The 288,358-nt window shown below is 38.4% G+C and overlaps 2 protein-coding genes and 4 pseudogenes across 6 annotated transcripts; 2 read left to right on the forward strand and 4 right to left on the reverse strand.

Annotated features, from left to right (window-relative positions):
• The first annotated feature begins 20,127 nt into the window (after nucleotides 1-20,127).
• Nucleotides 20,128-21,142, forward strand: LOC110287219 (E3 ubiquitin-protein ligase NRDP1 pseudogene; annotated as a pseudogene).
• A 16,115-nt stretch (nucleotides 21,143-37,257) lies between these two features.
• LOC110286628 (histone H3.3A-like) lies at nucleotides 37,258-37,681 on the reverse strand. The gene has a single exon (XM_021153122.3). It carries the CDS (start codon nucleotides 37,666-37,668, stop codon nucleotides 37,258-37,260), a length of 411 nt encoding a protein of 136 aa, XP_021008781.2. The 5' UTR covers nucleotides 37,669-37,681.
• Nucleotides 37,682-88,968: 51,287 nt separating this feature from the next.
• Prrg1 (proline rich and Gla domain 1) lies at nucleotides 88,969-233,858 on the forward strand. Of its 5 annotated transcripts, XM_029473596.2 has the most exons (6): nucleotides 136,168-136,213; nucleotides 137,868-137,912; nucleotides 141,309-141,416; nucleotides 148,378-148,428; nucleotides 193,502-193,662; nucleotides 232,287-233,858. In XM_029473596.2, the coding sequence occupies exons 4-6, from the start codon at nucleotides 148,419-148,421 to the stop codon at nucleotides 232,770-232,772; spliced, it is 657 nt and encodes a 218-aa protein (XP_029329456.1). In that variant the 5' UTR covers nucleotides 136,168-136,213; nucleotides 137,868-137,912; nucleotides 141,309-141,416; nucleotides 148,378-148,418; the 3' UTR covers nucleotides 232,773-233,858. The 5 variants fall into 5 exon arrangements, with proteins under 5 accessions (XP_021009430.1, XP_021009429.1, XP_029329454.1 ...); XM_021153771.3 differs by lacking the exons at nucleotides 136,168-136,213; nucleotides 137,868-137,912; nucleotides 141,309-141,416 and adding an exon at nucleotides 88,969-89,135; XM_021153770.2 differs by lacking the exons at nucleotides 136,168-136,213; nucleotides 137,868-137,912; nucleotides 141,309-141,416 and adding an exon at nucleotides 88,969-89,070.
• Nucleotides 167,402-167,535, reverse strand: LOC115030234 (U2 spliceosomal RNA; annotated as a pseudogene).
• Nucleotides 233,859-244,777: 10,919 nt separating the features above from the next.
• On the reverse strand, nucleotides 244,778-268,879 carry LOC110287419 (ATP-dependent RNA helicase DDX42-like; annotated as a pseudogene).
• Nucleotides 268,880-274,067: 5,188 nt separating this feature from the next.
• Nucleotides 274,068-277,464, reverse strand: LOC110286254 (polycomb protein Suz12 pseudogene; annotated as a pseudogene).
• Nucleotides 277,465-288,358: the final 10,894 nt, after the last annotated feature.

A 288,358-nucleotide genomic window follows, 5' to 3' on the forward strand; every position in this document is an offset into this window, starting at 1 on the left:
ACGTTTAGAGTAAATAAAAATGGGTTTTAAAGAGACTTCATAAAGGTCAAAATATAGCTCAATCCTTACTGTTACCTTATTTACAACTCCCCAATCCTACATTGTGTCAAAAAATTAATAGATTAGGCTTTATCGAAAGTTAAAAAATCATTTCCTAAAACATATATAATTCTTTTTGTCAATGGTGTTTTTGTTGGTTACAAAAAATAGAGAGCGTTCTTGCAGATGGCTATAAAATATTTGACTAAGTGTGGACTGATAATGGCTTCAAAAAAGATTTAACATGGTAAACTTTTAGGCTATTTGAGACATTTAGTGTATAGAGATTGTGTGTTTTCTCAAAAATTTTCCCTCAGATTAAATAAATTAGAAGTTTTAGATGCTTGCCAGAAGCTATTAGAAAATTTTGGATTTTAATCTTGGTTTGACGAGCTGCCTCTTACAAGCAAAAAAGGAAAGGAAGGAATAGAGGAAAATGGATTTTAGAACTCTCCCGGGGACAGAGAGAAATCGGGGGATGCCCTGTTTTATTCTCTCTGGCCCCTACAGGAGAAGTTCTACCCTCTTTCTATTGTCTATGGTTGGTGCACCAATCACATGTCAATTCATGTATGTTTTTTGTCTCGTTGTCTAAATGATTGTTTCGTTGTCTGAATGACTGACTGTTTTATGTTTCATGTTAAAAAAAAAATTGGTTAAAACTTTACCTGCTAAATCACTCTCAGTTTGCACAACTGAGGCTCAGAGGCCCCTCCCTTTAGCCAAAAATCAAGCACAGCAGGAGAGGTCCTGCTGAAAAACTTGTTTTTAAAGAAAAGGAATCTGCAACCTCTTAGTTCTAAGACAAATAAGCTGATAGTTGTTTTTTCCTAAAAAATTCTCGACAATTTTGTGATTATTGTGTTTAGCAAATGACAAAGTATGTTTTTATCTTATAAGTATAGCTATAAAAAGTAAAATTCTTTGATTGATCTAAATTTATAAGATTCGTGTAGCCACTTCATTTGGTTTTTGACTGGTCTTAAAGGTATAAATATGATCTGTATATCTTGGTCATAGAGAATTGGCTTATAAGTTATTTGGGTATGATTAAAAAGATATAACACTGGTTACAAAGTTAGCTTAAGTAGTAACTCAGGGCTAGAGTCATTTTCAAACAAAAGCACCTGGCATAAACCAGCCCAGAAAACTAGTCCTCTAAAGATACTACTAAATTGAGATAAAATTTTATGTAATTCTTATCCTAAAAAGTAGACTTATAGAGATAAGATTTTAAAACAATGTCTCTTTAATGGAACATTAAAATTTGCACTGCCATGCATTCATAAATTGACAGCTAAACTTTGTAACATGATAGTGTTGTTTCTAGTATTGACTTTAAGGAGAATAAATTGTTTAAAATTGGGTCTTGCTTTCCAAAAGTTATAGATATATTCTAATATTGCAACTGAATCTTAAAAATTATGGTTAAAATTGCCAGTGTTCCATTGACTGCAGCTTGCACTTTGATTTCAAATTTAAGATCTTTAATTCACCTGTATATTGTAATTGAGATAATTATAAGAGTAATCATCTTTAAGAAAGAGTATCAAAAATTAGAGGCATAGACATTTAAATTGTTCCTCTAAAATCGGTCCTTATTTCAGGAAGGCCAAAATACTCAGATTAAAAAATATTTTACGTTTGAGTTAATGCAGGGCTCAAGGCAGCCCTAGAGAAGCTTGTAACCTTCTTTTATCTTGCAAACAGTGCCTAAGAAAGTTTCCCCTGTGTTCAAGAGAATTTCTTTATAGCTTTGTTACAGATCTATTCAGATGTTTAAAATAATGCTTAAATTCGAAGAGTTTTGCTTTAAATGAACTGGTGATCACTAGATAATTTTGCCTGTAGGTATGGCTAACATAGCTTTACAATATGTAAGAAATTTTTATTGTCTGCTTAAATACAAGAAACAAAGTTTAAATCTTTCAGTGTATATTGTTTCCTAAGTGAAAAGTATTCTCTTAGCCAATGCCTCTAAAGGGAAGTTTAAAGTTCTGGGGAATAATTCTTGCTCCATAAGATTCAGAGGCAATATTTTTAATATTTAGGGTTTTAGTTATACTAGAAAATTGTGGTACAAATTTGCTTCAAAATTTTATTTTCAAAAGCTTCCAGGAGATGTTAGTTGGCTAAAGACCTCACCTTAAACTCAACATAGGAGAACCTAAGCCTTTATTAGGTGCTATCAAGTGAGATTCAAATTAACTGGTGAGAACCAAAAACGCTTTAACATGAAGTAGAGGAAACTTCTATAATCTATTGGTATTGATTATAATTAGTGGTAATCAAATATTAGCTACAAATTCTAGTTATTGTTATTAAATGTGTCCACAGTTATTCTTTGGCAAGAAAAAATATTAATGTAAAATCATCCTTCTTCACCTTAAAGTTTTAACATCCTATTATAAGGCTGCTGTGGTGCTAATTAAGAATTAAGAATTCCTTGTTCCAAACATCAATTTGTTATAGCAAAGTATTGATATTTGACCTATTACATACCATCATTTAAAATAAAATTGATACTCATCCTAAAAATAAGTTAAAAATTGCTTATATACATGCTTTTGTATCTTCTATAAATTCATGCATGCATATATCCCATTTACTGTATTTAAAAACAACCCTTCTATGGGAAAAAAGTATATGTGAATTGGATCACATGTTTATTCTTTTGAGTTTCTGCCTGCTTCAGCACAGATAATAAAATTATGTGCTGTAGATGATGTTTTAAAATGTTGAAGATTGCCTAGAAAAGACCTCTTAAGACAATGCCACCCTAGATTTATATCCCAGGTAGATTATGGATCTTATACAAAAATAATTGGCCATATAATCTCATTCTTTACATCATCAAAATAGTAATGACTTAAAATAATAATTTGGTACTTAAAATAAATAAATAAATAAATAAATAAATAAATAAATGTGCAAGTCATATTATAAAGATTTGCTCTCAGTGTTCTCAGTTTCTACCTGTTCCACACATTGGTGTTAATTCTCGAGGACTTATACTTAATCAATTATTGCAAACTATACCTTCTTTAAAAACAAAGAAGGGGGGAGGGAAATTATATCCCCGTGCACATTATTTGGATCACATTTTTGTTTTTGGAAAAACTGGATATAATAGTGTCTAGGGCAGATAAAAAGGATCCACTTATTGTCACATGCCATGATCCTGTTCAGATACTTAATATGGGGAAAAGGGGGAATGTTTCTGTTTTTTTCCACAGAATGCTACAAGAGCATGCTAGCTTCCAATGTGACAGGCTGACCTGTGACCTGTGAGTGCCCTGACAGTGGTGACCAGAAAGCTGTGTTGAATGCACAAAAGAGGAGAAATCGGAGAGCAGCCACTTACAAACAGATAAAGAAACTTCCTATCTCCACCATGGGCTGCAGCAAGGAGTGCCAACTTGGTGCCAACTTAAAATAAAAACAACTAAAAAAGCTGACTCGTGAGGCAAAAAGACTGGTACAGAGAATGTACAAGATGCTTTCGTCAGAGACACTGTTTTTGGCCATTCAGGCCAGCTCCTTATAGCTATGAAAGTTTGTGTACCTTACCTATATGCTTATTGTTAGATAATTTTAAGAGTTAAGATCGCCAATCTTGGCAAGTCTTTTTATAGTCATTGTGATTCTTGTCAATTAACTAATTGTGTAGATCCTAATTTAGATAAGGAATCTACTGTTATGTTATTGTTAGAGACCTGCTTATGTTTTGCTGCCTATTAGAGTTAGGAAATGATCCTTGGTTTAAAAATCTGGGAATGCAAACTTTGAAAAGGTATCTACCACAGCTTTAGATCAGCAGCTATGTACTGCCCATCTTGTTAATGATAAGCATAGGAATATTTCCATAGCTTTGTCAGAACAACATATTATATAGATAAAAATTTGGAGGCAAAGGAGGTCTTAGAAGTAGTAGTCTTAGCACAGGACAGGATATAGCATCCTAGAAAGTCCTTGAGCTGACCATGGGCTTGGAATTCAGGAAGAACGTTGCCTATTTAGTGACATTCAGAATTGCCTCTGGCATTACGCTATCACTTTGAATAAAAGCTAGGTCACTGCCTTACACAGGAATTTACCATCAACTAGGAAGAAGGAAGTTTAAGACCTAAAGAGGAACCAGAGTAGATACTTAGAACTATAGATAGCTGAGTTACACCCATACACACGTATTTACAATGGCCTAGGGGAAAGGTGGACTACTAAAACTGGTTTTCAACCTCCCCCTGGCTTTCGACCTTGTTGCCCTCCCTTTTGGGGCCCCTATTGATCTCCTTCGGTCCTTGGGCATTTCAGAAATTGACCCGATTTGTTAAATCTTAAATTGATTCATCTCTTTCAAGCGCATTTGTTTCAGTTCATAACCATCGGCTGGATGTTGGCGATAACAAGCAGGTTACTAGAAAAGAGTCAGACGTAGATGCCGCTTCATCACCCTCGTCTAGGGGAGAGAGACTCAATTTCCATAAAATGCTTAAGTAAGATCATTCCCCTCCCCCTAAATTCAGCCATCAGTCACATGCCACAAATCATTTATGGATTGCCGTAGTCTGTGCTTCCAACATGGTAATATACATTCTCGCCACACTGGAAACTGAACAGTTATCCCAGGCTAGACACATCAAAAAATTGGAACTTGAAGCCGTCGCCCGTGAGAGTTGTAAGACTAAGTACTGCACAGAGTTTAGTCTGGACGCTGTTAGACAGTCTCTGAGAGGTATGTCTGATTGCATGAAGGTTGAGTGCCCTAGGGTCCTTCCCCCAGGAAAAATGGCACAGGAGCAGGTCAGGGTTACTCTGGGTAAAAATCTGTGGGCCTGAGAGTCAATCCTGTACATGGCCCCTAACATTGCACACTGGGGATCAGACCTCTACCTCTACCCGCGAAGTTTGCTTCGTTCCTAAATCCCTTAACTGGCCCAGGTTATACCCAACAGACTGGGACCATTAATTCAAGCCTCATAGATGACTTGTCCTTGTGTCCTTCATGGTTTTAGAAAATCACCCGGTGAGTAAACAGACGTTTAGGCGATCATTAAAAACATGGCTACAAATTTATTATACAATATGCCTTTATAAAAATATTAAAATGGGGGAGATGTTGGGAGCTATTAAGACAACACTATTGTCCTGATCTCTAAATTGGGCCTCTCCCCCCAAGAAGAAAAGAGGGTCAAAAGCGGGCCACTGACACACCGAGTCCGAGAAACAACCACAAAATGTTCCAGCCCTAAGTCATCGCAGATGTCCTGACCACACCCTGATACCACCAAGTTTCTGCTTCCCCGTGTAGCTGCCAAAAGAAAGAATTTCTATTGCCCCCCCTCCCATAAAGTACTTCTCCTTTTCCTTGTATTGCCCCACCTCTCCCGCTGATAAGTATCTGTACTTCCCCTTTTGCTTGTGCATTTAAGCCTTGGGCCTTTCTCAATACATTTGGGGCCTTGATGCAATCCAGAACGGTTTCCGTGTCGTTATTTGCACAAGGCCCTCATCTCTCTCTACCCCCCCCATCTGGTTATTAGGAGAAGGTCCCCTCGAGACCCTCAAATAATTGGACCTGCTGGATGGGTCATTCTAGCACTCAGGAGATGGAGGCAGCACAATCAAAAGATCAAGATCATCCATGGCTACTTTTCTCAAAAAAAAAAAAATGCAAACCTGGAAAGGACTGAAGGAAGCTAGTGAAGGAAGCTAGGAGAACCTGGAGGCCAAGTGTGCTTTGGTATGTAAAATACGCACATATGTCCCTTGTCCCTGGGTCTAAAACCAAACATCAGGCACACTGGGACATACTCACACTACAGCTTCCAAGACAAAATGAGATGTTTCCTTTGCTTTGTTTTGTAGTTGTATGTTTATTTGCTTCTATGTTTTATTGGAGGGGGTTTGCAAGGAAGAGGGGCAGATAAAAGGGAGTGAAGAGATGAGCAAGACTCAGAAGCATGATATGAAACTCACAAAGAATCAATAAAAAGTTTAAAAACTTGAGAAATACCATATACACATCAAAATCCTGAAGTATGAGTCAGCGCTTAATTTGCAGACAGGCTACTCTTCTCTACCCTGGAGTCTCCAGTTCCATTTCTCTTCACAATGCCCAAAATGTCTTTTCTCTTTTCTCTCCCATCTGACCAACACATACTCATACCACATTTTGATGCCTCCATCTGTGTGCTGGCCATATGGCTGGTGGACCTCTGCACAACATCCTCCATCCATGCTGTTTGGCATGCAGGGTGACAAGTAGGTGTCTATGGCCCATGCACTGGAGGACACGTCTGTGGGTGACATTGCAGTCTGTAGGTCTCTGTCTACCTTCCTCCTCCTGGGCTGTGCTGGCTGGATTTGATTTGATTTGATTTGATTTGATTTGATTTGATTTGATAATTATGAGTTCAACACATAAGACAGCTTTGGCCATCAAGCCAGGCCTCAAGCTAGGATAAACAAAGAACTGCCATCTGATCTGCCCCCAACTGATATGAGAAGAAAACCATTAACAAGGTATCTCTTAACCTTGAGATTCCACTTCACACCAGTCAGAATGACTAACATCAAAATCTGAGGTGACAGCACAGGCTGGCAAGCATGTGGAGAAAGAAGAACACTACTCCATTATTGGTGGGATTGCAAGCTGGTACAACTACTCTGGAAATCAGTTTGGCGGTTCCTCAGAAAATTGGACATAGTATCACCTGGGGACCCAGCTATACCACTCCTGAGCATATATCCAGAAGATGCACCAACATATAACAAGAGAACATGCTCCTCTATGTTCACAGCAGCCTTATTTATAATTGTCAGAAGCTGGAAACAATCCAGATGTCCTGCAGCAGAGGAGTGGATACAGAAAATGTGGTATGTTTACACAATGGAGTACTAAACAGCTATTAAAAACAATAATTTCATGAAATTATTAAGCAAATGGGTGGAATTAGAAAATATCATACTGAGTGAGGCTACACAGCCACAAAAGAACACACATGGTATGCACTCATTGATAAGTGGATATTTGCCCAAAAGCTCAGAATACCCAAGATACATTTCACAGACCACATGAAGCTCAAGAAGGAATACCAAAGTGTGAATTCTTCGGTCCTTCTTAGAAGGGGTAACAAAATACTCATGGGAGGAAATATGGAGACAAAATGTGGAGCAGAGACTGAAGGAAATGCAGACACTATTGTGGATGCCAACACGTACCTGCTGACAGGAGCCTGATATAGCTGTCTCCTGAGAGACCACTCTGGAAATCATTTCGGCAGTTCCTCAAAATATTGGACATATTACTACCTGAGGACACAGCATTTACCCAGAAGATGTTCCAACTGGTAATAAGGACAAATGCTCCATTATGTCCATAGCAGCCTTATTTATAATAGCCAGAAGCTGGAAAGAACACAGATTTCCCTCAACAGAGGAATGGATACAGAAAATGTGGTACATTTACACAATGCAGTACTACTCAGCAATGAAAAACAATGAATTCATGAAATTCTTAGGCAAATGGATGCATCTGGAGGATATCATCCTGAGTGAGGTAACCCAATCACAAAATAACATACATGATATTGATATGTACTCACTGATAAGCGGATATGAGCTCAAAACTTAGAATATCCAAGATACAATTTGCAAAACACATGAAACTCAAGAAGGAAGACCAAAGTGTGGATATTTTGCTCCTTCTTAGAATGGGGAACAAAATACCAATGGAAGGAGATACAGAGACAAAGTTCGGAGCTGAGATGGAAGGAAAGACCATCCAGAGACTGCCCCACCCAGGGATACATCCCATATACAACCACCAAACCCAGACACTATTGCATATACCAGAAAGATTTTGCTGGCAGGAGCCTGATATAGCTCTCTCTTGTGAGTCTATGCCGTGCCTGGCAAAGATAGAAGTGGATGCTCACAGTCATCTATTGGATGGAACATGGGGTCCCTAATGAAGGAGCTAGAGAAAGTCCCCAAGGAGCTAAAGGGGTCTGCAACCCTATAGGAGGAACAACAATACGAAGTAACCAGTTACCCCTCCTCCCCCCAGAGCTGTGTCTCTAGTTGCATATGTAGCAGAGGATGGCCTAGTCAGCCATCAATGGGAGGAGAGGCCCTTGGTCTTGCTAAGATCATATGCCCCAGTACAGGGGAATGCCAGGGCCAAGAAGTGGGAGTGGGTGGGTTTGGGAGCAGTGCGGGAGGAAACATTGGGGGCTTTGGGGATAGCATTTGAAATGTAATTGAAGAAAATATTTAATAAAAATACTAAAAAATGAGTTATAACACGGAAATTTCTTGTTTCTTTGGATACACATTTAGGTCACACAATGTTTTGCTGGGGCAGACAGGTGAAAGAAAGTTTGGCTAAAGAAAACAAATGAAAGAATGTTTTGCTGAAGCACACACAGGTGAGGTGATTTTTCCTGAAAACAGTCATGTGAAATGATATGTGATATTTAGGAAAAAATATAAATATGACCACAGATCGTAGTACAAACTTGTGCTTTGGGTCACCTTGCACAGATGACACTCTGACACTACGTGGCCTTTTACCGCCTCTTGATCTTCCCTTGTCATGACTTTGTAGAGTAACTTGGCAAAAATATCTCATGATATTCTGGTGAGTTCTTGCTGCTTCCATGGACTCATGCTGGCATTGTGGTTTATTCTCACAGAGCTGCTGCTGATTCATATGCAGAGTTCACCAAGTGGACTGGACTGAAGCTGCTGGTTGATATTTGGTGGCTTACTAGTAGACTCAACTGCTTATATCCTGACAAAAAAAAAATATTAGAATCACCCTCAACGAATGATTTGTAAATAGGTCCACTTCCCCAATGTCCTAATAACTTTTGTTTTCCATTCCCTCTGGTGGATGGTGGGTTACAAGGGAGGTTAAAACATTTAAGAACCCTGATTAAAGTAGGTTTTGAAAAATATAAGCCGCTCTTCTGGTCAGAACAGCACCGGGGTACCTAGGGCGCAGGGTCAGCTGACACTCGCCAAATACCCACAACACCCGCCACAGGATCTTAAGACTTCTGGTGAGTGGAACACAGCTTCTGCTCCAATCCAATTGCGCGCAGGACCTGAGACTGCATTAGTTAGGGAAGCAGAAAACCGGCCTGAGTAGGGCCACAGGCCTCTTCCGGCCAGACCAGCAGCTGGGCAGCTAGAGCACAAGGTCGGCTGACAACTCCCAGCTACCCACGACCCCCGCCACAGGATTTTGAGACTGCTGGTGAATGGAACACAGCTTCTGCTCCAGTCCAATCATGCGGGACCTGAGACTGCTTTGGTTGGGGAGGCAGATATCCGGCCTGAGTAGGGCCACAAGCCTCTACCGGTCAGAAAAGCACCGGGGTAGCTAGGGCGCAGGGTCGGCTGACACTCGTCAGCTACCCACAACACCCACCACAGGATCTTAAGACTTCTGGTGAGTGGAACACAGCTTCTGCTCCAATCCAATTGCGCGGGGGACCTGAGACTGCATTAATTAGGGAAACAGAAAACTGGCCTGAGTAGGGCCACAGGCCTCTTCCGGCCTGACCAGCACCGGGGTAGCTAGAGCGCAGGGTCGGCTGACACCCGCCAGCTACCCACAACCCCCGCCACAGGATTTTGAGACTTCTGGTAAGTGGAACACAGCTTCTGCTCCAATCTGTAAACAGTGACAACGACAACAACTAACCCCAGAGATTACCAGATGGCGAAAGGTAAACGTAATAATCTTACTAACAGAAACCAAGACCACTCACCATCATCAGAAACAAGCACTCCCACTTCGCCCAGTCCAGGGCACCCGAACACACTGGAAAAGCTAGACACGGATCTAAAAGCATATCTCCTGATGATGGTAGAGGACTTCAAGAAGGACTTTAATAACACACTTAAAGAAATACAAAGGAACACTGGTAAACCGGTAGAAGACATTAAAGAGGAAGGACAAAAATCCCTTAAAGAATTGCAGGAGAACACTGCTAAAGAGTTACAAATCCTTAAAGAAAAACAGGATAACATAATCAAACAGGTAGAAGTCGTTAAAGAAAAACAGGAAAACACATCCAAACAATGATGGAAATGAACAAAACCATACTAGACCTAAAAAGGGAAGTAGACACAATAAAGAAAACCCAAAATGAGGCAACACTGGAGATAGAAACCCTAAAAGAAATCTGGAACCATAGATGCGAGCATCAGCAACAGAATACAAGACATGGAAGAGAGAATCTCAGGTGCAGAAGATTCCATAGAGAACATCGGCACAACAATCAAGGAAAATGTAAAACTCAAAAAGATCCTAACTCAAAACATCCAGGAAATAGAGGACACAATGAGAAGACCAAACCTACGGATAATAGGAGTGGATGAGAATGAAGATTTTCAACTCAAAGGACCAGCAAACATCTTCAACAAAATTATAGAAGAAAACTTCCCAAATCTAAAGAAAGAGATGCCCATGAACATACAAGAAGCCTACAGAACTCCAAATAGACTGGACCAGAAAAGAAATACCTCCCGACACATAATAATCAGAACAACAAATGCTCTAAATAAAGATAGAATACTAAAAGCAGTAAGAGAAAAAGGCCAAGTAATATATAAAGGCAAGCCTATCAGAATTACACCAGATTTTTCACCAGAGACTATGAAAGCCAGAAGATCCTGGACGGATGATATACAGACACTAAGAGAACACAAATTCCAGCCCAGGCTACTATACCCAGCCAAACTCTCAATTAACATAGATGGAGAAACCAAAGTATTCCACGACAAAAACAAATTCACACATTATCTCTCCACGAATCCAGCCCTTCAAAGATAATAACAGAAAAAAACCAATACAAGGACAGGAACCACGCCCTAGGAACAACAAGAAGGTAATCCCTCAACAAACCTAAAAGAAGACAGCCACAAGAACAGAATGCCAACTTTAACAACAAAAATAACAGGAAACAACAATTACTTTTCCTTAATATCTCTTAATATCAATGGACTCAACTCCCCGATAAAAAGACATAGACTAACAAACTGGCTATACAAACAAGACCCAACATTTTGCTGCTTACAGGAAACTCATCTCAGAGAAAAAGATAGACACTACGTCAGAATGAAAGGCTGGAAAACAATTTTCCAAGCAAATGGTATGAAGAAACAAGCTGGAGTAGCCATTCTAATATCTGATAAGATTGACTTCCAACCCAAAGTCATTAAAAAAGACAGGGAGGGACACTTCATACTCATCAAAGGTAAAATCCTCCAAGAGGAACTATCAATCCTGAATATCTATGCTCCAAATACAAAGGCAGCCACATTCATTAAAGAAACTTTAGTAAATATCAAAGCACACATTGCACCACATACAGTAATAGTGGGAGACTTCAACACACCACTTTCACCAATGGACAGATCATGGAAACAGAAACTAAACAGGGACACAGTGAAACTAACAGAAATTATGAATCAAATGGATCTGGCAGATATCTACAGAACATTATATCCTAAAACAAAAGGATATACCTTCTTCCAGCACCTCATGGTACCTTTTCCAAAATTGATCACATAATTAGTCACAAAACAGGCCTCAACAGATACAATAATATTGAAATTGTCCCATGCATCCTATCACATCACCATGGACTAAGGCTGATCTTAAATAACAAAATCACTAATAGAAAGCCAACCTTCACATGGAAACTGAACAACACTCTTCTCAATGACACCTTGGTCAAGGAAGGAATAAAGAAAGAAATTAAGGACTTTTTAGAGTTCAATGAAAATGAAGCCACAACATACCCAAACTTATGGGACGCAATGAAAGCATTTCTAAGAGGAAAACTCATAGCTCTGAGTGCCTCCAAAAGGAAACTAGAGAGAGCACACATTAGCAGCTTGATAACATACCTAAAAGCACTAGAACAAAAGGAAGAAAATTCACCCAAGAGGAGTAGAAGGCAGGAAATAATCAAACTCGGGGTGAAATCAACCAAGTGGAAACAAGAAGAACTATTCAAAGAATCAACCAATCAAGAAGCTGGTTCTTTGAGAAAATCAACAAGATAGATAAACCATTAGCCAGACTCACTAGAGGGCACAGGGAAAGCATCCTAATTAACAAAATCAGAAATGAAAAAGGAGACATAACAACAGATCCTGAAGACATCCAAAACACCATCAGATCCTTCTACCAAAGGCTATACTCAACAAACCTGGAGAACCTGGATGAAATGGAGAAGTTCCTAGACAGATACCAGGTACCAAAGTTGAATCAAGATCAAGTTAATGATCTAAACAGCCCTATATCCACCAAAGAAATAGAAGCAGTCATTAATGGTCTCCCAACTAAAAAAAGCCCAGGACCAGATGGGTTTAGTGCAGAGTTCTATCAGACCTTCAAAGAAGATCTAATCCCAGTTCTTCACAAACTATTCCACAAAATAGAAACAGAAGGTACTCTACCCAACTCATTCTATGAAGCCACAATTACTCTGATACCTAAACCACAAAAAGACCCAACAAAGATAGAAAACTCCAGACCAATATCCCTTATGAATATTGATGCAAAAATCCTCAATAAAGTTCTTGCTAACCGAATCCAAGAACACATCAAAACAATCATCCATCCTGACCAAGTAGGTTTCATCCCAGGGATGCAGGGATGGTTCAATATACGGAAATCCATCAACGTAATCCAGTATATAAACAAACTCAAAGACAAAAACCACATGGTCATCTCGTTAGATGCGGAAAAAGCATTTGACAAGATTCATGATAAAAGTCTTGGAAAGATCAGGAATTCAAGGCCCATACCTAAACATGATAAAAGCAATCTACAGCAAACCAGTAGCCAACATCAAAGTAAATGGTGAGAAGCTTGAAGCAATCCCTCTAAAATCAGGGACTAGACAAGGCTGTCCACTTTCTCCATACCTATTCAACATTGTACTTGAAGTCCTAGCCAGAGCAATTCGACAACAAAAGGAGATCAAAGGGATACAAATTGGAAAAGATGAAGTCAAAATATCACTTTTTACAGATGATATGATAGTATATATAAGTGACCCTAAAAATTCCACCAGAGAACCTCTAAACCTGATAAACAGCTTCAGTGAAGTAGCTGGATATAAAATTACCTCAAACAAATCAATGGCCTTTCTCTACACAAAGAATAAACAGGCTGAGAAAGAAATTAGGGAAACACACCCTTCTCAATAGTCACAAATAATATAAAATATCTTGGCGTGACTCTAACTATGGAAGTGAAAGATCTGTATAATAAAAACTTCAAGTCTCTGAAGAAAGAAATTATAGAAGATCTCAGAAGATGGATAGATCTCCCATGCTCATGGATTGGCAGGATCAACATTATAAAAATGGCTATCTTGCCAAAGCAATCTAGAGATTCAATGCAATCCCCATCAAAATTCCAACTCAATTCTTCAACGAATTAGAAAGTGCAATCTGCAAATTCATCTGAAATAACAAAAAACCTAGGATAGCAAAAATTCTTCTCAAGGATAAAAGAACCTCTGGTGGAATCACCATGCTGGACCTAAAGCTTTACTACAGAGCAATTGTGATAAAAACTGCGTGGTACTGGTATAGTGACAGACAAATAGAACAATGGAATAGAATTGAAGACCCAGAAATGAACCCACACACCTATGGTCACTTGATCTTGGACAAGGGAGCTAAAAACATCCAGTGGAAGAAAGACAGCATTTTCAACAAATGGTGCTGGCACAACTGGTTGTTAACATGTAGAAGAATGCGAATTGATCGATTCCTATCTCCTTGTACTAAGGTCAAGTCTAAGTGGATCAAGGAACTTCACATAAAACCAGAGACACTGAAACTTATAGAGGAGAAAGTGGGGAAAAGCCTTGAAGATATGGGCACAGGGGAAAAATTCTTGAATAGAACAGTAATGGCTTGCACTGTAATATCGAGAATTGACAAGTGGGACCTCTTGAAACTTCAAAGCTTCTGCAAGGCAAAAGACACCATCGATAAGATAAAAAAACCACCAATAGATTGGGAAAGGGTCTTCACCTATCCTAAATCAGATAAGGGACTAATATCCAATATATATAAAGAACTCAAGAAGGTGGACTCCAGAAAGTCAAATAACCCCATTAAAAAATGGGGCTCAGAACTGAACAAAGAATTCTCACCTGAGGAATACCGAATGGCAAAGAAGCACCTGAAAAAATGTTCAACATCCTTAATCATCAGGGAAATGCAAATCAAAACAAACCTGAGATTCCACCTCACACCAGTCAGAATGGCTAAGATCAAAAATTCAGGTGACAGCTGATGCTGGCGAGGATGTGGAGAAAGAGGAACACTCCTCCATTGTTGGTGGGATTGCAAGCTTGTACAACATCTCTGGAAATCAGTCTGGTGGTTCCTCAGAAAATTGGACATAGTACTACCGGAGGATCCAGCAATACCGCTCCTGGGCATATATCCAGAAGATGTCCCAACCGGTAAAAAGGACACATGCTCCACTATGTTCATAGCAGCCCTATTTATAATAGCCAGAAGCTGGAAAGAACCCAGATGTCCCTCAACAGAGGAATGGATACAGAAATTATGGTATATTTACACAATGGAGTACTACTCAGCTATTAAAAAGAATGAATTTATGAAATTCCTAGCCAAATGGATGGACCTGGAGGGCATCATCTTGAGTGAGGTAACACAATCACAAAAGAACTCACACAATATGTATTCACTGATGAGTGGATATTAGCCCAAACCTTAGGATACCCAATATATAACATACAATTTGCTAAACGCATGAAACTCAAGAAGAATGAAGACCAAAGTGTGGACACTGTGCCCCTTCTTAGAATTGGGAACAAAAAAACCCATGGAAGGAGTTACAGAGACAACGTTCGTAGCTGTGATGAAAGGATGGACCATTTAGAGACTGCCATATCCAGGGATCCATCCCATAATCAGCTTCTAAACGCTGACACCATTGCATACACTAGCTAGATTTTGCTGAAAGGACCCAAATATAGCTGTCTCTTGTGAGACTATGCAGGGGCCTAGCAAACACAGGAGTGGATGCTCACAGTCAGCTATTGGATGTATCACAGGGCTCCCAATGGAAAAGCTAGAGAAAGTACCCAAGGAGCTAAAGGGATCTGCAACCCTATTGTTGGAACAACATGATGTACTAACCAGTACCCCGGAGCTCTTGTCTCTAGCTGCATATGTATCGAAAGATGGCCTAGTCGGCCATCACTGGAAAGAGAGGCCCATTGGACTTGCAAACTTTATATGCCCCAATATAGGGAAATGCCAGGGCCAAAAGAATGGGAATGGGTGGTTAGGGAAGTGGGGGGGGGCGCTATGGGGGACTTTTGGGATAGCATTGGAAATGTAATTGAGGAAAATATGTAATAAAAATATTAAAAAAAAAAGAAAAAAGAAAAATATAAGCCAACAGAGTTGCTTTGGTCATGATGTCTCTTCACAACAATAAAACACCAACTAAGACATCCTCCATTGACATATACAGTTGTGGGTTCCTACTGTAGAAAATAGGAAGATTTTTCCAGTTGAATGGCTGCATGGCAAAAGTCAGAGGATGCCTTCAATGAAGCTTCTCAAAAGTTTACCTCTTACTACATAAAACCAGAGTATAGTATTTTGGTCATTATTTTGATGAGTTTTTTAAAATAAGTAAAACAGAAAGCCCTGATACTGTTAACAGAAGCCAGACATTGAAAATGGTAAGTTTTGAACTTCCTTTTTTGCTTGAATGATATTTTTGATTGATGAGTGATGATCAATTTTCTATATTGCTATGATACAGAAGCTTCAAGACTATATTTATAACAAGATCTTTACAGACACTGATTTAGCTTATGTCTCAGAGTAATGAAGCTCTAATCACTTCAAACAACACTTGATTGGGAAAATGCCAAAGAGACAATACGTGACATAGTGTACTGGCTGGTTTTGTGTGTCAACTTGACACAGCTGGAGTTATCACAGAGAAAGGAGCTTCAGTTGAGGAAATGCCTCCATGAGATCCAACTGTAAGGCATTTTCTCAATTAGTGATCAAGGGGGAAAGGCCCCTTGTGGGTGGGACCATCCCTGGGCTGGTAGTCTTGGGTTCTATAAGAGAGTAGGCTGAGCAAGCCAGGGGAGGCAAGCCAGTAAAGAACATCCCTCCATGGCCTCTGCATCAGCTCCTGCTTCCTGACCTGCTTGAGTTCCAGTCCTGACTTCCTTTGGTGATGAACAGCAGTATGGAAGTGTAAGCCAAATAAACCCTTTCCTCCCCAACTTGCTTCTTGGTCATAATGTTTGTGCAGGAATAGAAACCCTGACTAAGACAAATTGGTACCAGCAGAGTGGGGTATTCCTGTGACAACCTGACCATGTTTTGGGGAGGACTGTGGAAGGACTTTGGAACTTTGGGCTTGAAGATCCATTTGTTGTTAAGAGCTCTGTCAGATGTTGTGTAGGAGCTTGGAAGATAATGTTGAGAACAGTGCAGAAGATGGAGGCCTGGTTTGTGAAATTTCAGAGGGAAAATTAAAGACTCTTTTCAGGGCCATTGTTACTTTGGTTGTGAAGATTCTGTGGTTCTGGTTAGCTGGGGCTGAAGAATCAGCTGTGATTAACAAGATACCAGAACTACTAAAGCAAAAACTTTGCATTACTGGGACTATTGATGCTGGTTAGCTGGAGCTAAGAAATTAGCGGTGATTAAGAAGAGACCAGCATCGTTGAGGTGACATCTTCTGGGAAGTGTTTTCTGAAAGCACAAAGAGGCTGTGTTCCAGAGATAGGCAAGGTTGTACTCCTTCTGCAGTGGGACTTGGTAATGTATAAGGGTCACCCAGGTGGTACTGGTTTTGAAGGCATGAAGGGGTCACACAGCAGCTCAGGCTCGGCACTGTGAGAGGCCATGGAAGGCCATTGGTGAAGGTGCAGCCCCAGTTGTAATTGAAGACCCAGGACTGAAGGGGTCACGCAGTGTTTTGGAGATGCCAGTACCACGAGATGACCACCAAGAGCAGCAGCAGCAGTGGAGTACAGGCATCTGGAGCCCAGAGGACAACGTGTGTGCTACAAAGGGCATGGCTGGAGAAGTGACCCAAGCCCTTGGAGGAGCCCAGAAGATCGTGAGTTGGATCCCAGACGTTGGACGGTTGGAGATTGATTTTTGCTTTGATTGTGACTGTGCCCTGATATTTTCCCTCTTGAAGGAAGAAACTGTTTTAGTGGAGCCCACAGTTAAGAGACTTTTAATTGTAAAAAGACTTTGGATTTTAAAAGAGATGGATATTTTAAAGAGATTGAAATTTTAAGAATATGTAAAGACTGTGGGACTTTTAACGTTATTTAGATCTTGGGGATGAATAAGAATGTAAGGGTTGAGGCTTACTATTGATGTGTTTGTGTGTCAAGTTGACAAGGGGTCAATTGTACTGGCTGGTTTTGTGTGTCAACTTGACACAGCTGGAGTTATCACAGAGAAAGGAGCTTCAGTTGAGGAAATGCCTCCATGAGATCCAACTGTAAGGCATTTTCTCAATTAGTGATCAAGGGGGAAAGGCCCCTTGTAGGTGGGACCATCCCTGGGCTGGTAGTCTTGGGTTCTATAAGAGAGTAGGCTGAGCAAGCCAGGGGAGGCAAGCCAGTAAAGAACATCCCTCCATGGCCTCTGCATCAGCTCCTGCTTCCTGACCTGCTTGAGTTCCAGTCCTGACTTCCTTTGGTGATGAACAGCAGTATGGAAGTGTAAGCCAAATAAACCCTTTCCTCCCCAACTTGCTTCTTGGTCATAATGTTTGTGCAGGAATAGAAACCCTGACTAAGACACATAGGAAGCCTATGTCATACTTAGGGCCAGAATTTAGCTTATGTCTCAGAGTAATGAAGCTCTGATTTTTTTTTTTTTGCTTGAATGATATTTTTGATTGATGAGTGATGATCAATTTTCTATATTGCTATGATACAGAAGCTTCAAGACTATATTTATAACAAGATCTTTACAGACTCTGATTTAGCTTATGTCTCAGAGTAATGAAGCTCTAATCACTTCAAACAACACTTGATTGGGAAAATGCCAAAGAGACAATACGTGACATAGGAAGCCTATGCATACTTAGGGCCAGAATGACATGCAACCTCAACTTCAGCACTCATTTCTCATCTGTCAATTTAAATAGCACTGTCAACTTTGTCTACAAAGGAAAACTGATCTTCTGAACTTGTAGACTGCACCCTTTGAACAGTGTTTAATAAAGGGAGTCTGGAGACCTTTAAGAATGGAATTAAAGTCTACCAAAATTAAAACACGCAAACATATATATGTATTATACACACACATACATATGTATTTATGTATGTGTATGTAGGGAGAGAGAGAGAGAGAGAGAGAGAGAGAGAGAGAGAGAGAGAGAGAGAGAGAGAGAGACATTGTAAAGACACTTAACTGTTCTTAAGATCCTCCCTTTAAAAATCCATAACAATGTTTGGGTGTATCTTATTTGTTCCCTGACAGCACCTCTCTGTATATTAACCCTGTACTTAAAATTCATGTTGAAAATGTCTTTTTATAAAGTCCAATTCTGAGTCATAGTGGCTCATTCTGAAACTCTTTTTTGTAGTGAAGCCAGGAATCCTAGGTTTGCATAAGTGAAAGTCCCTAAAGGAGAAAGGAACTTCTTAGGCTACTGCCAGAGACAGCTCATTGTTTCCGTCCCTGATACCCATGATAAACTCACAGAATACAGACAACCACCATGCTTATGTTGAGTGGGTCCTTGTAAAGGATATCATAAATGATAGTGATTTAAAAAATCAGATGAATTAATGTATATATGTCTGTCTGTCTGTATGTATGTATGTAGAAGCAGAGGTTGGTATATCACCTTTCTAGTGCCTTTGCATGTTTAAAAACCCAAAAACTCATGAAAATTCCCAGGGCTTTTTAAAATTAGTTTATTTCTTTATTTATATTCTGAAATCAGCTTCCCTTCACCCTCTCCTTCCAGCCTCCCCCCCACACATCTGCCCTCCTCCCTTTCTCCTCAGAAAAGGGGAGGCCTCCCATGGATATCAACAAGCCTTAGAATATCAAGTTGCAGTAGGTCTAGGCACATATCCTCCTAATAATGCCAGACAAGGCAGCCAAGCAGCTAGGGGAAAGGAATTTAAAGGCAGGCAACAAAGTCAGAGACAGACCCTGCTCTTGCTCTTAGGGATGTCACGTGATCACCAAGCTGCCCATCTGTTAAAAATGAGCAAAAGAACTAGATTCATCACACTCATAGTCCATGTTTGGTTGTTCAGCCTCTGTAAGACCCTATAGACCCAGGTTAGTTGATTCTGTAGGTTTTCTTGTGGTGTCCTTGACCTCTCTGGCTCAGTGTTTCCCTCCTTTGAAACTAGTGTGCCCCAGGTAAAAGAAAGGCAGGAGTAAGTTCAAGGAGAGTTTTATGGGGGCATTTTGAAGATGTTTTTCTTTGAGAGACAGACTTTAAGGAGTATGTGGATCACTATTTCAGTCATGATTTGCCTCTGGATTTATCAGGATGCTTTGCAACTTCTCTGTTGACAGTAAACTGGGGCATACTAGGTTTGCAACTATCCTGGAATCATGAAAGATATTGTGAAGAAAATATAATGCTCTTCCCCCTTGGTTATCAGAATATTGAAACAATGGTTCCCAAGAATGGAATTTGGGGCTAGAGAAATGATTTAGTGGTTAATAGCTTTGCTGTGATCCTTCCCATCCCTTTCCCCTACAGGGAAACACTAACACCAGGCACCAAGGCTGTGCTGGAGCAGCTGGAGCCTCAAATGCAGTTAGCCCCACCCCTGTGTCCAGGGCTAGTGTTCCTGATTGTGACATCACACCATGAAACTTGTCATTAGGAAGAAAGACTCAGTTGGAGAAAAACCAACAAGATGAGATACTCATAGCATCTCCTGTGTGACACTGAGCATAGGCATCAGTGGCTTGGATCCTTGTCAACAGGAAACCTGCCCTCATCTCTTAGAAGGACCTGGTTTTCAGAGATGAGACATGGGGTGTGATGTAACCCGTTTCCAGGAGTTCATTGATGAGGACCTTATCTGCCCTATTTGCAGTGGAGTCTTGGAGGATCCAGTACAGGCGCCTCATTGTGAGCATGCCTTCTGCAATGCCTGCATCATCCAATGGTTTTCTCAGCAGCAAATATAGACCATAGCTTTATCATGGTTGCCCACCTGTGCCCAGTACCTCGGATCATGCAAAGCATGTTGTCAAAGCTAGAGATTGCCTGTGACAACACTGTTTGGCTGCAATGCTCATGTCAGACTTAACAACCTAATGTCACACCTCAGTGTCTGTGAGTACAGCCTGAAGCAGCCTGTGACCTGTGAGCAGGGCTGTGGTCTGGAGATACCCAAAGATGAAATGCCAAACCATAATTGCATTAAGCACCTGCGCTCCAAGTTCCAGCAGCAGCAGACACTCATCTCAGAGCTGGAGAAAACATCTGCTGAACACAAGCACCAACTGGCAGAACAGAAGCACGAAATTCAGCTGATGAAGGCATATATGCGAAACATCCACAGGGTCAACCCCAACCTTCAGAACCTAGAGGAGATAATAAAGTACAATGAGATCCTCGAGTGGCTGAACTCCCCACAACCACCAGCAACTGAGACCCGCTGGGGAGGGATGATCTCCACTCCTGACACTGTGCTCCAGACTGTAATCAACCACTCCACTGTGGAAAGTGGCAACCCAAACTCTCCTGGCAATGAGCTGAGCGAAAATGCCCATGAATACAGCGGGTCCCAGGATGTGGCCACATTAGAGACAAGACAGATGAACCAGCACTACTATGAAAACTACATGACAAGGACACTCCTGACAATCAGGCTGTAGTCGTGATGGCCTGCAAGAACCAGCACATGAGTGACAACATGGTGCAGGAACCAGAGCTGATCATGATATTTAGTCATGGTTCAGACGAGATATAAGATCATAACTGGATATCAGGAAGAGTTAGAGTTGGGAAAACCCATTGTTCCAGCAGCTGAAACCTGACTTCTCCCACAACCATTATGTAATAACTTGTACATGATTCATGTACTCCCTGCTTTTCTGGAATGAAGAACCTGGGGCATTTTGCTCAGCTATTCAGCAGGGAACCCCAAGTTTTGCCTTTTGCTATATTCTTTCCCCCACAAGATCTATAAAAATTTCAGTCAGTGTGGAAAAATCCCAATTTTGTATTTTCCTGACTAAGAACACAAGTTTCCAAATATTTGCAGAAGGCACAAAGAAATTTGTTTTCCCTAGAGGATCAGGGTGTAGTGAGTATTTTTTTTTCTTTTATTGTTTTTTATTAGATATTTTCTTTACTTATATTTCAAATGTTATCCCCTTTCCTGGATACCTCTCTGAAAACTGCCTATCTCCTCCCCCTTCCCCTGCTCATCAATCCACCCACTTCTGCTTACTGACCCTGGCATTACCCTACACTGGGTCATAGAGCCTTCACCGAAGAAAGGACCTCTCCTTCCATTGATGACCAATAAGGCCATCCTCTGCTACATATGCAGCTGGAGCCATGGGTCCCTCCAAGTGTGCTCTTTGGTTGGTGGTTTAGTCCCTAGGAATTCTGGGGGTACTGGTTGGTTCATATTGTTGTTCCTCCTGAGGGGCTACAAAACCCCTTCAGCTCCTTGGGTCCTTTCTCTAGTTCCTCCAATGAGGACCCTGTGCTCAATCCAATGTTTGGCTGAGAGCATCCACCTATGTATTTGTCAGGCACTGGTAGAGCCCCTCAGGAGACAGCTATATCAGGCCACTGTTAGGAACCACTTGTTGGCATCCACAATAGTGTCTTTGCTTGGTGACTGTATATGGGATGGATCCCCAGGTGGGGCAGTCTCTGGATGGCCTTTCCTTCAATCTCTGTTCCACACTTCATCTCTGTAATTCCTTCCATGGGTATTTTGTTCCCTCATCTAAGAAGAACTGAAGTATCCGCACTTTGGTCTTCCTTTTCTTGAGCTTCATGTGGTCTGTGAATTGCATCTTGGGTATTCCAAGCCTCTGGTCTAATATTCTTTTGTGATTGGGTTACCTCACTCAGAATGATACCCTCCAGATCCATCCATTTGTCTATGAATTTCATAAATTCATTGTTTTTAATAGCTGAGTAGTACACCATTGTGCAAATGTACAACATTTTGAGCATCCCTTCCTCTGTTGAGGGACATCTGTGTTCTTTCCAGCTTCTGGCTATTATAAATAAGGCTGCAATGAACATAGTGGAGCATGTGCATTTATTACATGGTGGAGAATCTTCTGTGTATATGCCCAGGAGTGGTATTGCAGGATATTGCATAGGTAGTACTAGGCAATTTTCTGAGGAACCGCTAAACTGATTTCCAGAGTGGTTGTACCAGTTTTCAATCCCACCAATAATGGAAGAATGCTATGCTCTCTGGTCGAGTCAACTGGACAAGCGGAGAGACTTAAAAGTCACTCATGAAGCAAAAGAGTTTCAAGGAAGCTCTCCTCCTGGAGTCTAGCGTTCCCTACCCATAAAGTAAGTTTTCATTCCTGTGTTCCATTCGCACGTTAGTCTAGTGTATGGATCCACGTGCTCTCTTTCAATACTTTCCTATCATAAGTGCTTTTTTTTTTTTTTTTTGTTTTTTTTTGTTTTTTCGAGACAGGGTTTCTCTGTGTAGCCCTGGCTGTCCTGGCACTCACTTTGTAGACCAGGCTGGCCTCGAACTCAGAAATCTGCCTGCCTCTGCCTCCCGAGTGCTGGGATAAGTGCTTTTTAAGATTGAATTCTGACATAGCTAAAGCCGTCCGCCAGTATTCCAACAATCCTAGTTCGTCCTTAGCAAGACCTTGGGCTTGGAATTCAGTACTGCCCCTGGTATTACACTATCTCTTTGAGTAAAAGTTAGGTCACTGCCTTTCACAGGAATTTACCATCACTAAGGAAGAAGGAAGTTTCAGACCAAAGGAGAAACCAGAATAGATACTATAGCAGAGTTACACCCATACACATGTATTTACAATGGCCTAAGGGGAAGGTGGACTATATAAGAGACTAAAATAGGAACTATGGCAAGGACGCGAAGCCCTTGACCCTGGCTTCTAAGATTAGTGAATCTTAGGTGGAGCCCTTGTTGATCCCAGCTGTTATCAATGAATTTTATCCCAGGTGGTTCCTGTTAGACCTTTTGTGTTTGCATTCCTCTGTTTTATGTAAGATTCCGGTTACCTCAATTGTACCTTGCAAATATGTCACCCAACTTCCTTATTGTCCTCTGCATAAAAAGTATGAGACTTGATTGGAAAATTACACTCAGATTCCACACGAACTCTCCTGTGTGTGTCTGTTTGTCGCTCATCCACGCTCTGCCCACCCGCGTCGAGAGACCCCGGTCCATGCAGACACAGGGACCCAGAGGGTCTGCGGCAGAGGAATGTTCCTCTTTCTCCACATCCTCACCAGCATCTGTCACCTGAGTTTTTGATCTTAGCTATTCTGACTGGTGTGAGGTGGGATCTCAGGGTTGTTTTGATTTACATTTCCCTGATGACTAAGGATGTTGAACATTTCTGTAGGTGCTTCTCAGCCATTCCAAGTTCCTCAGTTGAGAATTCTTTGTTTAGCTCTGTATCCCATTTTTAATAGGGTTATTTGAATCTCTGGAGTCTAACTTCTTGAGTTTTTTGTATATATTGGATATTAGCTCTCTGTCAGATGTAAGGTTGGTAAAAATCTTTTCCCAATCTGTTCATTGCCATTTTGTCCTATTGACAGTGTTCATTGCCTTAAAGAAACTTTGCAATTTTATGAGGTTCCATTTGTCAAGTCTTAGAGCTTAACCTATTGGTGTTCTGTTAAAAAATTTTCCCCTGTGACTATATCCTTGAGGTTCTACCCCACTTCCTTTTCTATTAGTTTTAGTGTGTGGCTTTATGCGAAAATCCTTGATCTACTTGGACTTGAACTTTGTCCAAGAAAATAAGAATGGGTCTATTTGCTTTCTTCTACATGATGACCACCAGTTGAACTGGCACCATTTGTTGAAAATTCTGTCTTTTTTCCACTGTATGGTTTTAGCTCCTTTATCAAGGATCAGTAAGTGTGTGGGTTCATTAATGGGACTTCAATTCTATTCCATTGAGCTACCTGCCTGTCAATATACCAATACCATGCAGTTTTTATCGCTATTGCTCTCTAATACAGCTTGAGGTCAGGCATGGTGATTTCACCAGAAGTTCATTTTATTATTTTTTTATTAGATATTTTCTTTATATACATTTCAAATGCTATCCCGAAAGTTCTCTATACCCTCCCCCCACTCTGCCCCCCCTACCCACCCACTCCCACTTCTTGGCCCTGGCATTCCCCTGTATTGGGGCATATAAAGTTTGCAATACCAAGGGGCCTCTTTTCCCAGTGATGGCCAACTAGGCCATCTTCTGCTACATATCCAGCTAGAGATACAAGAACTAGGGGTACTGGTTAGTACATATTGTTGTTCCACCTATAGGGTTGCAGACCCCTTCAGCTCCTTGGGTGCTTTCTCTAGCTTCTCCATTGGGGACCTTGTGTTCCATCTTATAGGTGACTGGGAGCATCCAGTTCTGTATTTGCCAGGCACTGGCATAGCCTTACAAGAGACAGCTTTATCAGGGTCCTTTCAGCAAGTCCACCTAATAACTTTGGATTCATTTAAGGCTCTTTGGGTCATTGCTGGGTTCCCTGTGTTGGCTGGTATAGTGAGCAAGAAGGAATAATAGGTGTTATTATATTCAAAACAAAGATGGAAGTGTCATTGGAGAGATCAGAGGGCTCTCCTTCACCATATACTAGTTTCTCTTTGGGGAGTTCCATTCCAGGCTACCTTGCTGTTGGTCTCAGTAGTTGAGTCGAGGCTCCTTTGGGATTAGGATAGAAGGATATAGTTTGAGGACGATAAGAACAGGTTGGGAGTTCCAGCTCCAGGGTATTGTGCTCAGGAATTTTAAAGGGGATGCTATACATACTTGGGTTATTGCATTTCTTGTTTCTCTTTGTCCCTGTCTGCCTTGCCCGAGCTCACAATGTCCCATCCTTACGCTGAAATGATTGATGATACAGAAGCTTTCATTCCCTTTGCACTGGTGTCTGCAGCTCTCTGGTTGTGCTGTGTGCTGTACATGGTGTTCACTTCACTAATAAATCTCTCACTCAACTCAAAAAAAAAAAAGAGCTTTGCTGTTCTTGCAAAAGACCCAGATTAGCTTCCAGTACCCACATGGTAGTTCACAGCCATTAATAATACCAGTTTCAAGAGATTTGATGGCCTTTTTGGGCTTCTGTGGTCACAGAACACATGGGTGGTGCACAGATATAGATGTAAGCAAAATACTCACACATAGAATACAAATAAACCTAAAAAAGAAAAGAATAGAATTTCTCCAGGAACCCCATACTGGGAGGTGGATAAGCCTGACACCTTATACCAGAAGCTTTTATCCTGGAAAAGTATTTCTCATAGTTCTGACAACTCATCATGCCACCTTACATTAGATACTGGAGCCAAGACAATGATTGGTCAGCAATAACATGGAACATTCCTAGACCTGGACTACTTAGTGCTGAATATCTGTTGTCTTGTACTTGAACATAAACTTCATGTCAGAAATCTGAAGATGGACTTGAGGAGGTCTAGTCACTGATCTTTTTTCCTCTTCCCAATGTGGGCACATTGAAAGAAATCTCTTTTTTCTACTTCTTGCTATTATTTGTCTCTTTAATTGGTCTCTCAAAGATGGGTAGCAGTCTCTGAACCTAAGAATTCTGACAACAGATACACTCCCTCATCTGATCCCATGGATTTTTTTCTTCTCTATTACTCAAACTTTCTCTTCCAAGATTTTCCTATATTGCTCTACTGTACCACCTACATATCTCTGCTCAGATATGTAGCAACCCACAACTTCTAATCAGTATGTTGGTACTCCCTGTTTACTCTCTGGCTACTTTGCACTCTAAAGTGAGAGGATAACCTGAGTACAGATGTTCCAGGCCTAGTTGGAAAACCTGCTGAGAGTACATCTCAATAAAAGAGTAAACTTAAAGACTTTATAAAATGAGCACATTTTAATTTCACACACATGCACACACACACACACACACACACACACACACACACACACACACACACGGCAGGAATTCTTTCTCTTTTATGTTTTGTTTTTTCCATAGCCCTTTAAGAGTATTTTAACATTACACCATAGTGTTCTTCGTTACTTGTTGACTGTCTTAAATCCCTAGTGTATTATAAGCTCAAGGATGGGAAGGTCCTGATTTGTGCATTGCATATGGTTTTTGTTTGTTTGTTTGTTTTGTGTTTTTTGTTTTTTGTTGGTTTTTGTTTTGGTTTTTGTTTGCTCTTATTTGTTTGTTTGCTCTTATTCAAGCTACTGGATTATCACTTGAAATAGAGCCAAGATGGAAATTCTTACAGACCTTGCAGAACAGTATATAGTATGTCTATTGTTCTGGTGTGATAATCAGTTATGCCATTTAGCTACCCAGAGTGTTGGATGATTTATGCTCACCATACAACAACAAAGACATTCTCAATAAATGTTGTTTTTCAGTTGAGAGGCTGTTCCTGCCACAGTAGAGTCTTCCTCACTTTGGTTCAGTCAGTTCTAGGAAAGAAAGAAAATATTCACCCATGTCACACCACCAAGACTGGGAAATGTTAGTAAAGACAAGATGCTTCTGCAAAGTCAGTCTTTTGACTATATTCCTGCAATATCTGATAGCCTGGTAACAAAGTCCAAATCTCTAACATAGAGTTCAGTAGAGTGACAATTCTGTAAGGACAATTAGGAGCTAGTTAGACAAGTACAGAAATTCTGAATTAATTCAAGATGTAAATCCAGTTTTATTAGATGATGCTAAAGGTAGAAACAGTCAGGTAATTACAAGTTTCATTTGAAATTGAAAGAAAGGGCACGAAATCAAGAGGTTAGTTATCTAAGAGAGGAAAGGATATGATCACAATATATGACATAAACTTTAAAAATGACTTATTTTTCAAAAGTACATATAACAAAACTCCAGTTTCACCTCCCCCTTTGACTACTTATGCAACCTACGACATGTTATCTCAAAATAGGAGATTTGGTAATTTAAGAAAGCAGCAAAAGTAAGCAATAAATATTAGAAACTAGAAAGACTTTCTAGTTTCTAGGAGACTACTGTTCTCTGGATGAATCCATAAAAACTAGTTGACTTTCTCCTGAAAATAAGTCATAAGACTCTCATTCCAAAGACAATTTGCTCTATACTCAGAGGAAATGAATGTCACACAAGGGAGACAAGAAGAAACACAAGAGCTTTTGGTAACTTAACTCTGCTCCATCTTATGTCCACTTCACCATACTCTTATTTCACTCAGTCATGTTTTGCCACAAGTATGCATGTCTTCAGCAAAGAAGCAGAAAAGGCACAGTTCTCCCTGGGGGTTCTAGGTCTTCATTTCTGAACACTTTCATGCAACACAATACATTACATACATTTGGGAACATGGTTCAGTGATGAAGCATTTGCCTAGCATTTACTTGGCTCTAGATTAAATAAATGTGCATAGTGTCCTTGTCTTATTTTTTTCTGTTATAGCACTGTAATTAATAAAGATTGTGAGGTTTTGCTCTTCTTTATACTTCTATTTACCTTGTCAACGTTCCTCAACATATATAAATACAAATACCTTTTGAAATATGTGTTTCATTTCATTTTTACTTTGGTTTCTATGACTATCCTAAGAAAGGGCTACAAAATTTGCTGCTACCAACACAAACGATATATTACAATCTGTTTGGTGGTCAAAGGCATAAATTGAGGCTGAAGATACAAGGTTCATTAGTAGAATGCTGGCCTGACATTAACAACCCTGGGTTTGATCCCTAGTACTGAAAAGAAAAAGAGAAAAAGAAAAAGAAAAAGAAAAAAAGAAAAAAAAAAGAGAAAAAGAAAGGAATTGTACATTAGGTCAGCAAGTTTCTCTGTTTAGAGAAAGAAAAAAAAACCAAACAAACTAAAACCAAAGTACTGGCTGTCTTCTACATTTCTCTGGATATTTTGGGGACTATTCTCTATCCCAGTTTAATCAGACTTTCAACGAAATTCAGTTCTATGCTGTTGAAGGCTTGAGTGCCTTATTTTAATTTATGCTGGATGTTATCCAGAAATCATTCTCCAATTTTTGAGGCTGCTTGAACCACGTGATCTGTGGTCCCCTTCATATTGAAAGCCAGGGGTTGTAGGTTGTACATTTTTAGAACTTTGAATTTCCCCTACTTTCTTTTCTACCATAACTCCCCTCAGCCAGATGTGTTTCCTGGCTCTGTTTCCTACTTGGCATCTTCCTACCAGACTTTGCTGCTTTCTCTTCTGTTTTGTTTTTTTTTTTTTTTTCTGGGCTCACCTTATTCCATTGGACTTGAAGAATGTTCTCCTAAAGTTAATCAGTTTCTCATTGTAACTATATTTTTTAAGTACCTTCACAGAAGTACCTACATGAATATTTGATTGAATTACCAGAAAAGGATATGCTGGAGCTGTGAGGTACCTTTAGATTACTATCTACAATATTTCCCTGTTTTATAGGATATATACTTTCCAAAATTGCCTTTCAAAATTTTTATAGTCAGCTGCTTGAGGTTTCTTTCCTTGCTTTTGAGTCTTAATGTTTTACTGTCTTGCAGCAACCAAATTTAGCCTATAAAAGTGGGAGATGATTGGTCAAAGTATTTGGACTTAAAGAATAAAAGAAGAGGATAAAATCATAGGATGAAAACTGAGGTGTGATTTGTGCTACCAAAAGATCTAATAAATATAAAAATCATACAGTGGAAAAACAATTTCCTAGTCTCTTATTTGTAAGATAGAATAAATTGTTGCATTATGAGAATCATGCTAAGGAAATGCCAACACAAGCATATTGTTATCAAAACTGTACATCCAAGAAATAAAGCAGGAAGATTCTATGAAGGTAAGATTCAATAGATAAGAATTGCCTGAAGGTGAATAGGGACGATCCTCATGCAGCAACTTTTGCATGGAACTAGAAAAGGCACAATTCTTCAAGTGAGATTCTTAAAAGTACCAGCACCTGCATTACCTGGGCAGTTGTTATGAATGAAAAAGCTAGAGCTCCAACTTTTGTTAACTGATTCAGAATCTGTGATGTGGCTAAACACACTCTGTTTCAAAATGCTCTCTAGATTGTCCTAATGCAGGTTAATGTGATTAACCTTTGTATTAGGTTCTCATTGTATATTAGTTAAGGAAGAAAAGGGAAACACAGATATTATTTGTTTTAGATTATCTGTCTATTAAATCACTATTGCACAATAAATTGAGACACCTATACTGAAGAAGATAAAGGTATAATAAATATAAAGACATTACATTTTTAGTTGCCTTTTATATAGGAACAGTTGGTGATTTTTCGTGTGTGTGTCTCTGTGTGTATGTCTGTGAATAAGTCTCTTTGTGTGTGTGTATTGTATATGTGTCTGTTTTACACAGATATAAGTATGCGCATATGCATTGTATATGTGTCAGTTTTATATATACATATGTATGGGCATGTGAAGCCCAGGATAAAATATTGGGTGTCCTGTTTTATCACTCTCTATTACCTTGAGGGAATCACACCATGATTCATTGTCTCTTGCTGAATCTTCCTGAAGCCAGTAAGCATTCCCCTGTCTCTGCTCTTTATCTCTCTACCCTCCAGAACCAGAGTTAGAGAATATATGAGCATGTACATTTTTTATGTGGGTTCTGGGAACTTCAACTTAGGTTGTTATACTTATTCAATGAGCACACTTGCCTACTGAGCCATCTCCCCACCCTTTATTAGTGAGTTGGGGTTTTGTTTGTTTTTTTTGTTTTTGTTTTTGTTTTTGTTTTTGGTTTTGGTTTTGGTTTTGGCTTTTTGGGGTGGTTTTTTTGTTGTTGTTTTTCTTGTTTTTTGAGATCTGGATACAGAATTTAAACAAGACATATTTGTACTGGCTAGTTTTGTGTCAACTTGACACAGCTGGAGTTATCACAGAGAAAGGAGCTTCAGTTGAGGAAATGCTTCCATGAGATACAACTGTAAGGCATTTTCTCAATTAGTGATCAAGGGGGAAAGGCGCCTTGTGGGTGGTGCCATCTCTGGGCTGGTAGTCTTGGGTTCTATAAGAGAGCAGGCTGAGCAAGCCAGAGGAGGCAAGCCAATAAAGAACATCCCTCCATGGCCTCTGCATCAGCTCCTGTTTTCTGACCTGCTTGAGTTCCAGTCCTGATTCCTTTGGTGATGAACAACAGCATGGAAGTGTAAGCTGAATAAACCCTTTCCTCCCCAACTTGCTTCTTGGTCATGATGTTTGTGCAGGAATAGAAACCATGACTAAGACAAATTGGTACCAGCAGAGTGGGGTATTCCTGTGACAACCTGACCATGTTTTGGAGAGGACTGTGGAAGGACTTTGGAACTTTGGGCTTGAAGATCCATTTGTTGTTAAGAGCTCTGTCAGATGTTGTGTAGGAGCTTGGAAGATAATGTTGAGAACAGTGTAGAAGAAGAAGGTCTGGTTTGTGAAATTTCAGAGGGAAAATTAAAGAGTATTTTTAGGGCCATTGCTGTTTTGATTGTGAAGATTCTGTGGTTCTAGTTAGCTGGGGCTGAAGAATCAGCTGTGATTAACAAGATACCAGAACTACTAAAGCAAAAACTTGGCATTACTGGGACTATTGATGCTGGTTAGCTGGAGCTAAGAAATTAGTGGTGATTAAGAAGAGACCAGCATCATTGAGGTGACATCTTCTGGGAAGTGTTTTCTGAAAGCACAAAGAGGCTGTGTTCCAGAGATAGCCAAGGTTGTCCTCCTGCTGCAGCGGGACTTGGTAATATGTAAGGGTCACCCAGGTGGTACTGGTTTTGAAGGCATGAAGGGGTCATGAAGAGCAGCTGAGGCTCGACACTGTGAGAGGCCATTGAAGGCTATTGGTGAAGGTGCAGCCTCAGTTGCAATTGAAGGCCCAGGACTGAAGGGGTCATGCAGTGTATTGGAGATGCCAGTACCATGAGATGACCACCAAGAGCAGCAGCAGCAGTGGAGTACAGGCATCTGGAGCCTAGAAGAAGACGCATGTGCTACAAAGGACATGGCTGGAGAAGTGACCCAAGCCCTTGGAGGAGGCCAGAAGATCGTGAGTTGGATCCCAGACATTGGATGGTTGGAGATTGATTTTTGCTTTTTTGTGACTGTGCCCTGATATTTTCCCTCTTGAAGGAAGAAACTATTTTAGTGGAGCCCACAGTTAAGAGACTTTTAATTGTAAAAAGACTTTGGATATTTTAAAGAGATTGAAATTTTAAGAATATGTAAAGACTGTGGGACTTTTAAAGTTATTTAGATCTTGGGGATGAATAAGAATGTAAGGGTTGAGGCTTACTAGTGATGTGTTTGTGTGTCAAGTTGACAAGGGGTCAATTGTACTGGCTAGTTTTGTGTCAACTTGACATAGCTGGAGTTATCACAGAGAAAGGAGCTTCAGTTGAGGAAATGCTTCCATGAGATACAACTGTAAGGCATTTTCTCAATTAGTGATCAAGGGGGAAAGGCCCCTTGTGGGTGGGACCATCTCTGGGCTGGTAGTCTTGGGTTCTATAAGAGAGCAGGCTGAGCAAACCAGAGGAGGCAAGCCAATAAAGAACATCCTTCCATGGCCTCTGCATCAGCTCCTGCTTTCTGACCTGCTTGAGTTCCAGTCCTGACTTCCTTTGGTGATGAACAGCAGCATGGAAGTGTAAGCTGAATAAACCCTTTCCTCCCCAACTTGCTTCTTGGTCATGATGTTTGTGCAGGAATAGAAACCATGACTAAGACAATATTCTTCTAGTACTACGTGACATTTCCTCTAAAACAGGAGTGTTTACTATGCAAAAGTCCTGTGAATGTTTTTGAACTACAATGAATTAAGTCTACACTGTTCTGATTTCCAGTAACATCATTCAGCTTCTGAAGCCCTTGAGATTGAAAGAAGTCCAGTCTTTAATCTAACTGACTCCTGGTTTGTTTTCCTCTGAGTTCTTTCTTCAGTTTTTCTGACAGTCCAGGGACCAGAGTCTGAGAGACAAACAGTCTGCAAAACAAAGATTTTCCACTTTCATGATCACAGGACTAAGTGAAAAACAGTTTGTGAAGCAAATGAAGATTTCAACTTAAGCTGCAATAAGTTTCTTGCCACCCTTAAGACTGTGGTACTCAAACCTCCTCAACTCTTACACTTTGGCTCTCCTCTTCCACAGACCTCAAATCCACTATTTCTGCATTCATGACTACCCATACTCCCATGTGGTAACACTGAAACTGGACTATTTTTTTTCCTGTTTATCCTTTGACTTCTATTTCTCTGCTCTTTTGAAGAGTCTGTGGGCTTAAGTCATTGTGACTCAGAACTTTTGTCTTAGGAACTCAGTATCAAGGTCTGCCACAGTTTCCCTTTGCTGAGTCTGGCATGGCCTTGCTATGGACAGAATGGCACGGCTCCTGCCCCAGGGCTGGGCCAGCAGACATACACCTCCACAAGTGTAGATGGCTGCTGTGGGCATAAGGCTTGTTTGTGTAATAATGTACATATTTTCACATTCCTCTGAGGAATGTCTTCTCTGTTTTAGTTAATAGCTTAATGATAATCAGAGACACCATGAGTCTGGGAGATGAAGGTGTGGCTAATGTCTCACCAAAATGGTAAATGCTGGGGCCTTCAGGACAGCTCTTAAGGCTATGGGAAAGAAATCTAAAAACACAAATTAAAAAATATACAATTTCTCAACTATGAAAAAAATATGCAATATGAGTTACATAAGTGGCTTCACAAATCTAAAGGAATGAGCCAGATACATTATGAGCCAGCTTGTCAGAAAGGTACAAAGACTGGCAAACACACAAGCAGGGAGATTCCTGAGTTCAAGGTCAGCCTATGACACAAAAAATCCAATTCTAGGAATGGTCAGAAGACTAATATCAAGGTGAAGTCCCACCCTGCTAGCTTGTAATCTGAGTTTAACAGAGGAGTGAAGATCTCTGAATTCTTTTGCAATGTTAAAAAAATAAGTGTGTTCGAGTCACAGGATGCTAATTCATAGGATAATCAAAAGGGAACCTGGAATAAATGACTGAATTGATTTGTAAATAAAAAACTGGCAGAAAGTGATAGCAGTTTTTTAGATTTTTTTTTTTTTCTAGAGACAGCTGAGCTGTCTGGAGATCTCTGGAGAGCAGAGAGCAAAAGTAGCTCTTCAAGAATTTTTTCTAACAGAATTTCTGAATTTAGTTGGAAAATCCATCAAGAGTGAATACAGCTCTTTTAGAGTTTTTCATAGCTCATTTAGAATTTTTTAATAGGATTTCTGACCTATTTCAGAAATCCTAAGAATTAAAGAACTGAGTGAGCTCTATCCAAAGAAGGCTGTCTGAAGAGCAAACACAGCTCTTAGATTTGGAGTGGGGTAATTTCTGATTTTGAATGGAAAACCTAAAAATTATTTTTAGAGTTTTTCTAACAGGATATCTGACTTGGTTGGAAGAGCCAAGAATTTTTTTTATAGCAGCTATTCTGACAGGTCAGAAAAACTCCTGAGCTATCCAGAGAGCTTTTAGAATTTTTATTAGCAGAGAAAGTTGTTTCAAGCAAAAAGCTAGCTTTCTTAACCATAGAGTTTTTAGAATTCCAAGAAAAAGCTGCCTAGATCAGAGCAGAACACAGAGAGAGCAGTCTGAACAGTCATCTCGGCATAACTTTGGCTGCCAGCTTGGACCCACGATTTGACTTTGAGTCCTTTGTTTTCACTTCTACCAAACACCCTTTCTTTCAGAACATGGACCTAGCTGAGGCTGGTACTTGGTAGCCTTTATAACTTAAGGTATGAAAAATCAGTTTATCTATATATAAAATCAAGTCCAGGTTAGAATTAAATGTATACATGGCAAATGAGACCTGTCTTGGTATACTAAATTATTCCTTTAGCTTAATTTGTATGTGGTGGACAAATTTAGAGTAAGTGAGTCAATATAGCAAGCAGTGACAGTGTGTGTGAAGTAGGCTCAAGTGGCCACTAAAAAGAGAGGAATGAAATATGCTTAAAGGTATTGAGACTTTAATATCTTTCTCCTTCCTTGATAAATACTGGCATACTTTCCACTAAAACTGTATGCTTCTGCTTTGTATTTTGATCTATTGTTTATCTGGAAGTTCTGAGATCAAAAGACATTGACTTTCTTGATATTTTACAAGCAGTGACTCTGAAATATGTTCGTTGAGAGCTGCTTGACCCTTTTATGATGTTGCCAAACGGTAAGCTTAGAAACTCACATCGTCTCTCAGCATCTCAACTCCAAATTATAGCAGTTCTTCCCCAAATGCATTATTTTAACAATTATATGAGTTCACATGGGGAGCATAGGCACACAGCATATGGAAATTAATATTGCTAATGCAATAATTGTCTCCTTTGTCTCAATTTGACATGCCTTACTTTTCTATCTTCACTCAATTCATACCACAAGTCTAGAGATTGCAATTAGGGGAAAAGTTAGAGGAATATATATATATATTTTTTTTATTTATTTTAATTTACATGTAACTGTTTTGCCTACATGCATGTCTATGCATTGCATGTGTGCCTGGTGCCTAAGGAGGTCAGAAGGAGTGTTGGGTCTCCTGGAACAAGAGTTATGGGTGGTTGTAAGATACTATGTTTGTTTGTTTTGTTTTGTTTTGTTTTGTCTTTTGAGACAGGGTTTCTCTTTATAGCTCTGGCTGTCCTGGAGCTCACTTTGTAGACCAGGCTGGCCTCGAACTCAGAAATCCGCCTGCCTTTGCCTGCTTTGTGCTGGGATTAAAGGCTTGCGCCACCACGCCCAGCTGTGAGATACTATGTAAGTGCTGGGAATTAAATCTGGTTTCTTTGCAAAAGCAACAAGCTCATTTAAACACTGAGCCATTTCTGCAGCCCTGTCTTCTCTCACTGACCATGAGACCATTAATGAAATGACAGCAAAGCAAAATAATATTTTTAAATTACTGTAATGGCTCAGAAATTTCCTGTTAGAGGTTATAAATGCAAAAGATAGATATTCCCAAATATACTTCCTAAATAATTTAAACATTTTATGTATCTACCGGGGGATGCATATGCGCACCATGGTTGGCTTGTGTGGAAGTCAGAGGACAGCTTATGGGAGTTCTTTCTCTCTTTCTTCTATGTGTATTCCAAGGATTTAACTCTCGGCAGCAGATTTGGCAACAAGAACCTTTACACATTGAGCCATCTCATTGGATCTTAGATCATTTCAATATGTTATGTATACTATATAAGGTAGAATGGAGTCCTTGGGCTGGGGCTCAAGAAATCAGCTCTGAAAAAAATGTTCATGTACTACCATAGAAGCCTGGGACCATAATGACATACATAAATAAAGGCTTATTTATATATTTTCTTTAATAAACAATTTGTTTATAAATTGTTTTAATTTTAAATATGTTAAATAAACAAATGAAAGTTACAAACTATCACATCAATACACATAGACAAAAGTTTTTTTTATACTATGCAATTACTACTTCTAATAGCACCTTCTATAAAACTGAAAAAAGAAAATCTCAATATACTGAATCCATCACTGAAAACCCTAGAACTAATATCATAAATAATTATGGAAGTTCAAATCTTTTATTACTAGAAAAGTAATAAGGCCTCTCATTGCTTTTATTCATCATTAAGAAGAAACTAAATATGAAACTCAGAAAAGGCACAGTGTTTTAAAATGGTAATTCTTTATAAAGTACTGATATTACAAAAATAATAAATAATGCACAAATAAAAAACTACAGTTTCTTTAAATTGATGCAGAAAACTGAAGAGCTTACCTTATGTCATAAAATAGTGAAACCATAGCAAATACATTTTATTAATGCAACACAGTTGTAGTTTATTAAGAAAAGATTTTAATATAGATTTAAGAATGCAAAGTATATGAAAAAGGGGCTCTTAGGAAAAGAACAGTACACACAGTCTTGTGCTGTTCAAGAGACAGTTCTGTCAGAAAATCTACTTTTAATTAACCAAAGCACTTTAGATGCAATATCATTTTAACATAATACAATGTTATTTTAACACAATATAATGGGCAGGAAAGATGTCTCAGCAGCTAAGAGCACTGGCTGCTCTTCCAGAGGTCTTGAGTTCAATTACCAGTCATCACATGGTGGTTTACAACTATCTGAAAATGGGATCCAATGGCCTTTTCTGGTGTGTCTGAAGACAGCAACAGGGTTCTCTCTGTCTCCCTCTCTTTCTCTCTCTCCCTCTCTACATATATATTATATGTGTAAATAAATCTTTAAAAAAGAAGAAATTACTTAAAACTGAACAAAATCAAACTAGAAATGAAAGTGATAATAAAATACAAAATTATGCAATTAATATGTTAACTCAGATAATACATATTTTTGTCATATACACTATGATGTTTTAAAATACACATTGTAGAAAAGTTACATCTATCTAATTAACAAACCTATCACTTCACATGCTTATCTTTTTTTATAGTCTAATGTATTTTAATAGCAAACTTACAGGAACAGCACAGAAGACTGACAACATTAAAAACATGTACTTGTATGTAGGACAACTCAGTTAGAAAATTATAGTGAATGGATGGAATCTACTGTGTGATAAAAATGCTACAAACACCATTTAGTTGCCATCAATAAGAAATTTACTTATTTTTAAAAAATCCAAATGCTGGCATTGTCCAGAAAATTTTAAAAGGTTTATTTATAATTGTTATAAAATTGAACTGTTGAAATGTGTTCACTGAAACATTTTGCTTGCATTAATGCTTTACATCTTGCATCTATATTAAAAATTCACACACAAATGAATGTGGAGAAATGCAAATACCTGATTCTGTCCCCTATGTTTCCACTCGCAATCATATACTTAGGTATCTTTGACCCCATGGAAAAAATATCTAACATTCAGAACTACTGATAACAGGAAGAAAAGGAAAAAAAAAATTTGAGAATGAAATGTTTCCCCTCATAGTGGACTCTTAAGCATGTTCTCCGCGTATGTGGCATGCTAGCTGGATATCTTTTGACATAATTGTTACACGTTTGGCATGGATAACACACAGATTGGTATCTTCAAAAAGGCCAACCAGATAGGCCTCACTTGCCTCCTGTAAAACACCAATAGCTGCACTCTGGACGAGCAGATCTGTTTTGAAGTCCTGAGCAATTTCTCGCACCAGAGACTGAATGGGGAGCTTGTGGATCAGAAGTTCAGTGGACTTGTGATAGCGTCTGATTTCACGGAGTGCCACAGTACCAGGTCTATAACGATGAGGTTTCTTCACCCCTCCAGTAGAGGGCACACTCTTGCCAGCGGCTTTTGTAGCCAGTTGTTTCCTGGGTGCTTTACCACCGGTGGATTTGCGGGCAGTCTGCTTTGTAGGAGCCATGGTATGGACACCTCTTTACTTACCCCCCTTTTCCTTCGGCTGGAGCTCGGCAAGCGAGAGGAGCACTTGCTTATCATTTTTATAGTGGTAGCACATACCAACAATTTCCAAGCTTATAATATGTCGCCATTAATTTGGTTTTGTTAGGAACGGTATTGGCTCAAGACCCCTCATGACCAAGTTATCAAGCCCAAAGGAGAATTATTTGCCCCAGAACAGAGGGATGGAAATAAGAGACAAAGACAGGAGAGAATAAGAGGGAGAAGTGGAAGAAAACATAGGAGAAGGGAGAAAGTGGGCAAGGGAGTGGATTAAGGGCCCAAATGGAACAAAGATTGTTTCTGAATAGAGAGGAGATAGATGTGGCACATAGAGAAATGGAGGTTTATAAAGGTACAAGGAGAAACTCTGCATTAGGATGATATATTTTCATTTTTGTTGGACAGGTTAATTAGGTAAGCCAATGAGAATTTTTGACTGATGGACTTCAATACATTGATAGCTGGACCTTGGTAGTCAGCCTCAGTAGGAGGAAGTAGCCAAATAAGGGAGCAGACCTTGATGGCTAACTTAAGGAATATAATAATCTAACACTTTTTAGCAAGGCAGAGGGAATTGAAAAGAAGAGCAAGACCTGTCAGTGCTTTGCTTACCATGCTCAGGCTGGCCAGAGTCCCTCCAGGATTACCTTACCATACAATGGGTTTGGTGAAATTTATTTTTTTTTTCTGCTTTCATAACCCTATTTAGGAGGAATCAGGAAAAGAAGAGTCAGTGGTATAGTACTTTAGACTTCTCCTGAGAAATAAGCTTTATATGTATATGTCTATGTTACAGTTACTATTATTATGGCACAGAAAAAAAAATGACACATGACTATATCCTAGAAATAAGTCACTTTTACTCACATTCCTTTGGCTAAAGCAAGTCAAATGTCTGTGCTTAATTTCTGTAGGAAAATGAAAATGGCCAAGGTTACCAAGTGCTACTACCCACGAAAAGAGATATGGAAAGACTACACAGATAAATTTATATTGCTTTTGTTTATACTTAGATGGAGAAAGATATCATATAGTTAATATCATCCTTCCTTGTCCTATAGGGTAAACAGTACTAACTTTTACTCAGTTACATTGAAAAAGTAGTCAATGTTGAGATCCCATCCTGAAATACATTAATTTTACATTCATTATGAAAGGGGTGTATGAATGAATACATGTGATTAGACTGAAAATGTTTTAACTTCCCAAGAGGATAGAGCACCTTATTGTTACACTGTTCCCTTTAAAGGAGGAGAAAATGTTTCAACAAAAGGCTGTTGTACCAAGTGTTCTCAGGACCAAGGGCCTCTCCTCCCATTGATGTCCAACAAGGCCATCCTCTGCTATATATGCAGCTGGAGCCATGGGTCCCTCCATGTGTACTCTTGTTGCTGGTTTAGCCCCTGGGAGCTCTGGAATGCCAGGACTGGGAAGCGGGATTGGGTGGGTTGATAAGCAAGATGAGGGGGGGATGGGATATAGGTTTTAGGAAGGGAAACCAAAAAAGGGAATAACATTTGAAATGTAAATAAAGAAACTAATAAAAAAAGGGGGCTGTTGAATAATACTTTCCATTGAGATCAAAACACTCCATCTTGCAGGGAATCTTCTTAAGCCAAAGGTAAATAATTCAAAATTAGTTTCAAGAAATCTGGTTGAGCTACCTGCAGGTATGAAATGTGCTCCAGGTTCCCAGTTTTTGTGAACTGTCACCTGTACTGGGGTGGGCCTTGTGCTACAGCTATCTTTGATATATTTTTGCTCTTGTAAGTAATCCCTCTCCCATATACCTGTAAGTAACCATAGTAAAAGTTGTTGGTTCACCAAGTTGGACATTGGTGTTAGGCTGTATTTTGTTCTGTCATGTGGGGTGAATAGATGGGTTTATGTTATGGCTCCCCAGGAAACATCTTGTCACATAATAAGGCTTCAAAAACTTTTTAATAACTTAGACTTATTTTAAATTTTTTTATTACTTTACTAAAGACTATATCTTTGACTGCAGGGCATAGAGCCATCAAAGTCAAACTAACCAGGAAATTTCCTCTCTCGTGTTTTGTTTTCACAGGCTTCAGGGGTGGAAAGACATAACTAGTCTTGCTCAGCACTAGACTTTGCATGTTTTGATATTTACCAGCCAAGGGAGATGTGCCTCTTGCTTCAATAATGACATGCCTATTATGGAGTAACTTAACTTCTTGCTAATGAGATTTGAGGCCTGCGCCACAGGAGCGAATTCTATGCCTAGCATGATAAATCTATTCAAAAACCTATGCCAAGGGAAGGCATAGGTTTTAGTGTAGACCTTGTTTTTGTTATTTTTCTGAATGTTCATGTTGTCAAACAACTTTCAAAACCTTTTTATTTGTACGTATAGATAAACTGGCCAACACCCCAGCACAGATGACAAAGGTGATCACAGTTTCTTTTTTTTTTTTTTTTTTTTTTTTTTTTTTTTTTTTGGTTTTTTCGAGACAGGGTTTCTCTGTATAGCCCTGGCTGTCCTGGAACTCACTTTGTAGACCAGGCTGGCCTCGAACTCAGAAATCCGCCTGCCTCTGCCTCCCGAGTGCTGGGATTAAAGGCGTGCGCCACCACGCCCGGCTTGTGATCACAGTTTCTATGCTTCACTGAGAAGCTGATGGTTGCTGGTAATTGCTGAGAGAGAGGAGAATTATTCTCTTTGAAGGTGTGGTCACTGTCAGATTCCAGTGCTCCAATGAATGGTCCCTCACCCAAACATAAATTATTAGTACTAACTGGACTTAGTAATTTACAAAACAAAACAAAAACAAAAACAAGGTGACATGAAATTAGGAAGGGAGGTACTGGGAGGATTTGGAAAAATAGAGTAGATTTAATTATATATGTGAAATTCTCAAAAAGAAAAGAAAAAAATTAAAAAGATAGTATAATTGACTTGGGTAAGAGTCAAAAGAAAAACATTACTAAGAATACTTAGAATTACTAGAGGGATGGAGAAGTAAAAGAAGAAGGGTAAAAAAACTTGGGCTCGAACTCAGCGGACATTCCACTATCTCCAAAGGACTCTCCACCTCACAGGCACCCTAGCATACCCAGGATCTTAGAATCACTAGTGAGTGGAACACAACATTTGTTCCAACAGAACCAGGGTGCCTGGAGACAGCTGGAGCACAGACACAGGAACCCCTCCCAATCAGTGGCTCAGGTTCCTTCAGGTCAGCACTGGTCTACCTTGATTTAGAACTCATTGAGCCAGCACCATTTGTTGAAAATGCTGTCTTTTTTTCCACTGGATGGTTTTAGCTCCCTTGTCAAAGATCAAGTGACGATAGATGTGTGAGTTTATTTCTGGGTCTTCGATTCTATTCCATTGATCTACATGTCTGTCACTGTACCAGTACCATGCAGTTTTTATCACAATTGCTCTGTGGTACAGCTTGAGGTCAGGCAAGGTGATTCCACCAGAGTTTCTTTTATTGTTGAGAATAGTTTTTGCTATCCTAGGTTTCTTGTTATTCCAGATGAATTTTGCAAATTGTCCTTTCTAACTCTGTGAAGAATTGAGTTGGAATTTTGATGGGGATTGCATTGAATCTGTAGATTGCTTTCATCAAGATAGCCACTTTTTACTATATTAATCCAGCCAATCCATGACCATAGGAGATCTTTCTACCTTTTGAGATCTTCTTTAATTTCTTTCTTCAGAGACTTGAAGTTCTTGTCATATAGATCTTTCACTTCCTTAGTTAGAGTCACACCAAGGTATTTTATATTATTTGTGACTATTGTCAAGGGTGTTGTTTCCCTAATTTCTTTCTCAGCCTGATTATCATTTGTGTAGAGAAAGGCCACTGATTTGTTTGAGTTAATTTTATATCCACCTACTGCACTGAAGCTGTTTATCAGGTTTAGGAGTTCTCTGGTGGAATTTTTAGGGTCACTTATAAATACTATCTTATCATCTGCAAAGAGTGATATTTTGATTTCTTCCTTTCCAATTTGTATCCCCTTGATCTCTTTTTGTTGTCTAATTCCTCTGGCTAGGATATCAAATACTATATTTAAGAGGGAGGGAGAGAGTGGGCAGCCTTGTCTAGTGCCTGATTTTAGTGGGAATGCTTACAGTTTCTCTCCATTTAGTTAAATGTTGGCTACTGGTTTGCTGTATATTGCTTTTATTATGTTTAGGTATGGGCCTTGAATTGCTGATCTTTCCAAGACTTTTATCATGAATGGGTGTTGGATTTTGTTAAATGCTTTCTCAACATCTAACAAGATGATCATGTGCTTTTTATCTTTGAGTTTGTTTATGTAGTGGATTATGTTCATGGATTTCTGTATATTACCATCCGTGCATCCCTGGGATGAAGCCGAGGAAACTGTCCAGTTCATCCAGGTTTTTCAGTTTTCTTGAGTATAGCCTTTTGTAGTAGGATGTGATGATGTTTTGGTTGATTTCAGTCCTGAGTTTGATTATTTCCTGCCATCCATTCCTCTTGGGTGTGTTTGTTTCCTTTTGTTCTAGAGTTTTTCGGTGTGCTGTCAAGCTGCTCGTGTGTGCTCTCTCTAGTCTCTTTTTGGAGGCACTCAAGGGTATGAGTTTTCCTCTTAGGATTGCTTTCATTGTGTCCCATAAGTTTGGGTATGTTGTGGCTTCATTTTCATTAAACTACAAAAAGTCTTTAATTTCTTTCTTTATTTCTTCCTTGACCAAGTTATCATTGAGTAGAGTGTTGTTCAGCTTCCACGTGTATGTGGGTTTTCTATTATTTATGTTGTTATTGAAGATCAGCCTTGGTGATCTGATAGGATGCATGGGATAATTTCCATATTATATCTGTTAAATCCATTTGTTTAATAAGTTCTGTTATTTTCATTGTGTCTCTGTTTAGTTTCTGTTTCCAGGATCTGTCCATTAATGAGAATGGGGTGTTAAATTCTCTCATTAATATTGTGTATGGTGCAATGTGTGCTTTCAGCTTTACTAAAGTTTCTTTAATTAATGTGGATGCCCTTGCGTTTGGAGCATAGATATTCAGAATTGAGAGTTCCTCTTGGAAGATTTTACCTTTGATGAGTATGAAGTGCCTTTCCTTGTCTTTTTTGATAACTTTGGGTTGGAGGTTGATTTTATTCAACATTAGAATGGCTACTTCAGCTTGTTTCTTCAGAACTTTTGCTTTGAAAATTGTTTTCCAGCCTTTCACTCTGAGGTAGTGTCTGTCACTGTCCCTGAGTTGGGTTTCCTGTATGCAGCAAATTGTTGGGTATTGTATGTGTAGCCAGTCAGTTAGTCTATTTCATTTTGTTAGGGAATTGAGGGCGTTGATATTAAGAGATGTTAAAGAAAAGTAATTGTTGTTTCCTGCTATTTTTGTTGTTAGAACTGCAATTCTGTTCTTGTGGCTATCTTCTTTTAGGTTTGTTGAAGAATTACTTTCTTGCTTTTTATAGGGTATAGTTTCCATCCTTTTGTTTGTTTTGTTTTTGTTTTTGTTTTTGTTTTTGTTTTTCAAGACAGAGTTTCTCTGTTTAGCCCTTGCTGTCCTGGAACTCACTTTGTAGACCAGGCTGCCTCAAACTCATAAATCTGCCTGCCTCTGCGTCCCAAGTGCTGGGATTAATGGCATGTGCCACCACCACCTAGCTATAGTTTCCATCCTTGTGTTGGTGTTTTCCCATTATTATCCTTTGAGGGGCTGGATTCGTGGAAATATATTGTTTGAATTTGGTTTTGTCATGGAATACTTTGGTTTCTCCATCTACGGTAATTGAGAATTCTGCTGGATATAGTAGCCTCGGCTGGCATTTGTGTTGTCTTAAGGTCGGTATAACATGTGTCCAGGATCTTCTGGCTTTCATAGTCTCTGGTGAGAAGTCTGGTGTAATTCTAATAGGTCTGCCTTTATATGTTACTTGACCTTTTTCCCTTAATGCTCTTAATATTCTATCTTTCTTTAGTGCATTTGTTGTTCTGATTATTATGTGTCAGGAGGAATTTCTTTGCTGGTCCAGTCTATTTGGAGTTCTGTAGTCTTCTTGTATATTCATGGGCATCTCTTTCTTTAGGTTAGGGAAGTTTTCTTCTATAATTTTGTTGAAGATATTTACTGGCCCTTTAAGTTGAAAATCTTCATTCTCATCTATTTCTATTGTCCATAGGTTTGGTCTTCTCATTGTGTCCTGGATTTCCTGGATGTTTTGACTTAGGAACTTTTTGCATTTTGCATTTTCTTTGATTGTTGTGTCCATGTTTTCTATGGAGTCTTCTCTGTACTTGAGATTCTGTCTCCCATCTCTTGTATTCTGTTGCTGATGCTTGCATCTATAGTTCCTGATTTCATTCCTAGGATTTCTATCTACAGAGTTGCCTCCCTTTATGATTTCTTTATTGTTTCTGTTCCATTTTTACATCCTGGATTGTTCTGTTCAATTCTTTCACCTGTTTTGTAGTGTTTTCCTGTAACTCTTTAACTTTTTTTTGTGTGTGTGTTTCCTCTTTAAGGGCTTTTAGCTGTTTACCTGTAGTCATCTGTATTTCTTTAAGGGAGCTTATTTATTTCCTTCTTAAAGTCCTCCATCATCAACATGGGAAGTGACGTTAGATCCATATCTTGCTTTTCTGGTGTGATGGTGTATCCAGTACTTACTATGGTGGAAGAGTTTGGTTCTGATTATACAAAGTAAACTTGGTTTCTGATTATTCTGTTCTTATGCTTGCCTCATGCCATCTGATTATCTCAAGTGCTTTCTACCCTCAATTTATCTGATTGGAGCCTGCCCTTCCTATAATTTCGGTGGATTCAGGTCTTCTCAGAGTTCAGCTTTTTCTGTAATCCTATGATTCTTGGATCCTGTAAACCTGAGATTCTGGGTGTGTCAGAGTTCTTGGCAGTCAAGCTTCCTCTGAGCCCCTGAGATCCTGGTGTGACCAAACTCCTAGTATCCTGATATCCTGGAATTCTAAGATCCTGGGCATGTTACAGTGCTTGGAAATGGTGTCTTCTCTGTGTACCGTGGGATTGTCTGGAGTGTTCAAAACCAAGTATACCAGCACCGATCAGAAGGAACCAAAGCCGCTGGTCACACAGGGCTCCTGTCTCCTTGCTCCTGCTTACACAGGCCCATCACGATTGGTTTGGAACAGATGTTGGGCTCCACTCACCAGTGATCCTAAGATCCTGGGCATGCTAAGGTGCCTGCAGTGTGGAGAGTCCTCTGGGCACCGTGGGACCATCCACCGAATTCGTGCCCAAAGTGGCCTGGAGCTGGCTCTGCCTGGGAAACTTATTAGAAAATTTAAAGCCAGAAGGACTAGAAAGATGTACTTCAAGTTCTGAAGGACCACAACTGTCAACCCAGATTATTATACCCAGCAAAGCTATCTATAAATTGAAGGATAGTCAAAAACTTTATATAATAAAAGCAGGTTAAAGGAATTTATGACTACAAAGACAGCTCTACAGGGGATACTGAAAAAATATTTTAGACTAAACACATTCAAGGGACCTCCACAGATAAATTAACCATCATGAAGTGCACAGGATATGGGAAAATGAGGGGATGGTAAAAGGTGTAACCAAAATGAAGAATATAAAGAAAATTCTTATGAAATCTGCAATCTCCCAACCTAAGGAACAACAACAGGAATGTAATTGGAAGGAATAGTACAACACAAACGGCATGGAGTAGGAGCACTTTTTAGAATTAAAGGTTTAAGTGGAAATGTGTAGACTGTAAGTGGTAGGACAGCCCAAAATAAGAATATGTAATACGGTTTACAGAACAGAAAGTTTTTATCTACTAGAGATGTCGGAGAAGCTACCCATGAAGTTTTATCAGCATAACTGCCTAAATAAAACCTAAACAAAGACAACACAAGTGGACATTGTAACATAAAATAGAATTTCTTAGTCAAAGATCTACAGGCATCTGAAGGATGCTGAGATTGGAAAAAAAATAGTCTTCCATAAGGAAAATCCCCTCAATTAGTTATCCATATCATTTACATATAGATATATGAATAATTAAATATATCACAACAACTAACATAAGAGGGCCATAAATTTTGAGAAAGAGCTGGTGGGATAAATACACTGGAAGGAGGAGAGGAGGAAATTATACAGTTATGTTTAACTTATTTAATTTCAAAAACTAAAATAAAAATATAAAGTACATTGTATAAGTATATAAAACTGTGAAAGAAGAAACAAAAATACTGTTTTGTTTTGTTTTGTTTTGTTTTGTTTTGTTTTTTAAAGAATACATTTATAAAGATTGTCTGTTGAATGGCAGGTAGGCTACCACTATTCCCAGAACTTTTAAATGTCACTCAGTGTACCCAACCTACCTAAACAATGTTCATTTAGTTGATTTTTACTTTTATTTATTCATTTGTGTGCAAAGAGCTTAGGGTGGATATGTATGCCAGAGCTCATATGTGGAGGTCTGAGGGCAACTGGCAAAAATCACTTCTCCTTTTTATCATGTGGGTTTCAGGGATTGCTCTCAGGATTGCAAGTGCCATTTACCCACAGAGACATCTTGCCAGTCTTAAACATTGTTCTTAATACTGAAATCTTGCTTGTCTTTTGGGAGTCTGGTATTTTGATATATGACAAGTAGAGAATATATACTTGGAAAAGTATTGGTAAAAGTCCTGGGTACTTTCTATGCCAGGATTCTTTTAGCAGAATCTCATTGCAAAAATTGCTGAGTGTTTGATGATGATAGAAGAATATATCCTGTGTGATCTCTCTGAGAAAGGGAGAAGGAAAGAGAGGGAAGAGGAGAGAGAGGGTGGAGGGAGAGGAGAGGGAGAGGGGAGAGGAAGAGAAAGATGGAGGGAAGGTGGGAGAGAGGGAGGGAAGGAGGGAGGGAGGGAGGAAGGGAGGGAGGGAGAGAAGAGAGAACATGAAGATCTGTACACAATTTTGTGATCTACATTCAGTTTTAATCGTGTGCACTGAGTCTTGTGAGCCTTTCAGGTGACTCTCCAGATGTAAGGGTGATTGTGGAGACCTTTGCTAGAGACAGTTTTGTTAGCATGTTACAACAATTCCTTGAGTACCATAAATGGCATTGAGTGCTTAATATGCTTCATTACAGAATTATTGAATGACTTGCATTTGGCACCTGTACTGAAGAGAGAAATAAAATGCTTATTTACAGTGTGTGTTTCAGTAACTTAGGAGCAAACATTTTATATGATAAGGAACTCTGGAAGGAAAGCAGAAAGGCAGCAAATGCACAAAGTAGAAACAATGATGCACTTTTAAATCAAATGAAGCACAACTGTCATTGTTCCATCAGCCTTGGGGCACAATTATTCTTTGTTCTGAGAACTGTGAGAAATAATCTAAGAAGCCATGCAAAGATCTGCTGTGAACATGAAAAACTAGCTGTGGAAGGATAAAATGGAAAGAAATAGAGAGGGGTCATGTTATTATGAATGTCATCTTTCAAAACTGGAAAAAAAATGGCCTGTGTCACAATATTGATGTGCTTTTTCAGCTTTTCTTTTTAGCTGCTGAGTCGCCATTAAATATTTAAGAGGCAAAAAGAAGGGAAAACCTCCACATGTGTGTTTTGAATTTTAATTGAAAGCAAAAGAAGAAAGCGAGTATTCACAGAGATCATCACATTCAAGACATCTGCTCTTACCATGAGATCAAAATAAAAAGGAGTGTCCAATAAACAGTGTCCCAAAGAGATACTGCAACATAATAAAAAGTGATAGAAAGCAATAATCCCCTGAACATCTTCTTTGTAACATCCATTTAAACAATGTGAATTGCTTGTAAGAGCATAAGCAGCAATGTTGTGACAGTTAAACATATTTCATGTTATTTCCTAATGTTTCCAGAAAATCATTTAAGAGAGGGTAATCATTTGGGGGGGCATCTATTAAGACTGAGACTACAGTTTCTGCTACCTTTATTCAAGATTGTTCTGACATATATGCATCCTCGGTGTGTGTTCCTCCCTACTTTTTAACCATCTCACCAATTTTTTTCCTGTGTAAACTAATGGATTTCTTAACTTAATAGTATCTAGAAGACTGCCCCTAAAGGGAAATGAGGGTTGGAAGATAATGCAAAATACAATAATACCGGGTTGGAAGAAGAAAGAAAATATGAATGATGAATAGTTTGAGAAATACAGATTTTTTTATCCTAAGTATAAAGTAATTGTCATCATACCCCTATGAATATCATCTGTCATTAAAATAGAAATTTTGGACCAGATTTGAAGGCTGATCACATTGGCACACAAATTTAATTGCAGCACTAGGGAGGCAGAGGCAGGAGAATCTCTGTGACTCCAAAGCCAACCTGAACTACATAGTCTCAGGACACCCAGGGCTACATATTGAGACCATGTTTCACAAAAAAAGCTAATTTTGCTGTGGTTTTGGTTTTTGTTGTTTTTGTTGGTTAGTGGTTTTGTTTTTAGTTAGGAGTATTGTGTAATGATTTCAGACTAGTTCAAATATCATGATTTGGCATATTTTAAAATTCAGTTCTTTCTCATTGAGCTGTGTTAATTTGTGGGTCAGCAGTTAGCTATCATATTGAAGAACACTTATAGAAAGAATTGGTTGAACTCTCCCTAACTTTCCTTCTTAGTGTCACCTCAATTTCCAATTCTCTTCGCTTTTCAGAACTACGAGCTGTGGGTCTTTAGAGCAGAATGGGTTTTATATAAGAGTTATAGCTACATGGTGTATGACTTCTTTCTATTGTATACTACTAAGCTACAAAACTAGCCCTTGCACTCTGATGCTTCTTTTTGTCTTCAATATTTATCTGTTTTATTTATTCTTCTATGTCTCCAAATCACAATTTTGGATTATTTATCCACTTTTGAGTTATTTTCTCTGTTGGAAATAAAACATATAAAAATTCTATAGCTCAACATAGTTTCTCAGATTACAACTTTAAGTGAACTTTGTAAACAAATCTAAAGTTTTCTAGGTGTTTTTGCTTATGGGATGTTATAATAAAACCATTTAAGCAATTTTATCAATTTCACCAATAAACATGAACCTACCAAAGGTCCTCTTTAAATAAGTATTGAATGTAAAGAGTTTATCTTATGACTTTGCAAAGTCAGTTAGGTGTCAGCCTACAATGGCTCACTGAGGCAGAGAAAAATCTCAATAACCATTAACACTGTCCTTACTGCTTCTTTCCTTTCCATGTTATCAGAGTATGTTCTTACCTTTCTCTCTATTATTTTTTTGCCATTTTATCTACAAAACAACCTGTGTGTAAGTATACTCAATTTCTGTATTGGCTAGTCTTATTTCAACTTCACACATAAACTAGAGATACACAAATTTCCTCCCCAACTTGTACTTTGGTTATGGTGTTTAATTGCATCAATCGTAACCCTAACTAAGACAGAAGTTGGTATGAGTGTAGTGGGGTATTGCTGTGATAGATCTGAACATATTATTTGGAAGGATCATGAAAGTACTTTGGAACTTTGGGCAGGAGAAGCCATTGAGTGTTGAGAGCTCATTGGGAAGTTCTGTGGGAGGATAAGGCCCAAATTGTGAAATTTCAAAGAGAAGGTTAAAGACTCTCTCAGGCTGTTTGCTCTTGTTACTTATGATTTTGTCATTATGTATAGCTGAGGCTGAAGAATCAGCTGTGGTTAACAAGTTACCAGAACTACTAGAGTGAAACCTTTGCTTTGCTGGGATAATTAATGCTGGTCATCTGGAGCTGAGAAATTATTGGTGAGTATGAAGAGACTAGAATTATTGACATGGAAAGGAGCTGAGGCTTGAGCACTATGAGAAGCAAAAGAGGCTATCAGTGAAGTGTCTGCCTCAGTAGCAGTTGAAGGCCCAAGACTGAAGGGGTCATGCAGAGAAGTTGAAGCTTGGCACTATGAAGAGAGCCTATAATAAAAATGCAGCCCAGTTTTAGCCAAAACTCTAGCAGGAGTGAGTTGGTTGGTGAGCAGGGGGAGGTGGGAGGTGGGAGGTGAAGGAGATAGGGGGTTTACAGAGAGGAAACTAGGAAAGGGAATAACATTTGAAATGTAAATAAAGGAAATATCTAATAAAAAAGAAAGGAAATTTTATGGGATAATAACCTTTTTTGCTCTCTCTCTCTCTCTTTCTCTCTGCATGTGTGGGGGGAGAAGAAGACGAAGAAGACGAAGAAGACGAAGAAGACGAAGAAGGAGAAGGAGAAGGAGAAGGAGAAGGAGAAGGAGAAGGAGAAGAAGAAGAAGAAGAAGAAGAAGAAGAAGAAGAAGAAGAAGAAGGAGGAGGAGGAGGAGGAGGAGGAGGAGGAGGAGGAGAAGAAGAAGGAGAAGAAGAAGGAGGAGGAGGAGAAGAAGAAGGAGGAGGAGGAGGGGGAGAAGAAGGAGGAGGAGAAGGAGGAGGAGGAGAAGAAGAAGGAGGAGGAGGAGGAGGAGGAGAAGGAGGAGGAGGAGGAGAAGAAGAAGAAGAAGAAGAAGAAGAAGAAGAAGAAGAAGAAGAAGAAGAAGAAGAAGAAGAAGAAGAAGAAGAAGAAGGAGGAGGAGGAGGAGGAGGAGGAGGAGGAGGAGGAGAAGGAGAGGAAGAAGAAGAGGAAGAAGAAGATGAAGAAGGAGAGGAAGAAGAGGAAGAAGAGGAAGAGGAGGAAGAAGAGGAAGAAGAGGAAGAGGAAAAGGAAGAGGAAGAAGAAGAAGACATGAAGTAAGTTGTACTAACCAGTCTTGTTTCAACTTAATATAAAAACTAGAGACTTCAGAAAGGAGGGAACCTTAATTGAGAAAATGCCTCCATAAGGTCCAGCTGTAAGGCATTTTTTTTAAATTTATGATTGTTAGGGGAGGAGTAGCCCATTGTGAGTGGTGTCACCCTGGGTTCTATAAGAAAACAGTCTGAGCAAGCAATAGGAAGCAAGCGAGTATACAGCATCCTTTTATGGGCTCCTCATCAGCTTTTGACTCCAGATTCCTGCCCTGTTTGAGTTCCTGTCCTGACTTCATTCGACCATGAACAGTAATGTGAAAGTGTAAACCAAATAAATGTTTTCCACCCCAACTTGCTTTTTGGTCATGGTGTTTTGTGGCAGCAATAGCAACTCTAACTAACACAATGTATTAAGAACAATTTACTGGAAAACTTATCAGATTCATGACCTTGTAACAAAGTTTGGCTGCTAGTAATTTTCCAATATAAATTAAGATTGAGTAGGGTTACTAGGGTAAACACCCATAGCCAAACTAGCAGTCATTAACAGGAGTTAAGGAGTTTATATTCATTTGTAGCCCAAAGGGGTTTAAGGAACCTTTGGAAATGGGCCATAAAATATTATTTCTAACAAATATCTTTTTCAATTAAGTATGCTTTTCAATTTAGCAATGACAATAAAGAAAAACGTACGCCTCAGAGACTAGTTTGCACAGGTCAGAGTGTGGACTACAGAAGGTAACAGCTTCTGGGACAGGCAGAAGCCACACAGCTTCTGGGGCTGACCCCGTTTTGGGCTCCAGACATCCAGGTACCTTCCCTGCCAGAGGAAAGTTGCCTGGCCTGCCTGGGAGGGCTTTGCCTGAGCACCTGGGGGAGCCATCTTGGTTCCTGGATCACTCAAAGACTAGACTGTGTAGGAGAGAGAGCCAAATACAGAAGGTACACAGCTTCTAGGACAGGCAGAAGCAACACAGCTTCTGGGCCAGGCCCTGTTTCAGGCCTTCATCTTCTGCCAGGAGGCAGGTCCAATCTGTGCACCTTACCTGCAAGAGGAGAGCTTACCTGCAGAGTGTACTCTGACCACTGAAACTCAGGAGAGAGCTAGTCTCCCAGATCGGCTGATAGAGGCTGACAGAATCACCGGAGGAACAAGCTCTAACCAGAGAAAACTATAACAACTAAATCGAGAGATTACCAGATGGCTAAAGGCAAACATAAGAAGCTTACTAACAGAAAGCAAGACCACTCATCATCATCATCAGAACCCAGCACTCCCGCCTCAGCCAGTCCTGGATACCCCAACACACCTGAAAAGCTAGACCCAGATTTAAAAGCATACCTCATGATGATGGTAGAGGACATCAAGAAGGACTTTAATAACTCACTTAAAGAAATACAGGAGAACACTGCTAAACAAGTAGAAGACATTAAAGAGGAAACACAAAAATCCCTTAAAGAATTGCAGGAAAACACAACCAAACAGGTGATGGAATTGAACAAAATGATCCAGGATCTAAAAAGGGAAATAGAACCAATAAAGAAAACCCAAAGTGAGGCAACGCTGGAGATAGAAAACATTAGAAAGAAATCTGGAACCATAGATGAGAGCATCAGCAACAGAATACAAGAGATGGAAGAGGGAATCTCAGGTGCAGAAGATTCCATAGAGAACATGGGCACAACAATTAAAAAAAATGCAAAATGCAAAAAGATCCTAAGTCAAAACATCCAGGAAATCAAGGACACAATGAGAAGACCAAAACTATGGATAATAGGAGTAGATGAGAATGAAGATTTTCAACTTAAAGGGCCAGTAAATATCTTCAACAAAATTATGGAAGAAAACTTCCCAAACCTAAAGAAAGAAATGCCCATGAACATACAAGAAGCCTACAGAACTCCAAATAGACTGGACCAGCAAAGAAATTCCTCCTGACACATAATAATCAGAACAACAAATGCACTAAATAAAGATTGAATATTAAAAACAGCAAGGGAAAAAGGTGAAGTAACATATAAAGGCAGGCCTATTAGAATTACTCCAGCCTTCTCACAAGAGACTATGAGAATCAGAAGATCCTGGACAGGTGTTATAGAGACCCTAAGAGAACACAAATGCCAACCCAGGCTACTATACCCAGCAAAACTCTCAATTATCATAGATGGAGAAACCAAAGTATTCCATGACAAAACCAAATTCACACAATATTTTTCCACAAATCCAGCCCTTCAAAGGATAATAACAGAAAAAAAATACAAGGACAGAAACTACACCCTAGAAAAAACAAGAAAGTAATCCTTCAACAAACCTAAAATTACAAGAACAGAATGCCAACTCTAAAAACAAAAATAATAGGAAGCAACAATTACTTTCCCTTAATATCTCTTAATATCAATGGACTCAATTCCCCAATAAAAAGACATAGAATAACCAACTGGCTACACAAACAAGACCCAACATTTTGCTGCTTACAGAAAACCCATCTCAGGGGGGAAAAAAAAAAGACACTACCTCAGAGTGAAAGGTTCGAAAACAATTTTCCAAACAAATGGTCTGAAGAAACATGTTAGAGTAGCCATTCTAATATCGAATAAAATCGACTTCCAACCCAAATTCATCAAAAAAGACAAGGAGGGGCATTTCATACTCATCAAAGATAAACTCTTCCAAGATGAACTCTCAATTCTGAATATCTATGCTCCAAATGCAAGGTCAGTCACATTTCTTTTTTTTTTTTTTTTAGGTATTTTCTTCATTTGCATTTCCAGTGCTATCCCAAAAGTCCCTAATACCCTTCCAAACCCACTCCCCTACCCACTGCTCCCACTTCTTGGTCCTGGCATTCCCCTATACTGAGGCATAGGGGGCTCTCTTTCCACTGATGGCCAACTAGGCCATCTTCTGATACATATGCAGCTAGAGACAGGAGTTCCCTGGGTGGGGGGATACTCCAGTTAGTTCATATTGTTGTTTCACCTATAGGGTTGCAGATCCCTTTAGCTCCTTGGGTACCATCCCTAGATCCTCCATGGGGGGCCCTGTGATCCATCCAATAGCTAACTGTGAGCATCCACTTCTGTGTTTGATAGGCCCCAGCATAGTCTCACAAGAGACAGCTATATCAGGGTCCATTCAGCAAAATCTTGCTAGTGTATGCAATGGTGTCAGCATTTGGAGGCTGATTATGGGATGGATCCCCGGATATGGCAGTCTCTAGATGGTCCATACTTTCGTCTCAGCTTCAAACTTTGTCTCTGTAACTCCTTCCATGGGTGATTGTTCACAATTCTAAGAAGGGGCAAAGTGTCCACACTTTGGTATTCTTTCTTCTTGAGTTTTATGTGTTTTGCACATTGTGTCTTATATCTTGGGTATTCTAAGTATCTGGGCTAATATCTACTTATAAGTGAGTACATATCATGTGAGTTCTTTTGAGATTCGGTTAACTCACTCAGGATGGTGCCCTCCAGGTCCATCCATTTGCCTAGGAATTTCATTAATTCATTCTTTTTAATAGCTGAGTAGTACTCTATTGTGTAAATGTAGCACATTTTCTGTATCCATTCCTCTGTTGAGGGGCATCTGGGTTTTTCCCAGTCAGCCACAATTCTTAAAGAAACTTTAGTAAAGCTCAAAGCAGACATTGCAACTTACACAATAATAGTGGGAGACTTCAACACCCCACTCTCATTAATGGACAGATCCTAGAAACAGAACCTAAACAGAGAAATATGGAAACTAACAGAAGTTATTAAACAAATGGATTTAACAAATATCTACAAAACATTTTATACTAAAACAAAAGGATATACCTTCTTCTCAGCTTGTCATGGTACCTTCTCCAAAACTGACCATATAATTGGTCACAAAACAGGCCTTAAAAGATACAAAAATATTGAAATTGTCCCATGCATCCTATCAGATCACCATGAACTGAGGCTGATCTTCAATAACAACATAAATAATAGAAAGGCAACATTCACTTGGAAACTGAACAACACTCTCCTCAATGATAACTTGGTCAAGGAAGAAATAAAGAAAGAAATTAAAGACTTTTTAGAGTTTAATGAAAATGAAGCCACAACTTACCCAAACCTATGGGACACAATGAAAGCATTTCTAAGAGGAAAACTCATAGCTCTGAGTGCCTGTAAAAAGAAACTAGAGAGAGCACACACTAGCAGCTTGACAACACACCTAAAATCTCTAGAACAAAAGGAAGCAAATTCACCCAAGTGGAGTAAGACAGCAGGAAATAATCAAACTCAGGGTCGAAATCAACCAAGTGGAAACAAGAAGAACTATTCAAAGAATCAAACAAAGGAGGAGCTGGTTCTTTGAGAAATTCAACAAGATAGATAAACCCTTAGCCAGACAGGACAACAGGTCCTGAAGAAATCCCAAACATCATCAGATCCTTCTACAAAAGGCTATACTCAACAAAACTCGAGAACATGGATGAAATAGACAAATTTCTAGACAGATAACTGGTAACAAAGTTAAATAGGGATCAGATTAATGACCTAAACAGTCCTATATCCCCTAAAAAAATAGAAGCAGTCATTAATAGTCTTCCAACCAAAAAAAGCCCAGGACCAGATGAGTTTAGTGCAGAGTTTTATGAGACCTTCAAAGAAGATCTAATTCCAGTTCTAATTCACAAATTGTTCCACAAAATAGAAGCAGAAGGTACTCTACCTAATTCATTCTATGAAGCCACAATTACTCTGATACCTAAACCACAGAAAAACCCAACAAAGATGAGAACTTCAGACCAATATCCCTTATGAATATCAATACAAAAATTCGGTTAGAATCCAAAAACACATCAGAACAATCATCCATTCTGGCCAAGTAGGTTTCATTTGAGGGATGAAGGGATAGTTTAATATATGGAAATCCATCATCATAATCCACTATATAAACAAACTCAAAGACAAAAACGACATGATCATCTCATTAGATGCTGAGAATGCATTTGACAAAATCCAACACCCATTCATGATAAAAGTCTTGGAAAAATCAGGAATTGGAGGCCCATACCTAAACATGATAAAAGCTATCTATGGCAAACCAATAGCCAACATCAAAGTAAATGGTGAGAAGCTGGAAGCAATCTGACTAAAATCAGGGACTATTCATGGCTACCCACTCTCTCCCTACTTATTCAACATAGTATTTGAAGTCCTAGCCAGAGCAGTTCGACAGCAAAAGGAAATCAAGGGGATAAAAATTAGAAAGGAAGAAGTAAAAATATTACTTCTCGCAGATGATATGATAGTATATATAAGTGACCCTAAAAATTCCACCAAAAAGCTCCTAAACCTGATAAACAGCTTCAGTGAAGTAGCTGGATATAAAATTAACTCAAACAAGTCAATGGCCTTCCTCTACACAAAGGATAAATAGGCTGAGAAAGAAATTAGTGAAACAACACCCTTCACAATAGTCACAAATAATATAAAATGCCTTGGCGTGACTCTAACTAAGGAAGTGAAAGATCGGTATGATAAGATCTTCAAGTCTCTGAAGAAAGAAATCAAAGAAGATATCAGAAGATGGAAAGATCTCCCATGCTAATGGATTGGCAGGATCAGTATAGTAAAAATGGCTATCTTGCCAAAAGCAATCTACAGATTCAATACAATCCCCATCAGAATTCCAACTCAATTCTTCCATGAATTAGAAAGGGCAATTTGCAAATTCATCTGGAATAAAAAAAAAACAAAAACAAAAACAAAAACCCTAGGATAGCAAAAACTCTTCTCAACGATAAAAGAACCACTGGTGGAATCACCATGCCTGATCTCAAGCTATACTACAGAGCATTTGTGATAAAAACCTGCATGGTACTGGTATAAGGACAGACAAGTAGCCAATGGAATAGAATTGAAGACCCAGAAATGAACCCACACTCCTATGGTCACTTGATCTTTGACTAGGGAACTAAAACCATCCAGTGGAAGAAAGACAGCATTTTCAACAAATGGTGCTGGCACAACTGGCAGTTCTCATGTAGAAGAATGGGAATTGATCCATTCCTATCTCCTTGTACTAAGGTCAAATCTAAGTGGATCAAGGAACTCAACATAAAACCAGAGACAGTGAAACTTATAGAGGAGAAAGTGGGGGAAAAGCCTCGAAGATATGGGCACAGGGAAAAAATTCCTGAATAGAACAGCAATGGCTTGTGCAGTAAGATGGAGAATCAACAAATGGGACCTCGTAAAATTACAAAGCTTCTGTAAGGCAAAAGATAGTGTCAATAAGACAAAAAGGCCACCAACAGATTGGGAAAAATCGTTTCCAATCCTAATTCATATACGGGACTATTATCCAATATATATATAAAATACTCAAGAAGGTGGACTCCAGAAAATCAAATAACCCCATTTAAAAATACGGCTCAAAGCTAAACAAATAATTCTCCCCTGAATGGTTGAGGAGCACCTGAAAAAAATGTTCAACATCCTTAATCATCAGGGAAATGCAAATCAAAACAACCCTGATATTCCACCTCACACAAGTCAGAATGGCTAAGATAAAAAATTCAGGTGACAGCAGATGCTGGCGAGGATGTGGAGAAAGATTGCAAGCTTGAACAACCACTCTGGAAATCAGTCTGGCGGTTCCTCAGAAAAGTGGACATATTTCTTCCTGGAAGATCCTGCAATACTTCTGGGCATATATCTAGAAGATGTTCCAACTAGTAATAAGGACACATGCTCCACTATGTTCATAGCAGTCTTATTTATAATAGCCAGAAGCTGGAAAGAACCCAGATGTCCCTCAGCAGTGGAATGGATACAGAAAATGTGGAATATTTACACAATGGTTGTACAAGCTTGCAATCCCACCAGCAATGTCGGAGTGTTCCTCTTTCTCCACATCCTAGCCAGCATCTGCTGTCACCTGAATTTTTGATCTTAGCCATTCTGACTGGTGTGAGGTGGAATCTCAGGGTTGTTTTGATTTGCATTTCCCTAATGATTAAGGGTATTGAACATTTTTTTTTTTAGGTGCTTCTCAGCCATTAGATATTCCTCAGTTGAGAGTTCTTTGTTTAGCTCTGTACCCCATTTTTTTTGTTTCTTTTTTGTTGTTGTTGTTTTTGGTTTTGGTTTTCTGAGACAGGGTTTCTCTGTATCTGTATAGCCCTGGCTGTCCTGGAACTCACTCTGTAGACCAGGCTGGCCTCAAACTCAGAAATCCGCCTGCCTCTGCCTCCCGAGTGCTGGGATTAAAGGCGTGTGCCACCACGCCTGGCACTGTACCCTATTTTAATAGGGTTATTTGTTTCTTTGGGGTTTAACTTCCTGAGTTCTTTGTATATATTGTCTCAGAAGATGGAAGGATCTCCCATGCTCAAGCACTGGCACGATTATTATAGTAAAAATGGCCATCGTCTCAAAAGTAATCTACAGATTCAATGCAATTGCCATCAAAATTCCAACTCAATTCTTCACAGAGTTAGAAAGGGCAATTTGTAAATTCATCTGGAAAAACAAAATATAACCTATGATAGTGAAAACTATTCGCAACAATGAACTTCCGGTGGAATCATCATCCCTGACCTCAAGCTGTACTACAGAGCAATTGTGATAAAAACTGCATGGTACTGGTACAGTGACAGGCAGGTAGAACAATGGAATAGAATTGAAGACCCAGAAAGAACCCACACACCCATGGTCACTTGATCTTTGACGAGGGAGCTAAAACCATCCAGTGGAGAAAAGACAGCATTTTCAACAAATGGTGCTGGCACAACTGGTCGTTATCATGTAGAAGAATGCGAATTGGTCCATTCTTACCTCCTCGTACATAGCTCAAGTCCAAGTGGATCAAAGACCTCCACGTAAAAACAGAGACACTGAAATTTATAGAGAAGAAAGTGGGGAAGAGCCTTCAAGGTTTGGGCACAGGCTAAAAATTTCTGAACAGAACACTAATGACTTGTGCTGTAAGATCAAGAATAGACAAATGGGACCTCATAAAACTGCAAAGCTTCTATAAGGCAAAGGACACTGTCAATAGGACAAAATGGCAACTAACAGATTTAGGAAAGGATCTTTACCAACCCTGCAGGGTTTTTTAGACAGGAACAATTCTGGTTTAGAGTTTTTGACTATGGGATGGCAACCCCATCCCTCCACTTGATGCCCTGTCTTTCTACTGCAGGTTGACTCTACAAGTTTCCTCTCCCCACTGTAAGGCAGTTCATCTAAGGTCCCTCTTCCCTTGAGTACTGAAAGTCTCTCACCTCCCGGGTCTCTGATAGATTCTAGAGCCCTGCCTCCTCCCTCCCTCCTGAGGTTACTGTTTCCAATTCTTCCTGGACTTCGGGGCTTCACTCCTATTCCCTACCCCCTACACCAATACCTGGTCATGTTCCCTTTTTCCATCCCCGTCCTTAACCCACGTCCTACGCTCCCCCAACCCCATGATAGATTTCTTCTCTGCCCGAAGTAGGATTGAAGCATCCTCACTTGGGCCCTACAGCTCGTGAACTTTCTTGAGTTGTGTGTATTGTATCCTTGCGAGTGTTCTGCTGCATATATATCCTCAGGCCAGCAGAGAGCACTGGATACCCTTATAGATTGCTGTGAGCCACCATGTGGTTGCTGGGAATTGAACTCAGGACCTCTGGAAGAGCAGCTATGTCTTAACAACTGAGCCATTTCACCAGATAGGAATTTTAAAATTTAAATTGTGTGTGTGTGTGTGTGTGTGTGTGTGTGTGTGTGTGTGTGTGTGTGTGTGTATTTTGTCAGATGAAACATTTCACCAGTCTCTACCCTTATATACACACAGTAGAATTTTAGTCAAATTGATTGTAGTGATTTAAATGAAAGTGGCCCTCATAGAATCATAAGCAGTGGCACTATGGAGTAGGTGTGGGTTTGTTGGAGGAAGTGGGTCACTGGGGAGTGGGGGCACTTTGAAGTTTCAGATGCTCAAGCCAGGCCAAGTGTTTCACTCCTTTCCTGCAGCCTGCCCATCCAGATATAGATCTCTGGGCTGGCTCTTTCTCCAGCACCATGTCTGCCTTTGTTTTCTTTTATAAGATTTGCCACTGTCTTGTGTCTTTTCACAGCAATAGAACACTGACTAAGACTGAAATAAGAGATAAAATTAATAAGTTTGCAAGAAAATAAATGGAATCAGAAAATAGTAAGTGGATTAAGCAATCCTGGGACCAAAAAGACAAATGATTTTACATGTAGATCCTAGCTATCAAATTGTGTGTGTGTGTGTGTGTGTGTTTGTGTGTGTGTTTGCACGTGTATTCATAAGGACTATAGGTGTATGTCAATAAACTAGAAAGCACCCCATGAGAATGGAAAGGAAAAAAAAGCTTTAAAGTAGAAAGAAATGAATCCTAATATACCACAGATGCTATAAATGTGAGAGGGAGGTTCTTGGAGATGATAGGGTTTAAACAAGAATAAGAGGCAAGAAGATGGGGAAAAAGAGGGTATAGTCTCAAACACAACCAAGAAATATAATAATGTCATAAGAAAACTTGCTGCATTTCATGCTAAATGTTTTTTTTAAAGAAGGAAAGGATAATGATTACTTTTTAAAAATAAAATGAAGTCACAAACAACAAAGGTAATTAAGACAATTCCTGTATACAATGATTTTATTATTCAGTAAATATGCACATTAATATGCTTTATGTGTCTTTAATATTATTTTTTCAATTTTTAAGTTTTGAAAAAATCTTCTTTTAAAAAACTTATTTACTTTACATCTTACTCACTGCCCACCTCCTGGCCCCCTCCCATTATTCTTCCCCCATGCCCTTCCCCTTCTCCTTTGAGCAGGTGGAGCCCCCACCCCAGGTATCCCCTGACCCTGGCATATCAAATCTCTGTAAGGCTAAGAGCATCCTCTCCAACTGAGGCTAGAAGAACATGTCCCATGTACAGAAAATAGATTTTAGGATAGTTCTTGCTCCAGGACTCACATGAAGACTAACCTGTATATCTGCTATATATGTGCAGGGAGGCCTAGGTAAAGCCTATGTATGTTTTTTGGTGTGTAGTTCAATCTCTGAGCACCCCAAGGTTCCAAGTTAATGGAGTGATGGGGCCAAAAATCCACCAAAAAATCCTTTCAAACCAAAATGTATCCTGTCTACAAGAAATACAGGAATGGGGGAGGGAGCAGAGACTGAGAGAATGGCCAACCAATTACCAGCCCAACTTGAGACTCATCCCATGGACAAGCACCAATCCCTAACACTATTAATGATACTCTGTTATGAAGTGCAAACTTCTGGTTTCTTTGTAAAGTCAGTTCTGTCAAATAATGTTCAGCTGGGGCATACAGGTGAAAGGATGTTTTGCTATAGCAGACATGTGAAAGCACATGTGATGTTTAGAAAGTATATAAACATGACCCAACAGACAGTGGGAGCTGGAGCATTGATTTGCCTTGCTCTGCCTCACTAGTATTCACTGATGGCACACATGTAATGTTACGCCTTACACTGTATTGCTTAGCTTCACTGTGATGACTTCATAAAGGCAAACTTTCCAATGAACTTTTCCTCAGGTCCCCGTAGCTTCTTGTCACTTCCAAGTATTCAGGTCATTTGGTGAGCCTCCTGGTTTCTTCTGGATTGAACTGCCCTTGCTGATTCTTGTATGTTGTCCACTGAGTGGACTGTATGGCACTGCTGATTTGTGTTTGGTATTTGCTAGTGAACTGGACTGAGAACAACAAAGGTTAGGATCGCCCCAGTGAACTATTTCTAAATAGATCCACTTCCACCATATCAAAATAGCCTTTCTTTCCCTCTATCCCTGGTGGATAATGGGCTAGGGAGAAGGTTGAACCCTTATTAAAATAGACTGTGAAAAATATATGCTACACCATTATGCTTGCAGACAGGAGTCTAGCATGGCTGTCCTCTGAGAAGCTCCACCCAGCAGTTGAATCAGACTGATTCAGACACAACAGCCAAACAGTGGATGGAGCCTGGGGACTCTTACTGAAGAATAGGAGGAAGGATTGCAGGTTCTGAAAAGGATAAGGACTCCAGAGGAAGAACAAATATCAACTAACATAAAATCTTTTATTTTTATGAAAACTTTTCATATATTATATTTTGATCATATTCTTTACCTTACCTCAACTCTCTTCATATCCTTTTTGTTATTTCTTTCTCTTTCTCACTTTGAGAAATATTTATTTTGTGTGTCTGAGTGTTTTACTTGCATGTATGTATGTACACCATGTGAATACCAGATACCCACGGAGGTCAGAAGAGAATGTTGGATCCTCTCTAATTTGAAGTTACATACAGTTGTGAGCAGCCACATGAGTGTTGGGAACTAAACTTGGGTCCTGCAGTTAGATATCTTTCCAGCCCCTATTTCATGGATCTTTAAGAGAAATAAAACAAAATTATAAGTCATTATAAAAAGACAACAAAAGTCTGTTTATGGGAAAAGAGAGGGGTTGTTTGTTTGTTTGTTTTGTTTTGTTTTATTCACAAGATAGCTTTGGGGCAAACTGATAGTGGAGAGAAGGAATGACAATGAGGACCATAGGGAATGGTGTTCTAGTAGGAAGGAGAGGGTACAATTTGATTTTTGTCTGTTTTCTGCAACATGTTCCCAGGTGTACAATAATAGGAGAAGGCAATCAATTAGTTAGCACAAATTAGTTTTTAGTATTAATTGATTTAGTGATTGCTGTTAAATAAACAACGATGAGAGGAATTAATTCTTACACAGGTATCTTAGTGGTTTTATTGCTGTGATAAATACTATGAGCAAAAGCAATTGGGGCGGGGCGTATTTCTGCTTACAGTTTACAGTCTAACATGAAAGGATGTCAGGGCAAGAACTGAAGGCAGGAACCTGGCAGTATGAACTGAAGCAGAGGTCAAGGAGGGACAATGCTTACTGACTTGCTCTCCATGGCTAGCTTAGGTTACTTTCTTATACAATCCAAGACCACCAGTCCAGAGGTGGTGCCAACCCACAGTGGGCTGGGCACACCCACATCAGTCATTAAATGAGAAAATGCAATACAGACTTGCCTAAAGTCCAATCTTTTTTAAAAAAAACAATTTTTAATTAGATGTTGTTTTCATTTACATTTCAAATACTATCCCAAAAGTCCCCTATACCCACCCCACACCCTGCTCCCCAAACCACCCACTCCCACTTCCTGGCCCTGGCATTCCCCTGTACTGGGGCATACAAAGTTTGTAAGATCAAGAGGCCTCTCTTCCCAATGATAGCCTACTAGGCAATCTTCTACTACATATGCAGCTAGAGCCACAAGCAATGGGGGCGCTGGTGAGTTCATAATGTTGTTCCACCTCTAGGGTTGCAGACCCCTTCAGCTCCTTGGGTACTTTCTCTAGCTCCTCCATTGGGGGCTCTGTGTTCCATCCAATAGATGACTGTGAGTATCCATTTATGTATTTGCCAGGCACTGGCAAAACCTCAGAGACAGCCATATCAGGGACCTGTCAACAAAATCTTGCTGGCATATGCAGTAGTGTCTGTGTTTGGTGGCTGATTATAGGATAGATCCCCAGATGGGGCAGTATCTGGATGGTCCATCCTTCTATCTCAGCTCAAAACTTTGTCTCTGTAACTCCTTCCATGGGTATTTTGTTCCCAATTCTAAGGAGGAATGATGTATTCATGCAATGGTCTTCCTTTTTCTTGATTTTCATGTGTTTTGCAAATTGTATCTTGGGTATTCTAAGATTCTGGGCTAATATCCACTTATCAGTAAGTTGCATATAATGTGAGTTCTTTTGTGATTGATCTCACTCAGGATGATATCCTCCAGATTCATCCATTTGCCTAAGAATTTTATAAATTCATTGTTTTAATAGCTGAGTAGTACTCCATTGTGTAAATGTACCACATTTTCTGTATCCAATCCTATGTTGAGGGACATCTGGGTTCTTTCCAGCTTCTGGCTATTATAAGTAAGACTGCTATGAACATAGTGGGCTATTATAAATAAGGCTGCTATGAATATAGTGGAGGATGTGTCCTTATGACAAGTTGGAACATTTGGGTATATGCCCAGGAAAGGTATTAACTGGATCTTCCAGTGGTACTATGTCCAATATTCTGAGGAACTGCCAGAATGATTTCTAGAGTGGTTGTACAGCAATGGAGGAATGTTTCTCTTTCTTCACATCCTTGCCAGCATCTGCTGTCACCTGAATTTTTGATCTTAGCCATTCTGACTGGTGTGAGGTGGAAACTCAGGGATGTTTTCATTTGCATTTCCCTGATGATTAAGGATGTTGAACATTTTTTTCAGGTCTTCTCAGCCATTCGATATCCCTCAGTTGAGAATTCTTTGTTTAGCTCTCTACCCCACTTTTTAATAGGTTTATTTGATTTTCTAGAGTCTAGCTTCTTGAGTTCCTTGTTTATATTGGATATTAGTGCCCTATCAGATTTAGGATTGGCAAAGATCCTTTCCCAATCTGTTGGTGGCCTTTTTGTCTTATTGACAGTGTCATTTGCCTTACAGAAGCTATGCAATTTTATGAGGTCGCATTTTCGATTCAAGATCTTACAGCACAAGCCTCTGCTCTTCTGTTCAGGAATTTTTTCCATGTGGCCATATCTTCAAGGCTTTTCCACATTTTCTCCTCTATATATTTCAGATGTCACTGGTTTTATGTGGAGTTCTTTGATCCACTTAGACTTGAGTTATGTACAGGGAGATAAGAATAGATCAATTCGCATTCTTCTACATGATAAATGCCAGTTGTGCCAGCACCATTTGTTGAACATTCTGTCTTTTTCCCACTGGGAGGTTTTAGCTCCTTTGACAAAGATCAAGTAACCATAAGTGTGTGGGTTCATTTCTGGGTCTTCAATTCTATTCCATTGATCTACCTGTCTTTTGCTCTACCAGTACCATGCATATTTTATCACTATTACTCTGTAGTACAGCTTGAGATCAGGCATGGTGATTCCACCAGAGGTTCTTTTATTGTTGAGAATAGTTTTTGCTATCCTAGGTTTTTTATTATTCCAGATGAATTTACAAATTGCCCTTTCTAACTCTGTGAAGAATTGAGTTGGAATTTTGATGGATATTGCATTGAATCTGTAGATTGCTTTTGGCAAGATAACCATTTTGACAATATTAATCCTGCCAATCCATGAGCATGGGAGATCTATCCAGCTTCTAAGGTCTTCTATTTCTTTCTTCAGAGACTTGAAGTTCTTATCATACAGATCTTTCACTTCCTTAGGTAGAGTCACACCAAGGTATTGTATATTATTTGTGACTATTGTCAAGGGTGTTTTTTCCCTAACTTCTTTCTCAGCTAGTTTATCCTTTGTGTAGAGAAAGGCCATTTTATGTCCAGCTACTGCACTGAAGCTGTTTATCAGGTTTAGGAGTTCTCTGGTGGAATTTTTAGGGTCACTTATAAATACTATCATATCATCTGCAAAGACTGATATTTTGATTTCTTCCTTTCCAATTTGTATCCGCTTGATCTCTTTTTGTTGTCTAATTCCTCTGGCTAGGGTATCAAGTACTATATTGAAGAGGGAGGGAGAGAGTGGGCAGCCTTGTCTAATCCCTGATTTTAGTGGGATTGCTTCAAGTGTCTCTCCATTGTGTTTGATGTTGGCTACTGGTTGTTGTATATTGTTTTTATTATGTTTAGGTATGGTCTTTGAATTATTGATCTTTCCAATTCTTTTATCATGAAGGTGTGTTGGATTTTGGCAAATGCTTTCTCAGCATCTGATGAGATGATTATGTGGTTTTTGTCTTTGACTTTGTTTATATAGTGGATTACATTTCTGGATTTCCATATATTAAACCATCCCTGGATCCCTGGAATGAAGTCTACTTGGTCATGATGGATGATCCTTTGAATGTGTTCTTGGATTTAGTTTGGAAGAATTTTATTGAGTATTTTTGCATCTATATTCATAATGAAAATTGGTCTGAAATACTTCTTCTTTGTTGGATCTTTGTGTGATTTAGGTATCAGAGTAATTGTGGCTCCACAGAATGAATTGCGTAGAGTACCTTCTTCTTCTATTTTGTTTAATAGTGTGATGAGAATTGGAAATAGGTCTTTTTTGAAGGTCTGATAAAACTCTGCACTAAAATCATCTGTTCCAGGGCTTTTTTTGATTAGGAGATTATTAATGACTGCTTCTTTTTCTATGGGGGAAATAAGACTGTTAAGATTGTTAATCTGATCCGGATTTAACTTTGGTATGTGGTATCTGTCTGGGAAGTTTTCCAGTTCATCCAGGTTTTCCAGTTTTGTTGAGTAGGATCTGATGATGTTTTGGATTTCCTCAGGTTCTGTTGTTTTGTCTCCTTTTTAATTTCTGATTTTGTTAATTAGGATGCTGTCCCTGTGCTCTCTAGTTAGTCTCACTAAGGGTTTATGTATTTTATGGATTTTCTCAAAGACCCAGCTCCTCCTTTGGTTGATTCTTTGAATTGTTCTTTTTGTTTCCACATGGTTGACTTCAGACCTAAGTTTGATTATTTCCTGCTGTCTACTCCTCTTGGGTGAATTTGCTTCTTTCCTTCTAGAGCCTCTAGGTCTGCTGTCAAGCTGCTAGTGTATGCTCTCTCTAGTTTCATTTTGGAGGCATTCAAGGGTATGAGTTTTCCTAGTAGAACTGCGTTCATTGTGTTCCATAAGTTTGGGTATGTTGTGGCTTCATTTTCATTAAACTCTAAAAAGTTTTTAATGTCTTTCTTTATTTCTTCCTTGACCAAATTATCATTAAGTAGAGTGTTGTTCAGCTTCCACGTGAATGTTGGCTTTCTGTTATTTATGTTGTTATTGAAGATCAGCCTTAGTCCGTAGTGATCTGAGAGGATGCATGGGATAATTTCAATATTTTTGTATCTGTTGAGGCCTGTTTTTTTGTGTTTGTGTTTTTGTTTTTGTTGCTGGTTTGGTTTGGTTTTGGTTTTTCAAGAGTGGGTTTCTCTGTATATCCCTGGCTGTCCTGTAACTCACTTTGAAGACCAGGCTGGCCTCGAACTCAGAAATCCACCTGCCTCTGCCTCACAAGTGCTCAGATTAAAGGCCTGTTTTGTGACCAATTATATGGTCAATTTTGGAGGAGGTACCATGAGGTGCTGAGAAGAAGGTATCCTTTTATTTTAGGATAAAATGTTTTGTAGATATCTGTTAAATCCATTTGTTTCATAACTTATGTTAGTTTCCATGTGTCTCTGTTTAGTATCTGTTTCCAGGATCTGTCCATTGATGAGAGTGGGGTATTGAAGTCTCCCACTATTATTGTGTGAGTTGCAATGTGTGCTTTGAGCTTTACTAAAATTTCTTTAACAAATGTGGCTGCCTTTGCATTTGGAGCATAGTTATTCAGAATTGAGAGCTCATCTTGGCAGATTTTACCTTTAATGAGTATGAAGTGCCCCTCCTTGTCTTTTTTGATAACTTTGGGTTGGAAGTCGATTTTATTTGATATTAAAATGGCTACTCCAGCTTCTTTCTTCAGACCATTTGCTTGGAAAATTATTTTCGAGCCTTTCACTCTGAGGTAGTGTCTGTCTTTGTACCTAAGGTGGGTTTCCTGTAAGCAGCAAAATGTTGGGTTATGTTTGTGTACCCAGTCTGTTAGTCTATGTCTTTTTATTGGGGAATTGAGTCCATTGAAATTAAGAGCTATTAAAGAAAAGTAATTGTTTCTTCCTGTTATTTTTTGTTGTTGTTGTTAAAGTTGGGATTCTGTTCTTATGGCTGTCTTCTTTTAGGTTTGTTGAAGGATTACTATCTTGCTTTTTCTAGAGTATAATTGTTTTCCTTGTATTGGAGTTTTCCCTTTATTATCCTTTTAAAGGCTGGATTCATTGAAAGTTATTGTGTGAATTTGGTTTTGTCATGGAATACTTTGGTTTCTCCATGTATGGTAATTGAGAATTTTGCTGGATATAGTAGCATGGGTTGGCATTTGTGTTCCCTTAGGGTCTGTATAACATCTGTCCAGGATGTTCTGGCTTCCATTGTCTCTCGTGATAAGTGTGCTGTAATTCTAAAAGGTCTGCTTTTATATGTTACTTTACCTTTTTCCCTTACTGCTTTTAATATTCAATCTTTATTTAATGCATTGTTTGTTCTGACTATTATGTGTTGGGAGGAATTCCTTTTCTAGTCCAGTCTATTTGGAGTTCTGTAGTTTGTAGTTCTGTTCTCTTTCTTTAGGTATGGGAAGTTTTCTTCCATAATTTTGTTGATGATATTTGCTGACCCTTTAAGTTGAAAATCTTCATTCTCATCCACTCCTATTATCCATAGGTTTGGGCTTCTCATTGTGTCCTTGATTTCCTGTATGTTTTGGGTTAGGATCTTTTGGGATTTTGCATTTTCTTTGATTGTTATGTCCATGTTCTCGATGGAATCTTCTGCATCTGAGACTCTGTCTTCCATATCTTGTATTCTGTTGCTGATGCTCACATCTATGGTTCCTGATTTCTTTCTTAGGGTTTCTATCTCCAGAGTTGTCTCCCTTTGGGTTTTCTTTATTGTTTCTACTTCCATTTTTTGATCTTGGATGGTTTTGTTCAATTCCAACACCTGTTTGCTTGTGTTTTCCTGCAATTCTTTAAGGGATTTTTGTGTTTCTTCTTTAAGGGCTTCTACCTGTTTAGCAGTGTTTTCCTGTAATACTTCAAGGGATTTTTGTGCTTCCTCTTTAAGGCTTTCTACTTATTTAGCCTTGTTCTCCTCTATTTGTTTAAGTGAGTTATTAACTTTCTTCTTTTTTTAATTTTTAATATTTTTATTACATATTTTCCTCAATTACATTTCGTATGCTATCCCAAAAGTCCCCCATAGCGCCCCCCACTTCCCTACCCACCCATTTCCATTCTTTTGGCCCTGGCATTCCCCTATATTGGGGCATATAAAGTTTGCAAGTCCAATGGGCCTCTCTTTCCATTGATGGCCGACTAGGCCATCTTTCCATACATATGCAGCTAGAGACAAGAGCTTCGGGGTACTGGTTAGTTCATATTGTTGTTCCAACTATAGGGTTGCAGATCCCTTTAGCTCCTTGGGTACTTTCTCTAGCTTCTCCATTGGGAGCCCTGTGATACATCCAATAGCTGACTGTGAGCATCCACTCCTGTGTTTGCTAGGCCCCTGCATAGTCTCACAAGAGACAGCTATCTTTGGGTCCTTTCAGCAAAATCTTGCTAGTGTATGCAATGGTGTCAGCGTTTAGAAGCTGATTATGGGATGGATCCCTGGATATGGCAGTCTCTAGATGGTCCATCCTTTCATCACAGCTCCAAACTTTGTCTCTGTAACTCCTTCCATGGGTGTTTTGTTCCCAATTCTAAGAAGGGGCATATTGTCCACATTTTGGTCTTCATTCTTCTTGAGTTTCATGCTTTTAACAAATTGTATCTTATATATTGGGTATCCTAAGTTTTGGGCTAATATCCACTTATCAGTGAATACATATTGTGTGAGTTCCTTTGTGATTGTGTTACCTCACTCAAGATGATGCCCTCCAGGTCCATCCATTTGGCTAGGAATTTCATAAATTCATTCTTTTTAATAGCTGAGTAGTACTCCATTGTGTAAATGTACCATAATTTCTGTATCCATTCCTCTGTTGAGGGACATCTGGGTTCTTTCCAGCTTCTGGCTATTATAAATAGGGCTGCTATGAACATAGTGGAGCATGTGTCCTTCTTACCAGTTGGGACATCTTCTGGATATATGCCCAGGAGCGGTATTGCTGGATCCTCCGGTAGTACTATGTCCAATTTTCTGAGGAACCGCCAGACTGATTTCCAGAGTGGTTGTACAAGCTTGCAATCCCACCAACAATGGAGAAATGTTCCTCTTTCTCCACATCCTCTTGAGTATCTGCTGTCACCTGAATTTTTGATCTTAGCCATTCGAACTGGTTTGAGGTAGAATCTCAGAGTTGTTTTGATTGCATTTCCCTGATGATTAAGGATGTTGAACATTATTTCAGGTGCTTCTCTGCCATTTGCTATTCATCACATGAGAATTCTTTCTTCAGCTGTGAGCCCCATTTTTTAAAGTGTTATTTGTTTTTCTGGAGACCACCGTCTTGAGTTCTTTATATATATTGGATATTAGTCCCCTGATTTAGGATAGGTAAAGATCCTTTCCAAATCTGTTGGTGGTTTTTTTTATCTTATTGATGGTGTCTTTTGCCTTGCAGAAGCTTTGCAGTTTCATGAGGTCCCACTTGTCAATTCTCGATCTTACAGCACAACCCATTGCTGTTCTATTCAAGAATTTTTCCCCTGTGCCCATATCTTCAAGGCTTTTCCCCACTTTCTCCTCTACAAGTTTCAGTGTCTCTGGTTTTATGTGAAGTTCCTTGATCCACTTAGACTTGACCTTAGTACAAGGAGATAGGAATGGATTGATTCGCATTCTTCTACATGTTAATAACCAGTTGTGCCAGCACCATTTGTTGAAAATGCTGTCTTTCTTCCACTGGATGTTTTTAGCTCCCTTGTAGAAGATCAAGTGACCGTAGGTGTGTGGGTTCATTTCTGGGTCTTCAATTCTATTCCATTGGTCTATTTGTCTGTCACTATACCAGTACCACGCAGTTTTTATCACAATTGCTCTGTAGTAAAGCTTTAGGTCAGGCATGGTGATTCCACCAGAGGTTCTTTTATCCTTGAGAAAAGTTTTTGCTATCCTAGGTTTTTTGTTATTCCAGATGAATTTGCAGATTGCACTTTCTAATTCGTTGAAGAATTGAGGTGGAATTTTGATGGGGATTGCATTGAATCTGTAGATTGCTTTTGGCAAGATAGCCATTTTTACAATGTTGATCCTGCCATTCCATGAGCATGGGAGATCTTTCCATCTTCTGAGATCTTCTATAATTTCTTTCTTCAGAGACTTGAAGTTTTTATTATACAGATCTTTCACTTCCTTAGTTAGAGTCATGCCGCGATATTTTATATTATTTGTGACTATTGAGAAGGGTGTTGTTTCCCTAATTTCTTTCTCGGCCTGTTTATTCTTTGTGTAGAGAAAGGCCATTGATTTGTTTGAGTTAATTTTATATCCAGCTACTTCACCGAAGCTGTTTATCAGGTTTAGGAGTTCTCTGGTGGAATTTTTAGGGTCACTTATATATACTATCATATCATCTGCAAAAAGTGATATTTTGACTTCATCTTTTCCAATTTGTATCCCTTTGATCTCCTTTTGTTGTCGAATTGCTCTGGCTAGGACTTCAAGTACAATGTTGAATAGGTATGGAGAAAGTGGACAGCCTTGTCTAGTCCCTGATTTTAGAGGGATTGCTTCAAGCTTCTCACCATTTACTTTGATGTTGGCTACTGGTTTGCTGTAGATTGCTTTTATCATGTTTAGGTATGGGCCTTGAATTCCTGATCTTTCCAAGACTTTTATCATGAATGGGTGTTGGATCTTGTCAAATGCTTTTTCCGCATCTAACGAGATGACCATGTGGTTTTTGTCTTTGAGTTTGTTTATATGCTGGATTACGTTGATGGATTTCCGTATATTGAACCATCCCTGCATCCCTGGGATGAAACCTACTTGGTCAGGATGGATGATTGTTTTGATGTGTTCTTGGATTCGGTTAGCAAGAACTTTATTGAGGATTTTTGCATCAATAATCATAAGGGATATTGGTCTGAAGTTTTCTATCTTTGTTGGGTCTTTTTGTGGTTTAGGTATCAGAGTAATTGTGGCTTCATAGAATGATTTGGGTAGAGTACCTTCTGTTTCTATTTTGTGGAATAGTTTGTGAAGAACTGGGATTAGATCTTCTTTGAAGGTTTGATAGAACTCTGCACTAAACCCATCTGGTCCTGGGCTTTTTTTGGTTGGGAGACTATTAATGACTGCTTCTAATTCTTTGGGGGATATAGGGCTGTTTAGATCATTAACCTGATCTTGATTCAACTTTGGTACCTGGTATCTGTCTAGGAACTTCTCCATTTCATCCAGGTTCTCCAGTTTTGTTGAGTATAGCCTTTGGTAGAAGGATCTGATAGTGTTTTGGATGTCTTCAGAATCTGTTGTTATGTCTCCTTTTTCATTTCTGATTTTGTTAATTAGGATGCTTTCCCTGTGCCCTCTAGTGAGTCTGGTTAAGGGTTTATCTATCTTGTTGATTTTCTCAAATTACCAGCTCCTTGATTGGTTGATTCTTTGAATAGTTATTCTTGTTTCCACTTGGTTGATTTCGCCCCTGAGTTTGATTATTTCCTGCCGTCTACTCCTCTTGGGTGAGTTTGCTTCCTTTTGTTCTAGTGCTTTTAGGTGTGTTGTCAAGTTGCTAATGTCTGCTCTCTCTAGTTTCTTTTTGGAGGCACTCAGAGCTATGAGTTTTCCTCTTAGAAATGCTTTCATTGCGTCCCATAAGTTTGGGTATGTTGTGGCTTCATTTTCATTGAACTCTAAAAAGTCCTTAATTTCTTTCTTTAGTCCTTCCTTGACCAAGTTATCATTGAGAAGAGTGTTGTTCAGTTTCCACGTGAAGGTTGGCTTTCTATTATTTATTTTGTTATTGAAGATCAGCCCTAGTCCATGGTGATCTGATAGGATGCATGGGACAATTTCAATATTATTGTATCTGTTGAGTCCTGTTTTGTGACCAATTATGTGGTCAATTTTGGAGAAGGTACCATGAGGTGCTGAGAAGAAGGTATATCCTTTTGTTTTAGGATAGAATGTTCTGTAGATATCTGCCAGATCCATTTGATTCATAACTTCTGTTAGTTTCACTGTGTCCCTGTTTAGTTTCTGTTTCCATGATCTGTCCATTGGTGAAAGTGGTGTGTTGAAATCTCCCACTATTATTGTATGAGGTGCAATGTGTGCTTTGAGATTTACTAAAGTTTCTTTAATGAATGTGGCTGCCTTTGTATTTGGAGCAAAGATATTCAGGATTGATAGTTCCTCTTGGAGGATTTTACCTTTGATGAGTATGAAGTGCCCCTCCCTGTCTTTTTTGATGACTTTGGGTTGGAAGTCAATCTTATCAGATATTAGAATGGCTACTCCAGCTTGTTTCTTCATACCATTTGCTTGGAAAATTGTTTTCCAGCCTTTCATTCTGAGGCAGTGTCTATCTTTTTCTCTGAGATGAGTTTCCTGTAAGCAGCAAAATGTTGGGTCTTGTTTGTGTAGCCAGTTTGTTAGTCTATGTCTTTTATCGGGGAGTTGATTCCATTGATATTAAGAGATATTAAGGAAAAGTAATTGTTGTTTCCTGTTATTTTTGTTGTTAAAGTTGGCATTCTGTTCTTGTGGCTGTCTTCTTTTAGGTTTGTTGAGGGATTACCTTCTTGTTGTTTCTAGGGCGTGGTTCCTGTCCTTGTATTGGTTTTTTCCTGTTATTATTCTTTGAAGGGCTGGATTCGTGGAGAGATAATGTGTGAATTTGGTTTTGTCGTGGAATACTTTGGTTTCTCCATCTATGTTAATTGAGAGTTTGGCTGGGTATAGTAGCCTGGGCTGGAATTTGTTTTCTTTTAGTGTCTGTATAACATCTGTCCAGGATCTTCTGGCTTTCATAGTCTCTGGTGAAAAATCTGGTGTAATTCTGATAGGCTTGCCTTTATATGTTACTTGGCCTTTTTCTCTTACTGCTTTTAGTATTCTATCTTTATTTAGTGCATTTGTTGTTCTGATTATTATGTGTCGGGAGGTATTTCTTTTCTGGTCCAGTCTATTTGGAGTTCTGTAGGCTTCTTGTATGTTCATGGGCATCTCTTTCTTTAGGTTTGGGAAGTTTTCTTCTATAATTTTGTTGAAGATGTTTGCTGGTCCTTTGAGTTGAAAATCTTTATTCTCATCCACTCCTATTATCAGTAGGTTTGGTCTTCTCATTGTGTCCTGTATTTCTTGGATGTTTTGAGTTAGGATCTTTTTGAGTTTTACATTTTCCTTGATTGTTGTGCCGATGTTCTCTATGGAATCTTCTGCACCTGAGATTCTCTCTTCCATCTCTTGTATTCTGTTGCTGATGCTCACATATATTGTTCCAGATTTCTTTCCTAGGGTTTCTATCTCCAGTGTTGCCTCATTTTGGGTTTTCTTTATTGTGTCTACTTCCCTTTTTGGGTCTAGTATGGTTTTGTTCATTTCCATCATCTGTTTGGATGTGTTTTCCTGTTTTTCTTTAAGGACTTCTACCTGTTTGATTGTGTTATCCTGTTTTTCTTTAAGGACTTCTACCTGTTTGATTGTGTTATCCTGTTTTTCTTTAAGGACTTCTACCTGTTTGATTGTGTTATCCTGTTTTTCTTTAAGGACTTGTAACTCTTTAGCCATGTTCTCCTGTAATTCTTTAAGTGAGTTATTAAAGTCCTTCTTGATGTCCTCTACCATCATCATGAGATATGCTTTTAGATCCGTGTCTAGCTTTTCCGGTGTGTTGGGGTGCCCTGGACTGGGCGAAGTGGGAGTGTTGGGTTCTGATGATGGTGAGTGGTCTTGGTTTCTGTTAGTAAGATTATTACGTTTACCTTTCGCCATCTGGTAATCTCTGGGGTTAGTTGTTATCGTTGTCACTGTTTAAAGATTGGAGCAGACTCTGTTTTCCACTCACCAGAAGTCTCAAAATCCTGTGGCGGGTGTGGTGGGTAGGTGGCGGGTGTCAGCCTGCTCTCTAGCTACCCCCGTTCTGGTCCGGCCGGAAGAGGCCTGTGGCCCTACTCAGGCTGGTTTTCTGCTTCCCTAACTAATGCAGTCTCAGGTCCCTCGCGAAATTGGATTGGAGCAGAAGCTGTGTTCCACTCACCAGAAGTCTTAAGATCCTGTGGCGGGTGTTGTGGGTAGCTGGCGAGTGTCAGCCGACCCTGCGCCCTAGCTACCTCAGTGCTGTTCTGACCGGAAGAGTCTTGTGGCCCTACTCAGGCCGGATTTCTGCCTCCCCAACCAAAGCAGTCTCAGGTCCCGCGTGATTGGACTGGAGCAGAAGCTGTGTTCCATTCACCAGCAGTCTCAAAATCCTGTGGCGGGGGTCGTGGGTAGCTGGCGGGTGTCAGCCTACCCTGCGCTCTAGCTACCCAGGTGCTGGTCCGGCAGGAAGAGCAACTTTCTTCTTAAAATCCTCTACCAGCATCATGAGATAGAATTTTAATTCTGAATCTTGTTTTCAGTGTGTGCTGTGTTATCTAGGATTCGCTGTGGTGGGAGTGCTGGGCTCTGATGTTGGTAAGTGGTTTTGATTTCTGTTAGTAAGATTCTTTTGTTTGCCTTTCTCCATCTGGGAATCTCTGGGGTTAGTTGGTATAGTCATCTCTGGCTGGAGCTTGTTAGTCCTGTGATTATGTTAGCCTCTGTTAGTACTCCTGGGAGTTCAACTCTCTCCTGAGTCTCAGTGGTCAGTGTACTCTCTGCAGACAAGCTCTCCTCTTGCAGGGAAAGTGCAAAGAGGTCTGGAGCTCAGCTCTGCATCCTGGCTGAGGATGAAGGCTGGAAAGGACCCTGTCCCACAAGGCATGTTGCTTCTGCAGCCTGTGCACTCTCCTGCACAGACTGGTCTCCCGTAAAGTCTAATTTTATGAAGGCACTTTCTCAATTGTGGTTCCCTCTTCTCAGATAACTGAGAAGCTTGTGCCAAGTTGATAAAATTCTAAGCAGAAAACCTATCTTGGTTCATGACCTGGATTCCTTCAATGATGCAATTCAAAATGAAATAAATAATTTCCTACTGAAATTATTTTTGATCATAGCACTTGTCACAGCAACAATAACAAAAATGCAACCTAAAACAGATTTTGACAAAATATTTGACATTGTAGTTTATAGAAAATTTTCAGTGTATTTCAGACTTAAGCAATAATTTGAATTTTAATTGTTAATGCTGAGAATACTGCTTCATAAAATGTATAGTGAAGAATGGGGGACAAGGGCAGTTTTTTTTAGGGCCATCTGAGAAATTGTTAGAAATTCTGCCCTAATCTCAAGCCAAAATTCATTACGCAGTTTTTTTTTTTAAATAAAACTCAAGTAAGCATCTCAAATAGCAAATTTAAAAATCACAGATGTATTGAATACTTGCATAGTAAGGAATCATAGTAGATATGTATTAAAAGTTTTTTGTTTTCTGTAACTAAACTATTGTTAGATTATGTCTATTGTCCCTGTGGAAAGCATCCACCATATCTTACATCCTATTTAGTAATTTTCCCGAGCTGCTATACCTCTGACACATAACAACTTCAAGGTAGGGTGGGACAGTAGAGTTGGTTTCCTGATAATATCTCTAATGTCCATAAAAGTAAGAAATTTTCTTTGTTCTACATATTGTTTTTGATCTGATGGCTGGAATTATTAGAGGATATTTCTTCTGGAATCATTAATAGATTCTTATAGTATACAATATCAGTAAACCCCTATAAAATAGATGGATTTAAATGTAACAAAACTTAACTGATCTCTTAAAGGAATTGTGGAAGAATTAATAACTTTCATTTGAATAGTGAAATACAGTAACTTTATATAGTTGGGCAGGACTACTCAAGCCTATAGCTGACCTTTTCAGTTAAGTGATTTGTTCTAAGAATGATTGTATTGTTCTCAGACCTACTTATTTCAATTGAACACAGGGCTTTGAGTAGGTAAGCAGTCTGCCACTGAGCTGTCTCCAGTTTGTCATGCATTTCTTAGATAAAGACAGCAAAACAATAAAACAGTTTGCATGCAACCTGCAACATTGTGTCCCATTTTGTCTCAGTTCTTCTATATCAATGCCAAAGTCCTTTCAAATTGAGATTGCCTTCAGTAGCAGTCCTCCTACCAAACAACATTTCAATGTACTTACATCTCTGCTGGCACATTACCTTACAAAATTATATTGAAATACATGATGCTACAGCTATCTCCATACCCCATTATATTGCCCTATGTCACTCAGATAAACTTAGTGACAGGAAGTGAAGTAAATAGATGCTACCTAGTGACAAAATAAGCAGATGTCTTTTCTTTGAAATGTCTGTAACTACTTCTGGTTATATGATACAGATTTTAGAAATCAGGAATTGATTCTACATTCTGATCCAAAAGAAGTCAAGAGGAGACCTTTTATATTTTGTCCACCTCTAAAGAAATTCTGGTATATTTATTGATAATGAGATATATTAAAGACAGAACTCCCTTGACTCAGGTTCTAAGATCAAGAATTGTTAAATGAGACTTCATGAAACTGGAAAGCTTCTGTAAGGCTTTGAATAGTATACCTGAATTTATGTTAAAGAGATTTCTAATCATATCTTCTATATATTTGAAAATACAATTTTCCTTATTTCATGCTTATATAATTATAGCTCGTATATATTTTCTTGAATTTATTTTGCTAAATACTTGATTTGTTAATTTTAAAAAACAAAGATTACACACACACACACACACACAGGCATACATTTGTATAAAAATTTGTTCTTTACTTTTCCATAATTAAGTGTCCATTTTCTGTTCTTCAAAATGTAACAATGAAGTTGGCATCAAAAAAAAAAACTGACCTACTTAACCATAACATTTCACTTATATGTATTGATTTAAAAATTGTGACTTTGAAATCATATTTTGTTAGTATAAGCACATGATTAATGGAAAAGCACTCTCTATTAATGTTCAACCTTCAAGTTATTTGAGTAAAGAATTTGAATCCATATTGTCAAGTATATTTGAAGAAGATCTAAACTGCCTAATTTGATGCACAGAAAATTCCTTCACATTTCTATAATGTGATGAATGGTTATTTAAAATATACCTTTCATATTAGTGAAATAAATCACTCAGTGAAAGTAAAATATGTTTTATAGACATTCTTCTATCTTACTTAATCCAGAATGATAGACTGTAGATTTGGATTTCTTTGTGATAGAATAAATGGTGTCCTACCAAAATGTAAGAAATGAAAAACAATTCTCTTATTGTTCATCATGAGAGCAAAACAGAGATATTCTATCACATACATTTTTACAGAGACATATGGAATGACAGATTGAATTCTATAAATATATGTTGTAGTTTGTGATTCATTTTAAGATATTTTAAGAAATATGTATATTGAATTCCTGAACAATATGAAGATTTAAGAAATTCAATCTCTATATAAATTACAGTTACAGTTATATAACAAATCTCTTTATTATGAAACCAAAAGAAATATTTTACATTCTTCTAATTCAATAAATGTGGGTAAAAAATGGATGTCTGAATATGAATATATATATATACATATACATATATAAAACAAAGTATTTTCTTTAAAAACTTTCATACCATCAGAATATTGGGGGGATAGCATAATGAACTATAATCCAGATTCTACCAATACCAAGTAAGGTCACTTGCCTTATCATATCTGTCCAGTTACCCATTTCTCCTTTCTTTCTTTGTTTTTTTTTTTTTTTTTTAAGTTTTGTATGTGAACTATCCCCCAAAGATTTAAGTACTTGAGAATTTTTCACATTGTGGTAGTATAAGAGGCGATAAAAGCAACCATTAGGTATGACCTCAGGATGGAGTAATGCAATTCTCCTAAGACCCAGCCTAGTTTTCTAGTGAATTGATATACAGCATAATCTTGGCCCCAGAATGCTTATAGATTCGTTTTTTATCATGTGGCAGCTTATTTTCACATGTGGTTTCATTATGATGTCATGTGCTATATTGTGATTTGGCCAAAGGGGCCATCAGAGAAGATACTTCTGAACCTTCAGGATGGTGAGATAAAGGGGTGTTCTCTTTCTCTTTATTTTTGCATTTGTCTAATGTTAATTAATTTATGTTAATTTTAATGATGTTGGGGGCATTTTCATGTTCCTAGTCATTCCCTTTCATATCTACAATTCAACTTATTAGTATTTTGTCAACTTAAAATTGTTCATACTTTTATTTCTATTATTGTTGAATTGCAAACATTATCCATGTGTATTAATACCAGTATGTTGTCAGATATGTATTTTTCCAAATGTTTCACCAGTGTGGAAAATGTTACTTTTCTTTCTGAAGATATTGATGGGCAAATGTTTTCTCTTTTTCAGTATAGTTACCTGAACAGAAACTAAAGCCTGATGATATGCACTGACATGACAAGGTGCAAGATAGAATTATTATAGAACTTCACTCCTCGAAGAAGAACTACAGCAATTGATAGTTCCTAGAAGAAAGAAAGTTAAGTTTTCCCCTTGATATGTTAATCAATCCCAAGAGGTCATCCTACCCACATATGAGCCACACTAAATGATTTCAGCAAATTATATTTATAATCATGTACACACACACACACTCACACACACACACACACACACACACACACACACACACATGGAACAATGGAAATTAAATAATAAGAAGCCACGAATTTAAGACAAAGTGGGAAGAACACCCTAAGAATTAGTGGGGCAAGAGAAAGAGAGTTGAATCCACACAGTACTAATATAGAAAAATAAAATTTAAAAGTCTGTTATGATTATTGCTTTATTTGTTTTGTTTAAGATACCCATTCCCTACCCTTATGTAACAAAAATATTGTGTGTTTTCTCCAAAGCAAGAATTTTAGTTTTACTTTTATAATTTCTATGTCTCATCTCACATTAAATTTTATGACACAAAGTAAGAATTGCATTTCATTTCTTTTTTCCTAAGGTTTATTTAACTTATTTGCATCTTGATAATCAGTTGTACTATTATTCTAGGGAAAATTTATTTTTCAGTGCACACTTGAATTTGTTAATCTGTTTAAAAGATCAACAGGAACTGGAGGATTGGCTCAGTGATTAGAGCACTGGATATTCTTCCAGAGTGACCCAGGTTCTCCATTAATTGTGTGGCAGCCCAGACTGTAACCCCAGTTCCAGCAGCCCAATGCCATTTTCTGGCCTCTACGTGAACATTGTGCACAGACTATATATGCATACCAATCAGTCATGTGTGTAGGAAAAGATAAATAAGCATATCACTGGGGACAAGCTTTCAGAGCCAAAATTCTCCTGTCACTTCCAGTTCCTCTTTCTGTTTTGGGCTGGTAGTTGAGAACTGAGCTCTAAGCTTGTTGCCATGCTGTATCTAACATTAGGGACTCTAACTTTTTGGAGCCATAAGCCCAAACAAACTTTTTTTTATTAGTTGTCTTAGTCATGATATTTTAACAAAGCAACAGAAAAATATCTAATTTATACCAGGGGATTAAAGGCTCTATATACATCTGCATATTACCATTAGTCCAAATACACAGACAATATATGTCATCACTGAATGAAAAATAAATAAATTTTTAAAGAAGGACATGATTGCTCCTAGGTATGGTGGAAGTCAAGCTTTATCATAGATTTGAAGGGGAACATAACCAAAGCAGAGATATCTGGGAATGTCCAGAGTATATGTACATGACCAGATTGTGCTGGGACATGTGGGCACAATGAAGGGGAACATAACCAAAGCAGAGATATCTGTGAATGTCCAGAGTGTATGTACATGACCAGATTGTGCTGGGACATGTGGGCACAACTGGGGAGGGGAGGAAACAAAGTAGAGCAGGGGAACCAGGTGCAGCAGCCAGAAAACCCAATAGTACACAGAGCTAGTAACCAAACTAGTTGGATTATATAGGGAAGAACACCCCAGTTCCCTGGACTAGAGAGTTCAGGATGGGGTGGGGTATGCCAGCCAGGAGGGTCCTGAAACAGGTAGGTTCTTAGAGCTGCAGGGAGAACCTGGTGATCAGGTCTGCTTTGATATGTGAAATAGGCACTTCAGTCCAGGTTTGAAACTTAACATCTCAGTCATATCTATTGATAATAAATAAAGGGTGATATGTAATCTTCTATATGACTATTTCCTGTTGACAGTGGGGTGTCTTGTTGATAGAGTGGGGGGGGGCGGGGGTGAAGCATAATAAAGCAGGAATGCTGTCCTGGGAAGAGGAGGCTGTTTTGCTTGATGGCTAGACTCTGTAGGATCTTCTGAGGCTAGGAAAGTTCAGGTTGCATTGGAGAAGTTTGTGAGGCTGGACCACCTGGGGCAAAGCTGTCTGGGAACACAGAATTTGAGGGAACACCTGGAGCTGGGGAATTGACTCAAGGTCTGCATAGATAGACTAAGGAGAGAAGATAAAGTTACTGAACTCAAGAGAAAATGTTAATCTTGGGTGTACATACTTTTCTTTATCCAGATGACTAGATATATATAGATTGGATAAAGAATTTTTTCTTTTACTACAATGAGAAACAATTTTAGATCTATACTTAGAAGACAACCAAAGGAAATGTTAAGTTTTGAGCTTGTGACTATACAAATATTAGCAGTATTTTACCAGGTTATATTAAAAACTTATCAGAATTCCACTGATTAATATTAAAGCTCTGAATATTTGCAGTTTTAATTTAACTATAGCATAGTAAGGAAAAGAAATATGAAGCATTTTCAAAAAGTTAATTTGAAACCTGTTTTGTGAGTTTATCTCCTTTTTGAGACTGGTAGCAAGGTAAACTACTTTTCTAGACTGGAGGCCTAAAAGCTCTAGGGAAGTAAGGCCTGAGCCCTGACTTTTACTTAGGAAAAGTATTGAAAAGGCAGCTGAAACCTTTGGGAGAGTATCTGTTATGCGACAGTCAGTCAATGTGATCAGAGAGATCTGAGATGGATAAGTTATAGCCATATCCAAATAGTCTATGTATCAATTAAAATGTAAGATCTACTACCTAAACAGGTTACCCTAAACTCCTGTCATCTACATAGTTTCCTTGACAGTAATAGTCTGTGATAGAGGACAGCATTTAATCTTTAGCTGTTATACAAAGCAGCATAGACTTTGGTTTTCAGAAACAGGTCTGAAAATTTTCCTGTCAAGGAACTTGGGAAAAGTGATCTTAGTTTGATCATGTAAAGTAAGGCAATCAGCCCAAAAGTGTAGTGTCCACAGTTTGAGCAAAGCCCTGGCAGCAGGCAAAGCATGGGTCAGTTTTTCCCAGTAGATAGCATTATCACAATATACATGGACTCTTCATACCCCAGTGGTCTTCTTTGGAGACCGCAAGGGTTCCCTCTAGGAAGGGACATGCCTATTATGGAAAGTTTAAACATTTTAAATGCCATATTCAGCAGATCTCTGAAGAGATTGAGTATACCTGTTTTAATTTAAGTATACCGGATTTTAGGCTTAACCTTGAAAATGAATATAGAAGGCTAAATAAAGCTTGTCACTAAATAAACGGTTTACTCATTAGTAGATTAGCAAAGGAAGCAAAGACAAAGAAGCTAAAGAATTATTACTGTGAACCTGAGTAGACCTTAGGAATTTATAAACATTGATTATCAAATATATATCATTTAGCAAACATATGTTGTTACTTATTTAAATTTTTTAGAAACTTGGTGTTGAATAGTTAGCAAAGACATATGTAGTTAGACATATATCTTAAACCAGCTTTTGTTAATCTGAGTTGATTTTTATAGGTTTAAATTTTATCAGCATACAAAAATTCCTATCAATTCAAAATATTTTAGAAACCTATTGTTTCCTCAATTTAAAAAGAGACACAATGATAAACTAAGGGCTCAGTAGGACTAAGAATTTTTGTAATTGTTGCTTTATACCTTATGGTCATCTTAAGATGGTGAATTCATATGGCATGTAGACCATTAACCTTAGTAAAGATGTTTGCCAGCCACGTGGTTTCTATTTAAAAACATCTTTAAAAAAACATAAGTTGAATCTAAGTTACATATGTACTATATTCTAACGATCTGGATCACATATGCTGCAGCAAATTAAAATTATCTATGCTTTTTAACTATAAGGTTTTAACTATAAGCTTTTTGTTGTAAGTTTTAAGCCAAATTGTTATAGATTTTATAGATTTTTTTAGAAACATACTCATTGAACAACTTATAATCCCGAGATAAGAGTTTACAGCATAATCTTAAGAGATTCTTATTTTGGAGAACAGAGTGCAAAGATATCATGGAGATAAAAGACTTGTAAGAGGAGGAAGTAAAACCTTAGCAGTAAGAGACTTTGTGGTAATTTACTTGTTTGGAGTCAGAAGTTACAATCTGCATGACTTTGGAAATGAAGTGCTCTGATTTTGACCATTGATCTGTACTGAGACCAAACTGTAGTAATAGAATCTGAGTCCTTGGAGGGAGAAAAAAAGAGGTGGGGTGCAAAGAACACTGAACTTGTGGAGGCAATGAGTGGGTGAGACATGATGTTCCTATCAGCTCCAACAGAGAGCTGACCATACAAGTAGGTAGCAGGACTGCAGGCTGGAGCTGAGACATAGTTTAGTGGTATTGTTGGCAGGCTATAGTTCCTAGGATGGAGCAAGGGAATAAGGAACCAGTAAGTGTCTTTACTAGAGAGACCCATATAGGTGCAGAAAACCAGAGCATAGAGGCATGCAAATATTTGAGATGAATAAAGTGATAAAATTTCCCTTTGGGGCATTCCCAAATGGATTGAGAAACTTATCAGAGAAAAAATTTGCAAATCACAGAGAAAAGACATCTCTTGTCCTTGCCATTGTGTGTTTGGAGGTCAGTGGAGGGTGAGGAGCTTCTTGGAATACCCGTGTAGTCTTTGTAGTACAGTAAATGAAGCAGGCATCTTGGTAGAGGAGGAACACTGCAAGATCAGAAGAAAAGGAAGATGTAGTAGGCTGCAGGTAGTGCCAGTAAAGACAGGTATACATGTGGAGGCTACAGAAGGCCAGAGCCCAGAGAGAGAACAGCAGTTAGACAGCAGGCAGAAGGGAGCTGCAGAAGACTCAAAATTTGTAATCCAATTTGTGTGTGTGGCAGAAGGCAGCAGAAACAAATGATCCTTACACACCTTAGGAGAATCAGATCAGAAGCTTGGTTCAGAACAGCTGAGTTCCTTGAGAAGAGAACACATTTATGACTTTCTCAGTTTTTGGTACCAAATGAATAAAAAAGAAATAAAAAGGAAAAGAAAGGACAGGTCGTGACTGCTTCTGGGTATGGTGTGGTGGAGGAGGAAATTTGTTGTAGATATGTGGGAGAGCATAGCCAGAGGCAGGGACATCTGGAAGAGGTCTGCATGTACATGACCCTGACTTGGGGCATGTGGGAGATGGGAAGGGAGAGAGAGAGAGAGAGAGAGAGAGAGAGAGAGAGAGAGAGAGAGAGAGAGAGAGAGACCAGGTGTAACAGCCAGGAGGCTGAAAGGTACAAAAGGAAATGTTTGGATTATGTAGGGAAGAGCAGCCCAGTCCCCTGGAGGAGAGTTCATAGTAGTGTGTGGGGTATGCAATCCAGGAAGGCCCTGTAATAGGTAGAGTCTGAGGGATGACAAAGAGAACCTGGTGGCCAGGTCTACTTTGATATGTTAAATAGGAACCTCAGCAATTTTTTTCAATGTAGAGCTAGGCCTGACAAACTGATGATGCTAGGAAGTAATATATAAATGAGGTGGTTTGAATGAGGATAACTCCCCATTGACTCATATAAATGCTTGGTCTCCAGTTGGTGGAACCGCTTGTTGAGGATTAGGAGGTGTGTCCTTGTAGGAGAAGATGTGTCACTGGGGGTGAGCTTTGAGGTTTCAAACGCCCATGTCAGGCCCAATCTCCTGCCCTCGTTAAGTCTCAGCTCCTGTTGCTTGATGATCAGGATGAAAGGTTCTCAGCTACTGCTCCAGGGCCATGCTTAAAAATGTAACCAAGACCCTAATTAAATGCTTTCAATTATAACAGTTGCCTTGGTTATAGTGTCTCTCCAAAGAAATAGAATAATAACTATGACAATAAGGGCTAGCTTATAGTGAAATTATATATGTAAATGAATATAGCATTTTGGGCGATTAGGAGTTCTAGACATTTGTATGTATACTTTGGATATTTCTAAGATGTTTCTTGTATTCTTCATTACCTTCCTATTTTGTACTTGATTTGTAGCTCTGTTTACTTCTGCAAAAATAGCTAAGATTATTAATAAAACCTAGAAATCTTTCCTAATTCCATATGGATTTGTTTTGTTTAATAAGCAAAATCTATCTTGTCTAGAGAAATGGAGAGAACGAGGGGAATATATTAGCAATATAGTTAGCAATTTAAGATGTGTGTGTGTGTGTGTGTGTGTGTATTTGTGTAAGAATATTCATTTGTAATGATGTAACAATACAAGATTAGAAAATTTGTGTTAAATAAGTTTTCATTTGTTATGTTAAATTAAATGAAAAGACAAAAAATTAGTTTCACTATGTATTCTTGGCTGACTATAAACTCACAGAGGTCTGCCTGCCTCTGGCTTCATGTCCCTTTGCTGTACAAGTTTTGTGCAGATGGGTACATCTACTCTGTGTTTTTAGTAGTCATACCACATCCTCAAGGGAGACTTTTAGACCACTTATCATCTTCTTTCACCTCTTAATATCTTTCTGACCCTCTTCAGTAATGCTTCCTCGATCTAACAGCTTCCTAAACATTTATGTTTATGTATATAGATGACTGCTGTTGTCAGTTGGAGTCAAAGAAGTTTCTTTTGTCCCAGAACAATGGTTAACACACTCACAATTGGTAAAAACACTGAAAATAATCAGCTGTGGAGTGATCAGGTCTAAGTAGGATATCCATATTATTCCCTACAAGGGTCCAGAAATGTATTTAAGCAGAGCTTTGAGTTGATCAGATTTGTGTTTTTTAAAAGATAATTCTGAAAATTGGGCAAGGCACATTGGAGTTGGGAGAAACTAAAAACAAGAAAATTAATTGGAAGATCATATTGTAGCTTAGGTAGTTAAGATGAATCAGAAGGAAAGAAAAACAGTATGTGGTACATATAGGAGGTAAAAATGAATCAAACACAAAGGGTTCAGAATGGAGCATCTGTGAATATGTGTAGTGGAGTATATGGTGGTTTCACTAACAGTGAAAGATAATTTAATATTAAAAGACAGATTTGGGGAGAAAAATTAACCTTTATTTCTTATAACTTAAATAAAGCTAATCCACTATTTGTATTTTAGATCTGAAAATTAGGAGAGAGTTTTTAGGGTTAGGTTTTGATTTACATGTCATTAACATTGAAGTCAATCAAGCAGAAGACTGGATCCATATATACATGATTTCAATGTCTGATACTGGAATATTGGAGGAGGTTCCTTGGAGGCTTCTGAGTAGAAGAAATAAGATAACTGTGATAGTGAACCATATATTACACCCAGAATATCAATTCTAAAATATGCTTTTGAATCCTGCCTCATTCACTAAACAAGAAGCAAATCAGGGGAAAGTAATTTAAGGGAAATTAAGCTGATTATGAATTATTTTAGAACATTTTGGGTTTAAACACGACTGTCCCAAAGAGTCTTCCAAAAGGAACTCTACTCTTACTTCTGGTCTCCAAAAACATAAAATCTGCTTTCTTGTAGTTTTAAATATATATTTAAAAATGTATGTATATGCATGTGTCTATGTGAGTTTATTCTGTTGGCAGGAGCCCAAAGGAGTCAGAGGGTACCAGGTCCCCTGTGGTTGTAGTTACAAGCAGTTGTGAAACTTGCTGTAGGTTGTTCCAAACTAAACCTAGGACTTCTGCAAGAACAGTAAGTGCTCTTACCTCCTGATCCACCTCTTTAACTCCAATAAGTTTGTAGTATGGCTTCTTACAGCAGCCATAGACAATGAATACACTCATTACTGAGAGAGAAAGACAGAGGACATAGACAGAGACACACCCAGAGAGACAAATACACAGAAACAGAGAGAATAAGAAAATATTCAGACTCTATAGTCCTTAAATACAGATATTGTATTATGTGCATCTTCTTTTTCAAAACAGACTTATTTATTTTCTATGTATGTGTGAGTGTTTGGATATATATATAGGTGCACCATCTGTATGCCTGGTACAAGTGAAGGCCAGGATAGAGTGTTAGATGCTCTGGCACTGGAATTATAGTCAGTTGTAAGCCACTGTGCAAGATCAGAGAATTAAACCTGGGTCTTCTGCAAAAGCAGCACTCATAACTTGTGAGTCATGTCTCCAGTCCAGTGTTCATTTTGTTTATTTTTCTGTCTGTGTAATCATTTTCTCTTCTTCTGCAAACAACAACTGGAGGCTAGAGAGATGGCTCAGTGGTTAAGAACACTGGATGCTTTTCTAATATGGGTTCCATTCCCAGCACACACACAGCAGCTCACAACTGTCTTGTCATTCCAATTCCAGGAGATTTGGAGTTCTCTTATGACCTCTGTGATCAATGCATGCTTGGGGTGCATAGTCAGTCATGCAGATGAAATATCACATACATAAAATTACACTCCCAAACAAAACCCAGCTCTTATCTGAGGGTCAGAGCAAGTCTGAAAACATTTTTCCCTATCTTAAATTTTCATTTAGAATTTTTCTTTACTTTTTAAAAACAATATGGTTGAATGCATGTGTAGGAGTCTCAGTACCATCTTATCTATACATTTTCTGTCTAGAAACAGTTGTGGTAATCTACTCAATCAAAAGCTTTATGTGGTGCTTTTAAAAATCTGAACTAAGGAAAGAGAGACATTTTCTGTCTGATAGGATTTGAGAGGCTTGAACTCAGTGCTGTTCAGAGGCGGTGATTCCAAGCCTGTAGTAGGTGACTTTGGAAGGTTCTGAAAGAGTGACCCTGTCTGAAAGAGGAAAGATTGAGAGCCTGAGATGGAATTTTAAACATTCTACCTTCTGGTTTCATTTATTCCCAAGGCTAACAACAGACCTACCTTTTCACAGTTTGGGTTACAGAATAACTTTGTCATTTAGCTTAAGCTATTTCAATGTAGTATTTGTTACTTCTACCAAAATAACCTGATACATTAAGGGAAAAAAGAAGAAGCCAGCAATCAAATTAAAAGTGAAATCCTCCACATATCTTCCTCTATTAGAGGTGTAAAAACCAACTTTATTGACCCATTGTATTTTAAAAGCACCTTCTTTGCAGGGAATGTTTTACTAATGAAATGAATAGGATAAAGTTACATTTTCAGTCACTTAAAGATTCATTCTGCAAAACCTGCCAGCATACCTTTCAGCAAAAATTACTCCCTACAATCTCCCTAGGCTTATTTTTCAAATGTAAAGTAGAAGTGAACTCAAGAAAGTCTACTTTGTAAAATACATAGATGGAAGAACCACAAAGCTAATAGGAGGAATTTCAGTATATTTAGATCTTTAGTGACAATGATCAGACTGCCCCATAAAATGTTCCAGTCATGCTGGGTGGTGGTGGCACAAGCCTTTAATCCTAGCACTTAGGAGGAAGAGGCAGGTTGATCTTTGAGTTCAAAGATAGCCTGGTCTACAGAGTGAGTTTCAGGACGGCCAGGCCTATATAAAAAATCCTGTCTCAAACAAAACAAAACAAAACAAAACAAAACAATACACAAACAAAAAAACAACAAGAACAACAACAACAAAAAAAAACCCTAAATAAATAAAGTTCCAACCACAACTAAAGTACTTATTGGGAAGGGCCTACTAGTGTGGCCCTAATTCCGTCATGACTAAAGTTAAAGAAAGAAAGAAAGAAAGAAAGAAAGAAAGAAAGAAAGAAAGAAAAGGAGGGGCGGGTAGGCGAATTAGCTTGGAACAAATAACTTCAAGGCCACACCCTCTTCACTTTGGGTTCACTGAGGTGTGTTTATTTTAATAGCTGAACTGAAAGCATGAGATGCCATGCCACAGCTGACCAGAGTCTAAACAGAAAAGCTCAGAACTTAAAACTAAGCATGCGTGCAGCATGGGATAATAATCACTTTAGCCTTCTTGAATTGGTAAACACCAGAAGAAAGTGTACCAAACAACACGGCCTTAGATCCCTTATCTAAGAGGAGTCTTTAGAAGTCTTTTAGTGTTCAAATTATAAACACCCAACAAAGAATTTAAAAATAGGCCTTATTTGACAACATGTGTTCTCCTTTCCCAAGTCATTTAGATGGATTTTGCCAAGGTAATTATTCAGAGAAGGGTGCTGTGGCAGACACCTGAAATAACATCACTTTGGGAGGCTGAGACAGGATCTTCACAAGGTAGAGGCTAACCTGGGCTATATACAGAGTATAAAAACAGCCAGGGCTTCAAATCAAGAGCCTACTTTTAAGGAAAAAAAAAAAAACTGTTTTGAAGGGAATTCAGGTTGTTGGTCTCAAAAGTTGTTCAAATGCAATAGTGCAAATTTGCTCCCAGGGAAAGGGGCAATTCCTTGAGCTGTAAACACTCAAATGTAGTCCTGGGCTGGGGAAATATATATATATATATATATATATATATATATATATATATATATATATGCATGCTGCTCCTACAATTGTTTGGTTCTACTTCAAGCAAGGTTTGCACCTGGCTGAGTTTGGGGAGGCATAGATGGGATAAAGGCAGCTTTTCTAGCTGGGCTCCAGCTCAATGGCCTAGCACACAGTGGTGGAAAGCTCTACTCTTCCCTTCCCTTCCCTTCCCGCCCTGCCTGGCCACTCCCCTTGCTTCCCACCTCCTCCCGGCCCCGCCCCTTCTTTTTTAACCCTCTTGATGTGGGTTCTACGGCTTCCTATTGCCCTTCGCAGCGGCGGCAGCTGCAGGCTCCCTCTTCGCTCCTGGCTTTGGCTGTAGCGGGTGCGCGCAGGCGCGGCTTGCAGCTCTGCTAGCGCGTAGTAGCTGAGCGGGGCTCACGGTGAGTGCGGCAGCGGTGCGGGACTCCTTGGAGAGAACGTGGTTGGCAGCCAGAAAGGGACTCGGGTGTGTATGGAAGTCTTTGACCTGGTAAGGGGAAACTCGTGCAGCCTTTTCGGTGGCGGGGCTTCTCGAGGTTGCCAGGCTTCGGCCGCGTGTGGAGAGGAGTGAGCCGTGGCGGGAGACTTCAAGGTGTGTAGGAGCCGCCGAGTTAGAAGAAGGAAGAAGGCGTTTAGAAGCTGGAAGTACTCACTTGAGCTTGGCCAGGCCAGGAAGGTTCGCTTGAGGGCCCTGGAAGGTGGCCCAGCTTCAAGTTCAGTCCCCCTACTTGGTGCCCCCGAGCAGTGTCCTAGCTTACTCTTTTCCCTCCTCTTCTTTCCCTGGGTGCCGAGTTGGCAGGAAGGTTTCCTGTCGGTGGGGAGAGGATTTGGGGGAGGTGGGTTGTTGGCCCAGACTGTTGCATTAGAGGGTGTGGCGTTCCTATGACTTTCCTTTCCCCGGGAATGTGTCCCTCTTCTGATACATTGTGCCTGGACATTTTTTAACAAAGGCTATAACTGTTTTGTAGGCTCTGGCGGGTGACAGCGGGGGTGGGGGTGGGGGTACGCGCGTGCGCGCACGTGTGTGTGTGTGTGTGTGTGTGTGTGTGTGTAGGCTCGCACGGGAGTGTGTCTGCAAGGGAGTGAGCGCGCGCGTGTTGGCTGGCTCACTTCAGAAGTCTGTGTTGCCGCCCTAGGGGGTGGGGAATCAGTGTGGGCCTGAAGTTGGGGGAATTTCCGGAAAGACCTAGCAACTTTCTGCAGAGGCTTTTTTCTTTTTACTGGTCTGTTGATTTTGAGAGTAAGAATATTCCCCATAGGAATGTGCCTGGTTACTATTTTGTGTGTTCTTGCTGTGTGTGTGTGTGTGTGTGTGTGTGTGTGAGAGAGAGAGAGAGAGAGAGAGAGAGAGAGAAATTGAGAGATTGATTTTTATACGTCTTTACAAGTTCCAACAGAAGAAAAAGAAAAAAAATAATGGTATTTCAGAAGAAATAAGTGAATGAAAGGGAGAAGACTTGGAATGGCCAAGTAGAGCTAGATAAATCTCTTTTGATAGTCACAGAGTATGGCCAGACTTAGGAAAATGTGGAGGTATGCAAGTCAGCAAATTTAGCTAGAGTAGTGTTCCTTGTTTCAATGAAGAATTCTTAGGGATATGGTGCTGCCAGATACTTAGGCTGATTCACTTTAGAAACTTTAAAAATGATAAAACATTAGGGAAAGTATTGTGACATTGGATAAAGGCCCATAGGCTTTCATGTTAAAAATTTATGAACTTTTATGAAAAATGATACATCTGGTACCAAGCACAGATGTTTATATTTTAACTCATTTTTTAACTGAGTACATCATAATAAACTGAGCTTCCTCCTCCTCCACCCCTTTTCCTTGATTGTGAATCCTGTTTTATAAACATATACTCTCAGATCTGAAATATGTTTAAGCAGAATTTCTTCGTGTTTTCTTTTTATTTAATCTTTTCTCTAATTATTCAAAGGATTTGGTGATAATATTATCCAACTTGGGAGAGGGATGTTAGGATGGATGCCTTTTGCCTTTTCCAAGAGCTCAGCCTTATGAACTTATTGAAAAATATTTTCAACTCCCTCGGAATTAATCATCCTTTAACTGCTTAACTGATAACACTAGCCTTATTTTCTCTCTTGTTACCCCATACTTGGGTTGCCTTGCATATGGTAAGTGCCCAATAAAATTATAGCTACATGTTATTACATGTCATTAGAAAGATAAGATCCTACACAGAGTTCATGAAGTAATAGAAGAAATTCTGATCTTTTAATGTTGAAGGAACATTTCTTGAATATGGATAAGTAGTGAGAACATAGATACATTATCATGTGTTATTGATAGTTAATGCTTATAAATGAGGTGCAAAACTTTGTAGATAAAAGAGGAAATGGGAATCGTAAAAGCACACACTTTAGAAGACACCAAAGCTAGAGAATAGCCATTGCACACACTGAAATATATAATTTGTCATTTGCAGAAAGATATGAATGAAGTGCTACTTGACTTTAGGAAATACTAAAAATGAACACAGCTCACCTGGTACTGTTTACTAAAGGTTAACATAAATAAAGAAAACTGCAACCTACCTCATGCTATACTCCTACGTCTTAAGATGGTTTGAACCTTTTGGCTAATGAATCCTATTGTAGCCTTAATCATCTTGGTCTGATGATTTCTGTTTTCTTATCTTTGAGAAATCTCTGAATTCCAACACATTACTGGCTATCCAGGTACCTCTGCTTATATCAGGGAATTAACTTGTCTGGTCCACTCAGTCTCAACAGCCCTGTCGCCAACTTTCATCTTCTGAATGATTTATCCGTTGCAAAGATTATCCTAAGGAAGTCCAAGCTTTATAAAATAATGAGTTTAAAAATGAGTCAGGATTTGGTAACTTGACTGATCCAGAGTCTATGCCTACAAAGCAGAAAACTGTGCTAGCCATTAGTAACCCCTGATTTTCTTCCCTTACTTAACTTCTCCCCTGCCTAGCTAAATGTAATATTGTTTTTCCCATGTGACTTTTCAAATAATCATCGTGCCAAAAACAGCACTTCATGTTAGTGTCTAATACTTATGAATAAAATCTGAGAAGCAGAAAGGCTGAGTACTCCATGAATATTTTTATTTAAATGTTTAACATATTTTCTGATTCATATACATGGTTTTTGAAAAAAATGAAACTTTGATTATTTTATACCTTTCTCCCTTAATTTTTTTTCTCATCCAGACTTTGTCCTTGTGTGTATTTTTTTTCCTTTATCACTGTAGATAAACAGCAGAATGTTTGTCTGGGATTGTCATATCATGTAAGGTTGGAAAGGACACAACTAAGAGAAGATACTTACATTTAAACAACCAAAGTGCTTTCATTTGTTTTGGTTTATGTCAGATACAGATGATTGATTTAATTTGGTGGAATACTATCATTTTTCTTAAGACTAGAAAGATGTTACAAGTATTTGGAACAATGTTTTTTTTGTTTTTTTAACAATGTGTTTTTAATTTGCAATGTGCATTAGATTTTGCTGTTATGAAGCTCTTTCAACTAGCATGCTTGTATTTAAGGACCTTCCTTCATATAAACACACCAAATCAGAAATTTCAGGTGAAGAAGCTAAACACAAACAAACAAAAAACCCCAACAAAATAAAAACAAAACCCTAGTAGATTTTTGAGGTCCAGTTTTTTACTGGCTTGTGTCAACTTGAGTCATCAGAGAAGGAGCTTCAGTTGAGGAAATGCCTCCATGAGATTCAGCTGTAAGGCATTTTCTCAATTAGTGATCAACAGGAGAGGGTCCAGCCCATAGTAGGTGGCCCGTGATTCCTTAAGAAATCAGGCCAAACAAGCCAGGGGAAGCAATCCAGTAAGCAGCACCCTTCATGACCTGTGCATCAGCTCCTGCCTCCAGGTCCCTGCCTTGTTTAACTTCCTGTACTGACTTCCTTTGGTGATGAACAGCAATGTGGAAGTCTAAGAGGAATGAGCCCTTTGCAGCTCAACTTGTTTTTTTGCTCTCAGTGTTTGTTTGCAGCAATAGAAACCCTAACTAAGATAACTTTGTTTTAAAAAGTACTTAAAAGGATGATAGGGTGTGGAAACAATTTAAGTAAACTACGTTTTTGTGTAAAATGTTGGTGAAAGAAGTTAAGACAAACATTGCAGTTTGACGGTTATATGCAATGGAAATGCATCAGAGACAGAAAAAAAAAAAAAACCTGCTAGAGCACAGGAGTAACTGAAGTTGTAATGCTTGAAATGATAATTAATGGAATAGATACTAGAGCAAGGAACTAGAGCCAGTGGGATTAAGGGCATGGGCAGAAGAGAAAAGAATGAATTAAAATATGCATTTAAAGGCAGAGGTGAATGAAACTGACAGTATTCTCCTTAAGTGTTTCATTAAGTGATGAATACTGTTTTCCAATGAAGCTGTTTGATTTGAGATTCCTATCCAGGTAGAATTTCTAGGTATTTCTGTGTAAGAAACTCTAGGAATAAATCAAATTATTATAAATGAAGGTTATTCATTTTTTAAAAATTAATAAGCTTTATTCTTAGTGGTTTTATATTAACAGAAAAATTAAGTAGGAAATAAAGTTCTTTTTTCTTTTCTTTCTTTTTCTTTTTTGTTTTTGTTTTGTTTTGTTTTGTTTTTTTTTCAGACAGGGTTTCTCTGTGTAGCCCTGGCTGTCCTGGAACTCACTCTGTAAACCAGGCTGGCCTCAAACTCAGAAATCCATCTGCCTCTGCCTCCCAAGTGCTGGGATTAAAGGCTTGCTTGTGCCTGGCCAATGCCTCCTGTTCTTGAACACTGTTTCCTGCACTGTGATGTCCTGTCCCATTGTTTCAACTGATAAGTCTACACTGATACATTATCACCTGAGGTGTGTTGTTTACATAGGCCCTTCTCTTTGGGTTGAACATTCTATGGGTTTGGACAAATTCACAATGACTTGCACTTACTATTGTCATGACCACCCTACAAATCCTCTTTGCTCAATCTGTTCATCACTTTCTCTTATTTCTAGTAATGTTTGATCCTTCTACTATTTCTACCTTGTGTAAAGCACTGTGTACTTGGGATCATATAATATGTAGTTTTGTTTTTTTTTTCAGATTCCTTTCCTTTATTTAGTGATGTGCATTTACACTTCCTACACATCTTTTTATGATTTGATAACTTATTTCTCTTAACTGCTGGGTAATGACACCTCACCTGGCTGTATCTATTTACCTTCTAAGAGAACATCTTTGTCATTTTTAAGGTTTAGGAATAATAATAAAACTATTGTAAACATCAATATTCTACGCACCCCCCCCCCACTGTAACTTTCCAGTTCCTTTCAGTAAATACCAAGGAGTATGGGTACAGGAGTCTATGTTAAGAATAAGTTTGGTTTTGCTAGAAACAGACAACATCCACACATTGGGAGCAAATGAGAAGCCTGTTCTGCATTCTTGACAGTGTTTGGTAGTGTAAGTACCAAACTTACATTATTTTGGCTTTTTTTTTTTTTTTTTGGTGTTTTTGGGACAGGGTTTCTCTGTATAGCCCTGGCTGTCCTGGAACTCACTTTGTAGACTAGGCTGGCCTTGAACTCAGAAATCTTCCTGCCTCTTCCTTCCAAGTGCTGGGATCAAAGGCGTGCGCCACCACACCTTGCCCTATTTAGGCAATTTTTAATAGATGTATAGTTGTATTTCATTGTTGTTTTATATTAATCTTCCCCCAAAACACATGTGAAACATTTTTTCACGTTTATTTTCCATTTATGTTTCTTCTTTAGTGAGGTATCTCTTCAGATACTTTAGCCAGTTTAAAATCAAGTACATTTATATATGGTATAGTAATCTTTTATCTAATATTTGTTTTTCAAGTTTTTTCTTACAGTGTGTAGTTTTTCTTTTCCTTTTTGATGAGAATGTATTTTGTATAATAGAAGTTTTATGTTTTACTGAAGTCTATTAATCATTCTTTTTATAGATCATCATTATACCTTAAGTTTACTAGATTTCCTTTTATGTCATCTTCTAGGAGTTTTAATGTTTTATATTTTTACACATAACACTGTCCATTTTAGGTTAACAATGCATTTAAAGTTAATTGCTTGGGTTTGAAGTCTATTTATAGACTTCTTATCTACTAGTTATGTTGAACTTAGAAACTCATATATGTTAGGCAAACACTCTAACACTCTATCAATGGAACCATGTATATCAGTTCTATATTCATTTTATTTGAGGCAGGGTCTCATTTTAAAGTCCTGATTGGCCACTTAATTGGTTTGTAGACCCAACAGGCCTCTGCCTCTTGAATGCTAGAAGTAAAGATATGTAGCCACCTAGCTTTCTATTTTAATTTCTGCTTTTGCATGTGTATGTCCTGTCTGGTGGTGATTCTTGAAAGATTTATATTTTCTTTGTTAGAATTTCTTTGGTTCTTTGCCAAAGACAAATGGTTGTATTAATATATATCCATTTATAAGACCTTATTTGATTATACTGATTAAAGTCTATTATTTTACCAGTAGCACATTGTTTTTATGACTTGAGGTTTATAGAAAGTCTTTGTGGTTTCTATAATATATTTTGATCATGGTTTCTCCTTCCCCATCTCCTCCTACTTCATGGGGATTTAGAATCACCATAGAAACAATCTCTTGGCATGTCTGTGAGGTATTGCCCCAATTAAGTTAACTGAGATAGGAAAAAACAACCTAAATGTGGGTGGTGCCATCCACAGACTTTGGTCGATGACTGAATAAATAAAAGCAAGAAAGTGGGCTGAGCACAGGAATTCACCTCTTTCTCTTCTCTCTGGCCACAGTGTGATCAGTGAGGTCCTACTCTTGTGCCTTCATGCTGTGATGGATTAGATACCCTGGATCTGTCATAGGAAATACATTCTTCCTTGAGTTGCTTTTGTCAGGCATTTTGTCACAGCAATGAGACAAATAATGCAGCCTTGAAATTCGTAGTAATGTACTACTGCCTCCATTATTTTCTAATATTGAATTGGTTATTTTATATCATTTGTCTCTCAATATAAACTTCAGAAACAGTTTTTTTTTTTAATAGTCACAACATAAAGGTTGTTAAGGTATTTTTTTTTTTTTGGAGGGAGAGGTTGTATTATATTTATTGATCAAATTGGGAAGAATACCTTGTAACTATTGGGTCTTTGTATCCTTGAATCCAGAAATCATTTCTATTTGCTTATGCTTTTATTTATTTTATCAGAGTTTTCTAGTTTTCTTGATAGACATTTTATATAAATTTTATTAGATTGTTACCTCGTTAACATCAAATACATGTCAATGTAAATTGTAACCTGTTTGAAGTTTCAATTTGTGCTTTGGTTTTAGAACAGGTTTATTGGAAGAATTTGGGAAAAATGGAGATAAGAATTAAGGAAAAGCCCTAAAATTCTATAACCAGAACTAAATGGGTTATTTGGTCAGACCCCTTAGCTCAGAATACTGAGAGGGAGGTGGCCAGCCAAGACTGCTCATGAAGATGGAAATGAGGATTCTGTTAGTAAGTGGACTAGAGGTTATTCATGTTGCTGTAGCAAATAACCTTTCTAGATTTTTCCTGTGCTCTAAGACTTTTGTTACATTTGAAGGTGTTAGACTAATTATCCAGGTAGAAGGTATTTCTACACAATGCAGCATTCATATTACAATATGGGTTATGCTTGCTTCTTTTAGCCAGATTTGTAGTGAAAACTGGAAGAAAAAAGTAAAGAAAAAAATAATCGAAAACTTGCAGTTTTTACGGAAAGTTGAGACAAGACAGGTGTAGCTTTCATAAAGTTGAGGCCAAGAGAGGTTAACCTGCCAAAGAGACTGTGCTTCATAAAAACAAACCAACTAGGTGTCAGAGAGGTTGTTCAGTGACGATTATTCTGAAATTATATCCAGCTTTGAAAGGGAAGAACCTGAACACTTTCTACAAGTTACCACATATACAAGCACACTCAAACACACAGACACAGACACAGACACTCAGGCAGACAACCCCCCTTGCAAACAAACAATCTAAAAACAAGTGAACTACACATAGCAGGGCAGCAGGAAAGTTGCTTTAAGTGTATATCAGGCACTGTCTAGCAGCACTTAACACAGGGTCAGGAGCATAAAGATTTAACTAATTTTATTTAAATACTTTGCTTTGAGAAGAAACTATTGGTTATTTTTCTTACTTGGGGCTGGAGAGATGGATCAGCAGTTAAGAGCACTTGTTACTCTTGAAACTTTAGTCCAGTCCATTATATAGAAGGCAAGGTGTTGAGAACATCAGATATTTAGTCACTTTTAAAAAATAAGTTTATTTTGTGTATCCCTTTGATTTAGTTGCTATTATTTTTTTCTTTAGTTTTCTTTTTGGCAACATAATATCCCTATTGATTATTTGGAAAATTCATATACTGCACCCCGATGATGATCATACTCACTTCCTTTTTCTCTCAGGTCCACCTTTCCACCTGTGCAAACTCTCCCCAAAAGAAAAAAGTTAGGCCAAGTTAAATTTTTGTTGCCTGCATACTCATTGGAGAACTGTCAAACTCCCAGGGGCCAGCCTCTTAAAGATAACTGAGTCCTCCCCCAATCCCCATCCCCAACATAAGCCATTAATGTGAGAAGCTACACTTCAGCATCTTTGTCACAATTTTTTTAGGACTCTCTTCAATAGCTTCCTATTTGAACTGGTTCTTTGTAGTGGGCGGGAGAGGCTGTCATAGAAGCCTTCAGTGTCTCTCATTCTCAATTATGAGTCTATGGTTATCAATACCACTGCAAAAGAAGTTTTCTTGCACATAACAGCCATTGGCAGCATGAATCATGGACTTCCATATGGTTTCTGATGGCAGCTCAGAACTGAACTGGTACTCACAGGCTGCACAGATCATGCACCACCAATATCAACATAGCCTCCTGTTGCAGCCTTAATCATGGATATCAACATGACCCCAGGCCTCTATATAGAGTGTGGACATCAATGTGGGCAGCACATACCATGTATATACACATGGCCTCCAGTGGTAACATGAACCAAGGCATCAACACAGCCTGTGGTGACATCATGAACTTCAGACCACCAGCATGGCTCCTGGCTGCAGCATCACTTAATACATCAATATAGCTTCTGGTGGCAGCATAAATCATGGAGATCCTTCAGAGAGACTTAATACAGAGAATGGCTATAGTTTATCTTAGATATCTTCTTGTTGCTCAGAGCTAGGGTGATTGTGTGACCAGGCAGCATGTTTGTGGAAAGAGCCTGTGTAAGCTCCAGGCTGCTATACACCAGCCTGCCAGCCTTACTTGGCAACGGCATGCTTCTTTGTCTGTTGCAGCTCTGCTCCCATACCTGTCACCTCCCCTGTATCTCCAGTTCTTCCTCTCTGCATACCTGCCTGCTCTTTCTGCCATCTTTCCTACATCTATCACAAATTCACTTATTAAAGGGACATTGCAAGCATATATATGTATGTATACACATATATGTATGTGTGTGTGTTTGTGTGTGTGTATGTGTGTATATATATATTTGCCCCAACAGCTTTACATGCGTATACTTATTGCAATGAGTCATTGGTCTGGATCAAGGTTTCTGGTAAATACTGGACTTATCTCTTATACTCATTTCAGATATCACATTCTCTCTCAGAGTCAGGGTGATCTTGTGGCTGGGTAGTGCATCCATTTCTGGGGTAGGATCCTTGAAAGCTCCAGGTCTTCCTGCCCTTTGTGCCTGCTCCCTATGGGCCATGTCACTCTCTTGCTGACACCAGGGCAAGCTGCATAAGCATGCTCTGTTGGCTGCTGGAACAGCACTCCCATGTTGTGTGTGACTTCTGCTCTACCATCTTATTTCCACTTCCATATGACCACTTTTCAAGAGCATCTTTTGTTTTCAAAAGTTCAGGGAATCCTATAGAAATGTTGGGAGAAGGATTGAGGGACCCAAAGAGTTCAGGGACTCTGCAGGAAAACCAACAGAGTCAACTAACCTAGACCCCTGGGGGCTTCCAGAGATTGAACCACCAACCAGATAGCACAGATCAGACCTAGGCCTTCTGCACAGATGAGCAGCTTGGTCTTCTAGTTGTGGGTCCCCCAACAACTGGATCAAGGGTTGTCCCTGAATCTGTTGCCTGCCTGCCTACCTGTGATTCCTTCTCCTAAGTGGATCTCCTTGTCTGGCCTCAGTGGAAGAGGATATACCAAGTCCTGCAGTGACATGATGTGCCATGGTGGTGGTGTATGCGTGTGTTAGTGAGGGGCTCATGAGGGGTTATTTTAAAAATTCTCTGTTATGCAAAGAATAAACTATAGAATAGCATAGCCACATGCTTATATTTAGAAATAAAATAAAAAAAATATAGTGTCAGGGATTGGTTCTTGCCCATTGGATGGGTCTCAAGTTGGGCTGTTCATTAGTTTGTAGTTACCCCTGTCTTTGCATCATCTTTGTCCCTGCACATCTTGTAGGCAAGACAAACTCCATGTCCAAGAAAGATCTACAGGAAGTATGCCCCGATCTCTTTAGGCTGTGACAACTGTCCTTTAAAGGGTGACCACTGTCTTACAGAGCCAGGCCTGTGTTTTAACAAATGTCTACTCTGAATTTAAGCTTTATCAAAGCAGTTTTTTTTTTTATTTATTCCTCTTCACTTTCTCATCTGCTAGTCATTCATATAGCCCTTGGTTGCCCCTGTGTTCCTTAAGTGTGTGACTAGTGTCCCCTATGCTTTAATACTAACTTATGGCTTTTTATCTATTACCCATTTTCTCCTCTTTCTATTTTAATATTTGGTACCTGAGGGATTTGTCAGGTGTTATATTATTAGTGTGGTAGGCAGATGTATACATGTGCAGTCATTGTTGTATCCTGAATAATGTTAATGTGTTTTGTGCTCTGCCTTTGTAGTTCTTGTGAGTGCAGTGGCATGGTTATTACATTTAATTATTTTAAGTCATCTTTCTCATGTGTGACCCTGATACTAATGTTTTGTGAGGTTTCTAATAATTTCCAGTGCTGATACAACTGTATAACATTGCCATTTTTTTTGTAATTACTCTGTACCCATTTGTGTGGCCTTTTGTAGCTGCCCATAAGTCTGCGAATATATACATTTTTGCCTATTTATCAATTATGGATTCTCTGGCTGTGAGAACTGTAGTTAGGAGTTTTTATTGTGAAGTATGTTGGTCTCCCCCCACCCCTACCCCAAAGTATCTTCCCATAAGACCTGCCCTTTTGTTTGTTTGTTTTCGTTTTTCCACAACAAGGTTTCTCTCTGTAGTCTTAGCTGTCCTAGAACTTGGTGTGTAGACTAAGCAGGCCTCAAACTCCCAGAGATCCTCCCTCCTCAGCCTGCTAAATTCTGAGATTAATAATAGGCATGTTCCACCACACCCAGCTGACTTGCTTCTTCTTTTCTTTTTTTTTTCTTTTTCTTTTTCTTTTCTTTTTTTCTTTTTTTTCTTTTTAGTTCCAGAGGTGCTATACATTCTGCAGACTTATCTTTTGCAGATGAGCCTCCCCTTGAAGCCTCCTTGGGTTTTTCAGGCTCCTAGGAGGCCCTGTGGGTGCCAGCTGCTGCTGCCAACCTGAATCCTGCTTTATCTAATCACATTGTGTCTGTAGTCAAGAAGCAGAGACATGGCCTTTGAAAGATGGTTAAGTGGTTAAAAGCATTTCTGCTTTTCTGGAGGACCTGTATTCAGTTCCAAGCAGCTTTATGACAGGTGACAACAATCTGTATCTCTTGTTCTGGGTGACCCAGTGGCCTCTTCTGGCCTCCATGGGTACCAGGTGTGTACATGGGGCACATACATATAACATGTAAGTGAAACACTCATACCCATATAATAATAACACATCTTAAAAAAGAAGCAGAGAAGTGATTGTTAGCATCTTCCTTTTCTCTCTTTTTATTAAGCATGAGACATTAGTTCATGGGAGAGTGCTTCCCATATTTAGGATACATCTTCTACACTGTAAATCCTCTTTAGATATTTCCTCAAAGGCAAGCCCAGAGATGTACACCCTATGGTGATAATATATCCAGTTATGTTGAGTGTAGATTATCCATCTAAACTGGGGTACCCTGCTTGCACAGGCCGATTAAGGAAGTGATTCCATGTATTCAGCTGTGTAGACACTCAGTAGCCTTCTTAGTCATTATTCAAGGGGGCTCAGCCTGCTCTATGAACTGATAGCAAACTGATAGCAGCCATCCATATGGTGTTGACTTTGCAGGCCTTCAAGGAGGCAAGACTTGAGAGGTCCTGAAGGCTTTTTCTCACATTTCAAAATAAAAGTGTGTATATAGAGATGCAAACAGTGTATGTATGGGAGGATCAAGATCCTCCTGTAGTCAGTCTCTTAGAGGATAATGTATGAAGATATGAATACAACGGAGACTCAGAATTTAGAGATAATAAGGAAGGAGGAGTTACTCCTGGGGAAAACTGCAAGCAGAGTACAGTTATTCAAAGAGATGCATGTCATCAGGATTGCTGTTTGCAAGACCATAGGGATAGGGCTTCCCAAGCTCTTTGACAATTCATATCACACCATGTGCCTCAAATGCTGGGCATGCAGCTACAGGATTTGATGCTTAAGAAAGCATCAAAGATACTTGATTTCAGTCTTCCTTTGGTCACATCTCTTCTTTCATTGCTTCCATTCTTTTATTTCAGAATAGAAATGATTTACTCTGTGCCATTTTATACTACAAATAGGAGGTCAGACTTAAGAATGACATACATTGTGGGTAGGATAGGTAGAAGGATGGTTCAGCACTTAAGAACATTTGCTGTTCTTATAGAGAACCTGAGTTCAGTTCCCAGTGCCCTCATAGTGGCTCATAAATTGTACATAACTCCATTTCAGGTGATTTGATGCCTTCCTCAGACCTCTGTGCATCAGGCATGTACATGTTGTGCATACATATAAATCAACTGTTTATGAAAACAAAACTATATACATCATTTAAAAATTATATATGATAAACTCTAATTTCAACATTTATTAAGTACTCTTGAAATATGTGGGTCTTGTACAGGCTTTATCCTTTGTAATTTTTAAAGCATAAGTATTAATTAAAAATGTTATCAAGCATAATGAAGTAACCAAAGAGCCATAAATTGGATAGGTAAATATAGGTCTTAAAATGTTCATAGTTGCTCTGCTTTCTCTATATTGTCTGGTAATTGTTGTGATTATAAAAAGATAAGGAGATATTGGAATATATTTTATGGGGGTATGGTGAGGTGTGGGGGAAGGAGGTGCCTCGGCAGTCCCATGCTGAGGCTTCCCTTTTCCCTGAGGAACTAGCTACACAATGTTATAGTATAAAATAGAGTTTATTTAGGCCATGGGAGGGGAGTTAAAGAGTAGTAAAGGCAGAGAGAAGGAGAGAGTAGAGAAGTAGAGGCTGGTCATGACCACATGGAGAAGGGGGAAGGGAATGGGGAGAGAGAGAGGGAGCAAGAGGTAAGAGAGAGAAGAGGGGGCAAGCAGCCCCCTTTATAGTGGGCCAGGCCTCCCTGGCTGTCGCCAGGTAACTGGGGAGGAGCATATCTGGCTGTTGTCAGGTAACTCTGGGGGTGGAGTCCAGACAGAATACCCAGAGTAAAACTTGGTATAGCCATTTTTAAGATCATTCAAAGACTTGTGATGAACTTTTCTTAGTATGTACTATCTTCTTGAAAGGATTGAAAATTAAATGGATAAAAACTGAAATAACAGTTTGAACTCTTAGACTTCAGTGCTTCATATTTATAACTTTGGAATTCTTTGTGAAAATGTGTTATATCTAAAACACTTGACTTGAAGTAAGTTAACTGGCTTCTATTCCTTATCATATTTTAAGACTGTCTTAGAAGACGAGATGTGTGTTATTTTCTAGAATCCTGGATAAGCAAATGTGACTCAAGTTTCAGAAACAATATCTTGTTCAAAGCACTTTATAGTCTATCAATCTCTTCCAATGTAGCTCCAATATGCTTGATCTTTCTGGTTTGTTTCCTAGTGTTAGAAATTCCAAATCTGTAGAAAACTATATGAATATCTTATCACAGTAATCTACTGTGACTTATGTGATTCTGGGAGAAAGCAGGAAAAGTGAGAAATGTAAGCCTAGTTTTAGAATTTGACATCACTGAAAAAATCAGTTAGTGGAACATATGCCAACTTTCTTTTCTAAATTACTATTACTGATGGAACCAATAATCATGTTGGTAAGAATATTTTGACTTTTTGTTTGTTTGTTTGTTTTGTTTTGTTTTTTGAGACAGGGTTTCTCTGTATAGCCCTGGCTGTCCTGGAACTCGCTTTGTAGACCAGGCTGGCCTCGAACTCAAAAATCCGCTTGCCTCTGCCTCCCCAGTTCTGGGATTAAAGGCGGTGTGCCACCATACCCGGCTTATTTTGACTTTTTAATTGTAATTTTATCCTAATTCAGTTTTGAACTCCCTTGTCCCTTACAATTGGCAAGATAGTATTGCTGTAGAAGTAGCACAAATATCTCAGGTTCACAGTCTGATAAGGCAAGTATTTGTTGCTTCAGATATGAACAATATTTCAAAAAGTCTTAATGGATTTTGAAGTTTAAAAAAGCAAATGACAATATTTGTAAGAAGTATTAATGTTTTCTTTATGTTCATTTCCCGAATTCACCAATGAGATTCTGAATAGTCCATTCATATTGTTCTTATCCCAGTTCAGAGATCCTTGTTTCTTTCCTAATAGTATGTAGTCATGTTCTTTTAACTGATATCTCTAGCTCTGTATTACCTATTCTTAACACCAAATCTGTTCAATCAGAGATATTGAAGCCTCAGGTTTGCTGCACCCCCACCCTCTTCACAGAGCTTCTGGGAGGTCCTGGTCAGTATCTCTGCAGATCAGATTGGTTATTCAGGTTTTATGTACCTAACATTTCTGAGTCATTTGTGCACAAAATTTGTTTTCTATTTTACTTCTACATTTGCACTTTAAGCCTTAAGATTTTATTTTATTTTATTTTAATTAGGTATTTTCTTCATTTACATTTCCAGTGCTATTCCAAAAGTCCCCCAAAACCCCCACTCCCCTACCCACCCACTCCCACTTCTTGGCCCTGGCGTTTTCCCCTGTACTGAGGCATATAAAGTTTGCAAGACCAATGAGCCTCTCTTTCCACTGATGGCTGAATAGGCCATCTTCTGATACATAGGCAGCTAGAGACACGAGGGGGGGGGGTGCGGGGTGGGGGACTGGTTAGTTCATATTGTTGTTCCACCGATAGGTTTGCAGACCTCTTTAGTTCCTTGGGTACTTTCTCTAGCTTCTCCATTGGGGGGCCCTGTGATCCATCCAATAGCTGACTGTGAGCATCCACTTCTGTGTTTGCTAAGCCCCGGCATAGACTCATAGGAGACAGCTATATCAGGGTCCTTTCAGCAAAATCTTGCTAGTGTGTGCAATGGTGTCAGTGTTTGGAGGCTGATTATGGGATGGATCCCCGGGTATGGCAGTCTCTAGATGGTCCATCCTTTCATCTCAGCTCCAAACTTTGTAACTCCTTCCATGGATGTTTTGTTCCCAATTCTAAGAAGGGGCAAAGTGTCCACACTTTAGTCTTTATTCTTCTTGAGTTTCATGTGTTTTGCAAATTGTATCTTATATCTTGGGTATTCTAAGTTTCTGGGCTAATATCCACTTATCAGTGAGTACATATCATGTGAGTTCTTTGGTGATTGGGTTACCTCACTCAGGATGATGCCCTCCAGGTCCATCCATTAGCCTAGGAATTTCATAAATTCATTCTTTTTAATAGCTGAGTAGTACTCCATTGTGTAAATGTACCACATTTTTTGTATCCATTCATCTGTTGAGGGGCATCTGGGTTCTTTCCAGCTTCTGGCTATTATAAATAAGGCTGCTATGAACATAGTGGAGCATGTGTCCTTCTTACCAGTTGGAACATCTTCTGAATATATGCCCAGGAGAGGTATTGAGGGATCCACCGGTAGTACTATGTCCAATTTTCTGAGGAACCACAAGACTGATTTCCAGAGTGGTTGTACAAGCTTGCAATCCCACCAACAATAGAGGAGTGTTCCTCTTTCTCCACATCCTCACCAGCATCTGCTGTCACCTGAATTTTTGATCTTAGCCATTCAGACTGGTGTGAGGTGGAATCTCAGGGTTGTTTTGATTTGCATTTCCCTGATGATTAAGGATGCTGAACATTTTTTCAGGTGCTTCTCAGACATTCGGTTTTCCTCAGGAGAAAATTCTTTGTTTAGCTCTGAGCCCCATTTTTTAATGGGGTTATTTGATTTTCTTGAGTCCACCTTCTTGAGTTGTTTATATATATTGGATATTAGTCCCCTAAATGATTTAGGATAGGGAAAGGTCCTTTTCCAATCTGTTGGTGGCTTTTTGTCTTATTGATGGTGTCTTTTGCCTTTCAGAAGCTTTGCAATTTTATGAGGTCCCATTTGTCGATTCTTGATCTTACAGCCCAAGCCATTGCTGTTCTTTTCAGGAATTTTTCCCTTGTGCCCATATCTTTGAGGCTTTTCCCCACTTTCTCCTATAAGTTTCACTGTTTCTGGTTTTATGTGGAGTTCCATGATCAACTTAGATTTGACCTTAGTACAAAAAGATAGGAATGGATCAGTGTGCATTCTTCTACATGATAACTGCCAGTTGTGCCAGCACTGTTTGTTGAAAATGCTGTCTTTTTTCCATTGGATGATTTTTGCTCCCTTGTCAAAGATCAAGTGACCATAGGTGTGTGGGTTCATTTTTGGGTCTTCAATTCTATTCCATTGGTCTACTTGTCTGTTGCTATACCAGTACCATGCAGTTTTTATCACAATTGCTCTGTAGTAAAGCATGGTGATTCCACCAGAGGTTCTTTTATCCTTGAGAAGAGTTTTTGTCATCCTAGGTTTTTTTGTTATTCCAGCTGAATTTGCAAATTGCCCTTTCTAATTCATTGAAGAATTGAGTTGGAATTTTGATGGGGATTGCATTGAATCTGTAGATTGCTTTTGGCAAGATGGCCATTTTTACTATATTTATCCTGCCCATCCATGAGCATGGGAGATCTTCCATCTTCTGAGATCTTCTTTAATTTCTTTCTGAAGAGACTTGAAGTTCTTATCATAGAGATCTTTCACTTCCTTAGTTAGAGTCACACCAAGGTATTTTATATTATTTGTGACTATTGAGAAGGGTGTTGTTTCCCTAATTTCTCTCTCAGCCTGTTTATCCTTTGTGTAGCCAAAGGCCATTGACTTGTTTGAGTTAATTTTATATGGAGCTACTTCACTGAAGCTGTTTATCAGGTTTAGGAGTTCTCTGATGGAATTTTTAGGGTCACTTATATATACTATCATATCATCTGCATAAAGTGATATTTTGACTTCTTCCTTTCCAATTTGCATCCCCTTGATCCCCTTTTGTTGTCGAATTGTTCTGGCTAGGACTTCAAGTACAATGTTCAATAGGTAGGGAGAAAGTGGGCAACCTCATCTAGTCCCTGATTTTAGTGAGATTGCTTCCAGGTTCTCACCATTTACTTTGATGTTGGCTACTGTTTTGCTGTAGATTGCTTTTATCATGTTTAGGTATGGGCCTTGAATTCCTGGTCTTTCCAAGACTTTTATCACGAATGGGTGTTAGATAATGTCATATGTTTTCTCAGCATCTAAGGAGATGATCATGTGGTTTTGTCTTTGAGTTTAAGCCTTAAGATTTTATTTGGGGCTAATGAAACATCTCTGTCTATCCTGAACCTCAGATTGCAGTTTTCCACTCCCTGAGCAGTGTTCCAGAGCTTCCCTACAGCCCAACACCACCCAGCAATGCATGGGGTAAGGGAGGTTAGCCAGGTCAAACTTCCCACTTTCCACCTCCCCAAGCAGCCATGCCCTGGGGCAGAGCAATACAGGGCTCACAACCCTACAGTCTAGTTCTTTGTTTAGTTACCATTACAAGAATTCAGAGTGTGATGTACTATTCTTGCTGCTGTATTTTTATTTTTATTTTTATTTTTCAATTCTGGTGAGAGGAAGGGATATCTGAGTCCTCAGCACACCAGAAAACTCAAGTGCCTGGTGACAAAACATCTCATATAGAATGTAATTTTTTGGTTTTGTTTGCAACACAATTGCACTCTTAAAAAAAAAAAGCCAAAAACACCAGCAAGAACAAAAACAAACAAAAAAAGAGTTTATTATTATATGTATTATTAGTATATGGGTGTTTTGCCTTTATGCATATCAATGCCAAGTGGATATTATGTAGTTAGAAGTCCAGGTTCTCTGTGCTATGTGTCTCCTGCTCTTTGAAATTTCTCACAATGGTGGTGGGAATATGGTGCATGTTCAAAATATTTATATTGATGTATTCCATTACATTGTTGAGTTAATGATACCCATTTGATTTATCTTTTAAAACAGATATGCTAATGATATAGGTACTTGAGTAACATGTCTAGTGTTCTGGTGAAAAGCAAGATTGTTTATTTATTTATTTATTTATTTATTTCAAGCAATACCTCTCTATCCCTGGGTGGCATTGAACTCATTGTGTATACCAGGCTGGCATGAAGCTCAGACATCTACCTGTCTGTGCCTCCCAAGTGCTAAGATTAAAAGTGTGTGCACTATGCCCAGCTGAGAAAGATAAGTTTTAATGATGTTTTCTTGTTTTGTTTTGTTTGTTTTTGTTTAAAATCAAAGTATACTTGATTTTATATAGTGATCCCTACTTTTTTGTTTTACTTGAATTTTCATTATCTTCATATTTCTCACCTTTTGTTCTTTGTTTGAATAACACATTCAATTAATATCATGACTCAGACTGATTTTGCATGTAGAAAGTTTCTCACATTTATATTTAGCCAGATATTTTTTGTGAAGACTCGGGAACATAGACATGATTGCCTTCCATAAACTAAAATCACACAGAACAAAATTTCTCCCCCTGCCTCCTACCCGACTTGTTTTATATCTATTTTCCTTCCCTTCCATCTTTGCTTACTTAAAAAAATTAACTTGCTATACAAAATTCTAGCATTATACAAATATTATAGCATTTTGAACAAAGTATATTCTAGTAGATTCTTTTTCATCATCTCCCCTGTGCTTCCCTAGTCTCATTTTCAAATTTCACGTCCATGTGTCTTTCATTTCTTATATTATTAAATGGGAAGACTATATCCAGATGTCTGGGTAAGAAACAACCTGAGTATAAGCAGGAATGTAACCACAAGTGGAGGTCAGAAAACGACTTTGGGATCTGTTTTCTCCTTCTGCCTTTACATGTGTTCTGGGCATGGATCTCAAACCCTCAGGCTTGCAACACAAGCACCTTTATCTGATGGGCTTCCCTGCTGGTGCCTCACAGTTGTGTTCCTGGTCTTAGACTTAAAAACCTTAAATTAGGGAGCTAGCAGCGGTCTGTATTACCTTCCCTCAAAGAAATTTCTGTTCTTTACTGCTTTTCTTCACAGTTACCTTCTATTCTTCTTTAGCTATACAAATAAGAAGTGCAAGAAGGGAAGCTGTCTTTCATCAGTCTGTCCCTTTTTTTGATCATAATGAACTGAAATGAAACAGTTTAATGCACACTGCTCTCATTCCAAGTGTATATAAAAAACAGGTACAAAGTTTGAAATTATCACCTTACCTGATATTTAGCATTCCTTTGACTACAATAACCTTATAACCTAGTAAATAATTACTTTGAGAGTTCACACTGTATTGAAGATTTGTCCTGTCCCATTGTCTACTTGTAGTCCTTAGTGAAGATTACTATAGTCTCTTAAACTTTCATTGAGGTTTCATGTCTACAAAAAACTCACCAAGATTATGTGGATTTTCTTCTTCATTGTCCATTTCTTTCCTAACTGGACAATAGCCACAGGCTGTTTAGTGATTTTTTTCCTGTTACTTTCAGTCATTAATGAGGGCCTGCCTAGGGACAACACTGTATAGTTTAAGTTAACTCTTACTTGTTTTTCTAGGTCTAGCCAAGGCTTATCTCTCTTGTGGCATAGTTATTGAACTTTAACTGATGTTATTTTTTATCCTGTTAAATTACTGCAAGGACAAGTGTTTGTTGTTGTTTCTTTTTAATTTATCATATTGTGGTTAAGATATTTTTTAAACTATTGTGTGACTTATTTCCCAGAAGCTTTAATTAAATTGGATGTTTCTGTATAATATTGGCCATGAAGTCTTGGATCTTAAGGACACTATATTATTTTTATTTCAAGAACATATCTCTATGTATATTATTATTGTAAGCTATGAATTATATTAAGATGGCTAACAGTTAATGTGTTTCTGGCTTTCTTTTTGGCACAGATAAACCTTATTGTTGTGTGATTGTGTATTATCTATCTGTTGATGATCTGTATTTAATGAAATGCAATTCCAATTCATTTTCTTGGACTTTCTCCAGCCAGGCGGAACTCAGACAGAGAACTTTGATGAGCTTGCCTTATAATCTGAATTTTTCAAAGTATATTGGCATGGATCTTTCTGATAATTAACATAGTTGGATATTTTATAACCATAATCTTTGATTTGATCATAAAATATTTAACAAGAAAAAATAGCATCAATTTTAGGAAATATTATCAGACCTTTAGAGTATTTTCCCATGGAACCAAGACTAGGTGACTTAGGAACTCAGCTGATATAAGTCCCTCATTCACTGTACATAGCATATAACATCCACAAAGAAGCTGCCAGCTTCAAGGGTGCCTCCATCTGAAGTAAATAATTACCTGACACTCTATGGAAGATATCAGAGAATACTCTATTAGAACCATCAAAACTCACTGAATTTGTTTCTTTTAATCGGTTCAGAGTTGAAACACTTGAGTTGAAACACTCAGTGTCCCCTCTTAATATGTTCTTAAAATATTTGAATTAATATTTTTACTTTCCAGAAAACTGATACATTTTGTGGTGTAGAACAGCAATAACTGCACAACTTTATACAGGCCATGGAGGCCATACTTATCTGTAGTCTCTTCTGTTTGTTATTTGGTTAGTTGGGATTTGTTTTTTCAAGACAGGGTTTTTCTATGTAGCCCTTTCTGTCCTGGAACTCACTCTGTAGACCAGGCTGACGTCAAACTCAGAGTCTCAACTGCCTCTGCCTCCCAAGTGCTGGGAATAATAATATGTACCACTACAGCCCAGCCTGACCTAGGTCTTAAGGGAAGAGCATCATAAATCTTGCTGGAGCAAGGAAGATAAGAAGCTTGATAAACACTTGTTAGGAATTATATGTCTTATCTCTATGATATAGGAAACAACCTTAAGGTCGTTCCTCATCTGTTTTCTAGTTTCAGATGAGTGAGTGGCTTTCTGCTTTGGGAAAATAGTACCACATTGATTTTGTTTTTGCTGTCTATGTAAGTAATAAAATAGGTAAATCAGTGATGTATATTTACTACTGTAACATAATAATAATGTAGTAATACACATAGGCCTGTTAGCCACTGTGTTGCCACATTAGTGATGTTTGTGTGACATAGGAAAACATTCACAGGCCAAACAACTCTGCTAGCATGTATGTCTTAGGATATTCCTTGAGGCTTGTGCCTATGTCTGGGCAGAATGGGACCAGAACAGAATTTCATATTGGAATTAATCTTGACTGATTTTCTTATATTGTCAGACCAAATTAAAAGAAAAAAGATCTCCTTCATTAGAAATTTTTGTTCACAAAATTGAAGGAAGTTTGCTTCTGAAGCTACCCTCTCTACAAACATATATTTGAATATTGGTAGGAAAGGAATAGTGACAGTGTGTGGGCCTATTCAGATTAGTACCCTTTAAATATGTTGTTGCCTCCTATTCATCAACCCAGTAGACTGTTCAAGCTACAATACTTTGAATTTCTCTCTCTCTTTAAAAAAAAAAAAGCAAGGTTTTACCATATAAGAATTTGCATCTATTCTTATTCTGATATTATCTCTGAAAAATAATAGAAGGCAGCATGAAAAATGTTTTCTAAATTTCATATTTTTGAAAAAAATGTTTCTGTAATACTTGCCTGTGATGGTTTGAATGAAAATGACTCCCATAGGTTCATATATTTGACTCGTTGGTCCCAAGTTGATGGGACTGTTTGGGAGGGATTAGGCCTTGCCAGAGGAAGTGTGTCACTAGGTATGAGCTTTAATGTTTCAGCCATCCCTACCGTACCTCTCTCTGCTTCCTGATTGTGAATCAGGATGTAAGCTTTTAGCTGCTGCTTCAGTGCCATGCCTGCCTGCCTACTGACATATTCTCCATAACGGTTATGGACTCCTATCCCTCTATAATTGTTAGATCCGAATAAGCCTTTCTATTCTGTAACCTTGGTCATGGTGTTTTTATGACAGTGACAGAAAACCAAATACACTCAATCATCCATTGTATCCATTTTAAACATAGTCATTTGAGACTTTAAATTTCCTACTAAGCATTGGTAATTACATTTCAGATTCTGATGTAGTTTCATTACCATATAGTCTCTAATGTTCATTTCATTTCTCTTCAAATTTATTATCTGTACAATATTTACTTAGATTTGTGTGATTTACTTTCCAGATAGGAAATGTTTGCTGAGTTTTCTCTTCCTTTCTCTCTTCTCTATTTCACACTCCCACACACATACACACAGAGATGCATACAAGTGCACACATGCTCTGTCTCTCTGTCTCTCTGTCTCTCTGTCTCTCTCTCTCTCTGTCTCTCTCTCTCTCTCTCTCTCTCTCTCTCTCTCTCTCTCTCTCTCTCTCTCACAGATACACTGAGTTACTATGACTTTTGAAGTAGCTCTTATCTAATTTTTGTCTATGGTTAAAGCCCCTAACAGTCTGGTATCTATAAAAGTGTTTCAGGGCTTAGTCAGAAATACCAGTAGTTAGAGATTCAGGTTTCACCCTGTATTTCTTCTTTCTTTTGAATGATCATGATTCCTTGAATAGATTTTCTCTACTTCTCTAAAGCCAGATTGCTATGTTTGTTTGTTTGTTTTTTCTTTTGCTCTCACTTTTGCCGTACATATTTTGTTTGTAAATACTCCTATGCTGAAAGACATACCACACCATCTCACTTCTACCAAGTGAGTGGACACTCTCCAACTTGTGTCAGTTTACTTCTCTGCACATACTGGTAACGTTATTGTGGCAGGTTTTGGCCTTAGTTTAAAATTATTTTGCTTTGCATCTCTTCAGGAACTTTATCTATGGTTCAGTTAGAAATGTTGATAGACAGAAGTCTGGACACACTCTCTAGCTCTCTTCCTCCTACTATTCTTACACTTATCAGTATTTGCCAATATGACTTTTCTTGTTCTGTAAGCCAGAGAAATGAGAGGTTTAGCTCATAACCTCTCACTGCTCTCTCACTGCTTTCACAATAAGTGCTATGTGTAGCCCTGATCAAAAGTGAAGGTTAAGAGCTCCATGTGGCTTTCATCTCTCCTAGAAATTCTGAGTTCTTTCTCAGATTCTGTATGCTTCTCTCCCATAGCTTAAGTTTATTTATTTATTTTTTTATTGTATTTGGATCATTACATTTTGTAATTCTTTTCCTGTTTGTATGTGGGGATCCTATAGGTGCTAAGGTTATCATACCCAGAAATGGAAAGGTTTCAAGCCTGTTTTTCCCTTAGGATGGAAAGGCAGACTAAACCAAGGGAAACACCCACCTCTGTTTTACTGAATCATCTTTTCAAAACCATTTTAGTTACTATTCTTACAGTGTTCAAGACTTTTGTTTCCATACAACAATGAGTGGGTATAGCAAGTTTTAGATGTAAAAATAACCCTTCGGAGGCTATATAATTCCCACCTCTCTAAAATATATTGCATTTGAAAATATGTTGCACAGAATCTGCAGATTTTTTTGTTTGTTTTTTTGTTTTTTAATAAAAGAGAAAACTACAACTGTTTTGTGCCAAATGCTTGCTTTTTTAGAAATTGTATCTAATGCAAAGTGTATTGAGAAATTATATATTTAATGCATGATAGTGATAGTAGAGTGCATTAATAATACACCCACTGTAATAAATTACTCAGTAAAATATCTAAATGTGAACATTAAAGAAAAATAGTTTTAAGTTTTCTTTCAGTAACGTGTAACATTATCCTAGGTAAAAATTAGCCTATTATGATATGCTTTATTATATAGTACTATATAAATGAACTATTTTGGGGAGATCCCTGTCAGGATGTTTTTGTACTTTTGCCTAATTCATTTATTGGAGGACTATAGGGAATAGAAAGCAAGTTAATTTAATAAAGTTCATTTTGTAGTTTCTGCCTCATAGACAAAGGGCAAAGTAAATGAGATCTTTTATAGGAACACCTTAAAGATGTATATAGAAGTTAAGACACTTGAAGAAATTATCACAGATTTGAAAGTATAGAATAGAAGAGAATGAGAGGTTTTTATTTATGATTTGGAGGAGAGCCTTAAGTGCTCTGTCCTAGGTGATACAGGTAGACTCGGGAACCCTGAAAATATTTGAGAGTTTCTCAGTTCCTTAAGTGGTTATCTTGCTGTTGACTCTTGTGACTCACGGCTACTTATCAACTTGCAGGCAGCTTCTTTCTCCCTCAGACATAATGAATTGAAATCAAATGCTCTAAGCTACTTTTAGGCTTTAATTGAAAAAAAAAATGACTTAAGAATGACAAGGCAAGTTAGGCTAAAGAATGTTTTCATGGACAATTATGAATGTGGCCAATGGTATACTTTTCCCCCAGATGGTTAAAAAAGATTCATTTGTAATTTAGTGGATTTTTTAATTCTTCTGAGGATCCAATTTCAGTTCAGTTGATTCTCTAAAAAATACCACATTGATTACTATCCTTTGACTTATTCTCACATCTTCAGTAGATGAATGAAGACCTCAATTAAATAAGAAGAAAAGAGCTATGCTTTCACGCACGGGTCTTGCTGCCTATCTCCATATTTATGTTATAGACATAAAGTCTTATTTAAAATTAATATTAAATTAGAACCCCATTATATGTTGGAATTTTGCAAATACTTGTTCAAAGAGAATTTTCTCCTCAAATTAGCAACGATATTGGTATGTAGGAGGACCTTTTTCTAAGACTGATTTTTCTTGGTGATTAATGTTGGAGCTAGACATTTCAGAGGCAGTTTCCAAGGAAATGAATAGATGGTGAGATAATTTCTTAAAGTTCTTAGATCTATTCAGTCTCTAGAGACTTTGAAGCTGTGAGTTACAGAGAATTCTGATTTGATCTCCTGGGATCACTGCCAGATTCATAATTGCATTGAGATTTTTTAATGATCACAAATGATATCATGATGCTTTTCTCTTTATTCTGGAAGTGAGCTGATCACTACAGAGGAAGGAATAAAAATAGATTTTAGTCAGAAGGTTTGGAAGATCAGATATCAGGTCAGATGCAACAGCATATCTGATACATACTTAAGTAGTCACTGAGTTGTGACTAATTAGTTTGGTGAAATAGCCTTGGTTATATCCATTAGTATATACACAGTGTGGGACAAGTTTAATATTCATTGCTATAATCATTCAACATTGACAGAATACTTGGCCGTGGTACATTTTTTTTAAAACTTTTGTTATAAAGACAAGTTATCTTTCATTACAGTGTTCTAGGCTCCTAGTCTTCTTTTTTAGCATGGGAATAGAAGTGGGAGTACTGGGCAAAAGGCAGAATAATGTGTTCTTTCCCCTTTGCTCCTGGCAAATAAGTCTTTATTTTCATAATTTTTTCTAGGTGTAGTCAGCCTTATCATTCTCACTGTGTGCCCTTTCATAGAGTGTAAGATGTTTTTGTTGCATCTTTAATGTGTATCTGTCTTTCTTATGCAAGTAGAGAGCTTAATTATTATTCACCTGCCCATCTTTGTTACACCCACTTAAAACAAAACAAAACAAAACAAAAGAGGACTACAATCAATAAAGCCTTAGGTAAATATGTAGCTACTTTAGAGAGTAAACTTGAAAATGCCTGGTTCTTAGAGGATGTGTATGTATATATATATATATATATATATATGTGTGTGTGTGTATATATACATACATGTGTATATATACATACATACATACACACACACACACACACACACCTTTCTAGTTTTCTAATTTGACAAACATAGCATAAAACTCTCTTGTTACTGTTATTGTTCAAATGACTATATGTTGCTGTTATTGTTCAATTGACTATATTCCATACAAGAAGAAAGAGGGCAAATAGAAGGAGGATTTTGCAGAATTCTCTCTTACAAAGATCTTATTTATTGTATCACTTTGGGCAAGAGAGAGAGAGAGAGAGAGAGAGAGAGAGAGAGAGAGAGAGAGAGAGATCGATCTGTAGTAACAGGAATTTTTGCACATGTTTGATTTATACTAAGGACAAAACCCAGAGCTTTGTGCATGCTAGGCAAGTGCTTTACCAGATAAGCTATTATTACTCTCCAGCCTCTTCCCTGTTTACAAAATGTTGTGGTATTATTTGTAAAGAGTTTGTTTAATAGGTGCATCCAACAGTGATATGGAATATTCACCAAAGACTGCTCAGACCTTGGTTTAAGCCATTAGAAAGTCTTTATTAGCTGGTCAGCAACTATACTAGGTGTTCAGGATCCCAGTATAGCTCTCAGCCTTTCTCAGGGTGAGCTTTTAGGCACAAAACCTATGTTTTGGATTGACATACTTCAGTTCCCAAGAACAGTTAGCAGGAAATGAAACAACAGAAGCCCCAAAACAAAATATAGTACAGTACATTTAGATTCTTTCCCAGGACTATATGGACTTTGATGGATTAGGCCTTTGTTATAGTTTTGTCGGGTGGTTTTGTCTATGTGTTAAGTTTTACAGCTTAATTGGTACTTCCATCATGGAGTCAGTTGTGCTAAAGCCTGGGGCCTAAGCTGGTGCCCTGTTACATTCCCCACTGGTCTTAGTGAATGAGTCGAATCATGGGCTCATCTTATTTTAGTGTAAGATGCAGGACCTTGCTGCTAATACAATCAGAATGAGAATTAAAGGCCCAGCTGGTGTTGCTAACAAAGTAGTTAGGCAGAGGGACCAAGAGAATAGAGTCTGGTACCAATTATTTTCTCAACTATTGCAATAATTTTTTTCTACTTACTCCTGATCAATTAGTGTAGAAACAATAGGTTTTTTCCAAAATCATATATAGTTTCTTTTATTTCATGAGCGGTCTAAGCCTCTCCAATTATGTAGAGCCATTTCTGCAAGGGAGTGTAAATGTTGTTTTCATCCAGAAACGGAAACTTTTGATATCTCTAGGACATGGTCAACCTATCGACTTAGTTTAGAAAGCAGAAGAGGCACATTTAGTCAAACCACTAGTACATGCCTACCAAGTAGTCCCAGAGATCCAGTAATATTGCTATTATCCATATGAATTAACCCATAAGGCAGTGGGCATGGGCATCAGAATAAAGGAAAATGCCTAGGTTAATGGTTTTGGATATTAGACAAGTTCTAGTCCTTTTTAAGTCCTCTAATATTTTGGGGGGAGGGCTGCTCCCAGTTACACTGAGCTTTGTCAGTCAGCTGACAGTCTGGTTAGTTCCTAACATGTATAGTATAGGGAATAGGTCTCTTAAGCATAACCGGCAATCCTGGCTAATTTGGGTCAGGGGGAGCGGACCTGAGAATGATAAACTCTATACCTAGGGACGCTTCCTGAGTTATAGAGTGATTCCCCTGTTTTGTTTGTTTGTTTGTTTTAATGTTTTCCAAAGGCCAGAATCATTTAAAGAATTTTTTTTTCCCTTTTGGAAGCCTCAGTTTTACAAACCCAATTTTTGTAAAGGAAACTACCTTGCTGTGGCAATTAGGGCACCCCCAGTCACAAGGCATGCACAGAATTGAAAATTAAGTATTCTTATCTCAAAAGATAAACCCCAATATCTTTCCTTCCTCCAGTATAACCAGATGTTTAAAATGGACATCGGCAAATAAAAGTCAAGATGGAAAGTGGGTTGCTTGTTTGTAGTTACGGTAGCTAATACTTTCTCTGTATCTGTCTTCATCAGTTTCCAGGTTCAGGCCACAGGGCCATAGGAGTTAGACCATAACCCTGTATTCATATTAAACACAAGGTTCAGGAGAAAGTAGAGTGGAGTATAGAGTAGAAGTTCCTGGAGCCCAATGAAACCTAAATTTCAATGGGTGCACAGTCTAGAAATAGTTCATTTGTCAGCATCCATGGCTTCCACCTGCTTGACCTAAGTGAGGTGGATCCATGATGTAAATAATGCCAGCTATCTTTACAAATATAAGACTGAAGAGAATCACTATCTAGAGTCCTTTCAAAGTTGGTTTAAGTAACCCTTTAGCTATCTGCCTGACACAGACAACATCACTGGACTGGAACAAGGGGAAACTGGTAATGGACTTGGAGGTTGGCTGGGTCTCTTGGATAGTCCAATGAATGGAGGACTGGAGTACCTGTAGTGACTTGAGAAAGAGACAGTTAGAGATCTGCCAACTGTTGGTTTCTGAGCCTGGGAAGCAGTCAGGGAGATCTTCCAAACATAATTTCATGGGGGTAAATCCCTCCCTATATGGGGTGTAGAAGGCTGATGCAAAGTAAAGGAAGGATGCCTATTCATGCTTTGCTGGATGCTGAACGATGAGAGTTTTGTTAAAGTTTCTTTTATTGTTCTATTTATTTTTTTAGCCTTGTCAGAACACTGAGTTCTATATGCACAGTGAAGTTTTCAATCTGTGTCTAAAGCCTTAGCTATTAATTGAGAGATTTTGACTATGAAAGCTGGGCCATTATTGGACCCCATTACTAGGGGGAGGCTAAATCAGAGAACCAGTTCCTGGAGGAGCTTTTTAGCTACTATTTGAGCAATTTTTGTTTGGGTGAGGAACACTTTTACTCACCTGGAAAAGGTATTTTTAAAAATTAGCAAAATATTTTGTTCTTCCCCAGATGGCTGGATCTTGGTGAAGTCATTTTTTTCCAGAGTTTGTGGGGATGTTGCTCTCTCATTCTGACCCCATCCTGAGTAAGGGCTCTCTGCTTTGGATTTAGCTGAGGGCACACCTGGCATCTTGCTGAGACATCTCATGATAGACTGTCTAGTCAAGGGATAACATATCTTGGACTGAACAACTCAGAATGTTTCTGGACTCCAGATAAGTAGCCTGGTGAAGGTTAGTTCCCAAAAGTTCTGCCGATTCTTTCTAGGAGTATGATCTTCCCCTCTGATGTCCTCCATTGTGGCGGTTTGAATATGTGTGGCCAAGTGAGTGGCACTATTAGGTGGTGTGGCCTTGTTGGAGTAGGTGTGGCCATGTTGGAAAAAGTGTGTCTCTGTGGGAGTAGGCAATGCTATCTTCCTCTTAGCAATCTGGTAGTCAGTCTTCTGTTTCCCTTAAGAACAAGATGTAGAACCCTCAGATCCTCTAGTACCATATCTGCCTGGATGCTGTCATGCTTCCCACCATGATGATAATGGACTGAACCTCAGGACCTATAAACTAGCCCCAATTAAATGTCCTTTCTAAGAGTTGCCTTGGTCATGGTGTCTCTTCACAACAATGAAAACACTAAGACATCTATCAACCTGTGGGTTTGAGCTGTTGTAATTGTTTATATATGCTTGGGCCAGAAAGCAGCACTATCAGGATGTGTGGCCTTGTTGGAGTAGGTGTGTCACTGTGGGTATGGGCTTTAATACTCTAGTCCTAGCTTCCTGGAAGCCACTATTTTGCTAGCAGCCTTCAGATGAAGATGTAGAACTCTCAGCATCTCCTGCACCATGCTTTCCTGGATGCTGCCTTGTTTCTGCCTTGATAATAATGGACTGAACCTCTGAATATCAATAGGCCCCATTGGTCTTCGGGCCATTTGTTGGGCAGCAGCCCAGCAGTGGAGGACAACAATTTGTAAGGGAAGCCAAGTAGCCTCTAAAGGAGGGCCAAGATTTTATGTCCCATTTTTTTCAGCAGTGAGAAGCCCTCTATCTTTATAAACCACACCATGGACATGGCTTGTAGTAAAACCATACTGATGGCTGGTCCATGAATATGATGGTAGACTTTTGTTTTCCCTATCCAAGAGCATGGGTCCTATCAATCAATTTTGCTCTTTGGGCTGAGGTAACTGACGTGGGCCCAGACTGTCTTGATAAAAGTAACTACTGCAGCTCCCACATACTTTGTTTTATCTTTCATCTCCAGACATTCATGGATGAATGCCTGTGCATAACAGAGTTGATAGATGAATTTGTGAGTAGGTCTGGAGTCAGGCCTGGAATAGGGCCACACAGTCTTTATACAGCTAGCATTCTGGTGCTGCTTCTCAGAGAAGGGCCTCAACTTTATTGTGAGTATATGATCTTGATCCTGAGTTAATTTATTTGCTTTCCTTCATTAAACTAGCAGTAGCTGCCATAGATAGCTCTTAGGCAGGTGGGGCCATCCTCTGACTACAGGGTACAATCATTTTGACAGAAATGTCATGGGACATTTCCAAGACCTCAAAGTTCAGGTTAAAACCCCTTTTGTCTTTTATTTAGTCTCAGTCCAGGTTAGTGGCTTAGTGCCTATTGTTCTCCCAAACCTACGATTCCATGCTGGTGTATAGAGGCCTTGTTAATTCCACAAACTCTGGTATTCAGATGCAGCAGTATCCTGCTGCAGCTGTCTCTCAGATCTCAAATTCTCAGTCCTGTTTCTTAGACTTTGGAGTTGGAATCTGAAGGATGGCAGCAATGCTACTCTGAGACAGCCTCTTGTTGCCTTTCTTAAGCTGGTGGTCCAGATAGGTAACCTACAAACTGGGCTTTCTTAGCCAACATTTTGTAGCTGAAGATCTGTAACTCTTGCAGCAGTCCATCAGTGGCCTTTTTATAGTCTACTTCTCAGGAAACTTGATGATGGGAGGGGAGAAGTCTGCATTTAGTTTCTGTAAATCCTGGGGCAAATTGATCCAGGTATGTTTCCTGCTGTAGCCTTTCATCATGTCTGTCCATTTAAAAGCAAAGATGGATCTACTCACCTCTGCCAGTGGGGGGCTGAAGAACACATCTTTCAGCTCCAAGACAGTTACACCCGTTTCTCTGGAAGAATCAAACTCATGAGAACCAGAAGTCCCTAAGTTTCTTCACAGGTAGGAGAGGCATATTCCAGGGTGACCAACAGGGTACCAGAATGACTCTCTTCAAAATCAGCCAGTAAGGACAGCAATTTCCCCATTTGTTTCCAGGGTCACTTGGTATTGTTTAATCTGAGTGGAGGTAGATGAACTGGCTACTTGAACAAATTATAAAACCTTGGTATTGGGCTAGTCCTGGGCTATTTGTTTTTTCTGACAGAAGGTGAGACATTAACATTTTGCTCGATATCTGTAAGTCTAACTGCCTTTCATTATCACACACAGAAGGTGATGGTGTTTTTCAGTTTATGCAGAAGATCTTGTCCCAATCTGTTCTCTGTTGTAAAACACCCTTTTGAGTTATGTCCAGCAATTGGGACCTGCTAATACTTATAATTTTTTTAACTTTTATATATTTTTTTCTAGTATCTGGGACTGACTGCGTGACAAAGGATTTTTTTTTAGTAGCTGTCTCTAATCTTTCTTTAAAAGTACCTAGTGAAAATTGCTTAAAGTATCCATGGTTGTGTTGAACAAAGGGGAAATCCATTTTGTCCAGGTTGTGTTGTCAAGCAGCAGTCTTTGTGCCCAGCCCAGGGGTGGTATTTTTTTTTTTTATGCCTTTTTAGACAACAGTGGATTTTACACATCATTGATTTAAAAGGTGGCATAAATCATAAGTAAGAAAAGAACGGAACTTTCTTCCTTCGGGTTCAACCCAGGGGAATGTTTCCTCTTCCCCAGGGCTGCTTAGAGCAGGCATGCAGAGGGAATACTCACCTTGGAGAACAATATCCCTCTCCCTGTATGCATTCTTCTTAAAGGACAGCAGGCCCTGGATCAGAGGCCTGGCTTCTCCCCCTCCACACAAGGGCCAAGCCTGACTATGAGCAGGAGGCAGTCAACAAAATGAACAAGTATGTTTGCTCCAGGTAGATGTTTTTTGTTTGTTTTTAATTTTTGTTTTTTGTTTGTTTGTTTCTTGGTATGTCTTGGCAGACTCACAAGGATTCAGTTCCCCAATGGAATGGAGCACAGATCATAAGTCAGGGAGATGTCCCACCAGAGGCTTTGAAACACCCCCCTCCCCAGTGTCTTGAGGTCTGCCTCTCTGGGACAAATCTCAGTGGGACCTCCAGAAATGTTGTGGGGGTATTCACCAAAGAAGACTTCTTGGATATGGGTTTAAACTAATAGAAAGTCTTTATTAGCTAGCTGGTCAGTAACTACACTGAGTGATTGGGATGCTAAGCTTTTCGAAGGGTGAGCTTTTAAGCACAAAAAACACCCCACAAGTTCCGAGTTGGCATACTTCAGTTGACAGACAGCCAGAAGCAGGACTTTAGAAGCTAAAAGGCAAGGTTAGTACATTTAGAAACTTTCCCAAAACTATATGGACTTTAGTGAATTGGGCCTTTTTTTAGATTTGTCAGGTGGTGCTGTCTAAATGCTGAGTTTTACAGCCTGAATGGTATTTCCATCATGGATCATTTGTGATGAGGTTTGGAGGGCTACTAGATTCTGTGGCCCTGTTACAACAGAATCTCTGGTTATCAGTGAAAACATTTTTTTCAGTCTGGCTTGAATGAGACTTGGGCCAGCTGGAAACCCTTAGGACCCTCATTTATCTGTTTTGTTTTGTTTTTGTTTGTTTGTTTTTAATTCTACCTTTCCTTTTATTTTCTATTGTCTTCTTAAGGGCCTCCTTTCTGTTATTTCTGAGTTTACATGTGTTCTTTATTCGTTCCTACTTCGTCAACTAATTATGTATTCTTGTTCTTTCCTCATATGCAAAACATTTGTTTACACATGAATTTCTATTTCTTTGCTACATTAATAGGAACTCCAGGTTGATATTGATACCTGTTAGTAACCTTTCCCCCAGAGACTGTGGTTCCCTCTACAGGTTTTGGAGGAAAAAAAGGGGGGCTTTTAGGAATGTTTTTGTATTTTTCATTTCTAGAAAATTGTGTTCAGTTTAGCAATAGAGCATTTTCTTCCTTGTGGAAAAATTTGAGAGGAAAAAAAAGATTGAAAAAGACCCCTTATGTTAGGTAATTTCAGACCAGATTTTCTGGTACATTCAGAGTGGTATGTGGCGTTAGATGTTATGTAATTTCAAAGAAGACTCATTTGGCTCTGAAACTAAGGGCTCTTAACTCTGTGACCAAAGATTTCGATTCTTCAAAGGATGCTATAGTCACTCATTATGTTATCAAACTTGTATAATCCTGTGCCTCAAGCCAGGTTGAGACACCTGTTCTCAGTGAAAAGCGACAATACAATAGTGGAAAACAGAAAATGGACATTTATTCAATGTGGGCACATTTCAAAGAGGGCAAAAGAGAGCCAGTGAAATGTTTCTGAAGTACAGATCCTGAAATGAGATTAAAACGTATGTAGAGGGCCAAGGACACTCAACATCTAAGCAGTGCCCTCCAAAGTGTAGTTTTACCGACCATTGACCCATCCTTGTCTAGGCTTCAATTTAATGTATACCGTGGTCTAAGAAGTTGTTAGAACTGCTTGAAGTCACTTCCCTGGAGAAAAGTGCCTCCTCTGGTAATTTTTACTTCTACCAGCACTAGATTCCACGTTTTGTGGGGCTCATTGTTTTATAGTCTGATAGTCAGATTGAGCAACATAAAATATCTTCATTTCTGCCAGACCTATTATAAACAGGGTTTTGTTGTCTGGGGAGATGGAAAGTGGGTGAGTAGGGAAATAAATATATTTTCATATATTGATTTATCTGTTTGTATGAATTTACAGCTTCATATGTTTATGTAATGTATTTAGTCCTCTCCCTCTTTCTACTCTCTTTCTGCAGGCCTTCTTAAAAATTTCCTTTCTACTTCTTTTTTGTATGTGGCCTACTGAATTTAATGGGACTTATTTACTTACTCTGCATGGTGGGCGATTATTGAGTAGAGCAAGGGCAACATATTAGAGACTATACTACCAAAGTTTGAAAAGACCATATATGTAAAAGAGTCTAACAAGATAGTTCATCTTTGTAGAAAGTTTATGTTTTTGAGAAGAATATATTCTTGAATACTTAAAAAAAATCTGTACATACCCATGGCAAAAAGAAACCTTATGGTTTTATGTGAAAATAATAAGAGAGATAATTGTATCTAGCCTATATGTTCCTGTTACATGTTCCATGAATGATCAAGGAATTGTAAACTAATGAAGTGTCATTTTTTACCTTATTGGATCAAAGTTGAAAGCAAAATGCTAATACTCACAAATGTGTTAAGTAGGCAGTGTTCTAAGAAAGAATTTTGTTGTTGTTTATTTGAGGCATCTTCTAGCTTTATAGCACCCACTGGCCTGGTACTCACTGTGTAGCCTACACTCATCTTGAACTTGCAGCAGTTTTCCTGCTTCATGTTCCCAATGCTAGGATGAGAGACATATTCTATCATGCCAGAAAAAAAAAAGCTCTTTCTTATAAATATAAAAGATGGGAGTGGGCCTGCATGCTGCGGGCCTTTTCAAGTATCCTGAGCCAGCCCATAGGACTCCTTGCTGCAGCTGCAGTGCAGAGTCTGGAGCTGTTGTGGTGTAAGTCATGACTTTTATAAAGTTTCTTCTGCTCTTTGTCAGAGTATTTGTTGAAAGGAGTGCTACTGAAATTGTAACCAAAGGTGGCATTATGCTTCCAGAAAAGTCTCAAGGAAAAGTATTGCAAGCAACAGTTGTGGCTGTGGGATCAGGTGTGAAAGGGAAGGGTGGAGAGATTCAACCAATTAGTATAAAAGTTGGAGACAAAGTTCTTCTTCCAGAATATGAAGGCACCAGAATGTTCTAGACAACAAGGAATATTTCTTATTTAGAGGTTATTAGGACTGAAATTAGTGTTGAAACAGTGTCACATGAAGCTGCCCATTTCGCTGATATTCTATTTGATGATGTAAATTTCTGTACCTCCCTTTTATAATAAAAGGATGATGCCTAAACTGAAAGCCATTGTCCCTAAAGTTCAGTTTTGCTGTACTCTTAGAAACATTTCAAAATAAAATGATGTAAATGAGTGGACAATTTTTGGTAAAAGTAAAATAAAATAAAGGATAGTAGGAAATTCTGCATTTACTATTTTTTTTCTAAATATGCTTTCTAAAGTCTTATCTTTCCTAATTGGATTTGCTTTCTTCTGCTAATTTGAGACAACCACCCTGTAATATAATACTCTTGTTACACTAATGATAAAATGAAATTCATCATATCCTTCTAGATGGTAAGTTACTGAATAATGACTCACCCAAGGAATTTATTATTAGAAAATAATAAGTGTGTATAAAAAATAGGAGTGTGTTTTTCTCTTGGTTACAATGAAATGAAACCATCCTAAATGAACAACCATTTCATAACAGAAGACTGCTTATAAATTGTTCCATGTAGGCGGTTATAAAGAAGCTAATAAAATGGATACATTTTACAGGTTGTTAGCCTAAAGGCTGTCAATCAGTTTAGTGAACAGAAAATATTATTCAGACTTACTACAAAAAAATCTTTATTCAGGGGCAGTGGTGACACATAAACTTAATCTCAGCACTTGGATGGCAGAAGCAGGCTAATCTCTGAACTCTTGAGTTCAAGGCAAGGCTGGTCTACAGAGTGAGTTCCAGGACAGCCAGGGCTACACAGAGAAACCCTGTCTCAAAAAAATAAAATCTATGTTCAATATAGTGCTAACACGTATGGCATTGTGTTAGGTGTTAAGTAGGAAAATAAAAGTAAAGGAATGGGAAATCAAAGTAAAATGATATACATGTATGAAATGTTTTAAAGAAACAAATTATTTTATATGAAAGTAGAAGTAAACAAAGAAGCAAAACAATAGAAAGAGCAAAACCAATTATGTGTTTATTACCTACATTTCACTGTTTTTTGTTGATAATGAAAGCAATAGTTTCTCAATGTGTGAAAAAGATTACTGGAATTTATAGTTAAAGAAAAGCAGTGAGACAGATAACTGGTCTATTTAGACTGCTGAAGAGATTTGGTCTTAGCCTGGAGCTCCTAAGTGTTTTCTGTGCCAGCTGGTTACTAAATGACAGTACTGCAGAGGCCAAGTCATGTCCTCATCTCTTAAGTAGTTTGCCGTCTGAGGGAAATACTGTGCAGTTAGAAAGTCAGTTCATAAGAATGAGTCCATTTGATTTAAGTCTTCTCAGAAATTCAGACAGAGATGTTCTGGCTAATCAGCATGCATGCCTAAGGAGGAAGGGAATTGTTCTGCTTGTAATAATTACTTTCACAATCAATTAAGGTTTGAAAATGAAGTAGCATTTAAATAAAGGCACAAAATGTGAGCAAAGTCTTTGAACGGGGAAGTTATTCAACATTTGTAGAGGTCTGAGATGATTCAGTTATAATGTACTTACTATTAAAATCTTGGAAGAGCTGAACTCTGGGCTGGGCTCCATCTCTGAAAATCTTGCTTTAGGATCTGTGTTTCATCTTTCTAAAAATGACCTTTTAAGTATCAACATGGACTGTAGAATAGAATCTATTTTCAGGTAAAACAACAACAACAACAAAACAACTGGTTGTTATTTCATTGTTAGCTTAATGCTACAATAAGGATAGCATTTGAGTATGAATCTGACTTGAGGCATAGGAGGTCTAAGGACATAGTGGTTTTATCATCAAGCCAAGATGTGGTTTTCTTATTTCTGAAACAGAAATATTATTAATCATCCTGGGCTCCCCTTTAACCCATCAGGCACTTATGCTTACTTGGAAAACTGGTATGTGAGACAGGATTTCAGAAGTTTACAGCTTGAAGCTAGTCTCCAAAGAAAAGACAAAATGTTTGCTATTTCCCACCTACCAAAGTAATGGACTTGTGGATAAAAAACTGAATGGGTAAAGAGCTCCACCAAGAACTGAATGGGCAGGACTGCTCTATTTCATAAAACACTGTATCTTTTGAAATGGAGAATCCTCTAATCCCCATTTTCTTCATTCTGGAAACCAGGTCTCCCATAACCCTCTCAAAAGCACAGTTTCTTTCTTTTCCATTGCTGTGAAGTGACCCTATGATCAAGGCAACATGTAAGAGAAAATATTCAATTGAGAGCTTTCTTACAGATTCAGAAGGTAAGTACATAACCATCACAGGGAGGAGCCTGGCCTTCTGAAAGTAACTAAAAGCAAAGAGGTTATGAAAAATGGTTCTTAATATGTGACTGCATGGGACTGTATCTAATCTTGGCCCGTAATTGCATTCTGCTTATTATATTTACTTCAGACATATACGTATTCCGCCTCAAAATTTAAGTGTTAGAACAGAAAGTGTGAAATTGTAATGGGCCTAGAAGAAAAGAAGATAGTCTAGAGATGCCAAAGGAATGATAGTTTTCCCAGGAATATCATGCTGGGAGAAGGAAAGGGCCTTAGCCACAGTAGGAGCTTGTCTTCCTGGAGAGATTTCAGTTTTAAGAACTTGTCAGACCACTTTAGAGGATTAGACTGAAACCCATTCAGTGAAAAGTCAATTCAATGGTGAGCAGGATCACACCTGGACTAGGACTTAGATTTGTGTATTCTTTATCTTCTATTTAAATTTTAATCTTACTTCAGGTGGTGGTGGTTGTCGTAGTGGCTGCGGTGGCAGCAACAAGGGTTGTTTGTTGGGTCTCTTGTTTCCTCTTGGACACATTAAATAAATTTCCTTTTTCTGCTTTCCACTTAAAAATGTAAGTGTTCTAGCCTTTGCCCCATGTATGGATTTCTATAAATTGTAAAATGGTCATAGGCACAGTCGAGGAGAAAGCTAGATCTCTCCTTTGACCAAATTGTAATTCAATCCATTTTCCTTTGCCCATTTTTATTTCTTAATTCTCTTGGAATTATATAGAGAAGCTAAGCCAAGTAAGTTTATGAACTCAAGTGCCTAGAAAATATAGTTTCTTTGAATGCTGGAATTATAAGCTTGTTCTGCTCTGTTGGCTTTACAGGGCTTTTGATGTATGTTTGATTTGGCTTTTGAGATAGGTTCTCATTATATAGCTCTGACAGGCCTTGAACTCAGAAATCTGTGTTCTTCTGCTTCTAGAGAACTGGGATAAAAGACATATGCCACCATGTCTGGCTTTATAGGGATCTTAATACACAGATTAAGTGAAATAGTATAATGGCCTTAATGCATAACTGAGACAGCAAAAGGAGATCTTCAAATCTGCTCAGCACCTGTTTCATCACTTACAATGAAAAGAAAGGTGCATATCTAAGAAATAAAGGATTAGCAAAAATAAGTTTACTCTTCAGAAAGTGGAGTACCAAAGTGACAAATGTCTAGGGGAGGAAAAAAAGAACTGTAGTACGTCATTTCCATATGGAACAAGTTGTAGACGTTTCTTTTTATCTTTGACTTTGTGACAACAGATACCCTGATTCAGTTTGATTTTTGTCTTCCAGGGCAATACAGATTTGGGGAATCAATGTGGTAAGCTCTCCACAATCTGTTGATGTTGAGTAGTAATTCTTAGGCACCCAAGGCTTCCCTCAAATGAACTATAAACTTTGCCCTTAATAATTTAGAATGGAATGGCATTCTAAATTCTTTTGGCCCATGTGCTTGCTTATCAGCATTTCTTCCAGGGCTGTTTGCTTCTGTCTTTGGAGAAGGGCCAATGGGTCAGATCTTTCAGGTTTTGTTTACAGAATGGCCATTGGTGTCTGGATCAGGTAGATTCAAAGTGTTGCCTTTGTCGTGGTCACTTCATTGGCTGTAATTTCTGTTGTATGTCTAGGAAATTTTAGGAAACAATTTGTGAGCTACTTTCTAAATACATAAATATAGTATATACTATACTTCTGGCTGTATTTCTGTTGGTTTCCTTAAAAGGTATAAGAAATGTATTATTAAATCTGCTTATGTGAATATTGAAGACATTTTCATTGCTTTTCTTTTGAAAATAACAGAGTAAGCTTTTTTTTCCTCTCTCTCTAATCTCAAATCATAAGTGATGAAGTTTCTGGTCAATGATTTCTTTTTTTTTTTTTTTTTTTATCTTAGTGATACCACAGTTCATTTAACTCATGTTTCTTGGCACTGGCTACTAGGGAGTACATCTCTTTATCAGTGTTACAGAATATTTCAGTCAGTTGTGTTATACAAACTTCTATCTTTTGTATTTTATATTTGTAATTTTTCTGTGTCACGTTTTCCTTAAATACTTTATTTTTATAAACTTCATATTATCTTATTTTATGATATCATTTCACTTACATATTGTTTAACTCATCTGAAAACCAAGTGGATAAATTGTATTTGATACTGAAATAATGTGTTGAATTGATGTGCAGTATTTTTTTAAAATTTGGTCATAGTGTATGGCACCAAATTAGGTGAGATCAAAAATATAATTGGGCCTATAGATAAATATAGCAGCAACTAATCATGTACATACAATAACCCATATAGTGAATACTTGAAGTGTATGTAAATTATATCTTGAGTTTTCTCTTTCAAGCTTCCCTGAGTCTCAGTACATTTCACCAGGAAACATTTTAGTGAGGGAGGAAACAGTTTCCTACACATATTTCACAACAGAGTAAGGAACAGAACACACTGACCTGGTTAAATTTGCCTTACTGGTATCAGTTACCTTGCACTTACAATCTGTGGTCTAACTTTGCCACTGTCATGCTATACCCATTTCCTATAGAATACTTCCAATGCTGTTTCAGGTAAGCATCAGTCTGTAAATTAGTTAAATCAATTTACTTATATATAAAAATCTAGTAGTCATCAGTTTAATTTTCCCAGGAAAAAAAATATGCTTGCTGCAAAGGATAAGATAGCTGACAACAGATTTCCACATCTGATGGTCTCATTTGTTTGTCCCCAGGAAATTATCAGAAGTGAGAATAAAAATTTTAAAAGACTGATACATTGTTACTGCTGCTGCTGCTGCTGCTGCTGCTGCTGCTGCTGCTGCTGCTGCTGCTACTACTACTACTACTACTACTACTACTACTACTACTACTACTGCGTCTCTGTATCTAGTTTCAATTATATCTCATTCCTGGCTGGCTTGGAATTACTACTACTACTACTACTACTACTACTACTACTACTACTACTACTACTACTACTACTACTGCGTCTCTGTATCTAGTTTCAAATATATCTCATTCCTGACTGGCTTGGAATTACATTGAATAGACTAGCAGGAACTCATAGAGATCTGCCTGCCTCTGCTTTCACAATTTTACTATTTATTTTTAAATAGTAAAATATTTAGAACATGGTTGAATTATCGTATATGAATGCTTGTGAAATTTCAATTTTATAGGAAAGTACTAGACATGCACCACCATGCCTGGTCTGCTATATTATATTTGTTTATTGTACATGAGGTTATTAAAACCTTTTGTTAGTTTATGTATATAAGTGTTTAGCCTGCACATATGTCTATGTAACACATGTGTACCTGGTACCTAAGGAAGCTAGAAAAGTGTGTCAGATCCCCTGGAATTAGAGTTACAGACAGTTTTGATCCATGATGTGTGGGTGTTTCAAATTGAATCCACTGTAAAAGTTGCCAGTGCTGTTAATTGCTGAGCCATCTCTCCAGCCCCCTGCTACATTATTGTTAGCAGAAAAAAAAATAGACCAAAGTTTTAAGGGCTGCTTGTTTTAAATGGATCTACTACACTTTATTTTTAAATAGTAAAATATTTAGCACTTTATTTTTAAATAGTAAAATATTTAGAACATGGTTGAATTATCATATATGAATGCTTGTGAAATTTCAATTTTATAGGAAAGTACTTAGAATGAATAGTTCTAAAAAGTAGATCACAAAATAGAATATCATATAAGCTCAACTTGTTAAAATACATTTGTATGTTTCAAATATAATAAGTATGAGTCTATAATATCATATATGGTATATGTGATTTCTGCAGGCTTGAACAAAATAGGACTTTATGAGATTATATTTCCTTTTAGGGATTGGTGATATTATTTTTTAGTTAAATATGATTAAGCTTATTTTATAAATGGTAGAATTTTCTTTGACCTTCAATTTATAGTTCTGCTTTTTCTCTTAGGATTCATAGCTTTCCCGTTCAATTAGATTAAAAAGAGTTTAAAACCAAAACAGATAATTCAGGCCTAGCACTGAATTAGGTTTTAGGTTTTTTGTTGTTGTTGTTTTGTTTTTTGTTTTTTTGTTTTTGTTTTTTGGGTTTTTTTTTTTTTTTGTCTTTGGTTAGTGTCACAATAATATAATCTTCAAGGAATGCATCATGAATTTCTTTGGGTTGTCTTTGCATAGCAAGTTATTAGTTTACAAAATGAAATAGCACTTCCTCAGGGTTTCAAATTTTGGTTTTATAAACAAACCTACTCTTGTGCTTTTATGAGTTGTAAATCTTACTGTATGTGGTGTATTATTAGTTAATTATTTGAAACAAATTTCTCTTAATATCCTTAAAAGATATTTATAGGAGAAAGATCTTTGATAAGAAAAATCACTTCCTTATTAAATATTTTTAAGGTGCTAGGGTTTGAACTTAGAGAGTTGTGGTAAACACTCAAAAATAAGCTATAGCTCCAGCCCTTGAATAATTTTTTTTCTGGGAGCTGAGTGGATTTTGAACCCAACAGAAACAATCATTAAAGGAACTATATATGAGTATTGTTTATTTAAGAATTTCATTATTGAAAATAATCATTCTCTGAAGATACATTGATTTTTACTTTATGTGTCTGTGTAAGTACCTGCACATATGTATGTATGTGCATCATGTGCATGCCTGGTAGCTAAGGAAGCCAGAAGCAAGCATCAGATCCCATGGAACTGGTATTACAAGTAGTTCTGAACAACCTGATATGGGTGATGGGAACCTGACCCTAGGTCCTCTGTAGTAGTACCAATCGCTTTTAACTGCAGAGGCATCTTGGCAGCTCCATATTCAGTCTTTAGAATTGAGGTTAATGTTTTAATTGTGTATGCAGGCAATTGAGTTTTAGTTCTCTCAATGACTTTAATATAATATCCTTAAGTATTTTCATTACAGTGGCATGATTTGTTAGATAGTGATGTAATAGTAATACATAGCTTATAAAGGTCTTTTTCCTTTTAAGGCCTCCAAGACATATCGAATTCCTTTTGTATGCTATTTGCAGTGATTATTCAATATCTGTTTTGTGGCATACAATATAATAATGGCAGAATTTTAATTGTGACAATCTATTCTGCTTTTCTAGTTGTTGTTGTGTTGAGCTCTTTACATATGATCTAATTTATTTTAAACCTCTTATAAGACCACATTAAAAATGTATATATATATATATATATATATATATATATTTTGTGTTTCAGGCTGAAATTCTGTGCTGTGATGTGCTTAATATTTTGAAACCCAAAGCCACATTATTTCTCCTTTTTCACTTATATATGGTGTCCATTAGGCATTGATCTTGTCCGGTAATATTAACTTTCTTTAACTGATTGTTCTGCTATCTGAAGAGTCTTATTAAAATTTAATAAGTAAAGTAAAAATAAGCAGCTAATGCTATGGTACATTCTGGTAACTCATAAAAGAAAGAAAAAAGAAGGAAAGTAAATTCTAATGTTGGCTTGTGAGTTTAAAGAAAGGTTAATACATCCTTACTGGCTAATTCAATAGTACCTTTAAAGGATGAATTTTTGACCCTTGAGATATGTATACCACTTACAGGTAGGATCCATGTCTGTTTATGTAAAATTTAGTGTTTTATCCTAAGAACACTGAACTGCGCTAAATTGCATAGCACTAAAAAACAGACTAAAGACCATCGATACCCTGTTTTATTTCAAAAAGCCCTTCTGGACTGTGACGATGGGTAACATGTTTCTTGACCTATTTCTTTTTTGTGGTTTCCTTCCAATCTGCTAAAAAGATTCAGATCCTACTCATGTGTTTTGTCTTCATAATATCCCCTGCCCCTTCCCTTGTCTTGTTATTGCTTTAGAGGTTCATTTTCATTACTACTTTTCTAGTTTCCATTCTCAATCTTTATATACTGGAAGAGATAACTATTGATATTCCCATTTGATGTTCTTTATCTTTTAAAAATGATCATATTTTGTGTGCACATGATATTTGTGTGTGAGCACATGCACATATGGAAATCAGAGGACAACTTTTTGAAGTCAGTTCTCTTCTTGTACCCTTACATGGGTTCTGAGGTTTGAAATAAAGTTGCCCAGCTTGGATGTTAAGCACCTGTACCCCTTGAGCCATCTTGCTGGCCCTCTTTGTCTTAATGACTATTCTGCTGCTCAAGCCATTTTTTTTTTCACCAAACCATAGGGAACGTTTATATAATTATGACTATTTGCTTATTTTAAAAGTATATGCTCCACCTGGCTTCCTGTCTCATATATTTGGGAGTTTGAGGTAGGATAACCAAGAGTTCAAGACCAACCTGAGCTACATAGTAAGTTTGAGGACAGCCTTGCTTATGTGAGACCCTGCATTCAAAAAACCATGAAATAAGGCCAGTGAGATGTCAGTGGATAAAGGTACTTGCCATGTAGGACTGGTGACCTGACTTTGTTCATTGGAATCCACATAAGGAGAAAGTGGAGTGCTGTCTCAACAAAGTTGTTCTCTGACCTCTAAACATGTGCCATGGCACAAATGGCTACAAATACATATCACATGTGCATGTACACATGTGTGTATATAAACACAAATAATAAACTAAAACATTTAAAATACAGACAAAAATATATACTTCAGTGGGTATGACTTGAAGCAAATAATGTACAAAAGAACTCCAAAAGACCAGTTAACACATATAAGTATGTTCAAATGTCTCACTTGGTAAAAAAAAAAAAAAAAAAAAAAAAAAAAGTATAGCATGCCACTACTTCCTTCTATCAGAGTACTGAAAAAATTTTTAAAAAGGTCTTTAAGAATGTATAACACCTGGAAGCCTGTTGGTACTTGCACAGAAAGATTGTTTTATGCAAGTAAAGCTTAATGTAGATATGTTCTATGAAACAGTAATTCCAGGAGACAGAAATGTATACAGCACTGCTTATAGCAAACTTATATCTAAAATAATTCAATGTTCATTAATAGTAAAAAAGTGTAACATACACCTAACATAGAATCAGTAGTGAAAATGAATGTACTCCAGGTTTGTGCAACAATGTGAATGGGTTTCATGAGCATGGTAGTGAGCAAAAAATGCTTGAACTAAAGGACTCCACACTCATGCCATTTTTGTGACATTCAGAAATATGCACAACTAAACTGGGCATGTTATCACACACTTGTAATCCCAGCACTGAGCAGAAGGAGGCAGTGTTGAGGCAGAATGATTATGTGTTTGGAGCCAGCTGCAGATGAGTTCAGGGCAAGATTAGGGTATATGGAAAAACCCTGTCTTAACTACCCCTTCATGCAAAACTCATCTACTGTGTAAAAATTAGCTGTATAAGCCTAGTCGCTACCCTTGCTAGAAACTAAGAATTGGATATATGGAGGGCTTGTAGGGCTCCTCCATGAAATTTTGTTCTGTGTCTTAATCTGCACGTTTTGGTGACATGGGTGTCTTTATTCTGTTAGAATTCAGTACATTATATTGTTCTGTATCTTTGCATATTTTGGTTACAAGGGAGTGTTTATTTTGTTAGAATTTAGCAAGGGATATGTTCATGATTTCATGCTTTTCTTTTTGTGTTACCAGTCTGCTAGCTGTGATCCTTATGCTCTATCCAGATAAACATTTTAGTAGATGATGAAATGTGTATCTGTTGTTTGTAGTTGTGAACTTTTAAGTGTTAGTGCTGTGACTGGGCTAGCAGACCCAGAAGCTTCCAACCACAGTCCTGGGAGTCAGAGTTTGTTCAGAGCCCTGACACTCTACAGATGTTCTAATCCTTGGCTTCCAGCAACAGTGAGTTCCAGCATAATTCAGAATCTGCTAGTGTTAACCTCTTTAATGGGTATTGAGACCATCAGCCCCTACATGGTTAATATTACAGCTCTTGGGCCTAAGGCTGTAGAAGCCTTACTAGTGTTACAGCTGATAGGCCTAGTCTGTTGTAACTCGAGCCTTGGTAATGTCTAATGTTAATACTCAGGCCTAGAGTGTCAGGGTACTTGGTAGTTCCTTAAAATGCTTCCAATGGCCAAGAACTTTCTTGCACCCCTTCACCAACTTCAGCCTTGTCCTCTTCTTTCTCTGGAAGTCTACATCTATCCCCTTGGCAATGTAGCTGCTTCTTTCATCACTGCTGCAGCTCCACTGCTGCAGCCATTATATGCTCTTTGTGTTTACAATACAGCCTGTTCTAATGACAATGTTTAAAAGTAGACAGGAACAATATAGGAAAGCCTTTTAACAGGCTCAATGTTGCAACTCCCAGGGGAAGGAATCCCTTTCCCCCACTTCCTCTCTCCTCCAGATCCACTTCCTCTGTTTTTCTTCAGAAAAAAGCAGGCCTTCCAGAGATATCTACTGAACATAGCAAAACAAGTTACAATAAGACTATACAGAAATCCTCATAGCAAGGCTAGATGAGGCAACCCAGTAGAAGGAAAAAGCAGGCAAAAGAGACAGAAACAGTCCCCAGCCCCACTGTTAGGAGTTCTACAAAAACACTAAGCTAACAACCATAACATATATGCATGCAAACCTATATAGGCTCCATGATTGCTAGGTTGATTCTGTGGGCTGTATTCTTGGCCTTTGAACCCTCTGGCTCCAGCAATCCTCCCTCTCTAATCTTCCATGGGGCTGGGGAAGTACTGGGAGGAGCTCAGGGAGGGAGGCTAAGGGCATAATATATTGTATGAGAGAAGAATAAATAAAAAAGGAAAAAAAAAGCTGTCAAATGCCACCTACTATTGGTATTTTTAAACTTATAAACCTTTAGATTTACTGATTTTTTTTATGTGTTTAAATGTTTTGCCTGCACCTTATGGATACTATATGCATTCCAGGCAAGTCAAGAGGAAGGCCTTAGATCATCAGGAACTAAATTTACAGATGGTTGAACTACCATGTAGGTGCTGGGAATGACCCTGGGCCATCTGAATGAGCCATCAATACTCGTATCACTGAGATGCCCATACTTTTAATCAAAGAAAACATTAGAAGGAGTATGGCAAATCAATATAAAGTTAGCAAAAACTCAACATAGAACTAAGATTGCTAATACATGTAACAAGAGTTAATAGCATTTAACAATGCTTAGCAGTGATTGACTCCTTCACTAGGGCCCCCAAACAGTTGGGCCTTTCTTACCTTTATGTATGCTCCATTTAAAAGTATTGCATAAAATGATATGTGGTACATTATCTATGTTATCCTGCACATTAAATTTTATCAAGGCCTAGCAATTGTAATTAGCAGATGTGTTTTTCTGAGAATCAGTAGTCCAGGAGCAGTATAACTGGGTGATTTTAGTATAGCATATTCCTTTCATATGACCCTCAAGTTGTCAGGGCTACAGTTATTTGAAGGCTTAAAAAGGTTTGAGAATCTGCTTCCAAGATTGTTGACTCATATACATTGAGGTAAGCCTCGGTAAAAGCTGTTTGTATTAACTAAAGCTAAAGTACACACATACTCTGTCACACACAGAGGTAACATTTTATATACAATCTTACAATGGAATTATACAAAGTTTAAGCCCATTGTAACTTGAAAATATTTTAAGTTGAAAATGCAGTTAATACTTCCACCCCATCACAGCAATATAGTACACTAAGTTTTGTTTGGCTGACTGGTGTCTGTGGCTCACTGCTACTGCCTAACAAAATCAAGAGAGGATCAGATTATGTATTACCAGCCTGGAATGAGATCCAGATTGAAAATTCATGTACATTTTCTTCTGAAAGTATGTATCTTTCATACAGTTATGAAGTTGAAAACTAGTAAATTGATCCATTGAATGTCAAGAACCATGTGTATATTGTTTCACATATATGTATATATATATATTTATATATTTAATATATATATTAAATGAAAGGATGTCACAATTATACTATGTAGAAAACTTTGTATATTTTTATGATTAGATTATCAATTTAGTTCAGCTTTTTTTGTATCCAATTTTATTGAGGTGTAATTGATGTAAATTGTTATCACGTTTATGTATGAAGATAAATTTGGAAACATTTTGAATGTATATATCTACCCATGAAGTTGTTTTCACAGTCAAGGTAATGAATGAATAAGCTGTCACACTCCCCTGCCTGCCTTAAAAAAGCTTTTCCTTTGTAATCTCTCCTTTCATTATTTATTTTTTGAGAAAACTCCTAATGTAGCCCAAGACTGGCCTTGAAATGGTGCTTTTCTTTTTTTCCAGTTTCATTGGTGTTCAGATTAAAGGCCTTAACTGACCTCATTATCTGTGAGTAAATGTTCTCCCTCTTCATATACATACATGCATACATACATACATACATACATGACTTTGTAAAGTATGTGGCATATTTCTTTCTAATAGAATTTTGTTGGGGATTGCATTGAATCTGTAGATTGCTTTTGGTATGGTGGCCAGTCTTACTATGTTAATCCTATTGATCCATGAGCATGGGAGATCTTTCCATCTTCTGAGGTCTTCTTTGATTTCTTTCTTCACAGACTTGAAGGTCTTGTCATAGATCATTCACTTGCTTAGTTATAGTCACACCAAGATATTTTGTATTATTTGTGGCTCTTGTGAAGACATTGTTTCCCCAATTTCTTTCTTGGCCAGTTTTTCATCTGTATAAAGTCAATTTTGTATCTGGCCACTTGTTGAAGGTGTTTATCAGCTGGAGGAGTTCTCTGGTAGAATTTTGGGGTTCACTTATTATGTATACTAGCATATTATCTGCAAATAGTGATAACTTGACTTTTTCCTTTCCAATTTGTATCCCCTTGATCTCCTTTTGCTCTCTAGTTGCTCTAGTTAATGATTCTCTTCTTAAAGCCTTTGGGTCCTGGGGATTGAACTTGAGTTGTCAGGCTTTATGACAACTATCATAACCTACTGACCTCTCTCACTGATCCTGTTAAATCATTGTCACATACAAATTCACTTCTCTGCCTGATTTAATACTGTAACAGGAGAATGTCACAGCAGGAATCTTTGAAATGTAAATATTTTCGCTTGTATATGCTATAGATAGTCTAATGACCTCTGCCATATGATATATACCAACTACTATGTCATAAGGAAACTAGTAAAAAGCAAGTACCAGAAGATCAGAAGTGGGTCTTGCATAATGGTGTACTTTTATAATTCAACTTGGAAGGCTGAGTGAGCCAAGAGGATCTCAAATTCTAGATAAGCCTTGGCTTTATAGTAAGACCCTGCCTCAAACAAACATACAAATAGCAGCAACAAAAGCAATGGAAATACTTACCTTACACTCTTATTATTTTAATAGTTTATATTCTTTCCTCCCTAATTGTCATTTTGGGTATCGACCACTATTGCTCATTATTTAAGATATTGTATATTTTACTTACTTAAATGAAATGGCACAGAAATAATTTTATGTTTTTCTCTATAGGTTGTAACTTTCATGAGATCAGAGAATTTTTTTACCTGTATTGTATACTGTTGCAATCTGAGAGACCTAGACATGTTAACAAATAAGCATTATATATCTTAGTAGGCAGATGTTTGTTGAATTGAAAAGGTGACTGTTCTGATTTTGGTATCTGTTACTATACCCTAAGCTTAGGAAAACTGGAAAACAAAATAGAAAGTGCTCTTTGTTTGATCTTATAACTTGGCTAGTATTGTGCCACAGATTCTACAAGGTATCTCAAAATTCAGCAATATTTGTTGTGATTTTTGGCACTTCTACCTAAAGCAACTATATGCATACATGTATGCATGCATAGATATATGATTTAGTACATACTAAATTTAAAGAATCTATAGTGTTATGGTACTTTGATGTAGTAGTTTTTGTATTTTTAAAAGGTATTAATACATAGCATTTACTTATGACATATATCAGCATTTCCATCTTTTATGTGAGTTAATGCAATCTTTTTTTGCACTGTAGACAATGGATCTGGTGAAGTGAACATTGCACAGGAAGTAGCTAAAGGTTAGTAGGATTTTGAAAAATTCAGCAAGCTCTTAGGGAGTCGGTTGTTTTATGACCACAAGGGCATTGCTTAATGGTTTTCACCGCAGTTAGAACAGATATCTAAATGTTGTGCCAACTCATAATGCTTTGTACCATTGATTTTCATCTTTATCCTTCTCTCATTTACTGTGCTAAAGTTGTATTGGACTTCTTGTTTTTCTCTAATTAAGTTCCTTTATTTACACCTTAAAAATATAATGAACACATGAACACGTGAACACCCCCCCACCACACACACACACACATCTTCACAAATTCTACCCTTTCCTGCAGCAGTGATCACTTGTGTTACTTGCCATTAAATCTCTAATATTCAGGAAAATTACTGAAACATGATATTAAGTCAATATTTGGTTTTGGCTTTGAGACAAGATCTCATGTATTCCAGGCTGGCCTTCAAATTTCTATGTAACCAAGGATGACACTGATCCTCCTGCCTGCACAGCCTACTGCTGGAATTACGCATCACCATGCTGAGTTTTACATGGGTCTGGGAATCAAACACAGAGCCTTGTGCATGCTAGGCAAACAGTCTACCAAGTAAACATCTCTTGCCTTAAAGTAAATAACTATTTAATGATTAAAGATTTGACTGAAAGAATGCCAGATTTGTTGTAAGAAAATGCATGACAAGATCTTGATCTGTAGTAACACTGGTGTTGTATTAGTCAGCTTTCCTTCTCTGTGATCAAATACCTCAGAAAATCAACTTAAAGAGGGAAGAATTTATTTTGGTTTCAGAAGCTTCAGTCCATGGTCACTTGACTGTTGTTTCTCTCCTTGTGATAAGCCAGTGGGTGTGCTGGAAGAATGCTGCACTCTTAAGGCTTCCAGGAAACAGACAACAACAAAGGGTATAGAGACAGGATGTGTTCTTTTGGGACATCTTTATTTCATGTTCTTTTGGGACCCATTTCATGCCACTGGTTTCATTTTCTAAAGTTTTTGCTACCTTTGAGTAGCAACGTGATCAAGCCTTTAACACATGGCTTTTGTGGTTCATTATTTTATATCCAGAGCATCACAAGTGTCTCCGTGAAGATTAGAAAATTATGGTATTTCAGTATAAATGCGTTGAGACATTAACCCAATCCTGAAATGCTCTTACCTATTAGCTGTTTGAACACGAGGAATTTGATTTCTTCAAAATGTATCAATAGTTATTTTCTTTCTACATTATAGAGTTGTTTTGGGCCCTGATAAGTGAAATTTCCTTAAAACAGTGCACATGTATGCAGCATGTGCCAATTGAACCTTTATTATTTGAAAGATGTGATATCAGGAAGAATGGAAAGCCGGGGGGGGGGTGCGGGGAAGGGGAAATGAGGCCTAATAGAGTAAAAGGTTCCAGGTATGGTGGTGCAGGCCTTGAATTGCACCACTAGGGGGACAGGAGGATCTTTGAGTTCCAGACTAACCAGGGCTACATTGAATAATCATGTCGCAAGACAAAGCAAGACAGGACAAGACACATCCTTTCTCTTACAGAAGAACCCTCTGACAACTGAAGATATCTATAGCTTTAGGAAAGATTTCTTAAGAATGGCAGGATTCCAGGGATTATCTTATCTTTAGCATGTGCTACAAGGGCTCTTTGGCCTTCTAAATCTTAAATTAGAAGAGCCATGGGACGTGGTAAAGAAATTAAACATTAGGACTATAAGCATGGTTTCCAGAGGTTATTGTAAAATGAGTCAACGTGCAGGGTAGGGCTGAGAAGTAAGCAGTTTTCCCAACCATCTATGACATCCTTGTAGTTTAAAACTAATGACAGTGTGGATATGCATCTCTGCAAATTAAAATATGTCCTGCAGTGTTTTGAAACTAATAGCTAACTGTAGTTGAATCTCAGAGGATTATTAGAAGAATAACTACAAGGAATAGGAGACTGGGGAAAAGAGGGCAAATATTTGTAGAAATGACAAAGGATATAGTTAAAGAATTACCATCCCCAAGTTTAATAGTTATAATAGCTGAAGAAAAATCAAAAATCAAAATTTCACTTGTAGAATAAATATTATACTACCCTCTCTTAAGCTGTTATTATTAATTCTGAATGCATTGAACCATAGTGACCACATGAAAAGAAAGCCAGAAGAACCAGATGGAACCATAGCATTTGGGTAGTAGGTGTTAAACCTAACACCTTCATGATCCTACTCACTGATTCCAAGAACTGTTACAGCTTTTTCATTCAAACTTTCCTCAAGGCCTATGATGCTAGAGATGCTTTGATAATCCCAATATGGTGAAATAAAGGTTGAAAAGGTTAAATGAGTTGCCTAAGACCAGATAGGAGTTGGCAAGCCGGGCATAAATTCTAAAACCTGAACTGTGATTTCACCTTTTGTTAGAAGTCTTTATTAACTGTATTTTACCCACCATTTATTTATTCACTTACTTATTTTCTCTTTTATAACTTAGATCTTATTACTTGTCAATCAGTACACGGACATTTCAATTCTTTTAGAATTCCTAAGATACATACAAAAATTCAAACAGCCATGCTCCTATTTAAGTTTTATGTATATTTATTTTATTATTTTATTCATGTGTTTTACAGTATGTATATCTGGTGCCTGTGAAAGTCAGAAGAGGGAATCAAATTCCCTGGGACTGGAGCCCCCATTTAAGTATTGAGAGTTAAATCCAGGTTCTCTGCTACAAAGATTGCTCTTAACTGCCGAGCCAACTCTCCAGCTCTTGTGTTTATTTTAAACAGTTGTGAAACTGATAATCCCGTTTCAGATTTGTCCACAAATTTTCCTTAAGAGGATCTCACATGACTATCAAATGCTCATAATCTTTTACTTTCACTGGTTCACAATTTTATTTCACACATCCCATATCCTCAAATTTTCTTTCTTCCAGAGCATTATCAAAATTGACCACCACAACCAGAATACAGGATAGACAGTTCTAATAGGGAAAGAACCAACAAATGCTTTTGTTGTTGTTTGTTTGTTTGTAAATAATTCTGCTAAAAACATCAAACAAACAAACAAAACAGGAGACAAGAAGTAATTCAAACTAATCTAGATATAAATACATGACTGTGACTCCGAGTTGTTATTTAGTATGCTTTGTACTGAGGAATATAAAACTAGTCCCTCTCTGTGGACTGGTTTGCTTGCTGACCCTGAGACAATGAGTCTCTCTGATTCAAGATCCTACTATCTTCTGGTTCTACCTTAGAGTAAACAACCAGTGAATGTCTTTACCTCTTAAAAATTATTTACACTTAGAAAAATTGGATGAGGTGGGATTTCCCCCTTTTAAAAAATATTGCTAGAGCTCCTAAGAAACTCACATTTACAAAATAGTTAATAATATTCCTCTGGCTTGTTGAACCAGGAAGACAGGAAGTACTGAGAGACATGACACATGATCAGTTGGACTTGGCTTCTTTCTCTTCAGCTTTAGAGGATGGACTCTGATTTTCAGTGTCTCCCTTTTCTACAGGTAAATCTTTAGTTTCTTGGCCTGTTTGCCTTTTGCTACCCTTTCCCATTTTGTTTGCACTTTTTGTCCGATGTCTTACTCTTACTGTGCCTGTGCTATAAGACCATGGTAACTATTCTGCTACAGTGAATTATTTGCTTAATATCGTACAATGAGTAGCTAAAATGATCGGTTTTGAGCTTATCATTTTCATTTAGGTATTTGCAGAATATTTTCAAGTGCTACCTTGACAGGAGTGCCTTAGCTTAACAACTTTACCGGGGAAGGGGGGCACTTAGACTCCTTCTCCCTTCCAAGATGAACTTTCCCATGGTCAACATGGGGTTTGTGAGGCCACCTATGTGGCTGAAGAACTACATAAAACAGGATTAGAGTTGTATCACTGCCTCTCAGTTTCCTTCTCCCTAATACTGCATTGGCCAGTTACTCCAGTCTTTGGCAAAAGTGTCCCTGTTATTATTTAAAAGGCAATGTTTTTCTGTAATCATTACTTTTTGCATCTATCAAGAAATATATATATATATATAATATAAATTATGTATAATATTATGTTATTATATATACATATATAATAACATTGCTCTCTCTCTACTTTAAACATAGTTTAAAAACTGCAATAAAAATTCGCTGTTGAAAAGTAAGCATACAGCATAGTTTTCAATGTCTGTCTGTCTAAAATTAGAGAAAATATGTATAATTGTTTTACCAAATTGAGGATATTTTAACTCACTAGACTATAAAAGATTCTCACAATTTGCCTGATATTATTATGAACTGATTATTTAATTGGTATTCAAACTGTTTAGTGTAATAAAATGTTATTTGGTATTTAGTAAGTTAAAATAATAGCACATCCCAGATATTGATGTAAGGTTGGTCTAGATACACACACACGCACACACATACACACACACACACACACACACACACACATTAGTTTACCTAAAGTACTATGTGGAACATGATATTTCTGTCAAGTTTTCAGTTCTAAATTATACTAACCTACCGAAGCAATGAAATTTAATAATTTAAAACACAAGTGTAAACTGAATAAAGGCTGAAGGAAGAATGTAGTCTAATTGAAAGACCATTAACTATGTGTAGATAGATGAATTTTGCAAAAGAACTTAACATTGGGCACTGAGTAGATGGCTCAGCATTTAAAGGTAATTTTTGTTCTTGCAAAGGATTCACTTCTGAACTATCTGAAACACTAGCTTTAGGTGATTCAATGCCCTCTTCTGGTCTTCTTAGGCACCAGACATGCATGTGATACACAGACACATACAGGCAAATCACCCATACACATATAAAAAGTCTAAAATATAGTCAGTGAAATCTTAACAACCCTTAAAATCAATTAATATGGCATATAGATTTACTAGCGTTTTTAGGCACTAAACTAAGTCATCAATGGGAAGAGGCCCTTGGTCCTGTGAAGGTTCTATGCCCCAATATAGGGCAATGTCACACTCAGGAAGCAGGAGTGGGTGGGTTGGTGAGCAGGGAGAGGGGGTAGGAGACAGGGGGTTTTCAGAGGGGAAATCAGGAAAGGGGGTAACATTTGAAATGTAAATAAAGAAAAATAAAAAAAAATCAAAAAAATAAAAAAAAAATCAAAAATAAAAAAAAATTCCCTTCTACACTAAGGGAAACTAAGGCAAATGTTATATTTCCTGAACATATTTTTTGAGCAAGCATTATATCTTTCTTTGAGAATAATCTTTTACCCCGTAGGGAACCCCATACATGTATAGTAGAAATATTAATTACTTTGTGAGATTAGTCTGATATACACTATAAAGTATTTGTATCTATCTAAGCTAAATTTCATACAATGAGTTCAAAGAAACGATTACATCTTGATCAAATAATAAGGGAAGGTGTCACTACTTAGAATGATTGATTTTTTTTTTATTTTTCTTTATTTACATTTCAAATGTTACCCCCTTTCCTGATTTCCCCTCTGAAAACCCCCTGTCTCCTACCCCCTCTCCCTGCTCACCAACCCACCCACTCCTGCTTCCTGGCTGTGACATTGCCCTATATTGGGGCATAGAACCTTCACAGGACCAAGGGCCTCTTCCCATTGATGACTGACTAGGCCATCCTCTGATACATATGCAGCTAGAGCCACGAGTCCCACCATGTGTTTTCTTTGGTTGGTGGTTTAGTCCCAGGAAGCTCTAGGGGGGTACTGGTTAGTTCATATTGTTCCTCCTATGGGGCTGCAAATCCTTTCAGTTCCTTGGGTACTTTCTCTAGCTCCTTCACTGGGGACCCTGTGCTCCATTCAATGGATGGCTGTGAGCATTTACTTCTGTATTTGCCAGGCACTGGCAGAGCCTCTCAGGAGACAGCTATATCAGGCTCCTGTCAGCAAGTTCTTGTTGGCACCCACAGTAGTCTCTGGTTTTGGTTGTTGTTTATGGGATGGATCCCCAGATGGGGCAGTTTCTGTATGGTCATTTCTTCAGTCTCTGCTCCAAATTTTGTCTCTGTAACTCCTTCCATGGATATTTTGTTCTCTCTTCTAAGATCGAAGTATCCACCCTTTGGTCTTCCTTCTTTTTGAGTTTCATGTGTTTTGAAAATTGTATCTTGGGTAGTCCGAGATTTTGGGCTAATATCCACTTACTTATCAGTGAGTGCATATCATGTGAGGTTTGTTTTGTGATTGGGTTACTTCACTCAGGATGATATCCTCCAGATCCATCCATTTGCCTAAGAATTTCACAAATTCCTTGTTTTTAATAGTTGCGTAGTACTCCATTGTATAAATGTACCACATTTTCTGTATCCATTCCTCTGTTGAGGGAAATCTGTTTTTTTTCCAGCTTCTGGCTATTATAAATAAGGCTGCTATGAACATAGTGGAGCATGTGTCCTTGTTATATGTTGGTGCATCTTCTGGGTATATGCCCAGGAGTGGTATTGCTGGATCCTCTGGTACTAATATGTCTAATTTAGACAATTCAGATAAAATAGAGTTAAAACTCTTCAAAGCATATTTAAGGTGTGACTGGAGTCTGTTTTGACAGGGTTGTATTATAGAGAGATACTTTCCCTTCTATCTCTGGCTATGTAAGCCACAGTGTCCCCAAACTCACAGAGATCCGCCTGCCTTTGCTTCTGGAGTACTGCGATTATAGACATACACCACCACTTCTGGTTGAAGACCTTACTTTTCAGGAAGGCAGGATCTAGTTTTAGGGAGAGCAGTGGGTCTCACTTTTCCCAATGCTTCGACCTTTTAATACATTTTCTCATGTTGTGATGATGCCCAGCCATAAAATTATTTCATTGCTTCTTTATAACTCTAATTTTGCTACTGTTAGGAATCATAATGTATATATCTGATGTGCAAGATATTTGATATGTGACCCCCCCCAAGGGGTCATCACCTACAGTTTGAGAACCATTGTTTTAGAGGTTATTTAGTGCAATGTAATGTAAATATATGGAAGACTGATTAGTTTTATTTTATTTTACTTCATTTGAGACAGGGCCTCACTCTGTAACTCTGACTGGCTTCAAATTCACTATGTAGCTCAGGCTGCTCTTAAAGTCACAGAGATCTGACTTCTTTTGCTGGGATAAATGTGTGCCTATTTATATTTCTTAATATTTGTCCAAAAAGTACTTTGTTAATTGTTTGTGAGTATATTGCATTATGTAGGAAATACTATTTAGTCTTTTCAGACAGAATTTTATTATAAAGAGCTACTATATTTCTAGTGCATACTGAATTATTTTTGGCAATTAAAATATTTCCTATGGAAAAAAAATCTTATGGCTAATATCTTCTCTCAGTTATATTAGGATGAACAAAATAATGTATTTTGTATGGGTAACAAAAAGTGTAAACAACCAACATAATATCATATATAATTATATATTACGATTCTTTATATTTACATGACACATTTTAATGATTGCTTAAATAATTAAAAAATAAATGAAATAAAATTAATAGTTAAATAATTCACTATTATCCAGTGCTTTAAATAAGACATACCTTTTAATTTTTTTATTTATTTACATCCTAAGTGCTGCCTCTCCCCCATGCCCCTTCCCCTTCTCCTCTGAGAGGTTTGCCCCCACTTGGATGTCCCCAGGCATATCCTCTCCCACTGAGGCCAGACAAGGCAGCCCTGTTTGGGTATATAGATACTGCAGTTAGGCTAAAGCTTTAGAGAGAGCCTCTGCTCCTGTTGTTGGGGAAGAGTAGGCTGCTATTTAGTTTTAAGATAGGGATCTATCTGAGAAACAAGATTGAGTAATCCTCATGTTTAGAGAAGTATAAACCTTTAAGTACTCCCCAACCACTACCACCTCCCACTGCCCCACAAACACCTCTCAAATGAAAGGAGATGAGAGTTGAAGGAACTTGTTAAACTTTGGCAACAGAAGAGAGCTTGGCTTGGCTTAGTAAGTTCTGTACCCTGTATATATGAGGAAATCATTTTGTTTAAAACCAGAGTCTGATTTTTTGAGGTTTGCCTCTAGACGTCTGGATGAGGTGGCTGACGCGCAAATATTGACTTTTGCTTCCTTGGTTTCATCTTCTCCAGATGACTCTTCTTACCATGCTGACCTCTGGAAAATTCTGGCCTTGTCTCATAGTCCTTTCTTTCCTTTGTGGTTCCCACTAACAACAGAAATAGGCTTTTTTTTTTTTTCTAAAGAGATTGATTCCATAATAAAGAAAAGGCAAGAAATTAAAAAGAAAAAAAAAAACAATGAAATCAAGAAATCCTGCCAGATTTTCTTTTAGCATCTTTGATATCATTGTTGCTAGTCAAGCTATCCCCACCCCTTAACTTTTCCTTCCCCATACTTGCCAATGATTGCCTCTTAAAATCCAACTTAAGCCACCCCACTATCACCCTGCTTAACTCTTTCAAGTCATCATTTTTATAAAAATGTATTACCCTTCACTGTACTGGCTTTTTCCTAAATCCTTCCCAGAATAATTTCACTTGAAAGGTCAAGAGGCAACTGGAGCTTCAAACTTCTAGTTTCTGATGACAGCATATACAGACCACTTCAAGGAGAAATTCCAGTGAGTGGAACAATAGTTCTTACCCTAATTTAGCTTAAATAACTTAAAGTGTCGACCTATTTATTAACTAGTGTTTTTCATAAAAGTTTGTTACAGTTTTTTGTCCATATATTAATTATATAATAGTCGATCTTATTATGACAATTTGATAGATAGGTATAATGCATTTTGGCTATATCACCCTTCATTACCCTTTCTTGTTCACCTCCCACTTTATCAGTCCCCTTCTTCCGAACTACTAATCATTTATTCATTTTTTTTTCCTGTTTTATTTGCTTGGTGTTTTAATGAGCTCACAAGACCTAACCCTTGTCTGTATAAGATTGTTTTGAAGAACTTCAACTGATTTCGAAAGAAAATGAAATGATAAGAAATGCTTTAAAGAATTAAACCCTGGTATCACTTCTCATCCTTTTGGCAAAGATCAAGTGAAGAATTGACCCTGAAAAAAATGTTACTCATAAAGAATACCAAATAAGTTGAACTTTTGCTACATTTTCTCATTATCCAATTTTAAAATTTTATATTATTTATTTTGTGTGCATTTGTGTATGTGTTCCTGTGCCTGTGGAAGTCAGAAGAGGGGGTCTGATCTGGAAGTAGAATTAAGGATGTTTGTGACCAACTATGTGATTTCTGAGTATCAAATCTAGTCCTCTGTAAGAACAATAATTGCTCTTAACCATTGAGCCATCTGTCCAGACCATAATTTTTAAGTAACTGAAAAGTTTGTTGACAAGGAAACTTGTATAGGTTTATGTCAGTATTTCAGATATTTATTTTATCAAAGAGCCTTCCTTGCTTTTAAATGACATAATTTTTAATACCTTATAGGATGTCCAGAACATACTTAAATGCATGCACATTATGACATAATATATATTATATAGTATATAAAATAAGAGTATATGAGTATATGTAATTTGAGAAACCCACATGTAGCACATTTCCCCATTTTGTGAAGAATTTAAAATAAATAAATGGTTTATTCGGTTCCACACCTAGTTATCAAGTTTCATTCTGGCATTTATTTATTGATTTCTCCTACTGAATTTCAAGTAAGGTTACTAATGGGCTGATAGGTCATATTTTTTAACACACACACACACACACCTGTGTTCAGCTGCTGAGCTACACGTTAAGAGCTTGACACTTGACAAGTGACTGTAAATAATAACTTATGGTTTGTATGTCGAATAAACTAAAGAATTATTCATATGCATTGGCTTATGCATATGTTGTATGTTTATGCTTTTTCCACCTATAAAACAGAATATCTATTTTGCTATGTCTACTTTTCTTTCATTTCCACTGCAATTTGTGTGCTTTCTGTAATTCTCTTATGTTGTTGTCAGGAATCCATGGTGTTTGATTCATGATGCTTATTGGAAATAACTGTGGGATGCTTTGCCTCAAGGATAATTTGATTTGGGGAACCTCTGTTTGACACCATTCAGGAAAATGTTACACTGTAAAGGATATTGTACTTGTCACAATGATAATGAAGGGAAGGCAGTGACAAGAAAGCTAATAATATGGCAGCCTGATTATTAATATTGAGCCTTTGGTATTTTTGCCTGCCATCTTTTGTTGACTATCCTCCTAAAAGTTAACCATGTGACCAAGTTGGTGAATATTATTTGGCAGGAGCAAAATCTATTACCAGATAAAGAAGATGAGAGTAAGTTGATATAGACAGCCTGTGCTTTCCAGAATACTCTTTCTGTCCTCTGAGTTTAGGTATCTGTGGTCGAGAACACAGTTTTGTGAGGGAGTAAGATTAGAATGCATTGAAATGAAATGCTCACACTGACTTCATCAGCTGTAATGGGGCTTATCTGATGTTGTGACTCAGCCTCTGTGAATCTCATTGTGTATGTGCTCTGTTTTGTACAGAGAATCATCATTCAAGACCTGTCAGAAGCTACAAGAGAAAAATGGGAAGGGGTAAGTCTTCCCTTTTAAAATTATTTAGATTCTTTTGATGGTAATCTAGTGTAACAGAGAAATTATGTCTAGAACTGCGTTTGTAGTTGCTTAAATTGTGTTTTAACTTGGTATTAGAAAAATTTGTCTGATTCAAAATTATGTAGAAAAAGACCAATATAATATGGGTTATTCACTGGTTCTTTTTTTAAAATTTTTTATTAATCATTTTACTCGTTTACATTTTAATGATATCCCTCTTCCCAGTTACCCCTCCACAACCCTCCCATCTCATTCCCCCTCCTCCTGCTCCCTTTTGCCTCTATGAGCGTGGTCATGCACCCATTCACCCACTCCTGCCTCACCCTTCTAGCATCCCTCTACGCTGGGGCATCAAGCTTCCCTCCCTTTCCATTGATGTCAGATAAGACCATCCTCTGCTACATATATATCTGGAGTCCTAGTTCCCTCCATGTATACTCCTTGGTTGGTGGTTTAGTCTCTGGTAGCTCTGGGTGATCCAGTTAGTTAATATTGTTGGTCTTATGGGGTTGCAATCCCCTTTAGCTCCTTCAGTCCTTCCCCTAGGTCTTCCATTGGGGTCTCTGGGCTCAGTCCTGTAGTTCTTTTATTTATTCTGATTTTTGGTTTTGGTGGTGGTGGTGGTGGTGGTGGTGGTGGCAACACAAGTATCAAAGGTGGAAGTGGTGGTAGTGGTGTTGGAGGTATGGTGTGTGTGTGTGTGTGTGTGTGTGTGTGTGTGTGTGTATGTGTGTAATAGTTCAAATTTGTTATGATGTAAATCTCCTCAAATTCCAACTTCTTTATAACTCCTGCCAAAATTACACTTATGCCTTGATCATATATAAGTTTTGTTAATAGTAACACAAATGGGCTGACTCAGTCATTAACAACACTTACTGCTCCTTCAGAGCACCTGGTTTTGGTTCTCTGTATCTACATCAAGCACCTTACAACTGACTTTAACTCTAGTTTTAGGTGTTCCAACACACTGTGGCCTCTGTAGGCATGTATGTATACATGGTGCACACAAACTCATTGAGGTACACATGTATTGATGTACATAAAAATAATTACAATTTTTGAAAAAAAATGTAAAAAAGAAATATAGTAATACAAATCAAAAGGTCCTATTATGCAGTCAGTGTTTTAAATATTGTTTAAAGTGGGAACAATTACATGAAATCTTTATGCTTATTTTGTGTTTTTCATAAGGGTATTATGGATCTTGGACATTAGAAATATTTAAGTTCATTTCGTTACTGATATGGGCCATCTGTCACAATGACTTTATAAATAATTCTAGTTCATATAAATTATAAAAGCAATGTGCTATAAAGGATATAAGGGAACTAAGGGAAAATGTTGTGTGGAGTACTATGTTAACATTTATATGAATTCAGAATTTGAAGGCCTGAATTCAAATTCTGTGGCCACTACTTCAGCTAAATCTCAAAGCTTTCCTAAATGGAATTTTTTGTCATCTTTGAGGTAGAATTAATGCATCCTGTACTTGTACCTTTAGGAGGATGTGGTTAGCATAATGTGACTAATATATGTGAGTGTTTAGAGCTATAATGTCTAATAGCATAGAACATCAGCTTATTGCTAACTTTTTGAATAAGTATATCTTTATTTGAACTTTTAATAGTTCAGATTCTTTAGGAAGCAACAGAGCTTGGGGTGGGGCTCTGAAGATTACTAACATCTCCGCCTTAAGTTGCTTGCCTCACCATCATGTATGTTTACAGGCAGCCTCTACATCTCAGCTCACTCATAGGAATTTTTTCCGCATGTTGTTGTTGCTCTTATGTGCTCCAGAGCTTCCTTTGGAAGCTGATTTGTTTTAGAGATCCAGATTCTTTCCAAACATTCTGCAACCATTTACAATTTTTTTACATGAGTAATAATATTAAATACTGTAAGACACATTTTAGGATGAATTCATACTTGCTATATCCTAAAGTTAGCTTCCAGAGTATCTCATTGCTTGATCCCCACTCAATCCACAAAGCTATAGGCAGATTTGGAGAATTCCTTAGCTGTTGGCATCTGTTATCACCATATGGAAAAGAGCTGCAGGAAGTCAAGGGATCTATTTTTTCCTTGTTTCTTCTTTTGTTTTCAGACTGATCATTGATCACCAACAAAGGGGTGGGCCTCCTTTAAAAGATGCTAGAGCAAATAGTGATTCAAGCTCAGGCAAATAATAGAACACAGCATAGTAATGTAATGTAATCTGCAAAAATGGGCATATTTCCAACCTGGAGGTTGAAAAAGGGAAGTGCGTCACATAATGCTGTTTTTACAAACACAGGAAGCTTGCGATAGCTGTTATTTTGACTGTTGGTGGTGACCACCAAATGTCAAAGAGACATCACCCGTTATTCATCAAGATTTGTTTAGGTTTGCTTGGTTATTGGTTAATTGCTGCTATTTTAGTGGAAAAAAACAAAATGTTACTTTGTGTATGCATGACTTTCTTTTTTGGTACTGTATAAAGAATTGTGCTGCATTTAGTAAACATTCTTACAAATAACTCAATATGCTATACAACAAGATATGATTGGAAAGATGTCACCACACTTGTATAAAATAATTAAAATTAAAGTTAATTTATTTTACTATTCTTTAATAAGAACAATCGATACTTCATAAATATATGAAAATTTTTATTCATGGGACATTAAGTATCATAAAGTTTAGATAATTGAAATAAAAGGAACAAGACTATGTAGTTTAATTGCTATAGTCCTAACCTAGCATGTCCAAAGCCCTGGATTTATTCCCTAGCACTACAGGTACAGTTAGTATTCCTAGCTCTTGGGAGATGAAGGCTATAAGACCAGGAATTCAGATCAACCTTGAATATATAGCAAGTCTGAAGCCACCCTGTAATTCATGAGACCCCACCACAATGAAATGAGAGGGCAGGTAAAGAAAAGAAATGTAGCTGCTCCAATCCAATTGCGCACGGGACCTGAGACTGCATTAGTTAGGGAAGCAGAAACCAGCCAGAGTAGGGCCACAGGCCTCATCCGGCCGGATCAGCACCAGGGTAGCTAGAGCACAGGGTCGGCTGACACCCGCCAGCTACCCACAACCCCCGCCACAGGATTTTGAGACTGCTGGTGAGTGGAACACAGCTTCTGCTCCAGTCCAATCACGCGGGACCTGAGACTGCTCTGGTTGGGGAGAGAGAAATCCAGCCTACATAGGGCCACAAGCCTCTTCCGGTCAGAAAAGCACCGGGGTAGCGAGGGCGCAGGGTCGGCTGACACTCGCCAGCTACCCACAACACCCGCCACAGGATCTTAAGACTTCTGGTGAGTGGAACACAGCTTCTGCTCCAATCCAATTGCGCGCGGGACCTGAGACTGCATTAGTTACGGAAGCAGAAAACCGGCCTGAGTAGGACCACAGGCCTCTTCCGGCTGGACCAGCACCGGGGTACTGCCAGCTAACCACGACCTCCGCTACAGGATTTTGAGACTGCTGGTGAGTGGAACACAGCTGCTGCTCCAATCTTTAAACAGTGACAACGACAACAACTAACCCCAGAGATTACCAGATGGTGAAAGGTAAACGTAATAATCTTACTAACAGAAACCAAGACCACTCACCATCATCAGAACCCAGCACTCCCACTTTGCCCAGTCCAGGGCACCCCAACACACCGGAAAAGCTAGACACGGATCTAAAAGCATATCTCCTGATGATGGTAGAGGACTTCAAGAAGGACTTTAATAACACACTTAAAGAAATACAAAGGAACACTGGTAAACAGGTAGAAGACAATAAAGAGGAAGCACAAAAATCCCTTAAAGAATTGCAGGAGAACACTGCTAAAGAGTTACAAATCCTTAAAGAAAAACAGGATAACCTAATCAAACAGGTAGAAGTCCTTAATGAAAAACAGGAAAACACATCCAAACAGATGATGGAAATGAACAAAACCATACTAGACCTAAAAAGGGAAGTAGACACAATAAAGAAAACCCAAAATGAGGCAACACTGGAGATAGAAACCCTAGGAAAGAAATCTGGAACCATAGATACGAGCATCAGCAACAGAATACAAGAGATGGAAGAGAGAATCTCAGGTGCAGAAGATTCCATAGAGAACATTGGCACAACAATCAAGGAAAATGTAAAATGCAAAAAGATCCTAACTCAAAACATCCAAGAAATACAGGACACAATGAGAAGACCAAACCTACGGATAATAGGAGTGGATGAGAATGAAGATTTTCAACTCAAAGGACCAGCAAACATCTTCAACAAAATTATAGAAGAAAACTTCCCAAATCTAAAGAAAGAAATGCCCATGAACATACAAGAAGCCTACAGAACTCCAAATAGACTGGACCAGAAAAGAAATACCTCCCGACACATAATAATCAGAACAACAAATGCTCTAAATAAAGATAGAATACTAAAAGCAGTAAGAGAAAAAGGCGAAGTAACATATAAAGGCAAGCCTATCAGAATTACACCAGATTTTTCACCAGAGACTATGAAAGCCAGAAGATCCTGGACGGATGTTATACAGACACTAAAAGAACACAAATTCCAGCCCAGGCTACTATACCCAGCCAAACTCTCAATTAACATAGATGGAGAAACCAAAGTATTCCACGATAAAACCAAATTCACACATTATCTCTCCACGAATCCAGCAATTCAAAGGATAATAACAGAAAAAAACCAATACAAGGACAGGAACCACGCCCTATAAACAACAAAAAGGTAACCCATCAACAATCCTAAAAGAAGGCAGCCACAAGAACAGAATGCCAACTTTAACAACAAAAATAACAGGAAACAACAATTACTTTTCCTTAATATCTCTTAAAATCAATGGACTCAACTCCCCAATAAAAAGACATAGACTAACAAACTGGCTACACAAACAAGACCCAACATTTTGCTGCTTACAGGAAACTCATCTCAGAGAAAAAGATAGACACTACCTCAGAATGAAAGGCTGGAAAACAATTTTCCAAGCAAATGGTATGAAGAAACAAGCTGGAGTAGCCATTCTAATATCTGATAAGATTGACTTCCAACCCAAAGTCATTAAAAAAGACAGGGAGGGACACTTCATACTCATCAAAGTTAAAATCCTCCAAGAGAAACTATCAATCGTGAATATCTATGCTCCAAATACAAAGGCAGCCATGTTCATTAAAGAAACTTTAGTAAATCTCAAAGCACACATTGCACCTCATACAATAATAGTGGGAGACTTCAACACACCACTTTCACCAATGGACAGATCATGGAAACAGAAACTAAACAGGGACACAGAGAAACTAAGAGAAATTATGAAACAAATGGATCTGGCAGATATCTACAGAACATTCTATCCTAAAACAAAAGGATATACCTTCTTCACAGCACCTCATGGCACCTTCTCCAAAATTGACCACATAATTGGTCACAAAACAGGCCTCAACAGATACAAAAATATTGAAATTGTCCAATGCATCCTATCAGATCACCATGGACTAAAGCTGATCTTCAATAACAAAATAAATAATAGAAAGCCAACCTTCACGTGGAAACTGAACAACACTCTTCTCAATGATACCTTGGTCAAGGAAGGAATAAAGAAAGAAATTAAGGACTTTTTAGAGTTCAATGAAAATGAAGCCACAACATACCCAAACTTATGGGACGCAATGAAAGCATTTCTAAGAGGAAAACTCATAGCTCTGAGTGCCTCCAAAAGGAAACTAGAGAGAGCACACATTAGCAGCTTGACAACATACCTAAAAGCACTAGAACAAAAGGAAGCAAATTCACCCAAGAGGAGTCGACGGCAGGAAATAATCAAACTCAGGGGTGAAATCAACCAAGTGGAAACAAGAAAAGCTATTCAAAGAATCAACCAATCACGGAGTTGGTTCTTTGAGAAAATCAACAAGATAGATAAACCCTTAGCCAGACTCACTAGAGGGCACAGGGAAAGCATCCTAATTAACAAAATCATAAATGAAAAAGGAGACATAACAACAGATCCTGAAGACATCCAAAACACCATCAGATCCTTCTACCAAAGGCTATACTCAACAAAACTGGAGAACCTGGATGAAATGGAGAAGTTCCTAGACAGATACCAGGTACCAAAGTTGAATCAAGATCAGGTTAATGATCTAAACAGCCCTATATCCCGCAAAGAAATAGAAGCAGTCATTAATAGTCTCCCAACTAAAAAAAGCCCAGGACCAGATGGGTTTAGTGCAGAGTTCTATCAGACCTTCAAAGAAGATCTAATCCCAGTTCTTCACAAACTATTCCACAAAATAGAAACAGAAGGTACTCTACCCAACTCATTCTATGAAGCCACAATTACTCTGATAGCTAAACCACAAAAAGACCCAACAAAGAGAAAACTTCAGACCAATATCCCTTATGAATATTGATGCAAAAATCCTCAATAAAGTTCTTGCTAACCGAATCCAAGAACACATCAAAACAATCATCCATCCTGACCAAGTAGGTTTCATCCCAGGGATGCAGGGATGGTTCAATATACGGAAATCCATCAACGTAATCCAGTATATAAACAAACTCAAAGACAAAAACCACATGGTCATCTCGTTAGATGCGGAAAAAGCATTTGACAAGATCCAACACCCATTCATGATAAAAGTCTTGGAAAGATCAGGAATTCAAGGCCCATACCTAAACATGATAAAAGCAATCTACAGCAAACCAGTAGCCAACATCAAAGTAAATGGTGAGAAGCTTGAAGCAATCCCTCTAAAATCAGGGACTAGACAAGGCTGTCGACTTTCTCCCTACCTATTCAACATTGTACTTGAAGTCCTAGCCAGAGCAATTCGACAACAAAAGGAGTTCAAAGGGATATAAATTGGAAAAGATGAAGTCAAAATATCACTCTTTGCAGATGATATGATAGTATATATAATTGACCCTAAAAATTCCACCAGAGAACTCCTAAGCCTGATAAACAGCTTTGGTGAAGTAGCTGGATATAAAATTAACTCAAACAAATCAATGGCCTTTCTCTACACAAAGAATAAACAGGCTGAGAAAGAAATTAGGGAAATAACACCCTTCTCAATAGTCACAAATAATATTAAATATCTTCGCGTGACTCTAAGGAAATGAAAGATCTGTATAATAAAAACTTCAAGTCTCTGAAGAAAGAAATTATAGAAGATCTCAGAAGATGGAAAGATCTCCCATGCTCATGGATTGGCAGGATCAACATTGTAAAAATGGCTATCTTGCCAAAAGCAATCTACAGATTCAATGCAATCCCCATCAAAATTCCAACTCAATTCTTCAACGAATTAGAAAGTGCAATCTGCAAATTCATCTGGAATAACAAAAAACCTAGGATAGCAAAAACTCTTCTCAAGGATAAAAGAACCTCTGGTGGAATCACCATGCCGGACCTAAAGCTCTACTACAGAGCAATTGTGATAAAAACTGCATGGTACTGGTATAGTGACAGACAAATAGACCAATGGAATAGAATTGAAGACCCAGAAATGAACCCACACACCTATGGTCACTTGATCTTCGACAAGGGAGCTAAAAACATCCAGTGGAAGAAAGACAGCATTTTGAACAAATGGTGCTGGCACAACTGGTTGTTAACATGTAGAAGAATGCGAATCGATCCATTCCTATCTCCTTGTACTAAGGTCAAGTCTAAGTGGATCAAGGAACTTCACATAAAACCAGAGACACTGAAACTTATAGAGGAGAAAGTGGGGAAAAGCCTTGAAAATATGGGCACAGGGGAAAAATTCCTGAATAGAACAGTAATGGCTTGTGCTGTAAGATCGAGAATTGACAAGTGGGACCTCATGAAACTAAAAAGCTTCTGCAAGGCAAAAGACACCATCAATAAGACAAAAAAACCACCAACAGATTGGGAAAGGATCTTCACCTATCCTAAATCAGATAAGGGACTAATATCCAATATATATAAAGAACTCAAGAAGGTAGACTCCAGAAAGTCAAATAACCCCATTAAAAAATGGGGCTCAGAACTGAACAAAGAATTCTCACCTGAGGAATACCGAATGGCAGAGAAGCACCTGAAAAAATGTTCAACATCCTTAATCATCAGGGAAATGCAAATCAAAACAACCCTGAGATTCCATCTCACACCAGTCAGAATTGCTAAGATCAAAAATTCAGTTGACAGCAGATGCTGGCGAGGATGTGGAGAAAGAGGAACACTCCTCAATTGTTGGTGGGATTGCAAGCTTGTACAACCACTCTGGAAATCAGTCTGGCGGTTCCTCAGAAAATTGGACATAGTACTACCGGAGGATCCAGCAATACCTCTCCTGGGCATATATCCAGGAGATGTCCCAACAGGTAAAAAGGACACATGCTCCACTATGTTCATAGCAGCCCTATTTATAATAGCCAGAAGCTGGAAAGAACCCAGATGTCCCTCAACAGAGGAATGGATACAGAAATTATGGTACATTTACACAATGGAGTACTACTCAGCTATTAAAAAGAATGAATTTATGAAATTCCTAGCCAAATGGATGGACCTGGAGGGCATCATCTCGAGTGAGGTAACACAATCACAAAAGAACTCACACAATATGTATTCACTGATAAGTGGATATTAGCCCAAAACTTAGGATACCCAAGATATAAGATACAATTTGCTAAACGCATGAAACTCAAGAAGAATGAAGACCAAAATGTGGACACTGTGCCCCTTCTTAGAATTCGGAACAAAACACCCAGGGAAGGAGTTACAGAGACAAAGTTCGTAGCTGTGATGAAAGGGTGGACCATTTAGAGACTGCCGTATCCTGGGATCCATCCCATAAGCAGCTTCTAAACGCTGACACCATTGCATACACTAGCAAGATTTTGCTTAAAGGACCCAAATTTAGCTGTCTCTTGTGAGATGATGTCGGGGCCTAGCAAACACAGGAGTGGATGTTCACAGTCAGCTATTGGATGTATCACAGGGCTCCCAATGGAGGTTCTAGAGAAAGTACCCAAGGAGCTAAAGTTATCTGCAACCCTATTGTTGGAACAACATGATGTACTAACCAGAACCCCGGAGCTCTTGTCTCTAGCTGCATATGTATCGAAAGATGGCCTAGTCTGCCATCAATGGAAAGAGAGGCCCATTGGACTTGCAAACTTTATATGCCCCAATATAGGGGAATGCCAGGGCCAAAAGAATGGGAATGGGTGGGTAGGGAAGTGGGGGGCGCTATGGGGGACTTTTGGGATAGCATTGGATATGTAATTGAGGAAAATATGTAATAAAAATATTAAAAATTAAAAAAAAAGAAAAAAAATTATCAGAAGAGAACATCCAAACACGTCTGTAAATGATTTTCATATGGCCAATGTATTAATAATAAAATGAAAATTAATTTAAAAAAAAAAAAAAGAAATGTATATATGTGAGGAGCAGATGTGGCAGCAGTCCCAAGATGGCCCCCGGGACTGAAGCCAAGTCTTATTACTTGCACCTGACTTCCTCATCCACCTGAAAATAAGCCATGTCCATCGTGAGAACTGCACAGGTGCACCATGATGCAAGATCATACCATATGACGAGTGATGATTCTGGCCAATGGACTGCTGTTATGTATACTCAGCTGATGGGGCATGGTAGAGGGGTTGTATAAGGGATTGCGATTGGGGGCTGAAAAAAGAGAAGAGAGATTTTTTTTTTTCCTGCATGCATGTTGAAATGTTCCTGAATAAACTGCTTTGAGAAAAACACTGTGTCATAGCTCTTTTCTGCTGGTTGGAGACAGAAGCGACAAATTACGGGGATGTTCAGAATTCATCGCAGTCAGGATAGCTAGCTGGTAAGTTCCCAGGTAAGTGGAACAAGTTAAGTTCTTGGATTGAGACAATAAGGCTCCCAGTTTTGGGACAAGTTGCACCAAGCACCATGGTAAATTCAACCTCAGGTCAAACAGTACACTAAGCCCTTAAGGACTTGCTGAAAGTGAAAGGAATCAGGGTAAAAAAGGAGGCCCTGGAGAACTTTTTAAAAACAGTGGATCAGGTCGCTCCTTGGTTCTCTGTATCAGGACATCTTACAGGGCCCAGATGGGAGAAGTTAGGGAAGGACTTGAAGTTTGCAAAACGTGAGATTGTGTAGAATCTTAAGGTAATTTGTCAAATTGAGCATCAAACTTTTTATACAGAAGAAAATAGGGAAGTTAGGTGACACATCATCAAGGTACAAATGAGGTTACCGGATGCTTAATGACTCTTACACAAAACAGAGGAATGTAAACACAAAGACTGGCAGGAACTGGGAAATAAAAAAACTGAGACAAAGTCAGTTCTCTATAAAGGTAAGCTATAGTCTTAGAAGCTAGGTGTGAGGTCTTTACACTCCTAGGGCAAGGGCTTTCACACCCAAGTCATGGTTCTAATTAGGGAGTTCTGCTTTAGCTAACCATCTGATGAATAATGCAATACTCTAAAACCACAGCCCAATCTACTTCCTAAACCATTGTAAATTCCTGTATATGGGAGCAGCTTGGCTTTTATTCTGTGTGATAGTGTAATACCAGAGGCAATTCTGAATGTCACTGAACAGGCAACGTTCTTACTGAATTCCAAGCCCATGGTCTGCTCAAGGACTTTCTAGGACGTTGGAACACTGGTGAAGGCTTAGCTATGTCAAAATTCAATCTTAAAACGCACTTATAGTAAGATAATACTAAAAGAGAGCACGTGGATCCATACACCAGACTAACGCGGGAATAGGTTATAAGTATACAGGTTAATGAGAATGCAAAGCTCGAGGAGGTGAGTTTCCGTAAAACTCTTTGCCTCGTGAGCGCTTCCAGGCCTCTCGGCCTGCCAAGCAGACTTCACTGGGGTGTGCGTGGCAAGGGAGTTCTTGTTAAAGGGGTGCTGCCAGTGTGGAAGTTAGTACAGAATTGTATCGAGGATAAGGAAAGATGTGGAGCAGAACTCAAAACGGGCAATGAGGCACTAAGTCAGGTTAGAGAGGAGCGATCCCAAAAGTCAGAGGCAGAAGGAAGTTCTAGTGATGAGGATATGTCTGAGAACGATCTGGAGAGCATAGCAGACAGTCTAGAGAAAGTGAAAATGAAGGTAGAACCTTTGGCGCCAGGGCCACCATGGCCACCTCAGTATGCCCCGATGGAGCATTGGGGCGTAGTCCAGAAACCTGGAGGGAACTGCGAGCCCAGTGCTTTCTTGTATTTCAGGATGCACAGGGAGGTCATTATCACGAGTTGCTTGATTGGACGATTGTTCAAAGATTAGCGGAAGGGGTTTGTACTTATGGTGTCAGTGCTGCTTTTGTAAGAGTGCAATTAGAGAACCTGCACTGCTACTGCATGACTCCAAGCGATTGGCAGAATCTGACTCGTGCTTGCTTGTCACCAGGCCAATATCTAGACTGGAAGGCATTTTTCATTGAGTTTGCTGCCGAGCAAGCAGCGATCAACGCTGGCAATGGTCAGCCAGCCTGGGATCAAGACATGCTGCTGGGATGCCGCAGACCCTCTGGGTCCTGTGCCTGCGTAAAACGGTTCTCTAGAGTAGATGGGCAAAGATTAGGATGTGACAGACAAACACACAAGAGAGGTGTTGAATCTGAATGTAATGTCTGGTTGAGCTTAGACTAATTATATTACAGCGAATATCATAAATTGTAAAACATAACAGATATGGTACATTGAAGTTTCCCAGGTGCAAAGGGAGTGACTGCAAAGTTTACGCTAGGCATCAGCATCCCTCCAGATAAGAGGAGTGACTACAAAAGGACTATGTTTATCTTAGAGATTAGCACCTGCTGGGGTCTGAGCTGAGTTTCAGAGCTGAGTTTAGCACTTTAGAGTTAATTGGGCTAGAGGGGTATTAACTATTGCCTGGCCTCAGGAATAAAGTAGTGTCAAGGTCTTAGGCCTTGTTAATACTTATCTATGTCTGGAGAATTCCCATTTTTCAGTATAGTAACTTAATTTGCTGTTGGCACGGAATATAGTCTGTAATAAGAATTTCTATCTCAGTGAGAATTCCAGTCTCTTTTTGTAGATAGGTGAAATAATGACTAGTACTTAATTGGTTATTGAATAGGTTAAACTCCTTGTTGCTATCTGGAATCTAAGAACACTGGGAAAAGGCTTTAGCTATGTTAGAATACAATCTTAAAAGGCATTTATTATAAGGTAATGCTTAATAGAGTGCACGTGAGTCTATACATTAGACTAACGGTGAGTGGAGGATTGATATTATGATTTATAAAAATTAGGGGAGAAGAATGTCAGACTTCAGGAAGAGAGTTCCCTTTGAAACCCATTGCTTCATCGGTCAGTTTCCCAGCTTTCACTATGTCAAACTGACTCAACCAAAGTACGTGACACTGGGACAAGGGAGATTTGTAGCAGCTCAAACTAAGTATCCCATCCAAGTGTATGAGCAAATTAATAACATAGGGACTAAAGCCTGGGTGTCTCTTCTGAATAGAGGAGAGGTGAGTGGGAACCTGACCAAGGTTGTTCAGGGGCCCACAGAGTCCTTTGATGACTTTGTGGCTTGTCTTGTAGAGGCAGGAGGCCGTGTTTTTGGAGACCTTGATGCTGCCATGCCTCTACTGAAGCAGCTGATTTTTGAACTGCACCAAAGAATGCAGGCGAGCAATTAATCCATAAAGGATTAGAGGTATGGATGAAAATATGTAGAGAAATAGGAGGACCTCTTTCTAATTCTGGTCTGACTGCCACTGTCGTACAGATGTCACAAGGAAAAGGTAGCCAGCAGAATAAAAACTGTTTTAAATGTGGACAGTCAGGCCACATGAAACGTCAATGCCCACAATTGAGTGGTGCCAGAAACCAGCGACCAAAAGTGCCCGGGTTATGTCTTAGATGCAAAAGATAAAACCATTGGGTCAGTGAGTGTAGGTCAGTTAAAGATATTCATGGACAACCTCTTGCTGCTGGATATGGTGGTGCCCTGCCAAAAAACTTGAAAAGGGGCCCCCGACCCCAGGGCCCTCAAATATATGGGGCAGTAGCTGCAGGATGGCCCAGTTTGAGGCCACTGATGCGATGGAATCACCCTAGAGAGCAGCACTCGACCTCTGTTCCACCACCTGACTTGTATTAACACCCCGCATGGGAGTCCAGCTGGTGGACACAGACTTTTAAAGGCCCACTGCCAGCTGATATGGTGGTACTGATTTTGGGAAGGAGCTCTGTTACTATGCAAGGATTAATAGTTCATCCAGGAGTAACTGATTCAGATTTTACAGGAAAGCTTAAGATTATGTTATCTTCCCCTAGAGGCATCGTTGCCATTTCCCCTGGTGATAGAATAGCTCAATTGCTCCTTTTGCCCAGCTGTCACTCTCAATTTCCAGCCAAAGATTCAGAACGGGGAGACAAGGGATTTGGCTCTACTGGGACCTCCAATATATTTTGCTCTCTAAATCTTGATACCTAACCCCTATTGAAGGTCAGGATTGAAGGAAAAGCTATATCTGGTCTCCTAGATACTGGTGCTGATCGTAGTATCATCAGTACCAGAGATTGGCCTTCTGGTTGGGCTAAGCAACAGTCAGAACAAACTCTGAGAGGACTCTGGTATGCTCAGATGCCTGAAATGAGTTCCTGCTTCCCATATTGGAAGGACGAGGAAGGGCATTCTGGACAGTTTCAGCCATATGTGTTGGCTGTTCCGGTCTCTCTGTGGGGCCGTGATATGATGACTCAGATGGGTTTTGTTCTGACTAATGAAGGAGGCTATGGCAGCAAGGCCCGTGACATGATGCTGGACATGGGATATATTCCCGGAAAAGGGTTAGGGCAATTTCTGCTAGGTAGAACCTCTCCAGTGCTGGTTTGCAAAAAGAATGATCAGGCCAGACTGGGATTTTCCTAGGGGCCACTGAGGGAACATTACCTATTACATGGAAGACTGAGGATCCAGTATGGGTTTCTCAGTGGCCACTCCCCTCAGAAAAATTAAAAGCCGTGAAAGAGCTGGTACAAGAACAATTGGAGTTGGGACATATTTGGCCCTCTACATCTCCCTGGAATACTCCAATATTTGTTATAAAGAAAAAAATCAGGAAAATGGAGACCTCTACATGATTTGAGAGAAATAAATAAGCAAATGATCTTGATGAGGCCTGTATAGAGGGGACTGCCATTGTCTTCAGCCTTGCCCCGAAATTGACCCATTATAGTTTTAGATATTAAAGATTGTTTTTTCTCTATCCCGTTGCATCCAAATGATATGATAAGATTTGCCTTTACTGTCCCCTCCCAAAATCATGCTGAGCCTGATAAAAGGTTTGAGTGGACAGTTCTGACAAAAGGGATGGCAAACAGTCCTACTATGTGTCAACTCTATGTTGATGCAGCTCTGAAAGGAGTTTGAGAGCGATTTCCAAACGTGAAGTGTTATCACTATATGGATGATATACTTCTTGCCGCTCCCAGGGATGCCTTGCTTGATGAAGCTTATAGCTTTGTGGTGACACAGTTGAAGGAACAGAATTTAGTAGTGCCCCCAGAAAAGGTGCAAAAGGATGTTGTAGTGAATTATTTAGGAACAAAAATTACAGCAAAATATGTGTCCCCTCAAAAGATTCAGTTTCGCACAGATGGATTATGCACCCTGATAATAAAAAGTTATTGGGAGATATTCAATGGGTCTGACCCTATCTCTCTTTGACCAATAAACAATTACAGCCATTATATCTTACCAGGCAATACAGATTTAAATTCTCCCAGATATCTTACTGATGCTACCAGGAAGGCTTTGTTGTTAGTAGAACAGCATATTCAGAGTGCTGCCTTGAAACGCTGAGTCCAAACAGTTTATCTTGTGAGTACTGCAAACAGAGTCGCAACCCACTGGGGTTTTATGGCAGGGAGCTCCCCTGTTATGGATACACCCAAAAATATCCCCAGCCAAGACACTTGTTTATTATCCTGCCTCAGTAGCTCAGTTGGCTCTGATTGGTATACAGCAAAGCATGCAGTTTTTTGGAGTTGCACCTGAAAGTTTAATAGTACCGTATAATGCTAAGCAAATTGAAGTGTTAACAGCCACAGAGGATAATTGGGCTATTTTGAGGTGTAGTTTTCAAGGTCTTATAGATAATCATTACCCCAAGGATCCAATATTACAGTTGGCTAAAGTACATCCATTAATCTTTCCTCGTATTACTGCTAGAGATCCATTGTTAGATGATTCTCTTGTTTTCTCTTGTCCTTTAAAACAGGACAAGGAGCCTATTTAATAACAGGATCATCCCCAGTTACCATTCAGTTTCCCCCTGCATCTCCACAAGTCATTGAATTGTAAATTGTGATTAAAGTATTTGAATTAATTACAGGTCCCTTTAATTTGATTTCTGACAGCCAGTATGTTGTAAATATGCTGCAGTGTTTGGAGATAGTAGGCAAAATAAATTTGAGATCTACCATTGGAGAATTAGTTATTAAGTTGCAAAGAATTATTTTAAATTGTCATTCACCCTTTTTTATTCAACATATTTGTGCTCATACTGGATTGCCAGGACCCCTTGCAGAAGGGAATGATATAGTTGATAAAGCTTCCAGAAAATGCATGGCCTTTTTAATGGCCTCATCTATTGATTTGGCACATGATTTTCATGCACAATTTCATGTTAATTCAAAGACTTTGTCATCACGATTTAAAATTTCTCGAGCAGAGGCGAGAGAGATCGTGAAGGTGTGCAAAACCTGTGCCCTTTTATTACCTCAAGTCAGTGTGGGGGTTAACCCCCGGGGATTTCGCCCCCTACATTTGTGGCAAATGGATGTTACCCATTTTCTTGAGTTTGGAAAGTTAAATATATATTCATGTTTCCATAGTTACAGCCTCTGGCATTATTTTTGCCTCCTTACAGACAGGCGAGAAGGCACGCCAGGTCATTGCACATTGTTTTGTGGCTTGGGGTGCCTGGGGACAGCCTAAAGAAATAAAGACTGATAATGGTCCAGCCTATACTTCATCCTCTTTTGTTTCCTTTTGCAAGATGATGGGTGTCCGTCTGGTGCATTGGTTGCCATACAACCCTCAGGGCCAAGGCATTATTGAATGAGCCCAGGAATGTTTAATTAAACAAAAGTGGGGAATTGCCCCTGCTGGGTCCACACCAAGAGAGAGATTAGCCATTTCCTTATTTACTTTGAATTTTTTGAATGAAGATAAACAAGGGCGTGTTGCAGCTGAGCGACACGCTAATCTTGATATTTCTCCAAAAGGCATGGTCATGTGGAAGGATGTCTTAACTGGTTGTTGGAAGGGCCCTGGCCCAGTGCTGGTTTGGGCGAGGGGGTCTGTTTGTGTGTTTTCCCAGGATCACTGACAACCGCTGTGGGTCCCAGAATGGCTGACCAGAGCAATTCAAAATAAGCAGAACGATGGAGACATGGATGTTCCTGTGGCTGGGAATGCTCCCGCTAGTGAGAACTAAAGAGCTACATTGGGAAATTATGTCTGTGTTCCCAAAACCCACGGTGTTGACACATTCGGCACAAGTGTTTAATGGAGTCTTTACATTTAATGCTTTGCTACAATTGCCTTTTTCACCATGTAATGGAAAGATAGCTCCAGTGCAGGAATCTATGCAGCTTCAGCTAAAGGGATTGTTGTGTTTCAGATGATTCAAACTTTTCCACAGATGAGTGATTGTGTTCAGCTGTATAATCAGACCGCAGCATGGTTTGATATGCCAGTTAAGAGTTCTACTAAAACTAATGCTACCTGGATTCGAGGGGTGTAGCCTGCCAGTATATCCAAGGGCAATGGCACTATACCCTCCCAACCTAGATGGGCCCCTTTTCGTAGGGGTATTCGTGATTCCCTTCCACCTTGGACCGGCTGTCAATCTAGAAAAGTAGCATGGGTAGTGAAGAATTATTTTTCCTTTTCCCCTTATATAGGTACAGTCTATAATAGTTCCTTTTCAGAGTATAATTGGACATATCAAAATTCAGCTCAAGTAGGAGCTAGTAATCCTTTGAATGTATGGTTCTTATGTGGGGTGAATGGTAGTTGCACTGATCTTTCCCCCTTAAGCATGGTGGCGGGAGGGGCCTGGGGCAATGCAAGTTTTTATTGGAATGGTTCTAGTGTGTTTGAGTATTCTGTATTTCAGTTTGCTGGAGGGAGGAATGTTTCTTTTCAGGCTACGCCTGTTTGTATGTGGCCTCCTTGTGTGTTTATTGTTTATAATGGTAGTTATGAGAATAATGTTGTTAATTGTAATAGTAATAATTGCATTTATAGTATGTGCTGGAATGCATCTTTGCATCATTTATCTGTTGTTACTAGGATGCCTCGTTTTGTACCCTGGCCTGTTCAGGCTCCTGCTATGACTTTGTTCAGACCTAAAAGGGATTTTGGCATTACTGCGGCAATTGTCACTGCTATCGCAGTTTCTGCCAGCGCAGCCACAGCTGCAGCCATATCCTTTATTGAGACAGTCCATTGTCCATATTAATTGCACTTGTGTCGATGTGTCCATGGCTGAAGGATTGGCCAGCTGGATCGCCACAGCAGTCTCCCCCCTGAATGAGTGGGCTGGCATTGGTGGACTTGCCATGTGCCCAATTCTCATCGACGTCCTGGCCATCTGGTGCATCTGCTGTATGCAGTCCTCAGCACAGAGCCCAAGCCTTGATGATACAGGCTTTTGCGGCAGTGGAAACAGGATAATCTCCTCAAGTGTGGCTTGGCATGCTAGAGAAGTAGTCAATGATGGGTAAGACTCCCTGGGCGTGTCACCAACCTAAGACAGAGATCAAACCAATGCTGTATGTCTCCCAATGATGGGTAAGGGGCATTGCCGCAGGGGGCAACCTAAGACAGGCATTCTCTCTGCCAATAAGTAAAGAAGGGGGAGATGTGAGGAGTGGGTGTGGCAGCAGTCCCAAGATGGTGCCTGGGACTGCAGCCAAGTCTTATGACTTGCACCTGACTTCCTCATACACCTGAAAATAAGCTGCATCCATCGTGAGAACTGCACAGGTGCACCATGATGCAAGAACTGACCATATGACAAGTGATGATTCTGGCCAATGGACTGCTGTTACTTACGTAGACTAGGCTGATGGGGTTATATAAGGGCTTGCAATTGGGGGCAGAAAAAAGAGAAGAGAGATTTTTTTTTTCTGCATGTATGTTGAAAGGTTCCTGAATAAACTGCTTTGAGAAGAATGCTGTGTCGTTGCTCTTTTCTGGTGGTCAGAGACAGAAGCAACATATATATTTTGTTTCTTATTTGACTATAATCAGTGTTTACTGTGTGTAGTATTGAAATCACTTTTACTATTTATGAAGTAGTTAATGTTGTTTTCTATTTATGACTCAAGAATTTGTAGTTACTTTTATATCAATAAGCATTTACAGTACTTTGTAATTCTCAGATGTTTCCTCTGACATCCATCTTACTTATCATGAATTATAAGAAAATCTTTACTACAAAATAAAGATAATCATTTCCATTTATGTATTTATATATATAATGAAATTGATGTAGAAAAAAATCATCTATAGTGAATAGCCTACAAATAGTTTTTACATTAGAAAGCCAAAATGCAAAACCAAGTCTTATATGTCTGTGTAAGTTTTCATTGCTTCTGATAAACTCTGAATAACATAATAATTAATAATGTTGGGAGCCTCCCGGCCTGGAGAGGATAGTGGCACAGGCACAACTCTGTTGTGGCTTTAAAGTCTGAGGGTCTCTGGACGTTCTAGCTCTCTAACTGTACTGAAGTGCTGAAGGTAACTTCTAAAAAGTCCAAAAAACTTTCTTACTCTTTCAGAGGGTAAAATGCTGCTGGCTTATGTGATTGACACCTGTAACAGTTGGAAATTAAGTAATGGGGCTTTTGTTCTATCTCAGCAGGAACTGAGCAGTTCTATCTTTTAGTCTGTTAGTCAGAAATTGTAGGAAGAAAAGGGGACACTCTGAAAAGTAATTATAGTATTTATTGCTAAGTTATAAAAGGTTTCATATTAAAGCTATCTTAGGAAAAGGGGGAAAGCAGAAAGATCCTACACTTGATCTTAGCCAAAAGGCCGAGAAGCGATAAGCAGAAAGATCCTAAGCAGAGCAAGGGAAAATTTCTTCTTTCTGAGGAAAGGGAAAAAAAATTACCTCTTTTCTCCTTGTCCTCAGTACTTATACATCTTCAGAATACATGATCACATGTTAAAAATTTCATCACAAGTTCACACAAAAAGATAATTCATAAGTTGAAATAGAAGTTTACAGCAGAGAATGTTTACATGCATAACCATTAGGAGTAATTATCTGGCTAAACATTCATCACCTGTCACAGCTCCACAGGTTCATTGAAGGTTTAAAACCATAGCTAAGTTATTAGTGAAGTTTTGTATAGATAAACCCAGTCAATCTTTTATCTTCTGTCCTAGCACTTATAATCATGAATTCCCTTTTTATGACCTTTGGTTTTACAACCTCTTGGAATGTGCTCTGAGTAGAAGAAAGTCTGGTTACTATCTAAGAGCAATTAACTGGTGACACATGGGAGACTGACAGAGTTCTCATTGCAGTTTTGACTATCAGAAAAGGACCTATCATAGCAGCTTCACTATAAAAGAGCTTAACAATCACTCATATAATTTTAGGAATTCTTATAGAATCATCCTTAAGACTTAAGAAGTCATCTGTTTATCTATATAGCATCACTACAAGACAGTAGTACATCTTCATAGATCTGCAGAGATCTGTTCCAAAGGGGTCGGCTGATACCTAGTGATTGTTATATATGTTTAATAGAAACAGGAAAAGCATATTAATAGCAGGATTCTTTCCTAAAATGAATTCTCCTGTGCCTTGCTTATAGAAGTGAATATGTCACAGATTATATTATAATCTGAAGCAGACCTTCTCAGGAAGATCACCTGCTAGTTATTAGGTTGTTCTATTATGACTCCTGACATAATAATATGTGAAGTTGGTTATATCAAAAGAGCACTCTGTTGCTGAGAAAAGTATAGGGTAATTATTATTTATTTTTGAGATTTATAGTGGCATTCTAATATTATGAGGAAATAGACAAGTATTCCAAGTGAAATAGCTCAGTGTCCACTAACATTTCTGGTGACAGATAAAGCACACATCTATTTCACCAAAGTGCAACAAATATAAAAATCCTGTAATCAATGATATGTGCGTGCAGTAATTAAAAAGTCAGCAGTACACTTTAGCAAAGATCATAGTAGATGTCAAGACAGTTCACTTCACAAGGTTTGCTCTGAATATTCTACAAGGGAAGGTGCCTAAAAGAAGACACTCAGCACTGTTTACTTGTCCTTTGTGAAAGCTTCCCTTTTTGACTAAAGACCTTTTATGTTTGTGCTTTCCTTGAAACAAAGAATAGAACCTGTCATACAACCCAGAATTTTATGACATGAAATAATGAGATGTTGGTTTGAAAAAGAACAATGTATGATTATAAGTAAATGTCTAATAAAAACATTTTCATAACGAAGTGAATGGAAAGACTATATTTTTTAGATGCAATTTAAGGTTTCTTTTTAATATCCTTTCCCTGAATAATTAGTACATTTCTAAAATAAAATCATGTTTTAAAAAAAACATTATTCTTAATAATGTCTTTATCCACAAAACAGTAATTTTTGCTATCTACTTGTTACTCATGGCTAATTTACCGGTTTTTGCCTTAAGAACAGAGATGCTGAGGAAGCTCTCACCATGATGTTTTAATAGTAGTAAACTATCCTTTACAAGATAGGAACTATGGCCATGCATTTTCAAACGCATTGCTTTTTTGCTTTTCTGTACAGAAACTAACATACTTGGAATAGCAAGCATGTATTATTTGGGAACAATAATGAAACAAAAGTGTGAAGGTAATTTAACTTTTTCTCTCCTTTGCTGTTTCCAGTATTGATATTTTGGAACTCATTCAAATGCTCAGGCAGAAACGGAGTTCAAAGTTTAGAAGAGTGTCTTAGATCTATAAAATCTGCGTCTGAAAATCCATTTTCTATTTTTATGTTCTATACATAATGGTATCTTGCTGTTCTGCTCTGGATGAATATAGAATAGTGATATCAACTGGGCTGGGCATGATGGCATAACCCTTTAAACCAGATACTCAGAAGGTAGAGGGGAAAAGATTAGTAGTTCAGCATCGTCTTCACAGTTGAAGGCCAGCTTTTGCTCTATGTGAAAACCTGTTCAAAAAACAAAGCAAGACAAAACAAACAAAATAAAAGCAAATAAAACCCCCTAATGATGGTAATAGCTGTAATTAAAAACTCCTGAAAAAAGTTTTTTTTAAAACATTAAAAGAACCACTGTACAAAAGTCTCAAAAAAGATTTTAATTAAAAGAAGAAAAACTGATTTGGAAAATGGGCCTTAGGATTCAGCAAATGTTCATAGCTCATAGGTTCTGTTGTTGCTATTTAAAGGTTATTTTTCCCAACTATCCAAGAAAGGGTTTGATTAAAATGAAACAAAACCGAAACCAATTAATGTATTCTAATCCTTTTTTATTGTGAGTTTTAAATGACTAAGTCATTTCTCCAGCCAGTATTCTGATCTCTTAAGGTGTAGTAATATGGTGTAAAAATCACTAAACTCAGAAAATAAAATGCTTTCTTAAAAAAAAAATAAACAAAACACTGCTGGTTCTGCATACTAAGTCTTGATAAATAGGGAACATGTCGAGTTTTGGGGGGTAAAAAACACAAGCACATGCCAGAAATTATGCAGTATGAGGAAAGATGACTTACAGTGGATATAGCACATCTCAAATCTTTGCAATTCTGAATGTCACCTTTGGAATAAAAATCCATGTTATAAAACATTTGTAAAACATATTTGAATCTTCAGATTGACAAGTTTTGTAAAGTGACAGTTTCATAACATTTTATTTGGGAGCTCCCTGGTTTGTATTAGTTCAAGTAAGGACATTTATTTAAAGTCAATTAATTATTTCATATTTTGCCTCTATTAGATGTGAGAGTCTCTTTATTTTGGTGACATTAATTTTGCTGCAGTTTAGATGATATCACTAGTTTATTGTAAGCACTTATCTTCCTAATTTTATAACAGTAATACAAATCTGCTTGTGGCTGACAGCTACCATTATTTTTACCTCATGTTTTCCACTAGGAAAAAGGGCCTATTTAATGGATATGCTATTTCTTAAAACCCATTAAAGAGAGCTCTTGTCATTGATGCAGCCATTTTTGCCTTTTCAATAGATTTGAGAATATAACACTTGATGTATAAGTTGTGTTTCTTTTTTAAAATTAGGTATTTTCTTCATTTACATTTCAAATGCTATACCAAAAGTCCCCCAGACCCTCCGCCCCAACTCTCCTACCCACCCACTCCCACTTCTTGGCCCTGGTGTTCTCCTGTACTGAGGCATACAAAGTTTGCAAGACCAAGGGGCCTCTCTTCCCATTGATGGCCGATTTCACCATATTCTGATACATATGCAGCTAGAGACACATGCGCTGGGGGTACTGGTTAGTTCATATTTTTGTTCCACCTATAAGGTTGCAGACTCCTTTAGCTCCTTGGGTACTTTCTCTAGTTCCTCCAATGGAGGCCCTGTGTTAAATCCAATAGCTGATTGTGAGCATCGACTTCTGTGTTTCCCAGGCCCCAGCATAGCCTACAAGAGACAGCAATATCAGGGTCCTTTCAGCCAAATCTTGCTGGTGTATACAATGGTGTCAGCATTTGGAGGCTGATTATGGGATGGATCCCCAGGTATAGCAGTCTCTAGATGGTCTATCCTTTCATCTCAGATCCAAATTTTGTCTCTGTAATCTTTCCATGGGTATTTTTTTCCCAATTCTAAGAAGGGGCAAAGTGTCCACACATTGGTATTTGTTCTTCTTGAGTTTCAGGTGTTTTACAAATTGTATGTTGTATCTTGGGTATCCTAAGTTTCTAGACTAATAACCACTTATCAGTGAGTACATATCATGTGAGTTCTTTTGTGATTGAGTTACCTCACTCTGGATGATGCCCTCCAGGTCCATCCATTTGCCTAGGAATTTGATAAATTCATTCTTTTTAATAGCTGAGTAGTACTCTATTGTGTAAATGTACCACATTTTCTGTATCCATTCCTCTGTTGAGGGACATCTAGGTTCTTTCCAGCTTCTGGCTATTATAACTAAGGCTGCTATGAACATAGTGAAGCATGTGTCCTTCTTACCATTTGGAACATCTTCTGGATATATGCCCAGGAGAGGTATTGCAGGATCCTCCGGTAGTACTATGTCCAATTTTCTGAGAAACCACCAGACTGATTTCCAAAGTGGTTGTACAAGCTTGTAATCCTACCAACAATGGAGGAGTGTTCCTCTTTTTCCACATCCTCACCAGCATCTGCTGTCACCTGAATTTTTGATCTTAGCCATTGTGATTGGTGTGAGGTGGAATCTCAGGGTTGTTTTGATTTGCATTTCCCTGATGATTAAGGATGTTGAACATTTTTTCAGGTGCTTCTCAGCCATTCGGGAGTGAGAATTCTTTGTTCAGCTCTGAGCCTCATTTTTTAATGGGGTTATTTGATTTTCTAGAATCCACCTTCTTGAGTTCTTTATATATATTAGATATTAGTCCCCTATCTGATTTAGGATTGGTATAGATCCTTTCCCAATCTGTTGGTGCCTTTTTGTCTTATTGACAGTGTCTTTTGCCTTACAGAAGCTTTGTAATTTTATGAGGTCCCATTTGTCGATTCTCGATATTACAGCACAAGCCATTGCTGTTCTATTCAGGAATTTTTCTGCTGTGCCCATATCTTTGAGACTTTTCCCCATATTCTCCTCTATAAATTATACTGTCTGTGGTTTTATGTGGAGTTCCATGATCCACTTAGATTTGACCTTAGTACAAGTTAGATAGGAATGGATCAATTCACATTCTTTTACATGATAAAAACCAGTTGTGCCAGCACTATTTGTTGAAAATGCTGTATTTTTTTTTCCACTAGATGGTTTTAGCTCTCTTGTCAAAGATCAAGTGGCTATAGGTATGTGGGTTCATTTTTGGGTCTTCAGTTCTATTTCATTGGTATACTTGTCTGTCACTATACCAGTACCACACAGTTTTTATCACAATTGCTCTGTAGTACAACTTTAGGTCCGGCATGGTGCTTCTACCAGAGGTACTTTTATCATTGTGAAGAATTTTAGTTATCCTAGGTTTTTTGTTATTCCAGATGAATTTGCAAATTGCCCTTTGCAATTTGATGAAGAATTGAGTTGGAATTTTGATGAGGATTTCATTGAACCTGTAGATTGCTTTTGGCAAGATAGCCATTTTTACTATATAGAACCTGCCAATCCATGAGCATGGGAGATCTTTCCATCTTCTGAGATCTTCATTCATTTCTTTCTTCAGAGACTTGAAGTTCTTATCATACAGATCATTCACTTCCTGATTTAGAGTCAGGCCAAGATATTTTATATAATTTGTGAGTATTTGAAGGGTGTTGTTTCCCTGATTTCTTTCTCAGCCTGTTTATTCTTTGTGTAGAGAAAGACCATTGACTTGTTTGAGTTAATTATCCAGCTACTGGACTGAAGCTGTTTATGAGATTTAATAGTTCTCTGATTGATTTTTTAGGGTCACTTATATATACTATCATATCATCTGCAAAATGTGACATTTTGACTTCTTCCTTTCCAATTTTATCCCCTTGATTTCCTTTTGTTGTCAATTGCTCTGGCTAGGACTTCAAGTACTACGTTGAATAGGTAGGGAGAAAGTGGTCAGCCTTGTCTACTCCCTGTTTTTAGTTTAATTGCTTCCAGCTTCTCACCATTTACTTTGATGTTGGCTACTGGTTTGCTGTAGATTGCTCTTATCATGTTTAGGTATGGGCCTTGAATTCCTGATCTTTCCAAGACTTTTATCATGAATGTGTGTTGGATTTTGTCAAATGCTTTCTCCTCATCTATCGAGTTAATCATATGGTTTTTGTCTTTACGTTTGTTTATATAGTGGATTATGTTGATGCATTTCCGTATATTAAACCATCCCTGCATCCCTGGAATGAAACCTACTTGGTCAGGATGGATGATTGTTTTGATGTTTCTTTGGATTCGGTTAGTGAGAATTTTATTGAGTAATTTTTTGCATTGATATTCATAAGGGAAATTGGTCTTAAGTTCTCTATCTTTGTTGGATCTTTCTGTGGTTTAGGTATCAGAGTAATTGTGGCTTCATAGAATGAGTTGGGTAGAGTACCTTCTGTTTCTATTTTGTGGAATAGTTTGTGGAGAACTGGAATTAGCTCTTCTTTGAAGGTCTAATAGAACTCTGCACTTTGGTTGGAAGACTAATAATGACTGCTTTTATTTCTTTAGGGGATATAGAACTTTTTAGATCATTAATCTTATCCTGATTTAACTTTGATATCTGTTATCTGTCTATAAATTTGTCCATTTCATGCAGGTTCTCCAAATTTGTTGTGTACAGCCTTTTATAGAAGGATCTGATGGTGTTTTGGATTTCTTCAGGATCTGTTGTTATGTCTCCCTTTTCATTTCTGATTTTGTTAATTAGGATGCTGTCCCTGAGCTCTCTAGTGAGTCTGGCTAATGGTTTATGTATCTTGTTGATTTTCTCAAAGAACCAGCTCCTGACTCGGTTGATTCTTTGAATAGTTCTTCTTGTTACCACTTGGTTGATTTCGCCCCTGAGTTTGATTATTTCCTGCTGTCTACTCCTCTTGGGTGAATTTGCTTCCTTCTCTTCTAGAGCTTTTAGGTGTGTTATCAAGCTGCTTGTGTGTGCTCTCTCTAGTTTCCTTTTGGAGGCACTCAGAGGTATGAGTTTTCCTCGCGGGAATGGTTTCATTGTGTCCCATAAGTTTGGATATATTGTGGCTTCATTTTCATTAAAGTCTAAGAAGTCTTTAATTTCTTTCTTTATTCCTTCCTTGACCAAGGTATCATTGAGTACAGTGTTGTGCAGTATCCACGTGAATGTTGGCTTTCTATTATTTATATTGTTATTGCAGATTAGCCTTATTCCATGGTGAACTGATAGGATGCATGGGACTATTTCAATATTTTTGTATCTGTTGAGGCCTGTTTTGTGAACAATTATATGGTCAATTTTGGAGAAGGTACCATGAGGTGCTGAGAAGAAGGTATATCCTTTGTTTTAGGATAAAATTTTCTGTAGATATCTCTTAAATCCATTTTTCATAACTTCTGTTAGTTTCACTGTGTCCCTGTTAAGTTTCTGTTTCCTGGATCTGTCCATTGATAAAAGTGGTGTGTTGAAGTCTCCTACTATTATTGTGTGAGGGGCAATGTGTGCTTTGAGCTTTACTAAAGTTTCTGTAATGAATGTGGCTGACCTTGCATTTGGAGCATAGATATTCAGAATTGAGAGTTCCTCTTGGTAGATTTTACCTTTGATGAGTATGAAGTGCCACACTTTGTCTTTTTTGATAAATTTGGATTGGAAGTCGATTTTATTCGATATTAGAATGGCTACTCCAGCTTGTTCTTTCAGATCTTTTGCTTGGAAAATTGTTTTCCAGCCTTTCACTCTGAGGTAGAGTCTGTCTTTTTCCCTGAGATGGGTTTCCTGCAAGCAGCAAAATGTTGGGTCCTGTTTGTGTAGTCCGTCTGTTAGTCTATGTCTTTAATTGGGGAATTGAGTCCATTGATATTAAGAGATATTAAGGAAAAGTAATTGTTGCTTCCTATTATTTTTGTTGTTAGAGTTGGCATTCCGTTCTTGTGGCTGTCTTCTTTTAGGTTTGTTGAAGGAATACTTTCTTCCTTTTTTGGTGCATTGTTACAGTCCTTGTAGTGTTTTGTTTTGTTTTTTTTTTCTTTCTGTTATTATCCTTTGAAGGGCTGAATTTGTGGAAAGATATTGTGTGAATTTGGTTTTGTCATGGAATACTTTGATTTCTCCATCTATGGTAATTTGGACTTTGGCTGGTTATAATAGCCTGGGCTGGCATTTGTGTTCTCTTAGTGTCTGTATAACATCTGTCCACGATCTTCTGGCTTTCATAGTCTCTGGTGAGAAGTCTGGAATAATTCTACTAGGTCTGCCTTTATATGTTACTTGACCTTTTTCCCTTACTGCTTTTAATATTCTATCTTTATTTAGTGCATTTGTTGTTCTGATTATTATGTGTCAGGAGGAATTTCTTTTCTGGTCCAGTCTTTGGTGTTCTGTAGGCTTCTTGTATGTTCATGGGCATCTATCTCTATCTTTAGGATTGGGATGTTTTCTTCTATATTTTTGTTGAAGATATTTGCTGGCCATTTAAATTGAAAATCTTCATTCTCATCTACTCCTATTATCCATAGGTTTGGTCTTCTCATTATGTTTTGGATTTTCTGGATGTTTTGAGTTAGGATCTTTTTGCATTTTGCATTTTCTTTGATTGCTCTGCCCATGTTCTCTATGGAATCTTCTGCACCTGAGATTCTCTCTTCCATCTCTTGTATTCTGTTGCTGATGCTTGCATCTATGTTTCCAGATTTCTTTCCTAGGGTTTCTCTCTCCAACGTTGTATAATTTTGGGTTTTCTTTATTGTTTCTACTTCCCTTTTCTTGTCTTGTATGATTTTGTTCAATTCCATCACCTGTTTGGTTGTGTTTTCCTGTTTTTCTTTAAGGACTTCTACCTGTTTGGTTGTGTTTTCCTTTTTTTTTCTTTAAGGACTTGAATCTCTTTAGCAGTGTTCTCCTGTATTTCTTTAAGTGATTTATTAAAGTCCTTCTTGATGTCCTCTACCATCATCATGAGTTATGCTTTTAAATACAGGTTTAGCTTTTTGGGTGTTTTGGGGTATCCAGGACTGGCTGAGGTGGGAGTGCTGGGTTCTGATGATGGTGTGTGATCTTGGTTTCTGTTAGTAAGATTATTACATTTTGATTTAGCCATCTAGTAATCTCTGGATTCAGTTTTTATAGTTGTCTCTGGTTAGAGCTTTCTACTCTCGTGATTCTGTTATTATCTACCAGCTGACCTGGGAGACTAGCTCTCTCCTGAGTTTCAGTGGATAGAGCACTCTCTGCAGGCAAGCTCTCCTCTTGCAGAGAAGGTGCAGATATCTGTTGTTTGGATTTGCCTCCTGGCAGAAGATGACATCCTGAAACAGGGCCTGTCCCAGAAGATGTGCTGCTTCTGCCTGTCCCAGAAGCTGTGCAGCTTCAGTAATAGGCACTCTCAACTCCATAGTATAGTCTCTGAGAGATCCTGGGCCAGAGATAGCTCCCCCAGGTGCTCTGGCAAAACCCTCCCAGGCGGGGTGGACACCTCTCCTCTGGCAGGGAAGGTGTCAGGATTTCTGGAGCCTGAAACGGGGTCTGCCCCAGAAGCTGTGTGGCCTCTACCAGTCTCAGAAGCTGTCAACCTCTGCAGACCACACTTTTACCTGAGCAGACTAGTCTCCAAGTGATCCGGGAACCAAGATGGCCCCCCTCAGGTGCTCCAGTAAAGCCCTCACAGGTGGGATGGACACCTCTCCTCTGGCAGGTATGTGCCAGCATGTCTGGAACCTGAAACTGGGTCTGTCCCAGAAGCTTTGTGGCTTCTGCCTTTCCCAGAAGCTGTCAGCTTCTGTAGTCCACACTCTCACCTGCGCAGACTAGTCTCTGAGTGATCCGGGAACCAAGATGCCTCTCCCAGGTGCTCCATAAGTTGTATTTCTAAATTACTTTTTTATTATGTAAATTTATCTTTAGACACTTTTTGTACATGTACACAATACATACTGACCACTCTAACCTCCCACTTCCTCACTTTTAACTCACAACCTGCCTGTGAATCTCTGTCTTATGTTTGTATCAATTCATTTTGTTCTGTGACCCACTGAGATTAACAAGGGCATCTGTGTGATCATGGATTTGGAGCTAATGTCTGGAGTTTGGTGGATTCAACTAAAAATAGTGGTTCACCTTTCCTAGAATCTCTCAGTAGCAAATCGGTCAGAGGGAAGGAGTAAGGACACATGACCGTCCTTCCCTTTTCCTTCAGTGATTGGTTATAACAATGATCTTCTGAGAGCCTGCCTGGGTCAGGTACCTAGAGTTTTGTGGGTTACTGATTACAATGGTTGTTATCAAGTCCAGAGAATTCTACGCCATACATTCTGCCTAATTCCTTCTTACACAATATATTGTTAGCCATGGAAGGTGTTTTTTTAGGGCTGGACCCACACCTATTGCTTATTTTCTACATTTTGGTTTGCCATGAGGCTCAGCATTTACCAGTATTCATTGTCAGGAAAGGCTGCTTTCATTAAGACTAGGAGTAGCTTTTGTTTGAGCATAGCTATTTAACAATATATGAGTTTTTAATCATTTCTTAATCTCAAAATAATTGACCTTTTTTAAAAAAATTAGGTATTTTCCTCATTTACATTTCCAATGCTATCCAAAAAGTCCCCAGTACACTCCCACACCCCCGCCTCTCCTACCCACCCACTCCCACTTTTTGGCCCTGGCGTTCCCCTGTACTGGGGCATATAAAGTTTGCAAGTCCAATGGGCCTCTCTTTCCAGTGATGGCCGACTAGGCCATCTTTTGATACATATACAGCTAGAGTCAAGAGCTCTGGGGTACTGGTTAGTTCATAATGTTGTTCCACCTATAGGGTTGCAGATCCCTTTAGCTCCTTGGGTACTTTCTCTAGCTCCTCCATTGGGGGCCCTGTGATCCATCCAATAGCTGACTGTGAGCATCCACTTCTGTGTTTGCTAGGCCCCGGCATTGTCTCACAAGAGACAGCTATATATGGGTCCTTTCAGCAAAATCTTGCTAGTGTGTGCAATGGTGTCAGTGTTTGGAAGCTGATATGGGATGGATCCCTGGATATGGCAGTCTTTAGATGGTCCATCCTTTCGTTACAGCTCCAAACTTTATCTCTGTAACTCTTTCCATGGGTGTTTTGTTCCCAATTCTAAGAAGGGGCACAGTGTCCACACTTTGGTCTTCGTTCTTCTTGGGTTTCATGCATTTAACAAATTGTATCTTATATCTTGGGTATCCTAAGTTTTTGAGCTAATATCCACTTATCAGTGAGTATATATTATGTGAGTTCCTTTGTGATTGTTTTACCTCACTCAGGATGATGCCCTCCAGGTCCATCCATTTGCCTAGTAATTTCATAAATTCATTCCTTTTGATAGCTGAGTAGTACTCCATTATATAAATGTACCACATTTTCTGTATCCATTCCTCTGTTGAGGGGCATCTGGGTTCTTTCCAGCTTCTGGCTATTATAAATAAGGCTGCTATGAACATAGTGGAGCATGTGTCCTTCTTACCGGTTGGAACATCTTCTGGATATATGCCCAGGAGAGGTATTGCTGGATCCTCTGGTAGTATTATGTCCAATTTTCTGAGGATCCGCCATAATGATTTCCAGAGTGGTTGTACAAGCTTGGATTCCCGCCAACAATGGAGAAGTGTTCCTATTTCTCTACAACCTCTGCAGTATCTGCTGTCAGCTGAATTTTTGATCTTAGCCATTCTGACTGGTGTGAGGTGGAATCTCAGGGTTGTTTTGAGTTGCATTTCCCTGATGATTAAGGATGTTGAACATTTTTTCAGGTGCTTCTCTGCCATTTGGTATTCCTCAGGTGAGAATTCTTTGTTCAGCTCTGAGCCCCATTTTTTAATGGTGTTATTTGATTTTCTGGAGACCACCTTCTTGAGGTGTTTATATATATTGGATATCAGTCCCCTATCTGATTTAGGATAGGTAAAGATACTTTTCCAATATGTTGGTGGTCTTTTTATCTTATTGACGGTGTCTTTTGCCTTTCAGAAGTTTTGCAACTTCATGAGGTCCTATTTATTGATTCTCGATCTTAGAGCACAAGCCATTTCTGTTCTATTCAGGAATTTTTCCACTGTGCCCATATCTTCGAGGCTTTTCCCTACTTTCTCCTCTATAAGTTTCAGTTTCTCTGGTTTTATGTGGAGTTCCTTAATCCAGTTAGATTTAACCGCCAGTTGTGCCAGCACCATTTGTTGAAAATGCTGTCTTTTTTCCACTGGATGGCTTTTGGTCCCTTGTCAAAGATCAAGTGACCATAGGTGTGTGGGTTCATCTCAGGGTCTTCAATTCTGTTCCATTGGTCTACTTGTCTGTCGTTATACCAGTACCATGCCGTTTTTATGACAATTGCTCTGTAGTACAGCTTTAGGTCAGACATGGTGATTCCACCAGAGGTTCTTTTATCCTTGAGAAGAGTTTTTGCTATCCTAGGTTTTTTGTTGTTCCAGATGAATTTGCAGATTGCCCTTTCTAATTCCTTGAAGATTTGAGTTAGAATTTTGATGGGGATTGCATTGAATCTGTAGATTGCTTTTGGCAAGATAGCCATTTTTACAATGTTGATCCTGCCAATCCATGAGCATGAGAGATCTTTCCATCTACTGAGATCTTCTTTAATTTCTTTCTTCAGAGACTTATAGTTCTTGTCATACAGATCTTTTACTTCCTTAGTTAGAGTCACGCCAAGGTATTTTATATTGCTTGTGACTATTGAGAAGGGTGTTGTTCCCTAATTTCTTTCTCAGCCTGTTTATCCTTTGTGTACAGAAAGGCCATTGACTTGCTTGAGTTAATTTTATATCCAGCTACTTCATTGAAGCTGTTTATCAGGCTTAGGAGTTCTCTGGTGGAATTTTTAGGGTCACTTATATATACTATCATATCATCTGCAAAGAGTGATAATTTGACTTCTTCTTTTCCAAATTGTATCCCCTTGATCTCCTTTGTTGTGTAATTGCTCTGGCTAGGACTTCAAGTACAATGTTGAATAGGTAGGGAGAGAGTGGACAGCCTTGTCTAGTCCCTGATTTTAGAGGGATTTCTTCCAGCTTCTCACCATTTACTTTGATGTTGGCTACTGGTTTGCTGTAGATTGCTTTTATCATGGTTAGGTATGGGCCTTGAATTCCTGATCTTTCCAAGACTTTTATCATGAATGGGTGTTGGATTTTGTCAAAGGCTTTCTCAGCATCTAAGGAGATGATCATGTCGTTTTTGTCTTTGAGTTTGTTTATATACAGGATTATGTTGATGGATTTCCGTATATTGAACCATCCTTGTATCCCTGGGATGAAATCTATTTGGTGAGGATGGATGATTGTTTTGATGTGTTCTTGGATTCGGTTAGCAAGAACTTTATTGAGGATTTTTGCATCGATATTCATAAGGGAAATTGGTCTGAAGTTCTCTATCTTTGTTGGGTCTTTTTGTGGTTTAGGTATCAGAGTAATTGTGGCTTCATAGATTGAGTTGGGTAGAGTACCTTTTGTTTCTATTTTGTGGAATTGTTTGTGAAGAACTGGGATTAGATCTTCTTTGAAGGTCTGATAGAACTCTGCACTAAACCCATCTGGTCTTGGGCTTTTTTTGGTTGGGAGACTATTAATGACTGCTTCTATTCTTTAGGGGATATGGGACTGTTTAGATCATTAGCCTGATATTGATTTAACTTTGGTACCTGGTATCTGTCTAGAAACTTGTCCATTTCATCCAGGTTCTCCAGTTTTGTTGAGTATAGCCTTTTGTAGAAGGATCTGATGGTGTTTTGGATTTATTCAGGATCTGTTGTTATGTCTCCCTTTTTTTTCTGATTTTGTTAAATAGAATACTTTCCCTGTGCCCTCTCATGAGTCTGGCTAAGGGTTTATCTATCTTGTTGATTTTCTCAAAGAACCAGCTCCTCGATTGGTTTATTCTTTGAATAGTTCTTCTTGTTTCCACTTGGTTGATTTCACCCCTGAGTTTGATTATTTCCTGCCATCTACTCCTCTTGGGTGAATTTGCTTCCTTTTGTTCTAGAGATTTTAGGTGTTTTGTCAAGCTGCTAATGTGTGCTCTCTCTAGTTTCTTTTTGGAGGCACTCAGAACTATGAGTTTTCCTCTTAGAAATGCTTTCATTGCGTCCCGTAAGTTTGGGTATGTTGTGGCTTCATTTTCATTAAACTCAGATCCTCTGGCCAAGGGCTCTCGGGCCGGGCAGACACCTGTCCTCTGGCCAGGAGGGTGGCTGGATGTCTTGAGCCCGAAAAGGGCGCTGCCTCAGAGCCTCTGTGACTCCTGCCTGTCCCAGAAGCTGTCAGCTTCTGTGATGCACACTCTCACCTGTGCAGACTAAGTTCCTAAGTTCGCTGGAGTCCTGGAACCAAGATGGCTTCTGCCGCTCTCGAGGCAAAGGGCTCCCGGACCGGGTGGACACCTGTCCTCTGGCCGGGAGGGTGTCTGGATGTCTGGAGCCCGAAAAGAGCCTCAGAGGCTCTGTGGCTCCCACCTATCCCAGCAGCTGTCAGCTTCTGTGGTGCACATTCTCACCTGTGCAGATTAAGTTCAGTGGAGTCCATGAACCAAGATGGCTCCCGCTGATCCTGAGGCACAGGGCTCCTGGGCCGGGCGGAGACCTGTCCTCTTGCTGGCAGGGTGGCAGGATCACCTGAAGTCTTAAGATCCCGTGGCTGGTGTTGTGAGTAGCTGACGGGTGTCAGCTGACTCTGCGCCCTAGCTACCCTGGTGCTGGTCGGACAGGAAGGATAATTGACCTTTTTAAATTGAGTCAAAAGTGACACAGTATAGGTGTGGTCATGTTAAAGTATGTAGGTCAGTGATATTTATTACATCTATAGTACTGTGCAGCCATCTATTACTAAACCATTTTTATCAGTCACAACGGAGCCCTCACACCAAAGGTAATCTGTACCTTTGTGTTTCCTCCACCTTGAAGGCCCTGGACATTTTTATTCTGTGTTCTATCTCTACAGAGGCAGCTAGTATAGATAGTTCACATAAATGGAATCAGGTAGTTTATGACTTGAAGTTCCCTAATGACATATATTGTTGAGCAACAGTTCTCAAATGTGTGGGTTGTGACCCCTTTGGGATGTACAACCCTTTCACAGGGCTTGCCTTAGACAGTCAGAAAACGCAGTTACTTATACTATGATTCATAGCAGTAACAAAATTACAGTTATGAAGTAGCAATAAAAATAATTTTATGGTTTAGTGTAACCACAAATGAGACACTCTGAAATGGTCACAGCATTAAGAAGATTGAGAACTGCTGATTGTTTCATAGATTTTATTTGACATCTGTATACTTATCTTTGCTGAGGTATTGTTAAAGTCTTCAGCACATTTGTTAATCCATCCGTCTGGTTTTTCCGTTCTTGATTTTCAAGACTTGTTTATCAATTTAATGAAATGTTATTTTTTTTTTTTTGGAATATTTGACTCAAGGTCAGAGTATGTAGCTAGGACTAACCTTGAAATTAACAGTCCCCCTGCTTTTTTTTTATGTCTTTTAGCACATGTAATTTGTAAAACTTTTACCCAATCTGTGGTTTGTCTTTCATCCTTATGATATGATTGTATTTCTTATGAGTTAAAGAGAAAGCAATAGATGGTTCTAGAACTGAGACATGTTCTAACTCTATAATCAAACATCTGTGTTTTTGTTTTAATCACTTACCTTGTACATTTCCATTTCCTAGTCAGTTAGATGAAGGGATTGAGATGGATCAATGGTTTATATTATACTCAAGCGAAGCATTACATTTTTAAAGGTACCCCTGAGGGAAGGGGTAAAAGGAAGGGCTTCAGACAAAAGAACTCTATTTTTTCCTGTCTTTATTTCCCCATATAGTTTTGATTTGAAGAGGATTCTTGCCTAGTTAACTTTAGGATAGTACCACTGGATTACATGAATCTCAAAAAATACTTTTCATACTTTAGATTGTGTGATGCATGAATACTACATTGAATCTACTCAGTTTCGGTGTACAAAGAGAAAAATCGTATCCACAATTCTGTTGATAAATTTGGCTTTAACAATTAATAGGTAGTTTCTGAGTAAATATTTGTAGTATACATTTTTAAAGAGTTATGAGATATGGGCCTCCCAAGTAGCTACTAACCAGGTCATAACTAAGGTCTTAGACCATATATTTCTACATGTAGACTTTTAACAGTAAGAAGACACATATACAGACTGGAGAGATGACTCAGCAGTTGAGAGGGCTGACTGGTCTTCCAGAAGACTGGATTTAATTCCAAGTACCTTTGTTGTGGCTCATAGCCAATAATTCTAGTTCCAGAGAATCTGACATCCTCTTCTTGCATCTTTGGACAATATGTATACATGTGGTGCAAGGACATATATGCAGGGAAGAATACATGCACAGAGAAAATAAAAATATTTTTTTCTTTTTTAAAACAGAAGGCATATACCTGATATATATATATGTATATATGTATATATATGTATATATGTATATATGTGTATATATATATATATATATATATATATATATATGTGTGTGTGTGTGTGTGTGTTCTATTCTGTAAACTCCATAAAATCTTTTTTTTACCCGTTAGATAGTATCACACTGCCTTAGATTAATGAAGTCTTTATCTGAAACCCATGAAAGAATTCTAGCACTGATATTCATGTAAACCTTCTAGTTTGTTGAAAGCAATTATTCAGTCTTAGAAATCTAGACTGTAGCAGTCACAAAGAATACGTATTATACTGTCTATGTTGGTAGATAATAAAATAATCACTAGCATAAATCTTTATGCTCAGAACTATTGCTCAGATTTAATGAGTTATATATGACTGCCTTTTGCCCCATTAACTAAAGATAAGTAGTTCATCCATTTGAGACAGAAACATACTCAATGTAGACAAGACTCATAAATCCAAAATGAAGTTGTGGTGATTTGAATATGTTTGTCCTATGGAAAGTGCTATTATTAGGAGATGTAGTCTTGTTCAAATAGGTGTGGCCTTGTTGAAGGAAGTGTATCACTGTTGGGGTGGGCTTTGAAACTCCTCCTAGTGTAAAAGAGACCTTCCTCAGCCCTCCCAGCCTGCCTGGATGCTGCCATGCCTCCTGCCATGATGATAATGGACTGAAACCAGTAAGCCAGGCCCAATTAAATGTTCTCTTTATAAGAGTTGCCTTGGTCATGGTTTCTCTTTACAGAAGTGGAAACCCTAACTAAGACAGAAGTTTTATTGTGGTAGTCCATGTAATCACTAACACTACTTATACCTTGATATAATTGAGACATTAATTACAGGAGAAATAGCCATCATGGGATATCCCTGCTATGATGACTCTACTTCACTGTGTATTTAATTATGCCCAATTAGACCACTGCACTTTTACATTTTATTTCTTTAGGCAATCCATTGTCAATGGTGTAGAAATATAATGTGCTAACATACCATACTTTAAATCAATTGATGTAACTGCTAAAAATTTAACAGAATTGTTAGTGGTAGTATCATCTGCCATTTCATGAGGAATTGTTTTTGTAAGAGGTTACATATTTTAACACTCCTTCAAAGAAAAGTCAAATGTTTGCCTTCCTTTGTGGGAGACTTTATTAGATAATGTCTTTGTATCTCATTTTTCTTTATGCACCATAAAAATCTTTAAACAAGAGAGTATAAGAACTAAAATTTAGCTTTACAGAAACATTATCAAAGTAGTTAGTGTCACTGCAGAAAACAATTTTTATTTTGCTTTTAAAGAATATCAGCTTTATAGATATCCATTACCTCTTTTGTCTTTTCTGTTATACAAATCCATTCTGTGCAGCATTCTCCAGACTTATTCCAGGAAGTTTGCCTGTCACCTGGAATCTTATTTTATGCCTCCTGTATTCCAATGCTAATTTTGAAGTCCTGTCGTCATCATACCCATCATGTCCTTAGGAACCAGGTTTGACACATTAAAGCATTTAATAACAATTATTTCTTCTTTGAAATCTTTAGACTTTCCAGGTTCAGGTGCTCCATTTCACAACTTCAAGTTAGTTTATAAGTCCCTGAACTCTTGAATTGAGTTTATGACAACCTGTTTGGGTATAACCTTACTAGAAATTTTGAATTATAAATGCAGCAGTCACGTAGCACCAACCTGTAGTTTTCATAAATAGGTTGTTCATTTAAAATAGTATTGAAAACTATTCTTTTTTCCTACATTCCTAAATAAAAGAACATAGCCTAAGAAGCCTTTTATTTATGCAATAAACATTTTTATTTATCTTTTATTTTCATAATTTTATTTTAATAAGCTTTGTTTTCCTAAGGATAACTATTTCCATTGGTCAGATAAGAAGTACCTGTTTAATACATATGTTAGCATAAAAAATAACCTTGAAGGCATTATATTGTTTGCAGACACAGTGAAGTAGCAATATTATTCTGGTTTATGAGAAAGAATATGTGGGAGTCTGAGAGTGACACCTTATAAGACCATTCAAGACAGGGTCTTTCAGCATAGCTGTGGCTGTCCTGGAACTTGTTCTGTAGACTAGACTAGGGCAGGCTCTAACTCAGAAATCTACTTGCTTCTGCCTCAAAAGGGCTAGGATTAAAGACATGCACCACCACACCTGGCTCCCAACACCATGCCTGGCTAATTTATAAAATTAAAAAAGATTTTTTTAAGCATTGAATTAGATAGGAATGATATTTTGTTGAGTTTTCTTCTGTGTATGTACATGTGTTGGTTTGTGGGATGGTGAAGCTTTGATTAATAAATAGTATGTACATGCTCCCTAAGATTTGCATATTACACAGCATTCCATTTTCTCAGAATCTTTCCAGTGATGGAGATCTTTATTGTCATAACTTTAAGAAATCACATTCAGCACTTTCACTTCAATAATTAAGAAACAGACTCTGATAAATGAAGTAAAAAATGCAAATGTTAGAGTCATGCAGCAAGTTTAGTACCAAAGCAGTACTAGAAACTAATATTTCTTACTTCCAAATGCAGAGCCTATTAACCATAGCATAGTTCTCATTCTTCCCTTTTCCTTACCTCAACAGAAGGTTGATAAAGATGGATCTCTTAGATTTGAACACTATATCACTAAAGGCTGCCTTCATATTGCAGGCAGAAAACTTGAATTAGCAGATACTTTGCATGTCGTCCAGGCTTATATGAGAAATTCACAACAATAAATAAGACATCAGATATTTATTCCAGAAAAAAATAATCATCTTTCTTAATAACTTGTATACTCCTTATAGATTTAGTTTCTGATACACTAACATTTATACAACATTATCTGGGAACAAATTTTCCATTTGAGTAACTATTATGGATTGATGATTGCTTGAAAACCTGGGGTAAAAGTGAAGCTCAGTAGTAAATAACCTTTCTAATATTCAGTATAGCATTGAGTTCAAGCCCTGTTTATGTGGCAAAATTTAGAAAACAAATTTTTCTATTAAAAAAAGCCACTTATTTTTAAGCTTAGAAGCAGGGAACTGGCCTAGCATGCACAAAATTCTGCACTTTTTTGGTGCAAACAGTTCTAAATTAGATCCATATACACATACTGTCTATGAACATTATTCTGAACATCATATGATGCTTTATTGGTTACTCATATCCACCATGATAATAATTGTGATGGCTACTGCTTTGCAACCTGTTAATATGAGAGGAGTTAGATCTTTCTCTAAGTAACTCCTGAAGGGCTGTATTTTCTTTTCCTTTGCAGTCAGAATAACTAGCTTTCACTTCTTGTTCCTGTCAGTGTATTGATCTAGTTCAGTTTAAATCTCTCTGATGTACTTTTTAGTGTTAATGTTCAATGTTAGTTCAATGTTCAATGATATTAGCATTTCATAGTCTAGCTTGAGGATATGGATAGCATAAAAGGACTTTTGATTTCTATAAAGGAATGGGGCTCCACTGTAAAATGAGCATAAAATGTATTGTAGCACATTTGGATATAACCTCTCATATTTTGCCTCATGAGATTGAATTTATATGGATACTTCTAAATAAAATATTATTAATGTCCAAATTATAACATCAAATATTTTAATAGCCACCTGTATTATCTACCTAAATCCAATAAAATATAAGTAATCCAATTTTACATTTCTTGTTACTATGCATGACTCCCAAATCTTAACAAACTTATTGCATATGTAATTTTCCTTTCCCAGCAGCTTCTTCTGTGTGGCCTGGTGTTAAAATTCCAATGAGGATTCTATCAACAGACAACTAAAAAAAATAAAAGTAAGAATAGAAATGATAGTAAGGGATATTTACTTTGTTACAGACACTTGGTATTTATAAAATGAGCCCTCAATTACATTCAAAAGAATTTCTGAAACATTAAAACCTGATTATATCTCCCAAATATCCATGCCTCATCACAGCATGCTGTAACAAGCATATGTCAATGTATAATTGAAGGGAATTAAGACAGCCTCAGTATAAGCCAGCCCTATCTGTGTTCATTCCATATTTTCACAGTACATTTTATTATCTGTTGAATAAATCTGTTGTTTTATTTACATGGAATAACAGCCATAAGTCATATTACTACTTACTGGCTATCCAGTTTTTGCTAAGCCTTGAACATTAGCAAAACTTAGTCTATGTACAATATCTCATTATAAGATTGATACTATCATTCCAAATTTACTGAAGAACAAATGCTTAGGATTTTGCTTCTTTAAAGATTTGTTTGCTGTGACATCTTATTTTCTACCTTGTTCACTATTTAACAACTTGGGGTCATATCTGTTACCCAAACAATTATAAGCTTCCCATAGTACAAAAAATGAGTTCTTTTCTCTTTCCATTTCAACAGTATTTTCATAGGAAACCCATGAAGGTGCCATACCTTTCTACCTAGCATTTCATTTTCCCATGCCTACCCATAACACAATAGTAAGTTATTATCAGAATGTTTTAATTTTCATGTTCTTGATTATTGCCTATTTTGTGTCACATTATAATTCATAAAAGTAGCAAATAAGTAGCAATGAAAATAATTTTATGGTTGGAGTCAACATAACATGAGAAATCATTAAAGGGTCGCAGTCTTAGGAAGGTTGGCAACCACTGTACTAAAGGAAATCAGAGAGTTCTTATAAAACAGGAGAATATATTCTCTCAGGGAAAAATAAAGAGAAATGTTTTATAAAGTTTGAAAGGTAGTTTCCTTTAGCTGAAAAGCAGGAAGATATATGTAATAAATGTAAGTGAAAGTATATTTTATATAGCATATAGACATTAAAATTGAAGCACATCATAATTAGAAGTCTGCATTTTTCTTTTCATTGAGTCTCTCAGTTTCTCTCATTCTTCCTTTGATTTTCTCTCTACTTACTGAATAATATTCCACAGTGAGTTCTTTACTAGGTGATACAAACCACAGACATTGAACCAAACATTAATAGTACATGGTTTTCCCAATCATATTTATACTCTTGAAGAGGAACCAATGTCACGTCAAAACTTACAAGTATGATTGATTTTTCTATCTAAAAATAGATTCCATAGCAAATCTGTCTAATAAGTTGAAGTGGGTTAAATGCTTAGAAGGTATTACATTAGAAAAGGAGTTCGCCAAGCAAAGGAAGTATTAGGTGAAAAATTGTGGAGACCCAAAAGGGCCAGCTTGTAGACTGACAAGATTTGGGCATTTCTTTTTTTTAAAACAGAAGGTATATAACTGATATATATATATATATATATATATATATATATATATATATATATATATAGAGAGAGAGAGAGAGAGAGAGAGCTAGAATTCTATTCTATAAACTCCATGAAATCTCATTTTTTGGAGGCATTTTGTTGTTGTTTATTGTTTTTGAGTCAGGGTCTTACCATAAAGCTTTGCCTGGCCTGGAACTCACAGAAATCTGCCCACTTCTGCCTTTAGAATGCTGGGATCAAAGATGTACCCAATCCTTAGTGCTGATTAGATTTAGTTTGACTGAGGAGAAAGATGCATGGTGAGTGAAATGGCCACAGAGAATACTTTGTAATCTTAGTTTTCATTTCTGACCATTCCTCTCCATTCATTTTGCAGTCATTGCTCTAAAGCAATCTTAGCATCTTTTAACCTGCCTATAAGAAGGGACCTTTTTCTAAGCCTTTTCTTTTCCATTTTTCCCTTCCATCATCCCCTACTCTCTTCAGTTGGTATATCTGATTTTCTAGTATTGTGTTAATAAACATGAATGAGTATTAAATACTTCAAATGTGGTAGTTTAAGATGAGGCACCTCCATGACACAGCAATTTGCTAGTATCCTGCTTTCATTTCCCAGCTATTTTCTACTTGAACCCTACCTATGAATTCTTTTATAGCCCTTGTTTTCTCAATTCAAGCTCTTGTTCACTTCTGTTTTCCCAGTACAACTGTTACCACCATTTCCCCATGTCCCCATCCTGCCACTCCTTACAAAACCAACACAGATAATTTTCATGGGTCCCTCTACCACCTCCAAAGCATACACACCCAGTAGAAAAATATGTTTATTTTCTTATCTTCTGACCACCAACAGAACCCATTGTATTAAGTCTTTCTGTAGAGTTCTTTGTGTATTTCTTTAATCTTTGTCCTCTCCAGCAGAGGTCAGTCTGCTCCTCATCTTCAGTTGTCACATTCTCATTGTACATAGTTTTGTTCAGTAATTAAACCCCAAGACAAAGAATGTTGTTCACTTTAAAATGTAAATGTTTAATACTGTCTCCTTCAGTGAAATCAGACCCAAGAAGATAAAACCAATGAGATAACTGTACTAGAGATCTTTCTAGCTTCAGGCTTTCTTCTCGGTTTTTTGTTTTTTTTTTTTTTTGTTTTTTTTGCAACATTGCAGATATAATCTTACGTGGCTAAAGGTTATTTGTTGTTTAAATGCTTAAAATACCAATTTTTACTAACCTGTGCATTAAATTCAACACATTTATGTTCTGGTATTTATTGTTTATTTTAGCTTAACTCATTAATTTGGACAATCACTTGAAAAGCTCTTTTATTTCATTTATTGTTATTTGTTTCTTTTGAAGAGAGAATATAAGCTTAATTTGAAATAATGAAAAGTTATATATTTCTCAATAAATTAATAATTTTTGAGTATTTGGATATGAAATATTTTTAAGTTGGAATTTTTCTTGCTGAATGTGATTTAAAAAACACTTATTTGTTTGTTTGTTTAGAGAGAAAACTGCTTATCTGTAAATAACATCATAAGGAGTTCTTAAAGCTCATTTGTATTCTATATAATGGTATTAGCAGGTGATCCATGACTAAGTTTTATATATATATACATATATGATTTCTGTCAGCTTTGATTTAACGCACACAGCTTAAGGAGAAAGGCAGAAAGACATAATCAGCTCAAGTTTTGAATATTACTGCTTTGGTTTGATTTATTTTTTTAAACTAAAGATTGAACACACAGCCTTACATGTGGAAAACATTAACATCCTGCTACACCCTTAGCCACTAGGTTTGAATTTTAAATTCCTAATGAAACTCTATGTAGTTAGGAAAGGTCCCAAAGCAAGCCTTGCAGCCTGAGTACTGTTCCAGTGTTGTGTTTACACTGGTTCAAGTCAGATAGAGTCCTAGCTTTGAGAGGGAGAAGTGGACATCCCTAACCAAGAAGATAACTACAATTGACATCACTTGCAAAGGAAAAATTCTCAAAGGAGTTCTCACTGGAATATTAACCACTCCTAAGAGTAGGCCCCATGCCCAGCAGTAGATGGCAAACACAAATGAATGCAATGGAATTTTTGTAGACTTTGTTTCCGCATTGCTTTGTTTAAGGATTTATTATCTTACTAGTATTTTGCTTGTATATTATGGTTTCCAATTTTGTGTTTTTATGGGCTTTGCTGGTATGTGTGTTTCTTGTGCTTTTTCTTTGTTGTTTTAAGTTTGTTTGTTTGTTTGCCTATTTGTGTGTGTGTGTGTGTGTGTGTGTGTGTGAGAGAGAGAGAGAGAGAGAGAGAGAGAGCAAGCATGTATGCATGTATGGGCATTTCATGTGGTCCATAAAGTGTGAATGTAAACGTTCTTATGTTCTACTGTGGATTTCAGGGATCAAAATCATGTTGATAGACTTGGGGAAGCACCCAATGAAGAGTCTCACAGGCCTCTAATTCTTTTATGCTAATGTAGAGTCGATTAGATTTCCAAACCATTTTTTAAAACAATCTTGTTTTTTTTCTTTCTTCTTTAAGATTTATTTATTTATTTTTATTTATTTATTTATTTATTTAATGTATATGAGTACACTGTCGCTCTTTTCAGACACACCAGAAAAGGGCATTAGATCCCATTGCATATGGTTGTGAGCTATCATGTGGTTGCTGGGAATTTAACTCAGAACCTCTGGAAGAACAGTCAGTGCTCTTTACCACTGATCCATCTCTAACCCTCCAGTCCACTATTTCAAAGACTGTCAAATACTTTGTTCTCATTACTTATTATATTAGTGGTTCCTCAGGTAGTACTATGTCCAGTTTTCTCAAGAACTGCTGTACTGATTTCCAGAGTGGTTGTACTAGCTTACAATCCCACCAAAAATGGAGAAGTATTCCCCTTTTTCCACATCCTTGCCAGTATCTGTCCAACCCACTCAAGATTTATTTTGCAAGTGTGTGTGTGTGTGTTTGTCTGTGTCTGTGTTTCTGCATCTGTGATCTTTGTCTATGTTTGCAATTGTCCAGAGACCAAGGGGGTATTGAAGCCCCTGGGGCTAAACTTCCACATGTTTGTGGGCCATTACATGGGTGCTGGGACTAAACTTTTTGTTGTTGTTGTTTTTGTAATTTTGAGACAGGATTTCTCTGTGTAGCCCTGGCTGTCGTGGAACTCACCCTGTAGACCAAGTTGGCCTCAAACTCAGAAATCCACCTGCTTCTGCCTCCCAAGTGCTGGGATTAAAGGCGTGCGCCACCACTACCTGGCCATAAGGGGACCAAACTTTTATTTCCTCTGCAAAAGCAACAGGTGTTATTAACCCCTGAACTATCTTTCCAACTGCTGTAATGTGTTTTTTTTCCATGTTAGAAGTCTGTATAATGGAAAATTTCTAATCTGTTTATATTAACAGAGATTAAATTATGGTGGCATGGTATTTACACACCAGGCAAATGAGACATTTTCAGAAAAAAGCAAAGTAGAACTTAAATGTTCTCATATATAAGTGTAAATGCACCCCTCCCCCATAAAGGGTAAACATAATTATGGTCTAATCAGTGCCTGCTTTTTAAAATTTGTTTATTCGTTTATTTAATTTATTTATTGAAGTGCTGGGGATTGAACCCAGGGCTGTAGACACACTAGGCAAGTGTACTACCATTGAACTATATTCCCAACCAACTATTTTTCTTCCAAGACCTGGCCTCACTGTGTAGCCCAAGGTGGTATTGAACTTATTGTGACTCATTTATTCCACTGGATTTCACAAGTTCACATTGAATGTTTCTAAGATATAATTCATCAGAAGTTTTTTTTTTTTTCTTTTCTTTTCTTTTCCTCTCCCAAGGACAATAAAATAAGATTGAATGCCTTGAAGTACAGCTACACTATATTTAACTTGTTTATTTAGGACAAAATTATTACTGTTTTCTTGGACTAAGATGTGGATAAATTTATCTTTTATATTTCATTGATTTCAGAAAGTTCTTTGGAATATGCTCTTTATTTTGCTAGTTAGAAAGATATGTAATGGGACTTTCACTATGTTAAGTCTTTAAGTAATGGTTCTCTAGGTTCATATTATTAGTTCAATTGGATTTGTATTTATTTTTAGGTAGGCAGAGATATCGTGTAGAGACTGGTTTTTGATTTGGTTGCAGAATGTTTGGGTATCCATTTACAGTAATGAATATAAGTAGTGATATCATTATTGCTATTTTTAAACATCCATTGGCCATCAAGAATGTGCTAAAGTCTGAATATAACATGGTTAATTATGTCACTGTTCTTGCCCATGTTGACTAAAGGGAGATATTCCCATTATGAGGAAGATATCAAATGCTTTGGTTTGAAGTTAAACATTAATTCACTCCTAAATTACTGAAAGATGTTTAAAAGGTTGCCTGTGATTTCTGAGGAGCATCTGGAAATTTTCTTCTTATATATCAACTTCCCACATTAGTTTCTTATTGTTTTTTATGCTTATTATTATATTTCTTTTTAGTTTTCCTCACGGAAGAAAAAGCCAACTCAGTATTAAAACGCTACCCAAGAGCCAATGGGCTTTTTGAAGAAATAAGACAGGGCAACATTGAGCGTGAGTGCAGAGAAGAAATCTGTACATATGAAGAAGCCAGAGAGGCTTTTGAAAATCATGAAAAAACTGTAAGTATACTGGCAACTTAAAACACGTTCACAGCATTACTTACCATTCCATATATTCTGAAACCTATATTCCCAAAGAACATGAATTGCTTCTAGCTAAAACTTAATTTGCTGAAGAAGTCGCCATGTAACAGCTGATAAATAATGTTCTGTATAGGAGAAAACTAGACTTACTTCCCTCTGTATTGGTCTGTCTTTGAGGGCCACATTTCCACAGTGTTCTGCTTAGCTAGCAGTTATGGTAGCAAGGCATCTGGTTCACAGAAGGTGTTGATCTATAAAGTAGGTGGCGTCTTTACCTCTCAATGCTTAATCAGAGAGAGAGGGTAGAAGGTATGGGAAACAGTTAATGTTTTGATGTTTTATTTCTCCTAGGCTGGGGGTATACAGCTCAGTGGTAGGATGTCTCTGTCATATGCTTGAGACCCCAGGTTCCAAATGTAGAATCAAAAAACATTTGCTTTAGTTCTCTATACTTTTGGTTTCTTCTTCCACATTTCACAAGACTGAATTAGTTCACTTTACTCTGACTGCAAGCTATTCAAAGATAACAGGGTTGTGAAAGCAGAAACAAAAATGTAAATTTTCTAAATCTTCTATACAGTTATAAATTACAACACTAGAGGGAGCAATTGTGTGACGATCCTTGCCTGCGCACCAAAAAAAATAATACTATATGCTAATTAAGTGGTATATCGTGTGCTGTAGGGGCATTCACTATGCCACAGGAACAGTGAGAACATACACATTTTAAAGAAGGAGGGTTTGATCTTTTGTTTGATAAGGCTTTCAAGATGAGAGAGAAAGGGCCTCAAAGAAATTGCTAGATTCTCATGCTCAAAGCAAAAGCAAAATCTGCTTATAATTAACAAGCTATGTTCTTCATAAGCCTTACTGGTTTTACAAGTAGTAGTTTATTGTCATATATATACTGAATTATTGGTGTAGTTTCCTTTGTATGGCTATGTAGCTCAAAGACCCTTTAACAAACAGCCCCTCTTCACAGTCACTTAGTTATCCTTCATTAGATATACATTGTTTTCATATGTACTTCATCCATTTCTAGATTTTTATGTTCTAGTTTATCCTTCCACTTTCAGAAGATTTGTTTTATGTTCTAATATAAATTAGAAGTAGTTCTACATTGTTATGGTGTTCTACAGTAGTTTGTGAAATTTCTTAACTACCAAAGAGACAGTGGGCTGCCTTTGTCATGTGAATTTTAGTATTAAATTGTCTAGCATAAAAAAAAAGTATTTTATCAGTATTTTTATTGGGATTTTTTTTTCAGTTTGCACTCCTTCCCAAATAATCTGCTCTTGCCATGGTAAGTAGTAACTTCACCAATGTACTTGTTGCCTCTTTACATCAAAACCATTTATTATGGTTTGATTACTAAGTGACCTTACAGGCTCACATATTGAAAGTTTAGTTTCCACCAACTGGGAACTTCAGAAGATAGGGCCTCAGAAAACTAAGTAGGTCACTAGGGGTGTATCTTTGAAAGGTATCGTCCTTCTGCTTCCTCCTGTCTGTCTCTGCTATCTGACTACCATGAGGTGAGTAGACTGCCACATGTTCCTCTACCATGCTTGCCTCAGACTCAAAGCAATATATCCTACCAGCCATACTTTGATACCTCTTAAGCAATAAGCAAAATTTAATCCCCTTCCTTTAAATTGTTTCTTTCAGGTATTTTCCTTAGCAACAGAATGTATGATTAATACATTACTACTACCATCTTAAGTCTATCTTTTATCCTTACCACATAGTTTCAAATTTACATTTTTTGTTCATTAGTTCTTTGAGAATTTTGTGCAATGTTTTCGTATTCCTTCTCTTCCCAAACTTTTCCAAGATCCACCTCCACTTCTCTGAGCACTCAAGATTTTTCCTATTTATTGATTGATTGATTTAGCTATTTTGTAGGGAGAGGGAGAGGCATATGCTGTAGGTCAGAGGACAATTGCACATGTTTGTTTTCTCTTTCTGTCATGTGAATTCTAAGGCTTGAATGCAGGTCATCAGACTTGGTGGCATGTACTTTTACCAACTTAGTCATCTAACTGATCTGCACAATTTTTAAAATGGCAGGCTAAAATGACATTTTTAACTTTTTTTCACTATGCATGGTAGTTCATACCTATAGAAGCAATCAATACTCAGGAGGTGGGTAAGATTGTGAATGAAGCCTAGGCTATGTAGTGAGGTCTAGGCTAGTCTGGCCATACTAGTAAGAACAACACTCCAAAACAAAACAAAGCAACACACATCTCTGTGAAAGCCAGTAAAAACCAAAGAATTCAGAATCACCTATAAGGTACAGTTGTTTTTACCCTGCACTAGCACTTCCCCACAGAAGAAACCTCACACCTGCCAGGACTCCATCTCCTTAGTGATTGTGTAGTACTTTTCTTCTGCTTCTCTACAGTTAATGCAAAGCAAGTGCCCAGTCTTTGACACTTGTTCTTTTCACTTGCAAATTGATATGCCTGAGGTCATTGTGAAACTTCACTTTCTCAGTAAAGAAGTATTCTGTCTCCTGTGATTTCTCCCTCAGCACTTATCACCATCTGACATTGATTTTTTTTTTTTAATTTATTACTTGTTTGCTTTCTGCCCAATGACAGCACTATTTCTCAGTTGTTTGGTTCATAGCTACAAAGTTTTGACACAAACTAGGGACAAAATAAATACTTGATAGAGGCAAGAAGTAATCAACTGTGAAACTATAAAACATGTTTAAAACATCAGATAAAGTAATTTAAGTTTTGTTCATGAGTTAGATGAGAGATAAGGATTTCAAAATGGATTTTGTGTTAATATTGGTTTTCTGCCTTCTCTATAGTTTCTAAGCCTGTCATACAAAATTATTTACATTATAAAAATGATAGCATTTATAATAGGGTGTTATTGGAAGGCATTTACGTCAAGGTAATAATGTCTAACGGGCTTCAAGGCAACTATTTGAGAGTCATGTTTGTTACATCCTAAGAAAGTACTAGAGTTAACAGAAAAAAAAAAAGATTAGCTTTTGAGATTTGCTTTCTCCTATTTTTTTTGCATACTAAAATGTCTTACTTAAAACAGATTTTGTGATATATTCATCATCCTCAAGTATAGATTATATGAATTTAGTAGATGAAATTCATGAAATATTGATGAGTAACTCTACCTAATTGAGTGTGCACGTTTAATTATAGATTGGGAGAAAAGACATGTTTAGTGGTCATATAAGTGGTTCAGATTTATATGGATGTTACCTGCTAAATAATTACTATGTAACACACATAGGATATATAAAAAGTTGAGGTCTGATAGAAGTGGCTGACTAGATATTAAAGTTCACATAAATATTTAGTACATCATGTTTCAGGGGAGGCGAATTGCAGGCCTAACCCAGAGACTGGCCTACATTCCAACCTGAAATTCACCACATTATGTTTGTGCATGGCATGAAAAGTTAAGTTTAGTGGTTTCATACTAAGCAAGTGCTCTACTAAGCCATATTCTATTTCATCTTAGATATGTAGATTTTTTTTCTTTATATTTCAATAAGAAAGACCTGGAAAAAGTTTTCTGGATGTCATTCTGTTTTGGGTTTTTGTTTGTTTGTTTGTTTGGTTGGTTGGTTGGTTGGTTGGTTGGTTTTTTGAGACAGTGTTTCTCTGTGTAGCCCTGGCTGTCCTGGAACTCACGTCTGGCCTCGAACTCAGAAATCCGCCTGCCTCTGCCTCCCAAGTGCTGGGATTAAAGGCATGTGCCACCACTGCCCGGCTTCTGGATGTCATTCTGAAACATCAGAAAATGAGATAGATCTAATTTGGTGTCTCAACTCTGCCACCAACTGTACTATTTTTAATTAAACATGTCACATTTATAGATGTTAATTATCCAAACATTTTTAGGTTTGAGATTATGTGCTCTGTGGTGTCTACAACAGACAGTTCCTAAAATAAGTATATTTCATTCAAGTTTCAGCTGCTGAATTATAGCTATTTTATTTAGGCCTCATATTTCTGCTTGACAATTTTCCCCCTTTTTTTCTGAAAATGTGTGTGTGTGTGTGTGTGTGTGTGTGTGTGTGTGTGTGTCATGTGTGTGTGTGTATGTATGTGTGTGTGTGTATGTATGTATGTATGTCTGTGTAGAGTTAAGATAAATTTGTGATTGTGTTACCTCACTCAAGATGATATTTTCTAGGTCCATCCATTTGCCTAAGAATTTCACAAGTTCATTGTTTTTAATAGCTGAGTAGTACTTCACTGTGTAAATGTACCACATCTTCTGTATCCATTCCTCTGTGGAAGGACATCTGTGTTATTTACAGATTATGGCTATTATAAATAAGGCTGCTATGAACATAGTGGAACATGTGCCTTTATTACATGTTGGGGCATCTTCTGGATATATGCCCAAGAATGGTGTTGGTGGTTCCTCAGGTAGTACTATGTCCAGTTTTCTGAGGAACTGCCAAACTGATTTCCAGAGAGGTTGTACCAGCTTGCATTCCCACCAGCAATGGAGGAGTGTTCCTTTTTCTCCACATCCTCACCAGTATCTGCTGTCACCTGAATTTTTGATCTTAGCTATTCTGACAGGTGTGAGGTGGAATCTCAAGGTTGTTTTGATTTGCATTTCCCTGATGATTAAGGATGTTGAACATTTTTTCAAGTGCTTCTTGGCCCTTTGATATTCCTCAGTTGAGAATTCTTTGTTTAGCTCTGTACCCTACTTTTTAATGGGGTTATTTGAATTTCTGGAGTCCAGCTTGTTGAGATCTTTGTATATTTTGGATATTAGTCCCCTATCAGATTTAGGATTGGTAAAAATCCTTTCCCAATCTGTTGGTGGCCTTTTTATCTTATTGACAGCACCTTTTGCTTTACGCTTTGCAATTTTATGAGGTCCCATTTGTCAAGAATTGATCTTAGAGCATAGGCTATTGGTGTTCTGTGCAGGAAATTTTCCCCTGTGCCCATGTGCTCAAGGCTCTTCCCCACTTTCTCTTCTGTTAATTTCACTGTATCTGGTTTTATGTGGATGTTCTTGATCCACTTGGACTTGAGCTTTGTACAAGGAGATAAAAATGGATCGATTTGCATTCTTCTACATGCTAACAACCAGTTGAGCCAGCAACCCCATAGGAGGAACAATACGAACTAAACAGTACCCCCAGAGCTGCCAGGACTAAATTACCAACCAAAGAGAAGTACACATAGTGGGACTCAGGGGCTCCAGCTACATATGTTGCAGAGGATGTCCTTGTCGCTCATCAGTGGGAGGCGAGGCCCTTGGTCCTGTGAAGGCTCTGTGCCCCAATGTAGTGGAATGCCAGAGCCAGGAAGCAGGAGTGGGTGGGTTGATGAGAAGGGAGAAGGGGGGAAGGGGATAGGGAGTTTTCAGAGGGGCAACCAGGAAAGGGGACAACATTTGAAATGTAAGTAAAGTAAATATCTAATTAAAAAAAAATAAATTTGGAGGAGTGAGTTCTCATCTTTATTCACTTTGCTTTTTTCTGTCACTATACTGCCACTCCCTCTTCCATCTTCCATATTACAGAAGGAATGCTAGGATTACAGATGTGTGCCATCACATATGGCTTTTTTATTTTTTATTAAACTAATAAAATTTATTTTAAAATATACAACTTAGTATTGACATTTTTATCTCATCAAAATAATTTATAATAGTTAAATACCTCTTAAATATACATGAGATCTTCTGAAGCTAAAAGTAATATACACTCGCTCATCCGGCCGGATCAGCGCCGGGGTAGCGGGAGCGCAGGGTTGCCTGACACCCGCCAGCTACCCACGACCCCCGCCGCAGGATTTTGGGACTGCTGGTGAGTGGAACACAGCTTCTGCTCCAGTCCAATCACGCGGGACCTGAGACTGCTCTGGTTGGGGAGAGAGAAATCCGGCCTACATAGGGCCACAACCCTCTTCCGGTCAGAAAAGCACCGGGGCAGCTGGGGCGCAGGGTCTGCTGACACTCGCCAGCTACCCACAACACCCGCCACAGGATCTTAAGACTTCTGGTGAGTGGAGCACAGCTTCTGCTCCAATCCAATTGCGCGGGACCTGAGACTGCATTAGTTAGGGAAGCAGAAACCGGCCTGAGTAGGACCACAGGCCTCATCCAGCTGGATCAGCGCCGGGGTAGCGGGAGCGCAGGGTTGCCTGACACCCGCCAGCTACCCACGACCCCCGCCTCAGGATTTTGGGACCGCTGGTGAGTGGAACACAGCTTCTGCTCCAATCCAATTGCGCGGGACCTGAGACTGCATTAGTTAGGGAAGCAGAAACCGGCCTGGGTAGGGCCACAGGCCTCACCTGGCCGGATCAGCGCCGGGGTAGCAGGAGCGCAGGGTTGCCTGACACCCGCCAGCTACCCACGACCCCCGCCGCAGGATTTTGGGACTGCTGGTGAGTGGAACACAGCTTCTGCTCCAGTCCAATCACGCGGGACCTGAGACTGCTCTGGTTGGGGAGAGAGAAATCTGGCCTACATAGGGCCACAACCCTCTTCCGGTCAGAAAAGCACCGGGGCAGCTGGGGCGCAGGGTCGGCTGACACTCACCAGCTACCCACAACACCCACCACAGGATCTTAAGACTTCTGGAGAGTGGAACACAGCTTCTGCTTCAATCCAATTGCACGCGGGACCAGAGACTGCATTAGTTAGGGAAGCAGAAAAACGGCCTGAGTAGGACCACAGGCCTCTTCCGGCTGGACCAGCACCGGGGTACCGTCAGCTACCCACGACCCCCGCCGCAGGATTTAGAGACTGCTGGTGAGTGGAACACAGCTTCTGCTCCAATCTTTAAATAGTGACAACGATAACAACTAACCCCAGAGATTACCAGATGGCGAAAGGTAAACGTAATAATCTTACTAACAGGAACCAAGACCACTCACCATCATCAGAACCCAGCACCCCCACTTCGCCCAGTCCAGGGCACCCCAACACACCGGAAAAGCTAGACACGGATTTAAAAGCATATCTCCTGATGATGATAGAGGACTTCAAGAAGGACTTTAATAACACACTTAAAGAAATGCAGGAGAACACTGATAAAAAGGCAGAAGACAATAAAGAGGAAGCACAAAAATCCCTTAAAGAATTGCAGGAGAACACTGCTAAAGAGTTACAAATCCTTAAAGAAAAACATGATAACATAATCAAACAGGTAGAAGTCCTTACAGAAAAACAGGAAAACACATCCAAACAGATGATGGAAATGAACAAAACCATACTAGACCTAAAAAGGGAAGTAGACACAATAAAGAAAACCCAAAATGAGGCAACACTGGAGATAGAAACCCTAGGAAAGAAATCTGGAACCATAGATACGAGCATCAGCAACAGAATACAAGAGATGGAAGAGAGAATCTCAGGTGCAGAAGATTCCATAGAGAACATCGGCACAACAATCAAGGAAAATGTAAAATGCAAAAAGATCCTAACTCAAAACATCCAAGAAATACAGGACATAATGAGAAGACCAAACCTACGGATAATAGGAGTGGATGAGAATGAAGATTTTCAACTCAGAGGACCAGCAAACATCTTCAACAAAATTATAGAAGAAAACTTCCCAAATCTAAAGAAAGAGATGCCCATGAACATACAAGAAGCCTACAGAACTCCAAATAGACTGGACCAGAAAAGAAATACCTCCCGACACATAATAATCAGAGCAACAAATGCTCTAAATAAAGATAGAATACTAAAAGCAGTAAGAGAAAAAGGCCAAGTAACATATAAAGGCAAGCCTATCAGAATTACACCAGACTTTTCACCAGAGACTATGAAAGCCAGAAGATCCTGGACGGATGTTATACAGACACTAAAAGAACACAAATTCCAGCCCAGGCTACTATACCCAGCCAAACTCTCAATTAACATAGATGGAGAAACCAAAGTATTCCACGACAAAACCAAATTCACACATTATCTCTCCACGAATCCAGCCCTTCAAAGGATAATAACAGAAAAAAACCAATACAAGGACAGGAACCACGCCCTAGAAACAACAAGAAGGTAATCCCTCAACAAACCTAAAAGAAGACAGCCACAAGAACAAAATGCCAACTTTAACATCAAAAATAACAGGAAACAACAATTACTTTTCCTTAATATCTCTTAATATCAATGGAGTCAACTCCCCGATAAAAAGACATAGACTAACAAACTGGCTACACAAACAAGACCCAACATTTTGCTGCTTACAGGAAACTCATCTCAGAGAAAAGGATAGACACTACCTCAGAATGAAAGGCTGGAAAACAATTTTCCAAGCAAATGGCATGAAGAAACAAGCTGGAGTAGCCATTCTAATATCTGATAAGATTGACTTCCAACCCAAAGTCATTAAAAAAGACAGGGAGGGACACTTCATACTCATCAAAGGTAAAATCCTCCAAGAGGAACTATCAATCCTGAATATCTATGCTCCAAATACAAAGGCAGCCACATTCATTAAAGAAACTTTAGTAAAGCTCAAAGCACACATTGCACCTCATACAATAATAGTGGGAGACTTCAACACACCACTTTCACCAATGGACAGATCATGGAAACAGAAACTAAACAGGGACACAGTGAAACTAACAGAAATTATGAATCAAATGGATCTGGCAGATATCTACAGAACATTCTATCCTAAAACAAAAGGATATACCTTCTTCTCAGCACCTCATGGTACCTTCTCCAAAATTGACCACATAATTGGTCACAAAACAGGCCTCAACAGATATAAAAATATTGAAATTGTCCCATGCATCCTATCAGATCACCATGGACTAAGGCTGATCTTCAATAACAAAATAAATAATAGAAAGCCAACCTTCACGTGGAAACTGAACAACACTCTTCTCAATGATACCTTGGTCAAGGAAGGAATAAAGAAAGAAATTAAGGACTTTTTAGAGTTCAATGAAAATGAAGCCACAACATACCCAAACTTATGGGACGCAATGAAAGCATTTTTAAGAGGAAAACTCATAGCTCTGAGTGCCTCCAAAAGGAAACTAGAGAGAGCACACATTAGCAGCTTGACAACACACCTAAAAGCACTAGAACAAAAGGAAGCAAATTCACCCAAGAGGAGTAGACGGCAGGAAATAATCAAACTCAGGGGTGAAATCAACCAAGTGGAAACAAGAAAAACTATTCAAAGAATCAACCAATCAAGGAGCTGGTTCTTTGAGAAAATCAACAAGATAGATAAACCCTTAGCCAGACTCACTAGAGGGCACAGGGAAAGCATCCTAATTAACAAAATCAGAAATGAAAAAGGAGACATAACAACAGATCCTGAAGACATCCAAAACACCATCAGATCCTTCTACCAAAGGCTATACTCAACAAAACTGGAGAACCTGGATGAAATGGAGAAGTTCCTAGACAGATACCAGGTACCAAAGTTGAATCAAGATCAGGTTAATGATCTAAACAGCCCTATATCCCCCAAAGAAATAGAAGCAGTCATTAATAGTCTCCCAACTAAAAAAAGCCCAGGACCAGATGGGTTTAGTGCACAGTTCTATCAGACCTTCAAAGAAGATCTAATCCCAGTTCTTCACAAACTATTCCACAAAATAGAAACAGAAGGTACTCTACCCAACTCATTCTATGAAGCCACAATTACTCTGATACCTAAACCACAAAAAGACCCAACAAAGATAGAAAACTTCAGACCAATATCCCTTATGAATATTGATGCAAAAATCCTCAATAAAGTTCTTGCTAACCGAATCCAAGAACACATCAAAACAATCATCCATCCTGACCAAGTAGGTTTCATCCCAGGGATGCAGGGATGGTTCAATATACGGAAATCCATCAACGTAATCCAGTATATAAACAAACTCAAAGACAAAAACCACATGGTCATCTCCTTAGATGCGGAAAAAGCATTTGACAAGATCCAACACCCATTCATGATAAAAGTCTTGGAAAGATCAGGAATTCAAGGCCCATACCTAAACATGATAAAAGCAATCTACAGCAAACCAGTAGACAACATCAAAGTAAATGGTCAGAAGCTTGAAGCAATCCCTCTAAAATCAGGGATTAGACAAGGCTGTCCACTTTCTCCATACCTATTCAACATTGTACTTGAAGTCCTAGCCAGAGCAATTCGACAACAAAAGGAGATCAAAGGGATACAAATTGGAAAAGATGAAGTCAAAATATCACTTTTCGCAGATGATTTGATAGTATATATAAGTGACCCTAAAAATTCCACCAGAGAACTCCTAAGCCTGATAAACAGCTTCGGTGAAGTAGCTGGATATAAAATTAACTCAAACAAATCAATGGCCTTTCTCTACACAAAGAATAAACAGGCTGAGAAAGAAATTAGGGAAACAACACCCTTCTCAATAGTCACAAATAATATAAAATATCTTGGCGTGACTCTAACTAAGGAAGTGAAAGATCTGTATAATAAAAACTTCAAGTCTCTGAAGAAAGAAATTATAGAAGATCTCAGAAGATGGAAAGATCTCCCATGCTCATGGATTGGCATGATCAACATTGTAAAAATGGCTATCTTGCCAAAAGCAATCTACAGATTCAATGCAATCCCCATCAAAATTCCAAATCAATTCTTCAACGAATTAGAAAGTGCAATCTGCAAATTCATCTGGAATAACAAAAAACCTAGGATAGCAAAAACTCTCCTCAAGGATAAAAGAACCTCTGGTGGAATCACCATGCCGGACCTAAAGCTCTACTACAGAGCAATTGTGATAAAAACTGCATGGTACTGGTATAGTGACAGACAAATAGACCAATGGAATAGAATTGAAGACCCAGAAATGAACCCACACACCTATGGTCACTTGATCTTCGACAAGGGAGCTAAAAACATCCAGTGGAAGAAAGACAGCATTTTCAACAAATGGTGCTGGCACAACTGGTTGTTAACATGTAGAAGAATGCGAATCGATCCATTCCTATCTCCTTGTACTAAGGTCAAGTCTAAGTGGATCAAGGAACTTCACATAAAACCAGAGACACTGAAACTTATAGAGGAGAAAGTGGGGAAAAGCCTTGAAGATATGGGCACAGGGGAAAAATTCCTGAATAGAACAGTAATGGCTTGTGCTGTAAGATCGAGAATTGACAAGTGGGACCTCATGAAACTACAAAGCTTCTGCAAGGCTAAAGATACCATCAATAAGACAAAAAAACCACCAACAGATTGGGAAAGGATCTTCACCTATCCTAAATCAGATAAGGGACTAATATCCAATATATATAAAGAACTCAAGAAGGTGGACTCCAGAAAGTCAAATAACCCCATTAAAAAATGGGGCTCAGAACTGAACAAAGAATTCTCACCTGAGGAATACCGAATGGCAGAGAAGCACCTGAAAAAATGTTCAACATCCTTAATCATCAGGGAAATGCAAATCAAAACAACCCTGAGATTCCACCTCACACCAGTCAGAATGGCTAAGATCAAAAATTCAGGTGACAGCAGATGCTGGCGAGGATGTGGAGAAAGTGGAACACTCCTCCATTGTTGGTGGGATTGCAAGCTTGTACAACCACTATGGAAATCAGTCTGGCGGTTCCTCAGAAAATTGGACATAGTACTACTGGAGGATCCAGCAATACCTCTCCTGGGCATATATCCAGAAGATGTCCCAACCGGTAAAAAGGACACATGCTCCACTATGTTCATAGCAGCCCTATTTATAATAGCCAGAAGCTGGAAAGAACCCAGATGTCCCTCAACAGAGGAATGGATACAGAAAATATGGTACATTTACACAATGGAGTACTACTCAGCTATTAAAAAGAATGAATTTATGAAATTCCTAGCCAAATGGATGGACCTGGAGGGCATCATCTTGAGTGAAGTAACACAATCACAAAAGAACTCACACAATATGTATTCATTGATAAGTGGATATTAGCCCAAAACTTAGGATACCCAAGATATAAGATACAATTTGATAAACGCATGAAACTCAAGAAGAATGAAGACCAACGTGTGGACACTGTGCACCTTCTTAGAATTGGGAACAAAACACCCAGGGAAGGAGTTACAGAGACAAAGTTCGTAGCTGTGATGAAAGGATGGACCATTTAGAGACTGCTGTATCCAGGGATCCGTCCCATAATCAGCTTCTAAACGCTGACACCATTGCATACACTAGTAAGATCTTGCTGAAAGGACCCAAATATAGCTGTCTCTTGTGAGACGATGCCGGGGCCTAGCAAACACAGGAGTGGATGTTCACAGTCAGCTATTGGATGTATCACAGGGCTCCCAATGGAGAAGCTAGAGAAAGTACCCAAGGAGCTAAAGGGATCTGCAACCCTATTGTTGGAACAACATGATGTACTAACCAGAACCCTGGAGCTCTTGTCTCTAGCTGCATATGTATCGAAAGATGGCCTGGTCGGCCATCAATGGAAAGAGAGGCCCATTGGACTTGCAAACTTTATATGCCCCAATATAGGGGAATGCCAGGGCCAAAAGAATGGGAATGGGTGGGTAGGGAAGTGGGGGGCGCTATGGGGGACTTTTGGGATAGTATTGGAAATGTAATTGAGGAAAATATGTAATAAAAATATTAAAAAAAAAAAGTAATATACACTCAACCAGTTTTTAAAATCTCTTTAAAACATTAAACTTGATAGAAGTAGGAAAAATCTCTTATGAAGTCCTCTATGAAAGGAAATTGTGAAAAGTTCCTGATTAGACAGAAACCATTCCATCTCCAAGGAAGAATACTCAGCGTAATTGTGAATTCATAGAATGAATTCGGTAATGTTCCTTCTGTTTCTATTTTGTGGAATAGTTTGCAGATTATTAGTGTTAGGTCTTCTTTGAAGGTCTGATAGAACTCTGCTCTAAACCCATCAGGTCCTGGGCTTTTTTTTTTTTTTTTTTTGGTTGGAAGACTTTCAATGACTGCTTCTATTTCTTTAGAGGTGATAAGGGCTGTTTTGATGGTTTATCTGATCCTGATTTAAATTTACTGTTTGGTATCTGTCTAGTAAATTGTTCATTTCATCCAGCTTTTCCAGTTTTGTTGAATATAGGATTTTGTAGTAGGATCTGTTGTTTTGTTTTGTTTTAATTTCCTCAGTTTCTGTTGTTATATCTCCCATTTCATTTCCAATTGTGTTAATTTGGATACTGTTTCTGTGCCCTCTAGTTAGTCTGGCTAGGGGTTTATTTAACTTGTTGATTTTCTCAAAGAACCAGCTCTTGGTTTTGTTGGTTCTTTGTGTAGTTTGTTTTCTTTTTACTTGGTTGATTTCAGCCTTGAGTTTGATTATTTCCTCCCTTCTACTCCTCTTGCATGAATTTACTTCTTTGTGTTCTGGAGCTTTCAGGTGTGCTGTTAAGCTGCTAGTGTATGCTCTCTCCAGTTTCTTTTTGGAGGCATTCATACCTGAGTTTTCCTCTTAGCACTGCTTTCCTTGTGTCCCATAAATTTTGGTATGTTGTGCCTTCATTTTCATAAAATTCTAAAAGTCTTTAATGTCTTTATTTCTTCTTTAACCAAGTTATTGAGTAGGGCACTGTTCAGCTCCCACGTGTATGTGGGCTTTCTGTTGTTTGTGTTGTATTGAAGACCAGCCTTAGTCCATGGTGATCTAATAGGATGCATGGGGTTATTTCATTCTTCTGTTATCTGCTAAGGCCTGTTTTGTGACCAATTATATGGTCACTTTTGGAGAAGGTACCATGAGGTGCCACGAAGAAAGTGTATTCTTTTGTTTTAAGATGAAATGTTCTATAGATATCTGTTAAATCCATTTGTGTCATAACTTCTGTTAGTTTCTTTTTTTTTTATTTCCATATAAAAGGCCTGGTGGCACATTTATTTTTTTTAATTTTTAATATTTTTTATTACATATTTTCCTCAATTACATTTCCAATGCTATCCCAAAAGTCCCCCATAGCGCCCCCCACTTCCCTACCCACCCATTCCCATTCTTTTGGCCCTGGCATTCCCCTATATTGGGGCATATAAAGTTTGCAAGTCCAATGGGCCTCTCTTTCCATTGATGGCCGACTAGGCCATCTTTCGATACATGTGTCTCTGTTTAGTTTGTGTTTCGATGATCTGTCCATTGATGAGAGTGGGGTGTTCAAGTCTCCCACTATTATTGTGTGAGGTGCAATGTGTGCTTTAAGCTTTAATACAGTTTCTTTTATGAGTGTGGGCACCCTTGCGTTTGGAGCATAGATGCTCAGAATTGAGACTTCTTCTTGGTAGTTTTTTCCTTTGATAAGCATGAAGTGTACTTTCGGTTGAAAGTTGATTTTATTCAATATTATAATGGCTACTCCAGCTTGTTTCTTGGGACCATTTTCCTGGAAAATTGTTTTCCAGACCTTTACTCTGAGGTAGTGCCTTTCTTTGATACTGAGGTGCCTTTCCTGTATACAGCAAAACGTTGCATCCTGTTTATGTATCCAGTCCATTAGTCTATGTCTTTTTATTGGGGAATTGAGTCTATTGATGTTAAGAGGAATAGTGATTGTTGCTTCCTGTTTATATATATATATATATATATATATATATATATATATATATATATATATATATATATATATATATTTGTGTGGCTATCTTTTGGGTTTGTTGAAAGATTACTTTCTTGCTTTTTCTAGGGTGTGGATTCCCTCCTTGTGTTGGCGTTTTCCATCTATTATCTTTTGCAAGACGGGATTTGTGGAACGATATTGTAAAAATTTGGTTTTGTCATGAAATAGCTTGGTTTTTCCATCTATGGTAATTGAGAATTGTGCTGGATATAGTAGCCTGTCCTGGCATTTGTGTGCTCTTAGGGTCTGTATAACATCTTGCCAGGATCTTCTAGCCTTCATAGTCTCCAGTGAAAAGTCTGGTGTAATTCTGATAGGTCTGCCTCTATATGTCACTTGACCATTTTCCTTTATTGATTTTAATATTCTTTCTTTGTTTAGTACATTTGATGTTTTGATTATTATAAGACAGGAGGAATTTTTTTTCATGTCAAGTCTCGTTGGAGTTCTGTAGGCTTCTTCTATGCTCATGAGCATCTCCTTTTTTACGTTAGGGAAGTTTTCTTTTATCATTTTGTTGAAGATATTTACTGGCCCTGTAAGTTGTGAATCTTCACTCTCTCCTATACCTATTATGCTTAGGCTTGGTCTTCTCATTGTGTCCTGGATTTCCTGGATGTTTTAGCTTAGAAGCCTTTTACATTTTGCATTTTCTTTGACTGTTGTGTCAATGTTTTCTGTACTACCTTCTGCACCTGAGATTCTTTCTTCTATCTCTGGTATTCTGTTGGTGGTGTTTGCATCTATGACTCCTGATCTCTTTCCTAGGTTTTCTATCTCCTGGGTTTTTCCTTTCAAGATTTATTTATTATTTCTACTTCAATTTTTAGCTCCTGAATGGACTTGGTCAATTCCATTGCCTGTTTGGTTGTGTTTTTCTGCAATTCCTTAAGGGATTTTTTTGTGTCTCCTCTTTAAGAGCTTCAAGCTGTTTACCTGTGTTCTCCTGTATTTCTTTAAGGGAGTTATTTATGTCCTTCTTAAAGTCCTCTATCATCATCATGAGATGTGATTTCAATTCCGAGTCTTGCTTTTCTGGTGGGTTGGGTTATCCAGGACTCACTGTTGGGTTCTGATAATGCCAAGTAGCCTTGGTTTCTGTTGCTTATGTTCTTGCCCTTGCCTCTTGCCATCTGTTTATCTCTTGTGTTAGCTGGTCTTGCTGTCTATAACTGTGACTTGTCCCTACCGCAAGCCTGTGTGTCAGAACTCCTGCGAAAACAGTTCTCTCCTGGAGGAATTTGGGTATGGACAGATATGGCACAGGGTCAGCTACAGGGTGCAGACTGAAACCAGAAGAATCATGTCCCTGGTTGTTCCTTAGTTCCTGTGTCCTGATGTCTCAGGGCAGGTCCCTCTTGGGCCAGGAATCTGAGCAGAAGTGGTGGTCTTACCTGTGCTCACAGGTGAGTCAGCACTCCTGGGAGACTGGCTCTCTCCTGACAGTATTTGGGTAAGGAACGCTGTGATACAGAATCAGTTCTTGGCTCAGATGGAAACTGGAAGCCCACATATGGCTTTTTATTTGGGTAGGATCTAGGGCCAAGCATGGTTTATAGTCTCTGCTAATGCTTTTTCCCACTGAGCCATCTCTCCAGCCTTTACCTGTATTTTTAGGGCATAAAGAATCTCTGTGGCCTGATTTTTTTAATCTTGTACTAGTGTGAAGAAAATTCTAGGGATTGTTTCAGAACATTTTTTCACAAATAATGTAAAGCTTACTTTGCTTGATTCTAGGATAGTTGACCTCAAACTTTAAAGAATCTGGAATAGCTTTATGTGCTTATCAAACTTCTACAATCGTATCTGATGCTTAGTTCTATATCTTTTTTGTTTTCTCTGTGGAGCTGAGGATTGAATAAAGGGTAGGCAGTGTTCTATACCGAGCTACTATATATATATATATATATATATATATATATATATATATATATATATATAGGTATAGGGATATATATATATATCCCTAGCCTGGAAAATAAATAAGAATTCTTTGAAGAAATGATTGATTATAGTGATGGCACTTTTTGTAGTATTAGAAAGTAAGGACTTGCCAAATCAGAAAAAAAAAAAAAAACCTGAATCAATGGATAGAAACATGATAAATGGACTTGACAGTTAGCTTTAAGGAATCTCAGTGGCTGAAGATGTTTTCTTGGAGCAAGCAGATAAATAATATGGTACTAGATTATAACCCAAAACATAAAATAGACTCTCAAAATCTGTTTCAGTGACATGCCTCCTCCAGCAAGGCTATACCACCTCCCAAAACTTGTGCCACCAAATGAGGAACAGTGTTCAAATACATGAGCCTGTGGGAGACATTCCTCAGTCAAACCACTACAATAACTTTAATATTATTTTTACTTTTATTTCTTTACAGTGCTTTTTGAGTACCCCTTGGTATAGACAAAGTTAATATTTTTCCATCTTTAAACCAGGATTGTGAGTGCTAATAATAATGCTAGTGTTTGGTTGGTTTGGGTTTTTTTTTGTTTATTAGTTTTGGGGGGTTTTTGTTTGTTTGTTTGTTTTGTTTTGTTTTACTGGAATTGAAGAAAGTTGTGGCTTTTGATTCCTAGTCCACTACTCAAAAAGCAGCATACTATGTTAGATGACACCCTCAAAAGCAAGGTAGGATGTCTAGAAGAGAAAGAAACCTAATAAAACTAACACAAAAGAAATATAGAAGTTGAGATTCCCTGCTATTTGAGAAGGGACAACCATAAGTGTACCTTAGACATTTACATTTAGTAGGTGTGGTGTTGACACCGTTTTAAAGAGAGCTGTCTTTAAATTATGTATATTAATGAGGTTTCATTATATATCTAGAGTATTTGTAAAAGAATAGAAAAATGATAAGCACTTCTATCTAGCTATTGAACTTCCTTAAAACTACAGAAATTCTTTTTTTTTTCACTCTGAAAAATAGATTGTATCATAAAGATCCAAGCTGGACACAATGGTACACACCTTTAATTCGAGCACTTGGTGGCAGAGGCAGGCAGATCTCTATGAGTTTGAAGCCATCCTGGTCTAGAGACTGAGTCTCAGAACACCCAAGGCTATTCAGTGAGATAATGTCTTTAAAAAAATTGTACTGATAAGTAAAATGAGATTAGCAAGTAAAAGTTACAATGCCCTTTCCCCCAAATAAATATTTAATAGTATGTGCCTAGCATGTGAACACAAATTACCAATATCAGGAATGAGAGAGAAGGCATTACTACAGATAAAAAAGAATAATATCATTTAATCTAGTTATGCTCTAGACTACTAATTAGATATATTTTCACTCATAAAAATGGGCTGGATTTTTTTACTTTATTTTATTTGGGGGTGGTGGTTTTCGAGATAGGGTTTCTCGGTATAGCCCTAGCTGTCCTGGGACTCACTCTGTAGACCAGGCTAGCCTCAAACTCAGACATCTATCTGCTTCATTCCTTCAAGTGCTGGGATTAAAGGTGTGTACCACCACTGTCTTAGAATTTTATTTTGTCTATATTTCACTGAATGCTGCCCCTTTAAAAAGGTGTCTTCTTTCTTTTGCTTGATTTATGTGTGTATTGCCTTGCTCAGTTTTAATACTTAAAGTAGAATTTTAATTTTCCATTTTGAGATATTATTTTCCCCTTTCCAGTGTTATACAATTTGAATATTTTTAGGTTTATTCATTCAATCACTTGGAGGCTCAGTTATTACTCAAAAAAAGGACTTTTGGTAAACATTCCATTTGTACGTAAGAATATTGTTGTACAATATGCTTTTGTACAACATAGGCTAAAGTTTTCCTATACTTAAGTATTATTACTTTCTTTTCATTACTTTCTTTTCTCTTTATGATCATAAAAGCAATTGGCATGTGATTGATAGGAGGAGACCCCTGTGGCTTTTAAAGCTTCTATCTATAACATGCACTTTCAGAGATGCTTAGAATTATAATGAAATTGTGGCTTGATACATGAAAATATTTATACACACAGAAAATTACACACGTATATGAAAGGAAACCATTATCAGATCACAATTTTATATAAAGAAATTGTACATTTTGTGCTGACTAGTTATACTCACTAACCTGAAAATGAGAAAGATACCATAATGAACAAATAGAATTATACTGAAGGAAAAACAGACATAACACAGAAAACAGAAGAGAACTTCGAAAACTTCACTTTCATGGTCTTATAATTATTAAGACAATAGAGTTAATATGAAAACTGTCCATGATAATGAACAATAAACTAAAAGAGAGAGTACTTAGATGATATAAATATTACTAAATTGAAATTAATAATGGCAAGTCTGTGAAGTCTTATAGAAAACTGAGGGAGCTCAGGGCTTGCCTGCCTCCACCTGCCTCTGATTCTTTTTTTTTTTTTTTTAAGACTTATTTATTTATTATATGTAAGTACACTGTAGCTGTCTTCAGACACCCCAGAAGAGGGCATCAGATCTCATTACAGATGGTTGTGAGGCATCATATGGTTGCTGGGATTTGAACTCACCACCTTTGGAAGAGCAGTCGTTGCCCTTAACTGCTGAGCCATCTCTCCAGCCCATGCCTCTGATTTTTGACCTCTCTTTTAGAGACATTCCATAGTGGTGAACTCCAGTTCTACACCATGTGACAAAACACTTTCTCACTGGCACCAGACATGTACACATTCATACATACATATTATATTATATATATTACATATTATATAAATACTCATATACATTATATGAATCTACATTTAAGAAATGTTTTGAAGTTGGTCTTTGAGACTGGAGCGATAGCTTAGCATTAATAGTGCTTACTGCTTTTGGCAAGGACCTAGATTGATTCCCACCACCCAACAGAGTGGCTCACATTCCATCAGTAAGGCTTGTTCATGGAGATCTGAGGGCCTCTGTGGGTATTGTATGCATGTGATGCACTGACATACATATAGGCAAAATATGCACATCTGTAAAATTAATAAATACAAAAGAATGTGGGGAAGTATCCAGATGAGTTACTAAAACACCATTGTATTTTATTTATAAATAACTTTTAAAAATTAACACTTTTGTGTGCATTGGCTCACTTGTGCTAGGGTATATATGTGCTATGGCCCACTGCTCTGATGGAAGTCAAAAAACAGTTTCTTCCTTTCATCTGTGTCCTGGTGGTTGAACTCAGACTGTGTATCTTGAGTTAATATCTGTCACCCTTATCGCCTGAATCATCTTTCTGGCTCTAATAACTTTTATAATACTGTATCTGTATTGCTACAGAAAGTAGAACTTATAACTTATACCCTAACCTCTGACCTTTCTGCCTCAACATGAACAGTTGACCCCCTTTTGCAGCCTTTAGACCTCTGACACACTCTGTTACACTTTAACAATCCGCCCCACCCCACCTCCACATCTTACCACCATTACTTCCTTCCAGTGTTGCCTTCCCCTCTCACAGCTTCCACCGCTGCTGCTGCCACCATTACTTCCTTCCTGTGCTACACCTCAGACAAGCCGGGAACCTTCATTCTCAGGTTAACCCAACACTTGAAATGGGATTTCCACGCAGGGGAGGTCAGCACCAGCTCCACCGGTGCCCTCTCCACACTTCCAGAGTGAGTATGGCCTACCCACTGCTGATTGTGCCAGCCACCCTGACTGTGGCTTTATCCTCACAAGTGCTACAAAACTACCATCCTGACTGCGAGGCTGCCATCAACAGCCACATCCAGTTCCACTCTATGTCTCCTACATCTACCTGTCCATGGCTGCCTTCTGTGACCACGGAGGTTTGAACCAGAAACACTTCATCCGCTTCTTCCTGAGTAAGTCTCATGAATGCTGGACATTTACTGAACTTTTCCTAATGCTTCAGAATGATCGAGGAGGCTGCATCTCCTTCTGTGACATTGAGAAGCCAGACATCGATGAATGGGTTAATGGCCTGGCATCCATGGAATGTACCTTCCACCTGGAGATGACTATCAATGACAGTGTCCAGGACTTGTATCTGCTGGCTTTTAGCAAAGGGGATGCTCATCTTTGCAGCTTCCTGAATCACCAGTGTCTGAAGCCTCATTTGAAGGACATCCAAAAGATGTTTGTCTTTCTGGCCAACATGTGCCAGGTAGAGGCTGGGAAAGATGATGTTATCGAGTACCTTCAGTAAGCTACACCTGGATAGCAGCAGCTCAAAGAATTGACTGTTGACTGGTGATTGTTGCTGGGTCACTATACTGAGACCTGTATTGCCCTCAGAGCAAGTTCACTAGTTTTTCAGTTTCAACTGTTTTCTATAAAGTTCTTTTGTTCTCAGCAAAATTAAAAGTGTCCACTTGATTTATTTATGCAAAATTCTTACCTTTAATGAATGAGGTCAGGTTACCTTAGTATCTAAGAGTTCCAAATTTTTGTGGCTTCATCCTCTTATGGCCTTGGATCTTTAAAGGATTGGTAGGGAGGGGGGCATTCTGTGGCCCCTATGATACCAAGTTAACTTTCTTGTAAATTTTGTGAGCTATTTACAACAAACTTCCCAAGAGTGTTACCAGAGTTGTTAGAGTCAAAATCTAGGCCTCTGAAGCCCCAATCATTCAGGTTGTGCCAGTTTTTCTCAATAAGCCAATTAAACAAATAAATAATCGTGAAAATCAGAGAGAGACTTTTCCAATATGGCTACATTGGTACGAACAACAAATAGACAGTGTCCTCTGTCCCATGGGTGTGTTCCTGTTCTGACATGCAGTTTAAACAGAGGACAAGACCAATCTCTCCCAAGGTGTGGATCCCAGACCATCATTGTCTTGGGCCAGTCTCTCCTGAAGGTGGACTGAAAAGTTTTAGAACTATGTCAAATCTCTCTCCAGGAGAGAAACTCCCTCCTCTAATAACAGGCTCCAAGGCTTCTCCCTCTCTCAGCATGGGATTCTGGGGAAATTTCAAATTTTTTGGCATCTGTCATCTCAAATGTGTAATAGCCAACTGGAAGGACATAAGTGTGTCCTTATGCATTTTTATTCTAAGTTGGCTACAATAATGCAAGATTTTAGTTCTTCAGAATTGTAATGCCATTTGAACATTATTTAAATATTAAAGAATTTATCAGGAGACTGGATTTAAAAATAAGGAATCCACAGACCTTAGGGTCTGGAAGAGAATTCCTTTATTGCCAGTCAGTAAGAGTGCTTCTGTTGAATTTCTAAGTGTGTCTTTGGAGGACCTGAGCCACTCGCTGGTACTTTTCACTTACGCAACTGTACCAGTTTATCTATTTCAGGGGTTCCCAACAATACTTAAATCTTTCTGAGACATGTTTCATTAAAAATAATCCTAGTGCCTTAAAGAAGCAATGAATGAATTGAAAATAACAAATGATGCAGAATGAGGCATTAACAGCAAAAAAAAAAAAAAAAAACTGTTTCCGTGGGGAGCGATGCTCAGTCATTGAGACTACTTGCTCTTCCAAAGGACCTGATTCGGTTTCCAGAACTCATTATAAGTAGCTTACAACTGCTTGTAATTCCAGTTCCAGGTGATTTAATATTCTCTTCTGAGAATACACACACACACAGTATCAATAAATATAAATAGAAAAATTCAAATCCTTCTTTTCTTTCTCAGTCTTTTGTTATCCCCCTCCCCCCCAAACAAAAACAAAAACAAAAAACAAAACAAAACACAAAAACCTTATGAGAATTGAATAGAGTGGGGTAGTGGGGTAGGTGTGATTGGGTAGGTAAACTGGGGCCTTGTTGTCTGGGCCCAGGACATGTATAACTGAGAGATTGACTATGGGATTAAAATGGAGGACATGAAATGGAGCAAAGATTTTTAAAGAGTTTTAGGCTTCAGATGTCCATCTGCCATGTGAGTCCCTTGTTTCAATCTTTGGTTTTCTCCAAAACTAAAAGAATTTTTAAATTTTCCCTAAATACTTTTAGTTTAATAAAATTAATGGTTCTCAATTCTAAGTAGCAAGAAAGAAGCCACGAAATTGTATGTGGCCAAAACACAAATATAACCAGGTCACACTGGGCCATGCTGATAATGGGTTTGAGACTTGGCCTGATTTCTCCAAAAATACAGGGTAAATTTATTATGGTCATCAATAGGATATACATATTGCCTTCATAATGTTTCTTTTCCTATTTCTTATAAAATACAATATTTATACCACTGAAATGATCACACTGACACCTGCCTCCAGAAATATAAAAGTCTTACCTCCTCAGAAGGGTTGAAAAATGATGAGGTCAGGCATAAAGGTCGTATTTAAGCCATTAAATATAAAAGCATAAATTCCAAGTGAATGTTAAGTCAGTAAACTGGCTGCTTTAAATAATGTAAAGGATGGGGAGAATTAAAGTAGAGATCTGTTATAGTTACATAATTATAAGAAGGGATTTATTAAAATATAGGGGTAAAAGGCTGGATTTTGCTACAATGGCTGTGTACAGGCTGATCAGCCTTGGTAACTCAGTCTGAGAAGCCAGAAACCTATAAAGGAGGATCAAGCTAAGCTTCTATAACTACCCTGTACTTACAAGTAGGAATGTAGTGGGTAAAGAATCTGGTGTCTGATGCATGTAGGCCATCATTGCAACAAGACAATTAGCATTTTAAGAAAATAAGGTTTGTGCAGACATGTTAGCTTCCTCTTTTGCTTTTATGTATGGGCATTTGCATGTATGTCCTTGCTAATAGATAGTACTTCTCATATTCCAATGACATTATTCTCACCTTGTGTGCTTACTTTTTTGCCACTCACCTTTCGAGTCATTCTCACAGATACATCCAGAAGTGTACTTTACCAAATTGTAGCCTTTTCTTTATCCAGTCATGTTAATAGCCATCAGACATTTGGTCCAGTCCAGGTGAAAAAGTATTGTTGCTTGAACTACTATGCTAACTGAGAGAGTTTGTAGAGAAATAGGCATATTCCAGATGGGACAAGTAAGCATGTTTTGTCCATGAATTGGTGGTAATTAATGGAAGATGGTACAATTATAGACTTTGCAGTTAAACAATTGATGATGATGATGATGATGATGCTATAGTTAACTTGAAGATGCTACAGTGTGCACACCTGGGCTAAAGGAGTGAAGAAAATATGTTAAATATAAAACGTTGTTTTCCTATTACACATAAAAGTAGGAATGTCATGGTAAAGTTGGAGACAATGAGCATGCACTCTCTTCCTATAGGAACCCAGGTGAATTGTCAGGTTTTTAAACAGACATTTGAGAAACATCATCGTAGAGAATGCTCACCAGAAAGCAAACAGAAACATGGCAAGTACAGCCAAGCAACTGCTCATTTAGAGCAGGCTCCCAAGAAAAGTTGTTCTTCTTACCTTAACCATTATCTTATCTAGAATTTGCACAGGTATTCATTATCAGTGTGTCTACCTGATTTAGATTGTTAGTATAATCTTTGGGTATATAGAGAAGAATTTATATTTTTCAACATAACAATATCAGCTCCACCTCTACGCCTAAGAAGCCAGAAAAATGCCCTCTGTGGTCTAATATATATGAATGCTTGGTTTCACAGTTAGTAGAACTGTTTGAGAATTAGGAGGTATGGCCTTGTTGAAGGAGGTATGTCACTGGATATATGCTTTGAAATTTCAAGAGCACATACCATTCCCAGTTAGCACACACACACACACACACATACACACACATACACACACACACACACACACACCTACCTGCCTCATGCTTATGGATCAGAATACAGTAAGATATACTCTAAGCTCCTATACCAGAGCTCTGTCTGCTTGCCTGCTGCCATGCTGTTACAATCATGGACTCACCCTTGGAAACTGTAAGCCCATAATAAACTATTTTCTATAAGTTCCCTTGGTTATGGTATCTTAGCATACTAATAGAGAAGTGACTAAGACAATAAATGTGATGATCCTTTAAAAATACTTTATTAAATTTATTCTTTGACAATTTTAGGCATATATAAAGTAACTTATCATCACCCTCGCTCTCTCATGTCCCTGTCATTGACACTCTCTTATATCCCTCCCATTCCTTTTACCCATTCCCTCCCTGCAAGTCCATTTTCCAGATTCTTAGCCCTTTTTTCACATTCGTATACAGTGTTAATTATCATTATGACAGTTTTGAGCAAATGACAGTTTTGAACAATGTATGTTTAATTGATTTGCATCTCCACACTTCATCTGATACCGCTATTTCCCTTGTAGCCCTCACCTCAGTCTCTTTTCTTCTTTCATGTTCTATACATCCTTTAGCCCACCTCTTTCATCATTACTTACTATTACTCTCTCTTGTTCTTTTTTCTGCGTGTGTGTGTGTGTTTGTGTTTTGTTTGTTGCTTTACTTACCCTTAGACCTATTTATATGTATACATGTATACATTAAAAGGCTACCATCTGCATATGAGATAAATTATGTAAGTTTTTTTTTTTTTTAGTATGCCTCATCTTGCACTTTCCCGATCCATTTATTTTCCTGCAAATTTCATGATTTCATTTTTTTTTCTTTATAGCTGAATACTATTTTTATTTATACTATATTTTCACTATCCATTCACCTATCCATTCACATCTTGGCTGGTTCAACAGTTTTTGTTATCAGTGTTTACTTTATGTGTATGGGTATCTTGGCTGCATATATCTATCTTTGTACCATGTATACATGGTACCAAAGAAAGCAAGACGAAGGTATGGGATACTCTGAAACTGGTATTATGGGTGTTTGTAAGCTACTGTAATGTTGGGTACTGGGGATTAAACCTGAGTTCATTAAAAGAGCAGTAGTGTCCTTAACTGCTGAGCCATCCGTCCAGTCATATTAATCAAGTTTCTATAAAGTGTTCTTTCTCCTTTGCCACCCCCAGTCTAACTTGTTCTCCTTACTGTCTTTCATTAGCTGATTGAGAACCTCTATCTAGACTTTTCAATTCTGTGACCAAATACTTGAATTTCAAATACAATTTCAAGGACAAGTAATTTGTTTTGGCTTTCATTTTTAGCTGGCTTCACAACTCGGCCTGGGGTAAGGCAGAATGTCATAGTAGAAGGGCATGGTAGCTATTTGCCTATATATGGCTGCATGGAGGGCAGAGAGAGAAGAATCTAGTAAACAAGCTAAATTTTTCCAGGAAATACCATTAGTAACATATTTCTCACAACTAGGCTTGACCACCTACCTTTTATCAATTCTCAATAATATCATATTTTGAATAAGTGACAAAGGATTAGGAGAGAGCCCTTAGGATCCAACCACTTTCTAGAACCAGGTCTCTACTATATACTGAGCATGTTTCATATTCATATTTATGTTTTGCATCTCCATATGCAAATGTCAATACACTGCTCTCTCCTACACATGAGAAACAATCATTTTTTTTTTTTATTCTAAAACTCAGTTCATTGTGAATGCTTCTTGTTTCTGTGTTTTAGAGGAACATTTTGCTGTTGTGGTCTTTTACTCATAGATTGCTGGGTGAAAGTCTCACTTTAGCTACTTGTCTTCAATAATCTTACGTGATTTCTTTAAGTCTCTGCCTCTGTTTTCCTCTATGTAAGATAAGGATAACAAAGGAATTAATCCCTTTGCATTGTGAAGGTTATATATGTAAATCATCTAGTACATAAGACACTGTACTTGATACATCAATCACCATGACAGCCACTGTCATTTTATATCTAGTTCTAGATTTTTTTTTCTGGTACTTAAGCTTTAGGGAATGGAATACACCTTGCATATTTTGCCACTGGAGGTCTCTCTTGTATTATAAGTAATAATAGCACTGTGCATTTAAAAGGGGAAATTCTTAGCTATTGTTTTGTCAGAAAGCTAGATGGCATCCTTGTACTTCTTGAATAGAAGAAGAACAAAAAGTTGTAGTGTTAAACCTGGTCTCTCTTGTATTATAAGTAATAATAGGACTGTGCATTTAAAAGGGGAAATTCTTAGCTATTGTTTTGTCAGAAAGCTAGATGGCATCCTTGTACTTCTTGAATAGAAGAAGAACAAAAAGTTGTAGTGTTAAACCTGGTCTCCAGGGTATTTGGACTAAAACAAGCAAGATGGTTGGGAAGTAAGTGAGCAAAAGGGACCACATTAAAGCTAATAATATCAGCCAGGCACTGTTGTAGCACACCTTTAATCCCAGTGCTCTGGATACAGAGGCAGGCTGATGTCTGAGTTCCAGGACAGCCAAGGATACACAGAGAAATCCTGTCTCAAAAAGCAAGGGGAAAAATGTTTACTAACATCACCATAAGTAAAGCTACTTATAGTTTACTGTGAGCTTTGGCATAGAGGTTTTCAAGCTATTCTGTAGTATGAGTCACCAAAAAGCTTTGGAAATACCACCTAGGTCTCTATCAAACTAAATGTCTTAGCTGCTGGGCTAAGGCATTGGTTGTCATACATTAAAAACTGGTGCACAATATTATTCAGAGTGGTCTGTGGCATAGCATTAGCCATCTAGCCTCACAGCTCTTTTGTAATGCAAATTCTAAAGCCCCATTTTCCTTAAATGGAATCTACATCTTAACAAGTTATTTTGTAATGAGTATGCACCTTGTGTTTGTGAAGTTTTCTTTATAATCCTGATTGTTACCATGGATACACCTTAAGAAAACTTAAGATGCTGAAAAATAGCATTGCTCAAATGATTTATGCAGTCATGGCCTCATGCATACACTGTACCAATCACTTAAAATATGCTGTAATTCAGTAATAACTGAAGTAGGAAATATCCTAGAAAACTAGAAAATTTCTGCTTTATACTTACGAAATATATATATATATGTATATATATGTATATATATATATATCATAAATTTTGGTGTATATATATATGTATATATATAATATGCACACTTTTAATTATTCTGTTTTATAAACATTTTGGCAACTTGTTTGTTTTATCATAAACATGAGCTGGAAAAATATAGCCTAGAAGGCAAATCCGGCCAATCTGTTCTTGTCAATAAATTTCAAAAGAACAGCGTATGGCCATTTGTTAACATATTGTGCACCACTGTGTTTCTACAGCAAAGTTAAAGTCAATAGGTAAGACAGAGACATTATGTCCTACAGAGCCTAAAGCACTAACTATATTAATGGGCAATGTTTGCTGATACAGACTTTGTGAAGGTTTATCTTTTACTTTATTTTATTGTTATTATTATTATTATTATTTTGCATATTCACCTGAAGACACTCTTTTCTGGCTGAGAAAACAGTCTTCAACCTAAATTCTTCAAATGAGAAGCTTCATTTCCCTGCTCACCATGATAGAATACACATTATAAAAGACTAGAAATAAATGCTTTGTCACTTTTCATATCCTTTCTCACCATGCTAGAGTTTTATTCTTAAGAAACAGATATCGTGTGTTTGAATAACTCACGATATTTTTTCAATTTTTTATTAGATATTTTCTTCATTTACATTTCAAATGCTATCCCGAAAGTCCCCTATACCCTCCCGCCCTCCCCCCACCCTGTTCCCCTACCCAACCACTCCCACTTCTTGGCCCTGGCATTCCCCTGTACTGAGGCATATAAAGTTTGCAAGACCAAGGGGCCTCTTTTCCCAATAATGGCCGACTAGGCCATCTTCTGCTACTTATGCAGCTAGAGACACGAGCTCTGGGAGTACTAATTAGTTGATATTGTTTTTCTTCCTATAGGGTTGCAGACCCCTTCAGCTCCTTGGATACTTTCTGTAGCTCCTCCATTAGGAGCCCTGTGTTCCATCCACTTCTGTATTGTGTAGTGAATGAGTATTGGCCTTTATGAATATCTGTTCATTGCATGCATGCCAATGTCCCCAAAGGCCAGAAGAGGATGCCAGGTCCTATGGAACTGCAATTACAAACAGTTGTCAGGTGTCATGAGGGTGTTGTGAACCTAACCCCAAGTCCTGTGTAAGATCAGCAAGTGCTTTAACTGGTCTGGTGAGCCTTTTTTTTTTTTTTACCCCTTTATGATACTATTTTATAGTAACATGTAATAGTTACTGGTACTGCCAAATAATTCTCAATTTCTCAACTATTTTTATGACTCTGATGTGCTCACATTTATTTGCTCAGTGATTTCTATAACATAGGTAGTATCTGGCAGAAAAAAAGCAATGTACTCAATGTATTTAGCCTAGAATGATACAACTGAATTTCTGGTCTCCAGCCCTTTAGAAATATGGTAGACACTTGGCTACTTACCTGTATGAGTTACTTTCCCATGGAAATGACAATAAATATCAGACAGAAATAAATAATTTAAAATAGGAAAATTTATTTTGGCTTATGGTTTCAGATTTCAGTTTATCACGGCAAGAAATAACTTTGTTAGAAGAGCTCAGTGTGGGCACTATAGTGGAGGCTTTTCAGAACACAACACACCAAGAAACACAGATTGAAGTCAGAGAAAAGGACCTGATATAAGCTTCAAAGGCCCATCTCTAAAGACTAATGAATCCCAGTTAGGCCCCACTTCCTGAAATGTTCCACAGTGTTTCAAGCAAAACATTGGCTGGTATATTACTTACTTTCTTCTTACTGCAACATAACAAGCTTTGCCTAGTGGCACACACCTTTGATCCCATCACTCAGAAGCTAGATGTAGGCATCTGAGGCCAGCCTTGTCTAGAGAGTGATTTCCAGGATAACCAGAACAACATAGTGAAACACTGTCTCAAAAACAACACTAACTTCAAAAAATAAATAAATAAATAAATAAATACAAGAAAAAAGTTAAGGAAGGGTTTATTTTGGTGAAAGTATGAGGTAACTTAACACATTGCCTCCACAGTCATAAAGCAGAGAGTCATAAAGAATGCTTAGCCTGATTTTATCCTTTCTTCTTTTTATTCAGTCCTAGATCCAAACCCATGAAACAATATCTTCCACATTCAGGGTGATTCTTTCCACTCCAGTGAAACATCCTGAAAAGGGACCTTACAGGCATACCCAAAGTTTGTGTCCCCTAGGTAATTATAAATTCAGTTAAGTTAACAACCGAAATTGACTACCACAGGAGCTAGAGTTGGCTTAGTGGTTAAAAACTCTTGTTTCTCTTGTAGAGGGCTTGGATTTGGTTTTCAGTCCTAACATGGTAGTTCACAACCTTCATAGATAAAGTTTCAGTGGTTCTAACACCCTCTTTGACCTTTGTGGCAACAGGCATATATGTGGTACACTATATGACTACAGGCAAAGTATATATATATGCACACACACACACATATATATATGTTACATATACATATAAATATATATATAGTATGGTATAGTGTAATATAGTATAATATATACACTCATTTTTAGCTAACTATTCCATTTCTACCCATTGTACCTAACACATCACTTTAAACCATAATATCCCACTCCTGACTCTCAAAGTCTTATAGCCAACTTGCTATACAAAATTCCAATTTCAGAAGTTCTCATAGCATTAACAGTTTAAACATTGCTCAAAAGTCCCACCTAGCAGTTTAATCAAAGTTCAAAACAATCTCTGAACCTGGGAAAATATTTCCCAAGGTAGCCATTTTGGAGCAGAGAACCCCTTTAGTAGCATTCCCAGTTTCTGGCTTGCTCTTTCCAAGTAAATTTGCATTTTTCAGATGGGTTTTTCTATTATCCTTGGCTGGCCTAGAAATCAGTATATAGATCAGGCTGGTCTGCATTCCAAATGCTAATATCAAGGAGTGCAAATACACCTGGATCATTTGCATTTTATAAATTGTCAAATTCCTATTGTTCCAGGGCTGACCAATGGAGTTTCTCTTTAGCTGCTTTCTTTACACCCTATGTCTGCAACTCATTTTAAAGTTCACATAACTTGTTTATATTCTGATTTGTCCCTTTCTTTACCAAAGTGGATATTTCTCTGCTCTCTGTTTTACTGGAAATCTGAATAAGAGCAGTGAGCAATAACTATGTCACAGTTTGGATGTCATTTTCTCTTGAAATTTCTTCTACTAAATAACTTAGTCCATTACTTTTGCATTCAGCCTCACACAAATTTTCAGAAAACTGCTCAAATGGCCGGACTGTGTAATGTAAGTAGCCAGAACCCATCTTCCCAATGGCATCCTTGTTCCCCTCTGGAACCTATGTACTGAGCCTCCCCTGTCCTTACTTATTATCTTATTTTGGTGTGTAATTTTGTAGACTTTAGATCCATGGTCCATTCATTTCTGCTTATAATATGGTAGGTAAGGTTTATCTATCTAGCCTACAACTACAAATTCTTCCACATTCTTGCCATAATTTTTTTCCACATAAACTTAACACATGGACAGATTTATGACTGCAATTGGCCTATTTCTTGGTACCAGTTCTCAGTATTAGTTACTGTCTTATTGCTGCTATCAAATATCTGACAAAAAGAAACTTAAGGAAGAAATGGTTTAGTCAACCGTACAATGTATGTGGGGAAGGCATAATGGTCACAGTAATTCTATCTCTAGTGACAGGAAAATTAGGAAGCTGATCTTATTGCATCTATAGCCAAGAAAAAGGGAAAGATATTCATTCAATGATGGTACCCAGGTGACTTTCTTCGTCTTCTTCTTTTTTTTAAATTCAGTCTAGAACTCTCACCAGTGGAATAGTACTTTCAAAAATCAGAGTAGGCCTCTCATCCATAATTAAAACTCCCTGAAGACTAAACCACCCACCAAAGAGTACACATGGAGGGACCCACGCCTCTAGCTGCATATGTAGCAGAGGATGGCCTTGTTGGTCATCAATGGGAGGAGAGGCCCATGGTCCTGTGTAGGCTCTATGCCCAGTGTAGGGGAATGCCAGGGCCAGAAAGCTAGAGTGTGTGAGTTGGTGAGCAGAGAGAGGGGGGGAGGGGGAATAGGGGGTTTTCAGAGTGGAAACCAGAAAAGGGGATAACATTTGAAATGTAAATAATGAAAATATCTAATAAAATAAAGAAATTAATTGATTAACACACTTTCCTGAAAATACCCTCAGACCACAAAAGCTAAGCAACAAATATTCAAAATATTAGCCATTAGGAAATAGTTCAGATTTAAACTATAACCATTTTATTCCTTCCTTGCTAAGTCAACAGTGATTTTGAAGCAGTGGCAATATGTCAAGTTCCAAGAAATAAATCACAATAAGTATCACCATAAGTCTACATTAAGCATGAGAACCATGTCCCTTCAAGATACTTGCTTTTTTGATTAATTTGTCCTGCTTCTGTGATAACTGTGCATGAAGTAAATGTTAACAACTGAGCCATCCTCAGCAGTTCAAACTGACTGCAAAATCACCCACTTCTCTGCCTCCCCAAATGGGTTCTGAGATAATCAAATAAATAAATTATGAACAATTAAGGGGGCTGTAGAGATGGCTCAGCTGTTAACAGCCCTTGCTGCTCTTCCAAAGGACCTGAGTTTGGATCCCAGCGCCTATGTCAAACAGTTGAACTGCCTGTAACTCCATCTCCATGGATTCCAACATAATTTCTGGCCTCCACACATGGGAAAACATTCACACATACATTATTTTAACTCTTAAAATACAGTTCTATGTGGAGCAAGTGGAACTGTGTCACCAGACAAAAACTGGGAAGTTTGAGTGGTTTCAGAAACCCCAGTAAATTCTCATATCTGAAAACAGTAGGCATTGATTTCATCTATTCCAAACCCAGTTCCTGTCCTGGACCACAATACCCCATATGAGGATCCTGACCACTAGTCACAGAGTTCTCCATGCTAATAAGGTATCTAGATGGGCTAGCCCAAGGGTTTAGCCAATAAGCTTCCCTTCCCGGACATTCCTTCCAGTAAAAGGTATTTAATCTCTGGTCCACCCAGAGTCAGTTTTATGCTCCATTTTTCATTACCATTAAACAGTTTGGACAAATAAAGACTGTCTCATCAAGAACCACCATGGGGGGTAAGCATTCTTCATACAAAGCCATGCTACCTAAGTCTCCCACAAAGGGCCCCTCTGCCCTCTGGACATAGACACTCTGGGTGTCTGGGAGTTAGGGAAGCCTTCCTTCAGCCCAAGCCTGTGTCATTTCTCACCAAGGCTTGGACACCCATCTTAGGCTATGTTTCATCACCACCACACACCAATTGTTGTGATCATAAAAAGAGAAAGAGCTATTAAGATATGTTCTGGCAGGTTGTGAGGGAAGGCGGTGCCTCAGAGGTCCCATGCCAAGGCATCCGTTCCCTCTGAGAGACCAGCCACATGAAGGTATAGTATACAATAGCATTTATTCAGGTCATGGGGAGGGCAGTTAAGAGAATAGTAGAGGCAGAAAAAGGCAGAGAGAAGGAGAGAGTAGAGAAGTAGAGGCTGGCCATAGCCACGTGGAGAGAGGGGGGAAGGGAATGGGGAGAGAGGGGAATCAAAGGGGTAAGAGGCAAGAGAGAGGCAAGAAAGCAAGAGAGGCAGAAGGAGGCAAGCAGCCCCTTTATAGTGAGCCAGTCCTATCTGGCTGTTGCCAGGTAACTGGGGAGGAGCATACCTGGCTGCTGCCAGGCAACTCTTGGGGTGGAGTCCAGACAGAATACCAACACCAATGGCAGTGAGGATGGAATGTAGCCTAGCACATCTGTGTTTAGTCTGCCCCAGCTGCATTCACACACTGCAACATTGAGGTGGAATGAGGATCCACAGTTCTACTCTTTCCAGTTATTTGTAGAGCTGTTAAGGTCTTGCTTTGATCATTCAGATCCTATTCATCAGGGACAGTAAGTAAATTCAAATAGAAAATCACACATTTATAGAAAGTCAAATATTCTTTTAGAGAATCATTAACTTAGTAAATTCTGTTTTATAATTTCCCTTCCACAATAAAATGCTTGCCCCATAGTCCTCTTCTCTCTTGCAGAGTTTTCTAACCTTTCTGATTGGTTTATAATATATTTCTCATTTGGATAATTTTAGCTTATTCTAAAATTATGAATTTCCCTTGCTTGGGTCGTAGTTCAATGAGGTAGTGCTTGCTTACTATGTGCAAGGCCCTGGGTTCAGTCTCCAGCAATGCAAAACAAAACAAAACAAAACAAACAAATCAGGAAAATATATTCCCTTTAGTAACTCTTTCTTCCTCTGAACTGCTTGTCTCAAGGACAAAATAATTCCATGTCTCAAAGAAATAATTTGTCAGTACCTTTATATTTTGATCATTTTGCATTAACTGAAAATACTTTTTGTGTAAAATATTCAGTCTTGCTTTTAATTATACATTAAACATAAAAGAACCATTCAGTTTTTCAGGAGATGGCCAGATTGGTTTAGAATACATGTTATGGCAGATTGCCTTTTAATTTGCTCTGGTCCAGGCCTCATGGTTGAAATTCCAGCTGAAATTTACAAGTATATTATTATGTATTTACTCTAGGCCTTTATTCCTCACTTGAAAGGCTGGTTTGATAATATAGTATTGGTTATGGAAGAATTTTACAAAATTAAAAAAAGTAAAAGGGTTTAACAAATCTACTTTTTTTTAAAAGGCCCTTCCTTTTTGTTCCCTCAAAATAACTTTGATTGTTTTTAGCCACTAGATTTTTAAGCTCCTATCATATCAGAGAAACAAAATAATGCATGGATTATGCAAGCTCTGTATGTAAAAATAACTCATTTTCTTTCTCTTTTCTTTCTTGCTTGATTACTTTCTAGTCATGTGTATTTTCTTTTACTTGCATATCTATGCCCCATGTGTGGGTCTTGTACTCCTGGAGGCTGGAAAAGGGAGTTGAATTCTCCTGGAACTGAAGTTACAGATGGTTATAAGCCACCATGTGGATACTTGGAACTGAACCCAGACCTGTTACAAGAGTAACAAGTGCTCTTAACTAAGCTGTCTCTACAGTTCCTTTTCATGCACATTGATAATGCTTAACTATTACAAATTGATCTGGATCATGTTTTAAAAACACACATTTTATTATTTTTATCTAAGGTGACATCTAATTTCTTGAAAGCATATTTGCATATTTGTGTTCATTGTTAAGATAAAATGGAAACAGGATGTCATGACCTAAGGGACTAGAAAGGTGATACAATTTCATGTGAAGATAAAGGAAAACTTAGTCTGAATAGACTCAAAATATTTCTAAAGGATATATACCCCAGATATTAATAATGATGATTTATGTCTTTGTGATGAAATTGCCACTGATTTGTTTCTCTTCTAGCTTTCTGCATTAATAACACTTCATATAATTAAATTCTGTATTCCAAATGTCATTATATATATTGAAAATTACCAGTTGTAAAATTAGTCATTGTATAAAATGTATAGAGTATTAAAAGCATGTTTGTTTGTGTGTTTGTTTAAAAGAAACTGTATGAGAACACAGCTTTCCTAGCATGTGAGAGATCCTTGAGGGCCCACCCTAGCACCACAACCCCAGACTTTATATACAGGTTTCATGAGTTTTAGTTTGCGACTTATACTGTTAGTAGAAGTGAAGTAAGAATCATTTGCTTATATTACAATTGTTTTATCATCCTAAAATAAGTAAATAAATGCTACTTCTGGCTACATGGGGCATTTTTTTTTCTTCTTTCATTCCTCCTCCTCCTCCTCTTCACCTTTTTTTTTTTAAAAAAAGAGAAGTTGTTTATCTCACTATGCCTAGCTAGAATTTTTTAACCTTGCTGATTCTTTCCTAATTTTCTATTACTTATTTTTGTTTTATGTGTCCTTAAAGTCTTTTCTCTTTTGAGAACTACTTGTGTGCAGTACCCAAGGAGGTCAGTAGAAGGTGATAGATCTCCTGGAATTAGAGTTTTGGACTATGGTGATATGTTATGGATTGCTGGGAATTAAATTCAGGTCATCTGGAGAAGAGCATGTGCTCTTAACTGCTGAGCCATTCCTATTAGCCTCTTCCTGAATCTTAAACTGTTTTAGACTCATCCATTTTATTTTATGTGATGAATGTTTTTCCTGTGAGTGTGTTTGTGTGTGTTCCGTATGTATGCCTGATTCCCTCAGTGTTCAAAAAAAGGTGTCAGAAACCCTGAAACTAGAGTCAGAGTTGGTTTTGAACCACTTTATGAGTACCAGGAACCAAGAACAGGTCCTCTGTAAGAGCAACAAATGCTCTGAACCACCGAGCTGTCTTTCCAGTCTCCTTGCTGATTTTTAAACTGAAATTAATTATGAGTATTTACATATCATTTAGCAAATAATATAAAATTTTATAGGTCATCCAAGTTAATCTTAGAATCACAGAAGTTTGCAGTAATCATGCCCCTTAGAGAGGATATCATTTTGAATCATTGTAATGTCCACAAGTACATTAAATGCTGTATGGGTATAAGATTGTAAACATCCCATTTTAGGGTCTAGAATCTTTCTTTAGAAGATTTGGAATTTTATGTAAAGGCTTATAAATCTGTAGTATATCTGCTTTTAAAATCCCAAATGTGAGTCATATTGGAAACTGAATATGTCATAATTTTAAAAATAGTCTTGTTTTGGATATGAAGTATCCCTCATAGGCTCATATGTTGAACTCTTGGTCCCCAGCTGGTAGAATCAATCATAAAGACATGACTAAGAGACAGTAAGATAACTCAGTGGATAAAAGTACTTGGTGCCAAGCCTCATGATGCGAATTCAATCCCTAGGGATCACATGATAAGGAGAAAATTGACTCTTAAACATTGTCCTCTGATTTTATACACATGCTATACCATGGGTACATACACACCATAGAAAATAAACTTTTAAAAGAAGTGATTATATTATCAGTCTTCTGACTTAATCAATACAATAATTTACTTGGTGAATTCATATTAATGGAAGGTGGTGGAAATTTTAGGAGGCAGAACTCCATAGAAGGGCTCTCAGGCAGGTATATTGTTGGGTGCTCTGTTTTATACTAAGGGGTATTCCTCAATCCCTGTTTGCTTCTTCGTACCATAAAGTGTACCTATAGCACCATACCTGTCATTATGAATTTGCCTCAGTGCAAGTACAGAGACAACAGAGGCAGGGACAATAGACTGAAGACTGTGTAACCAAAATCCAATAAAACAAAACAAAACAAAAGAAAATACCAAAATTCTTCCTTCTTTTAAATTCTTTTTCTTTGAAAAACTTCTCGATGATAACACAAAAGTGACTAACACAAAAAAGGAAGAAAATAATAACAAGGGAGAATGTGAATGGCACTGAAGGGTTCCCTGAATCAAGATATAGATTAAGTTAGTCATTTGGAAGCAAAGGCTTAAGTAGACATATCATTTATTATAATCATTACTATTGAGAGTTTATATACCGGAAATATAGCTAGATGTGCTGTATGTGCTATCTGATTTACTTTTAAAACAATTTCTAGTAAAGATAAAATAATTTCAGTCCAGTGTGAACTACCAGTCCTGATAGCTGTTTGGGTAATCACAGTGTCCAATGATAATGGTATTTCAGTTCATAAGAATTCTGGAGTTAAGTCAAATAGCATGACTTATATAAAGATACTTTTATAGACTTGAGGCCCCAGGGAAGGGGGAGGTATGGTGGTGAGGGCACTATCTCAGAGGCAAGTGGGAGGAGGAATGGGATGAGGAACTGTGAGAGGGGAGACTGGATTTGGGAGCAATGGCTGGAATGTAAAGAAATAAAATAATTAAAAAAAAGAAAAAAAAACAATTTCTATTGTCCCACTATACAGGTAAAGAAATTAAGGCTCAAGAAGAAATGTGATACCTTATAATTACATGAAGTTTCCTTTGCATCTTCTAAATAGTTTCCAACAAACATGAAAAGTTTTAAATTCCCAATATTTTTTCATTTGGAATTTAAAGTCTATGTTCTAGTGTACAGTGACAGAATTTCTACACTACCCTAATGCTTCTTGTGGGAAGACTATGTATTTTATTTATAGGTAACATCTGTATATAAAGCAGTAGAGTTGATAAAAGGGGTGAGGGAGGAATGTATGTTGGGCCCCCCCAAACAAAACTATTAGGAATCAAGGTATATATGTGCTAAATGTTTGGTACTAAAAGCCTATAATAGCCTTAACCAGCAGATAATATCAATTATGATGGGGCTTACATAAGAATCTCAGATTTGGATATGGAGAGTGACAGTTCATAACCACATGTCTTATGTGCTTATACTTACTTGCATCTCTATATTGCAAGTACTCTAAAACATACCCAGTCCTTTGGCTTATATTTTTAAAGGTAAATGAATTGATATTACCTTTAAAAGAGAATAACTCAGCTCTTAATTGTCTTTCTGCTTTGTATATACATATGTGTGTGTAGATGTTCTTTGTGTGATAAGGATTCAACTCAGGTTCTCGTGCTTGCATAGCAAGCACTTATCTACTGAAACATCTCCCTACTCCTTTAATTTTCACTCTAAAACACAACAGCTAGACTACGATTCTCTCCTGAGGGTAAAACTCTTTTATACTCTTAAAATGTCACAGCTATGAAAGTGTAAATAACTAACTCTAAATCTTAAAGAGCTTTGAGTTATGACTATTGTAGGCAGCATCCAGAATGAACATGATGATCTATGGGTAATTCCGACTAATAATGGTTTCACTTACAATTTTTCAACTTTACAGGGGTGTAGAAATGATATGCATTTAGTAGATACTGTATTTCAGCTTTTGAATTTTGAGCTTTTCCTTATCTAGCAGTAAATCACTGTTTGTGGATACTGTTCAGTAAATCACTCTTTGTGGATACTTGTGAGTACCAACAAATGAACTGCAGCCCATTGCTCTCTCTCAGTCAGCCATAGAACCACAAGAGACTTGAAACTTCAGCGTACTGAGCCATAAGCTATGATGGTTGATAGTTAGGTTCATTAAATATAGCAAATTAGTATTGTTTTTATCTGATAAACAGTTTCTAATGATGGACTTCTCAATTATTTACTGGTATGGAAAATAAGGCTCTCACTTAACCTAACACATCTGATTCTGTTTTTTTTTTTTTTTTTGTCAATATATGAACACAAGTATTTGTTCATACTTATCCATGTTTTGACCATACTGATTTTTTTACCTTTTTTTTTTTTTTTTTGTATTTATAGAAGGAGTTTTGGAGCACCTACACAAATGCACAACAAGGAGAAACCAACAGAGGAAGTGACTGGTTTCAATTTTATCTTACTTTTCCATTAATCTTTGGCCTCTTCATTATTCTCCTTGTCATCTTCTTAATCTGGAGATGCTTTCTAAGAAACAAAACTCGGAGACAGACAGTGACTGAAAGCCACATTCCTTTCCCTCAGCAACTTAACATCATCACTCCACCTCCTCCACCAGATGAAGTCTTTGATAGCAGTGCATTGTCTCCAGGGTTTTTGGAATATGTTGTTGGGCGTTCAGATTCGGTTTCCACTCGCCTTTCCAACTGTGATCCCCCACCGACCTATGAGGAAGCCACTGGCCAGGTGAACCTGAGAAGGAGTGAAACAGAACCTCCTTTAGAACCACCACCAGAATATGAGGACATAGTCAACTCCAGTTCAGCTAGTGCCATTGCTATGGTGCCTGTGGTCACCACCATCAAATGAAGCTGCAAAACTTTTTTTTTTTTTTTTTTACTTTAATCATTTCTAAATTACTAATGGAAAAACTTTCTAGCACTTTAATACTACGTAAATGTGCATTGACTTATTTTATTACTCTTAGAGCACAGCACTTCACATTTACTGGTTTGATTTATCTTTGGTTTTGTCTCTTACTATAAAATCATTATCTGTGTTAGTTTTTACAAGAGGAAACATGAAGGAAAGACACTGTCGGTGGCAGTCTTTATGTACTGTAAGGAATACACATGTATGCATATAACCAAATGTGTACCATCCAATTTGTGTACAACTAACTTCTACCACATCACCCATAAAGAGAGCATTACTCACAAAAATTGAAAAGGCAGGGGTCATAAGACAGTGTATGTGATAGACAGCAACATGCATGTTTTCTAATTAAAGATATCAGTTAACTACCTATTTCTTCTTTCATGAAAGGAAAAAATATGCATGGATTCATCCTCAATTTTAGAAACATCTCAAACAGAGAGACAGAGAAAGAGCATGTAGCATTTAGTATATGTACTTGATTGTAGTATATAACAAGGAAACCATTGATCATTAGTGTCATTTTGCTTATTTTGTACTAGAGTTTTCCTTCTTGGCTGATTACCAAACACTGATCCATTAAAATTTTCTTAGCATCTTTGGATGTTTCATGCCACTCGTATTAATATCTTGCTTGCAAGTATTTCTAGGTAATGAAATAGTGTTTGTGTTAATGACAGGGGGTAGGTACTGACTACTCCATTCCTCATCATGTGGTTGGTAATAATTTTTTTCCACTAATTTTTTTTCTCATTGCTACTATAGACTCCCCATATACTCAAGAATTTAGCCAAAATCAAATTCAGATCATTTTTTAATGTTTTGCACGGGTTAAAATCTTATTCCCAAAATTATTAGTACACAGTTTTCATTTAGTTATAAACTGTGACTTTTGTGTTAATGTTCTGTTGATAGAAGATTTTTAGAATATCTGCTATAGTAAATGTAAACTAAGGCTAGTGTAGTTCCACATAGATCTCATTATGTTGCCTTTTATATTCTATCTTTTTTTTTTTTTTTAGCTTCAGTAGTTTTACATCTTTTTCTTGGAGGATAGGGAGTAGATTATAAATGAATTGCCAAAATAAACTATTTCAGAAAGTATAGAAAAAGGTCAAATGAGATGGCATGTATACAAATAATTTTGTGGTATGAAGAACTGTTTAACTGTAAGATCTTAATGTTATTATTGTGCTTATTTACATTTCTTCCTGTTTCCCTAGAATTCTATCAGAGCTTTTACATAATGAGAAATGTAACAGGCTGCTCCATAGTTAATATTTTCCTAAGTTGAGTGTATGGACTATTACTTACCTTCACACATTATCTGGACTGTACAAAAGCTGTGCCAATTTAAGTACATTTACCAGTGCTGTATTGGATGAAGAAATGCTGGAATTTACACTAAAGTACATGAAGTAGTTAATAGGTATGATAGGTGAAAAGGTATTTGTATCTTGATAATGGTCTCCACATGACAATATTGCTTTAAATATTTTTCCTTACTATATGATAATTGTCTGTTTCTAATTAAATCTGAAGTTAGAGATGTTTGATCCAGTGTACAAGAGAAGTTATTGGTTGTTTATAACTGAAAATTAAGGCTGTTTGTGTGTGTGTGTGTGTGTGTGTGTCACACTAATATTAGCCATTAGATGAGACCAACAATTTTCAAATTGTGGCCCATAAATCCTAGGAGTTACCTGACAGTCTTCCATGAAATCTGTGAAATCAAAATATTTTCATCCTATCTGAAGACATTATTTGTCTCTTTATTCTAGTTCTCTCAAAACAGAGTTAAACAATGGAAAAAATACAGTTATCACACACCTTTTAAGAATACAATATAGCTATTTTCATAAAAATATCATTTGTATTGGCATATTTTTTTAATTTTTAGCTGAATTAGTCTTTAATTTTTTCACTTCATTTCTAACATGTTAAATATTGATAGATAAAAATCTCAAAAAATAAAAGTTCTTTGGAATCTAGATTCCCCCAAGAGTTTAAGGAGGGATCCAGAAATCCAAATTTTAAGAACTACAGGATTGGACAAAAGAGCAAGGCATCCTGTCACTAAGTTAGGTTTTTGTTCTTGTAAAGTTACTGTATATTTTGACGTCTCAGTATTGGATTTACCACTTTCTGGATGAAGTAGAACAATGAATGATGGTTCTTGAAATAGAAGCTAAAGAAATTGATTAGTAATGACATCTGTTTAGATTGTTGGTCAGAGAAAACACTATTTCATAGTAATTAATAGCTGTACTAACCATAAATTTTATGGCAGCTTTTCTATAAGAAAAGTATAATCAAAATACTACTTCATGAACTTTTATTTTACACTTTTTGTTGTGTTTGAGTACAGTTTAGGTTTCATACTTTTAAAATTCCCTTTGCTACCCCTTCTGGTTTTATAAACTGAGTTTCTTAACATTTATTATAATTAAGGGGCTTATCTGGAATAATATATATTTTTATGCTTTGCATTTCCTATCTGATTGATACTGCATTTGCCTTTGATCATTTTTAATGAAGATTTATTTTTGCAGAATATACTTAATATCTTTCTAAGCAGTAAGTAAATGGAATTAAACAATTTATATTTAAATAAAAAGATCTGCCCTAGGTTCCTACAATAGAATGATTTTCAAACCTCTACGTACATTGCTTGTATCTGGAATCCTTGAACTGGCACTTTTTGCTTTCCTGCACTAAATGTCACAATAAATTAAATGTTTTAAATAATAAATATAATGATTGCTTCTTTTCCTATTGACTAATAAAAAAAGGAAGCTGTTAATGTTTTGATTGCTAATGATAACATCTTCAAGATTGATAATCTGATCCAGTAACTACAGAGGTAGCTTTAACTTAGTTCTGTGTAAATAGCATGTATTTTATTACAATACTTCACATTTTCAAATACTTGGTTTACATTAAATTATGGTATTTAACTTTTTATGTTTATACTAAATACAATTTTCTTATGTTTCTGTGTTTTTGGTATGCTAAATAAAGCTATTTTTAAACCCAACAGCTTGTTTTTTCTTATATATTAATATGATTAGATGGTAAAAACACTGAATAAACTCTTAATAATTATATTCTTTTAATTAGGTAAAACTATTGTATTTTCTTATGAATTTGTAGGCTATCACTGTACAGAAATCAGAAATAATCTAGTGAAAACCTCAGTTTTCTCAGCATTAAAAACTTTCTATACTACTTTTTAATTACTTAAAGAAGTGAAAACATCTGCCTCATGTAAGATCCTTGCTATTATGTATTTTGTTAACTCGTGATAACAGTGAGTGACTTCTACAGATATTTTTTTTCTTTATAAACACAAGTACATAATGTTTATTTGAAATACCAATTTACTACAAGTCTACCCTTTACTGTGGCCCTTCCTTCTTTAAGACAATTTAAAAATCTACCACGCAGGTAGATGCCACTGCTGTATGATGGTGGGAACACCAGCTTTCTGCTAAAACACCAACATCTACGGTAGGAAGCAGGGAGGCAGCAGTGCCAGGAATCACAGCCTGAGTGTTAGTGCTAACCACAGCCAAGCCTGTAAGAGGGAGAGGAAAGGAAGCTGTCCTCAGCCACTGGACTGGGCCATACCCAGAGCCACAGCAAGGCTTTTCCTCAGCCCTGGGAATGGTGAGCTTCTGGACCTGGTGGACTGCTTCTCCTTTAAACAAAAAGAGCTGAGGGACTCACATTTTCCAAATTCAAAATCAATGGAAAAGAAAAACTGTGTCATGCTTTTATTAAAATCTGTCATAAAAGGGAATGCACACAACAAACTTTTGCCTAAATACAACACGAGGCTAGACTGGCTATGAAGGGCAAAGCTGGCCCTCCCCACACCCTCCAGATGCTGACACCAATTACCGTCCACTCCACTGAACCCTCAGAAGGAGCCCTAGGTCTACAGAATGGGCCCCGGAGGAGCAGGCACCCACAGTTAGGTAGAGAGGGGGCTCTAAGTCCAGATCCTGCTGCCTGCTGGCCTCTTTGAGAATAGTAAAGCGAACACATATCATAGAAACTACTGTACATGCGCCAAAGCAAGATGACAAGTATTTTACAAGATGTTCTTTATACAGTATCACTGCAGAAACACGCAGCTTTTATAACTACAGAAGTCAACTTACAAAATTAAAATTTTAACAACTTCTGGTTCGTTTTCCTGCTCCCTAATAGCTTGTCTGGTTTGTGGGTGGGCTGGGCTCCAACACCCCTCTGGACAGAGCCATTAAAGCCAGGTCATTGAAAGCAGGACTCCAGTCTCTATGGGAAGTGCCTTAGTTGGCTTCTTTTTTTATGAAGCATGATGGTGGGGAAGGGAAGCCACAATGGAGAGAGTCCAGGAACAGCTCCAGATATTTCCCTCTACTCTGGCACAATCAAGTTAAAGCACACACTGTCCCAAGATGCTGGTGAATGCAGAATTCTGTGTGGCACTTGCTGATACTGTCACCTGAGAGGGAGGAGGAAGAAGAGACAGTGCAGACATAAAGAAATAGGACTGTGTATAAATATAAATTCAAAAGATCCACACCTCACCCAGCATGGCCAGATGACACTCCTTCCTACTGTGGGGTACAGCATCCTCTGAGAACAGAGGGCTTGGCACTGCTGTAATAAGGTGGGAGGAGGAAGAGGAGGAGAGCAGGGCAGAGCTCACAGATAGATTTTTTTTAAGCTGGCTTTTTCCTGCTTAAGATAACTTGCTTTTGACATTTTGGCATAAAGATAACACATAATTAAAATGTTATGACCACATGATATTTCCCCAAATGTAGCTAACTTAAAATAGCAAAGTCCGATATCAATAACATTAAGGAAGCATTGTAAAAGTGATTTGATCTTTCTGCTTTAAATTTTTAAGTTGTTTATATATTTGGAGAATTTTTACATATAATTTTTTATATGTTGGATTACATTTATTGATTTATATATGTTGAGTCATTTCTGCATCTTTGTGATAAAGCCTACTTGATCTAATTCTTTTTTTTTCCTTTTTTTATTAGGTATTTTCCTCATTTACATTTCCAATGCTATCCAAAAAGTCCCCAATACACTCCCCCACACACACTCCCCTACCCACCCACGCCCACTTTTTGGCCTTGGCGTTCCCCTGTACTGGGGCATATAAAGTTTGCAAGTCCAATGGGCCTCTCTTTCCAGTGATGGCCGACTAGGCCATCTTTTGATATATATGCAGCTAGAGTCAAGAGCTCTGGGGTACTGGTTAGTTCATAATGTTGTTCCACCTATAAGGTTGCAGATCCCTTTAGCTCCTTGGGTACTTTCTAGCTCCTCCACTGGGGTCCCTGTTATCCATCCAGTAGCTGACTGAGAACATCCACTTCTGTGTTTGCTAGGCCCTGGCATTGTCTCAAAAGAGACAGCTATATCTGGGTCCTTTCAGCAAAATCTTGCTAGTGTATGCAATGGTGTCAGCATTTGGAAGCTGATTATGCGATGGATCCCTGGATATGGCAGTCTAGATGGTCCATCCTTTCGTCACAGCTCCAAACTTTATCTCTGTAACTCTTTCCATGGGTGTTTTGTTCCCAATTCTAAGAAGGGGCACAGTGTCCACACTTTGGTCTTCGTTCTTGAGTTTCATGCATTTAACAAATTGTATCTTATATTTTGGGTATCCTAAGTTTTTGGGCTAATATCCACTTATCAGTGAGTACATATTATGTGAGTTCCTTTGTGATTGTGTTACCTCACTCAGGATGATGCCCTCCAGGTCCATCCATTTGCCTAGGAATTTCATAAATTCATTCCTTTTAATAGCTGAGTAGTACTCCATTGTGTAAATGTACCACATTTTCTGTATCTATTCCTCTGTTGAGGGGCATCTGGGTTATAACCAGCTTCTGGCTATTATAAATAAGGCTGCTATGAACATAGTGGAGCATGTGTCCTTCTTACCGGTTGGAACATCTTCTGGATATATGCCCAGGAGTGGTATTGCTGGATCCTCTGGTAGTATTATGTCCAATTTTCTGAGGAACCGCCAAACTGATTTCCAGAGTGGTTGTACAAGCTTACAATCCCACCAACAATGAAGGAGTGTTCCTCTTTCTCCACATCCTTGCCAGCATCTGCTGTCACCTGAATTTTTGATCTTAGCCATTCTAACTGGTGTGAGGTGGAATCTCAGGGTTGTTTTGAGTTGCATTTCCCTGATGATTAAGGATGTTGAACATTTTTTCAGGTGCTTCTCTGCCATTCGGTATTCCTCAGGTGAGAATTCTTTGTTCAGTTTTGAGCCCCAATTTTTAATGGGGTTATTTGATTTTCTGGAGTCCACCTTCTTGAGTCATAGGCAGAGTTCTATTACATGTAATGGAGCCCACAACTGTATTATTATCACAAAGCAGACTTTCTCTAAGTATGCCTTTAGTAAGCAAATTGCTAATAGGACATGAGGGCATTTTGTCTAAGGAAATTTTATGAGGATAAAAATTCAAAATGAAGATTACTTTTAAGTAATCTTAAGTTAACAGCCTGTCATATTTGCTAAGTCTTAGTATCTCACTGTAAAATATGTTTCTAACTCCTATTCTTTTCCACTTTATTTTCCAATGCAAAGACATAAAAGACATCAATTGAATCTACCCACAAAAAGTAAAGCCTTCAATAATACTTCAGGGGCATCATTTCCTTTCACTGCTTGGGTGTGAGAGGATCATATGAGCTACCAGCAGATGTCACCGTAGTACAAGACTTCAAGCAATTGAGGCAGTCAAATGGTAGGTCACTTGTTGAATATGAGTTTTCATACATACGGTTTGTATTAATTCTCAGTGGTAAAGTAGAACATGCCTGAAGTTGAACCTATTAATCTCTATCAGAATGGTGACACCATGATTCCTTTCAGTATATGAAAATCCAGTGATTCTTCCCCTGTATTTATATTTCAATAAGAAGTCAGAAGGGGCACAGTGTCCACACTTTGGTCTTCATTCTTCTTGAGTTTCATGCGTTTAGCAAATTGTATCTCATATCTTGGGTATCCTAAGTTTTGGGCTAATATCCACTTATCAGTGAATACATATTGTGTGAGTTCTTTTGTGATTGTGTTACTTCACTCAAGATGATGCCCTCCAGGTCCATCCATTTGGCTAGGAATTTCATAAATTCATTCTTTTTAATAGCTGAGTAGTACTCCATTGTGTAAATGTACCATAATTTCTGTATCCATTCCTCTGTTGAGGGACATCTGGGTTCTTTCCAGCTTCTGGCTATTATAAATAGGGCTGCTATGAACATAGTGGAGCATGTGTACTTTTTACCGGTTGGAACATCTTCTGGATATATGCCCAGGAGAGGTATTGCTGGATCCTCCGGTAGTACTATGTCCAATTTTCTGAGGAACCGCCAAACTGATTTCCAGAGTGGTTGTACAAGCTTGCAATCCCACCAACAATGGAGGAGTGTTCCTCTTTCTCCACATCCTCGCCAGCATCTGCTGTCACCTGAATTTTTGATCTTAGCCATTCTGACTGGTGTGAGGTGGAATCTCAGGGTTGTTTTGATTTGCATTTCCCTGATGATTAAGGATGTTGAACATTTTTTCAGGTGCTTCTCTGCCATTCGGTATTCCTCAGGTGAGAATTCTTTGTTCAGTTCTGAGCCCCATTTTTAATGGGGTTATTTGACTTTCTGGAGTCCACCTTCTTGAGTTCTTTATATATATTGGATATTAGTCCCTTATCTGATTTAGGATAGGTGAAGATCCTTTCCCAATCTGTTGGTGGTTTTTTTGTCTTATTGATGGTGTCTTTAGCCTTTTGCAAACTTTATATACCCCAATATAGGGGAATGCCAGGGCCAAAAGAATGGGAATGGGTGGGTAGGGAAGTGGGGGGCGCTATGGGGGACTTTTGGGATAACATTGGAAATGTAATTGAGGAAAATATATAATAAAAATATTAAAAATTAAAAAAAAAGAAGTCAGAAGGGATATGAGAGGTTTAATCTGTTGGGGCAGCTTTAATAAAATAAAAGCAAATGAGGAATGTATAAACAATAAAAGTGTTTTTATTACAGTTGGGGAGGGTATGAAGCCCCAAATATTGCTAAAGGCAGAAACTTCTCAGAAATTTTATTCCCCTTCCCAGAATTCCATGCAGAGAGACTAATCATGCATATGTTTTGTGTTTTGGAGACTAAAACAATCATAGCATTCCAAGGAAAAGACATAATAAGAATTCAGGGGACATGTAGATTTGATTCCTAGTTTGAGCATTTTTTCTTAAAAGTGGAATAGGAAGCTATATAGGGGCAACGTTCTCAGGAAGAATTTTGCTTGTGAGTAAAATAGTTGCTTTCTTTAGAGTGCCAAGACTATCTTTCAAGTCTTTTTTTTTTTTTTTAGATATTTTCTTTATTTATATTTCAAATGCTATCCTGAAAGTTCCATATACCCTCCCCTTGCCCTGCTCCCTTACCCTCCCACTCCCACTTCTTGTCCCTGGCATTCCCCTGTACTGAGGCATACAAAGTTTGTAAGACCTAGGGGCCTCTCTTCCCAATGATGGCCGACTAGGCCATCTTCCTCTACATAGGCAGCTAGAGACATGAGCTCTGTGTGTACTGGTTAGTTCATATTGTTTTTCCACCTATAGGACTGCAGACCCCTTCAGCTCCTTGGGTACTTTCTCTAGCTCCTACATTGAGAGCCCTGTGTTCCATCCTATAGATGACTGTGAGCGTCCACTTCTGTATTTTCCAGGTACTGGCATAGCCTCACACGAGACCACTATATCCAATATATACAGAGATCTCAAGAAGCTGGACTCCAGAAATTCAAATAACCCCATTAAAATGGGGTACAGAGCTAAACAAATAATTCTCAACTGAAGAATACCAAAGGACTGAGAAGCACCTGAAAAAAATGTTCAACATCCTTAATCATCTGGGAAATGCAAATCAAAACAAACTTGAGATTTCACCTCACACCAGTTAGAATGGCTAAGATCAAAAATTCAGGTGACAGCAGATGCTGTCCAGAATGTGGAGAAAGAGGAACACTTTTTTTTTTAATCTGCTTTTCCTGAAATAATCTAGATAATGTTATGCTCTTAGTAGCCAAGAACCCTGAGCTCATTTACTGGCTCAGTTCTATAATACTGTTCTTTAACAGTTCCCTCTGAGGTGAAAACATCCACCCTGCAGGAACTTCATTAACAAGAAGGCAAATATCTCAAAACAGCTTCAGGAAGTCTCTAAACCTAACCAGATTCACTAGCCCCCTCCCTCTCAAAGTAAGCAATAAAGCTGTCCCTCTCTAACTAACCAAGCTGAAAAGAAGACAGATCAAACTAACTGCCTGGAAAAAACAGAAACAGGCTGAGCTGCCTGGAAGAGGTTTACCCCAACTTAGTCACTCAGAAAGGATACTCTCCACTGTGAGCGTGCTCCAGGTTCTGAAATTTGTGAGCTGTCATATGTGTTGGGGTGGGCCTTAGTGATATATAGCTGTCTTTGAGTCATTTCTGCTCCCATATGTAACCACTCACCTATAGTCCTGCAAATAACCCCAGTAAACCTCATTGGTTCACCACATTAGACATTCATGGTATCCATACTTTGGCCCTCCCTGCAGATGTGTATTTTGTCTCTCCGGGGAAAGTTTTATCACACAACAAATACACATTTCAAAGTCCCCACAAGGAACATGATCAAAGAATATTGAGTGAATGAGTACATCTCAGGGAAAACCTTAGGGTGCAATTTGTTCTCACTCAATTTTACTAGCTGAATATATGTGCCACTTGAAGCTGAAGAGAGTGTGATCACTGTTCATGACATGATAGCTTCTTATCAACCCGATGCAATTATGCTGTGGCATAACTTGAAGGATATTGTCTTGTTATTGACTAGGCATACCCATGTATAATCCATGTTGCTCCCCACCACAATGTGACTTCAGTTATATGAGGCATGTAAGCACTAGACCAGCACTAGTATAGCAAATAATATCCTATTTCCCAAGAAGGAAATACAATACTTTGGTTTCTTCCATCATGATCTTTTTTGAGCAAGCATTCAAACGATCGATTAATTGACATATGAAGATGGCACCAATTTAAGAGTCTTCAGACATTCCAGGTTTATGAACTAGTGATCATATTGACCTCTCATTTGGTAGCTAACTGAATGTGGGCTGCAAACTTAGTTTGACTTTCCTGGAGTGCTCATTAACTGTGCTGGAGAAACCTGCCCCAATAAAAGTAGAGGTACAAAGAGGAAACAATTATAAATTTGTTATAGTAGTAAATAACTCAAAACTAGCACAACTGAGACTGGGAATGAAGCTCAGTTGGTAGGATGTTTTTATTTAAATATTATTGAACTTCATGTACAAAATCATTTGATTTCAAGTAATCATTTAATGTAAAATCAAATGTTTCTTTTAAACTCATTTTTAAAAATATCTAGTGCACCATTCAAATGCTTTATCATCTTACATGATTTCTTCAAAATCTGTTCACAAGGGTACATAGAAAAGCTTTTTTACATATATAAATAGAAGCAAAGGGCATTTTCAGTTTTTATTAAAAGATGGCATAACAAGTTTACTCAACAGAAGTAATTTCATTATTATTCAAGGGAGGGAAATCACCATATTTTGTACATATAATGCTAGCCTTCTCTCTCTTTTTTAACATTTCTGATAGCTTAATAAACAAGCACTTCCCCACACTTCACATCATGGGCTGTATTGTTCCAAACCATAATTTAATAACGTAGCAACTAACTTGTATGCTAGAAATGACAAACCTCAGGTCCCATATTTACTATCAAGCAAGCAGAGAGGGAATACAGACATATATATATATATATATATATATATATATATATATATATATATATATATATATTACATTTTATTGGATATTTTCTTTATTTACATTTCAGATGTTATACCCTTTCCTAGTTTTCCCTCCAGAAACCCCTTATCCTATCCTCCATTTCTCTGCTCACCAACCCACCTACTCCTGCTTATCTGTCCTGGCATTCCCTCCCTCAGTGTCCCCTACACTGGGGTATTGGGCCTTCAAAGGAGCAAGGGAATGCGCATCTTAAAGAAACCTTCACAGAAATCACAAAATTCAAAGTTTGTATATTTCTTTTCTTTTTACAAACAACACAGAACAAAAAATCAGAAATAATTTCAGTAGAAGACTTTTTCTACTGTTGAAGCAAGTTTAAAAAATAAAAACAATGAAATAGACACTTTGAAAGCTCCTGTTGGGGTTGGTTTTAAATGGTAAATTTAGCAGTACTCCAGGCCTTGATAATCCTGGGATCCTTCCAAGATGATCATTCCTTCCATACTAATGGCTTAGGATTTCAAAGCCTGTGTCTGGAAGGCTGTCTTGCCTACATGTCTCAGGGCTGGAAACAAAGTCTGGGGAACCTAAACTCTAAGGTATCTTCCCTGAAAAACATGTGAAAGCACCAAACTGCTTCCCAAGCATCCCTAACAGGTCAAAAAGTTGGGACTGCCTGGCCACAGCTAAGAAAAAGAAATCGAACTTATAGATGTTTATAAGGTGACAGTTTAGGAAAAAAATACAAGCTATTATAAACCTAGAGTGAGTTTTTGTGCCCTAAAAGGCTCTTTCTCCTTAAATATCTTCTACTTACCCTCCTTAAAACTCAACCACAGCAAACAAAAGTTTCCCAGCTCTCTGCTTTCCAGGGCCAATTTAGGTTTCCAAGAAAACATCTGAATGAACACCAAATGAAGGTATAATATCTCCATGCTGCAGTTCTCTACCAAGGGCAGGGGGTCTATATATCTTGGACCCCAATCCAGCCCTGAGACACCTCATTACCAAAATCTTTCTAAACATAAAATTAAACAACTGACCAGGCTGATTTTCATATACCCTCTAACTATCCCATTGGCTTTTCTTGCGTTTTGGTGACTTTGGAATAGCAAAACCACCAGGTATCTTATCTGTCTTGTTGTCCACTTTGCCCATCCTGTTGCTATCTGCCTTGGAGTCTATCTTGTTTTCATGATTAAAACCTTCTTTCTTGCTTTCCACATTCCTGCCATCATTTGCACCCTGGCTCTCTCCATGTCTGCCAAAATTTCCTACGTGCCTGGTCTCTCCATGTTGGTGGCCATCAATATGACAGCTGCTGCTTTCTGGATTGCTGAGGATAGCCTACCATGACAGGGAATGCCCGCAGCAGGCCTGGATGGAGACATCTTAGAAGCCCACAGCAGCTCCTGTAGGAAAGAATGGTGATGGCATCTGGGACCCTAAGAAGCAGGAGACACATTTCTCCAGGGGACCTGCCATCTGAAATAAGGGACTGCCTGCAGTCGGCCAGGATGGAGACATCTCAGTAGCCTGCAGCAGCCCTACAAACAACAGTTGTTCCCATTTTTCCTAACCTTAGTCCTGGACAACAGCTGTATAGATTTCATTTGTGTGTGACTGGTTTTAAGTTGGCCTTGGTGTGCGTAATTATTCTATTATATCTGACTTTCTTACTTCTTTCTCCTTCTGCTCTGGTGAATTCCATAAAACTAGATGTTCCCTGATGTAATGATTCTGAAACAATTAAAAAGTGAGGCATGGGGCACAGCACAGCACAGTCCTAATGGCCCAGGTGCATGCTGTGTGTTGGAAACATCTTGGAAACAATGTAATAACTGCACAATGGTAGTTCCAGACAAATGTTTGACTTGCAAAGAAAGTTTGAAGAAATTATTAAAAAATTAATTAGAGCCAACATTGGAACCCCAAGAAAGGTAAAAAACAAAAAACTAACAAACAAACAAAAACTATTGAAGTTATGAAAAAAGTTTTGCACAACATTTAAGAGTGATTCCAAGATAAGCAAGTATAGAATATATAAAACTAAGTCAAAACACTGATACTCTTAGGAGAGTCATTGTATACAATGTGCAGAAGTGGAACTACTGAGTTAAGGGTTAACTTGATTCTTTCTGGCCACTGCCTGGCAGCTTTGCCCAGGTCATTTATCATTAGAGCTTCACGGGAAAATGCATGTAGCTGACCTCGAAGCTCTGAGCTCTGAAGTCAAAAGTTAAAAGTTTAAATAATGATAAGTTTGCAATTACTATTACTTTGACTATAGGCCTGAGAATAGGGAAAGCTTGAAACTTTGAGGAACAATTGTAATTCTTGATTCTTTGTGGGATGTGGTTATTCTTTTGAATTTGATTTGGCAATGATTATATAATGTCTTTCTTTTCTACCTGCTTTTGGAATATCAATAAAAGACTGGGGCAAAAGAAAGTTGAGAGATCATGTGAGGTGAATGTGGAGAGCATGAGAAAAGCATGTGAAGAGTGAGTGAGGAGAGAATGTGTGGTGTGTATGGAGAGTGTGTGTGTGAATGAAAGGAGAGTGCATGTGGTGTATGTGAGATGTGTGTGAGAGATGTGTGTGAAGAGCATGTGTGAGAGTGAAAGGGGAACACACCGAGGTATGTATGAGTGTGGGAAGTTCAAGAAAAGAAAATGTAAAGTGCACAGGAGAAAAGCAGAGTGCACAGGAGAATGTAAAGTGTGTGCAGCCTCAAGCTGTGAGTGAACTGGCAAGAGAGAAGAGAGAAACTTTAAGCCTTGAAAACTTGCCTGTCAGTTGGTACCCAAAAGTAGTCTGTATATATTTATTATGTGTCTTCCAATTATGCCTGCTTCCAGTTGAGAACTCCGATCCTGTGTCAAGGCTGGACCCCAACATCTCCATGGCAGCCACCATCTCCATGGCTATGATGACTATTACCCTGGTTCTCAGTCTCTCTCTCTCTCTCTCTCTCTCTCTCTCTCTCTCTCTCTCTCTCTCTCTCTCTCTCTCTCTCTCTCTCTCTCTCTCCCCATTGACACCCACAATCCCTTACTCCCTGAAGAGCTGTGTTGTTGACTCCTTGGGCTCCAATAGAAGGGTAGGTCACTGGGAGCACTACTGATATTCCCAGAATTGTTGAAGCCTGGGATGTTCTTGGTAGAACTGGTGATGAGGTTGTCAGAACTATTATGGCCCTGCTATGGCGAAATAGTTGGAACAGACTTGAAGCTTCCTGCACTAGTCCATCCACTTGCCCCAGCAATAGAGGTTCAAACTTCCTGACTATTTAAACTGGCTGCAACAAAGTGACTCTTGTACTGGACTGAAAAGCTGCTTTCATTGCTGTCAGCGTATCTCCCACAGCTCCTGTGGAGAGTTTGTAGGCTTCATCATTGCTTATTACATTGTTATTACTTCCTCAGTCAGAATTCTCAGAGCCTCTATAGCCCAAGACTCCTCCACCAATCTTCAACTTTTTGCCTTTCCCTCCTTTAAAGTGAGATTTCTGAAACCAGGCATTCTGCATTGCGAGATCTAAGAGTTCCTTAGAAGCATGTTGGTTGGCTCCTTACAGGTTCTGTACAAGGTCACCAGCAAAATTGCTGTCCTTTGGGGTCAGTAAGATATAAATAACACCCTTCTCATCACCTCTTCCTGTTCAGCCAATCCTATGGATATGGGTGTCTCATGCCACATCATAGTTAATGACTGTCTTAATTGAAGGAATCTCTAGACCACGGGCTGCAACATCAGTGGCCACTAGGATGGGGATGTCCTTTTTCTTAAAATCTAAAATGACCTTGTTTCTTTCACTCTGATTCATGTCCCCATGGAACAGACCAAGATAATGACCTTCCTGCTTAAGGTTATTGGCTAGTTCTTCATCATTGGATTTCTTAGTAACAAACAAGAGGACACTCCCTTAAGAAGTAAATTCTACCAGATGCCAAGTAAGCCAGTTCCATTTACTCGGTCCAGAATGGAGTATCTCCACAATATGTGTCACATCTTCACTTGCCTCTCTATAGTCTCCCTGTACCACTCTAATAGGGTCAATCAAGATGTGTTTGGCCAACTTCTCAAACTTTTTTCAAAAAATTGCACTGAATAAGAGACTTTGATTATCAAGGTGAACATGACTTGCTATGGACTGAACCTGATACTCAAACCCCATGTCAAACATTTGATCAGCTTCATACAAACACAAGATAAGAGACTCTTTGAAGATTAGTAGCTGTTTTCTTCACATGATCAACCAGTCGACCTGGGGTACACACAACAATCCCTGCTCCTTCCTGGAGGACCTTGGCCTGCACCCACATGCTCACTCCACCATATACTGCCACTGATTGAAGATTACATGCTCTGCCAAAGAGCTTACATTCTGTCTGGATCTGTTGACAAAACTTCCTAGTAGGACACACAATCATCACAATTGATTCATCACTGGGTTCTGATTCCTTCTGATCCATTATATAAATCAACATGGGCCAAATAAAGGCTGCAGTTTTCCCACTGCCTATTTTAGCAATACCAATCATGTCTCTACCACTTAGTGATACAGGCACACCCTGACACTGTATTGGATTTGGCTGTGTGTACTCAGGTTTCCTAATCTGGTGCATAAGATGTTCATCAAACCCAAAATGAGCAAAACTACTTCCTGGTCTAGGAGGTGCAGCACCAGAGACCTGAAGATTGGGTTTATGCCACAGGTCTATTAACTGCTATGTTTGGTAATCTCCTCATGTTCATTTGTAAACATTTTTTTTTCATATGGTGGATGGTCAATGTCCATATATGATCAATGAGAGGAAAGGGATCAATAATTTTTTGTAAGGTGCAATTGTATTTCCATCACTGTCATATTCCAGATTATCCCCCTCTTCCTCCTGAACCACCTCAGCATTTGAGTTTTCTGCCATATACTAAAAATAAGCTTCTTGGTCATCTTCCTCTTCTTCTTCTTCTTTTTTTTCTTTTTTTTTAATTAGGTATTTTCCTCACTTACATTTCCAATGCTATCCCAAAAGTCCCCCATACCTTCCCCTACACTCCCCTACCCATCCACTCCCACTTTTTGACCCTGGCATTCCCCTATACAGGGGCATAAAAAGGTTGCAAGTCGGCTGGGGCACAAGTCCTTTCCGGTCCACTCGAGTATCGGGGTGCCTTGCCAGAGGAGTCTCCGGACACCCGCAAGGACCTGCACAGGATTCTCCATGGGATCCTAAGACCTTTGGTGAGTTTCCACTCACAGCGTCTGCTCCAATCCAACTGAGCAGGACCTGAGACTGCATTAACTAGGGAAGCAGGCAACCCGGCGTGAGGTGGGGCACAAGTCCCTTCTGGTCCACTTGAGCACTCGGATGCCTTGCCAGTGGAGTCTCCGGACACCCGCAAGGACCCGCACAGGCCTCCCCACAGGATCCTAAGACCTCTGGTGAGTGGAACACAGCGTCTGCTCCAATCCAATTGAGCAGGACCTGAGATTGCATTAACTAGGGAAGCGGGCAACCCGGCGTGAGGTGGGGCACAAGTCCCTTCCGGTCCACTTGAGCACTTGGATGCCTTGCCAGTGGAGTCTCCGGACACCCGCAAGGACCCGCACAGGACTCCCCACGGGATCCTAAGACCTCTGGTGAGTGGAACACATTGTCTACTCCAATCTAATCACGCTGAACCTGAGACTGCAATAACTAGGGAAGCAGGCAACCCGGCGTGAGGTGGGGCACAAGTCCCTTCCGGTCCACTTGAGCACCAGGGTACCTTGCCAGTGGAGTCTCCGGACACCCTCAAGGACCCACACAGGATTCCCCGCGGGATCCTAAGGCTTCTGGTGATTGGAAAACAACTTCTGCCAGGAGGCAGGTTCAAATACCAGATATTTGGGCACCTTCCCTGCAAGAATAGAGCTTGCCTGCAGAGAATACTCTGAACACTGAAACTAAGGAGAGAGCCAGCCTCACAGATCTGCTGATAGAGGATAACAGAGTCTCCTGAGGAACAAGCTCTAATCAGAGACAACTATAACAGCTAGCTTCAGAGATTACCGATGGCAAAAGGCAAACATAAGAATCCTACTAACAGAAATCAAGACCACTCACCATCATAAAAACGCAGCACTCCCACCCCACCAAGTCCTGGGCACCCCAACACAGCCGAAAATCTAGACCCAGATTTAAAAGCATATCTCATGATGATGGTAGAGGACATCAAGAAGGACTTTCTTAACTCACTTAAAGAAATAGAGGAGAGCACTGCTAAAGAGTTACAGGTCCTTAAAGAAAAACAGGAAAACACAAACAAATTGGTAGAAGTCCTTAAAGAAAAACAGGAAAACGCAACCAAACTGGTAGAAGTCCTTAAAGAAAAACAGGAAAACACATCCAAACACGTGATGGAAATGAACAAAACCATACTAGACCTAAAAAGGGAAGTAGACACAATAAAGAAAACACAAAGTGAGGCAAAGCTGGAGATAGAAACCCCAGGAAAGAAATCTGGAACCATAGATGCAAGCATCAGCAATAGAATACAAGAGATGGAAGAGAAAATCTCAGGTGCAGAAGATTTCATAGAGAACATCGGCACAACAATCAAAGAAAGTACAAAATGCAAAAGGATCCTAACTCAAAACATCCAGGAAATACAGGACACAATGAGAAGACCAAACTACGGATAATAGGAGTTGATGAGAATGAAGATTTTCAACTTAAAGGGCCAGCAAATATCTTCAACAAAATAATAGAAGAAAATTTCCCAATCCTAATGAAAGAGATGCCCATGATCATATAAGAAGCCTACAGAACTCCAAATAGATTGGACCAGAAAAGAAATTCCTCCCAACACATGATAATCAGAACAACAAATGCACTAAATAAAGATAGAATATTAAAAGCAGGAAGGGAGAAAGGTCAAGTAACATATAAAGGCAGGCCTATCAGAATTACACCAAACTTTTCACCAGAGACTATGAAAGCCAGAAGAGCCTGGACAGATGTTATACAGACACTAAGAGAACACAAATTCCAGCCCAGGTTACTATACCCGGCCAAACTCTCAATTACCATAGATGGAGAAACCAAAGTATTCCATGACAAAATCAAATTCACACATTATCTATCCACCAATACAGCCCTTCAACGGATAATAACAGAAAAAAAAAATACAAGGATGGAAATCACGCCCTAGACAAAGCAAGAAAGTAATCCCTCAGCGAACCTAAAAGAAGACTGCCACAAGAATAGAAAGCCAACTCTAACAACAAAAATAAAAGGAAGCAACAATTACTTTTCCTTAATATCTCTTAATATCAATGGACTCAATTCCCCAATAAAAAGACATAGACTAACACACTGCGTACACAAACAGGACCCAACATTCTGCTGCTTACAGGAAACCCATCTCAGGGAAAAAGACAGACACTACCTCAGAGTGAAAGGCTGGAAAACAATTTTCCAAGCAAATGGTCTGAAGAAACAAGCTGGTGGAGCCATTCTGATATCGAATAAAACCGACTTCCAACCCAAAGTTATCAAAAAAGACAAGGAGGGATGCTTCATACACATCAAAGGTAAAATCCTCCAAGAGGAACTCTCAATTCTGAATATCTATTCCCCAAATGCAAAGGCAGCCACATTCATTAAAGACACGTTAGTAAAGCTCAAAGTACACATTGCACCTCACACAATAATAGTGGGAGACTTCAACACACCACTTTCATCAATGGACAGATCCTGGAAACAGAAACTAACCAGGGACACAGTGAAACTAACAGAAGTTATGAAACAAATGGATTTAACAGATATCTACAGAACATTTTATCCTAAAACAAAAGGATGTACCTTCTTCTCAGCACCTCACGGGACCTTCTCCAAAATTGACCATATAATTAGTCACAAAACAGGCCTAAACAGATAAAAAAATATTGAAATTGTCCCATGCATCCTATCAAACCACCAAGGACTAAGGCTGATCTTCAATAACAACATAAATAATAAAAAGCCAACATTCACGTGAAAACTGAATAACACTCTTCTCAATGATACCTTGGTCAAGGAAGGAATAAAGAAAAAAAGACTTTTTACATTTTAATGAAAATGAAGCCACAATTTACCGAAACCTATGGGACACAATGAAAGCATTTCTAAGAGGGAAAATCATAGCTCTGAGTGCCTCCAAAAAGAAATAAGAGAGAGCACACACTAGCAGCTTGACAACACATCTAAAAGCTATAGAAAAAAAAAAGGAAGAAAATTCACCCAATAGGAGTAGACGGCAGGAAATAATCAAACTCAGGGGTGAAATCAACCAAGTGGAAACAAGAAGAACTATTCAAAGAATTAACCAAACGAGGAGTTGGTTCTTTGCGAAAATCAGCAAGATAGATAAACACTTAGCTAGACTCACTAGAGGGCACAGGGACAACATCCTAATTAACAAAATCAGAAATGAAAAGGGAGACATAACAACAGATCCTGAAGAAATCCAAAACACCATCAGATCCTTCCACAAAAGGCTATACTCAACAAAACATGAAAACCTGGACGAAATGTACAAATTTCTGGACAGATACCAGGTACGAAAATTAAGTCAGGACAGGCCTCATCCAGCCGGATCAGTGCCGGGGTAGCAGGAGCTCGCAGGGTTGCCTGACACCCGCCAGCTACCCACGACCCCCGCCTCAGGATTTTGGGACTGCTGGTGAGTGGAACACAGCTTCTGCTCCAATCCAATTGCGCGGGACCTGAGACTGCATTAGTTAGGGAAGCAGAAACCGGCCTGAGTAGGGCCACAGGCCTCATCCAGCCGGATCAGCGCCAGGGTAGCGGGAGCGCAGGGTTGCCTGACACCCGCCAGCTACCCACGACCCCCGCCGCAGGATTTTGGGACTGCTGGTGAGTGGAACACAGCTTCTGCTCCAATCCAATTGCGCGGGACCTGAGACTGCATTAGTTAGGGAAGCAGAAACCGGCCTGAGTAGGGCCACAGGCCTCATCCAGCCGGATCAGTGCCGGGGTAGTGGGAGCGCAGGGTTGCCTGACACCCACCAGCTACCCACGACCCCCGCCGCAGGATTTTGGGACTGCTGGTGAGTGGAACACAGCTTCTGCTCCAATCCAATTGCGCGGGACCTGAGACTGCATTAGTTAGGGAAGCAGAAACCGGCCTGAGTAGGGCCACAGGCCTCATCCAGCCGGATCAGTGCCGGGGTAGCAGGAGCTCGCAGGGTTGCCTGACACCCGCCAGCTACCCACGACCCCCGCCTCAGGATTTTGGGACTGCTGGTGAGTGGAACACAGCTTCTGCTCCAATCCAATTGCGCGGGACCTGAGACTGCATTAGTTAGGGAAGCAGAAACCGGCCTGAGTAGGGCCACAACCCTCTTCCGGTCAGAAAAGCACCTGGGCAGCTGGGGTGCAGGGTCGGCTGACACTCACCAGCTACCCACAACACCCACCACAGGATCTTAAGACTTCTGGAGAGTGGAACACAGCTTCTGCTCCAATCCAATTGCACGCGGGACCAGAGACTGCATTAGTTAGGGAAGCAGAAAAACGGCCTGAGTAGGACCACAGGCCTCTTCCGGCTGGACCAGCACCGGGGTACCATCAGCTACCCACGACCCCCGCCGCTGGATTTAGAGACTGCTGGTGAGTGGAACACAGCTTCTGCTCCAATCTTTAAACAGTGACAACGATAACAACTAACCCCAGAGATTACCAGATGGCGAAAGGTAAACGTAATAATCTTACTAACAGAAACCAAGACCACCCACCATCATCAGAACCCAGCACCCCCACTTCGCCCAGTCCAGGGCACCCCAACACACCGGAAAAGTTAGACACGGATTTAAAAGCATATCTCCTGATGATGATAGAGGACTTCAAGAAGGACGTTAATAACACACTTAAAGAAATGCAGGAGAACACTGCTAAACAGGCAGAAGACAATAAAGAGGAAGCACAAAAATCCCTTAAAGAATTTCAGGAGAACACTGCTAAAGAGTTACAAATCCTTAAAGAAAAACACGATAACATAATCAAACAGGTAGAAGTCCTTACAGAAAAACAGGAAAACACATCCAAACAGATGATGGAAATGAACAAAACCATACTAGACCTAAAAAGGGAAGTAGACACAATAAAGAAAACCCAAAATGAGGCAACACTGGAGATAGAAACCCTAGGAAAGAAATCTGGAACCATAGATACGAGCATCAGCAACAGAATACAAGAGATGGAAGAGAGAATCTCAGGTGCAGAAGATTCCATAGAGAACATCGGCACAACAATCAAGGAAAATGTAAAATGCAAAAAGATCCTAACTCAAAACATCCAAGAAATACAGGACGCAATGAGAAGACCAAACCTACGGATAATAGGAGTGGATGAGAATGAAGATTTTCAACTCAAAGGACCAGCAAACATCTTCAACAAAATTATAGAAGAAAACTTCCCAAATCTAAAGAAAGAGATGCCCATGAACATACAAGAAGCCTACAGAACTCCAAATAGACTGGACCAGAAAAGAAATACCTCCCGACACATTATAATCAGAGCAACAAATGCTCTAAATAAAGATAGAATACTAAAAGCAGTAAGAGAAAAAGGCCAAGTAACATATAAAGGCAAGCCTATCAGAATTACACCAGATTTTTCACCAGAGACTATGAAAGCCAGAAGATCCTGGACGGATGTTATACAGACACTAAAAGAACACAAACTCCAGCCCAGGCTACTATACCCAGCCAAACTCTCAATTAACATAGATGGAGAAACCAAAGTATTCCACGACAAAACCAAATTCACACATTATCTCTCCACGAATCCAGCCCTTCAAAGGATAATAACAGAAAAAAACCAATACAAGGACAGGAACCACGCCCTAGAAACAACAAGAAGGTAATCCCTCAACAAACCTAAAAGAAGACAGCCACAAGAACAAAATGCCAACTTTAACAACAAAAATAACAGGAAACATCAATTACTTTTCCTTAATATCTCTTAATATCAATGGACTCAACTCCCCGATAAAAAGACATAGACTAACAAACTGGCTACACACACAAGACCCAACATTTTGCTGCTTACAGGAAACTCATCTCAGAGAAAAGGATAGACACTACCTCAGAATGAAAGGCTGGAAAACAATTTTCCAAGCAAATGGCATGAAGAAACAAGCTGGAGTAGCCATTCTAATATCTGATAAGATTGACTTCCAACCCAAAGTCATTAAAAAAGACAGGGAGGGACACTTCATACTCATCAAAGGTAAAATCCTCCAAGAGGAACTATCAATCCTGAATATCTATGCTCCAAATACAAAGGCAGCCACATTCATTAAAGAAACTTTAGTAAAGCTCAAAGCACACATTGCACCTCATACAATAATAGTGGGAGACTTCAACACACCACTTTCACCAATGGACAGATCATGGAAACAGAAACTAAACAGGGACACAGTGAAACTAACAGAAGTTATGAATCAAATGGATCTGGCAGATATCTACAGAACATTCTATCCTAAAACAAAAGGATATACCTTCTTCTCAGCACCTCATGGTACCTTCTCCAAAATTGACCACATAATTGGTCACAAAGCAGGCCTCAACAGATATAAAAATATTGAAATTGTCCCATGCATCCTATCAGATCACCATGGACTAAGGCTGATCTTCAATAACAGAATAAATAATAGAAAGCCAACCTTCACGTGGAAACTGAACAACACTCTTCTCAATGATACCTTGGTCAAGGAAGGAATAAAGAAGGAAATTAAGGACTTTTTAGAGTTCAATGAAAATGAAGCCACAACATACCCAAACTTATGGGACGCAATGAAAGCATTTCTAAGAGGAAAACTCATAGCTCTGAGTGCCTCCAAAAGGAAACTAGAGAGAGCACACATTAGCAGCTTGACAACACACCTAAAAGCACTAGAACAAAAGGAAGCAAATTCACCCAAGAGGAGTAGACGGCAGGAAATAACCAAACTCAGGGGTGAAATCAACCAAGTGGAAACAAGAAAAACTATTCAAAGAATCAACCAATCAAGGAGCTGGTTCTTTGAGAAAATCAACAAGATAGATAAACCCTTAGCCAGACTCACTAGAGGGCACAGGGAAAGCATCCTAATTAACAAAATCAGAAATGAAAAAGGAGACATAACAACAGATCCTGAAGACATCCAAAACACCATCAGATCCTTCTACCAAAGGCTATACTCAACAAAACTGGAGAACCTGGATGAAATGGAGAAGTTCCTAGACAGATACCAGGTACCAAAGTTGAATCAAGATCAGGTTAATGATCTAAACAGCCCTATATCCCCCAAAGAAATAGAAGCAGTCATTAATAGTCTCCCAACTAAAAAAAGCCCAGGACCAGATGGGTTTAGTGCAGAGTTCTATCAGACCTTCAAAGAAGATCTAATCCCAGTTCTTCACAAACTATTCCACAAAATAGAAACAGAAGGTACTCTACCCAACTCATTCTATGAAGCCACAATTACTCTGATACCTAAACCACAAAAAGACCCAACAAAGATAGAAAACTTCAGACCAATATCCCTTATGAATATTGATGCAAAAATCCTCAATAAAGTTCTTGCTAACCGAATCCAAGAACACATCAAAACAATCATCCATCCTGACCAAGTAGGTTTCATCCCAGGGATGCAGGGATGGTTCAATATACGGAAATCCATCAACTTAATCCAGTATATAAACAAACTCAAAGACAAAAACCACATGGTCATCTCCTTAGATGCGGAAAAAGCATTTGACAAGATCCAACACCCATTCATGATAAAAGTCTTGGAAAGATCAGGAATTCAAGGCCCATACCTAAACATCATAAAAGCAATCTACAGCAAACCAGTAGCCAACATCAAAGTAAATGGTGAGAAGCTTGAAGCAATCCCTCTAAAATCAGGGACTAGACAAGGCTGTCCACTTTCTCCATACCTATTCAACATTGTACTTGAAGTCCTAGCCAGAGCAATTCGACAACAAAAGGAGATCAAAGGGATACAAATTGGAAAAGATGAAGTCAAAATATCACTTTTTGCAGATGATATGATAGTATATATAAGTGACCCTAAAAATTCCACCAGAGAACTCCTAAGCCTGATAAACAGCTTCGGTGAAGTAGCTGGATATAAAATTAACTCAAACAAATCAATGGCCTTTCTCTACACAAAGAATAAACAGGCTGAGAAAGAAATTAGGGAAACAACACCCTTCTCAATAGTCACAAATAATATAAAATATCTTGGCGTGACTCTAACTAAGGAAGTTAAAGATCTGTATAATAAAAACTTCAAGTCTCTGAAGAAAGAAATTATAGAAGATCTCAGAAGATGGAAAGATCTCCCATGCTCATGGACTGGCAGGATCAACATTGTAAAAATGGCTATCTTGCCAAAAGCAATCTACAGATTCAATGCAATCCCCATCAAAATTCCAAATCAATTCTTCAACGAATTAGAAAGTGCAATCTGCAAATTCATCTGGAATAACAAAAAACCTAGGATAGCAAAAACTCTTCTCAAGGATAAAAGAACCTCTGGTGGAATCACCATGCCGGACCTAAAGCTCTACTACAGAGCAATTGTGATAAAAACTGCATGGTACTGGTATAGTGACAGACAAATAGACCAATGGAATAGAATTGAAGACCCAGAAATGAACCCACACACCTATGGTCACTTGATCTTCGACAAGGGAGCTAAAAACATCCAGTGGAAGAAAGACAGCATTTTCAACAAATGGTGCTGGCACAACTGGTTGTTAACATGTAGAAGAATGCGAATCGATCCATTCCTATCTCCTTGTACTAAGGTCAAGTCTAAGTGGATCAAGGAACTTCACATAAAACCAGAGACACTGAAACTTATAGAGGAGAAAGTGGGGAAAAGCCTTGAAGATATGGGCACAGGGGAAAAATTCCTGAATAGAACAGTAATGGCTTGTGCTGTAAGATCGAGAATTGACAAGTGGGACCTCATGAAACTACAAAGCTTCTGCAAGGCTAAAGACACCATCAATAAGACAAAAAAACCACCAACAGATTGGGAAAGGATCTTCACCTATCCTAAATCAGATAAGGGACTAATATCCAATATATATAAAGAACTCAAGAAGGTGGACTCCAGAAAGTCAAATAACCCCATTAAAAAATGGGGCTCAGAACTGAACAAAGAATTCTCACCTGAGGAATACCGAATGGCAGAGAAGCACCTGAAAAAATGTTCAACATCCTTAATCATCAGGGAAATGCAAATCCAAACAACCCTGAGATTTCACCTCACACCAGTCAGAATGGCTAAGATCAAAAATTCAGGTGACAGCAGATGCTGGCGAGGATGTGGAGAAAGAGGAACACTCCTCCATTGTTGGTGGGATTGCAAGCTTGTACAACCACTCTGGAAATCAGTCTGGCGGTTCCTCAGAAAATTGGACATAGTACTACCGGAGGATCCAGCAATACCTCTCCTGGGCATATATCCAGAAGATGTCCCAACCGGTAAAAAGGACACATGCTCCACTATGTTCATAGCAGCCCTATTTATAATAGCCAGAAGCTGGAAAGAACCCAGATGTCCCTCAACAGAGGAATGGATACAGAAATTATGGTACATTTACACAATGGAGTACTACTCAGCTATTAAAAAGAATGAATTTATGAAATTCCTAGCCAAATGGATGGACCTGGAGGGCATCATCTTGAGTGAAGTAACACAATCACAAAAGAACTCACACAATATGTATTCATTGATAAGTGGATATTAGCCCAAAACTTAGGATACCCAAGATATAAGATACAATTTGATAAACGCATGAAACTCAAGAAGAATGAAGACCAAAGTGTGGACACTGTGCACCTTCTTAGAATTGGGAACAAAACACCCAGGGAAGGAGTTACAGAGACAAAGTTCGTAGCTGTGATGAAAGGATGGACCATTTAGAGACTGCTGTATCCAGGGTTCTGTCCCATAATCAGCTTCTAAATGCTGACACCATTGCATACACTAGCAAGATTTTGCTGAAAGGACCCAAATATAGCTGTCTCTTGTGAGATGATGCCGGGGCCTAGCAAACACAGGAGTGGATGTTCACAGTCAGCTATTGGATGTATCACAGGGCTCCCAATGGAGAAGCTAGAGAAAGTACCCAAGGAGCTAAAGGGATCTGCAACCCTATTGTTGGAACAACATAATGTACTAACCAGAACCCTGGAGCTCTTGTCTCTAGCTGCATATGTATCGAAAGATGGCCTAGTCGGCCATCAATGGAAAGAGAGGCCCATTGGACTTGCAAACTTTATATGCCCCAATATAGGGGAATGCCAGGGCCAAAAGAATGGGAATGGGTGGGTAGGGAAGTGGGGGGCGCTATGGGGGACTTTTGGGATAGTATTGGAAATGTAATTGAGGAAAATATGTAATAAAAATAAATAAATAAATAAAAAAAAAAAACCAAAAAAAAAAAAAAAAAAAAAAAAGAAAATTAAGTCAGGATCAAGTTAACTGTCTAAACAGTCCCATATCCCCTAAAGAAATAGAAGCAGTCATTAATAGTCTCCAAGCCAAAAAAGCCCAGGACCAGATGGATTTAGTGCAGAGTTCTATCAAACCTTCAAAGAAGATCCAATCCCAGTTCTTCACAAACTATTCTACAAAATAGAAACATAATCTACTCTACAGAACTCATTCTATGAAGCCACAATTACTCTGATACCTAAACCACAAAAAGACCCAACAAAGATAGAGAACTTCAGACCAGTTTCCCTTATGAATATCGACACAAAAATCCTCAATAAAGTGCTTGTTAACTGAATCCAAGAACACATCAAAACAATCATCCATCCTGACCAAGTAGGTTTCATCCCAGAGATGCAGGGATTGTTCAATATGGGGAAACCCATCAACGAATTCCAGTATATAAACAAACTCAAAGACAAAAACCACATCATCATCTTATTAGGTGCAGAGAAAGCATTTGACAAAATCCAACACACATTCATGATAAAAGTCTTGGAAAGATCAGGAATTCAAGGTCCATACCTAAACATGATAAAAGCAATCTACAGCAAACCAGTAGCCAACATCAAAGTAAATGGTGAGAATCTGGAAGCAATCCAACTAAAATCAGGGACTAGACAAGGCTGCCCACTCTCTCCCTATCTATTCAACATTGTATTTGAATTCCTAGCCAGAGCAATTCAACAACAAAAGGAGGTCAAGGGGATACAAATTGGAAAGGAAGAAGTCAAAATATCACTTTTTGCAGGTGATATGATAGTATAAATAAGTGACCCTAAAAATTCCACCAGAGAACTAAACCTGATAAACGGCTTCGGTGAAGTAGCTGGATATAAAATTAACTCAAACAAGTCAATGGACTTTCTCTACACAAAGAATAAACAGGCTGAGAAAGAAATTAGGGAAACAACACCCTTCTCAATAGTCACAAATAATGTAAAATATCTTGGTGTGACTCTAACTAAGGAAGAGAAAGATCTGTATGATAAGAACTTCAAGTCTCTGAAGAAAGAAATTAAAGAAGATCTCAGAAGATGGAAAGATCTCCCATGCTCATGGATTGGCAGGATCAACATTGTAAAAATGGCTATCTTGCCAAAAGCACTCTACAGATTCAATGCAATCCACATCAAAATTCCAACTCAATTTTTCAACGAATTAGAAAGAGCAATCTGCAAATTCATCTGGAATACCAAAACCTAGGATAGCAAAAACTCTTCTCAAGGATAAAAGAACCTCTGGTGGAAAGACCATGCCTGATCTAAAGCTTTACTACAGAGCAATTGTGATAAAAACTGCATGGTACTGATATAGCGACCAAGAAGTAGACCAAGGGAATAGAATTGAAGACCGAGAAATGAGGCCATACACCCATGGTCACTTGATCTTCGACAAGGGAGCTAAAACCTTCCAGTGGAAGAAAGACAGCATTTTCAACAAATGGTGCTGGCACAACTGGTTGTTATCATGTAGAAGAATTCGAATTGGTCCATTCCTATCTCCTTGTACTAAGGTCAAATCTAAGTGGATCAAGGAACTTCACATAAAATCAGAGACACTGAAACTTATAGAGGAGAAAGTGGAGAAAAGCCTTGAATATATGGGCACAGGGAAAAGATTCCTGAATAGAAGAGCAATGGCTTGTGCTGTAAGATCGAGAATTGACAAATGGGACCTCATGAAACTGCAAACCTTCTACAAGGCAAAAGACACCATCAATAAGACAAAAAGACCACCAACAGATTGGGAAAGGATCTTTAACTATCGTAAATCAGATAGGGGACAAACATCCAATATATATAAAGAACTCAAGAAGGTGGATTCCAGAAAATCAAATAACCCCATTAAAAAATGGGGCTCAGAACTGAACAAAGAATTCTCACCTGAGGAATACCGAATGGCAGGGTAGCACCTGAAAAAATGTTCAACATCCTTAATCATCAGGGAAATGAAACTCAAAACAAACCTGAGATTCCACCTCACACCAGTCAGAATGGCTAAGATCAAAAATTCAGGTGACAGCAGATGCTGGCAAGGATGTGGAGAAAGAGGAACACTCCTACATTGTTGGTGGGATTGCAAGCTTGTACAACCACTCTGGAAATCAGTCTGGCGGTTCCTTAGAAAATTGGACATAGTACTACTGGAGGATCCAGCAATACCTCTCCTGGGCATATATCCGGAAGATGTCCCAACCAGTAAGAAGGACACATGCTCCACTATGTTCATAGCAGCCTTATTTATAATAGCCAGAAGCTGGAAAGAACCCAGATGCCCCTCAACAGAGGAATGGATACAGAAAGTGTGGTACATTTACACAATGGAGTACTACTCAGCTATTAAAAAGAATGAATTTATGAAATTCCTAGGCAAATGGATGGACCTGGAGGTCATCATCCTGAGTGAGGTAACACAATCACAAAGGAACTCACACAATATGTACTCACTGATAAGTGGATATTAGCCCAAAAACTTAGGATACCCAAGATATAAGATACAGAGTGCTAAACACATGAAAATCAAGAAGAATGAAGACTGAAGTGTGAACACTATGCCCCTCCTTAGAATTGGGAACAGAACACCCATAGAAGGAGTTACAGAGACAAAGTTTGGAGCTGTGACGATAGGATGGACCATTTAGAGACTGCCATATCCAGAGATCCATCCCATGATCAGCATCCAAACGCTGACACCATTGCATTCACTAGCAAGATTTTGCTGAAAGGACCCAGATATAGCTGTCTCTTGTGAGACTATGCCGGGGCCTGGCAAACACAGAAGTGGATGCTCACAGTCAGTAGGTGAATGGATCACAGGTCCCCCAATGGAGGAGCTGGAGAAAGTACCGAAGGAGATGAAGGGATCCACAACCCTATGGGTGGAACAACATTATGAACTAACCAGTACCCCGGAGCTCTTCACTCTAGCTGCATATGTATCAAAAGATGGTCTAGTTGGCTATCACTGGGAAGAGAGGCCCATTGGACATGCAAACTTTATATGCCCCAGTACAGGGGAACGCCAGGGCCAAAAAAAAAAAAATGGGAATGGGTTGGTAGGGAAGTAGGGGGGAGGGTATGTGGGAGTTTTGTGATAGCATTGGAAATGTAATTGAGGAAAAGATGTAATAAAAAAAATTTAAAAAATTTTAAAAAAAGTTGCAAGTCCAATGGGCCTCTCTTTCCAGTGATGGCCGACTAGGCCATCTTTTGATACATATGCAGCTGGAGTCAAGAGCTCTGGGGTACTGGTTAGTTCATAATGTTGTTCCACCTATAAGGTTGCAGATCCCTTTAGCTCCTTCGGTATTTTCTCTAGCTCCTCCATGGGGGGGGGGGCCTGTTATCCATCCAAAAGCTGACTGTGAGCATCCACTTATGTGTTTGATAGGCCCCGGCGTATTCTCACAAGAGACAGGTATAACAGGGTCCTTTCAGCAAAATCTTGCTAGTGTATACAATGGTGTCAGCGTTTGGAGGCTGATTATAGGATGGATCCCTGGATATGGCAGTCTCTAGATGGTCCATCCTTTTGTCTCAGCTCCAAATTTTGTCTCTGTAACTCCTTCCATGGGTGTTTTGTTCTCAATTCCTAAAAGGGGCAAAGGGTCCATACTAAGGTCTTTGTTCTTCTTGAGTTGCATGTGTTTTGCAAATTGTATCTAATATCATGGGTATTCTAAGTTTCTGGGCTAATATCCACTTCTCAGTGAGTACATATCATTTGAGTTCTTTTGTGATTGGGTTACCTCATTCAGGATAATGCCTTCCAGGTCCAACCATTTGCCTAGGGATTTCATAAATTCATTCTTTTTAATAGCTAAGTAGTACTCAATTGTGTAAGTTTACCACATTTTTTGTTACCATTCCTCTTTTGAGGGGCATCTGGGTTCTTTCCAGCTTCTGGCTATTATAAATAAGGCTGCTATGAACATAGTGGCGCATGTGTCCTTCATACCAGTTGGAACATTTTCTGGATATATGCCAAGGAGAGGTATTGCGGGATCTTCCAGTAGTACCATGTACAATTTTCTGAGGAACTGCCAGACTGATTTCCAGAGTGGATGTACAAGCTTGCAATCCCACAAACAATGGAGCAGTGTTCCTCTTTCTCCACATCCTCGCCAGCATCTGCTGTCACCTGAATTTTTGATCTTAGCCATTTTGACTGGTGTGAGATAGAATCTCAGGTTTGTTTTGATTTGCATTTCCCTGATGATTAAGGATGCTGAACATTTTTTCAGGTGCTTCTCAGCCATTCCATATTCCTCAGGTGAGAATTCTTTGTTTAGCTACTAGCCCCATTTTTAATGGGGTTATTTGATTTTCTGGAGTCCACCTTCTTGAGTTCTATATATATGTTGGATGTTAATCCTCTATCTGATTTAGGATAGGTAAAGATCCTTTCCCAATCTGTTGGTGGCCTTTTGGTCTTCTTGACAGTGTCTTTTGCCTTGCAGAAGCTTTGCAATTTCATGAGGTCCCATTTGTCAATTCTCGATCTTAGAGCAAATGCCATTGCTGTTCTGTTCAGGAATTTTTCCCCTGTGCCAATATCTTCGAGGTTTTCCCCCACTTTCTCCTCTATAAGTTTCAGTGTGTCTCGTTTTACGTGGAGTGCCTTGATCGACTTAGATGTGGCCTTAGTACAAGGAGATAGGAATGGATCAATTTGCATTCTTCTACATGATAACCACCAGTTGTGCCAGCACCATTTGTTGAAAATGATGTCTTTCTTCAACTGGATGGTTTTAGCTCCCTTGTCAAAGATCATGTGACCATAGGTGTGTGGGTTCATTTCTGTGTCTTCAATTCTATTCCATTGGTCTACTTGTCTGTCACTATACCCATACCATGCAGTTTTTATCACAATTGCTCTGTAGTAAAGCTTTAGGTCAGGCATGGTGATTCCACCAGTGGTTCTTTTATACTTGAGAAGAGTTTTTGCTATCCTAGGTTTTTTGTTATTCTAGATGAATTTGCAGATTGCTCTTTCTAATTCATTGAAGAATTGATTTGGAATTTTGTGGGGATTACATTGAATCTGTAGTCTGCTTTTGGAAAGATAGCCACTTTTACAATGTTAATCCTCCCAATCTATGAGCATGGGAAATCTTTCCATCTTCTGATATCTTCTTTAATTTCTTTCTTCAGAGACTTGAAGTTCTTATCACACAGATCTTTCACTTCCTGAGTTAGAGTCACGCCAAAGTATTTTATATAATTTGTGACTATTGAGAAGGGTGTTGTTTCCCTAATTTCTTTCTCAGCCTTTTTATTCTTTGTGTAGAGAAAGGCCTTTGAGTTGTTTGAGTTAATGTTATATCCAGCTACTTCACTGAAGCTGTTTATCAGGTTTAGTAGTTTTCTGGTGGAATTTTTAGGATCACTTATATATACTATCATATCATCTGCAAAAAGTGATATTTTGACTTCTTCTTTTCCAAATTGTATCCCCTTGATCTCCTTTTGTTGTCTAATTGCTCTGGCTAGGACTTCAAGTACGATGTTGAATAGGTATGGAGAAAGGTGGCAGCCTTGTCTAGTCCCTGATTTTAGTGGGATTGCTTCCAGCTTCTCACCATTTACTTTGATGTTGGCTACTGGTTAGCTGTAGATTGCTTTTATCATGTTTAGGTATGGGCCTTTAATTCCTGATCTTTCCAAGACTTTTGCCATGAATGTGTGTTGGATTTTGTCAGATGCTTTCTATGCATCTAATGAGATGATGATGTGGTTTTTGTCTTTGAGTTTGTTTATATACTGGATTACATTGATGGATTTCTGTATATTAAACCATCCCTGTATCCCTGGAATAAAACCTACTTGGTCAGGTTGGAGGATTGTTTTAATGTGTTCTTGTATTCGGTTAGCGAGAACTTCATTGAGGATTTTTGTGTCGATATTCATAAGGGAAATTGGTCTGAAGTTCTCTATCTTTGTTGGATCTTTCTGTGGTTTAGGTATCAGAGTAATTGTGGCTTCATAGAATGAGTTGGGTAGAGTTCCTTCTACTTCTATTTTGTGGAATAGTTTGTGCAGAACTGGAATTAGATCTTCTTTGAAGGTCTGATAGAACTCTGCACTAAACCCATCTGGTCCTGGGCTTTCTTTGGCTGGGAGACTATTAGCCACTGCTTCTATTTCTTTAGGGGATATGGGACTGTTTACATCGTTAACTTGATCCTGGTTTAACTTTCGTCCTTGGTATCTCTCTAGAAATTTGTCCATTTTGTCTAGGTTTTCCAGTTTTGTTAAGTATAGCCTTTTGTAGAATGATCTGATGGTGTTTTGGATTTTTTTTAGGATCTGTTGTTATGTCTCCCTTTTCTTTTCTGATTTTGTTAATTTGGATGCTGTCCCTGTACCCTCTAGTGAGTCTGGCTAAGGGTTTATCTATCTTGCTGATTTTCTCAAAGAACCAACTCCTGGTTTGTTTGATTCTTTGAATAGCTCTTCTTGATTCTAGTTGGTTGATTTCACCCCTGATTTTGATTATTTCCTGCCATCTACTCCTCTTGGGTGAATTTGCTCCCTTTTGTTCTAGAGCTTTTAGGTGTGTTGTTAAGCTGCTAAATTGTGCTCTCTCTAGTTTCTTTTTGGAGGCACTCAGAGCTATGATTTTCCCTCTTAGAAATGCTTTCATTGTGTCCCTTAAGTTTGGGTATGTTGTGGCTTCATTTTCAGTAAACTCTAAAAAGTCTTTAATTTCTTGCTTTATTCCTTCTTTGACCAAGGTATCATTGAGAAGAGTGTTATTCAGTTTCCACGTGAATGTTGGCTTTGCATTATTTATGTAGTTATTGAAGATCAGCCTTAGTCTATGGTGGTCTGATAGGATGCATGGGATGATTTCAATATTTTTGTATCTGTTGAGGCCTGTTTTGTGACCAACTATATGATCAATTTTGGAGAAGTTACCATGAAGTGTTGAGAAGAAGGTATATAGTTTTTTTTTTTTTTTTTTAGGATAAAATGTTCTGTAGATATCTGTTAAGTCCATTTGTTTCATAACTTCTGTTAGTTTCACTGTGTCCCTGTTAATTTTCTGTTTCCATGATCTGTCCATTGGTGAAAGTGGTGTGTTGAAGTCTCCCACTATTATTGTGTGAGGTGCAATGTGTACTTTGAGCTTTACTAAAGTTTCTTTAATGAATGTGGCTGCCCTTGCATTTGGAGCATAGAAATTCAGAATTGAGAGTTTCTCTTGGAGGATTTTACATTTGATGAGTATGAATTGCCCCTCCTTGTCTTTTTTGATGACTTTGGGTTGGAAGTCGATTTTATTCGATATTAGAATGGCTACTCAAGCTTGTTACTTCAGATCATATGCTTGGAATATTGTTTTCCTGCCTTTCATTTTGAGGTAGTTTCTCTCTTTGTCCCTGAGATGGGTTTCCTATAAACAGCAAAATGTTGGGTCCTGTTCGTGTAGCCAGTCTGTTATTCTATGTCTTTTTACTGGGGAGTTGACTCCATTGATATTAAGAGATATTAAGGAAAAGTAATTGTTGCTTCCTATTATTTTTGTTGTTAAATTTGGCATTCTGTTCTTGTGCTTGTCTTCTTTTAAGTTTGTTGAAGGACTACTTTCTTCCTTTTTCTAGGACGTGGTTTCCTTCCTTGTATTTTTTTTTTCTGTTATTATCCTTTGAAGGGTGGGATTCATGGAAAGATAATGTCTGAATTTGGTTTTGTCGTGGAATACTTTGGTTTCTCCATCTATGGTATTTGAGAGTTTGGCTCGGTATAGTAGCCTGGACTGGCATTTGTGTTCTCTTAGGGTCTGTATAACATCTGTCCAGGATCTTGTGGCTTTCACAGTCTCTGGTGAAAAGTCTGGTGTAATTCTGATAGGCCTGCCTTTATATGTTACCTTTCTCCCTTACTGCTTTTAATATTCTGTCTGTATTTAGTGTATTTGTTGTTCTGATTATTATGTGTTGGTAGGAATTTCTTTTCTGGTCCAGTCTATTTGGAGTTCTGTAGGCTTCTTGTATGTTCAAGGGCATCTCTTTCTTTAGGTTTGGGGAGTTTTCTTCTATAAATTTGTTGAAGATATTTGCTGGTCCTTTGAGTTGAAAATCTTCATTCTCATCCATTCCTATTATCCGTAGGTTTGGTCTTCTCATTGTGCCCTGGATTTCCTGGATGTTTTGAGTTAGGATCTTTTTGCATTTTGTATTTTCTTTGATTGTTGTGCCGATGTTCTCTATGGAATCTTCTGCTCCTGAGATTCTCTTCCATCTCTTGTAATCTGTTGCTGATGCTTTCATCTATGTTTCCAGATTTCTTTCCTAGGTTTTCTCTCTGCAGAGCTGCCTCACTTTGGGTTTTCCTTATTGTGTCTACTTCCCTTTTTAGGTCTTGGATGGTTTTATTCAATTCCATCACCTGTTTGGTTGTGTTTCCTGCAATTCTTTAAGGGTTTTTGTGTTTCCTCTTTAATGTCTTCTACCTTTTTTAGCAGTGCTCTCCTGTATTTCTTTAAGTGAGTTATTAATGTTCTTCTTGATGTCCTCTACTACCATCATGAGATATGCTTTTAAATCCGGGTCTAGCTTTTCAGGTGTGTTGGGTGCCCAGGACTGGGTGGGGTGGGATTGCTGTGTTCTGATGATGGTGAGTTGTCTTGGTTTCTGTTAGTAAGATTCTTACATTTGCCTTTTGCCATCTGGTAATCTCTGGAGTTAGTTATCTCTGATTAGATATCGTTCCTCAGGTTTTTATGTTAGCCTATATCAGCAAACATGGGAGACTAGCTCTCTCCTGAGTTTCAGTGTTCAGAGTACTCTCTGCAGGTAAGCTCTCCTCTTGCAGGGAATGTGCCCAGATATCTCGTGTTTGAACCTGCCCCCTGACAGAAGGTTTGATCCACTCACAGATTTCTTAAGATCATGTGGAGGGTTCTGTGTATACCTTGCGGATTTCTGCATACTCCATGCCCAAGGTACCCTGGTGCTGGCAAAGACCGAAAGGGACTTGTGCCCCTGATCAGGCCGGGTTTTCAGCTTCCCTAATTAATTCAGTCTCATGTCCCCTGCGATTGGATTGGAGAAGCAGCTGTGTTCCACTCACCAGAGGTCTTAAGATTCCATGGAGGGTCTTGTGGGTAGCTTGTGGGTGTCAGCAAACTTTGTGCCCAAGCTACCCTGGTGCTGGCAGGGACCGAAAGGGCCATCTTCCTCTTCAGTGTCATCTCGAGTACCCATTTTTCTTTCCTTGTCCTTTTCTTCAAGTCTCTCAATGTCTCTAGCCTCCTGATCTGCCAGTTCAGCCATGAATGGCTCTAAGGGGCCATCATTACTGACAGAATGAAACTGTTGGCAGGTAGGTGAGTTCTCAACAGGAATATAAGTAAATCTACATTGTTGGAGTCATCTTCTTTATCTTCAAAATATGCTTTTTCTTCATCAAAGTTGTCCCATTTAGATGCAATTTTGTAGAAAGAAAGAAACTGTGGTGGAACAGACTTTCCAAATCCAGAAGAGCTGGCTGCCCCAAAGGCACTGTGGACTGCTGTGGTAGTTTGGATTCCTCCTTCTTTCCTTCTTTGCCCTCTTTCTGATGGTAAAACCTCCAAAACCAAATTCCCACCTTTATTCCAGTTCATGATGCCAATGACTGCTGTCGTGCCTGAAAATACAGTTGTTACTACAGTCAGTGCTAAAGAATCCCCACAGCGCTGCATATGCACAAGGCAGGACAATGTCCAGACTTGCTCTTCCTCTGCCCCCTTCCCCACTGTCTTATGACCTATTGCTGACTGGGGGTGGAGTGGGGGAAGCATCTTGCTAGTCTTCTTTTAAGCATTAAGAGCATAACTGCTTTATGAAGTGGCATAAATATATAGGTCCTTTCAGCAAAATCTTGCTAGTGTATACAATGGTGTCAGCGTTTGGAAGCTGATTATGGGATAGATCGCTGGATATGTCAGTCTCTAGATGGTCCACCCTTTTGTCTCAGCTCCAAAGTGTGTCTCTGTAACTCCTTCCATGGGTGTTTTGTTCCCAATTCTAAGAAGGGGCAAAGTGTCCACACTTTGGTATTTTGTTCTTCTTGAGTTTCATGTGTTTCACAAATTGTATCTTATATTTTGGGTATCCTAAGTTTCTGGGCTAATATTCACTTATCACTGAGTACATATTGTGTGAGTTCCTTTGTGATTGGGTTACCTCACTCAGGATGATGCCCTCCAGGTCCATCCATTTGCCTAGGAATTTTATAAATTCATTATTTTTAATAGCTGAGTAGTACTTCATTGTGTAAATGTACCACATTTTTCTGTATCTATTCCTCTGTTGAGGGGCATCTGGGTTATAACCAGCTTCTGGCTATTATAAATAATGCTGCTATGAACATAGTGGAGCATGTGTCCTTCTTACTGGTTGGAACATCTTTTGGATATATGCCAAGGAGAGGTATTGCTGGATGCTCCGGTAGTACTATGTCCAATTTTCTAAGGAACTGCCAGACTGATTTCCAGAGTGGTTGTACAAGCGTGCAATCCCACCAACAATGGAAGAGTGTTCTTCTTTCCCCACATCCTCACCAGCATCTGCTGTCACCTGAGTTTTTGATCGTAGCTATTCTGACTGGTGTGAGCTGGGATCTCAGGGTTGTTTTGATTTGCATTTCCCTGTTGATTAAGGATGCTGAACATTTTTTCATGTGCTTCTCAGCCATTCTGTATTCCTCAGGTGAGAATTCTTTGTTCAGTTCTGAGCCTCATTTTTTAATGGGGTTATTTGATTTTTCTGGAGTCCACCTTCTTGAGTTCTTTATATATATTGGATATTAGTCCCCTATCTGATTTAGGATAGGTAAAGATCCTTTCCCAATCTGTTGGTGGCGTTATTGTCTTATTGTCAGTGTATTTTGCCTTGCAGAAGCTTTGCAATTTTATGAGGTTCCATTTGTCGATTCTTGATCTTACAGCACAGGCCGTTACTCTTCTAGTCAGGAATTTTTCCCCTGTACCCATATCTTCGAGGCTTTTCCCTACTTTCTCCTCTATATGTTTCAGTGTCTCTGGTTTTATGTTACTTCCTTAATCCACTTAGATTTGACCTTAGTACAAGGAGATAGGAATGGATCAATTTGCATTCTTCTACATGCTAACTGCTAGTTGTGTCAGCACCATTTGTTGAAAATGCTGTCTTTTTTCCACTGGATGTTTTTTGTTCCCTTGTCAATGATCAAGTGACCATAGGTGTGTGGCTTCATTTCTGGGTCTTCAATTCTATTCCATTGGTCTACTTGTCTGTCACTATATCTGTACCATGCTGTTTTTATCACAATTGTTCTGTAGTACAGCTTTAGGTCAGGCATGGTGATTCCACCAGAGGTTCTTTTATCCTTGAGAAGAGTTTTTGCTATTCTAGGTTTTTTGTTATTCCAGATGAATTTTCAGATTGCCCTTTCTAATTTGTTAAAGATTTGAGTTGGGATTTTGATGGGGATTGCATTGAGTCTGTAGATTGATTTTGGCAAGATAGCCACTTTTACTATATTGATCCTGCCAATCCATGAGCATAGGAGATCTTTCCATCTTCTGAGATCTTTAATTTCTTTCCTCAGAGACTTGAAGTTCTCATCCTACAGATCTTTCACTTCCATAGTTAGAGTCAGTCCAAGGTGTTTTATATTATTCGTGACTATTGAGAAGAGTGTTGTTTCCTGAAAGGACACACATATAGCTGTCTCTTGTGAGACTATGCTGGGGCCTAGGAAACTCAGAAGTGGATGCTCACAGTCAGCTATTTGATGGACCACAGGGTCCCCAATGGAGGAGCTAGAGAAAGTAACCAAGGAGCTAAAGGCATCTATAGCCCCATAGGTGGAGCAACAATATGAACTACCCAGTACCCCCCAGAGATTGTGTCTCTAGCTGCTTATGTAGTGGAAGATGGCCTAGTGGGCCATCAGTGGAAAGAGAGGCCCATTGGTCGTGCAAACTTTATCTGCCTCAGTACAGGGGAATGCCAGGGCCAAGGAGTGGGAGTGGGTGGGGGACTTTTGGGATAGCATTGGAAATGTAAATGAAATAAATATGCAATTTAAAAAAAGGGTTGGAGGGTGGATGGGCACAGAATTAAACAAGAGTTAGAAAATGTTTGTGGTGAAATATAGCTGGAACCAGGACTGGTATTCAATATTAACCCATCACAACTTTTACATGTGAGTATATTTTTCCATCTAAATGGTGTAGAAATCTAGATACCCAGCATACTTCAACAAGACCTCACAGAATATGGATAGATTCCAATGTTGACTCCATAACAGGAATGATTTGTCTATATTGCCCATGTCAAATATAATGTTCAAAGTTGTAACAAACATGGCTGGGATTTTAGCCCAAACACAAGAAGCCAGGAGTATCTGGGTGATGTATAATTTCACAGATAAGATCAATAATGATTTTTTTTTGCTTATGCCATGATATAAATAGTACTTGAAGTGGTCTTGCTATCTCTTGTATTGTAGCCAGGTTTTATGCAAGTAACACATCTGCACTTGATATTCCTGATGAAAACGTTATATAGAAAAATGATGTTTTGAATATTTTGTATAATGAACTGAATGATATATCTAAAGCCCTCAAAATTAAAACTATCCTGGTGCCCTGAAAAAAAATGGCATAAATATATGTAGGAATTAATAAATCCATACGTCTTCATTATATGATACACATAAAAAAAAGAAATGGCTTAAGCAATAATTCTATACCTACATCTTCCCTAAAATAATCTTTTTTTAAATACGTGCAAAACTTTAGCAAATTATAACCCAGGAGAAATGCTCAGATTCCACTACCCAGAGGCAAAATTAGAGTTCAGTGAACTCATGAGCAGAGTTTCCCAGGCAGAGAGCCTACAATGAGAACTACAGTCTCCCTCTTTCTTATTTTTAACACAAAAATCAGTAACTAAGTACTTAATACTGGATTACAAGTCACATCCACACTATTTAAATAGCCTCACAGTTAAGCACATTGTAAAGACCAGCGAAATCAATATTTACATTTTATTAAATCTCTGAAGACACCATGAGAAAGTTTATATCCCTTTACTAAACAAAAGAGGGAAGTGTATCTGATGGTGATGAAATGAAATTAAAATTTTAAAAATACAAGATTTACAGCAACACTGATCCTTTATAAATAAAGAACATGTAATATCTTGAAAGGATAATAAAAAATTGAGCTGATGTTATTGATATGCTTGGAGCTGGAATAAAAACCTATCCGTGCTTATTTATTAATATGCCAGCAGTGAAACTACTTTCCATTGGAAAAAACCCAGACATGAATATGTGCATAAAACACAGAACACAGGGAAAATTGCTCATAACAATTCAAGTCAGCTTATCTGTATGGATATTCTAATCAAGAAGGACATTGAAAGATCCACAATGTGAGGACTCCTCCACGTTCTGACTCAGGAGAGGCGACACCCCAAAATCACCCACAAGAAACGGTCTTGCTGCAACTTGCAAGAGGATTTTTATTCAAGAGCGCTCTCGGGCCCACGGTCATACACCACGCAGGGGTAGAGGACTGTGGCGCCCCGAGTAGCTGTATAAGGGGGTATTTAAAGGAAGAAACCACAACTCAAGGAAGTGGGGAGGGTGTTGTTGGAAAAATACCAAAGATATCAGTTAAGAGTCACAAGGAAGTGCAAAGTCACAAGAGTCACAAAGAATACCTGGTAATTGTTCAGGTTAACTCTCAGTTTCTAAGAGCCCCTGACAATAGTACATTTGCATAGCAGGTTCCCGTAATGGTCAGGGTGACTTTCTTTAAATGAACACTCTTTGAACCCAGGAAGCTGGTGGGTGGAGGAATGTCACTATATGATTAGCATACCTTGGAGCATTAAGTCACAGAGGTCACATTCCCAAGCCTGGGCCTAAAGGCCTAGAATTTTGTTTTTACATTATACTTTCAACATCACAAAGGAAACAAGGTGTGACATCTTCTGGTTCATACTCAGAGGCACCCTTCCCCACAAAGTGGCATCTTTTAAATCTTGCTTTACCATCCTAGTGCAAAAGATGTGCACAGAACAATTTCCCATGGGATTACCTAATGAAAAAAGAAAACCTAAAATCATATTCAATTAAAAAACTAAATTGGGAAAAACGAACATGAAAACCAGTCACTTGAAAACAAACAGTAACTTCCATCAGTGAGCATGGCACTGCATGGCTGCATGGAGAGGTCACATCGCCTCCAACAGGAGGAGACCAACTGATGCAGTTTTAAACTTGTAACAGAACTAACTGATGCAGAACTTGCTTTGTAACTTCTCATCCCAAATGCATAAGTGATTTCTGAGTCAAGGGTCAAAGTTTGGGGGAAAGTGGCAATGGAAAAATTTCACAAAATTCTCCATCTCTAAGACAGCATAATATCCCAACCTTCCTTTCCCAGAAAATGTCTCATAATTACAAAGCAGAAAAACAGTTACAAGTAAAACAGGCGTTAAAATTTAGGTGTAAAACTTCTAGATTAATCCAATATATTTAAAAATGATGATTATTATAGCTAAGGAAAATTAACTATTTGAAAAACTGCTTTTCAGGCTAAAACCAAATTGAGGACATCACTAAAGCTGATAAGCACATGAGAAGAAGCAAAGCAGACCCACAGAACCTCCATGCTGAAATCAATGACATCATCTAACACTGCCTGTTCCTAACCCATGATTAAAAACCAAACAACTTAAAACCAAAACTCATCCTAGAGGCTGAATTCCCTAGAAGCAACTTCAGTATGTATCCACAACACAGGCAAGTTCTCAATTTTTGTTCTTGCTCAATTGTAGAACCCCTGAGAAACCTTCAGTTTCCAAAGCTTTCTCTTTTGAGTTAGTTTCACTGAATCCATTTGTTGTCCCATTTTGTTCCTCAGCTATTTCTTCATTTGCAGGGGCCACAGATTCTCCTTTTTCTCGTTTTGCTGCATTTCTCGGAGTTTGGTAACAGCTTTATCTATTGACATTATGTTAGTAAGATTAAAGTCATGCATTCTTACTAGATGAAGCATAAAATTTCGACATAAGTTCTTAATTATTTTCTGTCTACAATTTTCTACAAACAGCATACAGGCATGATTCATTTGATTGTCAACAATAAATCAATGCTTCATGACATAGAGATACCACAGTTTCATTACTTCGTTCTCTTCTTCCTTCACATCAAAATTTTCTTCAATTTGTTTTTGTTTGTTTGTTTGTTTGTTTGTTTGTTTGTTTGTTTGAAATCTCAGCCATTCTGGATCTTTCTCATCTTCATTGTCTACTTCTGTTTCTTATGGCCGAAGAGGCAGGCAAGTACTACTGTGGAAATAAAAGTGATTGTGGCCACTACTGTATGTTCTTTGCTGTTCTACTTCTCCATTTCAGATTCAAGAAACTCTGACATGCTTGCTTTTGTTCGTTTTGGCCTGCACACAAGGATGTATGTGATAGGTGTTCTCTTAATTGGTCCATTTCAACTAAAAGCAAATCCAGGTTGGCGATCCTGAAGATTTTCTGCATAGGAGCTATCATAACACTCATTGATAGAAACACCTATCCTAGCACCTTTTGGATGATATACATAATTGAAGACAAATCTGCTTTGGGAGAGTTTTATACAGCTTAGGGCAGTTGAGAGTACACCACAGGCAGTGCAAGTACTGGCAACTTTCATTTGAAGTATCCTTTTCTTTTCTTGTTTGCAGCTCTGTAGTCAGCATCTCCTTAACAGCAAGAGTTTGTGCAGGTTTAACAGAACCAGGCATATCTTCCTGATGAAGGTTCTCTGAATTTCTAGTGGCAAGGAGCTTGGCAACAGGAGCTGTAGATTAATCGTTAGTTTCTTCCATCCATTGAAGAGTAAATTGCAATGTAGTTCCCTAAGAAAATGTTTCGAATGGAGGCAGCCTCTTCCCATCAAGAATAGTCTCCCACATTGTTCTTGCTTATTGGACATTCTTCTATTTCCCGCATGGCTACTTCATATTCCCCATCTAAAAGCTGTAAACACCTGTTTTTGTCAAACACTGTCATTTGTGCAACAAATGTCTTTACCCCCATCTTCACAATTTTGTTTTCTTCTGGCTGGAAGTTCTTCACTGACATCAATATTTTCATTGGTTTCTCCATTAATCATTCCATTACATTCTCTTCTTCCTGGATGACTTACTCTAAATAGTAATGAGTAAGACTTTACCATATTGCTGTTACTAGGTTCAAATTCATTACTGGAAACTGCCAGGGATGGGAAATTTTTTGATTTTGTTTGATTGAGGTTAGGATTCCAAGGCACCTGTTCTTTACCAGTAGAAACTTGTCTTACTGGACAACTTAAACACTTTCTTTATTGTGGCAAACTTTCATGAGCAAGACTTTCAGGGTAACAGAATTTTGTTCATTTTCTGAGTTTTGTGATGGCTTATTATTTTTGTGGAAGAAATCAGTAAATGTAAGTTTCAAATGCACAGATGAGCTATGAGATTCTTGCTCTCCTTTAATTTTCTCTACTTTTGATAAAATATCAACTTTAAATGTTTTCCTTTTGATGTTTGTTCTGGAGTTTCAATGATACATGTAAGTAAGAATTCTGTGCAAAAATATTGGTGCTATAATACAAACTAATCAGTACCCCCAGAGCTCATGTGTCTCTAGCTGCATATGGAGCAGAAAATGGCCTAGTCAGCCATCATTAGGAAGAGAGGCCCCTTGGTCTTGCAAACTTTAAATGCCCCAGTACAGAGGAACGCCAGGGCCAAGAAGTGGGTGTGGGTGGGTAGGGGAGCAAGGTGGGGGGAGGGTACAGGGAAATTTCAGGATAGCATTTGAAATGTAAATAAAGAAAATATCTAATAAATAAAGAAGAAAGAAAGAAAGAAAGAAAGGAAAGGAAAGGAAAAGAAAAGAAAAGAAAAAAGGAAAAGAAAAGAAAAAAAGAAAAAGAAAAGAAAAAAAGAAAAAGAAAAAGATTATGAGTTCGAAGAAATCTATATATCTGTGTTGGTTTCTCAACAGCCTGGAGGAAAAGCTTGTGGTCATCCTGGACGTGCTCCATCTTCAGCTTCTTCACCGGTAACACCGCATGCCCCTGCTGCTGCTGCCGAACCCCCAAAGGCACCTCCCCCGGACGCTGCGCTGGGCCTCTGAGCCACCCCTTCCTCCACCACCATATTTCTGAGGTGCCAACCTGTTTCCTGCCTCCCACTCCCCACGCCCCTCTTCCAACTACCCTCCGGGTGGCTACATCAACTACTCACCCCAGCAGGGGAAGGAGGAGAGAGGGGAAGAGAAGAAAAGGAAGGAAGGATCTTAACCCCTGAATTTAATAGCCAGCACCTCACAAAAGAGGTGTGGATGGATATGTACAACAGTAATCCTAGCACTAAGAAAGTGGAAGCAGAGTAATTAGAAGTTCAGGTCATTCATGCCTATGTAACAAGTTCTAGGCTGGCCTGTGCTGCATTTTTTTTTTTTTTTTTAAGGAGGGCATGAAACAAGAAACAACCTGAGCATGACTCACAGTGGAGAAAACTAGGAGGTTTTTGCAAACTTGTGTGTAACTGTTTCCAAGGTTGCAATGGGTTCCTTTTTCTGGGCTAAGCAGTGTGTATGTGTGATCTCCATAGATAAGGGGTCTCCTGCGAAGCACCTATGTGAACTGAGAGACTATGAAAAGAGTCTAGAGTACATATAAAAGAACAGTAGAGTAGTTTTGGAAAATTACACATTTGAAAAACATTTTATGGAGACTTAGCCTTGTGTTTTCCTTTTCCCTGAAATATCAGAAAAAATAAATCTATTGTGCAATCACCTAAAGTGATATACACCATATGTAATTCCTTGTTATCTTTATGTGCCTTTTGACATCTGATTCCCTATTTGTTGTCTTCCCAAAGACAGTTTAATTCTTTGGAAATATTGTACATGAACTTTTATTTGCTATCTTCTATGTATTTTGATTATGACACAGGAAGAAGATAAGATAATATTTACATTTTACATTGCCATTTTAATGAGATTTAGTAACATATCAAATGTCATATAGAGAAGCAAGTCAAATACAAACTGATCATAATATGAATTCCTGATTACTAATATGCCTCTCTCTCTTTCCTAATGTTTTATTTCTCTAGGAGGAACAGATGCTTACTTCCAGTGGGTCCTCAATGGATGCCGTCATAATGAGTACAAACACATTAACTGAAGTCCACATATCCTTCCACACCTTTAAAAGTTTAAGTGTACCCTAATTTGTTTGGACCCTGTCTTAGTCAGGGTTTCTATTCCTGCACAAACATCATGACCAAGAAGCAAGTTGGGGAGGAAAGGGTTTATTCGCCTTACACTTCCATACTGCTGTTCATCACCAAAGGAAGTCAGGACTGGAACTCAAGCAGGTCAGGAAGCAGGAGCTGATGCAGAGGCCATGGAGGGATGTTCTTTACTGGCTTGCTTCCTCTGGCTTGCTCAGCCTACTCTCTTATAGAACCCAAGACTACCAGCCCAGGGATGGTCCCACCCACAAGGGGCCTTTCCCCCTTGATCACTAATTGAGAAAATGACTTACAGTTGGATCTCATGGAGGCATTTCCTCAACTGAAGCTCCTTTCTCTGTGATAACTCCAGCTGTGTCAAGTTGACACAAAAATAGCCAGTACAGACCCCAATATTTCATTTTGCCTCCTTTACAGTACTCATTTCGAATAGTGACTCTATGTTTGAGTTATCTCTGGAATGAGTATCTGTCCACAGTAAGGCTGATACTTTAATTTCTGTATTTTATACTTTTTGTAGTTGTGATTACAAACAATTGGCCCTTTCTTGTCCTTCCCTAAATTCAACCCCATGTTAGCACACCAAGAAAGGATTCTCCCTCCCTCTCTCTCTCTCTTCTTCTCCCCATCACTCTCTTCTATAGCTCTTAATTCTAGTTGTATAGATCTCTATCTTCCTGAGAATAAATTATAAAAGTGGCCAAATACTTCAATTACTACATATTACCTTACAAGGTAGCATTATAAAAACTCTCCTTGCCAGATTGTGGTGGTTCACACCTTTCATCCCAGCACTCAGAAAACAGAGGCAAGTGATCAGACTGATCTATAGCGTGAATTCCAGGACATCCAGGGTTACACAGAGAATCCTTGTCTCAAAACAAACACCCAAATGAAAAAGCAAAGCAAAACAAACAACTTGTTTCTTTAGCTGTGGTTTAGATATGGTTCTTCATATCTATTGAATTTATTCTTATCAGCAGTAAGATAAGACTGGTCCCTGTCTGCGTAGAACCAGTCTCTGGTTGCAGGTGGACAAGGAGTCAGTGAATGAATGACAGACAGAATCAACATGAGAGATTATGTAGAATCTGAATGTAATTTTTTGAGTCGAGCATCATACTTTTTATACAGAATTGCGACAAGAAACCAGGCAAGATACATCTGCCAAGTTACAGTGACACAATACAAAAGGAATGTATACATCAAAAGAAGGCTGGGACCAGGCTGCTGCCACTAAGAATGGAGCCAGGTGTAATGCTAGTCTATTGTTAAGCCCACCACCAGGGGTTCTTAGTAAATGCCTGATTTATACTGTTTCTTTGGGCCTAGTGAAGAAACCTGTCTCAGGGGGATTCCCTAACTCTTTCATGGTAAACCACCGATTTGCTAGGCCATTGTGAATACCTTGTCTGGGTAAGACTGGCTATTGTCCCAAGTAAACACTCTGAAGACCAGCCCTGAGCTATTTCGGCTCTGCTCTTTGTAATGCCTAATTAGTTTCACTGTCTCTACTAGAAATAAATTTGAATGTTACTGAATAGGTAACATTCTTACTGAATTCCTACTTAATTCCAAGTTTGTTGGCTTCAAGGATTTTCTGGGATGTTGGAACACTGGCAAAGGCTTAGCTATGTCAGAATTCAATCTTTAAAGGCACTTATAATAAAATAATACTAAAAGAGAGCACGTGGATCCATACACCAGACTAACACGGGGATAGGGTATCAGTATATGGGTTATGAGAATGCCTGGTTCCAGGAGGTTGAGTTTCCTTGAAACTCCATGCCTTGTGAGTGCTTCCAGGCCTCTCGGCCTACCAAGCAGACTTCACTGGAGTGTGCTTAGCAAGTGCTCATATTACCCTTATCTGGCCAAAATCGTTGTATATAGATGTTTATTGTTTATGGCAGCACTATTCAAAACAGCCAGCAGCCGGAACCAACCTAACTATCCATTGACAGATGATTAGATAATAAAATTATAGTACATGTATACAATTGAATGTTACACAACTATAAAGAAAAATGAAATTATGGTATTTTCAAGGAAAGGGATACAACTAGAAATCAATTATGATAAATGAAATTTCAGAAAGAAAAATACCTCTTTTCTCATATATAAAATATACACATACACATATGTATATATATATGTATATATAAAAATATACATACATACATACATACATACATGTTAAAAATGCCATTTGTGCCTATGTTCACTAAAGATAAAACTGTGTGCTGTTCAAGCTATAGATTCTCATTCTGCTCTTATCTAATTCTCAACCCTGATCCTAATATCCATGTGCAGTGCCACATTAATAAAGTTATATATTCTTCTTTCTTTAATCAATCTTATTTCCATACACTACTTCTCTGTGAGGTGCACTGGTATAATAAAGGTTTTACTCTTGTGAAAGTACTATCATTTTCACTCTGTTCTTAACAATCTTTAACTATTACTTAGGAATGTATACCCAAATGCACTAAAGCAAGCAGCTCCACAGGGGTATGGAAAATCTATGGAAGCTGTTGTATAAGAAATTTGGATTTTGCTGCAGAAGAACATTGGTATTTGCAAATATGTCTTGCACATTCTTTTAATCACTTTTGTGTGTGATTTTCAAAGATCATGCTTGTGTACTAGCTACAGGGTCTTTCTCTAGTCATACACTAGTCTCATGCTCTGCTTCCTCATAAATAAATTGCATCTATTCCAGTACATGTGCAGTACCTACATTGCTACACCAAATGCATATCAAAATTTTTCGGTCTTTTAATGTACTACCTTCCCTTGTGCATTCTTAGTAAAACAGATTTACTAGGACATACAATTTGATGGAAACACCTTCCAAATTGTTTGAAGAAAGACTGTCACAAACTAAATGGAGCATAGTTTTCACTGAAGTAAATATACAATGGATTTTATAAATATGCCATAGGCCTGGATTTCTGTCATGTGTGTATATTTACTAAAGTTAACACTATGTTCTGTTCAAGTTACAGATTCTTATGCTCTTATCTCCCATCCCTTGCTTTATCTTGATCCTAACCCTAAACCCTAACATAATGCCCTTGTGTAGTCCTACAATAATAAATTCATGTGCTTCAGTTTCTTATACTCAATCACCATGTCCCTTACACTACTTCTCTGTGATGTGCCTTGTTACAACAAAGGTTTTTCTCTTCTGAGAATGTTATTATTTTTACTCTGTTCTTAACAATCCTGATTTATTTAGGAAAGTATACCGTGATCCTTTGAAGCAAGCAACCAAGGGAAATCTGTCCAAATTGGTATAAGTATTTGGATTTCACTGATGAAGAAGTACATTAGTATTTAAAAATCTGTCTTGCATGTTCATTTAATAACTTATGCATGAGCTTTTCAAATATCACATTGTGTACTGGCTACAGAATACTTTTGCAGTCATACACAATCTCCTATGCTACATTTTCTGATTACAAAAAGTACTTCTATTCCAGTACATCCCTGTGACCTACATTGCTATAGCAAATATATACCAAAATTCTTTGGTCTGTTAAATACAACTGTTTCTTTTGACTTCTTAATAAAGTGGCTTTACTTAGGAATGCTCATAACTCTTTTCTGATGCAAGCAATTTCAGATTTCTTAAAGTCAAACTCTACACTTTATATTAACAGGGATTGTTTTTGCTGTAGCTATTGCTGTGGTAGACGTACAATACATTTTTTTACATGCCTCTGTGCTGTCTTTTAGTATAATACATCTCTCTGAGGTACGATATAATATTTCTTCTTGCAAACTAGTTCTACCTTTACTCTGCTCGTAACAAACTGGATATATCTGGTAATATATGTGCTGTTCTTCTGTGACCAATAAAATCAGAGCTGTATGATGAAAGCCTCTTAAATTATTGGAATGGCATGCAGCATTCCCTGTAATAGATGTATTATGGATTTTGTGAATATGCCACTGTGCAGTTTTAGTCACATGTGTGCTGAAAAAGTTAATAGATTCTTATGTTACTACTACCCATTGCTTTCTTGTTCTTGACTATGATGTCCTTATGAAAACAAATCCATGTCATCAACTTTCTTGTAATCAGTCACCACTTCATTCAGTGTGTCTCTTGTGAGGCTATGCCAGTGCCTAGAAAATACAGAAGTGGATGCTCACAGTCAGCTATTGGATGGAACACAGGGCCCCCAATGGAGGAGCTAGAGAAAGTACCCAAGGAGCTGGAGGGGTCTGCAACCCTATATGTGGAACAACAATATGAACTAACCAGTACCCCCCAGAGTTCGTGTCTCTAGCTGCATATGTATCAGAAGATGGCCTAGTCAGCCATCATTGGGAAGAGAGGCCTCTTGGTCTTGCAAACTTTATATGCCTCAGTACGGGGGAATGCCAGGGCCAAGAAGTGGGAGTGGGGGGGGTAGGGGAGTGGGAGGGAAGGTCTGGGGGACTTTTGGGATAGCATTTGAAATGTAAATGAAGAAAATACCTAATTAAAAAATAAATTTAAAAAAAGATGAGTGAGAAGGAATATGTTTGGTGCATGTGTAGTCAGGTGTGGGGGAATGGGGTGCTTCAGTGGGCTCACACACGATGGTATAGTATAGAATAGAGTTTATTCAAGGCATGGGAAGGGGAGTTGAGAGGGTAGTACAGATAGAGAAAGGCTATGGTTAGGGATAAAATTGGTTAATAGTTAAGGTTAGAATATGGGATAGTATAGAATAACTTTAGTAAACTTTTTGTGGAGTATTATGCTCATGTAGGACAGGTATGATACTGAACAAAGGTATTGAAAAATATCTTGCAACCTCCCATGCCTGTGAATGCAAAATAGTTGTAAATGTTCTTAACACACTTAGGCCATTAGTAAATTTTTATAACCCACCTGACCCAGATCATCTGTACTCTGTAAAAATATAATACCAAAAATGTGGTACCATATGGGCAGAAACTCACAGGAGGACTTCAGCAAGCCAAGATACTTGTAGAACAAGCTAAACAGTTGTGTGCTCTGGCCATCCAGTAGTCCTCCCTATTGAAGTTACTCAGAGACCTGAGGGCTGTGGCTGAGGCCTCCATTAGGATAAACAGGCTAGAGAGTTGCAAAACAGTTTTGGTCCAAATCATGGGAAAGTATAGAAGTTCAGTACACAGCTTTAGAACATCAATTGTTGATAGCAGATAAAGTACTGCAATAGTTGGGAGTCTATTAGTGACTTGACTTCTCTTATTGCAAAAACTGCATATCCCATAAAGGGGTAATTTGAAGCCTTTTGGTCAAACCTTTTTGGGGAGTCAGGAAAAACCAAACACGATGAAGAAAGCACATATACTTACAGCATTTAGCAGTGGTGTTAGCAAGACCAATTAGTAATGCTATGCAAATGGTACTGGGACATTATAGGCTCCAGTGGAGGACACAGTTTTGTGCATGAATGAAAATGAGGACAAGATCATTTCAAGGCATGTTTGAGGAGAAATGAGTTTATTGTAGATATAAGGGAGAACACTGTCAGAAGCATCTGAAAGAGTCCAGAAGAGGGAGAGAAAGTAGTGAATTGAACATAGCTAGCAAAATAAGCCAGACCATAAGAGGAAGGGGCAGTGAAAGAGGAAATAAAAAGACAGGGGAGAGGGCCAAGAAAAGCAAGAGAGAGAGCAAAGGGAAATAGGAGCACCAAGGGGAAGGAGGAAGAAACAGAGAGAGACAGAAACAGAGACAGAAACAGAAATACAGAGAGAGAGGGGGGGGAGGGAGAGAGAGAAAGGGAGGGAGAGAGGGAGGGGAGAGAGAAAAAGAGAGAGCGCAGGGGGAGACAGGAAAGGAGAGAAGGAGAGAGGACAGAAGGAAAGAAGGAGGAAGCAAGAGAGCATGTGGGAAAAGGGACACAATTATATAGTACAGAGAGTTGGAGAGGATAGGTGTCCACCCAGCCTGGGAGGACTTTGCCTCAGCATCAGCAGGAGCCATCTTGGATCCGGGACTCCGATGAAAGAAGTCTGCATAGATGAGAGTGTAGACTACAGAAGCTGACAGCTTCTGGGACAGGTGGGACCCACAGAGCTTCTGAAGCATCCCCTTTTTCAGGCTCCAGACATCCGGGCACCTTCCCGGCCAGAGGATATGTTTCCACACAGCACAGGAGGGCTTTGCCTCAGCATCAGCGGGAGCCATCTTGGTTCCGGGACTCTGCCAAAAATAGTCTGCACAGGTGAGAGTGTGCAATACAGAAGCTAACAGCTTCTGGGACAGGCCAAAACAACACAGCTTCTGGGACAGGTCCTGTTTTGGGCCTTCATCTTCGGCCAGGAGGGAGGTTCCAAATGCCAGATATCTGTGCACCTTCCCTGCAAGAGGAGAGCTTGCCTGCAGAGAGTGCTCTGAACACTGAAACTCAGAGGAAAGAGCTAGTCTCCCATGTCTGCTGATAGAGGCTAACAGAATCACCAGAGGAACAATCTCTAACCAGAGACAACAATAATAACTAACTCCAGAGATTACCAGATGGCTAAAAGCAAATGTAAGAATCTTACTAACAGAAACCAAGACCACTCACCATCATCAGAACCTAGCAGTCCCACTTCACCCAGTCAAGGGGACCCAAACACACGCGAAAAGATAGACATGGATTTAAAAGCATATCTCATGATGATGGTAGAGGACATCAAGAAGGATTTTAAGAACTCACTTAAAGAAATATAGGAAAACACTGCTAAACAGGTAGAAGACCTTAAAGAGGAAGCACAAAATTCCCTTAAAGAATTGCAGGAAAACATAATCAAACAGGTGATGGAATTGAATACAACCATCCAAGACATAAAAAGGGAAGTAGACACAATAAAGAAAACCCAAAGTGAGGCAACGCTGGAGATAGAAACCCTAGGAAAGAAATCTGGAACCATAGATGCGAGCATCAGCAACAGAATACAAGAGATGGAAGAGAGAATCTCAGGTGCAGAAGATTCCATAGAGAACATCGGCACAACAATCAAAGAAAATGGAAAATGCAAAAAGATCCTAACTCAAAACATCCAGGAAATCCAGGAAAAAATGAGAAGAACAAACCTACAGATAATAGGAATAGATGAGAATGAAGATTTTCAACTCAAAGGACCAGCAAATATCTTCAACAGATTTATAGAAGAAAACTCCCCAAACCTAAAGAAAGAGATACCCATGAATATACAAGAAGCCTACATAACTCCAAACAGACTGGACCAGAAAAGAAATTCCTCCCAACACATAATATACAGAACATCAAATGCACTGAATAAAGATAGAATATTAAAAGCAGTAAGGGAAAAGGGTCAAGTAACATATAAAGGCAAGCCTATCAGAATTACACCAGATTTTCACCAGAAAATATGAAAGCCAGAATATCGTGGACAGATGTTATACAGACACTAAGAGAACACAAATGCCATCCCAGGCTACTATACCCAGCTAAACTTTCAATTACCTTAGATGGAGAAACAAAAGTATTCCACAACAGAACCAAGTTCACACATTATCTCTCCACAAATCCAGCCCTTCAAAGATAATAACAGAAAAAAAAAATACAAGGACAGAAACCACATCCTAGAAAAAGCAAGAAAGTAATCCTTCAACAAACCTAAAGGAAGACTGACACAAGAACAGAATGCCAACTTTAACAACAAAAATAACAGGAAGCAACAATTACTTTTCCTTAATATCTCTTAATACCAATGGACTCAGCTCCCCATTAAAAAGACATTGACTAACAGACTGGCTACACAAACAGGATGCAACATTTTGCTGCTTACAGGAAACTCATCTCAGATAAAAAGATAGACACTACCTCAGAATGAAAGGCTGGAAAACAATTTTCCAAGAAAATCGTCTGAATAAACAAGCTGCAGTAGCCATTCTAATATCTAATAAAGTTGACTTCCATCGCAAAGTCATCAAAAAAGACATGGAGTGACACTTCATACTCCCCAAAGGTAAAATCTTGAGAGGAACTCTCAATTCTGAATATATATGATCCAAATACTAGGGCAGCCACATTCATTAAAGAAACTTTAGTAAAGCTCAAAGCACACATTACACCTCACACAATAATAGTGGGAGACTTCAACACACCACTTTCACCAATGGACAGATCATGGAAACAGAAACTAAACAGGGACACAGTGAAACTAATAGAAGTTATGAAACAAATGGACTTAACAGATATCTACAGAACATTTTATCCTAAAACAAAAGGTTATAATTTCTTCTCAGCACCTCATGGTACCTTCTCCAAAATTGACCACATAATTGGTCACAAAACAAGCCTCAACATATACAAAAATATTGAAATTGTCCCATGCATCCTATCAGATCACCATGGACTAAGGCTGATCTTCAATATCAAAATGAATTATAGAAAGCCAACATTCTCGTGGAAACTGAACAACACTCTTCTCAATGATAACTTGGTCAAGGAAGTAATAAAGAAAGAAATTAAGGACTTTCAGGACTTTAATGAAAATGAAGCCACAACATACCCAAACAAATGGGACACTGTGAAAGCATTTCTAAGAGGAAAACTCATAGCTCTGAGTGCCTCCAAAAAGAAACTAGAGAGAGCACACATTAGCAGCTTGACAACACACCTAAAAGCTCTAGAAGAAAAGGAATCAAATTCACCCAAGAGGAGTAGACTGCAGGAAACAATCAAATTCAGGGGCAAATCAACCAAGTGGAAACAAAAAGGTCTATTCAAAGAATCAACCAAACCAGGAGCTGGTTCTTTGAGAAAATCAACAAGATAGATAAATCTTTAGCCAGACTCACTAGTGGGCACAGGGAAAGTATCCTAATTAACAGAATCAGAAATGAAAAGGGGGACATAACAACAGATCCTGAAGAAATCCAAAACACCATCAGATCCTTCTACAAAAGGGTATACTCAACAAAACTGGAAAACCTGAATGAAATGGACAAGTTTCTGGACAGTTACCAGGTAACAAAGTTAAATCAAGATCAGGTTAATGATCTAAACAGACCTATATCCCCTAAAGAAATAGAAGCAGGGATTAATTGTCTCCCAACCAAAAAAAGCCCAGGACCCAATGGGTTTAGTGCAGAGTTCTATCAGACCTTCAAAGAAGATCTAATTCCAGTTCTTCACAAACTATTCCACAGAATAGAAGCAGAAGGTACTCTACACAATTCAATGTATGAAGCCACAATTACTCTGATACTTAAACCTCAGAAAGACCCAACAAAGATAGAGAACTTCAGAACAATTTCCCTTATGAATGTGGATGCGAAAATCCTCAATAAAATGCTCAATAACCGAATCCAAGAACACATCAAAACAATCATCCATCCTGACCAAGTAAGTTTCATTCCAGGGATGAAGGGATGGTTTAACATATGGAAATCCATCGATGTAATCCACTATATAAACACACTCAAGGACAAAAACCACATGATCATCTCCTTAGATGCAGACAAAGCATTTGACAAAATCCAACACCCATTCATGATAAAAGTCTTATAAAGATCAGGAATTCAAGGTCCATGCCTGAACATGATAAAAACAAACTACAACAAACCAGTAGCCAACATTAAAGTAAATGGTGAGAAATTAGAAGCAATCCCACTAAAATCAGGGACTAGACAAGGCTGCCCATGATTGCCCTATCTATTCAACATTGTACTTGAATTCTTAGCCAGAGCAATTCGACAACAAAAGGAGGTCAAGGGGATACAAATTGGAAAGGAAGAAGTCAAAATATCACTTTTTGCAGTTGATAGTATAAATCAGTGACCCTAAAAATTCCAGCAGAGATCTTCTAAGCCTGATAAACAGCTTCAGTAAAGTAGCTGGATATAAAATTAACTCAAACAAGTCAATGGCCTTTCTGTGCACAAAGGATAAACAGGTTGAGAAAGAAATTAGGGAAACAACACCCTTCTCAATAGTCACAAATAATATAAAATACATTGGCGTGACTTTAACTAAGGAAGTGAAAACTAGGTATGATAAGAACTTCAAGTCTCTGAAGAAAAAATTAAAGAAGATCTCAGAAGATGCAAAGATGTCTCATGCTCATGGATTGGCAGGATCAATATATTCAAAATGGCTATCTTGCCAAAAGCAATCTACAGATTCAATGCAATACCCATCAAAATTCCAACTCAATTCTTCAACAAATTAGAAAGGGCAATTGGCAGATTCATCTGGAATAACAAAAAACCTAGGATAGCAAAAACTCTTCTCAAGGATAAAAGAACCACTGGTGGAATCACCATGCCTGATCTAAACCTGTACTACAGAGCAATTGTGATAAAAACTGCATGGTACTGGTATAGCAACAGACAAGTAGACCAATGGAATAGAATTGAAGACCCAGAGATGAATCCACACACCTATGGTCACTTGATTTTTGACAGGGGAGCTAAAACCATCCACTGCAAAAAAGACAGCATTTTCAAAAATTGGTGCTTGCACAACTGACGGTTATCATGTAGAAGAATTCAAATTGATCCTTTCCTATCTCCTTGTACTAAGGTCAAATCTAAGTGGATTAAGGAACACCACATAAAATCAGAGACACTGAAACTTATAGAGGAGAAAGTAGGGAAAAGCCTCAAAGATATGGGCACAGTGGAAAAATTCCTGAATAGAACAGAAATGGCTTGTGCTCTACGATCGAGAATCAATAAATAGGACCTCATGAAGTTGCAAAACTTCTGAAAGGCAAAAGACACCGTCAATAAGATAAAAAGACCACCAACATATTGGGAAAGTATCTTTACCTATCCTAAATCAGATAGGGGAC

Source organism: Mus caroli, unplaced genomic scaffold (genome assembly GCF_978045245.1).
Source record: "Mus caroli unplaced genomic scaffold, Mus_caroli_1 scaffold_5, whole genome shotgun sequence".
Taxonomy (NCBI): Eukaryota; Metazoa; Chordata; class Mammalia; order Rodentia; family Muridae; genus Mus; species Mus caroli.

Coding starts and splice junctions, on each gene's coding strand:
- LOC110286628 (XM_021153122.3), bottom strand. CDS start 37,668: ATGGCTCCTACAAAGCAGACTGCCCGCAAATCCACCGGTGGTAAAGCA.
- Prrg1 (XM_021153771.3), top strand. Junction 193,663..232,286: donor TTGAAAATCATGAAAAAACT/GTAAGTATACTG, acceptor TTGTATTTATAG/AAGGAGTTTTGGAGCACCTA.